Below are 288,358 nucleotides of genomic sequence, written 5' to 3'. Positions count from 1 at the left end.
TAAAATGATAACATAAAAATAGCTCAAGCTCTAAAATTATATTGTATGAAATTATGGATGCACAAGAATCAGTTTCCTCTGAGCTTTGATAATCACATTTTAAATAGAGTACTGACATGCTGTAATTATAATATTAAAATACTAAGATAATCAAAAGCTCAAAAGGGGTTTTCTGGGTTTCTAAAAGATTTTGTAAATGTCATTAAATTTTTTACTGTATTTCAATTACATTTTGGGAAGACTATTATTATTTGTACGTTTCTGTTCACATCTAACTGGTAATCTTTTTGACACAGATACAATTATTGCCATTGTATCTATCTAATAACATTGATTTTAAAAATTCTTATTTTATGCAATGCCCGCAATTTTTCCTTCCGGCAGAAATAAAATCCTTTTATTTTCACTATTTCTTCTTTCCTCCCATTTCAGAGAGTTATCCTTCCTTGTTTCCAAAGCCAGTCAAATCTGCACCCAGCCCCGACTTTTGTTCATATTCCTCCCCTCTCCTACATACTCTGAGATGTTGCTCCGTCAAGTGTCTTTTTCTCTTGGAGTTTTGGTGTCTTCTTTTACACTGGATATCTTCTTTTAAAAGCACACAATGTCTCAATTCTCCTCTGTATTAAAATTAATTAAAATAACATCTTTAAGGATCTTGCAACTCTTTGAATTATCATTACATCTCTTTTCATCCTGCCCTTAAACTTTTTCGAAAGACTGGACTACATCCTCTGCTCATTATTGCATTTCTCCCACTCTTTATTCAACCTTGATTCTATCCCTTTTATTCCACCAAATAGTCCTCTTATAGGTCACCAGTGCACTGAGTCACTAAGAACGCACAGGTCTTGTCCCTGACAATGTACTACTTGAACTTCTTGCATGTTTTGACCTGTATAGCACCTTGTTGTTGAAATCTCCCTTCCTAAGAAGTAGCAAGTAACTTTCTTGCTTCATTTCCTACCCCTCTGCTCCATCTCAATCTTTTTTTACTGTTCTTTCTTCATCAATCATAAATTCCATTTCTTCATCCATTTTAATATAGCTTATTCCAATATTCCATTATCAGCTTCTCTTCAATCTCTTGTTTATTGCTTCCATTTACTGCTTTCATTTATTCAGCTATAAAAGTGCTCATTATTATTATTAAAGTTTTATTACTATTATTCAATGATAAATATGTTCCTTGCCCTCAAAATTAGCTAAATATGTGTGAACATGGGGATTAGAGCAGACAAGAATATAAACTTATTGTTTGTAACGCCATGCCGTAAGTATATTACTGTGTTCAAGGAATAATATAATGATGGTACCAAGGAGAAATGGCGAAATATCCTCTGTCAATTAGACTTCCCAAGTGAGGACACCAGTGATCTGGACCATGAAGAACAAATCCAATGTTTGTCAAGATATATGAAGAAAAGGTGATCACTCCAGGCAGAAGGAATAATACATGTGAAAATGTAAACTATGAATTCCATGATAATAATATTTCAATCTACTTTTCTGTCATATTTCTCCTGTAGGCTTCAAAGTTGCCTTTCTACCTATCTAATGGACTTCTCCATGAGGGCAGCAGGGCAGGCTCTCAAAATAAACACCTTCTCTGCCCTTTCTTCCACCTTCACCTCTACAGCTGCTTTCTGTCTCAGTTAACGACAACCTCATTCTTCCAATCATCTAGTGACTTTTGGAGATAGCTTGAACTTCATCTCTCCCTCTCTATACATTAAATTATCCAGTATTATGAAAATTATGAAAATGTCCATCTTAATATTTCTTGCATCTATTCCCTCCTTTCCTTTCAAACTACATTTATTAATTTATTTATTCATTTTTTTTTAAAAAGTACTTATAGAATGGCTCCTCTGGCACTCGCAAGGTAGCTTCCCAGAGCTACAGTTATGAACCAACCAAAGAAATTGCCTACTCTCATGACTTTACCTTTCATAATAATGAAGTGAACAAGTAGAAATATTGTATAATTTCAGGTATGGATACGTTCGGTGCAGAAATATGACTTATTCAGCATGGCTTTCTTAGATAGGTTGGCCAGGGAAAGCAGAAGGGCAAGATCAGAAGGAGGACCATCAGTTAAGAGACTGCGGCAGTTGACTTACGGCCATGCAGGCTAGGGAGCATCTTAAGTACCTAAATGTGCGTAGTAGCACTGTACTACGCCCTGGGCATGTCATGATGAGAAGGATAGATGCAGCCTTCATGGAGCTATCACAAATAAGTGTAAGTATATTGCTTCTCCCCATTCTTCCTCTTCTCCAGTATTTCCTTACTAATGTCAGCTTCAAGAACTCTAAAGAAGGGTTGACATTTAGCAGATGCTGAAGATATAGAAGGAATTTACACACTCACTTAAAAGCATTTCATAAATATACAATTCCTTTGATTTTCTATGGATAAAATGCAAAATGAAAATATGTCATTATTTGATGGAACATTAATGTTATGGATATTCATTTTTTTTCTTAACCAGAGATTTAAGATCCTAGAAGACCAGTCTAGCTTGCAAAATGCTGAGAAAATATTTCATTAAATGAATTCTGACAAGTGACCGCACAAAAATAGCATTGACCATAAACTTTACAAAACAGCTGTTTAGAACTTGCTACAAAGGAACATCTGTCTTGGACAATGGAGAAAAGCCTGAATGTATTATCCATGGCAAAGGAAACTACTATTTTAAGATTAGTCATAAATTAATGGTTCAACTGTCTTCCACACTATCCTTAATGTACAAATTGTGGGGGCATACCACAATATAATTATCAGGTTTAATAGAATAATAACTCTGGTACTGAACGTTTTATTCAGAGGTAAACAAATAGATTTTATGGGTAAGAAAGGCTATTGCTTATTTTTGTGCTTGTTTGTTTTCCTTCCTACTTTTATCTTTAGCCTATAAAAAGCACCAAATTAATGTTTCTACCAGTAGGATTACATCAGTGTCATAAAGACATAGTATTGTCTTTACTGTAACTGTTTAGCTCTGATACACAGTTACTCTGGAATAAGTCACAAAATGCAATCTCCTCAGAAGCAATGATTTACCTTCAAGATACTATGTTTTCATAATTTTTTTTTCATTTACAGGTAACAATCTGATTTAAACTAGTTTTAGTGAAAAATCGATGGGGATAATTTTGGGCTCCATTAACTCTGAATAACAGCAGTGATGTTTGTTTTAAGGAACACCAGAATCTAGAGATTTAAAAGTGTTTTAGCTTTTATCCAACTGCTCTCCATTCCTGTCCCTACTACATTGGGTATTGGCTCTTTTCTCTTCTACACACAGCTTTATATCCTGGGGTTGGAAAATGGCTGTAGGCAGCCCTAGGGCTGCATCATCCCAGCTAAACAACAATGCACATTCAACTCTGCCTGAGGGTATCAGGCGGTGGGTTGCGGAAACTTTCCATTCCAATGTTAGTATACAAAACCTAGAGTAAGATCCTGAATGGGCCTGGATTAAATCATATACTACCCATGGGTCAATCATTGTGGCCAGGAGAATAGGATATTCTTGAGTCACATGGATATTCCTGAATTAGTAGTGGTGGTAGAGTGCTATGATTGGCATCCAGAACCACATGGAGTGGGTCGTTAGGTGTGGATCTGTGTGACGGTCAGAAACAAAAAACAGAAAAATTATATATCTGTTACAATTACAATTTTAAAATATTATAATACATATTTTTCTAAAGTTATTAAATAAATCCACATTCTCAGCATTTCATGTAAGTGCATTGTTTATGAAATTAAAAATCTTCAACACACGTCCAGGAGAGAGAATCTCTAAGGTTTTAAATCCTATCCTAGTCCCACTCTTTTGTTCTAATTATCATTAAGAGCTACCACATGCGCAGGGTTCTTTTCCGCCTCTAGCCCCAAATATAAACCTATTGTCCCTCACAAAGTTTAAAGCATAAAAGACAGAGAAGGAAAGACGTGACTTTTGGCATGTCTACCCCTATTTCTAGTCTTGTTATTTCTCTGATCTCATTGAAGGTGGGCCTTTTCTTGTCCACTGATATTTCCTTGATTTTTTTTTTTTTTTTCCTGCTTAGGTACTTTCCTGTACTCTTATCTCTTGCAGATATTGTTCTCTGGCACCTATATAATCTGAAGAGTCATTTTGTTCCACTGGGATTCAAATTTATGCTTGGTAAAGCTATGTTCTCTATCAGATCTTTCTACTGACTCAAACTCCAGAAACTGTTTTCTCCTAATGAGAATTATTCTCCTAGTATCCAGTCCTTTCATCACAGAATCTTGGAACATTATACTAAGTACCCCTCCTGGCCCTTTAAATGGAGTAAGCCGCCAAAGAGAGCAAATGAATATAGCTTTGGGAAAGAGCCCAAATCTAGCATTCAACCTTAACAACCTCCAACTTGCCTATTCCCACTACTGGATCTGCTTTTCATTTATCTGTTCTTTTTATTTCTGGATTCATGTTCCATTTACTAATATCTATTCTAGATCCTCACTCTTGTGTTGGCAACCCATGTTGCCTCTTCTCTGTGTCTTTTTTGTGTCCCCAATTTTGCTTGATCCTGCTGCTCCCCAGACTCACCTTGAGGATTTGTTCACTCTCTCTGTTTTACCTCAACTACGGCTCCCTTGAGATCTAAGAGATGTTTCTCACTCAAGAGACATTTCTCTAGGCAGCCAGACTAGCCGTGACCTTTCTGTCACAGTCTGGGTCAAGATCAATAGGAATTTTTGCTGGTGTTAGCACATCACTTTAGGGGTTATAATTTTCTAGGGGTTCCTGGGATAGCTTAGTGAGAGGACTAATCAGTTATGACTACCAGAATCTTAGAAAAATTACTGATGTCATGATGCCTACCACCATCACGGAGACAGGTGCCATGATGTCTCAAGTCCATTTCAAATAGGTACGTTTTATAAAAATTTATATAGAGAAAATACACCCGTTCTCCAAGTGTGAAGTCTTGGCTAATTCTCCCCATTTCAGTTTCCTCCTCTTTCCATGATACTCTGTTGTATAACACACAGTAGAACCTTTCATAGTAAAGGTGGAGAGAGTGAGCCCTCATATTTGGCCTTCACCTCAATTTTGGACTTTTTAGTCTTCAAAGATTTATCCAGTTTTCTTTTTTTTTCTTATTTTAGCGTCTTGGCATTTGGGACATAGACAACGAATCTGAGTAAGTTCCAGATAGACAAAGGAATTCCCGACATCTTGACTGCAAAGATGGAGGTTTGAGGCACTTGTTTTTCTGAATATTAGTTGTCCACATTAAAGACAAATGACAAACTTACATATATTTAATCAAAGCCTCTGGGAAAGGAGCTGAACTCTATCTACCCACACTCTAATCATAAAGAAAAACTTTAAAACATTCGTAAACACAAGGAAATGCAAGTTATCTTTGGAAAGTATTGTCTGTGGGTAAAATAGACAGAATGTTAGAGAGCTTTCAGAGGATTTAAGGAGTAAAATGGAAGAGGAGCTTGGACTCAGGTGGGGAATATCCAACCACTTTAGAGCTGCTGCCTTAAGTGAAGAACAAATACAGTTCATTCCAATTCCATCTGAGCACGCTCCTTTTAATGTTTTCCCAGCAAGGAGTGTCATTTCTTCATCTGGCCAGTGGCCTTTCCAGGAGGATAGGCATCAAGGCCTGAGAGGAGGCATCATCTCAGGGCCTCCTGTAGTCACTTTGTGCTCCAGACCACTACCTTCATGACCAGGCCGGAAGAAGGAAGGGTGCATGTGACACTTCGCAAGTCCTATAAGTATTTCTGGCTGATTCCCTTATATATGAAGTTAGGAAGCCCAGTCCAAGTGTGTTTCATAACTACCCTTACCTGAGGATCCCAGATCCCAAATCCATCTGTTTGCAACTGGTCATAAATATTCTTACTTGGGCATCTGGGAGGGCAGATACCACAGTGGCCAAATATACAACCATAAATTACTAATCCGGAAATGGTCATTAGAGGTGACTTAGGTCAAGTCCTAATTTTATAGATGAGACAACTGAGGCCTAAACCCGTAAAATAACTTATTCTATGTCAAATAGTAAGTTAATCATGTTTTGGAATTTAACTTTTCAGAGCTTGTTGCACTGTATCACACTGCCTACCACCTTTTTCCTGTAAACAATCAGCAGATTCATTTCTGAAATAAAACCTTTCCATTGGTTGACGTTTTAAGGAACATGAAAACATTTAAATAATAAAACACTACTAAAACCCTCAGTAATGTGGCCTCATTAACACAAGAGCAATGGCCAGTAAAGGATAACCCCTTCCTCTGCACTTTATTCATATCTCTATCAGGACATTTATCATGCTGTGTATAATAATCTTTCTCTGTATCTATTTTCCTACATTTGACTGCTAGTTCATTGAGGGCATGTCTTATTAATTTCTAAATTCCTAATGCCTAACACAACAATAGGTGCATATGAGGGGTTCAATACATGTGTGGTGCATAAATGGATGAATGCTGTAAAAGTCAGGCTTAAGTGTTGGAATTTGATGTATCAAGACAGAGGGTCAGTGAGGTTTTGAAATAATGAAGAGACTTGATGAAAGTAATGCTTAAGAACAAATCTGGCAGTAGTATGGGGAGTAGATTGGGAGGACATAGTATCAGGAAGGTTAAAGAGCTCAAATTGTACTAGGATATGTCGAGTCCAAAGGGGAGGATTACAAAGACACAAAAACAATCAAGTCTGAAAATGCTGTTGTTGCATAATAGGTGAAAGATGGCCTATGTACTAGAAACCACTTTTGACTCACATCTTGAAAAGCACAACTCAGATATCACTTCCTCACAGGAGCAATCCGTGGTCTCAGGCAAAGCTCTGGTATACCAGAAGTCAGTTCCCGGGGTGTGCCTAGCATCAGTCCTTGGGGCAGCCTGAAGAGCCATGGGTGGACAGAGACCTGCAGCCAGTCACCTCTGGCTGCAAGAAGTCTTGATTATTTGTCCCTAAATGCTATACAAATATTCTATTCCATTTCTATGAGGACATGACAGGAAAATTTTTGGAAGCACAATCAAGCACCATTAATTTTCACTATGTTGTCCTTATGACTCAAACAGTGCCACTTGAGGCAAAGGATGAAATAGATTTTAAAAGATTACCTCTACTTGTAAGGTATCCACTTCCGATGAACTTCAGCAGTGCAAGGTCACAGATAGACTTGGATACAGCCTGATGGTCAAAAACAGCAGAACCAACCTACCTGACTGTTGGTGTACTTCATCATATTTTTGGATTCTGAGAATATGTTTTTTTTTCCTTTTCCCTTATGGAATGTACATATAAAAATAAGTGCTTTGGAACACAGGAGGGTATATTATAAAGTGTATTTATTACTTCATTAGTTTTGTGCTTTTTTATTGTACAGTATTGTTATTATTTAGAGCAGTACTACATATATAAACTTCATAAATTACCATATGTATCCAAAGATAGGGAGGTCCTGAAAAATTTTTACTACTGAAGTATAAAATCAAAATTATGAGTACTATTTACTTAAATTGATTCTCCTTTAGATATTGTACGTCTCCCAAAGGATTTCCCAGGATACCAAAAATAAAACTGATCAGAAATGGCTCAGATTGAATCAAGGATAAATTTTATTTTGCTTCTTTAGTCTGCAAATGACTGCTTTCATTTACCAAAGATAATACTTTTACTAAATTATATACCTTTACCATCTATACTAATAAGAGGTACCCTCGTTTATTGAACACATTCTATTTATCAGGTGCAAACACGACATCATTAATCTAGGAGTGCTTATCCCATTTAGGCCCTTGGTGCTTCCAGCTTGCTTGTAAATTTCCAATCTTTCTCTTTGGTGCTAGACATATTATGACTGCAATTTCCTCTTTTTGAACTGCCTTAATATTTGCTCTATAATTTTCTAACTTTTTTCAGCACTAACTATATGGCAGAAACTGCTGAGTGCTTTACATTCAATATCTCACTTGGTTCTCTCCATCATATCCGGTGTACTAATGTGCTGTTTGTATCCACATTTGACAGAAAAGCAGAACTGAGGCTCAGAGAGGTTTAGTAATTGCCCGGATTTACACAATTAGTAAGTGGCAGAGTGGAAAAATAAACAAAAATTATTTGACTACAAAGTTCTTGTTTTAACCACATAAATATTACTGTGAACCACCTCAATTTTTCTGAAAACATTGAGAATTGAACGTAGTGGGCAATAGAGGAAGTCCCAAAGAGGAAAATGTTTGGAGCATTTTGCCAAAGTAGGGGACACCAAATGATTTGTATTTGGTTAAAGCCATAGAGGGACTGCTTAGTGAAGACCTATGGAGCAATGTGGACAGATAATGAGAAGGCCAAAGGAGAACCAACATCAATAGCAATTGATAGTTATGGGGCACATAGACAAATTATGAAAAATATTCATGATGATATTTCATGAATTGTTTTGCTTCTGAGCAACCATCAATGCTGGCTCTTCTTCTGGAATATTTTGGGATTAGTGAGCATTCATTAATCTATTAATAGAGATAATATGCCCTGAGTTTATACCATGTGTCAGTCGCTATGCTAAAGATGCAGTTTTGGTGTAAACAATGTAAGCATATCACAGAACACAGTGATGACAATGTTGTGAGGATTAGACTTATGTCTAATCCTCTTATGAGCAAAGAATAGAACTGTGGAGCTATATATGGTCTTGCATGACCATGCAGAAATTGTGTAACCTATGTATTCAACAATCTGTTCTCTCAGCCTGGACAGGGTATACAATCAATAAAATTAAATTTGACTTGATTCCCTTTTCAATACTGCAGAAAAATGCCAGTTCTTATTTTCCATATCTTTTCAATAATCATTGAAATATTATCTAGGAAGTATATGTTTATGTACTTTTATTTTTAAAAATGTGAATGGGGAAAGAGGTCATGAGTAAACCAAAGACGGATGAATTTCAGGAAGATAGAAGACTATTGTGGTATGATTTATGGATTACAACAGTGGAGAAAGTCACAGCCATGGCGTGCAGAGAAGTCTTGAATGGAGATTGGAGCCATTTTTCATAGTCTTACCCTTAGATTCAACAGGTATGAAGAAGGAATGTTGGCAGAAAGGCAGAAATGGGAGTGATCGAATGAACTACTATCAGTCACATCTGTTAAACCATTCCCCAAACCAATAAACATACCATATATATATATATATATATATATACATATACATATATATATAAATTTTTGCTTTCAGTCTGAAGTAAAGAAAATCCTCTACAAAAACAGAGTGACCTTTTGGAAGTGGATAAAGCTATCAGAGTGGGATTTGGTGCTCCAGTATAGGATCCTTCCCCTCGTAGCTCTGGTGGTGGTATGGGGGCACTGTCTGCTGGATGTTCTCCCGTGCCCTCATGCTTAGAGCTTATGAATGTCCTCATTCATAGCAGAAGCCAGGAATACTGAGTGGGGGAAGGAGGGGTGAGGGTGAACCTCTCCATAGAATTAATGTTTCAATGTTACCAAAGATGTGAGAAAAATCCTCAGCATGAAAGAGTATGACCGAGAATTAGTCAACCAAGACATGCGGCCCTCTGGCAAACAATGATAATTTTGGAAGAAAATAAAGCTTTAAAAAATCTAACTTAGTATTTTGTGACAGATTCAAGATCTTGCACTAACATAAGAACAACTTACATTGGAAGAGGAGCAACGCGGGACTTCACGGAATTGAAATTAGTCTCACAATTAAACACCACGTGAAAGTAAGGAAGGAAGCTTAGAAGAACTTTCCCAGAGCATGTCACAAAAGACACAAAACAATTTGAGGAAAAATAAAAGTCAAAGTTAATCAGTTCAAGAGGGTCAGCTTCTCTCTATTAGCAGTTTCTGAAAAAGAGGAAAAAGAAATTATGGGAAGATACATTGTAGGGAAAAAATTCCCCAAAGCTAATAAAAATATGGCTCTTTGTATTGAAAGGAACCATTGAATACCAATGAAAAGTAATGAAAAACAGCCCATACGTGAAATTTCATTATACTTCGTGGCAGACGCTGTCGTCTGCTTACTCAGTAGTCTGCTTTCTCTTACTCAGAGGAATCTGAATTGGTTCAGATATCTAGCGGGAGACAATATCATAAGAGAAGGTTAATACTCTCCCAACCACAGGAGATAAGCCATATACCGTCTACTTGATCAGTGATTGCGTGAAGATGTTTGCCAGTTACGGTCAATGAAATGAAAGAGGGAAGTTGGCTAAAGCGGGTTTTGAGGGAAAGAATTTCTTTCTGATTAAGAGAAAGAGAGAGAGAGAAGGAAGAAGAGAAAGAGGAAGAGGATGAAGAAAAAGAAGAAGATAGAGGAGAGGAGGAAGAGGAGAAGGAGAAGGAAACAGAAGAGGAAGAGGAGGAGGAAGAAGAGAAGTCCTTCATGCTTTGCTGCGTGTCCAGGAGGTCGTGATGCTTCAAGTTGCTGCAGTTAACCTGCAGCTATAAGGATACAGCCTAGAGGATCTCAGAAAAGCTAGCTGAGAGCCCTCAAATCAACCCCAGAAGCACCTATCTTCATATTTTGTTTTATAAAAGAAAAATAAACACCTTTTTATGTTAATTTAATCCTGTATTTCTTAGCCGCAGCGAAAAATAACCTAACAAGTACAACTAAGACTTAAGAGAAGCTGCAAAAATTTTGAAGGGGGGGAGTATCCCCAAAGGAATTAGAATGAGATGGACATGAAACTTCTTTTCAGGATCACTAAATACTTGATGACAATAGAATAATACCCCAAAAGTTTTGAGATAAACGGTTTTGAAACTGAGATTCTATAGCTTGCTAAACCATCAAGTATGAAGGTATTCAAACTTTTTTATCTCTCCTCCATCTTTCTTGAGATAATTACGTGAAGATATATATCAGCAAAATGAAAAAAGAATCTAAGATATGAAGATGTCAAATCTAAGAAAGATTGGGGAGGGGCATGAGAGAAAGAGAGAGAGAAAAAAATCTCTGAATGACAGCTATGCAGCAGTCATAAAAAGCAGTCCGTCCAAAACTGACATTTTATCAAGAGGCTGCATAATCCTAGTGCTATAATAAAGAAGAATATATTTCTTTTTTCAGTGAGATTAAAATAAGCAATTAGAAATTCCAGGAATAACAAAAATGTACAGAAAAAAATTATGATCCAAGTAGGAAGAAATGTGGCATGATTTCTATTGAATGATGAAGTTTAAGAAAATGGATGTCATTCAACCTCGGTGCTTTCAAGATTCTCCTTTGAACAACACAAAACCTATGACCTGGCTCTTCATGGGTCCTATTGCATGATATTTTAAAAATTGTCACTTTTGGTTTTCATTTTTCAGAACAAATCTAGAGAGGCAATGGTTTCTTAAACATAGCACTATTGACATTTGGGCCAGGTAACTCTTTGCTGTAGGAGGCGGTCCTGGTCATTGTAGGATGTTTAGCAGCATCCCTGGCCTACTAGACGCCTTTAGCACTTCAGTAACGACAATCTCAAATGTCTCCAGTCATTGCCAGATGTCCCTTCACAGCGAGGTGGCAAAATTGCTCCCAGTTGAGAACGACTACTGTAGACAAAGCATGGAAGTATTTTTTTAAATCTAAAAAAGAACAAACCATGTAAATGTTATAAATTTTGAATACATTAAAGGAGGGGTACAGCTGACAGAAGTTGCGTGATGGTACGGGGAAAGAAGAAGTAGATGGAAGTAGAAAGATACTGTTTCTTCTTGTACAGGAGGAAATTGAGATACCATCTAAAGTTCCTGAACCAGTAAATAAATATTAAGATTATTTTTAAATTTATAGACAATAATCAACAGACTAAAACAACTGTGTATATTTAAAAAGCCATTGGGAGGAGGGACGATGGCAGGGGATAGTGCAACTAAAGAATATTTCATAATAGATAATAAATACAGCTACAGAGTTATTAGTCAAGAATTAATGGTTTAAATACATTACTTAGAGTTATTGAGTTTACAATTAGGAGTCTTAAAATAGAAACAGTCAAGGAAGTTTTCTCTAAGGAAGAAAAGTTTTGACTTTTATAGCTCTCTATATCTGTGTTTGTATTACATATACATACATTACTTTCATTATAATTTGAAATATCTTTTAAACAATGGATTTTATTTACTTTTAAATATATCTCAGTAAGGTAAATACTTACCTTACTCAAACGATGTTTGGGGTCACAGTTTACATGGTGAAGCAGTTCTAATAGCAGTGAAAAGGGGAATTTTTAGTCAATCTCTGGTAATTTTTCCTTTCCAAAACTACCTGGCCAAATTTTTCTAATATTGGGTACTCAATAAATATTTATTGAACACTGAAATTCAATTTCTCAACTGTTTGACGAACATAGTTCGTCATAGTTAATGCGCATAGTTTCGCATAGTTAATGCGAAACCCTTTTTTTACCCTCTTAGCCTGGCTCGACTTCCTGCCACCCATTCTCCAGGTGTCAACGAGATAACCAAAGCTCTCAGCACTTAAGATCTCTTAGGAAACCACTAATACTCATTTAGCCCTCAAATTAGGGTCAGCAACTCAGCTCAGAGTGGGCAACATCTGAGAGCTCATTGAATGGGTGTAGCAATAATCCTTTGGTGGTTATTCTCTAATATTTGCTGGCAGAGGCTTTAAAGACAACTCGGAGAGTTCATTATGCAAATGGAATTCTCTGGATCTATTGATGGTGACTGCACTGCACAGACCCTAGGCATAAATATCCGCCTGTTATACTCTTCCACGTACAAGGAGACACCAAGACAGACCTCCTCTGGCCTGGATATATTTAACCTGCAATTAACGAAGGGCAAGAAAGTTCATTTTGAAGATGAGTCACAGATAAGTTGGAAAACCAAACAGAATCAAAAAGCAGTGAATCTGCTTATCATATCTAGTCTTTAGTGAATGCGGGAATATTTCTGAAACTCTGAAATACTATTCTTTATAAAATGTATATACACACAAACTTAAAACACAAACACACACATACCCATTTGAACTCAATAAACACTTAATTCAAATATATACATATATTTGTGTACATTTTTGAATTAATATATATGTGTTGTATATGAATGTATGATGTGTGTGTATATATAAATATATGCTTATATATGTATATGCATGTGTATATTTATATAGTATATATATATGTGAGAGAGAGAATACATTAGCCAGTACCCAGTAGCTGTGTGATGTGGGGCAAGTTGCTTACTTGTAGGTGATAAGTTTCCATATCATCTTATCATACGTTATCATAAGACTCAGTTTCCTCATTATACAATGAAACTAATAAAAATGCCATCCTCAAAGGGTTGGTCATAATGTTTTTGTAAGGCTCACATTAGATGACTTATGTATAACATTAAGATTATTTCTTGGATTTCTTGAAATATATTTAAATGATTTATTTCTAAGTTCATTTACTTTGGGCACTACTTTGAGATACTTGAAATGTGACTCAATTAAGAAACATGCAGGGCCGGCCCGGTGGCTTAGCGGTTAAGTGCGTGCGCTCTGCTGCTGGCGGCCGGGGTTCGGATCCCAGGCGCCCACCGACGCACCGCTTATCCCGCCATGCTGAGGCCACGTTCCACATACAGCAACCAGAAGGATGAGCAGCTATGACATACAACTATCTACTGGGGCTTTGGGGGAAAAAAATAAATAAATAAAATTAAAAGAAACATGCAATCACTCTACAAGTTCTCAGAATGTAATGCTTGTGTGAACGGAAGCACATTCACTTGGGCTCTATTACCCTCAAAGCCACGTAGCTCACCACTGTACGTCAAAATCACCTCTGGTTTACGTCAAAACCACCTCTGGTTCAGCAGCCTTATGTCATGGTCAATAGTTGTTACTAAAGATCTTACGTCCACTAAGAAAGACTCCATGGGATTCTCTGCAAGGCTGGGACTTTCTGCAAGGCTGTGTGTGCTTGTTCCATTCTTCATGTTACCTAAGTCTCAGAGATAACCATTAGATTATAAATCAAGTGTCAATTAAAACAAAATGATATTGGTTTTCTGTTAATTCACATTTGCAAATATATATTTGCCGTAAATATAAATACATAGATATTTAATAATAATAGTTGGCTGACATGGTGAACCTTGTGGCATAACTTGATGGTGCTAGTATAAATTGTTCAACATACCTGGAAAGTGGTGTCAAGTTACTGACAGACTTATAAATGCTCATTCACTCTGATAGTGCACTGAACTTCTAGGAGTTTATCTTAGAGAAATAACTTATGTACAAGACAGCTGTGCATTGATATTCATCCTAATACTGTTTAAAAATTTCAATTTAAATGCCCATCATGCTCATAATTGCAAAAAGGTAAATAAATAAATCATAGCAAGTCCATAAATATAATACATAGTGTAATATATATATATATGATGTGGGGAAGTTTATGGTATAGTTTAAGTAAAATAAAAGGGTATGGAAATATCAACTCTCATATCCCCCAACACCCACACACACACACACACACACACGCACACATACCAATGGAGGGAAAAAAGAATCTGCTTTAAATATTAGCAGTAGACTAATGGTTGTTTTTATTTCCTTATGATTACTTTTCTTTTTTCCATGTATTACACAGTGAGCGTATATCACTTTTGTAATCAGAAAGTCACTATTTTTAAAATAAGAGTTTAAAAACTAGTATCTTTTTGTAGTATTTTGTTTGTTTTCCTGTTCGTTTGCTTGTTTCCAACATGAAATATCCTTTTCAACAGAATGAAACGGGAAATGTTTGCTATGAGCGAAGCATGCAATATTAAAGTCACTGAAAGCATGCAGTTTTGAATAGCTATTGGTATTATTTTAGCAATTTATCCATCTTATTCTTTTAGCCATATATTTTTTGAGATGACTCAAATTAAATGACCTTTTTTCTAACCAAGCACAAGCAGATGTAGTCACAGGTAATGATGGTATTATGTAAGCCCAGTACCTACATGAACCTTAAAACATGTGTTCTACCAACTAGCAATTTTCCCAATCAGCTTCTTATTTTCCTGTGCCACCATCCTTTAAAGCCCTAATCATGGAGGTGGGTCTGGAAAAAGCTGTGTTCCGTTTGAACTCAGTGGGTAATGAACGTTCAAGGACTGAATGTGCTTTTCGCTCTCTGTAGCACAGTGTGATTTCTCTGTTTTGCAGTCATTTTCTCAAATTCAATGCAAATTCTTGTAATTTCCTCCATAAATAAATGCTATTAAATGCCCTATTTCTCTCTCACATGTCAGAAAATTTATACCTCACCATCAGCTGTATTTTTGTCAAAGTTAAAAAACATTGTCAGCTGTAGACAGACCCCCAAATAGCCAAAGTTGTCAGCTAGGTATAAGTGAAACTTCCAGTGTGCAGCAGATAAATTAGTCATGACAAGCAGACATTTCTGTGGGATAGGCATTGTCTCCCTTCATCTCTCCTGCCATAGTTGGCTGTTTTAATTTTAGGTCTAAATAAATGGCTTACAAGTTATCACAAACAAGCAAACAAAAAACCAACAAAAACCTAATGAAAACTAGTACTGTAATCACTTCCTAAATTTTAATCCTGTCTGATTTATAATGGCTTTATTCAAACTCCATATACAGAAGTAGGAAACACAGCTTTGCTGGTAAAAGACTCTTGCTTGACTCTCCTCTATTTCAGACTGAGTGAAAATTGCACAATAATTGCTGGAGGCCGTTGAAAATGTCTTGGGATTTCTTTGAGGGAGTATGAATTCATATTAGTCTAGGTGTTAATTGAATTAATATGTAGAGAAACTCAAAGAAGAGCAGATTGAGAAACTACTCCTAAGTTAGAAATAATTATTTTTATAGTTATTTTAAAATTCTCGTTAATCTTCAAAAATGAATGTGATATGACACGGCCCACCTGGGAAAAGATCACACGTATACACATAGAACATGCAAGTCCAGGTCTGGAATCACTGTGTGAGTGGTCCTCGAGGATAACATTAACTAGTGTATAGTAGATTTAGGAGGAGTAATCTGGTTAGGAAGTACAATATCCTAGTCAATAAAATCTTGCCCCATAACACTAGGTTGTTCATACTTCTCATTTCCAAGAATATTAACATGAATGAAGGAAGGAAGACTTTTTCTTTAAACAAACACTGGTGTATGACTACTCTAAATGCTTTACAAATGTTAACTCGTTTAATTCTCATAACTCTATATTACAGATGAGGAAAGCAAGACGCAGAGAAATCAAGTGACTCAAGTGGCCTCATACCGTTCGACAACGGCAGAGCTCGGATTCAACACCAGGGACTCGAGCTCCGGAGGCCATTCTTCTAACCACTGCCTCGCACCACCTCCTCTGTGCTACCTGATAGTTTTTACATAGTGTCAGGGAGCCCAGCAGCTCCTCCGAGGTGTTCAAAAACTGACATCTGTGATTCTACCATGGAATATCTGCTTTTGTCTTTTTTATACAATCGAGTTCTGTTGGAAATTGTATTTCAAAAGAGAGGTGCCTACAATGTATTTTACAAAAATTACCACTTTATGCTAAGTCCAAAAACCCTTCAGGATCTTACAGTATTTCAGGCGACATGGCAGGCATTAATTTGCACCACGGATAGCTGCTGAGATGTACTATTAAATAAGGACTTTTGGCTGACGCTAGGAAAGCAGTGGGGATGGAGAGTAGTGGAGGGATTCAAGATGCCTTTTTATGATGTGTTCTTTGTCTTTACAATTGTTTTCGTAACTTTTTATAGTGAGATGATTGAGATATTTAAAGTCAGGCGAACTGAGGGAAGTTGGAAGACAGTTGTGTTTATTGGCTCTGAAGCCAAATGTCAAGCACAAGGTATTGGGCCTGCACTATGTCTCCCAGTTGAAGGTGACATGAGTTTCTACAAAGATAAAACAAGGCAAGACACTGGACACGACATCCTTTTAGGTCTGCTCTTTGATTTTCATTTTCGCTCCTTGATTTCTTTTACGTTTTGGCACACTTCCCAGGTTTACTTTTTGACTGTATATAGAGCTTTCTTAATCTATAGCTTATGTGGATTCAAAGAAAATGTATTTAATATGTGCTGTACATTGAAATATTTGGATAAAATCTAGCTCAAGACACTAGTCAGGCTTCTCAGTAAGATTTTACCTTAATATATGACATTCTTTATCTAACAACCAGGTCTGAAGGTAGGTCACTTATTTTGTCATAGTAAATGCTGAGTTGGGTACACTACAAGTTTGTCCAACTGATTGTACAAAGAATGACTGTTAATTTTGCGCAGAAAAGAAAAAAGCTGATTTCAATAAAAATAGCCTATTTTGTAATTGCACATAAACAGAACTGTAGACTTATATTTTCACAGATGTAATATTTTTTTCCTGTCACCAGTTCTTAAATAAACCACTGCTTTAATATACAGCATGAGACTAAAATATTTCTTTCATTTCATTAATGTTTCTCTTAAAGTGCCTAATTTATTTCTAAAGGAAGGATTGCTAGTTAATTTTTATTTCCATCAAGTCTACAACACACAAGGGTGTTTATAATTTCGAATCAGTGCTATTTTGTCCTGGTTTGTATTTCTGAAGGCATACCAAAAAAGGGGATCAGGCCACTTCTTGAGAATATTCCACCATGCCAGATGATACAAACATATGATCCTATAGTTACAGGAAATGACTGCTTGATAAACCACACACATGTGAAGAATCAAAATAGTATATGGTCAAAACGTGGTTTATAGACAAGAATACAAGGTTATCACAGGAAAGTATGAATTCAATATTGTGTTTGCAAAATTTGTATTGACAATAAGTTGGGAAATAACATGAGCAAAGATAATACAGGGAGTTGCTCTTGGGGCATGCTTTTGAAATGTTGAAAAGGAAAGTTGTGCATCTTATTTAATTCAAAGTACTTCCATCAGGTGCAGAGGAGAAGGATACCATGAAGCAGCCGCATAACTGCATAAGCTTTAAACAAAGCAAAGCAAAATTAAAGCACAAAAATGCGTAGCTCCTCCTTTCCTGTACTTACTGTCCTCCAGCGAATACAACTTGCTGCTGCCAAAGAAAGATCATGCCAGCCACATGTTTGTTGAGCTGCAGAACAGCTTTAAAAAAATCTTAAATATAGTGGTTACAATAATCGTCTGATTAGCACTTTTGTTGACAGTATTCTTAGCCTATGTAGCTTATTGTGGCAAATGGTACAATTAGAATTGCATTAAAATAATAGCTATCTCTTTGTAGGAACTGTGTAATGATGTTCCCACTACTGGAAGATGATAACAGCCCTGCTGGCTCTTGACCGACATAGACTACAATACATGCTGATAACTCAGTACAACAGTCTTGGTTTTTTCTGCCTTACGCGTTCAAACGCTCAGATAGAGCCAGGAGTCAGCTCTCTGGCACCACTGACAAATGAAGTCTTAATCCCAAGCCAATTTTCCAGATAACCAATGGGCAATTCTTTAAGCCCTGATATTTGACTGTTTTAAAATTATTCATTTTTATTAAAATCTTTCTAAAATATATTCCATATTTCTATGATTTTTGTTCATTGTTATACTGTGTCCTAGTCCAGTAAAACCTTTGGAAGCTACTTTTTTGGAATAAAACACTTTCAGCCATATTCTGAAGGATTTCGTGTATTGTAATATGATAATTAAAATAGTTGATAATGATAACTTTCAATCATCAAGAAGATATTAAATTACGTTATACGCAGCCTTATCAGGAGTCATAAAATATGTAATACATATTAGAGAGGCAAATGTGTTCTTATTAGCCTTTCAGATTCTCTTTTTCTTTCTTCTGTCTTTCTCTGCTGGTAGATATTCAGTGATCACTGCTCACTGCTAACAGAGTACTTACTAGTACCTAAAAGATCTTCCTAACATTTCTAATCTTTAGCTTCTACCTTTCTATGGGATAGAAAATAAAGTGATATAATCATCAGTTGGTCTAAATCTTTTCTATGGGGTAAGTGATACAAACCACAGAACATTAACTTTGCTTCCACCTTCAATGGTCTTTTTGGTACTTTTAGGATTTTAGGAATGTTCTAGAAGGCTGAGATGAGAGGAAGCCTGCAAGAGTCACAATTATTAATTCAGGTCATGGCAATGTTTCCACTTCAGACAAGATGCTATTTATATATAGTCATGCACCACATAAAGATGTTTCAGTCAACAACAGACTGCATATATGACGGTGGCCCCATAAGATTAGTACCATATAGACTAGGTATGTAGTAGGCGATAACCATCCAGGTTTGTGTAAGTACAATCTATGATGTGCGCACAATGACGAAATTGCCTAAAGATGCATTTCTCAGAATGTATCCCCAACGTCAGGCAACACGTGACTATAATTGAAGAAGCACGGTACAAGGCAATAAGGATGTATGCTTGAAAATACATCTAAAAATACGGATTCTTAGAAGTGGAAATATATAGATTGGCATGATTATTAGCGAGTTTAAGTGTCAGAATAGGAATCAACACATTCTTAAGGGGCTAACTACTTGAGTAGCCAGACCAACTGTTCTAGGTCCTTTGCATAAGAAAGAGCTAAGAATCCTTTTGAGAAATTAAATGGAAGCCCCAACTTGCAAAACAAACGAGACTATGATTCTCAAAACAGATAACCTGTACCAAAGCAAAACACAAAACTATCTAAGCTCAGAAGTTTTAACAGTGGCTCTTGAGATTCATGTTTTCCAAGACAAGACCAGAGATAAACTCTGAATGGACTCCTGTGTTTCAAAAATAAGACCACTGTCTTTCTCCCACACACTCTGCACGTCACCCCACACACACACACAACTCACCCAGTTTACAAATTCAGGCCTTACATACTACACTGCACTTACCAACTTCCACTCTGCAAAGACCCTATGACTAACCCCAACCCCTAAACTCTAGGAGTATCCCTCCCCTTTTGAGATGTACTAAGACTTCATCTGGGTGGTGTTTTCTTGGTTATAAAGTTTCATAAACTCAGTTTCTGTGATAGTTTCCTCTGGTAGCCTCTAGGGCTTTCAGCTCTTCATTGATTTATCCACTTATTTAACTCTGTTGCATGAGATAGACTGGGAAATAATCTGGGTTTGGCCACATCGAGCTCATAAATGACGTAAAGCAGTTTCATAGGAGTCATGGGAAAATAGGCTAATTTTAATGGTCTCAGGAGAGAATGGGAGGTAAGGAAGTGGGACAGTGACTATAAACTATATCAAGAAATTTTCCTATAAAATGAAGCAGAAAAATAGGACAAGCTGAAGGGGACGTGATTTATAGCATGTTAGTATGACAACAGGAACACTTTGAAAAAGAGAAAACAATAGTGCAGGGGAGAAAAGGAAGAATTTCAGGAGCAAAGCACTTGAGGAGCTAAGAGAAAACAGAGTAAAATGCCCAAATTGGGGGCCGACCTCACATAGGAGTGTGAATTGTTACTAGCAAGTATGGCTGCAAATATAAATAGGTTAGTTACTTTGGTGGCAAGATGAAAAAGACTCTCTTGCAATTTTTTTTTTCTGGCTTGTCAGATAGAAAAATTTGTGAGTGAGAAAAGGAGAAATAGAGGGAAAACAACTAGAAACCGCATGATGTAGTGGAAACACTGGGATTTATAGTTAGAAATTTAGGTTCAAGTGTCTCCTGTAACACTCAGTAGCTGCATAACCACTTCAATCTTTCTATATTTTGATTTCTTTCTCCACAAAGTGGAAATAATAATGTCTATTCTAACCACTCCATCACTGTAGAACACTACACTGCCTCCTTGCAATATTTTGTACATCTTCTTCTGTTGTACTTACCACCTGGTCTTCTAGTTGTGTATCAGCATATTTAGCTTCTTAAAAACCTCGAAATGCTTTGAGAATAGATATCATATAGGAGTTAAAACCTTTTTTCTTTGAATCCTGAGCACTAGTATATTAGCTCATAGTTGATATCTAATAGATATTAACTAATATTAGCAAAACTTATATAATGCTCACTATGTACCAGGTACTGTTCAAAATACATTCCATATATTAATGCATTCAAGCCTCAAAACGAATCTATTAGGCAGGAATTATGAGCATCTTCATTTTAGAAATGAGAAAGCTGAAGTACAGAGAGTGGCAGAGCTGGGATTGGAACTGAGGAATCTGGCTCCAAAAGCTGAGCTCTTAAACTCTACACCACACTGCCTTCTTGTAAACTCAATAATTTATGCATTGTGGATGAAGAAATTCATGCTGTGTGACTTCAGATCTTTGTGGTAAGGTATGAGTGGCTCTAGCGTAGGCTTAGGTATGAGTAACATTTGAAATACTGCTTTGGCAAATAGCTTAAATAATACACAGAAAATGAGCTTGAAGTTGGTTGTAATTACATAGTAGTAGTTTATAATAGGGGCAATCAGCATAGTTTCCTAAATATTCTCTGAATCTAGTTTCATATCCTAAATATTCTTAGCGGCTGAGAAGCAAGAATTTATAATAATTGATATAATTTATCGAGAATTTGCTATGTGGCAGGTACTGAAGTAAGAGCTTAACATATATTATCTCATTTAATTCTTACAAAGGCCCTATTGTATTGATTTTTTTTCTCCATTTTAGAATAAGGATAGCTGGTACCTGGTAGACTATGAATTACAATGCAGGTGTGCTAAGTCCAAATCCTAGGCCCACCATTTCATCGTTCTATTGTGTGGGGGCAGATCACCTGGAGCCGACATAGTGGGTGTGGGGGAAAGTCGAAAAGACAGAGCAAATGTAAGGTGTATTGTTCAGAACACTCTTTGTGACCTGGTTTCTTATCATTAAAACAAAAATAATAATTGTTCCTACCTCATCAGGTTGTCATGGGACATAAATGAGTTGATAAAACTAAAGTTCAAAACAAATATGATGTTACTGTTGTTGACATTGCATATTAGGAGGTGTATGTGTACTGTTGTTATTATGATTATTATTACTAAGTATATGGATATTAGAGTTCCTGGGAATTTAGTTTAGAAAAAAGAGAAAAAGTAGAAAAAAATGACCGATGCAATTCTTCCATGAATGAGTCAAAAATAGGAAGCCAAAAACCTAAACCTAATAATTTTTCCCAATGCTATCCGAAACATACAATTAAATCAAGTATTAAGAACTAGGTTATTCATGTTGAAGACCAAGTCCTTAAATTATTGTTTATTGCTATAGATATTTTTAAATAGGTTATTTATTTGTAATTATATTTATACTCATTTTGGCCCTCAGCTTTTCAGAATACCCTAAGGATGAAGAATAAGAAGAATATTAAATCATATAGCTTGTCTTATTTTACAAGAATATCTTATGTTGTTATATTACAAGTATTTTTATTCTCATAATGTTTTACATGTAAAGTATTTTTTATGTTTATAGAATATTCCCTAGAAACTTCACTAATACCCTGCAGTTTAAGGTTTGTGACAGCAATTGTAAGAAAATGTAAGACAAGTGAAACTGGACATAAAATGGATCTAATTGCAGAAAGTCAGTGTTTCTTTTTTGGTTTTTTTGGTGAGGAAGACGAGCCCTGAGCTAACATCCATGCCAATCCTCCTCCTTCTTTTCCCCTTCTCTCCCCAAAGCCCCAGTAGATAGTTGTATGTCATAGTTGCACATCCTTCTTAGTTGCATGTATGTGAAATGCAGCCTCAGCATGGCCGGACAAGTGATGCGTCGGTGCGCGCCCGGGATCCAAACCCAGGCCGCCAGTAGCGGAGCGCGCACACTTAACCGCTAAGCCATGGGGCCGGCCCCGCAGTGTTTCTTTTTAACAGTCTAACCAACCACCCAAATTGCCAAATAAGCACTCTGGCTGTTAGAGCAATATTATAGGCTGACCTAGTCTTATATGTTCACGCGCCCCTTGTTGGCTCTTCTGTACTGTTTTAACTGATTTCTCATTCATTTTTAATTAAAAAAAAAAAGTAGAGAAAATGTTTTCGATTGCAGAATCAAAAGGAAGCAATAACTTTTGAAAGTATGTAAGTTTACAGGGGTGGGAAGGCTCTCCTCTTCCTAGTCACTCAGGAACCTTGGCTGATGGAGATTAAACTTGATGGTCATACTTTCAGAATGACCACAGCAGGAAAAGTGAAGACTTGTGCACAGGCTCTCAGAAATGTAGCACGACACTTCTGTTCACATTTCATTGGTGAAAACAATTACATCTTAAAAGGAAGTGAGAAAGTGCGAGCCTCTCATGTTCTCAGCTGGAGAAGCAGCAGAATATTTATGTGTAGCTCTAATGACTACAACACCGGTTTGTAACCTGGACCCCAAACCAAGAAGCTGACACTCTGCTCCATGTGGACTCCAACTTGCCTTTCCCTGATACTGCTGACTCTAGAAAACCAAGAGAAAGATGACAGTCTGTGGCTTTACCACCCAAACATTGCTTTTTTTATTGGAAAAATCTTAGAATTTTATTCATTTATTTATTAGAGCTAATATGCTTTAGGCAGTGTTTTTAAAACTGTGGATTCAGCAATGAATAAGAGTCTTGCAAGCTTGGAACCTGGCAGGTAGGACACAGATTTAACAAATAATTAGAATGAGGGGTCAAATCTTAAATGAGATGAAAGTTTGGCCTGTTGGCTATCCCTGTTGCTCTCAATATCTCTGCCCCAATAGCTCTCTCTAGTCCTCTGCTTCTAATTTCTAATTACTTCTAAGCAGCTATAAGAGGGAACACTGCTTTAAATTTTTTATATTAAATATATAGTTCATTTGACTGGGAATAAAAAACGGAGGGCTTCTTCATGCATAAATTAAAATATTCATTTTTTTCCTTACTTTCCACTACTTGGCCAATTTTAGAATAGGCAATGTTTTTAATAAACCCCTTCTAGATAAGAGAGTGTTATTGCTCTGGCTGAAACTATTTCTATTCATTTATGCTTTGTCTATGGAGAACAAAATCAGATTTGAGGATTATCTAGTTGGTTTGACGTGGATATCCAGTAGAGGTCATTTGAGTCCTAGGACAAAAATGCATTTTTATCTGCATTTTCCAACTTGATTTTCTGCACTAAACAAATAAAATAACCAAGAAATCTCTTTAGATTGTGCTAGATGTCCATGCAGTCAGGACATCATTTAATTCACCAGTTACTGCAGTCAAAAAACATATTTCCAAAAGAGATAAAGCAAGCATTCTTGCCTGGCTGATTTGCCTTCTCAGTTAATGTGCTATTTATAGTGAGATGAAATTATTCAGTGTTGGTGGTCTGCGTTTCCAAATCAGCTTTCTTTTCTGGGTTAGAAACGATTTAGTCCATTTTGATTCCGTTTGCTTTCTCCTCATGCCATCCACACGTGGTATGCGTTGTAATGTTCTAAGCCTGCTAATGTCTTATTTCAAAATGCAAATTAGCCTTGGCCCAAAAGAAAGAAAAAGCAAAAGGACTAGAGGCATTGCAGAGGCTCTCGCATTCTGATTAGGCAGCAGTTAGCAGGTCCCAAACTTGGCTGTGTTTGTCATCACTAGGCTCCTCCTCCTTGCTCCAGTGGCTTGTCAGGCTGCTGCACTCTCAGTGTCTGATCTGCCTCTCTACACTTGTCTTCACATTCTTAGGCTCTGACCCTCTGACCAGAGGACAAAAAAAGAGCTGTGAAATAAGAATCTCTGAAAAACAGATTGTCACAGGCACACAGGCACTGGATAAAAATCTACAAAATAGTGCTTCCACCGTTCTCATTTCACATGACAGGTTTATAAAACAGACCATGACAACCTTTTCAGCAGTGCCACTACTGAATAACTCTGAGCGACCTTAACACAATGTCTTGCTCATGACATTTTAAGTGAGCTTTAAATGAGGGTGGTGGTGAGGGATTAGGAGGCTGATAAGGAAGATAAACTGAGAATGCAACACGATTACTGCTAACCTGACTTACTCTCTTTCTTATTTGGACAATCAATAATTCACTTAACAAACAATTGATGAAGATACTAAGTGCTGGGTGTTCAGTATATATACCTTGATCTTCTCTTTTAACCTGTCATCAACAAACTTTATAATAACCAACTCTATTCACAAAAGTAACTTGCTATTTGCAGTATATTAATGAATTGCAGAAAGTAGAAAGAGATCTTTCTCTGGTAAGATCTTAGAAAAAGAAAATTAGTTTGCTTGTCTACTTAAATCTTCCTTGTAAACAGAGCAATGGATTGAATAATTGTCCTGCATAAGTACTTAGGTTGTTATTCTATGATTTTTTAAAAAAATAAACCTTCTAGCTTGAGATAATTATAGATTCACATACAGTTGTAAGAAATAATACCTTGATGATCGATTTACAGTAAAACAGTGATGGAAGTGTGAGGAACTCTACTGACTTGCTCCCCAGTGAAACTGATGAAAATTATTTAAAAAACAACCATTTAAATGCTCTGGAAATTCCCCTAAGAGCGAACAGGAAATGAAGAAAACTCTATTAAAGATAACCTATGAATAGTGTGTAAGAAAGGCAAAACTCTGTGATATTTCAACCCAGACCCTCCCTTCTCACTCCCAGCTCAATGAAGTGGAAACTCCACTGGAGACTGTTGCAGCCAAGAGCACAGGGCTCCCTCTCCTCCCCTTCTCCCCAGCTCACAGAGAGAAGACTGTCTTCCAGAAAGGAAAAGGAGATCAGCAATTCCCATCTTGCCCCAAGTTACCTGTTGCCCCGGCTAGTGCATTTGAGAGTTGGGGGCTCACTTCTTCTACTCAGCCCACCTTTGTGAAGTGGAGGCTGTGCCTTGGTTGCAACATACTGAGAATCCTGGGACCTGGATTACCATTGCCCTAGTTTGTAAGGTGGTGGTTCTACATCAGAAGAGGCAACTCAGAGGACCTCTAGGCTGCTGCCTGCCCCGACACGGAGCACTTAGCTTCTACAGCAGAGATGTCACTCGGAGAGAAGTTTGGCATCCTCCCTATCCCCAGCTGCAGAGCCCTGCTTATAGATTTTGCCTTGGGGGAGAAGCAGGCCATAAGACAGATAGCTCTTAACCTGTTTCAAAGGAAATGACTTCATTTGTAACAGAGTATGGAAAAGTTTAAACCTAAGAGTGCTCTTAAAAGCAATGGAGGTTATGGTGGACGACAAAAGAAAGGAGATTGATGGATTTAAAGAAGATACAATTTAGACTATAGACTGACTAGTTTGCAAGAGAGAACTAGGGAACATGCCAGCTGGGAAGATCCCTTCTAGGGTCACAACAAACATCAAATGCTAACTTTAAAAGTTATTCTTTGGGGCTGGCCCTGTGGCCTAGTGGTTAAGTTTGGAGCACTCCACCTCGGCAGCCTGGGTTCTCGGGTTTGGATCCCAGGCGCAGATCTACACCACTACACCATGGTCAGCCGTGCTGCGCAGCAAGCCCCATATAAAGTGGAGAAAGATTGGCAGAGCTGTTAGCTCAAGGCTAATCTTCCTCAGCAAAAAAAAAAAAAAAAAAATCTTTCCTTCAAAGGAGCCACAATTTGGTTGGATTACTTTGTAGAGCAATTCATGCCCCATAGCACTGTTCTAAACAGTAGATCAATCAGCCAGCAATTAGTGGAGTTTAGCAGCTAGGTGTGTTCAGGAAAAGAGAGAAAGAAAACTCTACCAATACTACTGTCATCCCAGGGCATACCCAAAAACTGTTTCTACCTAAGCAACAACATGGTGTCTGAACACCGTATGTGTGCTGTGGGGAGGGAAAAGGGATAGACTTCACTAAAATAATCCAGTTGCCACTAAAAAATAAACAAGTAAATAACAATAACAATCTCTGGAGGTGGAGAAGCAGAACCTAGAGTTAAAACAATATATCACTTAAAAGGTCTAGTTTACAACAAAAAATTTATGAGGCATGCAAAGAAACAGGAAATAGAAGAGATCAACAGTAGATTTGAACTGACAGAAGAGAGAATTAGGGAACTTGAAGATAGACTGATAGAGATTATGTAAGCCAAAGAAAAGAGAGAAAAAAGAATGAAGATCAAGGAACAGAGCTTTGGATAAATGTGAGACACCATTAAGCACACCAACATACACATAATGAGAATACCAGAAAGAGAAGAGAGAGAAAGGAGCAGAAAAAAATATTTGAATAAGTAATGACTGAAAATGCCTCAAATTTATTGAAGAAAAAAATAACCTAAACATCCAGGAAGCTCAACAAACTCCAAGTACAATAAATGCAATGATATCCACGAACAGAGAAATCATAGCAAAAATGTTGGAAATAAAAGACAACGAGAAAATATCAGATGCAGCAAGAGAAAAACAACTTATAACTTAGTTGGGAACTCCAATAAAATTAAAAACTGACTTCTCAGCAGAAATAATTTAGGCAAGATGGCAGTAAGATAACATATACAAAGTACTCAAAGAAAGAAACTGTCAACCAAGAATCCTATATTCAGCAAAGTTATCTTTCAATAATGAAGGCAAAATAAAGACTTTCCCAAATAATCAAAAACTGAATTTATTGCTAGCAGACCCACTTTACAAGAAATACTGAAGGAAGTTCTAGAGGCTGAAAGCAGGTGACCCGAGATGGTAATTCAAATTCACATAAAAAATAAAGAGTACTGGTTACTGTAGTTATAAAAGACAGTAGAAATGCATATTTTTCCCTTTACCTCTTAATTGATTTTTTAAAGATATTGTATAAAATAATATGTATGCAATGTATTATTAAGTCTATGACATACAGAAATGTCACATATGTGTAATATTTGCCAATAATTGCACAAAGTAGGTGGGTAAGTATATTAGACCAAGAAGATGACCATAGGTGGCAAACTAATAATTATAACAATGTGTCGTTGGATTTGTAACATTAACAGATATGGTATGTGTAACAATACCACAAAAGGGGAGGAAGGGAACAGAGCTATATAGCAGTGATGTTTCTATATATCAATGTAATTAAATCAGTATAAATCTGAAGCTTTATTCTGATAAGTTAACATATATATAGTAAACCTTAGAGCAGCTCAAAAAATATAGCTAAAAATAATTAAGAAATTAAAATGATACATTAGAAAATATAGAGTTAATGCATTACAAAATGTAAAAGGAAAAATACAGGAACAAAAAAGATATGAAACATATAGAAAACAAAAAAGTAAAATGGCAGATTTAAATTCAACTATATCAATAATAGCATTAAATATAAATGATTAAGAATTTCAACCAAAAGGCAGAGATTGCTGATTAAGAAGAAAAAACACATGATTCAACTATATGCAATCTACAGAGAACATACTTTTGATTCAAAGATACAAATAGATTGAAAGTAAAAAGATAAAAAATATATATCTTTTTACCATAAGAAAGCTGGAGTGTCTACACCAATATCAAACAAAATAGACTCTGAAACAAAAAATGCTATGAGAGAAAATGAGAGACACTTTATAATTATAAAAGTTTCAATCTAGCAGAGAGATATAACAATTATAAACATACACCTAACAACAAGCATAAATACACACCTAACAACAGAGTTTAAAAGTACATGAAGAAAAACTAATAGAAGTGAATGAAGAAATTGGCAATTGAACAATAATAGTTGGAGACTTCAACACCACTCTGTCGATAACAGATAGAACAACTAGACGTTCAACCTACCTATATCGTTTATTTGAAGTGTGTTTCTTGTAGACAACATAGAGCTGGGTAGTGTTTTTTTGTTTTAATATATTCTGCCAATATCTGTCTTTTAATAGGTGCATATATCATGTAAATGATATAATTATTGATATATCGCTGTGTTTTTCATTTTATTTTTTTGTTTTCTGTTTGTTTCTTTGTTTTTCATTTCATGTTTTTTTCTCTACCTTCCTATAGGTTTCTTGCATATTTTTTTAGAATCCATTTTGATTTATCTATAGTGTCTTTAAGTGTGTTTTTAGTATAGCTTTTTTTGTGATTGCTCTACATAATTTATCAGTCTACTGCTGTTAACATTGTACAAATTCAAGTATTTCCCTTTACATCCTTTTAATTCCTCCATTTATGATAAAATTGTCATAAATATTTCTTTTATATACGTTTAGAACCAAATCAGTCTGTATTATAATTTTGCCTCAACCGTCAAGCGTTATTTAGAAAACTCAAGAAGAGAAAGAAAATGTTCTGTATTTACCCATGTTTTTACTCTTGGTTATTCTTCCTTCCTTTCTGATGTTCCAAGGTTCCTTACTTTATGGTTTCCTTTTCGTTTACATGACTTCCTTTAACTAATATTTTAGGGTAGTTCTGTTGGTGACAACTTTTCTTAGTTTTCTCTCATCTGAGTGTGTCTTGACTTTCCCTTCATTCCTCAAGGTTGTAGGGAAAAGGAGAGCACTCTCTCATAACTGCCTAGTAGGCGTAGAGATTCAGTTCCCCATCAGTTTCCGTTGGTACCCAATGAGGGGTTTCTTATTACTGCTTGGGGGAGATTCCCTCACTACCTTTGGTGATGGTGAAAGCCTCAACGCTTCTGACCCCACCACACCTGGGAGTGGGAGGTGACATCTTTTACTGCAGGGTAGGGGGTGGGAGGCGGCATCTTTGACCGCAGGGTGGGGAGTGGGAGGTGGCATCTTTCACTGCAGGGTGGGGAGTGGGAGGTGGCATCTTTCACTGCAGGGTAAAAGTGGAAGTCCAGGATCCTCACGAGGTCTTAACTGACGAGAGGGAGTGGGCCAAGTTACCGCCCTGCGGGAGCGAAAGCCCCTTTTCCTTACTCAGCAGCCGGGGTGTTCGAGTGCCTTGTTACAGTTTGGTTAGGACAGAAATCTTGGCTCTTCACCGAGCTTTCACTGGCGGGGGTAGTGGTGGGGCTAGTTTTTTCCTGAGGTATTTGACTTGAATACAGTGATTATTTCCTAAGAGTTTTCTGTTTTGTTAGGCTATTCCTCTCCTCGCCCTTTTGCTAGAGAGAGCAGGCCTTTGTTAGGGCTATTTTTATCTATGCTTGTTCGCCTTTTCAGGTTGCTAGATTCTTCAGCTCCGAGTCTGGAATATATAAGGCAAAAGGTAAACCCAGGGAACTTACAACTTGTTTCTTGGTTCCTGAAGTTCCTAGCTGGTCTTCTGTCTTCTTTCAGAATCTTCTTAAGTTTGTTTTATATAATGTCCAGTCTTTTTAGCTGTGCGTAGTGGAAGCAGAAGTCTTTTGTGATTTTTTAAAAAATTCACATTACTCCCTTACTTAGACTCCCTCAATATCATCCGACTTTTCTCAGAATAAAGTCCAAACCTTAGCATGAAGTAAAATGCTTTCAAGATCTGGCTATTACTTAATTATCTAGCCTCATTTCTGGGGTTTTTTTTTGTAAGGGAGATCAGCCCTGAGCTAACATCCATGCTAATCCTCCTTTTTTTGCTGAGGAAGACCAGCTCTGAGCTAACATTTATTGCCAATCCTTCTCCTTTTTTTCCCCAAAGCCCCAGTAGATAGTTGTATGTCGTAGTTGCACAGCCTTCTAGTTGCTGTATGTGGAATGCGGCCTCCGCATGGCCGGAGAAGTGGTGCGTCGGTGCCCGCCTGGATCCGAACCTGGGCCACCAGTAGCGGAGTGTGAGCGCTTAACCGCTAAGCCACGGGGCGGACCTCCCAGCCTCATTTCTTGACCATATCCTTTAATATGCTCCAGTCACACTACTTGTCTCTTTTTCCTTAGACTGATTTCTTTATCTGAAATGTCTCTCTCACCCTCTCCTGATCAGAAGATTATCCTTCTGGTTTCTGCCTACTCAGAGCTTCCGTGACACCTCATCCCAACCCTTCCAACACACTTTCATACATCCTATTCTTACTTTTCTCAAAGGCCTTTGCACTTGCTGTGTCTTCTGTTCAAAATGTTCTTTCCATGGCAATCTGTTTTTTTTAATCATATAAGGATCAGTTTAAAGATCACCTCCTCAGTGAGTCCTTCTCTGAATTTTAAAACTAACACAGCCATCAAAATGGCCAGTTATTAGTGCGTCATCTCATTTTTTTTCAACTCAGTTAAAAAATCTGAAATTTCTTTTGTTGTTGAGGACTATCTAGAGCAGTGTTGACCTCAGTCCCTAGAATGTTGACTGCACAAGGAAAGATTTTGTCTATTATTTTCATTGCTGTATTTCTAGTCCTTATAACAATGCTTGGCCCTCAGTAGTACATGTTCATTCATTTATTCATCTCATATTAATTCAAGTTCTTTTATATGCTAGATGCTTAGGATGTATCAGTCAAAAAAACAGACAAATGTTTACAGTCTAAAATAATATTTGAAGATATATTCATAATATTCTTATATTTTATCATGGTAAATAAGTAAATTATATTGTGTATTAAAAGATGATAAGTGCTAGTGAAAAAATAGAGCAGATACAGGAGTCAGGAGTATGACACTTGGTGATACTGCGATAATCAAATATGGAGAGCAAGTTTCAATAAAATATTTTCATTTAACTTTGTCACTTAAACTGTTCCATTCCGACAAAATAATTTAACCATCCAGAGTTGAAGAAAGGTAGACTAATAAATGATGTAAAGCATCATTTATTTTTATTTGGATGCAGATTTATTTCTCAAGTTTTTAAAACAAATGCTATTATAATTGTTTTTAAATTTCTTTTCCACTTATAAACAATTTCATATATCAATTCAAAACAAATTAATTTGATTTAATTATCTATATAAAACACTAAGACACCAATCTTGAACTTGAGGAATAGTCATGATATCCAGAGCAGAAAAGCCCATAGAAAAACTATTTTCCAGGGCCGGCCCCATGGCTTAGCGGTTAAGTGCTCGTGCTCCGCTTCTGGTGGCCTGGGTTGGGATCCCAGGCGCGCACTGACGCACCACTTCTCCGGCTATGCTGAGGCCGAGTCCCACATACGGCAACTAGAAGGATGTGCAGCTATGACATATAACTACCTACTGGGGCTCTGGGGGAATAAATAAATAAATAAATAAAATTATAAAGAAAAAAAAAAAGAAAAACTATTTTCCAGTACAATTAATAGGACCTTATATGTCCTATTCAATTAATTTTTTAGGTTGGGTTTTTTTATTCGATTCTCATCTGAGTGAGATAATCTGACAACACGGATCAGGAACAAATGCTCAAGAAACCTGATTTCTTTTTTTCTAATTGTCAAGAATGAAAAATAAAAACACAAAAGAAATCATTTGAGCACAGACATCACATCCCAATACTTTTTTTTCTTATATGATCAAAGAGGTAGAGATAAAAAATACATGACACATTTTTCACCTAAAATAGGAAATTTTGCTAGTGTTTTCATAGTTGCTACGTAGATTTAAGGAAGTGCTTCTTATGAAATTGTAAGATTACTGGTATTGAATTGTAAAAAGCAGTGGTAAAGTCATTTTTACAGAAGCTGAGAGAAACCACTGAAGCAACTTCCAGAAGGAATGATTTTGGCCCAGAAGCATCTGGAAAAGCTCTTACAATTATCAATTTTTCCATAAAAACAGAGGAATACATGAATACTCATGGTAAGGCAAAAAAACAAAAAATATGGATAAAATTTTGGAGAATCTGGGAATAATCTTCAAGGCAGAATATAAAGTTTAAGCTAGAAAACTTAATAATGATAGGAGCAAGAATCGTGAGGAGCATATACTAACGTCAAAAGAAGCCGTCTACGGGGCCAGCCCAGTGGTGTAGTGGTTAAGTTCACGTACTCCGCTTCAGTGGCCCAGGGTTTGCTGGTTCGGATCCTGGGCGCAGACTTTCATACCGCTCATCAAGCCATACTGTGGTGGCATCCCACATACAAAATAGAGGAATATGTGCACAGATGTTAGCTCAGTGACAATCTTCCTCAAGTAAAAAAGGAAGATTAGCAACAGATGTTAGCTCAGGGCCAATCCTCCTCACCAAAAAAAGAAGAAGAAAGAAAAGAGGTCCTCTAGGGAAGATATTGTGAAGCTGCAAATTTAGGATTAGTGTAAGTGGAAAATCAGCAATTAACACCTTTCTTTAAGGCTGTGTTTTGGGATGAGGAGGGGTCTATGATTACAAAGACAAACTTGTATGAATTAACAGTAACCATATATTTAAACATATAAACAGCTGCTATAATTATGAATATATAGAATAAACTTTAAAAAATAAAAAGCAAACAAATGAATGACAGAAATAACATTTTTTTCCAGTTGGAATCTAAAAGGAAAAGATTGATCTTGAGACTGTCTTTGTTTCTAAATTTTATGTAGGAAAAAAAATAACTCACAAATTCAATCTACGTATGCCCCCTGTTTAATAAAATTCATTGCACTTTTTTCTAATTCCTAAGGTAATACAACTTCATTGTAGAACTTTTGGAAGATATAAAAAAGCATGAAGAAGTTATTGCATTGGCCAGAAATAACCACTGCTCACATTTTAACAGTCATATGTGTATATTTACAATATTGGATTATACTGACTGTATTAATTTTCTACTGCTACTGTAAAAATTATCACCAATTTAGTGACTTAAAAAAACACAAATTTATAAAAAACCTCTTATAGTTCCTGAGGTCAGAAGTCAGAAATCAGTCTCACTGGGCCAAAATCAAGGTGTCAGCAGGGCTGGATCTTTCTGGAGGCTCTGAGAAGAGAATCCATTTCCTCCCTTTTTTCAGCTTCTTTCCAATGCCTGTATTCCTTGCTTGTGGCCCCTTCTTCCATCTTCAACATGTATCACTCCAATCTCTGATTCTGTCATCACATTCCCTTCTTCTCTGATTCTGCATCCCTCTTATAAGGATCCTTGTGATTACGTTGGGTTTATCTGGATAAGCCAGAATAATCTCCCCATCTCAAAATTGTCCTTTTAATCACAACTTTAAAGTCTCTTTTGCAAGATAAGGTAATATTCACAGGTTCCAGGGATTAGGACAGGGTTGTATTTGGGGGCCATTATTCAGTCCACCACACTGACCATAATATTCTGTAATATTTTCCCAGATAGTGATGTATCAGGAATGATGAATTCCAGATAGCATTTTCTTTCTTTTTTTTTTTTTTTTTTTGGTGAGGAAGATCAGCCCTGAGCTAACATCCATGCTAATCCTCCTCTTTTTGCTGAGGAAGACTGGCTCTGAGCTAACATCCATTGCCTAATCCTCCTCCTTTTTTTCCCCCAAAGCCCCCCAGTTGATAGTTGTATGTCACAGTTGCACATCCTTTTAGATGCTGTATGTGGGACAGGGCCTCAGCGTGGCTGGAGAAGCGGTGTGTCAGTGCGTGCCTGGGATCCGAACCTGGGCGGCCAGTAGCGGAGCAAGCCCACTTAACTGCCAAGCCACGGGGCCGGCCCCCAGATAGCATTTTCTAAACCAACAAAATAACACTAAGAATTTTTAATATCCAAGAAGTGAATACATGCTTATATGGTTAATACAGATCTTATATATCTCAAATTGGTGGGCAGATAATAGGTAACAGCCAAGGGGGTTTGTAACGGTTTTTCAGTCTGGGAAATTTGCTCCATCTCTGTACCTTTTCAATCTCATCTCAGACTATTTTTCCCCCTTTTTTGGTGGAAATTCTTCCAAGATTCTTTTAATGAATTCACTGTCGTTGGTGCTGGAGTGAGTACCTCTTTTTTTCTTCATGAGTATTTTAGAGATAAAGTGAGAATGTTTACATCAGGGATTATTTGCCAAATGGTAATTTATCCCAAATCTCTCAATTCCCCCAAAGTCGGGTTTGTTCTTATATTTACAGTTTGTGAATAATTTCTTTTAAGAACAATGTTGAAAAGAACGAGATCTGTGCATTTCCATCTTCTTTGCTTGTTCTTATAAGATTATACTAGTTCACTTGAGCAGTGGATATATAACAAGTCAGCTTGCTTGTTTGTGTGTTTGTTTTGCTTTTCTCCAAACACAACTGAAAACAACTTTTACTGATTGATTTTACAAATCCTCATAAGCCTAAATGCCAAGTACTTTGCCTAAAACATAAGACACAATCTACATGTATCTGTTATCTGATCAACCAAATAAATGAGTCCTTGGTTTTAGGCTTCTTTATGGTCTTTTGTGATATATTTTAATTTACTCTTCCTTTTGATATAATTAATATTGACTACTTAGTAACTGCTTTGAGCATTATTATGTTTTCCAGAGTCTATAAAATTATCTCTATGTCCTACAAATCCTTTTGAAATTTGTGCTTCTCAGAGCTCTCCTTATGTTTCCGTATTGGATTGATTGATTGATTGATTGATCTGTCTAACACGATATGCTTCCCTTGAGCTTTATGATTTGGAATTTTCATGTTCTTTTTTCGTTCTTGTTGAGTGATATTATTTAGAGCCCAGCCATTAGCTTGCATCTTATAGTACCAAATTTCTAAAGCTGTATTTTTTTAAATGAGCTTTAGCCCATACATATAACATTTTCCTCCCTTTCTATCTCTAATAGCAAGATGGCACAGTCACTCCACTCACTTGGCTATCATGAACCTAAAAAATATTTTCTGTATTTATTTCTCCTCACTTGTATGAAAAAAATTATCACCAAGGCAAGTTCACAATTAATCAAATGTTCTCCTTTTAGTGGAATGACCTTTTGAACTGATGTGCAAATTTTTGAAAGACCCAAAGAACCCTGATATGCTTTTTCTCTGAGTCAATGATAGTCTGGACCAGGGTGCTTCATTCAAAGTTTCCATTTGGATTAACAGTCTGTGGTATACTTCCATTATGATATTGTTCCCAAATCTCTTTCCCAGCTAGTCCTTCCTCTTTGAGTTCTTCTAGATGTTGAAATTCTGATGTGGAATCCGAGAGTTCATGAATAGTTATTTTTTCCTTATACACAAGATTTCTGAAAGCTCAATGCTTTCTAGACGTTCTTTGTGCTTATCATGCATTATCTTGTTGCTTTGTCCTACCAAGTTGTTGAGAACTTTTCTTATTTGCAAAATATGGAGTCTTACTTGATTCTAAATATATCAAGGCTGTAACTATTCCTTGCCTCAATCTGGCTACCACCAGATCCGGGTTTCAAATGATTATAGAATATGAGAGTTAACAGGAACCAGGAATCACACAGGATGCAACTGCAGTAGCCCATGCAGTAGTCCATGGGGACTGTTTCCAATGTTTAGAAAGAAACATTCCTGTTCCACACAAAATCTTAGTGATCTCTTATGGTAAAGCACAAAATCTTATGCTTCCATAATCAGAGAAATTTCCCTGCTTCTAAGTCCAAAGAGATATTGTAGAAATGTCTCAGAAAAGATAAATAAAAGTAGATTATCCCACTGAAATTTCTCTCTTGTTCATCCTAACTACTTGCTTCTGACACCTGCTTTTGATGCCAACCACTGCTGTAGAAGGCAGCTGTCAACTCCAGAAATTTCCTGTAATCTGAAGCTCAGCCAAGAACTGACCTCACCATCTCCTTTTTTAGTTAGCAGTGGCATAAAGTATTATTTCACATTTTTATGCTGAACTCTAAGTAATAGCAAATGACTAGCCAGAGTGGCAGAACTGCTCCCTGCGTGTGTCTTTGACTTCATCTCTTACTTCTCTCTCATGCCTTCTACTCTAGGCACACTGACCTTCTTTCTTTTCCTTAAATGTTCCAAGATTTTTCCTGGCTCAGGACATTTGTTTTCATTCTTCCTCATCCTGGAATGCAGTACCTGTTCTCTACTCATTATACAGACTCTAATTCACCTCCTCCAGGAGGCCTTCTCAGACTACCCTATCTAAAGTAATCTTCTACCCACCTCAGTAACCCCCAATTTCTTGGTCCCTTGTGATTTTCTTCATAGGACTTATAATTTTTTAAAATAATTTTAATTCTGTGTTTACTTGCATATTTTGGTCCATTCCTATGAGAAAGCAAGTTCAAAAGAGTCAAGGACCTTATCTGCCTTGTTCAACATTCTGATGCTAGAATAGTGCCTGGTACAAAGTTACCCAATAAATATTTGTATAAGGAACTTATAGCCACCCCCCCTCCACAGGGCCGTGAATAGGTATGAGGGTCTTTCATAGAACTTTTCAAAATGCTACTAATTTTCTTTCTTGCTAAAGTATAAATCGTACAAATATTCTTTATAAATTCTCCCACAATAAAGTAATAGATTTCCATGTGTGTTGCCTGTGTATTTCTTTCATTTTGGTTTACTTAATCACTGTTTCTTCCCAGAAATGAGCAAATTTCTTTCTACAATGCTGTCCATGTTTAATCTGACTCCAATATTTCAAGGTCTCACTGTTTAACTTATTTTTTTTTCCTAAAGCAATAGACTATTTGCTTTATCCAACAATGTCAGCTGTGACTTCCTTTTTGTTTGAGCGCACTGGGTGGACACCTGTGTACGGCAGTAACTTAAATGTTACAGCTGGAGCTCAAAGTGTTGATTTAATTGGATTTCAGGGCTGTGTGCTGTGAGGCCTGTGCTTGCGGATGTAACTGATAGTGTCTCCTGCACTGGGAGGTAGGATTCCATCCAAGGTCATGTGAAATAGACACCCTGTGATGAATTGCTAATTGATGATTTGGTTTCAGCTACATTATTAATTTGTTTTTTAGGAGTCTTGGAAAGAGCAGAGTGTAGACACCTGAAGGTTTCCTAGGCTTAGCAACAAAGACCAGATCTTGTGGTTTGGAATAGAATGGAATTGTTGAGAAAAAGGGAGCAAACTAGGCATTATTGCATCTCTTAAGAGTTTTATTCTCCAAGCTTCGTAAATTAAAGTCAGTGCTAATTTATTTACTTGTCCTGATCTATTTAACCCACATTTAAACTAATCCATGTAAAGGTATATATTTTGATTCAGGCGTCTTTTTCTCCCAGAACTTCTTCCACATTGATCGATTTCTACTCAGATACCCGTATATTACCCCAATACCCTGATTTTTCCTACAACAAAGCTTGTTTTCATGATGCTTCCATAGGATGTTTGTACATTACAGACGATAATCAAGAAGATAAAAGTAGCACTCTAATATTAATAACAGCTAGTGAATTATTATGTTACCATTTTCATAAAAAAAGGGCGTTTTGGCAAAGATATTTAGTGTCTTAATGCCTTGATTCCTGTGACTATATAGGCTAGTCAGGGAGATGCTTTGGAGCAAAAAGATGTTGTTCTCTTACTACTCAAGTCACACAATGGTGAGATTATCAGCATCTTACTAAATTCCTCAGAGAGAACAGGAAACTATCATTATTTAATTTAAAATCTTCCAAATACCGACATAGCATCTAGCACACTATCTCTCTAGTCTTTTCTCCCACTACCCACTTTAGAAGTCGCAGTTTAGTAATAACAAAAATACACTCACAAGGTATTGTTTCAAGCCTTTTTGTCTTCGTTGATGCCTTTCCTTCTGCCAGTAAATCCCTCTTATACCCCCTTCACAAGGCCCTTTCTTATGGGTGCACTCATACTTTGAGACTCAGCTTAGAAGTCATCTCATCCAAGTTTTCCCCTCTGGTGTCCCATGGCAAACTACACAGACATTGACCATAACCATCACAGTTCAACTATTAAATTGACTAACTATTAATGTTCACATGTCCATATATCTAACAAGACTGGAAACTATCACTGTAAGGCAGTGACCTTACTTTATCCATCTTTATAGCCTCTACACCTTAAAGAGGATTTGGCATATATACTGCATAGATATTTATGGAATTTCTTTGGGTTTATTCTGTTTGGGATTTGCTCAGATTCATGAATCTGTAGTTTATTTCTTTGCCAGATTTGGGAAATTTTTAGCCACTGTTTTTTCAATTGAGCTTCAATCCCCACACTCTTTCTTTTCTCCTTCTGGGATTCAGATGACACAAAAGTTAGATCTTTTAGGTATAGTCTCACAGGTCCCTGAGACTCTGTTTATTATTTTTTAAATTTTTTGGTGAGGAAGATTAGCCCTGAGCTAACATCTGCTGCCAATCCTCCTCTTTTTTGCTGAGGAAGGTTGGCCCTGGGCTAACATCTGTGCCCATCTTGCTCTACTTTATATATGGGACGCCACCACAGCATGGCTTGATAAGTCGTGCATTGGTCCACGCCTGGGATCTGAACCTGTGAACTCTGGGCCGCCAAAGCAGAGTGCTCGAACTCAATCACTACACCACTGGGCTGGCCCCTGAGACTCTGTTTATTTTTACTCTATCTTTTCTGTTGTTCAGATGGGGTAATTTCTATTTTTCTACCTGCAAATTTACTGATCTTTCCTCTACCCCTTCCATTCTGCTGTTGAGGTCATTCCCTGATGTTTCAAATTTCAGCTACAGTGTTTTTCAGTTCTAAAGTTTCTATTTGGTTCTTCTTTATATCTTCTATTTCTTTGCTGAGTCTTTCTATTTTCTCATTTATTTCAAACATGCTGATAATTATTCATTGAAACATTTTTATGAAGGCTTGTTTATAATCTTTGTTAGATAATTCTAACATCTCTGTCATTTCAGTGTTGATGTCTGTTGATTGTCTTTTTCATTCAAGTTGGGATTTTCCTGGTTCTTAGTATAAGAAATGATTTTCGATTTAAATCTAGACACTTTGAGTATTCTATTAGGAGACTCAAGATCTTATTTAAACCTGTTTTAGTTGGATTTTTTTGACACTGCTCTGTCAAGGGAAGTTGGTGGGGGGCAGGAGTGGGGGAGCTTCTCTGTTACTGCTAAGTGGGGGTACAAGTGTGAGTTCTCCATTCCAACTCCCTGAACTCCATGGCAGGGAGGGCTTCTCACCACTGGTGAGCAGAAGTTTCTGGTTCCCCAGTAGGCCTCCTCTGATAGTTTTCTGGCTGGGAGGTATAGAAGTACCTCATTATTTTTCCTACTGTGTCCTCCACTGACACTGTGGTGTTGGGCAGGCCTCATTAACACTGGGCATTGGTGCAAGTCCTAACCAGCCACTAGGCCTCTTCTGATGCCATCCCAGTGGAGCCTCAGTACTGACGGGAGGGGGTGAAATTCAGGCTCCCGGCATGGTGTACTGTCACTGCACAGCAGTTGGTGGGGGCACTCGTTACTGCCTGGTAGAGAAGAAAGTCTAGGCTCCACACACAGACTCCTTTGATACCACCCTGCTGGGAGGAGGGGGGACTTGGGGTGCCTCCTTACAGCCTCAACAAGGCGGAGGAAGTCTATGTCCCCACTCAGCCTGTGCTGACATTGTGGAGGAGAGGCTACAGTTTTCCTGTGGTAAATATTTTAAATAGAGGGGTTATTGTTGAAAAGTTTTGTGTGCTGCTAGGCTGCCCCTTTCCCGGTCCTTTGTCTAGAGATAGCACGCTTTTGTTGGGGCTTTTGGGGTCTGCATCCATTGGTCTTTCTGGGTTTCTGGTTTCTTCAGCTCTGAATCTGGATATAGGAGGCAAAGAAAATGCAAGGAACCTACCACCACGTTGTTCCTCAGGCCCTGAGGTCATTGGCCAACCTTCTCTCCAATTTTTAGAGACTTCTTATGTTTGTTTAAATATAATATCCTTGGTTTTTAGTTGTCCTTAGTGGGAGGAATAGAGAAAAGTATACCTCCTCCATATTCCCAGAAGCAGGTCTCCTAATAAGGTTTACAAATAAATAAAACACTTTAATTCTCAATATTACTAAAACATTGAATTATAATATACTAAAAAATATTAGCTTTATTATTTTTTCATTTCCTTATAACTTTATGACTGATAGTAAGAGGTTTTTTTGGTTTTTTTTTGTGTGTGTGAGGAAGATCAGCCCTGAGCTAACATCCATGCTAATCCTCCTCTTTTTGCTGAGCAGGACCGGCTCTGAGTTAACATCTATTGCCAATCCTCCTCCTTTTTTTTTTTTCCCCAAAGCCCCAGTAGATAGTTGCACATCCTTCTAGTTGCTGTATGTGGGACGCGGCCTCAGCATGGCCGAAGAAGTGGTGCGTAGGTGCATGCCCGGGATCCGAACCCGGGCCGCCAGTAGCGGAGCGCGCGCACTTAACCACTAAGCCACCCGGGCCGGCCCAGATAGTAAGAGGGTTTTTAATGTGTTGACAAAAAAATTTAAAGGTTATCCGACATCTGTAAAATTTTCCTTTGATTATTAAGACTGCTCTGCAGGGTGTCAGCATCCAAAGTCATCACATGGTCCCACATAACCATGCAAAGTGAGGACTGCCTGTGTGTGTTGCTTGGACATAATTTTCCTGAAATCAATCAATCAAATTATTTGCATCAGTTACCTTCTTTCATACTTCTCATTTGCACAATAATAAAAAATTAAAAATACTTTCAGAGAAAATTATTCACACTTGGATTAAGCAACTCAAAAGTCAAATTATACGATTCTGGTATGATTTTTTAACATAATTCCTTGCAATGGTGAAACATTATTTCTCAAGTTTCCTATATTTTCTCTCAAATAGTTTTGCAAGCATTCCTTCACACAGAAACAATTACTTAGATGACAAAAATTAGTGATTGTTTGATAGAAATCAATTCACATGCCTTACATTTCTTGAGATGCTTCAGACAGAGCAGGAATCCTAAATATGAGTTGTTGAAGCTACTCTTTAAGATGACAATTTCTGATTGAGACGTTTTATCAATACATAACTAACCTAAAATATTGATGAAAATAATTTGGGGCCATAATTTCCTGGATGGAAGGAACAAAGGAGGGAAGGAGAGAAGTAATTCAACCTCTTCATTTTACAGTTAAAGGGAATGAACCCAGTGAAGATAAATGAGTCTCTGGGGCGATGGTTTTTAGACTTGAGAGTGCATCAGGATCCCCTAGGAGGCTTGTTAAACTAGAGTGCTGAACTTCACTTTCAGAACTTCTAATTCAGGTCTGTTGTGGGCTCCAGAATTTGCATTTCTAACAGGCTCCCAGGTGATGCTAATACTGCTAATCCTGGGACTACTTTTAGTACTCTTGGCCTAGAATTATAGAGTAAATAAGTGGCAGAACTACGCTAGAAATCCAGCATGCTGGCTACTCAGTCCATTCCAATAAATTGCTTATTCTTTTATGTCAGTTATTTCTAAACATCCTAGTTCACACCAATCTGTAAAATCTTCTTGAAGCCTGGCCCCCATTGGTATGCTCTATGTTCAAGCTGCATTTTAAATATTATTGAAACTTCATTTTTTTATTATTGAAACTTTATTTTCTTATTCAATAGAATTCCTATTCTAATGTTTTTTTCCTGTATCTCAATGGATCATCTCACATACCTCCCTGCCATACATAAACCACATTTTGGAACAGAACTCTGTATTATAAGCACACTCTTTTTATTTCATTCATCTTGATCACTACTAAACAGTAATCTACACTGATTTTTAAGATAGAAAAGTGACTAGATGACCAATTGTATCAGGTTAAGAGATGAAATATATTTGGAATAATTATTAATATTTATTTGTTATTCATGTACCAGAGATTATTTTGAGCATTCATTCGTTCATTTATTAATACATTTAATTCTCTCAAGAATACAATGAGGTAACTACTGCAGATATATTCTGCAAATGAGAAAACAAAGTCACACAAAGGTTAAGTAAATTGCCAAAAAACACTTATGGAGTGAGCAGAGCAACCCGGATTCAAACACGAGCACATCTCAACTAGAACCCTTCTGCTTGACTGCCTCTTAAATTTTCTACGTTACATGACATCTCTCTAATATCTCATCTATGTTATTATGTCTCATATTTGCCAGGTAACAGTAAGATTATTTGAGATAAAAATCATTTCTTTATAATAAAAGACTTATTTAATACTCACAACAACCCTATGAAAAAGACTCGATTATAATCCCCACTTCACTCATGAGGAAACAGAAGAGGATCAATAATTTACTCCAGGTCACACACTTGGTAGGTGACAGAGCAGAGATTTAAGCCCAGGCTATTTGACTCCAGGGTCCATGCTCCCAAACTGCTACGTTAAACTTATTTGTCACTGAAGTATATGCTGTTCTGCAGCCGATTAGATGTTATACAATTTTTTAACAAATAAATATGAGGAACAATTTGAGCATGGTAATTTCAAAAGATGTCCAATATTCTGAATTTTCAAAATTGTGCACTATGTAGCTCATAGAACATTATATTTCTCCACTTTTGGTAGTCAGAATATGTCCACATTTTGTAGATTTCATTTCAATTTTGTACAAAATTGATGAAGTCCTCCAGTTAATTAGAGAAAAAATGTGTAACAATTCCATGGCTATCTTAATTATGTCCTAACATTAGTTTTTACATTTGATGTTAATTTCATTTAGAAGGTGAATTTTTAAAGGAATAAGTGTGTTTCCTAGACTTAATAATGAACTAGCCTTATTGTGTGGCAGCCACCTAATTTAATGAACCACTCATTTGCATGTAAACAACATGGTCTGCCTCCTTAAAATTGATTGAGGAGAGATGGCTCTTGAGGCTCCAAGTGGCCTACAGCTACTCTCTCAAGGATACTGCCATCCACCCTGCTCGTTTTAGTTTGCATGTCAGATTGTAACTAAGTGCCTTGAACCTCCCATAACACCCTCTTCCTTCCCTGGCTGCCTGGAGAATTGCATTGTGAGCCCAATCTTCAGAGTTTGATCGCCCTGGGTTGCTTCCTAGTGGGAGTCATTTCATTATTTCTGTACAAAGTCTAGTCGAAAAACGTGATGCTTAGCATTTAGTGCATTTGTGTGATGTCTGATCATAAAATTGCCATGACTAAAGTAGTATACCCAATATCTTCCAACTGATGACAGGAAAGTTATAAAGACATATCCACAGGTTCTTGCTGAAATCCCCTGAAAAGTTTTTTTAAAAATCATTTTTCTAAAGCAAGACCTTAAAAGTTGATCTTCAGATGATTTCATTGCTCTGTTAAATTCCTCATTTTGCTTCATCTCATGATGAGGAGTGAGTGTGAACTTGATTCACTGCACTAAGACTGATTACAAGCCCACATGTCTGCAAAATTTACTATGAGTGCTTTATCTGTTGTCTACTCATTACAGAAAATTATTGCCACCATCTACAATATTCATTATGGTAGATGCATATAAAAGAGTATAAGATTGATTGGCAGTCAATTTTGGTCATTTGTTAGGTGATATGTATATTGAGGATTTTGTTCTATTAAGATAAAATAGATGCTCAGGATTTGGTTAAACTTATTTCTTAACTTAAGAATGGGTGATCCCCTCATGGATTCAAAGACTAAAAAGTATACAAAGAGAAAAAAATGAAAGACTTCCTCCCAGCCTTGACCCCATGGACCCAGTTCCCACATTGCCCCCAACTCATATGCATGTGACAACTGCTCTTGGTTCTTATGTGTTCTTGGAGAGTTTATCATGTAGTCTTTCAGAGTTTATGCATATTTCAAAAAATACTTAAGTAGCTTCTCGTTTTCCCTTTTTAATATCTTACAATTTTCTTCTCATAGGTTTCGCTAATTTCTTTCTAATTGTATTCCTAGATATTTTATTCTTTTTGTTAATATTTCAAATGGGGTCTTATCTTTCATTATATGTTCTATATAGATGTTATTTTATATATGAATACCATTAATTACTATATATTAATTGTGTACCTTACTAATTCACTGAATTCTCTTTTTAAATAGTTCTTAATTTAATTTTCTTGATTGTTTCTTGTACAACAATTATATCTTGTGCAAACTAAAATATTTTGCCTACTCATTTTGACTTTCTATACCTTTAATTTTTTCTCTGATATAATGGTACCAACCAAGAGGCATATTGAGAGAGGTGAATAAATCTACATATGCAGTCTCACCTGGCATATAGTAAGTGCTATATCACAGTTTGCTGTTATTTTTTTCTTTGTCACTTGCTTCTATATCATCTGTTAGTTTTCTTCTGTATCATCCATGCCAGGAGTTGCCTTTCCTTCTTATCAGGACTTTTACTTCATTTGCAGAAAATTCTCAGTATCTCCTTAGAATTAGTTATTTAGTGCCAGTCACTGTGGTACCAGATACCAGTCACTATGATAGATTCTTGGGATACATGTTGTGGTGAACAAGAATGGCCTTAATGGAATGTGCAATCTGGCAAAGGATACAGATGCACGTAGATAATTATTTTAATAATGTCTTCATCAACCATGTATACAGCTTTAGCTATCCATGTTCTTAATTAAATATTGGACAAATCAATGTATTTTTAGAAACTTAGGAGTTTCAGTCTCTTTCATCTGCAAATTTCCTGCTGCCATGACTTATTACTCAGGAATACCCTCCTTATTTCTGTGCAATGAGGGTGAGATTAAATAGACTGCCCTTTGTTTTGGAGAAGGAATATAACTTCTAGGTTAAGTTGTATCGAAGAAAGTCTTTCTACCTCTGCAGAAATTGTCACTTTGCTTGCTACCCCTTGAGGTGTAGCAGAATGGGGTTTTATTATTTAACTATTTAATGCCCATGTGGTGTCAGACTTTATTGGTATATGGAGTATGCAGTCGTGCAACTAACATTTTTATCTTAGTGGGCTCCTTTATGTGACTTGATAACAGCACACTAGGCTATCTATAAACCCGTAAGATTGAATAATCTTATAAAACTCTCTTCCCCTGCCACAGTGGGTGGTTGCATTATTCTGCTTTCCATTATATTTTTTATCCTCACTAGGATATGGCTAAACTAGATTTCTTTCTTTTCATTAAGTCTCTCAAAATAACAAAGAACAACTGCTTTAAAACAACATTTAGATCCATTGAAATAAGATAGCCTTTATTTTTTAAGGGAAACAAAATCTGACAGCTTTTTACACAGTAAATAGAAGCGGGGCAAAGAAAGTATGTTGATCATCATTTCCGCAGTCCAAATGCAAATTCCCAAACCTAAACAATGTCTTACTTCTCTTTCAGTGCTTCATGGGAACTTAAATTATGGAATTGCAGCAGAGAAATGCATTTTTGTTTTTGTTGCAATTTTTGTTGCTAGGAGATAGCAATTTTTCCAGCAGAGAAACAGAAGACAACTACAACTACCATCATCAGTGATGACAAGGCTGCATTACAGAGAAGTAACTGTAATGTCCCCTGTGCATGCTCTAGGAGCACGCTTCTAAGGTGTATATGTAGGAAAGAAAACATGGCTCAGGTGGCTAAAAAATTGAGGCTGTGAGCTTAAGAAGTCCATGTGAGGTTGAAGCAGATGCTGAATGAGCTGGTTTGTTAATTCTACAAAAGGGAATTGAGCATCACATAAAATATTGGACTAAATCACCAAAGACTGTGTGTTTATCTCTAACTTTATGATGATTCATTTGTAAGTTCATTGTTTGACATTAGCGAGGGACAGCCCAGTGAGAGTTTCATTTGGGAATATGAAATTATGGATCAAAGGAGAGACTGCGGCAAGAAAGAGGAGTTGAAACACAGATTTGGGAGCCATTTGCTTGGTGGTGACAGATGAAAGATTTATTCTCCCAGGAGTAAGGAGATTTAACGACTAGACGTTCAGAAACTGCAGGGGGCATCAAGATGGGAAAGAAAAGAAAGGACAAATAAAAGCAGAAGTCAGAAGTATACCAGAATTATATATATATATTTTATTATTTCTCAGTTTTTGCTTTTAATTTAGAATGTGGATAACTTATATTTCTCTCCCCCCCCTTTTTTTTTTGCTTAGGAAGATTCGCCCTGACCTAACATCTGTGCCAATCTTCCTCTGTTTTTTAGCATGTGGACTGGCAGCACAGCATTGCCACTAACATAGCAGTGTAGGTCTGTGCCCGGGAACTGAATCTGGGCCACCAAAGCAGAGCGGGCTGAACTTAACCACTAGGCCACTGGGGCTGACCCTATATTTCTCTTTTTAAATAAGTATTTTTGGTGTTTATCATATGCTCTTTATCTAATATATACCTATCAGTTACTGTCTTGTGTAATCTAGTACTGTATAATTGTATATAATTGTATAAAATAATTTCCTAAAAAAAGGTTAGTATAATTTTACTGTTTAATAAACCTAGGTAGAAACTCTTCTGGAATGTGCTGAGCAAAATACAATTTACTTAGCATTACTTTGTAGAGTTATGTTTTCAATCAAGAATTAATCAACTTTTAGGATTCGAAAGAGACTTGAATTAAATGTATCTTTCAGAGCTTTTTATAGAGCTATCTACTCTGGAAAGCTTCTATGATCTATTATTCTGTGTGGCATATACGAAAGACTCATTTGCTTCTGTTTTAATTTAGCAGTATAAACTATAAGCTGGAAGATTAAAAAAGGCTCAGATGAATGCATACCCCAGGGCTTCTTTTAAAGTGTACATTAGTGCACAGTAAATCCTCACCATTTAAATGTTCTGATATTTTTATTCAAAATAAATAGTTTGCTGTATATCTTAGGTTATGAAGCTGACTGATGTTGATTTAGATGATCTCAAGACAATTATATCCATCGTATTACTACTGTGCATGTTCCTTTTGGATTGCCATTTAGAGACATGGAGATCAGATATGGCCCTTTGCTTTGGGTGACAAGAATTAGTCCATTATCCCTCAAAAATTTTTCTCCTTATATCCTATGTACTTTCCAAAGATTGTTATTTATACAAAACAACCCCTACTTTTTTTAGTGTAAATGTAATTATGTTGCTATTAAAATATATAAAGTATCTCAACTAAAAATCCAGATCTATAAACTGGAGGGAAAGATAATTTTGAGAATTCCCAGAGTAAATGACATTTTCTATTTATTTATTTATTTTTGGTGAGGAAGATTGGCCCTGAGCTAACATCTGTTGCCAATATTCCTCTTTTTGCTTAAGGAAGATTGTTGCTGAGCTAACATCTGTGCCAGTCTTCCTCTATTTTGTATGTGGGATGCCACAACAGCGTGGCTTGATGAGCAGTGTGTAGGTCCACGCCGGGGATCAGAACCCATGAACCCCGGGCCACTGAAGCGGAGCATGTGACCTTAACTGCAATGCCACAGGGCCAGCCCCCCGACATTTTCTATTTAATATAGCAAAGTTAGGCAAGGCATTTAGATAGCACCTGTCCAGAGAGCGCTTTTACAATGGAAAGATTTTTTAAGTTCTTGGTTTCTATTTTCAGAAAATAATGGCTATTCTTTTTGTCTACCTCATAGAATTTTAGCAATTATTTTAAGTGAGAAAATGAGTGATATTCTGTAAACTAGAGACAGAGAAACAACCTGACATGCATTCATCTTGCAGATACAATGAGTTTCCTTTGTGCAACATGCCGTAATAGGCAGAGTTAAATAAAGCAGTCCTTGCTGTTAGACTTACAATACCTGGGACTCAGTGTGGGGTCATACAGAAGGTGAAAACACTGATCCGTTAGCCCAGGACAGACCTGGTTTATATTTGGTGTCCCTGTTTTTTATTAACTCCACTCTCATTGCACTCTCTGATGTGCCCCGATTTGGATGATAAATCATACGGCCACCCTACGACTTCTATGGCAATGAGGAATTGTTCTTATTGCTCTTTCTCTCTCGTGAACAAATGCTTCTCCTGGTTTTCTTCTGGAGCAGAGACCTGGGGGCACACTGCTGTAGCCTGTTGAGCTTTTGTGCCCAGGCTCCTCCAACAGAGATTCCAATTTAATCAGTTGTAGGTGGGGTCTTGTAAGAAGTGTCTTTTTTTTTTTTTTTTCCTTATTTGAAGCTTCCCAAGTGATTCTAAGGGGGGGTAGGTTGAGATCCACTCTTCGGTACGAAGGTAGCTCAGAGGGTCAGACCAGCAGAAGCTTTGGAATCAGAAAGTCTGCATCGGGCACTGAGTGGTTCTGCTGTGCTTCTCTGTGGCCTCAAACTGTTTCTTAAATTCTCTGTTATCTGATGAGTCAGTGAGGTGGGAATGGGAGTATTTATTCAGCAGGGCTATTCTTAGTTTAAGTAGATAACCTGTATATTATACGTGGAAAATAGTAAACGTTGATGAATCCCACGGAGCTTCTCCAGAGCAGAGCACGGCCTTATATGGGGAAGGGGTGTCGGGGTTGAGTTGAGAAAGTACTTCCGGAAGTGTGACTCACACGTCCCTAATCTAAAATAAATATCTTTTTCCTGAAAATTACTTTCCTTAATATTTTAAACTGGAAGTGAGTTTGCGTATGTCTGACTGCCTGGATTACTCAGCAAGTCACAGGAGAGGGAGGTTTTTTCTTTTTTTTCCCCAGTGATATAGACCACTGAGATTAGCACTGAGTATCAACAATTACCGGTCATGAGCACATGATTAGGTGTTAAGAGCCCCAGTTCTTATTACTAACAAGCAATGTGACTTTGAGACATTTATCTCTTCTCTCTGTCTTAGCTTCCTCATCAAAGTTACTATGAGCTGTATTTTTTTCTCCTGAAGCTATATTTAAGTTTTTCTAGGTGTTCAGTGCTTGGTACTAAGGGAGGAAAATAGGACATAATACCCTCTGTAGGCAAGAAATTTATGACTAAGATTGTTACCAGACACACACACAGGTTCTCTACCCGCCACGCAAGAGGGGCCAAATAAAAACTGGAACGATAGGCTTGTGGCAAGAAAAGCATTTTTATTTCAGTGACGTCAGCCAGGAGACGAGAGTGAGCCCTCAAATTCGTCCTGTCTCCCCGAAAGATGGGAGGCAAGGCGTTTTAAAGGTTGCGAGGGAGAGCATGTGCCGGGGTTTTAGGTAAGGGAGGGGGAGCCTGTGGCCGTGCTGGCTGGCACCTTCCCACCAGCCTGTGTTTGGCCTTGAAGACTGAATTTCTTTCCCTTGACTGTCTGGACTTTTTTGGTTAGTTTTCATCTTCAGCCTGCGTTCGGCCTTGTGAGGCTGAATCTTGATGTCTGGACCTTGATTTCCCAGGAAAGACAGCTCACTCATACACTAAGGGGGGACAGCAAGACCTGGTTAGTTGTAAACAGCAGTTGCTGCTGCTGAATATACACAGCTGCAGTTAGCAGAGCTTATCTCAAAGTTTTTGCTCTCTTCTTCTAGCCCAGGGAAGAGTTTTTAACCTCTTTGTGCTTGGTTTCAAGATGATGTAAGTAGTTATGCATTAGGGAAAATAATACTAACAGAAATAGATATACACTATAGAAGAATTAACAATATAGAGATGGTATTTAAAGCATATGGCAAGCAAGTCCATAACTACTTGCTATTGATGGATTTCCAGTTTCAGCTATTGAATATAAACTACAATCACTTATTTCATCATTTTATTATGACTTTTGGGGTACGCTTTTTTTTTCGCCTATGGAAACTTTGCCTCAGCCAGTATTCTATTCAACAAGTAACACACTTTAGAGTATAGAAAATTCATTTGCTGTTACCCAGTGTAGACATTTTCTGATTCACAAAAATTCTGCCTATCTAGCTTTTAGAGGTTTCCTACTTTTCTAATTAAGTTCTCCTTATGTAAGTGTTTCACAAGCAAGTAACATTTGAGGAAGTGATGTGATGTGATACAATTCAGTCAAGAACTCATCCAGAATGATTCATTTTAGAAATGTAATCTTAGGATCATCTTAGCATGCTTCCTTATTAATCATGTTTTGTTTTCCAATGTATTTATTGATCTTGTACCTCAAGACTTATAGAGGGTGCTGAAAGGGAAAGGCGAAAAAGAGGAAAACAATTAAATCTGATGGAGGGTACACCTGTTAGCAATCTTGTCCCTTCTCTTCTCCTACTGTCCTTTGCCCTCCCGCACAATCAGACTTAAAAAGCAAAACAGGGGTGGGCCCCGTGGCGTAGCGGTTAAGTTCGCACACTCCGCTTCGGCCACCTGGGGTTCACAGGTTCGGATCCCGGGTGCGCACTGATGCACCGCTTGTCAAGCCATGCTGTGGCAGCATCCCATATAAAGTGGAGGAAGATGGGCATGGATGTTAGCCCAGGGCCAATCTTCCTCAGCAAAAAGAGGAGGATTGGCAACAGATGTTAGCTCAGGGTTAATCTTCCTCACGAAAAAAAACCCAAAAACCACAAAACAATCACCTCTTTACAAAAGTGTGAGAGTAGATAAACAGGAAGGGTTGCCAAGCTGAGGCACAGCCTACTCAGAGGAAACAATGTGATCACTCAGCATCCTGCTTTACTGCAGTCATTAAACCACTAACAATGAAATAATATGATAGGTAAAATGCCATTCTTACATGTCACAGGTGTCACTTTCTCTAGGTTCATAAAATAGACTAATATTTGATTTATTGCATACACCCAGAAACACATGGCAAACACCCACCCACTTTATTCACTTTAGGTATTGAGCCTAATAGAAACCATTAGTAACAGCAACCAAAAAAAAAAAAAAAGACATTGAAATAAAACAGAAGCAAGTTTTTGTCTTCTATATTTAATGTCACCAAATGATGTGGATCAGAATACAAAAGAAAATGAAAGGAAAAGCCAAGATTTCTTAAGAGTCATAAAAGTGGGTCTCAAGTGCTCAAGTTCTTAAAGAAGATGCAAAGCCTGCAATAAACAATAAAGTTATTGAGGAGATGATGTCGTAGGTTTGTTGATTTAAAAGGCTAGGCAGGATTAAGGGAAAAACAAATGTGTGAGGATTATCTCAGAGGAAGCAGGGCTCCACTTCTGCAAGAGAACTGTGGAGATAGTTACTCTGGAGGAGGGCTTCCTACTACAAAGAGCAACCGTTGCTGAAAAGACCAGTGACATCATACCGTGAAGCATCTTCACTGAGGTTGCCAGTAGTATCTTAACAATCAATCCACTCTTTCTTTATCCTCCACTGCACCTCCATTTCTAGCGCAGTTTTCTAACATAATTGATCTGGGCCGACTTTCCAGTTCAGTTCAGAACGATTAGATATTCCCTCCTTCATTCAAATCACATTTGATTTTCCAGGCAATTCTATGAGACAAAATTTAGCATCCTCATTTTACTAATAAATGACTGACATTAAGACAGAATAAGTCACTCTTCCAACATCTCATAGTCAAAAAGTGGTGGAACTCAGGGGGCCGGCCCGGTGGCGCAAGCGGTTGAGTGCGCGCGCTCCGCTGCGGCGGCCCGGGGTTCGCTGGTTCGGATCCCGGGCGCGCACCGACGCACTGCTTGGCAAAGCCATGCTGTGGCGGCGTCCCATATAAAGTGGAGGAAGATGGGCACAGATGTTAGCCCAGGGCCGTCTTCCTCATCAAAAAAAAAAAAAAAAAAAAAAAAAGAGGAGGATTGGCGGATGTTAGCACAGGGCTGATCTCCTCACAAAAAAAAAAAAAAAAAGTGGTGGAACTCATATTCTAATGGGCTTTGAAGTCCTCACACTCTTTCTATTGCCATACCTTTGTCTTTTGGTCAATTAGGACTTTATTTTTTTACATGACAGGACCCTCAGCTCAAACTGGTTTATTAGAAGACAAAATTCAAATAAACCAACCAACGAAAGGGGAATGCATTGAGTCACATGAAGAGGACGGGCAGATGTAGAGCTGTTCTCAGGTTCAACTAGTTCCAGAAACTCAGTTGCTATCTCCAGATCTCTCTTTCTCTATCTGATCTTTATCTCAGTCATGATACATCTCCATCTCTCTCCCTCTCTTCTCTGTATGCTGTCTTCAATCTCTTCTACTGAGATTATGGAAACCATTTATTCTACTGAAGAGTCATTGCTTTCTCCACAAAGTAGGAGATATATGATATCAGCAGCTCTAAGCTTAAATTTTCTTATCCCAGAAGCTTCAGAGGACAGGGAGAGCTTCATTTTTTATCACATGTAAATTCTAGGGAAGAACTTGCCCAACCTGGGTCAGAGCCCATCATTCAGTCCAGTCATTAACACCAGGGGATACGTGTCCTCTCTGTGTTGATAATGGTGGGTTTTTGGTGAGTTTCTAGAGCTTGAGAGAGGGGAGACTGGCTTTCACTGTAAGAAAACAGTAAGTTAGAAAGCAGAAAATGACAGTCTACTTGAGCCCTTAGTTTAAATTCAATCACCAGAGCTGAAGACAGAACTTATGTTTTTAAAAAATGATTGTTATCGCTTCCTAAGCCCAACAATGTTCTTGTTTTTCACTGGCACAGCCAATTATTTTCTAGATGATTGTATTTCTAGGTAATTATAGCAATTATCTAGAAAACACAGTGAAAGAAATGTATTGTATAGCATCCTACTCTAGGAAAAAACTATTTTGCTGGAACTCTTAGTGACAAAATTTTTCACCACTGGGTTCTAGCTTACCCCGGGTAGAAAAGCCTGTAACGAGGGAACATTTGGTTAATTGTAGTATGTGCAAGAGTGGGAATGGATGAATGGAGAAAAGTATACCTTTCCATTCAAGGAGGTTTTGGTAATGATTGTATTAGACATTTTTCTTTCTCATCACCCGATTCACGCCATCATTACCACTGTACCCTCCATCTTTTTTTCTGCTCACCAAGTGTTCTTCTCTGCTTTTCTTCCTCCTGTCACAAATGAAGTACTTTACGATCTCATGTGATTCATCCTGGATAAGAAGTAATTAAGAAATAGTCTGTACCATTATGGATGACATGCTAGACAGTTGTTAGAAAGTAAATTTAGATTCCAAGAGAAATCTTTATAATTACCTGACTTCTTAGAGGGAACAAAAATGTATGTTGAAGAACCTAGAAACAATACTGATTTGTTATATTTTATTATTTGATGACTTTCATGCTGAAAAGGGCTCATTTAAAAGAGGGAAAAAACATGGGGGAAATGATTTTGGAAAACAGGAAGAGTGCAAACTATATGAGGAAAGCGAGTCTAGTGTTTTCTAAATGTGGATAGAACAGAAGTTGAGAGATACCTCTCCTGTAGGATAATCTTGTGCACTTTTTACGAATCACCATGCAAATACAAAAATTAGATCGTATTTTGCATAAATAGGAAGCAGAAAATTATGTAATGAGACAATATAATTTTGCAAATAAGCAAATTAGTATCATTGAATTGTTTGCTAGATGCATGTGTATGATTGTATAAAGCCAATATTTCTCTCTTAAAACATTTGTGAGTCATTTGATGGTGGTGGGGGAAGCAGGAATGAAGGGAACAACTTACAATTGTCCCAATGAGCATCCTATAGTCCTTTCATTCTTCTTGTTCTTATTAAAATAAATTCTTGTTGATATGGTCAGGGGAATCCAGCTGGGCTGTGGAATTGTTCTCTGTATCTCAGCAATTTCCATGTTTCTCTTTTATTGGTTATAGTTTGTGATCTAGTATTTCACACCAGTAACTAACCAACTTAATCTGTTTGTTGCTACTTTTGCTCACATAAGCCTTTCCACTCATAATTTGCCAGCTGCTTTTTCTCCATTTTAGAGCATTGGCATCGGGACTAACTAGTTTTATTATGTGATCTTGGGAGACATTTCCTCTCAGTTCCTCTCCTGTAAAACCTAGAGATGGAGTTGAATATCTTAGGGCTTTTTCTAGCTGATATATGTATATTTTTAATTCAATAAGTTCTATCTCTTTTTTTGTGTCAGTATGGAATTGTGGTATCTGGACATAAAGGAGTAAAGCTTATAAATTTTCTCCACAGCACCATCTATAGGCCTATTGAGTCAATTCTCATGTCATCCCGTTTCACTGCTTTCTTTCAATGTTAGTTAATGATAAGAAATATTTTTTGTTTGCTGTTAACATTTTTTCAATTTCAATCTTGAAAACTAAAAAGTAATTGGCCTCAATAATAATGACATGAACCGAACTTTTCAAATTTATAAAACTGAGACCTATTACTCAAGAACTATCTTGCAAGAGAGCCAGGTATACAAAAATGTGTGTACTCCACATAGTGTCCCTTTATAAACAATGTCAAAGAATTTTTACATAAAATTATTTATTTGTTGATTCAAAATAACTTTAATTCTTAGAGCTGAGTTCACTTTCTCCTGACAAATTTTTTGCCTTTTGTGGTATAATTTGTGCTAAATGATTAAACACTGACCTCTCGTTTCCTGGTATTATTTCAATTTACAGCACTGTTCTTTACCAGTTTCCATTTGCAAGAATATTTTAACATTTAGCAGGACAATAAAAAGATTTTAATATCTATATTCCATAATCTGACTCAGTAAATTTCCATTAGAAATTATTTTGCTTGACTAATGTCATATAAATACATATATTTCCAAAGAACTCCTCAAAAATTGCAATTCTAGTGGGGGAAAAGACAATTGAAAGCATTATGTATGACACTTTAACAAATCCTAAATATCAAATGCATTTTCATAGTGTTTATTTCTATATTTTAATTTTATTTGCAAATGGGTAGCTCAGAGCTGAGAAAGAAAGAAGTTTTAGGTCACACCGGGGAAGAGACACCAAAAGTCAATGAAACAGAAGAGAGGGATTCTGGAATTTGGTACAGAGCACGAGTTACATGCCCTGTGCAAAGTCTTTAATAACCGAGTGATCGCACCGCACAGCTGGTATGCTTGATACTAATGTCACATTTACATATGATTGTTCTACTTGAAGCAGCTGAGGTGTATTGCTTTTAGTTTTCCAGGTTAGCAATTTAGGTTAATCTTTTTTTATTGGGGTCTGTGACCTAAGGAAGCACATATGCTTTCCACATGAGACACAGGAAGGCTCCATGAAATAGGTGCATACTATCTTCATTTCACAGCTTTCCTGCCTTGATCTCTACATAAATTATTAGTATTTTAATCACCCACTCTCTTCCGTCACTTAATTCATCAAATAGATGTTTCTAAATCTTTAACTATTGTAAATTTTTGAATACAAATCTTATGCTTCCTCTTTCTTTCATGAATAAGAATTAAATAGTAACACTATAAAATGTACTCTATCTAAAAAGCAAGCTTTTTCCTATACATAAACATTTTATTATAAAAGCCTTTGAAACTAGTTCTACTACATATGGTTAATAACCTTGAAATAAAATTTCGTACAGTAAAAAATTCAGGTACCTAAATAAGATGTAAAATTATTTCAATGCAAGGTAGATAGATAGATATGATATAGTTCTGTATATTTTGTAAGAATGTTTCACTTAGGTAATCAAAATTTTGTGAGATTATCATGCAAGACACTATTAATTCCAAGTTGCAGAAAAGAAACCTGAGGTTTATCAAATTTAGCAAACATGGCCGAGACCACACAGGTCTACCCTATGTAGCAGAAACCAAACTTTGTCCACTTCACTTGACTTTATAGAAATAAGCCCTTGTTATCTTTACAAATATATTTTGTAGTTCTCTAACAAGTATTTACATTCTCTAGAAAATCAACTATTTTTCTGAAATTTAAAACATTTCAACAATAAAAATAATCATAACTTGCTAATGCATAATCAGTGGATAGCATTAAATCCATCTTGGGAAGGACCCAGCTTTTCTTTTTGAAGAACAACTTTTGGTTCCACCAAACAGAACCAGCAAAATTCTGTTTTTTAATACATGCAACCAAGTTTATATTTTCTCATAAAAAGAAAAAATACTCCAAAAGAAATAAGCAAAAACATCAACATAGTATTTCTCTTTCTAGAGAAGCTCAAGTGCTTTATTACATTTCACCATATGAAAAATTTACATCTTGATGACAAGCACTTCACTGCTGGTACCAGACTGTGACAAGATATGGCAGAGGCCATGTTTACAACAGCCAACTTGAATTTAACTCAGGGGACCCTTGGCAGAAAGTGACACCATTGATCTAAAACCACCATTACATGGTCAAAGAATAAGAAAACACATCAATTCAGTGAAAAATGAGAATATATTTTTATCTATTACATTCTTAAAGAGCTTCAGGGAGCCTGACATACTGGAGAGGGGTAAACTATTTCTAGAATGCCTAGAGACCAGTCTTTCCTTCTCTCTTCCCTTCCCCTCTTCCTTCCTTCTTTCTCTCTTTCCTTCCTTCCTTCCTCCCTCTCTCCTTCCTCCTCCCTTCTCTTTGCTCTCTTTCTCTCTCTGTCTTTCTTTCTTTTGTCCTTAGTGGCAACTAACTACTGTATTTTCTCCCAAATGAAATATGAAGACAGGTGTAATAAGAATAACTGAAACTATCACCAGAAAATAGCTACCTTGGCATTTAATGTAGTTTTTAGCACAATTACATGTACGATGTAATCCAATTGAATCTTTGTTTTGTTTCCATTTGTATCTTTCAATTTATAACACGGAAAAAAAATAATAACTCCTCTAAGAGTCCTTAAGTAGCTTTTCATATTATGCTGTGATGGGATTGGGAGTTTTCTTGATGACCTCATTTTAACTAATGAAATCAAAAATAATATCTAGGAAATGCAAATTAATCTTAAGTAACCTCAGTCAATGAAGGTCATGGATGCTATAGAGCTCACCAGTTAAAGAGTCATCAGTAAAAGACAAAAATACAATACAGATATAGTCTTTATTTCTAGGAATATGTTTTCACAAATTTGTGTTCAATAACATTGTAAATTAGCTTTATATTATTAAAAAGCATTATGTGTTTTTCTGTGTGTATGAGGAAGATTAGCCCTGAACTATCACCTGTTGCCAATCCTCCTCTTTTGTTTTTTTCTGTGGAAGATTGGCCCCGGGCTAACATTTGTGCCCATCTTCCTCTACTTTATATGGGCTGCCGCCACAGCATGGCTTGACAGGCAGTGCATCTGTCCGCGCCCAGGATCTGAACCTTCGGACCCCAGGCTGCTGCAGCAGAGCGCGAGCACTTAACCACTACTCCACCGGATCAGCCCTCTCATTACATGTTTTTATTTGTGTGTTTTGTGGAGATAAGCAGTATACATATAAGAGATGAAGAAAAAAAACTTTTTTAACGTTACGTGAATGGATTCTTGAGGCATAAGATAAACCTTCCAGTGACAACATCACACATAGAATGCACGATGCATTCAAAAAGGACAGTATATCTCCAAGTGTTAAATGGAAATGAAAACAAGGTTTTCTATAAAACTCTGTTAGAAATCTCAATAATGGTTTTAATGATGACTAGGAAACTTATTTTGAAATTGCAGGTAAAGAATTTGGATTAACTTGTTTCATCAAATATGAGAACAGAAAAAAGAAATATTTCTAAATATTTTTATTTTGTACAATATGATTTTAAATGTATTGACAGATAAATTCATAAATTAAGTAAAAGTAGACTTTTTCCAACATTATCTACATGTTTTATATTCTAATCGACCAAATCAATGTTTTCAAGCTTATTATAGAGAAAAATAGAGTTTCACATTGCACTTAGGATTGCCATATATTTGGTTCTATATAGCATTTTGGTCATAAAATATTTTTAAAAACTTCTTTTTTTCTCAATTGAGTTTGTAGACTGAGAATCATATCTGCTACAGTGGATGTTTTGCTTTCATAAATAAAAAAATTTGTGGGCCAGCCTTGTGGTTTAGTGGTTAAATTCATCATGCTCTGCTTGGGTGGCCTGGGTTTGGTTATCACATACAAACTAGAGGAAGATTGGCACACATGTTAGCTCAGGGCGAATCTTCCTCAGCAAAAAAAAAAAAAAAATTACATTAAAAGAACAATTAATTAAAATTCTCAAGCTGATAAAATTGGCAGTATTTGAATTGAGGTCTACTGGCTTCAGTGCACGTGTAAAATTCATGTATATCATATTGCTTCCTTGAGAAATTAAAGTCTACTGAGGTGCTAAGATGCTTTACACATTACAAAATATGAACTCTGTAAGTACCAAATGAATGTAAAATGCTAAGTATATTACACAATAATTTAGAAGCAAAGAAGTTATTTTAGATTGGAGTTATCAACAAAGAAGTAAGGTGCCCAAGTGTCCTGATTTGCCCAGGACTGAGGCGTTTCCAGAGGCACAGGCCTTTCAGTGCTAAAACCAAGAATATTTTGGGAAAACTGGGATGAGCTGATTACTCTACAAAGGGGTAAAATCATACAGGGTCATGAGTAACTCAACAAAAGAAATTTGAGCTTCTTCAAGACGAAAGAACAGAGAAGTCTGTTCCATGATTGGGATGTGAAGAAAAGGATGTACTTCTTTGATGACATATATACTTGTCAACAAGAAATTCCATCACTTTGGGATGAGAAAGAATAAAACACATGGGGAGACCCAGATTCCATTAGGGAAAGCAGGGTTGATACACTCACATATTACCAGGCCAGATACCGGGGTTGGCTTCAATGACAAATCTTGGGCAATTGCTTTTGAGCACTGTGAACAATTGAACTCCCTATCTTTAGCGTATGTTACAGAGAAATATTTGTGTCCCTTTCATAAGTAGAGCTGATTACACTTTAACTGGTTTTCTTCACTTAAAGATAATTTATGCCCACCTGAAAACTATAGTTTTAGGGCTTATATATCGTGCTCTGTGTATTGTTCTTTTCAGTAGCTCTTAAAGCAAGTTTCCTGCATTGAAATGAAGAAATAAAGTTTAGCACATTTATTGAACTGTTACTTTGTGCTTTATAAATACCACCACATTTAATACTCATAACAACCAAAAAAAGCAAGTACTACTATTATGTCCATTTGCCAAATGAAGAACTGGAGTCACAGAATGTTTAGGTTATTCTCGCCCAAGATCACTTTGTTAGAAAGTGGTAAAGGCAAGATTTGAACCCAGGTATTCTGACTCTAGAGCCCATGCACTTAGACACCACACAATATCGAGTTCTTGGAAAGAAAATGAAATAATTTAAAACTTTACATCACAAAGAACTCATAAAAGATAGGACACCCAAGTTTCCTACTTCTGAGGACCAATGTATATCTGTGTGTTGAAACCTCAAAGTTACTTCTTTAAGAGTCAAGAACTCAATGCTTATTCTATGACATGGTTTTCCTGGTTTGGTACTGTTTCCCATACAGTGGGAGCTGGCTTTTCCAGTATAGTTGGGAGGATAGACAGTCCAGACAATCCAGGACTGGATTGCTCTTGTAGCTCTGAGTTCCTTGAATTTGCTCTTTTCTCCGCTTACATTCACTGATAAATTGCAAATCTCTACTCTACTTTGTTCCTCACTGATACATTGTAAGAATTCCATCAAAACAAGCCTTCACTTTCTTGAATAGACCAAATTTTTATTAACATTTTAGGAAACAGCTTCACCCTCTGTGAAAAATCAGAATATAAACAGATTACTATATAAAGTAAAAAATAAAGCAACATGGAACACTTATAATGGTAGGTACTGTAAGCAATTTACATTTATTAATTTATGCTTATTTACACAGATTTCCATACCAATGCTATGGAGGAGGTACTATTCTAGTTCCCATTTTAGAGATAAATAAACTGAGGTAGAGAGGTTGGATGGTATGCCCAAAGTCAGACAATCAGTAAGTGGCAGAGCTTAAATTCAAACCTAGGCAGTCTGGTTGTAGAATATGCATCCTTGCCCACTGTACTATATTGCCCATTTCACCTCCTTTTAAAAGTCATTTGGTCAGTTGATGTATTCTTAATAATTAACTAGAAACTAAAGTCTGACCACTCAGCAGTAATTGGGTTCCTGCTATGGGTTAAGCATAACCCCTAGCCTAAATATTATCTCCTGACATATTATTTTATTTGATACTGTAAGGTAGATAAGAGCCATTGTTTCACATTCACTTATTTCTCAGAAACTTATAATCCCTATAAAAAACAGTGAAGATCCAGATAAATCAGGACATACCCATCGTTAAGGAGAGGAACTATCTCCAACCAGTAACATTATGCTTTTTTTCTTTTTCAAGAATGGTCTGATTTTAAAGATTAGGTACAATGTTCCAGCTTGAAATAGCATCTGGCTAGCAGCATTTTTACAACTCCTCTTAACTGTGCCCAAATTCCTGTCTCAGAAAAGAGATTTCATGACAACGTTGATCTTATGTAGCACTGTTGTGCTATCACCAGAATGTGGAAGGATTGCCACTAAATTAAAAAATAATAGAACATGGATTGTACGAGGAAATTGATGTTGCACCAGGGCTTTGTTTTAGGAATTGTGCAAACCTGCCTTCCTGAACTCAGGAGGAAGTCATCTCTCATTATCTCCTTCCTTTTTCAAAATTAGCATGCATTATGTACATCCGTATACATTTAGTATCCATTAGGAAAGTGTCTTCTGCACCTCTACTACTTGTGTTTCTTGAGGCAGCCAAAATGTCTCTCTCAGGTCCCCCAGTGGTACTTAATTCCGTTCTGGATCTAGGAAGAGACTGAAACTTCCAGAACATAACTAAGCAGAAATTTGTGGACACGAGAGTAATTTTAAAAAGGTAAACTATAGGCTGTAAAATGTCTCCAGGCTGGAGGGGAGGTATTTCATAGAAATGTATGGTGAGTCATTAAAATTAATGTTTTTGAAGAAAACTTGGTAACTTAGAAAATATGAAATTTTTTAAAAAGGCAGGTAAAAATCTTCATTGATAACATGGACCATTCATATTGTATCAAAGCCTAGTTAGAACTGACGGCAGAACAGGGGTGGAGGCCACTGTCTACAGGGCAAGCTGAGCAGGCCCCAGCCCTTCAGTGAGGGGCCCCGGGGGAGCCCTTGTGGGAATGAGGGACAGTCCTGGTCACATAGGCAGAAGACAGGTCACATGGCCTTCAAAGACAATGCTAACCTATTTCCTAAATTTGCCTAACATAAGAAGGGGCCATCATCGTGTATCTGATGATGGCATCATTATATACAGAGAGTATTATCTTCACATCACATGCTGATGGCCGTACATGTGCGGAACTAAATTGTACAAATACCTGTCTCTGTGACTGCCTCTAAGTCTGAGAAACAGCAGCTTTGGAAGAAAGTGTTTCATACACGTTACATATCAGCTCCTAGGTGAAACAAGAACTTTTAAAAATAAGTTGAAAGTTGAGATCTTAAAACAATTGTAATTCCAGTTCCATGATATATTTTAGCTGACTAGGCATTGCAGAGAATTGTTTTACTGCTATCATTTCTTAGGTCACTTGTCTCTTGCTAATTTCAAAGCAAGAGTGCTTTCTTATTTTTCTGACTAAGGTGCTAAAAAGAACTTTCCAGTAAGCATACAACATTTTATTATAAATTTCTTTGACTTCAGTGAATTGCATTTTAAGTGGAGTGCAGGTTTGTGGAATGATGCCAAATTTGTATTTTAAAATTGTAAACAAAAACAAAACCAAAACAAATCCCTTCCTCCTTCTATTGCTAACAGCTGTGGTATAGGCAGTTCACTGTGTTGTTTAAATAGATTTCAAATAATTTTTCTGTAATTGCTAATCATTTTAGTAGGTGGTATGAGGTTAGCAACCAATAATCACATGAAACTGTTGAAAATGAGGTTCAAGGATCAATAGAACATTCTTCTTCTAATGAGAACACGGCCTACTCAGATGGCTGTCCTCACTGTTCCTTTCTGTTTGTATTTATTGTAGATTCACAGGCACATTTCTTATGGGAAAAACAACAAATTGGGGAAATAGACAAAATGCCTCTCACCAACATCATGACAGAGATGGCATTTGTTATAAAAAACATATCCTAAGAGAATCAGGAAATGGTACAGATGCTAAGCTTGCAAAATGAAGTTGTTAGTCTCTAATCAATGAGTATGTGTTGTCCGGATCCACTTTCTTTTGAATGTATTTTTAAATATATTATGTATTTTAAATGTATACATTTAAATGTATAAAGTATAATAAACCCCTAATAGAATTCCACATACTCATCTCTGATGTGTGGAATTCTATTAGGGGTTTATTTGTAGATACACACTCAAACAGCTTATGTAGAATGTTATTTATCAGGCTGAAACAAAACATCACATCAATGTCTTAGCTTTACTCTTGTTTCTTAGGCATTAAAACATTTTAATTACTGATGATTAATGGGAATATAAATTATTTCATGAAAAAATACAAAAATACTTACTGTTGCATTGCATAAAATAGATTTTCATATATATCGTCCCCCTTCTTCTGTTAGATAGCAAGTTGACTTGTATTTATTATAAAGTTCATTACCATATCTACAGATAAATGTGTTCTTGCACATTTTGTAAAAGCTGTGGTTTAACATTAAAACAAATTTTTAAACCGTTTAAAGATGTTAATGTACTTTTGTGATAAAAAGTAAAAACTGATTTAGGGAAAGAAAGGAATCCTTATGTTGTTGTTTTCGCATTTGTTTTCTGGAGAGATGTTGTAGCAACCAGGTTTGCCTCAGTGTACGTCAGCATTTTGGAGGCAGTGATCTAGAGGTAGTGCTCCTAGAAATTCAGAACAGAGGTCAAGGCTGGGTTTGGGTCAAACCCATGAGAAGAGCAGTAAGCTAGAGAGAGAGAAATTTAGAAATAAGAAAAGTGATTTAAATGGGAAAAAAAGGCAGCATGCACGTCACCGCAGTGGGTGATTTCTGGCGATATTCTCTTTACTCATGTAAATACTCCAAAAAAAGCCTCAACTCATGTGAACTAAGGAGGGAAAAAAAAAAAAATAACCGAGAAGGAAATTCTTTAATTCTGCGTTTTGAGGGCTGCGTGTGGCTGCAGGCTTGCCGCCTACCCTCGACTCCCTTGGGGAATATTCTTTGGGAAGAAGCTGGTCCTCCTCGCGTCGACACAGCACTGATTCCCAGAAGGTGGAAACCGCGCGGCTGGGACAGAGAGAAAGGGTTGCCACTCATCTGTTGCACAAGTGCGAAGCTGGAGCAGGCACCCGCTGAGATGCAATCGGCAGCCAGCGGCTCACCCCAGGGCTTTCAGAAAATAAAAAAAATCAAGTAGAAGTCTCAAGTACCCAATACCAGTCTCAAGCTGGGTAATCGCTAGCTAAGATGCCGCATGGATGTCACTCTCTATTTTACAAATGGACTCTCAAGTCGTGGGGTCGCGACCAACCAAGCCTGCGTGAATGACAAGCTGGAATCACCGCGTCGCAGTTACAGCAAGTAAGTTACTGCCAACTTTGCCAATATGTATCTTTTCCTCTCCGCACTTTAATCTTATTTTCTTGTGTGAAGACCAAAGAGAGTGCCCAAGAGATAACTTTTATCTTGAAATCTGAGTACACTGATGCGAGCATCACACCCACACACCCACACACACTCACACACACCCCACCTGAAACCACCTAATCTCGCGCTTCTAGGCTGGTGCGCCTTTTGGGTTTTATTTAATATTTGGAAACTTACTGATTTCCTATGCCTGTTGGAAAGACCGAGTTAGTGGGGGTGAGTGGAACGCTGTGCCTCATCATTAATTCATTGCGACTGTCTCGATTGTTGACACTAGTGGCAAGAGCCATACTCCTGCTCTTGCAGGGGAAGTCTGACACCTTGAGGACGGGAGAGGGGGTGCCCGGAGCCCAGGGGAGCCGGAGTGGGAGAAGCTTAGAGAGTTAGGGGGTGGGGGTGGGGGTTACTTTTTTCAAGTCGGGCGACCTGCCGCCTGGGTGCTGGTTTACTGGGGTGGGAGCAGGGCGTTCAGAAGCCAGGTCCTGACACGAAGTGAAGTCGGGCATCCTGCAGAGCCCGGCCGAAAGAAGCCTGGAGGTGTGTCTGGCTTACATCCAGGACCACAGGGTGGGTTCTGGCCACCGACTTGGCTGGAGGAGGGCTGGCTTGTGGTGAGCTCGCCTGCCCAACTGGCTGACCTCAAGCAGTTGGCCCAGGGAAGCGGAGGCTGTTCCCAGGCAGCCGAGTCGGAGACCTGCGGGTCCCCTCCACCGCCACGCAGAGCGGTGCGTGGGACGCGCGTCTTCACAGGCTGTCCCTTCTGAGCAGGGACTGAGCGGACCCCGAGTCTGGCAGCCGCCCGGGACGGAAGGCGGGATCCCTTCCTTTGGGCTTATCCGCTGTCAGCCGTGAGAACGTTAACTTTACCCCGAGGGATCAGTGGGGGCGGGGGTGGGCGAGGTTCTCCTCCCCTGGCGCTCGCCTCCCCCTCCAGGGCCTCCCCTCCCCCGCCTCCATGGCATCGCTCTCAGAGCATCCTCACTCCGCCCAGTTCGGTGCCAGTTGCGTGGGCTCCAGCTTCGTGCGTTTTCTTTGGAATGCTCCAAAACTCGGCAGCGACTGAGGAAATCCCATTGGCATTTGCCGGGCGTGCTCTCACCGGGCGTAGCACCCGCGCGCCCATCCTTGGATCAATACCTCTTCAGCCAGAAGATTGCAACTTTGCAGGTAAAGAGGGTGTCGCCTCAGAGCTCCGTTTGACCGGAGCTGCACTTCGCCTCCTTTCTGGGATCTCGGTTAAGTTTCTCAAGCTGCCTGGGAAGCCCGCTCCCTCTTGGGAGGTGGACGTCCCTGGGGGATTACGAGTTCAAAATGCTCCAGCTGCATGGTTTCTCTTTAAGGCTCGAGACCGGATTTGTGAAGCTTTCTGTGGTTGACCCGGCTGAGCGAGAGTTTGAGGATGCTTCTCAGCCTCTCACCGCGCCCGGCTTTAAAGCAGGGGAGAGGGCGAGGAGTGAACCCCCGGTGTGACTTATATGGTAAACAAAGCAGCTGCAGCCACGCCATGGTGCTGGGGAGGAAGGCTGTTGTTAGCCTTTTATGCGTTTGGGGAAAATGGAGATCTTGGTGGCCCCTGGGAGTATATAAATGAGCCCTAGACTCTCTGGTACCTAAACCGGGAAAATGAAGAAAGGATAATCAATATCTTGTCGATCAATTACACTCTGCGTCATTTTCATTCTCTATCAAGAAACAGAAACAGTTTTATCCGTGTTGCTGGACTCAGGCTAGGGATTCATTCCTAGTTAGCTTGGCAACTGAAATTCCAATTAAGCCAATGACCCTGTTTGCTACTTGGGTAAATCACTGACATTCACAGCACAACTTGTTATTCCAGCTGTGAACTCAGCTGCCTTTTGTGAATAGCTGCTAGAGAATACTGGAAGGGGATGGAGCGTTTGGAGAGACTGAGAAAAGGGAGCTCTCACCTTGTCTGTGTTCACTATGTTGTATCACTATGGTGTGACCTTGTTCACATGGGGGGCCCTTCCCAGTTGAATTCCGCAGCTATAAAATGCAGCAGGTTGCTTACTGAGTAAGCCCCAAGCCAGAAGAGTGGAAAGAGGGGTGGAAGCAAGGTTTACTTGTTTTATTAAAAAGAAATTTAGAGCAGATTTGTAAAACTGTAAAAAAAAAAAATCTTTCAGTTCCTGTATAATTTCTGGCTTTCCTGTCATGGTAATCACAACACAAAACGTATTACAAATTCTTTAAGAAAAAAGGTTAAGTAGAATTTGTTTGTTCTTTTAAATAAAACTCTGAATTAAACAGTTAGAGTAAGAGTGGGTGGATATGTTAAAACCTTGAAATCGTCATCTCTGTGTTACGGTTTGCTATTTAAACTTATATTTGTGTTACCTACTTCTATTCACCTGGACATTAGACCAGGAAACATCTCCCCTTTAAGTGTTTAAGGCAAAAAATCAATAAGATATAGGGATATCTAGTACTTTGGATATTAGAATCAAAATTCAGTAAGACTGTTAAAGAAGCACTTTAAAAACTATATTCATAGATTAATGCAGTTAATGCAAATCAGCATCAGTAGAAGGTAAATGGGCTTTATCAAAGTATTTTATGCAAATGTCTTGGATTAATAAAGCTTAGTACAGATAGAAGGAAAGAAAGCACTTACATTGTTTATGAATAAGAGACCACAGAGCTGGAGAGCCTTTCAATAGAGCTCTGATCAGAGCTCAGCTACTGGGCTAAGCTTGCTGTGTGGAGTGAAAAAGTGATGGATTTACACCAAGAAAGTTATGCACAAAGGGGAATACCTAATAACAGGTTGATGAGATGGATACCAAAGAGGTGCCTAATATTCATTAAGTGAATAGATAGGCAGATAGACAGACAGTTAAAATAAGGCATAGTGAGAAGACTTGTAATTGCAAATTTAGAAAAGTTCTTCTTCCTCTTAAGTAAGAACTTAAAGGAACCTGGGCAGTCATCAAAGCATAAAGTATCAAGCTCAACAGATACAAGAAACATGTCTCTTGAGGAAAACCTGTCAAATATTAACAATGTTTCTGAAAATCTCTGATCTTGAAAAATTAGATAAGTTTTGATTTACTTGCTTAATAGTCATTCTCAAAGATATGAGGTGGACTAGATTTCCATTACTACTTATAAGCTTTAAAATTTTTTAACTTTCATGTTGTTTATTTTTCTGTTGCCGGTATTCCTGGAAGGTCAAGGTCAAAATGCATAGAGAAAACCATGAGAAAATTAAAGTTCTATATGAATTTTATGGCCACTTTGGTTATTAAAATAGCATAGTAAGAGACCAAATAACCTTTCCATATAAGATAACCTCAATTAATTCATACTTTACATAAATAGGAAACACCAGAAACATTGCTTTTGTTCATTCTGATTAGGGGAAATTTGAATATCTCATTCAGTACACACATTTTAAAGTTTTAAACTTAAATCCTGTTATAAACATGATTAAATTTCTATCAAAGTATTATAACAGCCTTTAGGATGCGCTAATTAACCCTACTGAATTGAAACTTACTTTCACAAATATATTGTTGAAAATACTTTCATATGTTTGTACCTGCTTGTTTAATTGCCAGGATAATTTATGGCAATTCAGATTATCAATATCACATTTAGCAGCTGAAAACTGAGAAATCTACCTTTTCTAATTAATTCATATATTGGAATAAAAATAAAGATATGCACACATTTGTTCAATAGTGAATATTGTGAATATCAGTGCTCAAAGAGATAAAGGATTTTGTAAATAAAGATAGATATACTAGAAGTACTAAACAGTAGCTAGGACAGTAAAACTATGGACTGAATCTTTTCTTATTTAATTGTGATTGTTTTATTTTTGAACACAAAGTAGGTGAAGAGAAATATAATAAACTATTAAATTTTCTTTTTCCAAAATCATCATCGCTAAACATTTTATGAGATCACATTCTAACGTGCATCTTGCCTTTCCACATTGTGTTGCCTGGGCTAAATTGAAACCAGTGTTACTCATCTGTGTAATGTCTATGGAAAACCCACCATAAGCATTTTGGTTCTCATGAAAAATGAGCTTGAGGAGACAGCTCAAAATAAAAATCTTGGATTTTCATCTAATTTACGCCCCATCACCCTCCTCCTCCACCAAATAAACATTAAAACTGGTTAATTCAACCCAACTTCAATTGGACATTTGCTTCTATTGTTGTTGTGATGAAAAATTGCTTTAGAACTATCTTTCCTCTCCTGTTTTCTAGTTCTAATCCTCTCAGATGCACTGGGACCTCAATATTTTAAGAGATTTGAGAATATTTTGATTAGGGATATAATATCATGCTACATCTTTTTAATCAGCACAAAAATAGAACTAATCTCTGAGAACATTATACTACCAAAATAACTCTATGATAAGAAATACATTTAGGAAAAGAAGCCATTGATTTGTGAAACTGAAAATTAAAGAGACACGCATTGAAAATACATCAATTTAAAACTATGTTGTTCCATGAACTATTCAGTAAATGAAGTGATCTATTTAAATTTTCAAAAAATCTCAATGATCCTTCTGAAACTTCTGTTTCACTTAAATAGGATATGAAAGAGAGAATAGTTTCGGTACTTGATCTGCTCTTGTAACTAAACTGTAGATGATATCCCATTAATATTAGTGTATGTTTTGTCTCCCTTTTAAAAATGTTTCCTTTGAAATACAGCAGTGTCATAGAGTACTGGCTTCTTGAGAGGCAACAGATGACACATGGGCACAGTTTTACACATAAAATTAGAAATGTTAATTAAAACATTAATTTAAAAATATGCCTTGATAGCTTTATCTAGCACACTGTATTCTTTTTGAGAAATGGCAAGTGCAATGAAAAGAATCAGATATGTATTCATTATAGTCTGCTTGTAGCTTGCTGTTTTATATATGTATACGTATATATTATATATATATATATATATATATATATTTTTTTTTTTGGTGAGGAAGATTGACCCGGAGCTAACATCCATTGCGAATCTTCCTCTTTTTGTTTGAGGAAGATTGTCCCTGAGCTGACATCTGTGCGAATCTTCCTCTATTTTTTGTATGTGGGACGCTGCCATAGCATGGCTTGATGAGTGGTGTGTAGGTCCACTCCTGGGATGGGAACCTGTGAACCTCGGGCTGCTGAAGCGGAGTGCACAAACTTAATCACTACGCCACCAGGCTGACCCTACTGTTATATTTTTGAAATCTGTTGAAAAAGTCACCATAAATAATTTCCTTGAGCAAATACCGTCAAGAGTTAAAATTTACTTAAGGCAGAAAACCAAACTATTATGAAAAAAAGGAAAGAGGAAAAAGGGAAGGGGCCAATATTTATGGGTACTTAATGTATGCCAGAACTATGCTAGGGACTTATACAAAAATAAAAAAATTTAAAAAAAGCTGCTTGTGTTTATCTTCACATCTACTATAAAACTGAAGTATCATTACCACCTTTTAAAGAATCTGAAACGATTAAATTTCTAAAAAAATCACAAAGCTGCTTTGTGGTGAGTCAAGATTAGAACCCATGTCTACTTGATTCTAAAGCCTACACTGTTTTTACTTAATTCTTATGGTTTCTAAAATAAAATTAGTAATCTTTTAACAGGATTCATAAATTCATTGGATTCTTACAGCTGTTTATTTCTTTAATTTTTCAAATGATGTAACATTGGGGCATAACCCAGTTACGAGGCTAAAATTTGAAACAGTGCTCTGTTGACTAAAGCTCCATCAGTTGTGAAGCAGAGCAGGAGATAAGCTCCTCACCTCAAGCAGGTTGTTCTCAAAATTATTTCCTTTCTTACTCTTGAATATAAATGTAATATATGTGGAAAGGGAAACAAAGGTTTATTTTCACAGATCAAATTCAAAGTCATAAATTTTTCTTTAAGTAGTCATGAGACTATAATTTCTAAATAAAAAATTCTTGTTCAAAACTTTAGAACATCTGTAGACTGTTAATAATATGTCTTTGATTATAGAAAAAGCAGTTATGTTAAGACATATTAGGTTTATATTGCATCTTATCAATGTTACATAAAATTTCTAAACAAGTGTTTTTGTCTTAATTTTATCTAAAATTTTAATTGCCTGATTATTTTTAATGTCCCTTGATGTTTAACAAGGGGAGCTCTCATTCATACATCCCAGAAGACATGTATCAGCTGGTAGCACATTTTAAGACATTTGCCATGGTTTTTTTTAAAACAGATCTGCAGTTAAAACCAATGTGATTATGTCCAAAGACCTATTGACATTGAAGCTAAAGAAATAGTTTCTTTGAATATATGTAATACCATTACAAAAATTAGTACTGAAGTGGTATCCATTCAGTGGATATTGGTTGAATATTAGTAAATGAATAATTGGATAAATAGATAAATGACAAATGAGTAAACTCTTCGTCTTTGCATTTCCTGGCAAAACTCCCTCTGTATAGAATAACTTTTACCTTATTGCTTCCTGTCAAAATGTTCTCCAAGCACTAAAGCCTAGCTCAATATTACTGTCTCCTTGAAAGTTTCCTTCCTGTCTCCAGGTGTCGCAAGTATAAATGCAAGCAAAACCCTTGTTATATTCTGCCTTGCAGGTGGGTAGAGGTCTGTCTCCTGAGTAGACAGTAGCTCCTTTAAGAAACCCAGGGGATGCTCAAAAAATGTGTGAGTTTTTAACTGAATTACATTGTCAGAAATATTATGCTTTTGTAATTGTGCATAATTAATTTTGCAGTTTTATAATACCATAGTTGGCTGAATTTTGAGCATATTTATTCATATAATGAAACCAGCTATAATAATAACATTGCACTTATGTGATATATTGAGTACTATATTATTTCCTACGTTATAAAAATAATTAACCCACAGTTACTCAATAGTTGTAACTTCCACTCAACTAGTTACTCCATAATGCTCATTTTCACAGGGTTTATATAACCGGTTATTAATGTGTTTTAGTTTAAATGGTATTGTGCTTAAATTCTTAAGGGAGACTTTTTGTTCCATTACACTATGAGAAGTGTGGTTAGAGTTGAAAGAGGACAGATACAAGTATTTCTCAGGGATCCCTACTGAACTAAAGAAAGCCAGAGACTTCTTTGGAGTGATTATATTTGGCAAATTAAGTTGAAAATTCATGGTAAAAACTTGATAGTACATGATGTCCAGTTGTAGGTGACATGAGCTTTATTTTTTCTTTTTTTAGTCTTTTCATTCTACTTCACTGAGAGTACAATTGTTACAAATCAAGGTTTAGGAAAAGCGTTCAGATACTCTGCTATATTTTTATGTATTTTACCTCTAAATGATAGTGGAAAAACAACACAACTGTGTAAGCTGGTACACTGTGCCTACCAGGATCATAGTTCATAGCACATTGCACTGTAATTTTCATTTTCACAGAATTAGTATAGTGTTCAATATATGCTTTTTGAATGGATGAATGAAATAAATGAATGCATGGATGATTGGTCTGTTGTCAGCTGCTATGCTCAACCTCTTTATTTTAATATGCTGTTCTTTCAAGTAACTGGGCACACACTGATATGAATCCCCCAAAACACAGTGGAGGGATGAGAGGACAGGCATGATGCATAGTGTACACTGAGTGAAGAATGGAGAATCTGTCACGCTTTACATATAATCATCCCCACTTTTTGTGACTGCATGAATATCATTTTATGTAATCTTTTTCATGCTAAGTGGAGTGAAGCTGCATATCCTGAACATCACATTGAAGGCTACACTTTAAATAAATTGTCTTCTGTTGTAGTTGTAGTTTGAAAAGCCCAGTTTCCTTGTTTAATTTCATCTAGACTCCTATATGTATATACACAGATTGCTGTGTAAGCAGTAGAGAATGAAAGAATGGGAGACTGCGCTTGGGTGATAAGCTGTTAAGGTAATGGCTACAGAGTAATTATCAGAGAAAGTGAGATACAAATTGTTAGCCAAGAGTGCAGAGTAGCCCATAAAAGATAACATAAGTTATTTGCATCCCTGTAGAATGGTTAGGTATGTAATGAATGACTTGGAAGGTCATCTAATTCAAAAGTCTTTTTAAGCAAGACTCAAATATTACTAAATGATTTTTTATAGTATACACATATACAATATTATATATATATATACACACATATAGGATCCTTTGTTAAGGGCTTATTTAATGCATCACAATCACTCTTCCAGATGCTAAGAATACAGAAAGGCACATATTTTCCTTTTTCTTGAAGATTTCCAACAAAGGATTCTCATAAACCTCTTCTTATCATGTTCCAGTATCCCATATTATCTTACAGACGTTTTACTGTTTATTGTCTCCTGACCTTTTCTCGTGGAAATAGAGAACTCATTAAGGAAATAACACAAATTGTATTAAAATAAATATAATCTATACCTGGAATTAAAAAAAAAATAACATTGGGTCATGCTGGAAGAAATCCTAATGCATCCTCCTTGCCTCATTTTACTGTTTCCTATAAGTAGGATTTAGGTTTTCCAACTATGAATCTATGTTAAATTTAAAAAACATTATTGACACTATTAAAGACGGTGCTTTCCTTTTATATATAGATATTACTAAATTATCATTCGAAGGCAATATACACTAGGAGATAAGTTTTTTCCAAAGTCTTGATGGATTTGTGGTGATACATTAGGTTCTCCAAACCTAAGAGAAGAAGCCAGGTTTAGAACTAGGGATGTAGTGATTTGGATCCTTACTCCCACCCCTTCGCCTTGGGACATAAAAGACCTCGGCTCAAGATATTCTTGGGAGGGTGGATTCATTCTAGAGTCATCTAGGAGTTCTCAGTATCCACGGTTAGTGTTTTCTAGGGAGCTTGTCTATCTACAGCTGAGAATGTATTGAAGACCTAGAAATAGGCCATCTTTTTCATTGTCTTAAATATTGGGAACAAAAAAGGAACCCAATTAGCTACATTAATCTTTTTAAAATCATTTTTGGACCCTGCATTCCTAAGACTACCCACTTTTTGGCACAATTTTTGGTTTCTGAGAATTATCATGTGAAATGATCAGAGTGCCTATCTCTAAGCCTCTGAGAGCCTCTACAATTAAGGAGAAAGAAATATTTTTAAAGAACACTCAAATTTTAGGGTTATTATTGCTCTGTAGGATATTAAATAGCTTTGTATCTAAAAAAGAAAAGATATGTCCCTCTGTATGTGCTGTATAAAAAAATGTTGGCAGAGGGAAAAGACTTATTTGCTTATCTAGCTCATTTTAACCTCACAGCTTAACATTTTGATTCGTAATGTGCAAGCTACTTAGAGAGCTGAACTGCATATTTTCATTTAGCACTCCAGCACGTTCTTGGAACAAAGTGAACCAGCAAATGATTTTGCCCTTTCATGAATAAAAGAAGCTTTAATGAGAAAACATTTCATTATAATAGTACTTATGAGAAAGAACTTTTTCCAACATATAAAATATCAACAACTTTATCTTGAAGAACAAAGACTGCTTTCTATTGTCTTATACTTAGCAGTGACCCACTAAAACCAGAACTTTGTAATATACTGTAATACTTTCTTACTAGTCATTACGTTGCTGTAATTGAAATATTGGGTACAATTAAATATTGAAAATTGCCCCTTTTTAGATTAATAATTAATGTTAATAATTTTTGGCAACACAAAATGCAGAAGATCTGTTTTATATTGTAATATTTAGCCTGATTTTTTAAAAATGTAGATATCTACAAAGTAAAAATGGAGGCAAGAGACAACCTGATAAGAAGAAGTAAACAAATTGGGTATGTAAAATGATCCATTGTTGAATAACCTAGATATATTCGAAACATATAACTTTGATTCATTTCAGTTTATTTAAAGAAAGTTATTTGAAAGCTGAGCTACATTCTTATAATGCTATTAGTCTTAAGAGTCAGAATAAGATTTTTATTTATTTTGATTATTTTACAAGTAGACCAATTATTTTACAAGTACACCAATTATATACAAGTACACCCAAGACAGTGACAGCGCAAAGGGTTTCATATAAACTTTGGTTCATTTCCAGTGCAACATTCAATAATATCTACTGCTTGCACTCCATCAGTCTTCTACCTACAGATGGGCATCTTTAATTGTCTGGTTGGTCCTGGGTTTAAGGCTCCTGCCTCATGGACTGGAGGCTCATGACAGGGGAATTGCCATATATAAATCCACATTCCCTGCTGCGTCAACCAGACCAGAGTACTTTCATATGTAGATGGCAAGTATGATGAATATTTATTTTTCTGAACATTTATAAAATTGTGGTAAAATCCTTTGTTCATGGTGAAATTTAATTGCAACTTTTATTGAATTATGACTTCTGATGAAATACCATTGCTAGTTTCTTTTCTTTAGGTTAGAGATAGAAGTTTCTTCCTAATATATTTAAGAAAATTTCGTATCAAGAACGGCTTATGCAAAGGATTTTAAGGAAGGAAATTTCATATTGTTACATTCTCCAATGGTGTACAAGGTGCTGGGATTTCTGGCCATTTTTGTGTTTTACACTAAAATGAATGCTCACTATGATCATAAGGATAAATACTAAAAATATCCACTAAATGAATGTTTTCAAATGTCTTATCTGAAATAGCAAAGTACTTAAGATATATTACTGATTTATTAATCATAGCTAATTGTTTACTTTAAAAGGACTTTAACATTTTAATTTTAATTCATGCAATAAACACTTTCAATTTATTTTCCTAAAAGTCTTAGCAGTACTTTGAAATTGCAAATTATTTGAAATATAAACCTAAGACCAGCCAATACAAAATATTTATTTAACTTTTGATGAGCTATTGTTGTCTTTATTTCTTACTCTAGAGTAGGTTGAAATAAATTTGAGGGGTAATATATTTATCTTTAAGAAAAATAAAATTTTGTACACAGTGACACACGAATTTGACGGGGAGTGGGCTGTGTTAGACAGATTTAATTTCTTATTTTTCTCAAGAACAATTATAAACCTGTTTTATTTTCTATTTCAGTTTTCTTTTTTATTTTTATAATTGCAGACACCACACCTGCTGCTTTTAGATGCCTTCTATCCCTTCTAGTACCATGCCTCTGTGGGCAATCAAGAGTTCTCTTTAGTATGTTTAGTGTTAGTAGTATGGCAATGAATTTTCTCAGTTTTTGTTTGATTGAAAATGTTTTCATTTTCACATCACTTTTAAAGCTATTTTAATTGGTTAGTGTATTCTAGATTGAAAATTATTTTCTTTTGGTACAATCATGTACCACATGGCAACATATTGGTCAACTAGGGACTGCATATACAACAGTGGTCCCATAAGATTAGTAGCATAAAGCCTAGGTGTGTAGTAGGCTATACCATCTAGGTTTGTGTAAGTACTATAGAGGAGAATAAATTTCCCTCTACCCTTCTAGGTTCTTCTGGCTGGTCTAAGAATTAAATTGATATGAGACAGATTAACAGGAGAAAAACAAACAAAAATGTAATAACATGTACACATGAGAGAAACCCAGGAAAACCAAGTAACTCACCAAAATGGCCAAAGCCCTCACCTTAAATAACATCCTCAGCTAAAGACAAAAGAAGATGTTAGGGAGGGGGAGAGTCAGGGACTTCAAAGGGAGAGAAGGCAATTCACAGGTAGGTGAAAAGGAGCAAACATTTGGAAAACAAGTGTTTAACCACACAGAAACAGAAGAATACAGAGGGGAGCCCAACCAACAGGCTTTTCTAGATTCCTCCCTGTCTACCACCTAGTTCATGTTATGCTAAGGTGATAGTTCTCTTCCTGAGACAAGTATTTTTATCCAAATTCTTTTAAGCAAAGGGGAGTAACAAGAAAAACTTTTTGAATCTTTTGTTTCTTAAAAATAATCAGCCTAAAATAATCCTCATGTTAAAGAGACATTCTGAGGTGGCAAATTTTGTTCCCTTTCAGTACATTCAATGATGTTCACACAGCAACAAAATTACCTAACGACGAATTTCTCAGAACATATCCCCATCATTAAGCAATACGTGACTGTACTTTAAATATGCCACTAAATTGACTTTTGTCTTCCATCATTTCTTTCGAGAAGTCAGCCATTAGTCTGATTGTTGCTCCTTTGAGGGCAATGTGTTCTTTATTTTTGGTTGTTTTCATGTTTTCTCTTAGTCTTTGTTTTTAGGAGTTTTACAGTAATGTACCTAGGTGATCTCTTTGGATTTTCACTGCTTAACATTTGGAGCATTTCTTAAATATGGATTGATATCTTTCATCACTTTTGGGAATTCTCGGTCGTTATCTCTTCAGATATGGTTTTGCACCTTCCTTTCTTTCCCCGTTAAGGCCTCCAATTATACAATTTTACCTTTTTATTCTGTGCTATATTTCTAGTATTCTTTTAATTCTTCTTTTAACGTATTTACCATCCACTTTTGCTCTCTGTGCTGTAATCTGGATATTTTCTATAACCTTATATTGCCATTCATGAATCCTCTTTTTTTTTTTTACCATGTCCTATTTGCTGTTAAACTCATTTATTAAGTTGTTAATTTCAATTATTACATTTTTCACCTTCAGTATTTTAATTCTTTTTTATAGATTTTAGATCCCTCATAAAATTTTGCATTTTTCTATCTAATTTCTGCATATCGTTGATTAACTCATTTAGTTTAAAGCCTGAGGCTGATAACCCCAATAGCAAGGTTATGTGTTGGTCTGTTTTTCTGAATTTTTTTCTTGGAATGTATCACAATTTTTTATTTAAAGATGACATATGTGTACTAAAAATTGTAAAAGCTTTGCCACCCTCTCTCAGAGAGGATACCCCTATCTTCTGGCAGGCAGATAGGATGGAAGTAGACATCTTAATCCAATCACAAACTGAGCTAATGAGAGGCTAATTTTCAGGCTTAGCAAGGCTCTATGAACCCCTGTAACCCTGTTAACATGTTATAGGACCCCAGGCTCTGTGAACCTTGGCTATTTAATACGACCACTTCTCCTTGAAGGTTCCTGAATAATGAATTTTGTTTTTGCATTTTTGTGAGATGGATGAATATTCTTCTTTAATTTTCAGCAGCTTTCTGATAAGAGTCTTACTTATTTTCCTGCAAACCTTCAGATTTTAACAAATGCCATGAGAGAAGACCTGCTGAGTGTAAGACTCACTTCCATCTGCCTCCCTTCTTAGCAGGACATGAGAGTCTTGCATTTGGTTACCTTGGTAAACGCCCTGAGAGGAAACATGGTTTGTAGAAGGTCAGTTCATCTCTCTATGATTCTGTCTCTCTGAGATCTTGGCTCCTCAAGTCCTAGTTAGCTCTGCAGCTCTTCTTGAGACAGAGGTTTGTTTGTTTGCTTATTGTTTATATTTACTGAGCTTTTCTAAATGTTATCAGAAGCAATGTTAGTCCGCTACATGCCATTCTACTCAGAAGCATAAGTACTTCTTCTTTTATATTTTGAATTTAATGCTGAAAAATTTAGTCCAAGTGTTTAAAAGAAAGAAATTAGACTCATATAGTACAGTATGGATACACAATTATACCCACAGAGAGATGAATATAGCAATCGCAAAGGCATTTTGGAATCTTTAACCTGATTTCTTTTCTTTCTTTCTTTTTTTTGAGGAAGATTGGCCCTGTGCTAACATCTGTTGCCAATCTTCCTCTTTTTCTTTTTTTTTTTCTCTCCCCAAAGCCCCAGTACATAGTTGTACATCATAGTTGTAGAGTTGTAGCTCTTCTACGTGGAACGCTTCCTCAGCATGGCTTGATGAGCGGTGAGTAGGTCCGCGCCCAGGATCTGAACCAGCGAACCCCTGGCTGCTGAAGCGGAATGCATGAACTTAACCTCTACACCACTGGGCCAGCCCCCAACCTGATTTCTTTTTATTAGTGCAGAAGGAACATTATTCTTGCAAAATTACCAATTCTTTGACATTAGAAACTAAACAACCATTGTAAAGCTATTTTGTATAAAATAATAAATTCTAAATAAAACCATATTAATGTGGCACAAATCAATTGTAATTAAGTTCCAACTAATAGCTCTTTCATATTGAATAGCAAACACACTATTAACTGAACAAAGAGTAGAGGCAATATAATGCAGTAGCAATTTGACCTCTTCGTCACTGAGGTGAGATTTTTTTCAGGCCTGTGGTTTTCTGGGCAATCTTCTTCTCCCATTCCAAGTTCATTATAAAAAAGGATGGGAAAGTACTATCGCTCACTGCTGTTGGTGTTACAGTTGTAATTGTTATTGCTAAAATTGCCTAAGGCCTGATATATTTCCTTAAAAATACTCTGCAGATGTGCCCAACACTGTATTACACCATATCATATCTAAGACATTATCCAAACTTGCCTATGAGACATCATCTGTGATTTTACCATCAGTATCATGCCAGCATGTGATTAATATATCTGCTAGCTGTTTTTACCTGATCCAAATCAGACCTTGTTTACCCTAAGATGTGCATTATTTGTCTTTTTTAATGCATTGTAGTTTTAATCTGTGCAAAAGAGATGCAGGAGTGGATGAAGGGAATACTGTCTTCCCAATACAGACTTGACCATGATTGGATTCAAACACAGCATGCGCTCTGCTCCAGGCTGACATATTGCTGAACCTTCAGGGGCTGGAGAATCTAAGTTTTACCCCTTCCAGTTTAATATTGGCTTGAAGTACAATGAGGCACCAGTGGATTGCCTGAGTGAAGGATCATTTAAGTTTCCTCAGAAGATAGTAAGGAGTTAGATTCAGTTCTAGACTCACTGCTGGTTGGTTGTGTCTCAGAAGGGACATCCACATTTGTTGCTTGGGCTGACATTCCTAACCTGTCCCTCAGCCCAAAATCTAATGCCGTGGTTGTGGCCACAGTCCTCAACACTACGTCTACCACCATGGAAAGGAGTTCATCTCATGGTCAATAGCAGGTACACCATCTCTGAGCTTTGGGAGAACCCAACCTAAAGCCAGACTTCTCTTCCAGTGCAACATCTTGGCCAGTCTTGAGATTCACCTCAACCTTGACATTCATCCAAGTTGTTTGTGTATCAGTAGCTTGTTCCTTGTTATTTCTTAGTAGTATTCCATTGCGTGGATGAAACACAGTTTTCATATCAGTTGAGACAACAACATAAACAAGCTGGAAGGCATAGTGATCCAGGATCTCACTTCCTTCTTGAGCTACCTTCCTATCAAGGACCTGGGCCTCCATAGCTACACACCCAGTTTCCTACCCAGGAAACCCATAGATTTCATCTAACTGTGGGAATCTAAGGCCTTGCAATGGGTTGTGATGGGACTTCAGCCAATCTCTTGATAGCTCTGGAGTGAAGTAATCAGTCTTTCCCAAAAATTTTGGGGTGCCATCTGGAGTACTTCGGGGCTATAACCTATACTCAGGACAGTCCTTTAGGAAAGAGCAGATGTTAGGGGTCTCTCAAACCTAACCTAGAGAATCATCTAATTTCTATTCCATTGACCTGTAAAAAGCAAGTGCTTTAGTCCATAATTTTTCCTGACCTGAATACTTTCTTTCTTCTCCACACACTGTATAGATTTGCCAGAAATCCATCATGCCACTTTTCTCTTGTTAGTACTAATGACCAAGAGCACCTTCTCGCAGACCTCCCTCATCTGCTTAAAGACTTTCTTGGATAATGATTTCAATAACCTTTAAATCCTCTCCTAACTGGATCTGTATTTCCCCAGATGATGGGATGGGGCATGTAATATTGGAGGGGCCTACTGTGCTCTGCTTCTGGTCTTCTCAGTGGCGACTCAGGGGCCATCCACCTCTGTCTGCCTTGATGTGCCCTGTGCTAAGACCATGTGCTCTTACAGGCAACAAGAACGGTGAGGACAAAGGATACCCTTCATGTATTCCTGTCTCTGTCCACCCTCCCTGTCTGCCATCTCTATCTGCCATGATGTTCCATGGATGCTGCTGTGATTGCAGTTTGTATATTAAAGCTTTTTCTATTAAAGTTTTTTGATGGTCAGGAAGAATTATGCTGTACATATTTTTTTTACAAACATCAATTTCAAGACATAATTCTGTAACTACATAATTGCAAATCCTCAGGACTGAAATCCTCCTTGAGCCATTAAGTAGCTGAGACTTCAACCCTACTGACTTCAGTTTTCTTGAGTGTTTTGTGAAGAGCCACACAACTAATATAATGTTCTTCAAATATTCTTCTAGTCTCTTGCTTTGTGCTACTGCATTGGAGCTTACAGTCACATTGCAATCCTTCAGGTACACAATTATCATACTAAGTAGCTAGCTGGCTTTTAATGATGCTGAGACTTCAATCAGCTAAGATTATAGGAAGTTTAAGGTGCTCTGATAGTGGTTTTCGGTTCTTATTCTTGTTTATCAATGTCAATTTCAGGAAGAATCACCAAGTCTTTATCTTTCTTTCCCTTTTCAAGTATATTTTAAACATGATTGGTCCAAGGTCTGCTTCTTCTTCTTTTTTTTTTTTTTGCTGAGGAAGACCGGCCCTGAGCTAACATCTATGGCCAATCCTCCTCCTTCCCCCCCAACCCGCTTTTTCTCCCCAAAGCCCCAGCAGATAGTTGTATGTCATAGTTGCACATCCTTCCAGTTGCTGTATGTGGGATGTCACCTCAGCATGGCCGGGCAAGTGGTGCGTCGGTGCGCACCAGGATCTGAACCCGGGCCGCCAGTAGCGGAGCGCACGCACTTAACCGCTAAGCCATGGGGCCGGCCCCCAAGGTCTGCCTCTTTTTTATTTATTTATTTATTTATTTTATTTTTTGTTTATTGCAGTAACATTGGTTTATAACATTGTGTAAATTTCAGATGTACATCATTATACTTCTATTTCTGCATAGATTACATCATGTTCACCACCCAAATACTAATTACAACCTATCACCACATACATGTGCCGAATTATCCCTTTTGCCCTCCTCCCTCCCCCCTTCCCCTTTGGTAACCACCAATCCAATCTCTGTCTCTATGTGTTTGTTTGTTGTTGTTATTATCTACTACTTAATGAGGGAGATCACACGGTATTTGACCTTCTCCCTCTGACTTATTTCACTTTGCATAATACCCTCAATGTCCATCCATGTTGTCACAAATGGCTGGATTTCATCGTTTCTTATGGCTGAGTAGTATTCCATTGTGTATATATACCACATCTTCTTTATCCATTCGTCCCTTAATGGGCACTTAGGTTGCTTCCAAGTCTTGGCTATTGTGAATAACGCGGCAATGAACACAGGGGTTCATGTATCTTTCCGCATTGGTGTTTTCAAGTTCTTTGGATAAATACCCAGCAGTGGAATAGCTGGATCATATGGTAGTTCTATCCTTGATTTTTTGAGGAATCTCCATACTGTTTTCCATAGGGGCTGCACCAGTTTGCACACCCACCAGCAGTGTATGAGAGTTCCCTTCTCTCCACATCCTCTCCAACACATGTTGTTTCCTGTCTTGTTAATTATCGCCATTCTGACGGGCGTGAGGTGATATCTCATTGTACTTTTGATTTGCATTTCCCTGATACTTAATGATTTTGAACATCTTTTCATGTGTCTGTTGGCCATCTGTATATCTCCTTTGGAGAAATGTCTGTTCAGATCTTTTGCCCATTTTTTAATTGGGTTGTTAGTTTTTTTTGTTGTTGAGATGCATAAGTTCTTTATATATTTTGGAGATTAAGCCCTTATCAGAAGTATGGTTTGCAAATATCTTCTCCCAATTGTTAGGTTGTCTTTTCGTTTTGTTGATGGTTTCCTTTGCTGTGCAGAAGCTTTTTAGTTTGATGTAGTCCCATTTGTTTATTTTTCTGTTGTTTCTCTTGCCCGGTCAGACACGGTGCTTGAAAATATGTTGCTAAGACCAGTGTCGAAGAGCGTACTGCCTATGTTTTCTTCTAGAAGTTTCATAGTTTCAGGTCTTACATTCAAGTCTTTAATCCATTTGGAGTTAATTTTTGTGTATGGTGTAAGGTAAGGGTCTACTTTAATTTTTTTGCATGTGGCTATCCAGTTTTCCCAACACCATTTGTTGAAGAGACTTTCTTTTCCCCATTGTATGTTCTTGACTCCTTTGTCAAAGATTAGCTGTCCATAGATGTGTGGGTTTATTTCTGGGCTTTCGATTCTATTCCATTGATCTGTGTGTCTGTTTTTGTGCCAGTACCATGCTGTTGTGGTTACTATAGCTTTGTAGTATATTTTGAAATCATGGAGTGTGATACCTCCAGCTTTGTTCTTTTTTCTCAGGGTTCCTTTAGCTATTCGGGGTCTTTTGTTGTTCCATATAAATTTTAGGATTCTTTGCTCTATTTCTGTGAAAAATGTTGTTGGAACTTTGATAGGGATTGCATTGAATCTATAGATGGCTTTAGGAAGTATGGACATCTTAACTATGTTAATTCTTCCAATCCAAGAGCACGGAATATCTTTCCATTTCTTTGTGTCTTCTTCAATTTCTTTCAACAATGTTTTATAGTTGTCGGTGTACAGATCCTTCACCTCTTTGGTTAAGTTTATTCCTAGGTATTTTATTCTTTTTGTTGCAATTGTAAATGGGATGGTATTCTTAATTTCTCTTTCTGCTACTTCATTGTTAGTGTACAGAAATGCAACTGATTTTTGTATGTTGATTTTGTATCCTGCAACTTTACCATTTTCGTTTATTACTTCTAAAAGTTTTCTGGTGGATTCTTTAGGGTTTTCTATATATAAAATCATGTCATCTGCAAATAGTGAGAGTTTCACTTCTTCCTTTCCAATTTGGATCCCTTTTATTTCTTTTTATTGCCTGATTGCTCTGGCTAGGACTTCCAGTACTATGTTAAATAGGAGTGGTGACAGTGGGCATCCTTGTCTGGTTCCTGTTCTTAGAGGGATAGCTTTCAGTTTTTCACCGTTGAGCATGTTATTAGCTGTGGGTTTGTCATATATCGCCTTTATTATGTTGAGGTACTTTCCTTCTATACCCATTGTATTCAGAGTTTTTATCATAAATGGATGCTGTATCTTGTCAAATGCTTTGTCTGCATCTATTGAGATGATCATGTGATATTTATTCTTCATTTTATTAATGTGGTGTATCACGTTGATTGATTTGCGAATGTTAAACCATCCCTGCATCCCTGGAATAAATCCCACTTGATCATGGTGTATAATCTTTTTAACGTATTGTTGTATGCGATTTGCTAGTATTTTGTTGAGGGTTTTTGCATCGATGTTCATCAGTGATATTGGCCTGTAATTTTCTTTTTTTGTGTTGTCCTTGTCTGGTTTTGGTATCAGGGTAATGTTGGCTTCGTAGAATGAGTTAGGGAGCTTCCCCCACTCCTCAATTTTTTGGAAGAGTTTGAGAAGGATAGGTATTAAGTCTTCTTTGAATGTTTGGTAGAATTCACCAGGGAAGCCGTCTGGTCCTGGACTTTTATTTTTGGGGAGGTTTGTGATTACTGTTTCGATCTCCTTACTGGTGATTGGTCTATTCAAATTCTCTACTTCTTCTTGATCCAGTTTTGGAAGGTTGTTTGATTCTAAGAATTTATCCATTTCTTCCAGATTGTCGAATTGGTTGGCATATAGCCTTTCATAGTATTCTCTTATAGTCTTTTGTATTTCTGAGGTGTCTGTTGTAACCTCTCCTCTTTCATTTCTGATTTTACTTATTTGTGCCTTCTCTCTTTTTTTCTTGATGAGTCTAGCTAAAGATTTGTCAATTTTGTTGATCTTTTCAAACAACCAGCTCTTGGTTTTATTAATTTTTTCTATTTTTTTTGGTCTCTATTTCATTTATTTCTGCTCTGATTTTTATTATTTCCTTTTTCTACTGATTTTGGGCTTTGTTTGTTCTTCTTTTTCCAGTTCCTTTAGGTGCATTGTTAGATTGTTTATTTGAGATTTTTCTTGTTTGTTGAGATAGGCCTGTATTGCTATAAACTTCTCTCTTAGAACCGCTTTTGCTGTATCCCGTAAATTCTGGCATGTTGTATTTTCATTTGTCTCCAGGTATTTTTTGATTTCTTCTTTGATTTCTTCGTTGACCCAGTCATTGTTCAGTAGCATTTTGTTTAATCTCCACGTATTTGTGGCTTTTCTGATTTTCTTCCTATAGTTGATTTCTAGTTTCATACTGTTGTGGTCAGAAAAGATGCTTGGTATTATTTCAATCTTCTTAAATTTTTGGAGACTTGTTTTGTGGCCTAATATGTGATCAATCCTGGAGAATGTTCCATGTGCATTTGAAAAGAACGTGTATTCTTCAGTTTTTGGATGGAATGCTCTGTATGCATCTACTAGGTCCATCTGTTCTAGTGTGTCATTTAAGGCCAATTATTGATCTTCTGTTTGGATGATCTATCCGTTGGTGTAAGTGGAGTGTTCAAGTCCCCTACTATTATAGTGTTACTGTCTATTTCTCTTTTTATGTCTGTTAATAATTGCTTTATATATTTAGGTGCACCTACATTGGGTGCGTAGATATTTACAAGTGTTATATCCTCTTGTTCGATTGTTCCTTTGATCATTATGTAATGCCCTTCTTTGTCTCTTTTTACAGTTTTTGTTTTAAAGTCTATTTTGTCTGATATGAGTACTGCTACCCCAGCTTTCTTTTCATTGCCATTTGCGTGGAGTATCTTTTTCCATCCCTTCACTTTCAGTTTGTGAGTGTCTTTACGTCTGAAGTGTGTCTCTTGTATGCAGCATATATATGGGTCTTGTTTTTTTATCCAATCAGCCACCCTATGCCTTTTAATTGGAGCATTTAGTCCATTGACGTTTAAAGTAGCTATTGATAAGTATGTACTTACTGCCATTTTTTAGCTTTTTTTCCCTCAGTGTTTTAGTAGTCCTTCTCTGTTGCTTTCTTCTTCTATACAGAATTGATGATCTCTTTAGTTTGACCTCTGTCTGAAAGCTCTACTCTTTAACTCCACTCCTCCCTCCTTTTATGTTTTTGATATCATATCTAACCTCTTTTTTGTGCATTTGTATCCATTATGTTCTTATCATGGAAATAGATAATTTTTCCTATTTGTGGTCTTCTCTTTTCCCCTTAAATCAGTCCCTTTAACATTTCTTGTAGCACTGGTTTCTTGGTGACAAACTCCTTTAATTTTTGCTTGTCTGGGAAATTTTTGATCTCTCCTTCCATTTTGAATGATAACCTTGCTGGGTAGAGTATTCTTGGCTGTAAGTTTTTTCCGTTTAGCACTTTAAATATATCGTGCCACTCTCTTCTAGCCTGTAAGGTTTCTGCTGAGAAGTCAGCTGATAGCCTTATGGGGTTTCCTTTGTATGTAACTTGACATTCTCTTGCAGCTTTTAGGATTCTCTCTTTATCTTTAATTCTGTACATTTTGATTATGATGTATCTTGGTGTGGGCCTCTTTGGGTTTATCTTGTTTGGGGCTCTCTGTGCTTCCTGTACCTGGATGTCTGTTTCCTTCCTTAGGTTAGGGAAGTTTTCATCTATTATTTCTTGAAATAGATTCCTGCCCCTTTGTCTTGCTCTTCTCCTTCTGGGAGACCTATAACACAGATGTTAGTGTGCTTGATGTTGTCCCAGAGGTCCCTTAGACTGTCCCCACTCTTTTTAATTCTTTTCTCTTTTACCTGTTCAGCTTGGGTAATTTCTTCTAGTCTTTCGTCCAGCTCACAGATCCGTTCTTCTGTATCCTCTACTCTGCTTTTGAGTCCCTCTATTGAATTTTTCATTTCCAGCATTGTATTCTTCATTTCTGATTGGTTGTTTTTCATATCTTCCATTTCTTTGTTGACATTCTCACTGAGTTCATCTATTCTTCTCCCCAGATCAGTGAGCATCATTAACACTCTTAGTTTGAACTCTCTGTCAGGTAGGTTGCTCATTTCTGTTTCACTTAGTTCCTTTTCTGGGGTTTTGTCCTGTTCCCTTACTTGTAATGTATTCCTTTGCCTCCTCATTTTGCCTCTTTCCCTGTGCTTGTGTCTACGTATTAGCTAGGTCAGCTACGTCTCCTGCTCTTGGATAGGTGACCTTATGTAAGTGATGGCTTAGGAGGCCTGCAGTGTGCTTCCTTCAGTTCTCAATGTTCCAGAGGTGACCCCTATGTGGGCTACGTGTGTCCTTTTGTTGTGGCCTCTTTGCTCTCCCTGTAGCTGCCCAGGGAGGCCGAGTTATGCTCCTGACCAGCTGTTGTAATGCTCAGCTGCTTGTAGTTGTTGTGGGCCCTTCAGTCTCTTTATCAGGTGTGGGGAGCCCGAGCACAGTTGGCTGCAAGTTCTAATACCACATATGTGTTGCAGTATTTCTTTTAAGTGAGTAGGCCCCCAGCGTGGCAGGTTGTTAGACTCAGGGCCTTACAATTGCTATAAGCCTCCAGGCTTTAGGTCTCTTGTCAGCTCTCTGAGGATTGCAGCTGGGTGGGGCTGGCCTCAGGCACAGGAGCACTCAATTGTTTCAGGCTTTGGAAGGTGGTGCAAACGCCCTATGTGGGTCTTTGAGAAGCACAAGTCTTCTGCAGCTGACAAGCCCTGCCACCCACAGGTCCACACACACAGTCAACACAGTCCTGCCCCATGTGCGTGCCCCGACCACCCGATTCGGACCCAGTCTCTCCACGGCGGGAGCCCCACACACTCCGCCACCGCCCCACACTCTCCACCCGCTCCTTGTGCTCACCCTGCCCCGCTAAAGTCAGCTCAGTTGCCAGGCTGCAGAGAATCCAGTCACCAATCTATGCAGGCCCACAAGTTGCCTGAGGGCTTGTTGTTGGGTGGGGCCAGTCTCTAGGGTGGGCTGCCTGCCCTGGCTGAGCTGGATTAAATCGGTGCTCTAGCGGGTGGGGCAGACCTGGGCTAGCAGGCCTCTGGGAGAACTCCAATGGCATCTGTGTCAGCACGCCCACACCAGGCCACAACAATGGCCGCCGCCACTGTCCCAGTCCCTGGAGAGGTCTCGCCTCCCACCGAGATGCACCCAGGGCCCAGTAGGTGAGTCTCTTTTCACCATAGCACAGTGCACCTTTCTTTCTGGTGATTTTAGGATGCTTTCTGAAACGGGTGAGTTTGCGCACGGGCCCCTCAAGAGCGGGTTTTAGTTTCTTTGTGAACCGGGCTTTCTGGGGGTATTCCCCAATGTTTTAGTAGCAGGCAAAGTCAGATATTCTGCCACTCATCTCGATTGTGCTAGGTCCACAAAATGCCCACAGTGGGGGTGCTTCCCGGTTCAGGGCCCCACTCCTCCAAGGAGGCTGCGCACCTGTGGGTGGCTCCTGGGAGGCCGTGAAGCTGGCGGCTTGTGCAGGCGGTGTTTTTTCTCTCCAGAAGAGAGTCTCTGCCTCTTCCACCTCAATCAGGATTGTCCATTGGCGCAGGAGTTCCTCTTATCCAGTTTTCAGTTCTGTCTCAGGGGCAATTTTTCCACAAGTAGTTGTAAATTGGCTGTGTCCACGGGAGGAAGTGAGTTCAGAGTCTGCCTATGCCGCCATCTTGACTTCCCCCCTACACCACCTTTATTTTTTAAAAGGGAAAAATAAGGCACTCAGGAAGCAAGTGATTTGCCCAAATTCTCACAGCAAAGTAAACCAGTTTATTGCCTTCGTCACTTGTTTCTAGTTATAGTGATGGGTATCACAATCATCCTTTCCCTATCTATTGACTCACTCCTAGGCTATTCCTATTTCTGTTGACATATATGTTTAGCACAAGGTAAAAATTTTTCTTGCATATTCTTGATTAAATGCACACTTATTATGATCCACTGTAAATTACCTGTTATTATATATAATTAAGCACACTTTCAGCTATTTTTTATTTTATTCTGTATTATTTCAAAAGTATTTACAATGCATCACTTCTAACCACTGATAGAAAATTTTTGCTTTTTTAGTGTATAGTATTAGGTGGGTCTGTCTTGAATTCCACATTCAAGCTAAATTAATTACTTGAGTAGCAAAATTTCCATTAGGAGTGACTCTGAATTTGTAGAGAAGGAAATAGTTTTCCAGCCCAATACTTGACTCTGTAGTGATCAATATTCATATGGTTATTATAATGCAAAGGAATCTTATCGGTTTCCAACTCTAGAATCAAACTTTAGATAAAGACAGAAGGCCCACTTTGGTGACAGAACCTACTGGAAATGTTATAAAGTTGAAAATATATAAGTAAATTTATAGCGCATTGAAGTCAGGAGGTGGAAGTTAAAATAAGAACAGAACACTAAATATAAATTTATGAATATTATTTAATAATATCCTAAAATATACAATAGTTTGGATCATATGAAACTGTATATGATCTTTTTTTTTACAAAAATGACAACTTCATATGATTTAACCTAATACTAAAATAATCATGAGCATTAGAGGGAAGAAGAAGGATGAGAAGAGATGGTATAAGTAAACTAGGTCCTTATCATTCATAGGAGGACATCAGTAGAAAAGTGTCTAAAGAATCACATAAAATATTTTTCCTACAAAGTTTATGCTTGCAATTATTAACTTTCATATACCAATAAAATTCATACTTGCAACTGTTTAAATATTTTTTCAGCTTTATTGAAGTATAAAGTAGAAATTTAAGGCAAATAGAATTATAAGATATTTAAAATGTACATTGTGGTGATTTGATATATGTATACCTTGTGAAAGGATTCCTCCCATCTAGTTAATTAACACATCTAACACCATACATATTTATTTATTTGGTGAAAACATTTAAGTTCTACTCTCTTAGCAAATTTCAATTATACAATACAGTTTTATCAACTATATTCACTGTGTTATACATTAGATCCTCAGATCTTATTCCTCTTACAGCTGAAAGTTTGTACCCTTTTACCAACCTCTCCCTATTTTTCCCCACCCCCATCCCCAGCCCCTGGCAACCGGTTTTCTATGAGTTTGACTCATTTTTAGATTCCACATGTAAGTGAGACCATACAGTATTTGTCACTCTCTGTCTGGCTTATTTCACTTAGCATAATGCCCTCAAGGTTCATCCATGTTGTCTCAAATGGCGGGATTTCCTTCTTTCTCATGGCTGAATAATATTCCATTATATGTATACAGTCATGCACGGCATGATGGTGTCTTGGTCAATGACAGACCACATATGCAATGGGGATCCCATAGATTAGTACCATATAGCTTAGGTCTATAGTAGGCTATACCATCTAGGTTTGTGTAAGTACATGTAAGTTGCCTAATGACACATTTCTTGGAACATACCCCTGTGTTAAGTGACACATGACTATACATATATATATAACATAAGGCATACATATTTATATATATATATATTTATATATATATGTATATATACACCACATCTTCTTTATCCATTCATCCATTGACAGACACTTAGGTTGTTTCTATATCTTGGCTACTGTGAGTAATGCTGCACTAAACATGGGAGTACAGATCTCTGTTCAATATCTCCTTTTCATTTCTTTTGGGTATATACCCAGAAGTGGGATTGCTGGATCATAGGTAGTTCTATTTTTAATTTTTTGAGGAAACACCTATTTTAAAATAAAACTTCTGATGTCTTCTTTGAATAATACTTGCATTAAAGATTTCTCATTTTTAATAATCTTCATTTGCACTATTGCCTTTTTAAGGCCTATTGTCTGAAATAGCTAGAAATATTTTTTACTGTAGTACAAGGTACTTAACAGCAGTGACAATGAAAAAGCAGAATTAAATAATTGATGTGATTTCTTCAGGAATCAACCTCTATTTTATTTTATTTATCTTCCCGGCATTTTCACTGACATAACCTGTCAAGAAAATTGTAGAGTAAAACAAAAACATCAAAACACAAAAAAATGCATATTATTTTCTGCTTGCAAAAATTCTGCTTAAGGAAAAATTTATGTCTGAAAATTAATTATTGATGATCTGACTAATAAAAAGATCACATTTCAGACTCAAATCTGATTGTTCTTACAGTAAATTACCCTAGGCGGATGGAATACTCTGGTTGATGGAATATTATGGTTAACAGCATTTGAGAAAAATAATAGCATGATGACACACTTTCACAATATCTGTCGTTTGAATTGTGCTAAACGACCCCAGTTGTTTGGGAGGCAGTGATTAAAAGCCTCAGATGTGATGTTACATAGACCCCAGTTTGAATCTTGACCCTCACTTTCACTAGCTAGGTAACCTTGTATAAATTACTTAATATTCTAATTCTCAGGTTTCTCATCTATAAACTGAGGATAAAAATCTCTAACTAACAGTATAATCAGGCGCCACATGATGAAGTTTCAGTCAGTGGTGAACCGCATATACGACAGTGGACCCATACAATTAGTAGCATCTAGCCTAGGTGTGTAGTAAACTATACCATCTAGGTTTGTGTAAGTACACTATAGGATGTTCACACAATGATGAAATTACCTAACGATGCATTTGTCAGAACGTGTCCCCATCCTTAAGCGATGCATGACTGTACAGTTGGTAAGATATGTAAAACAATATATCGCAGTGCCAGGAATATGATAATTCCTCACTAAGTGGCAGGATCATAACTAATAATTTATTACTGTAACTGAATTATGAAAATTGAGTTATAGCTCATGGGTTGTTTCTAAGTCAAGTGATTAATAACCTTTTCACTGAAATCACGCTCCTTCTCACTAGTGGTTAGATGTCCAAGTTAATCCTGTATATGCCTGCATCATAAAACAAATAATGCCCTTGACCCTAACCACATTATTTGGGCTTTAAAGAGAGAGAGATGTGATCAGAGTACAATTTTGGAGGCCAGGAACTCATGGCCTCTGCTTTAATCCTTCCCATCTGTTTTGTAATGGAGCAAGGACTTCTCTGAAGGGAGAGAGTGGAGGAAAAGAAAGCACATGACAGCTCCAGGAGAGAGTGTGCAGAGCTGTAGGGAACCAACACATCCAGTTGGTGGAAATCCCTGGAAATTCTCTTGGTACTGGCCTAGCAGTTGTAATAACAATACTAATACTACTAGTTGTTAAAGATTCAAAACATTTCTGCATATTACCTTATTTAATTCTTGAGCCAGCTTTGAGATAAGTTCTGGTAAGATCTTAACAGATAGTGACTAAGAGCATGATATCACTTACCAGGATATCCATCTCAGCTCTGTCACTATTTGTGTCACCTTGGATAGGTTCCTCATTGAATTTAAGCCTCTATTTCTTCTTCTGTAAATAGAGTATTTTTGATAATTATAATCATGGATAAGGGCACCAGGACCTTAAGTCTCAAGGCCTTGCAGCAAGTATGTGCAATATGAATCTTGAATATGAATTCAATATGAAGAGAATATGAATCTTGGTTTGTATATTCTTAACTTCCCTTCAATGCTTCTCTGTCTGTAAGAATAAAGATATACTTAAAATGTGGCACATAAAGAAGTGGATATTGTCTACATATTGATTTGTGTCGGGGCAAAGAAACGGTAAATTGAATACAACTGAGTCATTTTACTACTTTCTCTTTTCAGAGATAAAAATTCTAAATTTTTAGTTTACAAGAAAAAAATGAGGTACCAAATCATCTGAGTTATTTCATTCAACTGACAAATATTTGAGTAATTACTAAGTACAAGACAGTATTTATCTAGGCTATGTAACCCAAGATCACTTAAGAAAAAAATATCCGAGACTCAACTTTAACTCTGTCATTGTGACTTTGCAATTTTGTATTTTCTTTAAAAAATTGGTCTAGCATGTATCAGTGGTTGTCAAACTTTAGGGTATATCAGATTGTTTGGTTATGCCCCAGAGTTTCTGGTTCAGTGTGTCTGGGGCAGAGCATGAAAATTTGCATCTCTAACAAGTTCCCAGGTGATGTTGATGCTGCTGATGACACACTGAGAACCCCTGGTCTGGATCGATGGTTCTCCATCTCCATGTTATAGTGTTCCTCTGTGATCAATGTAAAGTTTGGTGCAAATGATTCATTATTAAATATAAAGTAGCAGTGTTTGGAAAAGATATAATTAAACAATAGAGCATATTTACCCTAATAATATCACTCCTAATATATAAATCAATGTCCTGGGAATTGTGCATAGGAATATGCTGCACATATGAATGCCATTCATCTTGTGCGTTGATTTAAAAAATAAGCTTGAGAGTAGCTCGGCTACAAGCATTTAAGTTATCTTCCAGTTTTTTTTTGGCTTTACTTGTCACTGTCATGTCAAGTTGTTCGGTGAATTCTAGTAGCTATAAGAGGTAGAGCAAAGAGGTGGGACAGAGTGTGCAAGAATAAGAAACCCATGGTGTTTGCACACCATCGCAAAGATGCAAGAGCAAGAAAGGGTAAGTGTTGTAACAAATTTTGGACAAGAGCACAGGTGAAGCATTTTGCATTTAATGGAGAGAAACACCTTGAAGCCTCTAATACTAGGGAGAGGGATGGCTGTCGACGAAGGATATGGGACAGCCATAGGCCGTATTTTACAGTGAAACGTAAAGCATGGTTGCTTCCTGAGAAGGAAGGAGTGGAAATTTTTAGGAGTCATAAGTGAAAATTAAAAGCTTATGAGAGTCACCCAAAAGAATGGAAATCAGCTGACTGAAACAAATAAAAGTATTGACTAACAACTTTGAGAAGATAACTGTCGTTAGAAAATGGATTTCATAGTGCCAAACATTCCCATGTAGTTTTTGTTTTGTTTTGTTTTTCCAGAAATACCAAATATATAGGATATACAATTAAAAAATCAGAGAATAGGATTTATCCAGGACTGATCCAGATGTGGTAGAGAAACAAATGTGTATCTTCAGTCATTTTGTACTTATCTAAATATCCTATAATGGAACTATGTCAAAGACAGGGCTCAGAGGCAAAAACACTTAACACAAGAAATATGATAAGACATTCTTGCACATCTTAGAATTTAACTAAGAACTGATGAGGAAAACAATCTATTTCAATGTAACAGTGTTTGTGGTTTAGAGGTAGTAAAAAATAATTTCCTTGAATTGATCATTTTTGACCCACTATCAGTAACATAATTCATATTTAAATGCAAACTCAATGGGCAAAGTTTTGATTTTTTAATATATTAAGTAGCAACCTTTCTTAAATAAAAACGTAAAATAGTCAAAACCATTTTGGAGTACATCTGACAAACTATTCAAAAACAACATATAATTTAAGATAGGAAACAGTAAGAATTTGGAAGGATGGGTCAGAGTAACAAAATTGAATGTTTTGTCAATATTGTACTCAGAATCTTTGAAAATCAGATAACTATGTAGAAAATATATGAATCATGTTTATCTTTTAGGTGAAACTTTTGCTAATATTTATGCAATGTGGACTCATATTGCAGTATCAGTGATGATACTGTCCAAGTCTCTAAATCTTCTAGGTGTAACTGAATTTTTGAAGAATAACGCCTTGGGTAGAAACGTGAAATATATTGACTTTATCATTAAATATCCCTCAGCTCTGCTGTGCTGAACTCCTTTTTCCTACTGGGAAATGGCAATATAATTTTTTAAGTCACATTCGATTATTCAAGCAGTGTAGTTCTGATTTCCAAGATTCAGTCATGCTCACTTTCTAATGTCAATTTTATATCCTATTCACTTAAAACCCTTTCTTTCTTCAAAAGAGCATTTCTGTGAGTTATGGCTATTAGGCAAATGTGTCTTTTTTTTTTTTTAAGTTTGTTCAATAATTGATTTTATGCTAAATATGTGTTCATGCAAATATTTAAGTCCAAATACAAAGTTGAATAATGAAGCTTCCTCTTTACTTGAGTATTTTGAATTTTAAAAGATTCAAGCTTATACCATGATTGCTAGTTGAAATTAATAGTATCCATTTCATCTAAATGTACTAAATTTATGAGAGAAATGCAAGCATAACGTGAAGATAAATAGTATTCCAGTAAACAAAAAATATCAATATATTATGATTTATAAGCTCAGTTATAGAAAATGATATTCAAGTGTAACCTACATATTTAGCGCTTTGTGGGGATTTCTTATTTAAAGATAGAGGCATATAGTCAGCCTACTCTTTTTAGACAAAATACAAAGAAAATAAGAAAAAAATTTAAACCACAACCTCAGTTTTTGTTGAAATTAGAAAATAGTTGAAAAGAAAGCCACAAGGGTGGAGGAAGCAGTGGGGACTCAGCAGGATGCCACTGAGAGAAGACGACAGCAACTGATCTTGTAATCCAAGGTCATGAGGATTCACACCTATGTTTTCTTCTAAGAGTTTTATAGTTTTAGCTCTTAGCATTTAGATCTTTGATCCATTTGAATAAAATTTCTATATGGCGTGAAGTGAGGGCCCAACTTCATACTTTTGCATAGGGATATCTAGTTATCCCAGTTGAAAAGACTATTTTTTTCCATTGAATTGTCTCCACACCTTTGTCAAAAATCGATTGACTGTAAATGTATGGGTTTATTTCTAGACTCTCTTTTCTATTCCAATGACCTACATTCTATCAGTATTCCAGTACCACACAGTCCTGATGACTGTAGTTTCGTAGTAAATACAGAAATCAAATAGTGTGAGTCCTCCAACTTTGTTCTTTTTTATCAAGATTGTTTTGGCTGTTCTGGATCCCTTGCATTTCCATATGAATTTGACAATCAGCTTGTCAATTTCGTCAAAAAAGTCAGTGGGGATTCTGATAGGGATGACGTTAAATATACACATCCATTTGGAGATTATGCCATTTTTAACAACATTAAGTCTTCCAATTTAGGAATACAGAATGTCATTCCATTTATTTCAATCTCCTTTAATTTTTTTCAGTGATGTTTCATGGTTTTTAGCATACAAACCTTGCATTACTTTGTTAAACTTGTACCTAAGTATTTTATTCTTTTTTTTTCTTTTTGGTGAGGAAGATTGGCCCAGAGCTAACACCTGTTGCCAATCTTTCCCTTTTTGCTTGAGGAAGAGTGGCTCTGAGCTAACATCTGTGCCCATCTTCCTCTATTTTGTATGTATGATGCCACCACAGCATGGCTTGATGAGTCGTGTAGGTCCCAGCCTGGGATCTGAACTTGTGAACCCTGGACCGCCAAAGCGGAGTGTGCCAAACTCAACTACTGCACCATTGGGCCAGCCCCTGTATTTTATTCTTTTTGATGCTATTATAAATGGAATTGTTTTCCTCATTTCGTTTTGAATTATTTGTTGCTGTTGTATAGAAAAAGAATTGATTTTTATGTATCAATGTTGTATCCAGGAACCTTACTGACCTCTTTTGTTAGCTGTAATAAATTTTTTTGTGGACTCTTTAAGATTTTCTATATACAAGATTATGTCATCTGCAGATAGAGTTTTACATCTTCCTTTCCTAAGGGATGTGTTTTATTTATTTTTTTTACCTAATTGCTCTGACTAAAACCTCCAGTATACTGTTGACTAGAATGGCAAGAGTGGACATCTTTGTCTTGTTCCTGATCTTAAGGGAAAGTGCTCAATATTTTTCTAGTAAGTTAAGTACAATGTTAGCTATGGGTTTTCATAGGTGCCCTTTATGAGGTTGAGGAAGTCTCCTTTTGTTCCTAGTTTGCTGAGTGTTTTTATCATGAAATGGTATTGAATTTTGTCAAATGCTTTTTCTATGTCTATTGAGATGATCAGGTGTTTTTTGTCCTTTATTCTATTAATTCGTTATGTTACATTGCTTGATTGTTCATATGTCGAACCAACCTTGAATTTCTAGAATAATCCCACTAGGCCAGGGTGTATAATCATTTTTTTTTAAGTTGCTAGATTCAGTTTCCTAGTATTTTTGTTGATGATTTTTGCATCTATATTCATAGGAGATATTACTCTATAGTTTTTTCTTGTAATGTCTTTGTCTAGTTTTGATATCAAGGTAATGGCTTCATAGAATGAGTTGGCAAGTGTTCCTTCTATTTTTATAGAAAAGTCTGTGAAGGATTGATGTCAGTTCTTCTTGAAATCTTTTGTAGAATTTACCAGCGAACCCATCTGGGCCTGAGCTTTTCTTGGTGAAAGGTTTTCTTTTCTTTTTTTTTACTAATTTAACTCAATCTCTTTACTTGTATAAGTCTATGAAGACTTGATACTTCTTCTTGAGTCAGTTTTGGTAGTTTGTTTCCACCTAAGAATTTTTTCACTTCATCTAGGTTATCTAATCCATTCGTATACACCTGTTCCCTTTTAATGCTTTTTAATTTTGTAATGTCAGTAGTAGTGTCTCTGTTTCATTCCTTGATTTTCGTAATTTGAATCTTCTCTCTTTTTCCCTTGGTCAGTCAAGTTAAATCAATGTAATTTGTCAATCATGCTGATTGTTTCAAAGAAACAACTTTGGTTTTGTTGATTCTCCCTATTGTTTCTCTGTTCTCAATTTAACTTATATCCACTGTATTCTTTATTATTTACTTCCTTCTGTTTGCTTTTGGTTTAGTTGTCTTATTTTTCTAGTTTCTTAAGGTGTAAGGTTAGGGTCTTATTTAAGATCTTTTTTAGATAGGCATTTACAAATATAAATTTCCCTCCAAGCATGGCTTTTGCTGCATCCCTTGAGTTTTGGTATATAGTGCTTTCATTTTTGTTCCTTTCAAAGCATTATCTAATTTCTCTTGTGATTTCTTCTCTGAACTATTGATTATTTAAGAGTGTTTAATTTAATTTCTATATATTCGTGAATTTCCCAGATTTTCTCCTGTTATTGATTTGTAATTTCATTCCTTTGTGATTCGTTAACCTTTGTTTGGAAAGATATTTTAGGTAGGTATAAAATTCTAGTTTTACATTTTTTTCTTCCTGTTTTTTGGACATGTTGCTCCACTGTCTTCTCACTAGTATTGTTTCCAATGAGAAATCTGCTATCATCTCATATCTTTGTTTCTCTGTACATAATGTGTCTTTTTTAGGGGAGATTGGCTGTTTTAAGACTTGTTACTTTGTCTGTGGTTTTAAGCAATTTTATTATCATGTGCCTCGGTGGAGTTTTCTTCATGTTTCCTTGCTTAAGGTTTATTGAACTTCTTGGCTTTGTTGATCTAGAGTTTATATCAAATTCCAAAAAAATATTTTCTATTATTTTTCCAAATATTTTTAACTCCTTCTCTTTCAGATGCTCTAATTAAATGTACATTAGAATGATTGGATGTGTCCCATAGCTCACTAATGCTCTCTTTCAATTTTTTAAAATTTCTTTATTCTCTATGTGTTTCATTTATATAGTTTCTATTACTATGTCTTTAGGCTCAGTAACCTTTTAGCGACATCTAATCTGCCATTACTCTCATTCAGTGTATTTTACTTTTCACATATTGTAATTTTCATCCCTAATTTTAATTTAGTTCTTTAAAAAGTCTTCCATGTCTTCTTAACTTTTTAAACATCTGAATATAGTTATAATAATTGTTGTAATGTGTTTTTTTTTTTTTTGCTAGTTATAATGTCTTTGTGAATTTTGGGTCAGTTCTGATTCATTGAATTTTCTCCTCATCATGGGTCATATCTTCCTTCATATTTATGTGCTTGATAATCTTTGATGACTTCATAGACATTGTAGGTTTTACTTGGTTCGTGGCTGGAAATGTTTCTGTTCCTGTACATACCCTGGAGCTTTGTTCTGTGACATGGGTAACTTATTTGGAAACAACTGGATCTCTCTGGGTCTTGATGTTAATATTTGTTTGGTAGGACTAAAACAGCATTTAGTCAAGGGCTAATTATTTCCTGCTGCCAAAGCAGGACCCTTCTGTATAGTCTTCCTAAAGCCCTGTGAATTATTAGGTTTTCCACGGTAGATGGAAAACCTGACCCAGTACTGTGCCGGGGACTGTTCCCCTTAATGCTCTGTGATGGTTCTTTCCCTAGCCTCAGGTAATTCCTCGTATGCATGTGCTGATGAGTACTCTGCTGAATACTAGAAGCAGAACCTCTTCAGATAATTAGATTACTCTCTTTGTGCACCTCTCTCGTTTCTTATACTCTATCCTGTGAATCCTAGCTGTCTTGCTCTCTCCACACTCTCACCTCTGTCTCCCCAGCAGAGGGAGTCTGCCTTGCTCCACCTGGGTTCCCCTTCCTTGCATCCCAGCCTGGAAAGTTTTTCAAGTCAGCAGCTGGGGTACATGTGGGTCCATATGTTCCCCCCATGAGTCAGGGATCACTGTCTTTTGTTGATGATGTCCAGTGTCTTTAAAACTGTTTCATAGATTTGTTTGTCTTTTTTTCTTGTTGTTGTTATTTCAGATGGGAATGTATTCTCTTGGTTGTAATCATAATTCTATGAACGTATATTTATTTCTACTTTAGCATATTTTAATATTGTTATTGAAATGTTTGTTTTTGTCAAATAGCTTTTCGTTTTCATCTTTACCATCTAAAGTATCTTATTAAAACAAGGAGTTAAATATCTATTGATAATTCAGGACAACTATCAAACTTTCTTATAGTAATGTAGGTAAAGTAGATAAAGAAATTTTAGATGACATAAGTAACATATTTGAAAGAGGATTTGTGGATATTTAATCCAGAGTGCTTAAGAAAGCATGTAAATGTAATAGGAAGTGGTGACACTAGAAGAAAGAGGAAAGAGATAATATGTATGATATTTTAAATAAAAATGTATTATAATAAAAGCATATAGACTATAAGGCTATAATTTGGCATACAAGGGATTAAGTATATTTCATGTAGAGCTTTAATATTGGGAAAAATTTTTGAGATCAGCTTGTTGGAAAAGCAAATTGAAGTAATATGTTTATGCTTTTTATAAAGACAACCAAGGTATACATTGATGGGCAAATAAGATTGATATGAGAAACAGAAACTAATTCAGTAAGTGCGAGTGTAACAAATTCTAAAAACCATGGAAATAGTATGTTAGATCATCACAAATCAAAATTTTAAAAGTTAATTTTATACTAGGATTTTAATTTTTAATTATTTTCACATTATTTAAGATTATGGTTCAACTAACTGCAGTGTAGAATTTATAGAAGAAAGGGGTCCTATGGTGACAAACTGTATTTTTATTATTAACGAGAGTGAACCCTTATGTCCTGCCACCTATCAAAATTTTAATTAATGTCCTGGAACAATGAGAATTTAGTTGGTTTGATCTATAGTGATTGCTAGTGTTGAAATACAATGTGGTAATAAGACAATAAGTATTATCATTGCATGGCAGTGGGAGACAGATCTTTTGTGTCCTAATCATATCTGCCTATCAGCAATATTGAAAATCTATCAGTTCCAAAATATCCTCAAGAAGATTATAGAAAAGTATTATTAAAATGTACAATTTTAATATAACTTTGGTTATGTAATGGGAAATATCATAATAAAATTATATTGCATCTTTTTTTTTTGAGGAAGATTAGCCCTGAGCTAACATCTGTTGCCTATCCTCCTCTTTTTGCTGAGGAAGATTGGCCCTGGGCTAACATCCGTGCCCGTCTTCCTCTAGTTTATATGGGACGCCATCACAGCATGGCTTTGATAAGTGGTGCGTAGGTCTGCGCCTGGGATCTGAATTGGCAAACCCCAGGCTGCCCAAGCGAAGCATGCGAATTTAACCACTACACTAGCGGGTTGGCCCCATATTGTATCTTAATTTACAAAACATTTTTAAAGCATTTGGTTTCTCCAAAATGGACTCAGGTATAATAAGGTGGGACTCTTGATTTTCAACTAATTAAAGCAGCAATACTTCTAACATGATTTAAATTTCACAAATCATTATTTTAACCAGAATGAGAAACACCATTAACCTCAATTAATTAGATTTGTCCATCTTCTGCCGTGTTTTCTCTGCAAGGCATGTTGAGAGATTTGCTTGCATTGCAGAAATGTCTTTGATAGGAAAATTGTTAATTAATTCATGTCCGATCATAGTCCTTTTCTGTTGCAAGTCCAGAAGACCTTGCCCAGTAATTGATCCATCTTTGGCCATAGTAGCTGTAATATTGACGTTTTGGAAGCAAAGGCCTGAATCTGATCTCCTATGGTGAACTTTTGGGTCTAAGTTCTTTCAGGCTATATAACTAGATTTTATTTATAAAATAAATAAATTTTAACTAATTTCTCATTTTTACTCCAAATTCCGTATGGATCCACTATGTTGAACCTTCTGGAGCCATGGGATTCTGCCTGCTTTTTTTAAGAGCCTGTAAGAGCTAGTTTTTACCTTTTGTTGCCTTAGTTTTTCAACGGGGTCCTTTTCAAACTATGAATTGGGTCAGCATATAACCCCTTTCTTGAGCATTCTGTGTCTATGCCCCCTTAAGACTGTTTAGATCTTGTGTTTGCAGTTTGGGGTAGGAGGAATTATTATAGAGGTATTTTTTTTTTAATAGCACATAAATAAATTATTCTGTTTTAAAAAAAAAACTGAAGGACTTTGCTACTATGAAGTAAGCCTTTTGGTAATTCTTTTCATCAAAATAAGATATTTTCTAGAAAATAACATAAATGCTACAGTTCCTCTGAAAGAATCATTGGAAAAAAGTAAAAAATCTACAGAATGAGGATATAAAAGTTACAAATGTAACATCTTAGGGGAAGAGCTTTTCTATTGGTTATATTAAAGAATCTGAGCTCTTTATCACACATTTTAGTTATTCTTTTTTTTAATTGAGACGTAATTGACATAACATTGTTTAAGGTTAAGGGACATAACGTGTTGATTTCATACATTTGTATATTGCAATATGATTACCACAATAGCATTAGCTAACATCTCTATCATGTCATATAGTTATCATTTCTTTTTTGTAGTGAGGACATTTAAGATCTAGTCTCTTAGCAGCTTTGATGTATATAATACCATATTGTTGAGTGTAATCACTATGCTGTGCATTAGATCTCTAGGACTTATTCATCTTCTAGTTGCAAGTTTGTACCCTTTAACAACATCTCCCCAATTCCTTTACCCAGTAGCCCGTGGTAAGCACCATTTTACTCTCTGTTTCTATGAGTTCAGCTTTTTTAAATTCTACATATTTGTGAGATCATACAGTATTTGTTTTTCTCTCTCTGGCTTATCTCACTTAGCACAATACCTTCAAGGCCCATCCATGTTGTCACAAATGACAGGATTTCCTTCTTTCTAATGGCTGAGTAATATTCATTGTATAAATATACCACATCTTCTTTACCCATTCATCCATTGTTGGACACTGAGGTTCCTTCTATATCTTGGTTATTGAGAATAATGCTGCAATAAACATGGGAGGGCAGATACCTTTTTAACATCCTGTTTTCATTCCTTTGGATATATACCCACAAGTGGAATTGCTGGATCATATGGTAGTTCTATTTTTAATTTTTAGACAAATCTCCATACTGTTTTCCATAGTGGCTGAATCAATTTACATTCCCACCTACAATACACAAGGGTTCCCTTTTCTCCACATCCTCATCAACACATGTTATCTCTTGTCTTCTTGATGATATTCATTCTAACAGGTGTTAGGTGACATCTCATTGTGGTTTTGATTTGCATTTCCCTGATGCTTAGTGGTGATGAGCATCTTTTCATGTACCTGTCAGCCAACCCATGTTCATGGATCAGAAGAATCAATATTGTTAAGATGTCCATACTACCCAAAGCCATCTACAGGTTCAATGTAATTTTTATCAAAATTCCAATGACATTTTTCATGGGAATAGAAAAAACAATCCTAAAATTAGTATAGAACCACAAAAGACCCCAAATAGTCAAAGCAATCCTGAGAAAGAAGAACAAAGCTGGAAGCATCACACTTCCTGATTTCAAACTATACTAGAAAGCTTTAGTAATTAAAACAGTGTGGTACTGGCGTAAAATAGACACACAGAATAATAGAATAGAATAGAGAGCTCAGAAATAAGCCCCGTAAGGTCAACTAATATTTGATAAAAGACCCAAGAATACTCAATGGGAAAAGAATTCTCTCTTCAACAAATGGTATTGGGAAAACTGGATAACCACATGCAGAAAAATTAAGTTGGACCACTGTCTTACACCACTCATAAAAATTAACTGCAAATTGATTAAAGACTGAAGCATCAGAGCTGATATTATAAAACTTTTGGAAGAAAACATAGGGAAGAAGCTCCGTGACATTGGTCTTGGCAATGATTTTTTGGCTATGACATAACAAGCACAAGCAACAAAGTGAAAATCAACAAATGGTACCCATCAAACCAAAAAGCGTCTGTACAGCAAAAGAAACAATCAACAAAATGAAAACGCAGCGCATAGAATGGGAGAAAATATTTGCAAACCACATATCAGATAGGGGGTTAATATCCCAAATATCTATCCAATGATTTAAAAATGGGTGGGGGGAGGAGGAGGACAAAAGGGATAATTAGGCACGTGTGTGGTGATGGATTGTAAGTAGTATTTGGGTGGTGAACATGAGAACATGATGTAATCCATGCAGAAATAGAAGTATAATGACGTAAACCTGAAATTTACACAATATTATAAACCAATGTTACCGCAATAAACCAAAAAAATAAAAAATAAAACAAATAAAAATGGGCAGAGGAACTGAATAGACATTTTTCCAAATAAGACATCCAAATGGCCGACATATTATATTCTGATATTTACCTTGGTCCGTAAGAACTTACTCTGAATCTTCCAAAGACTGAAAATGTCTTGTTCTCTACTCTGTACACTGCTAGTGTGATTCTATCAATTCACCGTTTAGAGTTTGAGGAAAATCAGGGCTAACATATAAAAACCTTTACCAAAGACTCCTTGTTATATGACTTTAGTTAAAGTTGGATGAACCTGTTATCTGATAAGAGAAACAAGTTATATAAATTGTGAAACATAAGTCAATCCTCTTCACCATAATAAGAAATGTATAGCTTTAAAAACTTAAAAAAAAACAAAAAACAAAGAACACTCTAAAAGGTATGATCTTTTTGAGAATCTTGCCACTACAATGTATGAGCTCCACCCAACTGGATGGCTGTTGCAGGTTGGGCTCTCTGTTACACATACTCTGGAATGGAGGCTATGGCATGCTAACATTTTTTAAGCAGTCCCTTTGGAATCTATACCCGTGGAAGGCAGAGAAAGGAAGCAGGATTGGCAAGAGCAGGTTCTTGAGCTGTGGTGCAGGTTCAAGGGTAACCTTGACTGATCTCATAGGGTGCTCAGGGAGTAGCCAGACTTCAGATTTAGCCAGACCCAGGACACAATGACTGGACTTTCTACTCCTGCACCAATTAATCATTTGATGTGTCCCTACCTCAACAAGTGTGACCTTGGACAAGATGGTCATCTGCAGCTGAGGCAGTCCCTGAAGGGGTTGGTATCTGAAAGCTGTCTCCTGTCCACATTGTCAACAGTTAGGCATTAAAGCCTTCACTGAGGAGAGATCTGAGTGGTATATCACAGTTCTGCCAAAATGTTTTGCCCACACTCTTAGCCACAATTATAATGAGCTCTCTAGAGTTATTTAATCATTAATGTGGAGCACTCCTTTTTTTCTATGTTAGACATTGTACTAGGTACCATTTCCCCCACTCCCAAAGATTCAAAAAGCAAATAATAATGTAATTTTCTGAGACAAGCCTGCCAGTGTTTTCATTTTCATTTCAATTTCATTAAAGACCTTTTAAAGAGCCATGGACTTTTGCTGTTTCAGTGAAATTTTTAAAAGTAACATTGAGATGATAATTTGGAAGCATAGTTTTGAATTCACGGAACATTATTTCTTTCATAGTTATGTTCGTTTCTTCCTTTGAATCTTGAAGAAAGAGAGCAGAATCTTAGAAATGTTCTCTATATAAGTAGTAGAAGAAGAAAAGAGGTGGATGTGAGAAGAACAGGGCCTTTTAGTACCTGTCAGACTGAAAGGAGTCTGTAATCAGAGAATTTATGACACCTCCTGTGACCAAAAGGGTGTCAGAGTCTTCTTTTGAAAATAAGTAAAGATCACATGTACAAATCAACAATTTGCAAACCTAAATTTACATCATTTAATTGAAGATCTCAAAATATAAATTTAAAGGGCTTTATAAGCCTTCCATTAATCACCTTAGGCTAGGTGCTTTTTTCTACTTTAAAACAGCCTGTGATTTATTTTAGAAACAGAATTGACACAAGTGAGAGCAATAGTGGTCATGATTCATCTTGGAAGGATGGAGAGGTTTTAAATCTCTGTTTGGTTCTCTTTTGGTATGTCAGTGCAGTAGACAGCTGTTGGGCTAGCGTAAGTTGATTTATTCCCTTTATACTTTATAGTGGGTTCAGAGCAGAGCCTTTTATATAATGAGATAGGTGTGACAGAGGACGAGGAACCAAAGTGTCTTGTCCTCAAGTAGTTTGTAGTGTTTCACATTGTTTTATATTGCTGATTTTTTTTCTTAGAAAAGATCCTAGGGCCAGCCCCATGGCTTAGCGGTTAAGTGCACACGCTCCGCTACTGGCGGCCCAGGTTCGGATCCCGGGCGTGCACGATGCACAGCTTCTCCAGCCATGCTGAGGCCGTGTCCCACATACAGCAACTAGAAGGATGTGCAACTATGACATACAACTATCTACTGGGGCTTTGGGGAGAAAAAAAAGGAGGAGGATTGGCAATGGATGTTAGCTCAGAGCCGGTCTTCCTCAGCCAAAAGAGGAGGATTAGCATGAATGTTAGCTCAGGGCTGATCTTCCTAACACACACACACAAAAAAAGATCCTAACATTTATGATTATGACTCACGTGTAATTGGATGAGGTTCTTGATTTTCAACTAATTAAAGCAATAATACTACTATTATTAGTATTATTATTTTGCTGACAGAGACTGAGAAGTGAGTGTGACACTTTTAAACATCCATATTTTAGGAGACGGTTTGCTTTTGATCAGTTTCCAATCTAAATGCGCAAATGGAATGTTTGCATAAGATTCAGCAGCCCTTCTGCGCAGATGTAGATGTAGTTATGAGCGTTGATGGCGATCAGGAAAGGTTTCAAAGCCTGAAAGAATTGTTGTAGCATATTACATAGAGATAGAGAGAGAGGTAGAGATAGACAGAGATAGAGACAGAGACAGAGACAGAGATGAGAGGGAGAAATGTGTTTGGCTTAGTTTGATATCTTAATCAAATATGGAGAAAGGGCAGGGAAAGAAGTTGGCATGTGTAATAACTATAATTTTTTCATAGAGCATCTGAATTTATAAGGTGCCTCAGAAATCATTTTTCTATAAATTGATTTGAGCAATTTTCTGCAGTTTTCTTCATGGACATTATTAAGGTTGGAATTTTCATTAGACAGTTCCCTGGGAACAGGGACTTAAAATCCCAGCCGTCTTGGAGAACAAGAGTGGAGCATCGGTACGTCCTGATGCTCCAGAGAGGGAAGAGGCTAACAGGGTGCAGGGCAAGGGTCCAGGAGCCATGGGGCCAGAGCCTGCGGGAGCGGCATGTGACAGGATGACACAAGGGCTTATGTTTAGATTCGGCGCTAGTAGGAGAACGTATTCTATCCTCCCCCTCTCCCCGATTAATCAGGTAAAACTGAGAAAAGCAATGACTGTAATTATCCTGCTAACCTCTCACTTTGGCTCTGAAGACAACTCAGCCTAAATTAATTCTCTTTTTACTCCCAAACACGAAGCTTTCATAGGTTAAGTACACTGACTTGAGAGGTTAATGGAGACAAAAGGAAGCAGTTTTCAGATACACTGTCACTGAAGTTGCCAAAGGAATTATTCATTGATTGTGTTCTAAATGCCCAGGATATATGGGTGCAACTGTATATCTGAGCTTCTGTGGTATCGATAAAGGTTTGGTGAGGTACCAGTAGATCTGTGGGGAATAATAACAATAAGCTCCCCAGATGTTAGCCTATTGTTTTCTTTTGTCTTTAACTAAACTGGGTAATTACCTTGTTCTGTACAGCAATATCAAGAGGCTACCTTTTGATTTGTGCTAAAATTGAAGTTAGCATATGGAGATCACACTGTGGAAGATATTCCCATTGGCAACAGTGCAATGTTTCAAAGATGAAGGTGGAGGGAAAAGTACACTTGTTAACTCTGAGCTGTGATATCTTAATTGTTTTGTATTTTTATATACTAGCAACATTGTATGGTTGACTCCTCTGGCACTTTCTTCAGAATCTTTCCATATTTTCTATATAGAAGGTCTTTTGTCCAGATAAATGTCTGTTGGGCTTATAACTGAACTCATCAAACTCAATCAAGTCATCATTCTTTCTGTCAAACTTCCTTTCCATATTCCCAATATTATACTATAAATTTACTTTCTCTGGCTTTATCGTATTCTTACTCTACCCTAGTTTCAGTGACATTTCTGATTTCTCCCAGTTTTATTTAGGAATACATTTACCTTGATCTCAAGAAAAATGTGTTGTTGTTGTTTTCTCAATAAGACAGTATTTAAACAGTGGAATTTCTCACAATTAAGTACATCAAGAAGAGCTCTACACATAGGAACTAACAAAGATTTCATTCTTAGGGCATTGAGTTGACATTAGGTTGGCTTTTTTGACTTGTTATCATGATGTTCACTGTAAAATACAAAGTGCAAGGCCCTTGACAGGAAATTTTAAGTCATAGGTTTTAGAAATTTGGATCTATTTAGTAATATCTAGACTACCTTACTGTTATTCAGACTCCCAGCTAAAAAAAGAATAATCTTCCAAAATAGTGCCAAGCATACCCTACAAAAGAACAAAACCTCAGGGTCAGATACTATTGAGAGAAAAGTCCCTCTCCAACCAAGCCCTAGAGCCTTGTGCCTGCTGGAGGCATTATATAAGTAGGCATCCTTACTGTGAATGGAAAAGAAAATCATGAACATATATTTAAAGGAATACAGGTCACTAACTCAAGAATCCTCCAATCAAGCCTTTACTAAAAGGAGACAAAGTGTATATATAACATGGTACCAATAGTAGTAGTAAAAATATGTTTACTTTATTGTATAAGCAGATATGTAATTTTCCATTGATGGAAATAGGTTGCCTTTAGCACGTTGCATTGTCAGAATTTGTAATATTAAATGCACAACCCAAAGACAACACTTCCTGACTGTAGAACAAGAAGTACTAATCAGTAGTATTCATTATCTCATATAATAAAAATATTATAAAACATTTTCAGTAGGAGCTATATTAGGAATCCAAATTCTTTCACACAGAGTTTTCTAAGGGGGTTGGATAGGAAGATCAGTATGTTACCTTTCAGATATGAAGTTCTGTGCTCTATTTATGATATATTTATCATAATCTATGCCATATAAAAATAAAATCAACAGCTTGAGACTATCCAAGTCTTTTTTTGACAATTAAGAATCATATATAATTAATTTCTCATTTACAGTTTGTTATACAGTTCTTAGTTGTTAAGACACGGCCTTGTGGAAATATTTTAATTATCTTTTATGTATCTTTATGTGTGAAATCATTTGGACACATTACTCCAAAATATGTTCCTCTTCTCGAAAATAGATATACTTCTTCCTGGGGTTGTTAAAAGAATTCATATATGTGAAAACACTTTGAAACAGTAAGGCATTATGTATATATTAGCATTATATCTGCATTTGTTATTCACTCTGCCTATTATAGCACTTTTCAAATTACCAAATATAATCTTACGTACTTTTTAAAATCCTCAATCATTTTATTGTTATTATACAAAGTGAAATTTGAAGAAATGTAAAAACACTTTGTAACCTATAAAATGTGATGTAAACCTTTTCGGTTAAAGTTATTTTTCAATAAAAGTAATGACCCTTTGTAAATCAGTCATAATCTCTTTTTTTTCTTTTCATAAGAACCTATATCTGCTCTTTGTAGTTCTTTTCAATTTGTATTGAAAAGCAAACACAGTGTAGGAGTAAGGCGTATGGGGTTTGGAGCCAGACTGCATGGGTTCATACCTCAGTTCTACCACTTACTAGTTGTATGATCTTAGGGAAATATCTTAATCTCTCAGTTTCCTCATCTGTTAAGTACTTATAACAAAGTTACTTTCTCTTGGAGTTGTTGTGAGAATTAAATGAGATGGTGTATATAAAGCACATGGCAGAGGGCCTAGAACATACTAAGTACCCAGTGAATGTCAGCTTTCTTTACTGTGGTCCTTCTCTGGAAGTTTTCTAATCAGTTCCCTCCTCCAGTATAGTCCCTACTTCCTAATACGTAAAGGGTTTCTTAAACATCTGGACCATCGAGAATCTTGCTACCTGGATTTAACCTTCCAGACAATTTTGCATTCGCTCATGACTTTGTGGCCTTTAGACTGCAGTCCTCAGGAGCCACACTCCATCAGCTAGAAGAGCTTGAAGTCCAACTTAGCAAGATATGTATCTTGATGGCCTTTTTGATGCCTCCCTGCACACATCTCAGATATTTCTCCAAGATCTCCAGTTACATTGAACCCAAAAGGAACAAGCCCAGCTCCTTCTAGTCTTGGATCCTTGGCCTTCCTTCCTTCCTCTGTTGGTGCCTCTGTTCCCTTTGATCTTCCTAAGCTCACTTCTCTTGTCATTCAGATTCTGGTAAACTTCCTCCAACAAGGTAATGGGACTAACATAACCACACAGGTCCTAGGTATCACGTCACCAATTTTATTTGTCTGCACTTCCTGATGATCTTCATGATTATTTTGTTGTATTTGTTCTGTTCCTATCTCCCCATTATGAGATATAAGTTCCATAAAAGCAGTGGCCATATCTGAATTATTCACTTATCATAGTATTCTCAGCATATTATTCAGTGTCACCTACTAACTATGCAATACATATTTATTGAATGCATAAATGAAAAGAATGTATTGCTTACTTCAAATAAAATGGCAGAGCATTTTTAATATATCCAGAATATCTTTCCCACATTTCTCTAATTGTCCAAATTGTACTCATTCCTTTTTTGTGAAAATCTTTAAGTCTCACACAAGAAAAAAATTAGTCCGTCTCTCCTGTGTGCCCCTGTAATGTAGAGCTCCCTTAGTTGCAAAGACCTTTGTCAGATCTGATTTTGTAAGAGGGACTGCTTAGGTGCTTGGCCCATATTGGGCTCTAGAATTGATAACAATTTTTTGATAGGGTCCACCATATACAGCTTGAGGGAGATTCTTTTGTTTAGATTTTTTTTTTAAATGAGTTGAGAATTATTATCTTCACATTATGGGAAAAAAACCTGCATGTGTTTATTATATAGCTAACAAGCATATTTATATATTTAAAAAACATAAAAACATAAAATATGTACTGGTTTTAAACATTCAATTACTTTTAACTAAAAACTTGGAGGAAGTCTTTGATAAATGTGACAAAATGCAATATTTCTAGTGAAGTCTAGATTCTGCTTTTGACAATCTATTTATCATAACTTGTTTATCCGCTTTAGTGTTTCATGCAATTCTGCTTTGGAACAGTCTCTTCTTTGTCTAGAGGTTTCTAACACAAATTGTAAGAATACTTAATCACCACCTGCTCTTGTAAATAGCTCAAGTGCACAGTCGTCATTCATTCATTTTTTTGACAAAACAAAACCGATTATTATAGGATAGGTAGTGGGAATACAGGGAGTGGCACAGCAGTCCTTGCTGTTACAGAGAATGTATTAAGGTATGGTGGGAGAAAAAGATAGAAAAACAGTGAATACAATGGACATTTTAAATGATCAGAGAATCTATTTGCTCAGAGAAGTATGAGACTCTAGCGGCAGGGAATGGAAATGAAAAACCTTCCTAAACCTGCCATTACTGGGGGTAAGGAGGGACAGGAAATTCTTCCAAGAGTAGGTGATGCTTGAGTTGAGTCTTGAATTTCAAGTGGAGATAACCAAGTTGACCAAGTTGAGTTCGAGATAACCTTGAGCAATTGTATTCTTATAGCCCTAGCTATTGACCAGGAGTGCCCAATGCTGGAGCTGCCAATACATTTTCTACAAAATACTGGCTTTCTATTTTTCCCAAACTGTCTTTCCCTTCACTGTATCTATTTTATGTGCAAACATCGTGAGCACTCTCTTCATCCAAACTTTGTTTCAATGTTGAGATGATTTTAATGTTTCTGATCTTTGGCAGGAAGAGAACAATTTCCAAATAGATTCTACCCTGAAAACAGAACCCCATTACACAAAAGTTGTTGACACTGAGAGTCTTTCTTTCTTACACACTTGAAAGTCTCTTTAGAATTTGTTGATTAAGTACTCCATGACTACTCCATGAATCCTCATGGCCACTTCCTTTTGTATATGTCCCTAGAAAGCACTGACATATAGATATTTCTTTTCAGGAAGGACCATGCCCTATCCATCTTAAACTTTACTAGCACATTGTCAAATACATATTAAAGTCTCAATAATGTTCTTCAAGTGAATAAATATCTCATTTTACCAAATGCCAAATTAATATATTTTACAACAAATATTAATTGGTTTTCGTGCACCAAGATACTCAATAATATTGTCATGTTATGATTTGGGTTCGAGGGTGTTTCTTCATCATTATTAACACAGCAAGATCACTTCACTTCATTTTAGGGATCTAGCATAAGCTTTACATCTTTTGTGCCATAGAATAATTTATTAATGGTAAATCTCCCTTGGATTATGAAAATTAAAAAATAATGAGAGTGGTAGAGAAGAAAGGAGATGATCTGAATCAAGTTGGAAAATAACATTTTGTATATATGTTACAAGGCTGAGACACAAAGAACTGTACACAAACGCTGTACTCTGGCTGGTAAATTTGTTTCTCACAGGAGTATGGTCTAGCAATTCTGAAACTATTTTACGTGTATACTGGGGTTCAACAGATAGGTTAATATGTTGTAGATAAATGAGAGGTAGGTTTCTGATTGTCAGAAAAAGAAGTTACAAATAAGCAAAGGGAAATACTAGAATGAACATCAATGATACCTCAGTAGCAACAAGTACACCCAGCCCCCAGATATTAATTTCTAAATATCATGCTCCAGTAAAAGGGACTGGGGCTCCTCTGAAAAACAGTCGCTTTTAGGACTGGGACAGGCAAAATACAAGATTAGCCTGTAGCATCTTGTACTGTCAGAAAGTAAGGAAGTACTCAATAAATAAATAAAAGGATGAGAACATGTCAAAAGAACACAGCAGTCCACCTTAAAGAGCTCCCAATGACCAAAGCTGAAACAGTTTGAACAACAAAAGAAATAATGATGTATTCTAACTCAAAAATAAAATAAATATTCACAAATTCATAATGATATAAATAAATGATTGGATAAATAAATAAATAGGGGTAGAAAGGACAAATTTTCCTTATAGTAGAATTCCAAGTAATAAATGTAGAAGGAATGAGAGAAATAGAAAATCACCACAGTAATAATTGCTGCAGGCAGGATCCACAGATGGATGCTGAAATAAATCAGTGGGCAAAACTTCAAGGAGAAAAAGGATATTTGCATTACCTCCCCTCAAAGTATCTCCCCAAGATATTTATTAATTATTGTGGTGGTTTTAACATATGTCCAAAAACTCTTTAATAATCCTCCCTGCAGGCAAAGCTTAATTCCTCTCACCTTGAACATGAGTTGGACTTGTTGATTTGCTTCTATCAAAGAGAAGAGAGTGGAGGAAGCTGGCAGGCATGACCTCATCAAGTGGTCAAGGTTAACATCATCAGTAATAAGTCATGTTGAAATTATACAGTGATACAATGTATGGCCACATCACCTCTGTGGTATTCTTTCCCCAAATCCATAACCTCAGGCTAATCATGAGAAAATGCAGACAAACCTAAATTGAGGTATTCTACAAAATACCTGACCAATAATCTTCAAAAGTGGCAAGGTCTTGAAAGACAGAGAAAGATTGAGAAACTGTCACAGATTGGATTAAGGAGACATGATGACTAAATGCAATATGGTATTCTGGATACCATGGGTGCTGGAAGAGAATGAGAATATTGGGGGAAAAAAATGGCGAAATCCTAATCAAGTCTGTACTTCAGTTAGTAGTATTTTACCAATGTTAATTTTTTGTTTTTGATAAAAGATCACGCTCTTGTAAGATATTAACATTAGGGGAAGCTAAGGGAACTCTCTGCACTGTCTTTGCAACTCTTCCGTAAATCTAAAATTATTTCAAAATAACAAGTTAAAGAAAACAATGGAAGTGTTTTAAATCTAGTTCCTAGCGTAGATTGGGCATTCAACAACACTTCTAAAATGAATTAATTAATGTATTTGATAATAAAAAATTTACGTAGCTATAGAATTATCTTCATTGATTTATATGATTCCAGAACTCCCCTCTAGTCAAATCATTTCCTCTAAGTATACATGGGGTTTTTATGATTCCATCCTTTCGCTGTTTCCACCTTCCAAAAATGACTTTCTATTTTTTCCCTACCTGATACATTTTTTCATCCTTCAAAATGCAGGTCAAATATTACCTTTCTGTGAAGCTTTAACGTATCTATAAATCTTTCTAACTATATTTTTGCACTCATGATATTACACCTGATATTTTATGTGGTTTTCTCACCATCTAAAAATATGAGCTTCCTAAAAGGAAGAGCCTTATCTTTATATTTTTTAATAATCAGTTTAATGCCCAAAGGCAGTAGAGGTTCAATAAAGTTTCCATGGATGAATAAATGAAAGAATAAATAGCTGATTGTTCTAAGTATCTGGCTTAGTTATTATACTAAATTATGGGATATTGGAATAAAAGATTCATGTCTGTATTTATTATTTTTTTTATTCCTTAACTTACTAGAACACATAATTAAGTTTCATTTCATATATGTAAGTGAACACCTTACAACCCAATTTAGAGAGGTCATTTAGTGCTACGCAATTATGGTTCCCAGTGGTAGTTTAAATAGAGCAGAGTGAAGGATATGTAGTAGAACATTTACTGTGATCTTTTTATTTATTCTGACTATTTTGTGAGGATTTTTACATGATCTGTCAAGGTAGCTTACATAGATCCTCTGCTAGAGCAGAAGAGTGCCCACTTTTTGAAATATTTGCTATTATAGAGTTATCTTCCTTAACTAGGGAAAACAATTTTAGGAAAAATTTTATGTTACACTCCACAGTAACAATAAAATATCTTCACATTTAGGTCACATTGCCTTATTTATAGCACAAATAAGATGTGGACTGACTTTGTGCTTAGACAAATGTTCTTCCAAATGTTTTCTATCAGAAGAAAGATGATTAAATGCTTGATCAGTTGAAGTACAGTGAAATCAAATGCTTACATTGTATATATGATTTGTTAATATTTATTACTCTATTCATACATTTAAAATATTGAAAGTTTTTATTGTCTTTAAAAGACTGGATTGACTTTTGGCTTAGAAAAACCAAGCCATTAAATAGAAGAGAAATACTCTTCTTGTGAGACTCTTTCCTTGAAATATAGACTTATGAAATTTATATTCATTTACATCACAAAGTCTAAATATCAATGTTGTATCATAATTTTATGGTTTACATTCATTCACATTATAGTAATTATTCTTATTTAATGTCCTGTTAGTTCTGTTTTATTCATATGTTAAGTGACTGAAAAAATACATTTCTCTACAAATATATATATTTTATCTTAATAGCTCTTAAACATATCTATCTACCTATCTATATATGTTGCATCGGGGAGAATACCTCTGGTATAAGTAGTTCATTCATATTTTCATTAATTCTCTCAGACACAGTTATACTTTCCCACTCTTATAAAACTGAAGCTGACAGATAAATATTAAATGCATGGCATGGCAGTAGATTATTAGAAATTGGTCCTCTCATAAACTATGAAACTAGCTGATCAATATCTCTCTAATAGTCTGGAAATTAATTTTATAAAATTAATTTAAATATTTCTTACATTAAAAATAAAACTATATAGAGATCACAACATTTTTATTAGATATATCATGGAATATGTGTACCAATTAACATTTGTCTTAATTTAAAGAATTTAAGCTCAATTTAAACAAATAAAATATTGACAAATTATTTTCATGAGTTTACATCTAGCAATTCAGTGAAACTAAATATAATCACCATCAAGGGAATACCTCTGTATCAACCACTTTTTGTACATTATATCACATTTGCATTTTAACAACTCTGCATGTGGGTATCATTATCTACCTTGACAGATAGAGAGATGAAGTCTCTGAGGAGAGGAAATGACCAACCTGAGGCTAAGTGGCAGAAGGAGACTGCAAAAACCCAATATTTTTGGCTCCAAAACCAGCACATCTTTCATTGTCAATTTAGAAGCTGGGAGTACTAAAGCTCTAGTGTTTTATCCTTATGAAAAATGTAAGGTCGCCTGAGGTCTCTCAGACCAAAACTTCCTGGGTTGGGAATTTTAGTTACTGGATTACAATGTACTTGCATTAAATTTAGGGTTAATTCAACTCCTGAACTTCCAAAATTACAGGAAAAAAAAAGGCCAGGGCTGAAACTGAGTAAGCATTTATCGTGTGTCTTCGAGGAGTCAAGCACCGTGATCCACTTTACATGTTTTATCTCAACTGTTTAATATGAGGTTCTGAGATAGTCAGTATCATCCCTGTTTTGCATGTGAGGAAACATAACTCTGAGTTAAGTAATTCTGTCCAGACCACAATGGTTGAGGCATCAATGTTGGGGTGCAAACTAGCTCTTGCTGACTGCAAATTGTATGTTCTTTAAAAATGCAAAATGCAGACACTCAAGAGAATTTCTAAAATTCGACAAAATAAGAGGTAGCAGAAGGCGCAGTGTATTAGGGTTCTCCAGAGAAACAGAATCAATAGGAAATACATATGCATGTATAGGAGAGAGAGATATATATATATATAATATAAATATATGATATTTATCATAAGGAATTGGCTCACAATTATGGAATCTGAGAAGTCCCACTGTCTGTCATCTGCAAGCTGGAGTCCCAAGAGATCCTGTGGCCTAAATTCTAGCCTGAGCCTGAAGGCCTGAGCTTCAGGAGCACTTTTCCAGGCCAAGAGCAGGAGCAGACCAATGTCTCAGCTCAACAATCAGGCAGAAAGGGAGAATTCAATCTTCCTTTGCCTTTTTCTTCTATTCAGGCTCTCAACAGATGGGATGCTGCCCACGCATGCTGGGAAGGGCAATCTGCTTCACTCAGTCTATCAATTCCAATGCTAATGTCTTCTGAAAACAGCCTCGCAGACATACCCAGAAACGTTTAACCAGGTATCTGGACATCCCTTGGCCTAATCAAGTCAACACGTAAAATTAACCATCATATACAAGAAACGAAAAAGAATTATCAACTAGAAAAATCAGGTTGTTTTTGCAGAAATTTAGCAAAGGGCAAGTTAAGCTCTACAAGCATTGCTAAATCCCAAGGGTACAGCATTGATTAGGTATGGATGCTAAAGGTTCCCTCCAGTTAAGATAGTCTTTCACTGTGTTCACTCATCATATAACTTTTAAAGAAGAGATCTAAAATAATTCTTGACTAAAATATATTTCTAATATAACATATCTTATCTTCAGTGATATTGTATATAGAAAATGTTGTAGAATTTGCATAATAATGATTAATTAACTTCCCAACACTAACAATGTTGGTTTCAATGGCAGAAGGCTGTAATTATAATGTGTCAAACATCTGGTTTAAAGTAAGAAAAACAAATATTTATAGACATTCCAGTTTCTGATACTATGTAGACAAAATATTTGATAGATGGAAATATTTTTTCACTTTTCGCTAAATGTTCCATCAGTGCATGCAGAGAGACTGTGAGGTTTTTAATATCAAGGCACTTAGGGATTCTAATTTTGAATGGAAAATGGAAAACTCACAACGAAGATATCAACTCCCAGCTTCACTTTCATGATAATTTTAATAAATCAGTGATTGTTTACAAAACTAATAAAATGTTTTACCTGAGGTGGTGTGGGGGTCATATCTATTAGAATTAGAGGAGATTTTAGTAGTTTAATTCCTTAATTTTCCTTAAGGCAACTGGGTCCCCAAGGAGCAAAGAAAATTAGCGGAGGTCGAAGAGCTGTTTGTAATGGAGCCAGAGTCGGAATGGAGGATTCTATGAAATAGTCCATAGCTTTTTCTCATTTCTTAAATCAATACTTTAAATTAGTTTATGCCAGCTCCTAAAATAACAGAACTTTGACTTAAAGAAGATTAGTTTCATTTAGTTAAAGCTTAAATGAAGACTTGATGGAAAAGAAACTATGCCACTTATGTAAATAATCCTCTCATATCTGTTAAACATCCAAAGGCATAGAGCTAATTGAATTTAAAAGAAAAAGCTAACATGCCTGCTGATAAAAGCTGTTTTAAGGGTAGTCTTAAATATTTCAATGCCAATAAACTAAAGAGATAAACTTCTGGGATGAGTATTTAAAAATCATAATACAGCTTTATATCATTAAAAAATGATCACAATGTCACAGGGCTAATGACTGTACAGAATAACAAAATTCTCTGGACAGCAAATCTATCATAAATTTGGATGATAACCAAATAACCTCTAAAAAACTGTTTTGCCAAATCAATTTCATCTTTTACGTTTCTATGGTAATTACTATACTTGTTGGAGATATTTAGGAGATGCTGAATTCCTTGTGCATAATGAACTTTTATGAAGAGTATTCTAAGCATTCTAGTTTAAAAAAATGAATTTGCTTTTGATTTGCATGATTGATGTTTGAGTTCAGTGTAGAAATAAACTCACTTGGTAAATTCAAAGGACGTGAAAAGATTGGGTAAAAGATTAAAAAGTTCAAGACAAAAGGAAGAGATTGACTTTTATAACATTTATACCTTCTATGTTTCTGTTAACTGTATAGTGATTTTAGAATGTTAAATACTCAGTCTGAATCCTCTCCAGAAACAGCAGAGGGAGTGAGAATTGCCATGCAGCACAAGCCGACAGAGTTTTATCCTTCTGGGCTTAATTTAACATTGGGAGTGAAACAGCACTTAGTTATTTGCCATTGCTACATCTCATATATGAGCAAAGGACTAGATTGTGTTATCATTTCTTCGTTGCATCCATAGTAAATTGAGCCAGATTACTTGAGCGGCTGTGAATGGAGAGTGGGGAGGAGGAGATTAGGTGCCTATGACTTGCCATGGGTCTTTTCATAGACACAAGTGAGCAGGCATCTATGAGCTTGGAAATATTCCCCAAAGAAGAGAAGAGCCAATGAGGGGGTGACAAATAGGACTCCATCACCTTGAGTACAGGTCAGCACTGCAACCAAGAATCAATTTGCAAAGAAGCCTAAGATCTGAGGGGCTGACATTGAGGGGAGGTCCAGCAGCACTGGTGAAGACTCAGAAGAACTCTCTGAGAGCTGGTGATGAGGAAATAGAGGTTCAGAATCAGGATGCCCACTACACAGGTAATCCAATCACTGGAGAAATGAGGACCATGATAAAAACTGGGAAACTGAACTGCCATTCAGTACAGAGTAATAGGCAAAATGTGTAATATAGGATAAGGAAAATTGGGCGTAGGGTAGAGAACACATTTACCAAGCCTTTGTGCCCTTCTCAAGTTAGTTAATCTCAATATCCATCCCAAGGGACACTAATAATAATGCTTACCCCAGGGTAATCTTCTTTTCCTGAAGATTGAGTTCATACATGTAAAATTTAGGAGAATGCCTGGCACACACTAAGTGTTCAGTATTTTTTGTTGTTATGTTATTTTTGTTGTTATGTTATTTTTGTTGTCATCAGGGAATGAAGTTTAAAGTAGAATCTTAATCTCTGGAGATCTAAGCAATAAGGTAAGAACAAAATTCCAAGGGACATGAAGGGAGCAGCCTCATTAAGGAGTAGCTCTAATAGAACCCTCGCTCCTGCCTCCCTAAACCAAAAATTGGCTGGAAATGTGGAGTAGAATTTAGCCTTAAGATGTTTACCACGTCTGATTCTGATTTCTCACTGAAACTGTCAGCATTTTCATTGCTCATCCTTTTGCTGCAACTTCTGGATGCAATACTTAGTGGCTGTGTGACCTTGCAGAAGTTTTTAAACTTTTCTGAGCCACAGAAACTTGTTGCCTTTTCCTGTGACTTTGTATAGTTCTTCATATTCCCAAATTTATACAATCACTAAAAAGTTCAGTATTTAGTAGGAAATAGTGAGTCACTAAGTGATTTAGATCAAAATTGGGGTAACAAAATTCTAAAAGACATAACAGGAAAGCAGTTGTGTAAAAGTATGGCTACTTATGAAAAATAACCGTTATTCTAGGAGTGGAAACTAGAGTAGAATGGGGAGCTCTTTGTCATCTTCATTCCTTTAAAGACTCTGCTTCCTCTTTCTGGAATTCCTGGCTTCCATATAGTTGCTGGGGAAATACCTACTGATAGTTAAATTCTTAGGTGAAGCCTCACCTCCGCTAGCAAGCATTTCTCCCTCCCCCCCATCCCCCACCTGCCCGCAGTAGAACTAACTGCTTTCTCTTCTGAATCTCCAAGAAACATTGTATCAATCCGTACTGGAGAACTTGTCAAATAGTTTTTACCCGGTTATCAACAAAACTCCTCCTCCACTTAATAGCATCCTCCCTGAGGCCAGAGATTTCTTGCAGCTGTTGTTTTAACAGGTGTACTGAGGTATAATTTACATAACATAAAATTCACCCATTGGGATTGTGTTTTATTTGACTTTATATCCTATAGCCCTCAAAATAGTCCTGGTCCTATACAGAATAAACTTCAACAAATGTTTTTTTGAATAACTGAACGAACATACGCAGGGGTCAGGATTTCCAGTGGACGCCAAGCAGATGTGAAAGTGATGTATCCCCAGTTTACTAATGTGGCTTCAGGACGGAGTCAGTGGATCAGGTTGTCCTCTGCCACCCTCACTAGCTCCTTTAGAGGCTATGCCCTCAGATAGAGGAGAGAACATTGCTCACCAAAGGTGACCCCTTGCCTGAAACTGCAGTGGACTAAGATAAAAAAATTAGCTTCAGGATTTCCAACTTGGGATCTTGATAATAGCCTCACCATGGTATTTTCAGTAACTGAAAATGGGGGGAAAACCCCAGCCTAATAAATATTTTGAGTGAGGACTACAATGGAAAATTCTAAAAACTGTATGATCTTCAAAAACCTAATTTCTCTTGTAGTTATCATAAAATAAATAGATTTGAAGCTATTTCTTGTAGTTGTGTTTATCTGAACAACTAATATATTTTGGAAAGAGTTTCCTTGGAAACCTCGATTGTATGTAATGAGGAGACATCCAGTCTATGACCAAGAGCAGGAAAATCATGAATCAGAGCAGAATGCAAATAACCTAGTATTTATAAAAATTAAGTGAAAAATTATAGAGCTTCATGGAAGCATGAAGATTGGTTAGTAACTTGAATGGAAGAATAAAAAAAGTGACAAAGTAATATGTCCAAGGTCACATGGTTTATTGGCAGAGACAATGACAAAAGCAGAGACTAATAGAATCACAGAGTCTAATCACCATGGTCATTAAACATTATCCAGTTTAGCCACCATCTAGCTCTGGAATCCTCTCTACAACATTCCCTTTAAGTTGTCTCTTTAAAAAATTCAATGCTTGAATACCGTCAGCAACAGGGAGTTCACTGTTGCCTCTGAGATAAACATTCAACCTTTGAACAAATAAATGATCAACGTTTTGTTGAGAAGAAAGCTTTTTCTTCAGAATTTCTACCTATTAGTCTTAGCTCTAGGTTTTGGAGTCATAAAAAACAAGTGAAATACGTTTTAAACGTGAGAGTCTTGCTAATTATTAAGGACAGCTGAGTGTTCCTTTTCATAAAACGAACTCTTATTTTGTGGTTAAAGAATTTTTCTTTTTTTATTAAAATGTATTGTGCTCTCCTTATCAAAAACTTAGAAAATGTAGACAAGAACAAAAACCAACAATTACCAATAGGTAACCTTTCTTATTACGTTTAGTTACCTCCTTCTTATAGGTTTCATCATTATTGTAGATGCTAATATTATTATGTTTAAAATTTTATCTGTGATTAACACATCATAATATGAGTATGTTTGCATAACATTAACGTTAATACATATTGTCTTAACAGCTGCATACTTTTTTGTTAAATAAATATTCAGCTCTTATTTGAACTAGCTGACATTTACTGGTTTTTGAGTCTCTCCAGTTTTTCCCAATAATAGATAAAAGGTTGTTTTTCTTTTTGTGCATACATCATTGCCTTCCTTGTAAAATAAAACTCTAGGGTAGATTCCTGGAAGAGGTACTCCTAGGATAAAGGGCCTGAACCTTTCAAAAGACCAATACACATACTTCCAATTTCTTTTCAGTTTAAACTATCACCAGCAATTTACAAAAGAAGTATTTTCACTGCATCCTTTCTGGTATTGGTTGTTCTTTTGTATGTAATCTGATCACATTTGGCATGTAATATCTTTTTATCTTATTGGTAAACTTCTCAGTTTTAGAGGTCAGTAAAGTAGAATGAATTTTTAAATGATATTTTCCATTTATATTTCCCTTTCTCTGAGGGGTCTGTTCTTTTTAGACTTTGAATCTTAGTGTTTTTTCTTTTCTATTTAATAACTTCTTAGTCATATTTATTTTAAATAACTTCCCTAGTTGTTTTGCATTTTAATTTTCTGTATTATATTTTAATACTAAGAAGTTTTGAATTCTATGTATACATATTATGAGTCTTTCTCATAGTCATTTCTCCATTGTTTTTTGCTTAGAAAACTCTTTCCCGTAGAAAGGATGGACTAATATTTACTGATATTTTCTTATCATTTTATTTGTTTCAATATTTACCTTTTAAATCCATTTAGAATTTACTCTTACAGTGTTCCAAAATACTTATTTCCAAAACTTCTAACCAATTGTCTCAATATCATTTATTGTTTTTCCTTTCCCCATTTTGATTTTTCATGCGTCCTTGCCCACCTGCCCCTTTGGTGACCCTGCAAAGCTCTATCAAGGTGTTCTCCCTTACTGCTGTGAGTGGTAATGAACTTAGCTGTGATATACTACTATGCAATATGTGTTCAATTATTTCTCACTCTCTCTCTCTCTCTCACACACCTACACACACACACACACACACACAAGCACACAATTTCAGAAACTAAAGGTCAGCTATGGACTGCAGGATCTGATTGTGGTGAGGCACTTTGAATACATTTTGCTGTTGAATAAGTCATTTTTGAAACTAGGTTATTTTATCTTTCTTTGTCTAATCTTGTAAACTACTTATTTGCAACATGCATTGTCTTCCTCCCACATGTCTTCTTAATATTGCTTTCTTTATGACAAGTTATGCTTTCATTGTCAACAAGGCAAGTAGTGACGTCTTTGACACGACAAATGCAGTACAAGATGTATACGTGCATTCTTGTTATAAAATCATATATGTATTCCTGAAAAACTTCAAATTCTACAAAATTATGAAAAAATAGGAATATAGGAAAGAAGGATTAGAGTAAGATTACTCAAAATATATTCAGAGCTAATAAAAATATTAGTAAACTCAATAAAATAGGAGCAGACATTCAAATCTGTCTGAACATTATACCACCGTCAGAGTCTGTGAGTTTTGCATTTTTTTCTTTTTTTTTGATGAGGAAGATTGGCCCTGAGCTAACATCTGTGCCAATCTTCCTCTATTTTTTGTATATTGGACGTCACCACAGCATGGCTTGATGAGCGGTGTGTAGGTCCGTGCCTGGGATCCAAACCAGTGAACCCCAGGCCGCTGAAGTGGAGCATGCGAACTTAACCACTATGCTACCAGAATGGCCCCGAGTTTTGCGTTTTTAATCCTAGAGGTTCATATTTCCTCTTTCCTGATATAGACTCTTCCAAATTTGCTGTTAAGAGGTCTGATGTTAATCTGATTCTTTATTCTTTTTATGTATTGGACACCCCAAAATATTACCATACAATATTGTAATAAAGCAAAGCTAAGTTCATTACCACTCACAGCAGTAAGGGAGACCACCTTGACAGAGATTTGCAGGGTCACCAAAGGGGCAGTTGGACAGGATATTTACAGGGATTTCTGCCTTGGGCACAAGTGGTTTAAGGTGGATCTTTCAGGGTGGAAAAATGATTGGGATGTGGCAATATCTGTAGATTAGACTTGGTGGATGTAGCAAAGTGAGAGTTCTGAAGAGAGTCTGGATAAGTTAAAAGGGAGCTGTTGGCCCGGGTGAGCAGAATGTTATCTTAGACAAACTGATATGCAGGAGTTTCTTGATGTGAGCAGTGGAATAGTGAGTTCTTTATTGGTTTACAATCTTATCTTCCCTGGGCAAAGTTTTTCTAGAACAAAAACTAATCAGTGTTGACATAGCTATTCTAATAGTGGTTGCAGTTCTCATAGGGGATTTTTTTTCCCTCTTTGAGAGTTTTTCTATCTGTGAAGGAGTTGTTCTTACATATCCTATGTGGCACTATGGATCATTTCAACCTGAGATCTTCTATCTTTTTTAATTATGAAAATTCTTGGTCGTTACCACTAAAAATATTTCCTACACTGCATTATTTTATTTTATTTTTATGCAATTGCTATTTTATAGATGTTGGCCCTTAAATATCTATTTTCTTTTTCTCTTGTTTTATATTTTCTAAACTGGGAGAATTACATGAGCTGAACTTGTAGTTCACTTTCATTCTGTTGTCATTCTACCAGTATCTCCAATTGCTTCTTCTTGATGATTTCTTAATCCTCAGTTTTTCTCCTATCCCCTTTTATAATTTTGTAGATATTAGTATGCATACTTTAGTCTCCCATTCTCTGGTGCATTAACTCTACTTCTTCTATTATAAGATATTCAAATTGCTTTCCTAGGCTATCTTGTATTTTTCCTCTGTGCTCATATTCCCCTGGAAGTAGCAGCCAAGTGACTCAAGTCTTATGCCCTTCTGATGGCTTTGGGTAGTAGAGGTAAGAAGCACATTCCAGAGCTGTGAGCTATATATGTGTTGACTTATACGTTATAGTCGTAATTCTTCACACAGCTGACAGAAACTTGGTGGTAGAGATATGCAGAGAAGAAAAATGGGTAAAAAATAAGAGCATTTTGCACAATCCAGTTGATAGTTTAATGACTGTTGACTGAATGTTCAGTTATTCATTGTTATATTCAATGGGCCTATAAGTGCTAAACCTATTTTAGGTAAGTGATTAAAGTCGAGTATTACAAGGTCTTGCAAGTGCCAAAGTGTATCTGGCAACTAAGCAGGACATGACTGACCTTAAAAAAAAATTTATTCCATAAATGACATAAACACCATGTGAGAGAGTAAATCAGTAAATAAGAGGTGAGCTTTGAGTTTATAAAATAAAGAAAATCAGACTTAGGAGACAGAGAATTGCCAAAGATAATTAGAATTTTAAAATAACTGTGAGATTTAACTACACTGTGAATGCAAAACTGTATAAGTCACAGTCTCCTACTCTACTACCTAGAGTAAGAAATGTTCTGAATCTAAGAGATCCACAGGGTTTATGAAGATGCATAAAAAAGGCTGTATATTCCTACCTTAAGAGGAAGGGAAGAAAAGTCTTCGGAGGCTATGATACTTCACAGAAGGTTTTAAAACTTGGCAGGAGTTGCCAGAGGCTCAAGAGGAGGGAAAGTATTCCTGTTGTAAAGAACAGTGTGAGAAAATGCTTAGAGCTATAGGTACCAAGTAGTTTGGTGTTCTTGTCAGTGTAAAATAAGGTTTACTGGGGCAGCCTTGGGAAAAATGTCTAGGAAGGCATTTAGAAGCCAGATCTTGGAGGGTCCAGTATTCCATAAGTTAGTATTTTTCCTGTGAATGGTTATCAACCATTTAAGGATTATAAGTGAGTCATTTGATCAGATTTACGCTTTAGAAAGATTAGGTATCTGGAACTGTGGAAGCTAAATAGGGAGTATGTAAGAATAACATTAGTGAGATGATTTAGAAGGAAATTGCTGTAGCCATGTAAAAGATGATGAGGAGGTAAAGTCAGTCAGCATTACAGAGGGAATGCTACTGAGCAGTTGAAATATGGCCAGTAAGTCTTAAGAAATGATTCTTAGTATTATTTAATATCTGAAATACATTTGAATAGCCACATGTGACTAGTGACTACCCTATTGGACAGCACAGGTCTAGAACTTAAGAGAGAGAGAGATAGTCTGGCCACATGGATTTTAGAGCACACTTAAAACTATAGCGTATTTAAAACATATATGTGGGTTTTATGGAACATTTTGAATAATGAGTAATGGATGAGAATAACTAATGAGAGTGACAGATGGAGAAAAGAGCCATGAGCAAAACCCTGCTAATAACGACATTTTAGCTTTGGCTGGAAGAAAAGGAGTCTGGGTGAACTACTGAGAGAGAGGTAATGTTGAGACAGAGCATTCAGAGAAGGGAGTCATAGAACTCGAGGCAAGACAAGTTTCATTTCAAAGAGCTTGGTCACTAGAGGCTGCTGAAAAGTCGAGTATTACAAGGTCTTGCAAGTGCCAAAGTGTATCTGGCAACTAAGCAGGACATGACTGACTTTAAAAAAAAATTTATTCCATAAATGACATAAACACCATGTGAGAGAGTAAATCAGTAAATAAGAGGTGAGCTTTGAGTTTATAAAATAAAGAAAATCAGACTTAGGAGACAGAGAATTGCCAAAGATAATTAGAATTTTAAAATGACTATGTGAGATTTAACTACATTTGAAATTTCAAGGGAAGGGGTCAGGTTAAAGTATGAACCAGAGAAGTGGAAATGGGTGGAAATTCAGACGGCAGGATTAGTAGCTGGGGTGGAGAGAGAGCATCTTTTCCTTTGAAATTGGAGGGAAAAAATAAATAGATCAATGCACATATTCTAACTCTCAGAGTGGAAATTCAAACTTTGCCTGCTACATATGTTTTCTAAAGCATGTTTTCTAAATCCCATGATATTAATTAAGATAAATAAAAATTTTTGCCCTGAATATACCATTCTCCTCGCTATGTATATTTTTTAAAAATGGGGATATTTAGTGTTTAAAGTTTAGTGCTTGTTAAATCATTAGGGGCTTCAATTTTAAAAATCGGTATAATCCCGACTTTCTTCTTTAAAATTCTAAGATGTCATAATATTTTAGTTAGTAAAGTGCTTTTTCTTTCACTGAGTAATATAACACCATCTTCTTGGAATTCTCAGTTGGAATTCTAAAACCTTTTAAAGAAGTTTAATACTTCATTGTGCTTTTACAACTTCAAAACAAAAGAAAAAAATTTGGCAGTTAATTTTTGGTCAGGCTAAGTCACAAAACATTTCAGTGAATTTGTGGCATTTTGGGTATAACACTTGCAGCTACTGAAATGTGCATATAGTATCCTGTGTAAAGAAAGTAGAAGGGGTCTGGAATTTAGAATGGTAGCAAAAATCAGAGCATTATACTTTTAGGTGAAATATGTATTATGCCAGAGATTATTGAGATAATATATTATACCAATAGCAAGAAAAAATCCAAATTGGATTGAGTGTGAATAAGGTATCTGGGAAAATTTTATTTCATAGCAGATTCCAGAAAAAGTACAAATGCAATTTAAGTATGTGTAGTAGTATCCTGACAAAAAAGAGGTCTGTATTTCTCACTGTGTCATGAGATCACACCTGCAAACTTGTAACTTTTAACAATGAGCTAGAGAATAAAAAGAAAAAAAAAGGAGCAAGAGGTCTTTGGGGAAAATTCATTATAACTTTAATAATGTATACTTGAGTGGAGATTTCTGAATATTTTCTTTCCTTTGTGTTGCTTGGAATTCAACTTTACTATTCTTTCCACTGCACAGCAAAGTTTATCCTTTAGGGAATATGCCTTCAGATCCACATAGATATTTAGAACTTTTGTTTTCCTGTATATCTTTATGTTGCTTAGATAATTGTGGTTCTCATATCCAGTGACAATTTTTTAAGTTTCTTTGAGGATTGATGTCAAGGTGTAGCTCTTCCCACCTTTTTGTTTTTTTAAAATCCTTATCCATTTAGGGAAAATAAATTTTAGCTTAATTAAAAATTCACTTCACAGGATTTGAGTTTTTTCCCATCACTTCCCATTTCTCTTCTGAGTCTTTGAAATATAACTTGATGAAGCAGTCATTTCACTTCTGGATTATATGGTATAAAGGGGTCATTGAAATAAAAAGCTCTGTTAAATTCTGTAATTTCATGGGGAAGAGAATCTTTTCCCCTCCAGAAAGTTCATTCTGAAAGTGCAGGACCAGGAACAAGCTTTTATTTTCACACTTCAGGTCAAGATTTTCGCTACACTGACTCCTCTGTTCATTTATAGACTTTCTATCCAGAAGCAGTTCCATAGTGGCTGATAAGTGTGTCAGCTCAGGAACTCCATCCACCCTTATCAGCACCTGCCACTCTCTATTGCATTCGTATATCACAGCTTTAAAATGTTAAATTTGGTTTCGTCCTTCTATTAGTATCCCTGCATCTCAAGTAATCCAGGAGACAAGTCTACGTACTCAATTATATACTCTTTCTTACTCTTTTAAGGTTTTAGCCATCAGAATTGCTCTCTTTCTCTCTTTCTTTTTAATATTCCATTGTAAATAATTAAATTTTATTGATTTAGTGTTTTTAAATTTTAAATATATTTCAAATCCATCTATCCTTCCCAATGTGAGTTCTTATATCTTTTTAAATCCAAGAAATTGAAAGAAGACATTATAGTTAATAAAGGATCTTTCTCAGCACTAACTCTGATCCATCTCACCCATTCCTTCGTAAGCACTGTTTTTTATGGATGGAGAAACATGTTCTAATGTCATGTCTCATGCCCATTTCTTGTCTTAAATATGATGCTGACTCAATATGTCTTTCAGTGTAGCATCACTCTTTTAAAAATGTATTTAAGTAGCTTACATTTATGGCAGTTATCTGGATTAAATGAAATAGAATAAGTCTAACTTCTCATTATCTGTCCCCTCCCCCAAGTTCTCCAGTGCTTTCTATGTTGTGCACCAATCTCTTCATTGTCACCAATATTCTTAGCTTTGAAAATGAGAAGTCAAATGTTGTTTGCTATCTAATTCTTCATTTGGTACCATAATTAATAAAATAAAGTAAATGAAATAAAATAAAATACAATTTTTCCATCATCTAGGCTGATTCCTGATCTTGATTGGGTCACAATTCACGTAAAGTTCTGATACAGTGTGTGTGTGTGTGTGTGTGTGTGTGTGTGTGTTCATTCTTTCATTTTAACTTGTATTTTGGGTAAGCTATATTCAAACATCAGTCTTAAGCAAAAATCATTATTGGTAGGAAACCTCAAATTTAACTCTGAAAAAGGAATATTCATATATTTTTCCAAGAAGCATGGGTAAGGACAAAGTGAGATAATAGAGAAGAATGTATACTGCTGAAATAGAATATAAATGCCAGTTATTATCATTATGAAGCATTTAGATTGATAAAATTACAACGTGGAGGCCATGACATTGGTCCTAACACACTTTTATGGATGCTGACACGGATTTGGAAAGAAGTGCTGGGGAAGTGAGTGACAGCTGACTTTGTAAGGCAAATATTTTAACGTTACCAGTATACATAGATGGAGCATTGAGGATCAGAAAATTTAAATGAGATGTGTAGTATCATAATGATCTTGATTTATTGATGTTTTAAGTATACGGGAGGAATATTAAATTGTCCTTGTTATCAGATAATATAAATCTATTCCCATTATTCTGGTGAGTTAAAGCATCCCCAAAATATAGAAACTATAATCATGCTTCAAGCAAGTAATTCTCACACCTAAAATTAATACATTTGAAAATCAGTATTACTCTTTATTTTCCGCTTAAAGTTAACATTGCCATTTAAAAAACTCTCAACACCCCTTGTCAGCAATTGTGAAAAAATATAAATTTGTATCATGCTGTGTAATTGGTCATTATACATTTAAAACAGCAAGACCAATAAAATGTGGAATATTTGAGAAAATTATTCTGGATTATGGGATTCCCACTTTTTGTTAGTCTATGAAGGGGCCTTAATAAAACACTAAATCTAATATGCCAGAAAGGAACAAGTTATGAAATAACAGTTTTATCTATTAGATCCTGAATGTAGATATTTGAGAAATTGTGATGAATAATCTGAACATCAAAGGGTAAAATTTAACTACTTGATAACTAAAATTACCATTAAATTGAGGGAGCATGCAAGCAATGCATAGTTTCCCAAATTGAAAACATCACATTAAATATAATTGCATTTGTTAATGCAAAGCATATTTAAGCTACAGTTAAAGCATTATTTAAATCAGGTTAATTTACTCATAAAATGAATGATTAGGTCTAAAAAGATCAATTAAGATGAATATACATGTTCAGGTACCTAGAATGCCCCATTCATTTTAATTTAATATAGTAAATGTGTGTAAATAAACATGTGAGTTGAATATAAATTGCACAGACTAGTAAAATAGTTCAAGTATGAAATCAGAAACTAACAGCAATAAAGAAATTATATTCAAAATATAATGCATTTTTCGGTAAATTTGTATCTCTAGGATGATACTAAATCAATATAGCTTCCAGCAACCTTGTTTTTATTAATCTATCTTAAGATGATCTTTTATTTATTTGAAATAATTTTCTCATCTTCAACCATATCTTTACTGTAACTTCCAAATAATAATACAATAATGAATATATCTCTGCCTTGTAGTTTATTGTTTCATGATACAAAGGTAATAAAATTAAGAAAACAGTATTTTCATAATCAACTCTTTATGTATTTAATTCTTTTCTAAATCCTTCTTTTGAAAATTGGATTGCTTAGATTCGTCTTGATCATCAATATCATTAGTATACATTCTTTCCCCTCAGTGAATTCACTTACAAAGGTAAAAAAATAAAATTATGCTCATCAGACTCAGTATGATTTTTTTTGACATTAGTGTCATTAATTCACGTTAACATTGTTGTCAATACTTGCTAACATTAAGAATAGAATACATGCCAAATGAAAAACAATTTACCAAGGTAGTGATATTCCATAATCTCAACAGCATCTCCATGATCAACAAACTGACAATGAATGATATATTTGAATATTCCTGGTCCTGTTTGGGGACTTTAAAGATATAGTCTTTGATTTTCAAGGTTCTCTGCTAAAAACTGTATATATTTATGATAAATTTTGCAAATAATTTCCAAAAATTATAGGTGCATCCTCTGACAAATGTCGCTTTTTAAAACAACTTGCCAAATGCTAACCTCTTTTTATTCCTCTTAGAGTAGGACTTTATAACTTGTGTTTCTAGGTAACTGAATAATTATTAAGTCTATTTCCGTTGTTTAAGGGGAAAAAATTCATAACTTGTTGTTATTGACATCATTGTGAGTTAAGTGTGATGCCTAATAATTAAAAAATATACTAACACTAATCCTTGTGTTTTTGGTTTTTGTTTGCACTTTCAGAGACAAAGAAATAGCATGGCATGAAACATGGCTCAGTTCTATTACAAAAGAAATGTGAACGCCCCCTACAGAGATCGCATCCCTCTAAGGATAGTTCGAGCAGAATCGGAACTCTCACCATCAGAAAAAGCCTACTTAAATGCTGTGGAAAAGGGAGATTATGCAAGTGTCAAGAAATCCCTAGAGGAAGCTGAAATTTATTTTAAAATCAATATTAATTGCATCGATCCTCTTGGAAGAACTGCTCTCCTCATTGCAATTGAAAATGAGAACTTGGAGCTCATTGAACTGCTCTTAAGCTTTAATGTCTATGTTGGAGATGCTTTATTACATGCTATCAGGAAAGAAGTCGTCGGAGCTGTTGAGCTGTTACTGAACCACAAAAAGCCCAGTGGAGAAAAGCAGGTACTTGCAAAAATACTGTTTTTTAATTTATTTTACTTGCAGAAAGTTTCCGTGGGTATTCAAATTCTCCCAAATTTTAAATAACAGAAGCATTGAAATCGGAACTATTATAACAGAAAACTACTGTTAAGTACGCAGTTCACATCCTCTGACAGTCACCTCCACCTGTACCTCCTACCTTGGCAAATCAGACCTTTAGTGAGAACTAAAGCAAAACCAAGTAACATATGTTGGCTTCCCATACATTGGAAACATTTCTATGTAATGCTCAACATATAATGTTGTTTGGGGCTTACTGTGTATGTGTGGTGTTTTTCCTCTTGTTTTTCATTTTCTAACATTCTGCAGTAGCAGGCTGAATTCTTTTCCTATTTTCCTGTTTAACCTGCTTGGCTGTTATGAGATTCTGCATCTTACTGTGAAAATGAATTGCACCATCTAATTTTGATATTGTTCTTTAGCAAACTCTAGGGTTTCTTTTAAATTGAGATGTAAATAAAAAAAGAAAACTATTACTGGAAGATAACTGAACTCGGACTGCGGGCTTAAATATATCGAATTTACTAATGGCAAAGGTGTAGCTGTAGCTTAATGTCATCACTAGAAAATAAACAAAAATGGCACACAATTATAAATATAATGTGTTGGGTTTGTTTCCTGTTATCTCCCTGTTTCTTCACCACTAAGGAAGTGGCGAAATCATAGACAGGAACGAAAGAGGAAACTGTTTTCGTTTATCTAGATCCTTCTCTTTGTTACTGCCTGTATCAGAATTGTCTGTTTGATCCTTTCTTCTTTCACGTGGAACTCTTCAGTTCCCTGCATCATCTAACTGACTAATTGCAAAGACATCGCACATACTGCATTGGCTCAAAATCTGTCTTTTAAAGTAAAATCTTATAAAATGTGTGTTATTACAGCTCTAGCAATTTCTGTCCCATTTGATAATGCAAATCTCTATGTCTGCAAATGATAGACTGTTAGGAGATGTTACCTTCATTTAAAACAAAGTCGGCTCTGTAGCTACTATTATTTTTGCTTTGCTGGAGGACTTTTATCACAATTCTTGCTATTATCAGGAGAAGAACTTTTTGGCTGGGTGTCACCTGAAAAACTCTCCCTGTGTTCTCAGAAGTCTGTGCTCTCCAGTCTGTTCTTATATCTCACCACTATTCACCTCTTCTCCTTACCCAATCCCAAACTTTATAAAACAACACTCCACAGTAACAGTACTTCTCTGCTTGTTGCATTACTGGCTTTTTATTGTTTGTTTCAAGCCCAGTTATTTGTGGGATACCTTCCTATCATACTGGTAGAATTTTACTGATAGGAAAATTTGCTTGTTTCGTCTATCCTTTCAAACTTTTACAACCCTTGACACTGACGGACAGGTAATGGGCATATCTAAAGACATATGTTATGTTATATCCCCATTTTTCACCACTAAGGAAGTGCAGAACACTTAGGCAGGAATTAATGAGTCTGTTTTTATCTGTGTAAGTTCAGGCTATTTACTCAGTCACCGTATGACTTTGAAATTCTTTCCACAATCACAACTTTAAAGTATTTGTATTTTTTAATAACAATCGTTTTATATCGTACACCCTCTTGTTTTGTGCCTGTATAGGCAAATATAAGACAGATATTGTGACTGAAGGTGTAGATCATTTTAGAGTGGAACAAGTCTATAGAACAAAATTGCCATTCAATATGTTTTTCATGTTTATTATTAAATAACTTTCTTAGTTCTATTTTCTAGAGAACATTGGCCATACATTTCAATGTCTCTTTAGTTGATGACATTTGTGCTGGCAAGAGTAATTTGGTATCTGGAGAAGATATCTGCTATTATGAGAGTGTTTGCTGGAAGATGTTCAACTTCTGAGCTAAACTCTAGTCTCACAAGTGGTCCTGGCTCCTTAGAGGCACTTGATCTGAACCATGATTATTAATAAAAGGCGGTAAAGGATCATAATCTGCCAGGAGTCTGAAATATCCTAGGCCATGTGTTCCTGGAAGATTTCTCTTGTATCAGTTTGCTGGCCAAGAATTTTCCTTTTCTATTTGTACATTTTAGAATTCTTCTTGAGTTAAGGCACTGGGAATAGACAAAAATTGTATCTTTTTGTTTTAATTTAATAATTTTGAAAGAACAAATCCAATCTACCTCAGAATTCCTGGTATCTGGTAAAATGAAAGTGAGGGTATTAGAACATGAAATGTATACAGTAGAGCACACAAAAGATGTTCTCAGGGCTTGGGGTGCAGTCAAACCCCATTGGAGCTTGGCCTCTATCTGTGGTTTACTTAGCTAATACATCTAAATATGGCCAACATCTTTTGGAATAACAGTTTCCATCAATCAATGTATTGTAGGTAGCAAATATGTTCTCGACAGGAATTTTTTCTCTCATAAATTGTAACTCCTTAGATGATTCTTGTGATCTTTGAAAGCCATTTTGGGTATTATTATAATTTGCCTAATTTCCATTCTCATGGGTATCCCCCAAAGACTCTGGAACACAGTTTATTAATTTTGTTGAAGTTATTGAAGCCAAGTGTTACAACCTGGAAACAATATCCAAGTTGACAAAATAAACGTAACATCCTAAAATGAGTTGAGAAAGAGGATCTAATATAAAAATTGCACAAATCTGATGATTAGAACACTTATGTAGAACTTAAAATGTGACAAATGTGGATTAGGAAATATATTCATGTCTTACAAATTTGTCACATATTAATTTCTTTCTATGGACAAAGATGCAGTTTTGATGTCATCCTGAAATCATCAGAGCTGTGAGATTTCAGATTAATTTGTGTACTCTTCCAGGACGTTCATTAGGGAACAATTTACAATTTGCATATGCCTACTGTGCCAGGCCCTGTGCTGGGCGCTGGGGAGAGGGCACGGTTCCTGTTCTCTAGAGTTTTGAGGTCTAGTTGTGAAGAGAGATAGGAAAAATATTGCAAGAATATGAATAAAGGTGATCACAATGAAAAAGATGAAGGGGAAATAAATCCTCAGGTAATTATGAAGTTAAATTGACTGGATTTGGTAAATACAAGATATTACTGGGTAGAGAGCATCAAGGAGCAGGAGAAAGGCCTGAAGAGGAAGGAGGAAGAATGTTTAAGGGTTTATACCTAGGGAAAGTTAACTCCCCTAACTGAGATAGAGACTGTGAGAGAAGGTTTATGTGACCTGATTGGGTATACTTAGTTTTTGATTTATTGAAATCAACATCTAGGAGGTAATTAGAAATTTTGGACTTAAGAAAAGGTCTGGGATTGATATATAGATAGTGAGAACACTGAAACAAATAAAATCACCTGTCTTCCTGTCACTCTGACATTGATTTTCTCTTCTTGCCCTTACATATTGTTTAAATCTTTGTGAATGTTAGTATATTAAAAGATTTTTTCAACACAGCAATCTAATGAAGATAAATAGGTGGGCATAGATCATTAAATATTTCCTTCTGTATTTAATGTAGATCTTCATAAACCAGGGTATTGAGTTCCTAGTGTTTTATTTTTACTTTTACTATCAAAACATGGAAAGAGTAATACTCTATTTATTTCATGTAGCAGACAGCATAGAGAACGTGGTTCTCTACACTAAGCAGGAAGATGGAACATTATAGATTCTTACTGGGACTGTTCTCTTGCTAGAATCATTACTCTAATATTCTCTGATGATTTTATTGAACTTTTCTTTAACCTTCTTAGTACCTTGTTTATCTACAGGGAATAACTGAGAGTGACATCTTAGCCCCTTTTTCAGTCAATTGATTGGTTACTTGACTTTTAATTATTTCTAGCAGACCTTTCTCTTTGATGTCTTCTAAGGCTAGATTCAATTTCAGTTTCAGCTGCTTCAGTAAATGTTTATCAGAAACAGAACTTTCTTTTCCATTCTTCACTTACACAGTGGTTCTCAGTCTTCAGGATCATCAGAAACACTGGGTGGGCTTGTTAGAACACAGACTGTTGGATGCCACCCCAAGAGCCTCTGATGCCTCAGGTTGGGAATGGGGCCCTGGAACTTGTGTTTCTAACAAGTACTCAGGTGATACTAAGGCTGCTGGACTGGAGACAACATTTTGAGAACCACTGACTTCGAGGCTGTTGAAAGTTATAGAATACCTATAGTTGTAGATTTTGTTAGGTATGTTGAGCTATACTATGGTAACCTGGCTTTCAGGAGATTTCAATTAATTCCCTTAAATACAAATGATTCAGTGGTATTTAATATATGAGAGTTTCCCAATTTCACTAATATATTTATTATATTTTTTTTCCTTCTTTGGGAAAAAAACTTTGCTAAATAGTGCTTATTAGTTCAATAGTTAAGATCCTAGAGTATTTCAGTTGAAGAAATTTTGGTTTTAAAGCTCTAATAGAAAGAATACCAGATTTTATAGTTATAAGGGATTTTGGAGATCATCTAATCTAATCACTTCATTTTACAAAGGAGGGAAAGGAAAGAGGGACCCAGTGGGGTTTGGAGTTTGACCTGACTAAAAGGATCTATAAATTAATAGCAACCAAACGTGAGCTAGTCTGAATGATGATATTAATAATGATAGTAATGATGACAACAACAATAATAATACTAGGTAACATTCACAGAGCCTGTCACTATGCCAGTAACTGTGATAAGAACTTTGTGTGCATTATCTCATTTAATCTTCACATTATCCTATGAAGATATGTGCTTTTGTTATCCCCATTTATAGGTGAGAAAACGAAGGCCCAAAGAGGCATGAATGATATGTCCCAGATCACAAAACCACGAAGTATCAGTGTTGGAACTCAAGAGTCATGAAAGATAACCACTATGCTGCCTGGCTCTGGCCACTGCACCAATTTGAATGGGAGTCGTTTAATCGTTAGTTAATCATCATAATTTAGGATGTGAGTTAGATAAATTTAATAGGGCCTCTATATCTACATATTCAGCTGTCTCTCTGTCTTGAATATTATAATGCCATTTATAATTTAGTTGCTCAATAAATACAAAGGAATAACGAAGTCTTTAGAAGCTGTGAAGTGTTGGGGAAGAGCAGAGTTGAGTGATAGAAATGCTGAGTTCTAGCCCCATTCACCACTTGCTAACGGGACAAGTCTCTGAATCATTCTGAGCCTTGGTTTTTCTTGGCTGTTAATTAGAATCATGGTATTAATTTACTTGCTTTTTAAAGCCCAGTGGTGTTCAAATTCTGTAAAAGTGTTTTATAAGGTAACATGTAATAACAGCATAATAGTCTATTATTGTGTATTACGCCATCATCTCTGTCTTCCTATTGACAAACAAATATACTAATAATACAATCTATGCTGAGAAGATGAAGTTAAGCATTGGCAATTTACCCTCTAGAGTGCATGAGGTTTTTTTCATTCGAAAAGTACAGTCATTGGAAACAGAAACCCTGCTCAGAGAGAGTAAAGGAGAAGTTAATTCAGTTTACTCTTTTTCTTTCCATCTCAGTGCACATAGGGGATCTCTTTTTTTAATAGTTTCACTATATTTGCTAATACAATTTGTGGTTTTAGAAACAGTATTTATTATGTGATCAGAAAATCAAAGAAATAGGAGATTGGAATTAGCACGTTAATGCAAATATACATTCAACCCAAAATATACTCTGCTGACTAAAAATAAAGAACATTTTTCAGTTGATAAGGATGCTAATAAATATATCCCTGGCTACTGGGCAGACAACTATGTTCTATAAAATGTAAAATTTTCAGATTGCATCCATTTACTCTCTGTGTCAAGACTCGGACACCCTGAAAAAGTTTACTTTTAACTCTTGCATTCACCTGGTTTTCCTCATTGGGCTTCGGAACATGTAATTTGCCTTCTGCAGTCCCATGAACTCATATGATGCCTGTTAAATGATACCATATGCTGAGACAACCTATATGCCCTAGTCTTTAGATCTGCCCCTTACAGAATGCAAACATTTCAACTTCCTCAGTGGTTAACCAATTGAGGTTACCTTTTTCTATTTGTTTTTATTGCATCCTGGATATTAACAGTAAGTGAACCTAAATATATGTGTAACCATAATCTTAGGGACTATCAAAATTCAGAGAGAACGAGAGTGAGAGTAAGAGCGAGTGCGTGAGAGAGAATTATAATAAAATATTAAAGATGTTCTCCCCCTAAATACTTGTGAGACATGGCTAGATGAATCATCAGTTATACTTTCTTTATATTTTGATGTAACCTATCAATAGAAAAGTTGTTTACAATATTGTCTAAATCCTCTGTTAATATGAAAAAGCTGAAAATTGTCCCCAAATATGATCTTTGTAATGTAAAGTAGTAACCAATATAAAGTATTTTTGTTAACAAGTACTTTGAAAGTCTAAAAATTAAATTGAGTCTTATTATTCCACAGCAGGGAATTTAAAAACTGTTACAACATAGAGCATAGATTGTGTTTAGTCAGCTGGCAAATGGCAATCATGAGAGATCTGAATAATTCTGTCTTAAATGGAGGAATTTTTAAAAGATAGACTATGTTACACTATTAATATGATAAGTGGCTGAAGCTAACTGGTCATTCTGACTCATAATACACCATTTAACTTCCTTAGTTACATTGACATTTTATTCTTCTTGAAGACCAGCAAATTATAGATAAATAATCCCTCTGAAACATGTTTTCTTGCACTTTCCTCTCCACATACCACACTTATTATGAAAGGAAAAAAAGATAGTAATTGTTAAATGTGTTTGGAACCCACAAGAGTAAAAGGCTTTTAGCCCCTTGTGAAAATCAAGCGGAAAAAAACCAACCTCAAGCAATGAAACAAAGCTCCGAGCATGGAGGCATTTCCATTCCACCGTAAGAAAATACAAGACAGGCCCTTATTCTCTGTTTTTGAACAGGGAAGGAGTGAGATATAGTGATGAGAGTTGAGAGAGAAAGACTTGGGTGTGAATCCAGTTTTATAACCTCAGGCAAATCATTTAGAGCCTTGACTGTCTAATAAATAAGAGGAGGATTATAGTCCCTGCTCACCAGGTTGTAGTAAAGATTAAATGGTTAACACACTAAAGTGCCTAGCATTAAGAGAGCTCAGTATATGTGAGTCTCTCCCCCTTGCTGCTATCTGAGCATTTTACATTTATTAAATTAAATTTAATGAGAAATGCGTATGTCCATTAAAGAAGCTAAATATTTCTGAAAGCAAATGCATTGTGAAATGTTAGGGCTAGTATGAAGAGTGAGTTTCTGTTAAAATAAAAGAGAGTGAAACTAATCTTTCAAATATGAGCTTTGGTGAAAAGCTTTCTGTGGTCATTTTTATTAAATCCCCGAAATCCATTGTAAATATTGTGATTACATCTAAAAATAATAACATGGTGTCTCAGTAAGCAATACATTAATTGAACTTCATTAATTACAATAACTTGAAATATTAATCATTAAAGAATAACAGTGATGGGGCCGGCCCGGTGGCACAGGCGGTTAAGTGCGCATGCTCTGCTGCGGCGGCCCGGCATTCACTGGTTCGGATCCTGGGCGCGCACCAACGCACTGCTTGTCAAGCCGTGCTGTGGCAGCATTCCATGTAAAGTGAAGGAAGATGGGCATGGATGTCAGCCCAGGGCCAGTCTTCCTCAGCAAAAAAGAGGAGAATTGGCAGATGTTAGCTCAGGGCCGATCTTCCTCACACACACACAAAAAAGAATAACAGTGAGTCATTTAATAATTGTAATTAATCGAATAGATAAGGTGTTAATATAATTGGGAATTATAAAAACTATATATTATGATTAGAATGTTTCGTAACTGTTTTCAAAATGCCCTTTTCTTTCAACCTACTGTATTTACTTATTCTCTGATTAGATGCAAAATAAGTAAAGTTTTATTGCTTTAATATCTGAAACACAAGAAAATGAGAATTTAAGTAGAGTAGAATCTTAAATGTTCTTTTCAAGATCCAATTCTTTGGCATTTAGAAAGAAAGAATGCTCTCATTTTCATTATCACAATTTATTCTCTATGCAATAGCTTTCTGAATCAATTAACTTCTAGGTATATCAATATTTCAAGTTGCTATTGTTTGAATCATATATTAGAAACACTTGACAGTAATTCCAAACCATGAGTTTTGAGCATGTGAGGGCCAATTTATAGAATATACCTTTCTGAGAGAATGCTCAAACCTACCCAGAAGTGTGTGGTTTTTGGAGGGTAAGAGAAATTCATAATTGCAAATTTACCACCTGGGTGCATAACGTCTTTTCCTTTAAATGAGATCATGATGGGTGAGTGAAGGGGGTTTAACTTTATAAAGTCCTCACCCCCTCATGTGTCACCTATTGCAAAATTCCTTCTTAGTTTCTAGAATCTCCTAGGGAAAGTATATAGATTTATTTGATTTGGAAATATAGGCTTAATTGTTAAGCAATACTGGTATCGTCAGATATAAATGTGAATTTTTAATACAATAATACCATGATAAAGTAGAAGCTAGAAATAATTATGGATTTATTTAGACCCTATTATGTGTATTATCCACTGTCCAAAATATCAGAGTATCCTTAATTAGCCGTATATTGAATAATTTTCCCCCAAAACAATACATAATTGAAAAAGCAAATAAGTTGAGGTGCATTGTAAATTGCTATTACATTTTACCATAGTGATTGTAGATCAAGGATAATAATAAAAACTGTTAACAATAATTGAGTATTAGAATGTGACAGACATTCTCTTCAGACCATTCTACACTATCTCATTTAAACCTCATAACAACCATTGTGATAAGTTCTTTCATTATTGCCATTTTAAAAAGAGAAGTTACCTTACCCAAAGTCACCATCAATAACTAAGGATTTAACTGCTTTTCTCTCCTCCAGCAACCCCCATAGATACTACTAACGAATTGCAGAGTGCATTCTTGCTGACCTTAAAAGTAGCCTTAGAATCTTTGTTTAGGCACTACAAAATAATAGGAGTTACCTGAGAAATAAATGCATGAGTACATGAGTGGAGAACACAACAAACTTTTTTTTTTAAGAAACTTTTTTTTGATTGCCCAGAATGTATTTCCACATTTATTGAATTGATTTCTCCCAGTTACACTGCACCATTATAGATAAGGAAATTGAAGCTCAGAGAAATTGAATAACTTGCCCAAGGGAGATTTGAGTGTAGGTTTCTCTGTTTTCGTGACCTTACTCTTCCTTTGCCAAACTGCCTGGTTGCTTTGGCCATCAGATAGCCAGCAATCTCATTCCTTCAGCACGTGCCACAGCCCAGGAGGAAAACTTGGTCCTCGAGCAACACAGAAAGATCTCTCCACATCCTTGACTCCACAGGAATATCCTGAAATTGCTTCATCCAGAGGCTCCTGACTGAATCTTAAGCGCTCTAAAATTACTGTCTTAACAAAACCAATTATCCACTTTCCTCAATTTCTCCTAGATTGTTATAGAACAAGATGAGCAGTAATAAGGAAACACTGTTGGCTAATTGAGAAATTCCTGAGAGGAGGGAGGTTAACAAGAGTGTGGAAGATTACGAGTCAAGGAATGCACATTTCAGTATTATCCTGTGGTAGGAGAGGCTGAGGGACTCAGAGAGGAGCTTGTCTCTGAACTGAGACCTGATGGCTGAGACTCTGCAGGGATGGACCCTGCCCCCCAGACTGGAGGAGGTTATTTTGCAGACAACACAAATCCTTTTCCTCATTTTTGTGTGAGATGACTTGTGCAATCCTGATGGAATTAAATATCCCTTTTCTTTGCTACCATTATATCCTGATACACTTCTTCATTTTTGTTGTTAGTTGTTGTTAGTGCCATCGAGTTGATTCTGACTCCTAGTGACCCCGTGTACAGCAGAGCAGAGCCCTGCCCGGTCTTTTTGGGCCATCCTCTCATCTTCCAGCTCTATATTAGATAATACTTTATTGCTATTCAAAGGGTCTTCATGGGCAATTTTTTCGGAAGTGGGGGGCCAGGTTCTTCTTTCTAGTCTGTCTTAGCCTGGAAGCTCTGCTGAAACCTGTCCACCATGGGTGACCCTGCTGGTGTTTGAAATACTGGTGGCATGGCTTTCAGTATCACAGCAACACACAGCCACTGTGGTATGACAACCAATAGATGGGTGGTGTGGTTCCCTGACTGGGAAACGAACCCGGCCCAAGGCAGAGAGAGCATTGAATCTTAACCCCTAGATCAGCAGGGCTGGCCTACATCTCTTCATACGTCTTAGAATATTATGTTGAAAATATGTATCACTTGCTCCTACTTTGTGAACTTCACAATACAAAGAACACACACACACATATACACACACATACAAACGCACAAATACACACGTACATATAAGTGCGCACACACTTTTATGCATGCACGCACACCCCTTCATAGTAAAAATAATAGAAAATAGAACAGCTTTTCTTAAAATCATAGATAATTTCTTAGGTTTGGAAAATATTCTAAAGGTTATCTGGAAGAATCACACATACATTGTTTACTATTTGTGCTAAGTAAGCAAGAGCATTATAGAATCACTATATTGTTCTTGACAGGGTGTTACTGGCTTCTGCTCCTTCTTCAACTCCACTGTAGCAGAGCAACAAAGAGAACAACTTAAGATGAAGAGACAGACAGGAAAGTTAGGAAAATGGTTTGAATGAACAAAGTTTCAGTAAAAGAATCATGTAGTTCCTCATTTCTTCTCTTTATTTTTTTTTAATCAATTTTTTATTGAGGTAACTTTTTTTAACTTATGTAAATGTCAGGTGTACATCATTATATTCCAATTTCTGTGTAGAGTACATCACATTCACCACCCAAAGACTAATTACCATCCATCACAGTACACATATGCCTTATCACCCCTTTCACCTGCCCCCTCCCTCTTTCCCCTCTGGTAACCACTAATCTATCCTCTGTGTTTATGTGTTTGTTTGTTGTTGTTATCTTCCACATATGAGTGAAATCATGCAGTATTTGGCTCTCTCTGTCTGACTTATTTCACTTAGCATAATATCCTCAAGATCCATCCATGTTGTCGCAATGGCAAGATTTCATCTTTTTTTATGACTGAGTAGTATTCCATTGTGTATATATACCACAGCTTCTTTATCCGTTCATCCACTGATGGGCACTTAGGTTGTTTCCAAGTTTTGACTATTGTAAATAATGCTGCAGTGAACATAGGGGTGAGTATATCTTTTTGAATTAGTGTTTTCATGTTCTTTGGATAAATACCTAGAAGTGGAATACCTGGATCATGTGGTAGTTCTATTCCTAATTTTTTGAGGACTCTCCATACTGTTTTCCATAGTGGCTGCACCAGGTTACATACTCAACAGCAGCGCATGAGGGTTCGCTTTTCTCCACATCCTCTCCAACACTTGTTATTTCTTGTCTTTTTAATAATAGCCATTCTGACGGGTGTGGGGTGATATCTCATTGTAGTTTTAATTTGCATTTCCCTAGTAATTAGTGATGTTGAACATCTTTCCATGTGCCTGTTGGCCATCTGTTTATCTTCTTTGGAAAAATGTCTGTTCAGATCCTCTGTCCATTTTTTAATTGGGTTGTTTGTTTTTTTGTTGTTGAGATGCATGAGTTCTTTGTGTATTTTGGATATTAACCCCTTATCAGATTTTTGATTTGCAACACCTTCTCCCAGTTGTTGGCTTGTCTTTTTGTTTTGTTGATGTCTTGTCTTTTGTTTTTGTTTCCTTTGCTGTGCAGAAGCTTTTTAGTTTGATGTAGTCCCATTTGTTTATTTTTTCTTTTGTTTCCCTTGCCTAAGGGCACATGATATTCAAAGATACCGCTCAAACTGATGTTAAAGAGTGTACTGCCTATATTTTCTTCCATGAGTTTTATGGTTTCAGGTCTTACATTCAAGTCTTTAATCCATTTTGAGTTATTTTTTGTTTATGGTGAAAGATAATGGTCTAGTTTCATTCTTTTGCATGTGGCTTTCCAGTTTTCCCAACACCATTTATTGAAAAGACTTTCCTTCCTTCACTGTATGTTCTTGGCTCCTTTGTTGAAAATTAGCTGTCCATAGAGGTATGGGTTTATTTCTGGGCTCTGGATTCTGTTCCATTGATCTGTGTGTCTGTTTTTGTGCCAGTACCATGCTGTTTTGGTTACTATAGTTTTGTGGCATATTTTGAAATCAGGGAATGTGATACCTCCAGCTTTCTTCTTTTTTCTCAGAATTGCCTTGGCTCTTTGGGGTCTTTTGTTGTTCCATATAAATTTTAGGATGCTTTGTTCTATTTCTGTGAAAAATGTCATTGAGACTTTGATAGGGACTACACTGAATCTGTAGATTGCTTTAGGAAGTATGGACATTTTAACTATGTTAATTCTTCCAATTTATGAGCACAGAATATCTTTCCATTTCTTTTTGTCTTCTCCGATTTCTTTCAACAATGTTTTATAGTTTTTGGTGTATAGGTCTTTCACCTCTTTGGTTAAATTTATTCCAAGATATTTTATTTTTTTCGTTGCAATTGTAAATGGGATTATATTCTTGATTTCTCTTTCTGCTATTTCATTGGTAGCATATAGAAATGCAACTGATTTTTGTTTGGTGATTTTGTACCTTGCAACTTTACTGTATTCTTTTATTACTTCTAATAGTTTTTTGGTGGATTCTTTAGAGTTTTCTACATATAGAATCATGTTATCTGCAAATAGTGACACTTTTACTTCTTCCTTTCCAATTTGGATCCCTTTTATTTCTTTTTCTTGCCTAATTGCTCTGGCTAGGACTTCCAATACTATGTTAATTAAGAGAGGTGAAAGTGGGCATCCTCGTTTTGTTTCTGTTCTTCTAGGGATAACTTGCAGTTTTTTGCTGTTGATTATGATGTTAGCTGTAGTTTTGTCATATATGGCCTTTATTATGTTGAGGTACTTTTCTTCTATACCCATTTTATTTAGGATTTTTATCATAAATGGATGTTGTATTTTGTTGAATTCTTTCTCTGCATCTATCAAAATGATCATGTAATTTTTATTCTTCACTTTGTTAATGTAGTATACCATGTTGGTAGATTAGTATACCATGTTGGTAGATTTGTTGATGTTAAACCATCCTTATGTCCGTGGAATAAATCCCCCTTAATCATGGTGTATGATCCTTTTAATCTATTGTTGTATTTGATTTGATAGTATTTTGTTGAGGATTTTTGCATCTGTGTTCATCAGTAATATTGGTCTATAATTTTCTTTTTTTCTGTTGTCCTTGTCTGGTTTTGGTAACAGGGTAATTTTGGCCTTGTACAATGAGTTAGGAAGCTTCCCCTCCTCTTTGATTTTTTTGGAAGAGTTTGAGAAGGATAGGTATTGAATCTTCTTTGAATGTTTGGTAGAATTCACTGTGGAAGGTGTCTGGTCTGGACTTGTTTTATGGGAGGTATCTGATTATTGTTTTGATCACCTTACTGGTGATCAGACTATTCAGATTCTCTATTTCTTCTCAACTCAATTTTGGAAAGCTATATAATTCTAAGAATTTATCCATTTCTTTTAGATTATCTAATTTGTTGGCATATAGCTTTTCATAGTGTTCTCTTATAATCCTTTCTATTTCTGTGGTATCTGTTGTAATTTCTCCCTTTCATTTCTGATTTTATTTATTTGTGCCTTCTCTCTTTTTTTCTTGGTGAGTCTAGCTACAGGTTTGTCAGTTTTGTTTATTTTTGCAAAGAACCAGTTCTTAGTTCCATTCATCTTTTCTATTGTCTTTTTAGTCCTTATTTTATTTATTTCCACTCTGATTTTTTATTATTCCCTTCCTCCTACTGATTTGGGGCTTCACTTGTTCTTCTTTTCTAATTCCTTTAGGTGTTAGATTGTATATTTGGGATTTTTCTTGTTTCTTAAGGTAGGCCTGTATTGCTATAAACTTTCCTCTTAGTACCATTTTTACTGTATCACATACATTTTGGTATGTTGTATTTTCATTTTCATTTGTCTCCAGGTATTTTTTGATTTCCCCTTTGATTTCTTCATTGACACAATAGTTGTTCAGTAGCATTTTGTTTAATCCCCACATATTTGTGACTTTACCAGTTTTCTTCTTATAGTTGATTCTTCTGTTTATTCTTTTATCTTAAAAATTTCCTTGACTGCCTACTGTGACCAAAATATTGTTAAAATACGATTACAAAGAAACCCTTGACCACAAGAAATCTACTCTAGCAATTAATTGCAGCTTCAAGATAAATACAAGTAATACTATATAATATGCATCCTCATCCATCTTATTTTCTATACAATATTGATTTTCCAATTGCATTTACATCTATATTTTTGTGGGAGTGGGAGAACAATGCCTAATGTCTAATAAAATCCATGTTAGATTATGCACAACACAAAAATTGAAGAAATTTAATATCAATAAAAGAACAAAGAGTCCATGAAATGATAAAAGTTTATAAAAAATATTCAGTGGATTTGTGAAAGTGTAATATATTGACATATTAGATGAATTTTTTGTGCACAATAATATGATTTACTCTTCACTCTAAATGGAATCAATGTGAAATATTTTTCTTTGCACGTATATAACTATTAGCTATATTAATTAAAACTTAATATTTAAAAAATTTTATTTGATAAATATCACTAATTCATACTTCTCTTGCATACTTTATCCTAGAGTATCAGAGCCTATTAATCCTTTATCATCCTTGATTCTTCTGGCCTGACCTTAAATTACCAGCCTTAGGAAAGTACACTTCAAGTGTATTCCATTTAGTGCTTTTCAGGCTAAATTTAATGCCTAACTTGCAGGTAGTGTACATTAAATCATGTATCTAGAAGCACCTGTTTTGGATGCATTTTACTTTACTATATCATGTTCTAATTAACCCGGACCTGTGCTGCCTGATTCTCTCAAAAAGCAGTCTCACTGTCTAAATTTGAAGTCGGAGAGAATTAATGAGCATTTTGATGCCACCTTCACCCCCCATCACACACACACACACTGACTCCTTATACAGACATGAGGAAAGTGAAGCTTAGAGAAGTTCAGGAAACTTGCCAAAGGTTGCTGAGATTATTCGTTCTTGAGCCAGGCTTAAAATTCAGTTTTTGTCTAGAATCAATTGAAATATTTGTCATAAACATTTATCACTTTAATTCCAGTCAAGTATTTTGTGGAACAAGAAAAAATATATAAATATAAGTAAACATATTAAGGCTTAGTTTCACATAAGAGAAAATGTTTCATGGTGGAAAATCATCAGGTTTGGAATCAGACAGACAGGAATTCAATTCCTAGCTCCATCCCTTAACTACTTGGGTGACCCAATGGTAATTATTTAACTTGAAACAGAAAACGGTAATTGCTACCTCTCACAATTATTATAAGAATTGGAAATATGAAATACATCATGTAAAGTGCCTAGTGTATTTACATTTGATCTAGTATTGTTATCATCATCATCATCATCATCATTCATTTCAGAACCAAGTATGTTAATTTGATCTATGTCTAATGATTCACATTTGCGTCATGCTTCTAAGTTGTTATGATTATGTTTCAAATATGCTGATGCAGATCACAGGAGGCAAACTTGTTGAATTCTGGTGATAAAACCTCAAGGAAAGCCTTCCTAGATATCTGCATCATGGTTAGAGAGTTGTGAATCTGTAAATGGTTGGATGGAGCCAGGAAGTTTGACCATTACCTCAGAGATGTCTAGAAGTCAGGAGAGAGAAAATGAACCAGGCTTATAAAACTACAGTGAAGTCCAAATAAATATAATCTAAACAAGCTATTAATCATCAAATTTAGTTTCACTCTGAATAAGAGAAAGAAAAGGAAAAGTCGTGATGAAGGAAAATGATCGGAGACGATCTCATAGAAGAATAAACAGGTTATTTCAGGGGTTATGTTCAGAAGAGACAGAGCATTGAAATGTATCATTGTCAGAATAAACTGCTCACCCATGTCATACTGTCTCCTCCTAATAAATGAGGTAAAGCAAACGAAGTTTGTTTTGACCACACTTAAGGAAAAGACTGCCACCTGGTGAATATTTGAGGCCTTTAAAAATACATGTATTAGTTTTAAACATCTGGCATAAACTTAAACCTAATAGTGATATACTTTATAATAGTTTCTTTTTCAGTAGATTACAGTTTTGCACTCTGCAATATTAGCAGAGGTTTTGTTAAGACATCGTAAAATCACAAGTTTCGATGAAATTTGTCCATTTTTATCTGATTTTATTAACTGGTAAAAATGCATCTTTTATAAGTCACCTAATTCAGATTAAAAGTTACCAAAAAGAAGCAAACGGAAATTTATGAACCACCATGATGTATACTTCTTGGGATTTCTTTTTTTACTTAATTGCATAGCAAAATGACAAAAATGATATTTTAGCACTACTATAATGCTAATACATTCTATTCATTACAAATCTGATCCAAAAAGCAAAAGCAGGAGAAGGTTGTTTTTCATTCTTCAACTAATGCTGTAGTGGGAGTCTGTTTTAATTTTCCCTGGGAATTAACTCCTTCTGTATATTTTATCTGGGGCATGAGAGATGAGGAACTAATCCCCAAAGTTTTCTTCTTCCAGTAAAATGTTGCCCCTGCACTTATCCTGACAGATATTTTTTGACACATTAAAATAGAGGTTAAGAAGTCTCTTAGCTGGTTGCTACAGGACTCATCAATTGCCGAAGTTTGTCTTTCTTGTTTCTCAAGATTCAAGTTCACTGCTAAAGGAACATAATGGAGGAAAGAAAAAAAGAAGATTCTTTTCCTTTACATGTGCATTTCTCAGCATCCAGTCAAAAATCTAGGTGATATTTTCTTTAGTTGTGGACAGAATAAAGCCCTCATTCCATTAAGAGGAGTAAGGGTGCCCATCACTTCTCTCTTGCCTAGAAAGCCCTGCTGCAGGGACGACCTGACTTACCACATGTCTTCTCTCATTGGCTTCACACTGTCGATTCCTAGAATTCTTCCAAGTGTTACTTCAGTTATTTTTATGCAATCTCAGAGGAGAAGTTTTGAAAAACAAGTTATTTCAGTAGCGCTCCTTGGTTTTATAGCCATAGTTTTAATCCTGGGAGACGAAGTAGTTGCGGCCTCACCTTTCCTAGATACTTACGTACAACACGTACCAACATGCAATATACTTACATACAATACGTCATGTGATATTAATAGATCATATTGTTATCCTCATTTTCTTTAATTTGCTAATTCTTCGTAATGAAGCTTTTTTCCCTTTAATTTATTCCATCATGTGATTACTAATATATAAATATAAACGCTCATTAGCCGTGGATGTTGTATTTGGTCTTTTAAAATAAAATAATTTTCAATCATCCTTCATCAGAGTGGTACTGTGATGGTCTTTGTAGGTTCACTTTCTTCTCCAACTTATGAATACCAGTCCTTTCCTTAAGCATAAATTACTCTCCAAACTGAATCTAATCTTAGTCTTGTTCTCTTCCACTGGCTACATAATGTTATGTACGTCCTAGGTATTATTTAACAGTTTGTCAAATAGATGGTAGATGGATGAATACAGCAGATTAGAAATCCCCATCACTCATGAAAATAAATCAGGCAAAGAACAATCTGGCAAGATAAAATCTAACATCAAAGAACTTGTGGGCTTTAGTTAAGGTAACAATTCTGATTTAGATCATTTTCAGAATGAGAACAAGATTATTAATACCTTTGTTATGAAATTTTTTGGGAATTTTTTTTTTTGAAATTTGGCCTCTATTTCACCACGATGCTGTGTAGGATTGTAAGTGAAGTATAGCATTCTGAGGAGCCTCGCCACATCTTGAAAAGTCAAAGTTCCACAAAAATCATGCAGACTTCCTTGCAATGATTGCAATATTTCCATAAAAGCCTATAATTGTTAAAAAATGTATAAAGCACACTCCCAATTTTCTATATAAAATACATACATACATATATATGTCTTCATATATGTGCATATATATAAAAAGATGTATATCTCTGGGTAGTGGGATTTAGGGTGAATTTTGTTTGCTCCTTTTGTATTTTTGACATTTGAAAAATCTTTAGGCAATAAGAATGTATAGCTTTTGTGATAGGAAAAAGTCAATGCTTGTCTGAAAGATTATAACGCTTGTGCATACCACAATAGCTAAAGGCAATGGATGAGAAGGAAATTATTAACTATGTGGGCAGATTAGGCATAAATAGAAAGTTAGAATTGTTTTTTTGCAAGTCTTTAATTATACTATTATAGCAATCAATGAAAAGGATACAAAATTTAGGAATCTTACACCCACTCAATAGGCCAGTCCTTTAAGTATTCATAAATTAAACCTAAAATTTTATTTGGCATTCTTATTAACAGAAAAATAAAAACCTCTATTTTAATAATTATCTGTATCTTCATTTTTATTTTTCTATTTTTATTTATTTATTTATTTATTTTTGAGGAAGATCGGCCCTGAGCTAACATCTGCCAATCCTCCTCTTTTTGCTGAGGAAGACTGGCCCTGGGCTAACATCCATGCCCATCTTCCTCTACTTTATATGGGACGCCGCCACAGCATGGCTTGACAAGCAGTGTGTTGGTGCGTGCCCGAGATCCGAACCGGCAAACCCCAGGCAGCCACAGGGGAGCGTGCGCACTTAACCACTTGCGCCACCGGCCGGCCCCTGTATCTTCATGTTTAATATCATAAAAGTAAAGCTCACTTTCTCCTCCTTACATTTATAAATCACTCCAACTCTGTCAAAGAACTCTCATCACGTTATAGTCATTTGATCCCGGGAGGAGACAGGCAAGGCTGTTATCTCTAAAACTGAAGCTGGAGAATGATGCACTCAAGGCCACACTGATAGTTAGTGGATGAGCTGAGATCACCTGACTCTTCAGCTTTATCTCCTCTGCTCCTTTTAAGGTAACTGAGTCAACCATATGCCCAGCTGTGGCCAATGCATAATAGCCAGGCATTCAGTCTTTCTACTCTATACAGCCTTACTAACTTGCAGCCATTCATGTCATGTTAGCTTAAACTACTGGTTCCCTATTTTTACTTTGCCTCTGTTCATTCGTGGGAACCATTTTGGTTCCCATCCTGGCATTTTCGACCAGCATGTTTTTTCATTTGGACACACTATCAGTGTAATTCTGCTGCATCTCTTACTTCCCAAAAAGGATCCATGTGAAGTTTTTGAGTATCTTCTCTGTTTAATAGGTGCTGTGACTGACAAAAGCTCTTAGAGTGAATTTTTCACTTGTACCATAGATTTTTAGAGAAATTAAGTATTGATACAATAAGCAATGGTACATTGCCAGATTTGTGAGACCTTGTTCCTATACTTCTACGTTCAACATGTTTTGAATGTTCTTCAAAGTGGATTAAGATGTGAGGATTCATGTCCTCTGTCCCTACATTCCTGCCACCCATGCTCCATCCAACCTGGAGGACATATTCTCATGCTATACCTCCCATAGTCCTAAGAGTCTCAGGCCACTTGAAAATTACAGGCAAGCTTGATAATATTTGTTTAAATTTAACATAAACTAAGATATATTTTACTCCATGGAACCTTCATTGGAACCTCAAATCACAGGACTTGACATAATTATATCAACTTTTATTCATTCATGTAAACTACATTAATTCATATGCAGCATACATTAAACAAACCTAATGAAGAAAAATATAAAACAGAAAAAATGAATATTAACCTTGGTGTGTTTTTTAACTGCTGAAAGATGTTTTATTTCAAAATTATCTCTGTCATAATTTAATAATATGTATTCCTTTGTGTATTTAAAATAAAATCATAAAATCAAAAATACATAGAAAAGAGGAATTTATAAAACATATGACAAAATTCTATAAAAATAACTCTAACACTGAGTGATAAATCAACAAAGGATAATAAGGCAATTATACAATCTTCTATATTTTATAGTCCATCATTATAGCAATGTTTAGCAAAAGCAAGACCAAAGAAAAAAGGTATTCATATTTAATCACTCATTCTTTCATGTATTCAAAATGGAGATGATAAAGTAAATTGCAGTAGATTTTTAATTAAAATATTGTACAATTATCATAATGATATTTAAAAGTCTTAAAATCTATCAAGGGATAAATAAATATCAAATAACTGAATTCCACATGGATTAAATAAATAATATTGTAGTTCATTTAAAATACGACGTGAAGACTAAATCTCTAGTGAGAGCTAAAAATCTGTATGTGGACAAGACTTTCTGAGCTTAAAAGTAAGGCTGATATTTAGCTGATACGAAACCCTAAATGCATGGCGTTACATTCTCGTAGATTGGTGACCTTCTTTAATGAGTTAGTGCCTGTACTACAGTTAGCAATGTTGGGGGACAGCAAGACTGATAGATTCGATTATCAAGATGAAACTAACGTTAACAGTCTTTCAAATAAAAATTCACACAGCAATTAAACCTGGAAAAAATATTTGAAATGAATATGATAAGCAAAAGTAGGTTAATATATTGAAGATACAACAGTGAAAAAAAAAAGTGAGCCCTACCATTCAAGGAACATATTATTCCAATCTTTCACAAACATTTCTAATTTTATGAGACTAGTATAACCTTGACGTCAAGACCAGAAGAAGACAGTATGAGTAAGGAAAATTATGGCCCATTAAAAATATAAATGCAAAAACTTAAGCAATATATTAGGAAAATCTATTAATGTAATTCACTACCTTAACAGATAAAATAGAAGGATGTATATAATTATCTCACTAGATGCAAAGTAAAAAAGCACTTGATAAAATTTATATCCATCCATGACAAGAAAAAAAAAAACCTTAGCAAATCAGGAATGGAACAGACAGAGGCTTTCCTTAACTTAAGAGAATCTACCAAAAACCTACATCTTATATCATTCTGAATGGTAAACTATTACAAACATTCATGGTAATATCAGTAACAAAATAAGGATTCTCATTTTGTTCTTTCCATGGAACACTCTACTAGAGGCTCTGTTTTCAACAACAAAAAAGTAAAAATAAAAGATATAAAGACTAGAAGAGATAAAAAGTATATTCAGATAATTTGCCTAGGTAAAAACAAAATTTAATCTATAAATTATTATAATTAATTAGAAAGTTTATCAAAGTCATGGTATGCAACATTAATACATAAAACTCAAATGCATTTTATAATTTTATTTATTTTTTTCCCCCAAAGCCCCAGTAGATAGTTGTATGTCATAGCTGCACATCCTTCTAGTTGCTGTATGTGGGACACGACCTCAGCATGGCCGGAGAAGCGGTGCCTCGGTGCACGCCCGGGATCCGAACCTGGGCCGCCAGCAGCGGAGCGCACGCACTTAACCGCTAAGCCACGGGGCCGGCCCCTCAAATGCATTTTAGACACTAATCAAAGTTGGTCTATACATTATTAACACTAGCTTCGACAAGTTAGAATTTAAAATTGTACATGAATGTATATATACACAAATATATATAGTATATACTTATAAAAAGAGAACATTTTCAACAGTAACAAAACCATAAATTGTCTAGGATATATGTACCATAATATGTGCAGGTGTTTCAAGGAGAAAATTATAAAGCGTTATTGAAAGCCCCTTCATTTCTAACGAAATCTGAGTCTCTTTTGCAGCTTCCATCACACACTGGGCCTTGTTCCTTATTGGCTCTTTCATACGATTGTTCACTCTTTCTTTCTAACCCCCCACCCCAGTTGTAGTATTCTATATGGTATTTCCATTGCTTAAGGATTTTGGCCTCAGCTTTATGGTCACACTCCTTAACAATGGTCTTGTCCAAATTCTCTGCTTAAACACATGGATAATCCTAGAATTACCTAGGCTTCCTGTAACCTACTTTCCTTCTTTCCAAACAATTACCTTTAACTCCACCTTACCTCAGCCACCTACTTCCATGGCCATACCAACAATTGTTATTGTCGTTAACGATACTACCTCCAAGGTCACAATTTCTTTCCTGCTCCCTCTACCTAGTACCCATTCGCTAACCTTTTCTTGAGTCCTCGCCTTGCATAATGTCACTTCCTTGATTAAAATTCAGTAGTCCATCATTGCTGCCTCTTATCTACAGACAAGTTTTTCTTCACTCCCTTTGTAACATTATCTGGTAAAATTCCATTTGTGGCTTAGCCTGTACCCAGATAGCCAGAGAGGACTTAAGAAAAACATAACCATTTCAACTACTTTCACTCTAAATATTTGATCACTGTTTTCAAGTGGGTACTTAGTGGTGTCCAGCAATCCTACTACATTTCCTGGGTACATATACTCTCCCATTTTCTTAGATGATGAGTTCATTTTTTTCTCTTTTTCCTCAAATACCCAACAAGTCTACAACTCCTCTCCTCTCCTCTTTCTCAGGTGATATCCTTGTTATTTTACTGAGAAAATAGAATTAATAATGAGAGAACTTCCACAGGCTTCCACCACCATCCTACCAACCCGCCGACATATGTAACTTAGTATTCCAGGATTTCACACTCTCCTTGTGCTTCTCATTATCCTTTATTGGTCCTTCTTCATCTTCACAACCTTTAAAATTTAAAATGTCAAAAAGGTTCACATTTCTAACTTCTGTTTTCTGCCTACACTCACTTCTCAGTTTCTAAGTGACATCCAGGCTTATGGTGTTAAATAGCATTTGTATGCTGAGGACTCTCAAATGTGTGTCTCCAGATTTCTAATATCTCAACTTAATATGCAAAACACAAACCGTAATCTTCATTATATCCCAAAACCTCTTCTTCCAAAGTGTTCAGTAAGTTGTAGTTCCATCTGTCTAAGCCAGGATTTTAGTCATCATTGATCTCTCTTTGTGATATTATATCTCCATCCAGTATTTAATCTATTAGCAAATTCTGTTGCTTTGACCTTCATAATATATCCAGTATTAGGTCACTTCACAAACTCTTCATTATAATTTGTTTCAGCCATCTACAACTCTTGCCTTGATTATTGCAATACTTCCTGCTAGTTTTTCCTGCTTCCACCTCTGTTACTCTTATCCATTATCAACACAACATCCAGAGAGATCCTGTTAAAGATGGTCAGATAGTGTCACTCCTCTGCTCAAAATGCTCTAATGGCTTTTCATCTCACTAGAAGTAAAAGCCAGAGTCCTTAAAATGGACTGACATATATCTGCTACCCTTCACCTGTTACTTTTTTCACCTTGTCTTCTGTTACTCTCCTACTCACAATCTGTACTCCCATCAAATTGGCTAAATACCCTAATCATGCTCATGCTTCAAGATATTTGCACGTGTTGTTCCCTCTTCCAGAAATGCTCTGCCCTTAGGTATAAGCTTAGCTTGCTCTCTAACTTTCTTCAACCTTCTACTCAAATGCCATTATCTCTGACAGACTTCCCTGTCAGGCCTATGTAGGGCAGCCATCTCTCCTTGCCTCTAGTGCTCTTCATTTCCTCTTATTCCAATGTATTTTTGTCTATGACCTTTACCATTTGACATTCATCCATTCATCGATTTATTCATTCCCTTGTTCATTCATGTTGTGTATCTTTCTCTCTCCTCTTTCTCTAGAATATAAGTTGAATGAAGGCGAGGATTTTATCTGTTCTGTTCATTGCTATACTCCTAAAACTCTGAAGAGTGCTGGCATAACATGGGTGCTCCCAAGTATCATTGAATGGCTGGAAGAATGGAGATTACCACATATAGACTATAATCAACATGAGGAGAACAGCTAATGTGCAAAGAGCACATAGATGTAGAAGGAGAAGAATACTGGGCTTAAGTTTGATCCCTGGGAAGGAACAGCATTCCAGGGATGAATAGGAGAAGGGACTCTGGCGAATGAGATTGAGAAAGAGCAACTAGAGAAAATGATGATGATAGTGAGGATGATAATTATAATAATCATAATAGGTTATGTTTTATCAAATATTATGTCCAATATACTTTATATTCATCATTATGTTTAATCCTTAAAAGAACCCTATGAGGTAAAGACAATGACTGTCTCCATTTTACAGATAAGAAGTTTAGGGGGGTTAAATAACATTTCCAAAGCTAAGAACAATTAGTGGGACAGCCAATATTTGAGCCCATATACTACCATCTAGAGAAAATAGAGTCATGGAAGTCACAAGACTGGTGACCTTCAAAAAGTAGGCAGTGATAAACACTTTCAAGTGAAATTAAAACTAGAATCACTGATCAGAATTAGTGTGTAATTCTCATAAAATTAAGTTTAAACTTGGCTCATTAGCTACATTTTCAACAAATAAAGGATTTCACTTAGATGTAATTTAATAGATTCTCCTTCAACGTAACAGATACAAAAAGAGATCATTTTTAAAACAAAAGTGATATCTGTGAACTAAATAATCTGGCAGTGAGTGATGATAATTCTCTAATTCCTTCAGTGATTATAACTAGCCCCAGCTGGCAGTGATTTAAAGTTGCTATTTGATGTCTCCTTAGTTGAAATAGGTTTCTCCAGTTCCTTATCCAAGACACAAATAATATTTAATAGTTATTATTTATGAGATATCTTTAGCAGCATACAATAAAGAGCACGTGCCATTTCAGGAGAGACGCAGCTTAAATTTTCAGTAATGAAAAGCACTTATTCCACACTTTGACATCGACACTTACAACACTGCCCCTCCAGGAAATTATTGTTCTACCTTTCAGATGAATCAAGCACTACGATTGGACTGTGTTGATATGAGGAGAACAAATGAATCTGGCAAAACTGAGCAAGACAGTTTTCTGCTCTTGCTCGTAACAATCTCAGGCTTGTCACTTAATACTAGTTCCTTCCCGTTAGTTAGTGATTTATACATTACAACGTGCTTTCACATTTAATCTTCACCACAACCCTGTGAAAATTAACTGAGAAGACTTTGATATATATTTCTCCAGTTCTTATTCCACAATGAGAAATATCTTGAATATATGTCCACATTTCAAAATGGAAAAATGGAAATACAGAGAAGTTAACTGGCTTTGTCATTTTCACACAATGAAAAATGGTTGAGGCAAGATTTAATGCATATCATCTTACTCTTTGCCTGAGCTATTTCCAGGATCTCACAGCTGCCTTACATACAAGATATACAGTCTATTGATTCAGAATTTATACCCTGGAGTCAAGCTGCGTGGATTTCTCTGTGACCATGGGAAAGCTTTTAACTACTCACTTCTCTAAGGCCTATTCTCATTTGTAAAAAGAGGATAATAATAACACTTACTTCCAAAGATGATTTTGAGGACTGACTAAGATGAGGCATGAAAAGCTCCTAGCACGGGGCATGGCGCAGGGTAAGGGCTTCATACATGTTAGTTATCACCTGTGTCGCTATCATCAGACTCCAAGCATATTTGAATTAACAGGGTCAATGTGTTGAAATGATTTTTGCCAGATCCTTGTTCATTTGGTTCAAGTGTGTATCCTAGTTCTAAAATAAATCTGTCATCCAAGTTGTTGTAAAATTATATTTGCTGTATACCTCAAACATATTCAAATCCATACAAACTGTATCTGTTTGCTGGCATTTTAAATTCAAAGTAGACTCTAAATAGGCTTACAATAAAAATATATAGCCAATGAAATTTAAAAGGAATATTAACTTTAAAAAAGTGAAAATAGTTCTTGATATTACATTATTTATATTTATACTGGATGTTGCTGACCAAAGCTTGGGTAAAAGTTGTCAGTAGTTTGTATGAGAGCCCTTAAAGCAGATAAGAGAATCAGAAATTGTATAATATGCACTCTTCTTCCTCACAAACTTCTTTTTTGAAAATGGATATTTCTCTCTTCTTGTAAAGAACTAATAATAATACGTTCCCTTTCCCCTGCCTCCATTTAAAGAAAAATGGCAGGTTAATGACAGTTCAGTTTTACTAAAGGGCATACAGAAATGATAAGGTTTGAATTGGGTTCTGAACGTTTGGTAGAATTTGATAAGTGGGAGGCAATAGGGCGGAGCCAACAAGAAAATTACAAGTGGAAAGTTTCATGCTGGGATGATTAAGCCACAGGATGCATGCTGAGGTGAAGTACAAAGTAGATTTTAATATACAGAGTTGGACCTGATCATAGAGGCCTTTGTTCATCAAATAAAGTAGCTAAGATATAATTAGGTGATACCAAAGACAGAGTCTGATATAAATATTTAAAGAACTAATGTTCAAATGTTTAAAGGACAACTAATGTTTAAAGAACCTAAAATAAGGAGACTTTAGGTAAATAATTATGCTACAACTCTCTAGATGAAACCTTAGGGACATCTCTCCAGATTGATACATACAGCGTTCGTTCTAGTTCAAATATTCAACAGTATCATAATATTTCACATAGGGATATGCCACAGTTTGTTCAACTTTTTTTCTGTTGAAAAACATTTAAGTGATACCCAAATTTCTATCATGAGAAACGATGAAATAAATGTAAAGAAATATTCTCACAGTGCCTGTTTTTTTGTAGACAAGTTTTCCTGAAGTGGGACCATGGTTCTCAGAATTTATATTAAGTGCCAGATACTTTCCAGCAAGGCTGTTATAATTCACATTCCTCTAGCTTTTGATGCTTGAGGGAGCCTGTATGCATAGCTCCTTCAATTTGGCAATATGATGGGCAAAATAATTGTAGTTTATTATTGTTTTAATTTGCCGTTCCCTGACTATTAATGAGAAAGATCATCCAATGTTTCTGACCTTTTGCTTTTCCTCTGTGAAACACTTGTTTATAATTATCCATTTGTCCATTGGTTTGTTTATGACTTTATTTTCAATTTATACGTTCTCTTTGTGTGATGTGAATATTAAATATGTTTCATATATAGCAAATGTGTTTTACTGTAGTTTGTTAGTTTATTTTATGATTTTATTTACGGTATCTTTGGCCATTCTACTACAATTGTATAATAAAATCTGTAGTTTTCCATTCTGTGTTTCCATTCTTGCTTTAAGAGTTCTTCCCAGCCCTGGGGCTATACAACTATTTATTAAAATTCTTTTCTAAAATTGTATTGCTTTTTCTTTTTACATGTAAATATTTACTCCATCTCAAATTTATTGTTATGAAATGAGATAGGGGCTAACTTTGTTTGGGTAGAAAATTGTTTCAGTGCCATGTTATAAATGAGCCACTTTTTCCAATTAAATAGAAATTCCACTTTTTCACATATAAAGTTCCCATCTATAATAAGAAATAATTCTGGTCAAAATTCTATTCAACTGATTTGTGTATCTTGCTGTATTCTTAGATCATAGTCTCCGTTTCATAATTTTTGCAATTCTTGGATATATATTCCTCCATATTAACTAATAAAATTATTTTATGAAGTTATAAATGAAACAACATAAAAACGATTCTAAATGAAATAGTATTAAATGCATATATTTATTTTGAGACAATTGGTATAATTAATATATTAGGTCTTACTATCAGGAACATATCCTTATATTTTGTATCTTATTTTTTGCCCTGTGTTTTGTTGTTTCTTCTTATTGATTTTGCTTATTTTTTCTTTAATTTTTTCATAAGTATTGTGTATTTTGTCACTATTAATAATGACCACTTTTTTATTCTATATATAATCAATTCTGTTTATAACTTGTATTGCTAATATAGAGAAAAATATGGATTTTTGTATATGTATCTTGTATTAAGCTTTATTAATGCTTACTAGAGTCCCTTAGCTTTTCAAAATATACGACCATGTAATCTGCCAGAGATAAATTTGTGCTGTTTCTTAATATCTTTACTGATATTTTATTTTCTAATCTTATTGCACTAGGTAGAAAATCCAAAATAGTGGTGAATAATAATGGGGAGAATAAACATTTTAGTCTTATTTCTAATTTTAACAGGAAAAGCCTTCACTCTTTATTATGAGGTTTGCTCTTGGTTTTTGGTATTCATAGTTAAAAATAGTGATGGATTTTATCAAACACTTTTTCTAAAACTTTACTGGAAAGTTTTAGAAACATTTCACTATACCACTCATAGGTTCATTCATTCAATAACTATCTATTGTTTCATGTGCCATTATTTATTATTCATGCACCAGCATGGGAGCTAGGGACAAGTTGGTGAACAAAGCTAGCACAGTCCCTGCCCTCATGGAGCTTACATTCCAATGCAGAGACAGACAGTAACAATCCAGGTAGATGTATATTAAGCTCCCACTAAGGGCCATGAGCTCTTTTAAGTGTTTTACTGTGTAAACCCATTTAACTCTCATAACAGTGCTATGAGTAAGTACTTTTATTGGCTCATTTTTACAGATAAAGAAAGTGAAGTGCAGGGAGGTGCGGTAACTTGGCCAAGGCCACATAGCTAGTGCAAGGTAAAACCTCTCTGTAAACCTAGCCAGTCTGACTCCAGAGTTCCTGCAAAAAAAAAAAAAAAAAAAAAGCATTGTGTTGAATTATAGTGAAAAATATAATAATAATCAAAGGAATTCACATTTCTGAAATAATCCCTATTTTTACACTGTGTTGTATTTTTTTAATACACTATTGGATTCAATTTACTAACAATTATTCTAGTGGTTTCCTTTCTAGAGAATTTTTAACTTCATTTTCATTTTCCTTTTGATCTTTGTTTTTTAGAAGAAGATTTCTTACTTCGTTAACACCTAAGATATTGGTTATTTATTGCTTATGTAAAATACAAAAGTAGGGCCGGCCCCGTGGCTTAGCGGTTAAGTGCACGCGCTCTGCTACTTGCGGCCCAGGTTCAGATCCCGGGCACGCACCAATGCACTGCTTCTCCAGCCATGCTGAGGCCGCGTCCCACATATAGCAACTAGCAGGCTGTGCAGCTATGACATACAACTATCTACTGGGGCTTTGGGGAAAGAAAAAAAAAAAAGGAGGAAGATTGGCAATAGATGTTAGCTCAGAGCCAGTCTTCCTCAGCAAAAAAAAAAAAAAGGGAGAATTAGCACGGATGTTAGCTCAGGGCTGATCTTCCTCACACACACACAAAAAATACAAAAGTAAAGGAGAGAATTGAAACCTAGAAAATAAACAGTAGGTGTAAAATAATATGGAAGCCAAAACTAATACTATTTATTATTACAGTAATGTGAATCAGCCAATTGCCCCTAATTAAAAGATAGAGGCCCACATGTGTATAGGCTGAATTAAGGAAGATCCATGTTGTTTATAAGGGACTCCATAAAATAAAGTGCTATTTCGTTTCTTTATTCTCCAACCTCAAACTCCACACATCAATTCCTAGGTTACAGTGAGATAGTTTAAAACTGAATTCCAAACTATTTTGGGGTATTCTTTTTCCGTTTGTCTCTTCTGCTTCAGTTATTCTTACTTATCAACTATATTACTGAACCCTAGGCACAATACAAATAAACATTTGAGTTAACTCTAGATATTGCAAGATTCATTATTCAACCTATTTTTTCCTACTTATCTAGAGGTGAACCACTTAATATTTGGTTGCAATACCTTCTGGAAAATTTGCTCCTATAAGACACATGGGTGATGTAACTTCTGGATTCTAGTATAACCACAGACCTTTTTCTTTTATCCTAACAAGACATTGATAACTTGGCTGGATGTAGAATTCTTGAGTCACATTCTTTTACTAAAATTTGTCTATAGGTGCAATTATGTTGTCTTGCAAATTTTAATGAGGGAAGATAAGAAGTTTGATATTAGTTGCATTTCCATTGTTACTCACTTCTTCTGTATATCTGGTGACTTTACATCCTTCTTTTTTTAAAAAAGCCTTGGAAGTTTAGGATATCATCAGGATGTGCCTAATTGTGTCATTGTTTTCATTATTTCAACCAAAAACGTGATGAGCCCTCTCAGTCTACAGACCCAGCATTTCCTTAAAATAGGAAAATTTCCATTTCTGTTTATGCCTCATTTTTTTGTGTACCTTTTTTCCATCTGTTCTCTATTTTCTTCTTAAATGTTTTTTTTACATGTTAAGTCTTCTATATCTTTCCCCAAGTCTCCAGAATTTTCCTTGATGAAGTAAAAAATACCCTCGTGTGTGTGTGTTGTGATCTGTTTGTTCCACTTGATATTCTAGGACGTTTATAGTCATAGAATATCTTTGAATAAAGATAAATGCATTTTTTAATTTCAAAAATAATGCTTTCTTTCTTTTCTTTCCAGAAAGTCTTTGTAATTCTCTAATGGCCTTTCCTAGAAAACAACTCTCTGGTTAGTGCTTTCTAGTTAAAATTCTCATTTGAGTCTTCCAATTCCAGTCTATCAGACTTAAAATCTTCTTAACTTAGGGATGCAATAGATAAAAATCAAGAACATCTGTGAACTAGGATGGTAAAAATTACAGCTCTATTTCTACTAACTTCTAAACAGAGCATGTAATTTCCTTCAGTTATGGACATAGGCCAAAAAATTAGTTTTTCTAGCAGTTCCTGTGTCTTTGTTAATAGTAGAAATAGTAGATATTTTTCTATCATATCACTATTTTACTATATATCTGATATATTTATATGTTGGTCATTACTTCAAAATTACCCTAATTACTTGCCAGTAGATCTTTTTATTTAATGCGTTAATAGAGAAGCATATACGTTACTACATCACATATTGTTTTTAAATAGATTTTAAATATATTTAAATACTTTTTTTCCTGTATAATACTATGCATTCATGTTTAGAAAAAATATTTTACCTGAATAAAGATCCACAGGCTGCTCCATATTTCCAAAAGGCTTTGTGGCACATGAAAATTTAAGAACCCCTGATTTAGAGCCATGTGTACCATGTGTACGTAATGGTGGCTGATTCCTTTTAGCTGCTTTTTATAATTATTTTCTGAATTAAGTTTTCATTAGATGTCAGATCAAACTACTAGTGTCTTTAAAATTTTAGCCACTCAGAAGCAGTGGAAAACACAAAAGTCTTTGCTTTTATATATCAGCTGTGAACATACTGGTAAATCATTAGCCCTATGCTGAGACCAAGAGGGAGTTCCTTTTTCTTCACAAGTAGAATTTTGACTTCTGTTTAGTCTTTCCAGGCAACGATTTGGACCTAAAATAATAAAATTGACTTTGTTTAGATAAGATTGTAACCTAATCTTTCATTTGTCCATCCATCTCTTCATTCATTTATTCATATAACAACCACTTGGGTTTTGTGCAAGCTTATGTATGAATGTATATGTATATATACATTCATACAATATATATGTATGAATATATGTTTGTGTATCTAGTATGCGTGTGTATATATATGAAAACTTCAAATTCTAAGTAACTGATGTTAAATGAATTTTTAAGTATAACTCTAAGTTGAAACTCTCTTATGTTGATTTGAATTAGAAAGTCAAACATTCTGAGTATATGAAAGAGATAAATTTGATATTTATAATCCTGAATTTTAAAAATTGTAGGTTAGATACATTAGGTAAAAACTATTGAAGCTAAAAGCAAGATGAAAGTAAAGACTTCAACAAATTTTTATTGACCCATTTGAAAAAAAAATCTCATAAATTTTCTATTATTGTGCTATAAACTGGAGTATAAAAAAAGATTTTTGAATCATAGAAATTTCGTGTTACAGGGGATATTGTTTTTCATATAATAGCGATATTAAGAGACTTTCACATGATAATATAACTAATTGAGAGTAGAGCCAGAGTAGAATATGGATCTATTTAGTCTTAATAATTTAGGATACATCAAATAATATAAGTAAATTTCTTTTAATCAATTTATACAATCCACTTTAATAAATGCTGGATTTAAGAGAATGAATACTCAAATTATATGAATGTCACTCCAGGATGAATTTCTCTCCTAGAAATTTATACTTCAGTATTAATAGTTCAAAAATGTATACTACAGTGACAGAGAGACATTTCTATATTTGGGCAGAAAATATCACATTCTAGATTTTAAAATATATGCCTCAGATTGTTGTGTCACTTCAAGGTAAAGCACTAGGAAAAATTTGAGAAAAGCCATCAGTTTATGAGTTAATGGGTTCCTTGTGTATGTCAGTCATTTTTAATGCTATGTGATGTGAAAATGATTGAGTTAATAATGTAAGTAATGTTATGGTAAGGTTGAGAAAAAGGCATTGAATAACTATTCATTCATAAAGATTAGACAGCAGAAAAGGCAGAGCAACCTTCCAGTTAGACAGTATAAAAAACAGGGACTTTTTTTTGGTTTCAGGATCCTCTTTTAATTGCCTCTTCTACTTAGTTGTAGATTACTGGGTGAAATATGTAATTCAAACACTTGATATTTATTTATTTTTTTAAAATGGCTGAGTGTGTGTTGTTTGTTTCTTAGTAATGTTAGCACATATTTTCATGCATGTATGTTTACCCGGATATAATACCTTTTTTTTTTTTTTTTTGTGAAGATGATCAGCCCTGAGCTAACATCCATGCTAATCCTCCTCTTTTTGCTGAGGAAGACCAGCTCTGAGCTAACATCTATTGCCAATCCTCCTCCTTTTTTTCCCCAGAGCCCCAGTAGATAGTTGTATGTCATAGTTGCACATCCTTCTAGTTGCTGTATGTGGGACGTGGCCTCAGCATGGCCGGACGAGCAGTGCGTCAGTGTGCGCCCGGGATCTGAACCCGGGCCGCTAGTAGCGGAGCGCGTGCACTTAACCGCTAAGCCACGGGGCCGGCCCTGGATATAATACTTTTATGTCTACAGATTTTACTTCAGCTAAAATAAGTCAAGTATAGTGTGATTTTCACCTACAGGATTATGCTCATGTGGTTCACATCTGTCCTTAAATATGCCAAGCAGAAATTTGAAAAATCTGAAAAAAAAATATGTTTCTATCAAAACCATTTTTATGTAATAGCTACTGAGCACCTACAGTGACTTATTATTTATTTTGGTGTTAGAAAAATATGCTCTTCATTTGTCACATTGGAACCACAAAAGGAAGAAGGAGAGTTGCATATTGAAGACACTGAATAAAGCAAAGGAGAGGGATTGAGACAGAAAATAGACTGGTTTGAAAATGAAGTATGAAAAAGGAGGAGCAAGCCTATTTTCTAGGTTTTCTAAATGTTTCTGAGATCAAATGCCTTATATTTTAGACTTCTTTAAATTTCTGAGTATTTAATAGATAGTAAAGTTGATAATCATCTGATAAATGTCTCAGCTGCAGGAGCTGAGCAATCAGAAGTCTGAGCCACAGCTCTTTGCTTCCCTCTCCATGGCTTCAATATTGCCCATCTTCCAATCACAGGAGGTAGTTTGAGATGGCACCCTCAGCTTCCCTACAAAGTCGAAGTTGGTGAGAAGTACACTTTGTCAATCCTTATTCAGAGCCAGGACAGAGAGAGGGGAAAGAGTCATTAGCCCTAATTGGATTTAGAACTTCTCTGCAAGTCCACTTTCAGTGCTAGAATTTGCAAATGTGCCATTAGAACTTACAGAATGTGTCTTTCTGCAATGGAACTGTAGATTTTCTAGTTCTGTTTATGTCTAGCTTTCTCTCTCAGACGTTAAAGAAACTGAAATGTGAACTGGAGGATATCTCAGGGCATCTGTGCTAGACCTCTCTTTTCTTACATCCTTGAATTGTTCTACTTCATGCTTATGTGCTCTCTCCCTCTCTCTATCTCTCTCCACTCTTAGACTTTGATGGGTTGTAATCACAGCTTTTCCTTTTCCAATGCTACAACTGTAGCTCAGACTGCAATAGTTACCAGCCTTCTTTATCTGCCTCCAATCATTCTAATTTTTAATTCAGTAATCAAAATATGGTAGAGTAATGTTAATACTTAGGAATTATCCCATTACTCTCCTGGTTAAATTCTATGACTCTACCAATGTCTACAAAATAATGCTATTCAAAACCTTCCCTAATCTTGCCCTAATGTACATTGAGGCATTTTACAATTATTTAACTCTATATGACTTATACCATACTCTAAAGAAAGTATGTTCTATGAATCCATCTCTCATATTTTCTTCTTGTTGCTGTCATTTCCTTGTAACTTTTCTACATCACTAATTCTAACCAACCTTAAGTATAAATTCCTCCTCAAATCCTTTTCTAATTCTACCAAGTAAAAATAATCTCTCTTCTCTAAATTAATTTCCCTGATGCTTTATTCTTACTATCCTTAGGGAATTTACTGAGTAAATATGCTAAAATGATTTGTATAGTATTATACTGTGTGTGTGTGTGTGTGTGTGAGAGAGAAAGTTTTCTTTTATGTTCCTTGTGAGCAGAATCCATATTTTTACCACCTAGCACATTGCCTTGCACATTGCTCATATCTAGTAATTATTTGTTGATTAAATGAAAAGCATTCAATGTGACTCAATTTAATATAAGATTTAGTGAAATTATTTTCTATTTTGTTTTAGTAGCTGCAGATCTGTAAGGCTGGGACGTCTACTTGGAATGAGCTAAATGTACCAGCCATCAAAGGAAAAGGGCTGGGGAATTTATGTCTGTACACACCCCAAAGAACATTTGCTTATAAATGAAAGGTTGTAACACTGGGACTACCTAAAAGGAGAGCCAGAGAAAGTTAGCAAAGAAAAAATGGGGTGGAGGGTGAGGATGTGGGGTGGTATTTTAGTCTTTCTTGAGGAAGATTAGTTCTTGAGAGCAAAAATCTGAGGGGTCTATTTTATTCTCCATTGTTTCACCTTCTGTGACTGGCTGTTCCTTGGCCATCTGAGCTTGATTCAATTGCTCATTGGCAAGCTCAGAAATCTGATTCCATTACCTCACCCCATAGAAACGGCATCACCTGCACACAGTAAAAATCAATGTGAACATTGATACACAAAATCTAAATAAAAATATCAGCCACACTAAAAACATTACATATTTGACAAAGTGGGATTTATTTCAGGAAAGCCAGAATGTTTCAATATTAAGAAACTCATTAGCATAATTTGCCATACTTTTAGGACTAAATAGAACAATTATATGATTTTCTCTGTAGAAGCAGAAAAGGCATTAGACAAAATTCAACATCCATTCCTGATAATAAATAAATAAAGCAATTCAAAATGATTGCCTGACATAATGAATGGCATAAATAAATATATAGATAGATAGATTGATGGATAATTGGCAATACCAAGTATAAATTCTGGTGGAAATAAAAATTAGTATAACTGCTTAAGAAAACTATTTGACCCAGAAATTCCATTCCTAGATACAAGACCAACAGACATGAACAAAAATGTGCATAGGAAAAATATTCTTAACAGTCCCAGACTGGAAACCACACAAATGTCATCAACAATAGAATGATAAATAAATTGTGCTACATTCATAAATAAAACTATTCTGCAGAATTGAAATAAAAAGCATTGCTACTAACAATATGAATATATTTCAAAGAGCTAATGTTGAACAAAGAAAGATAGACATAAAAAGTACACATTCTATGATTCATTTATATAAAGTTAAAAACTACATGAAAGTAATCTGTGGTGATAGCAATCAGATTTGTGATTACAAAATATGACTGGGAGGAGACAAGAGAGAGGCTCTTGAGGTGCAGGCCTTCTTCTAGATTTTTATCTGGGTCGTGTCACACAGGTGTGTTGATGTTTTAAAAAGGTATCAGGCTATACATTAATATTCATGTATTTAACTGTATGTATGTTGTATCTCAATAACATGCTCAAAATGAATAATTATGGCAATGAATCACAGTATTTGAATAACATAAAGGAAGAATCCGTGGGACTATTAGTAATATGCAGTAATAAAAAGGAGAAGATAGCAAAATTTTACATAGAGAAGAGTGCAAGTTGTAGAAGTGATGATAGAATAAGAAAACCCCCAGTTTTCAAACACTGTAATAATTCGTGAGGGCATGTAATTAGTACTAAATAACGGGCAATTTTTTTGTGTTTTTGTTTTGTTGTCATTTTTTTAATGGGATTGGAGAAGATCCAATGCTTGTCCTTCGGGACCTGGATAAACACTGATGTGTACCTGCTGGGCTGCTCAGCGTCCCAGCAGACTCCTGTGTGGAGGATCCCTAAGGCCAAACAGCTCCAATGTCTAGAGGTCTATGACCAGCTGGGCATCAGGCAATTAATGGTAGAGACAACATATGATTTGTTGTTGAATTTAGGACGCATTTTAGAGGAAGAAGAAATTCTAAAATCACGTAATTTTAAATATAGTTATTTATTGACCAATAAATTCTTATTATATTGGCGGTCCTATAAAAAAGTTCGATTAAAAAATTATTTTCAAAAATTAAGTTCCTTTCTTATAAAAGACAAAATTAGAGATGTTCATATATTAATTAAAAAATTGCAATGATTTATAGAGTATTAAAACTTATAAACAGAATATTTATTCCTCATATAGCTTCATATTTTAATTCATTATTTAACCATATCTGTCTCTGATACTATGAAACTGGTATTTTTCTGAAAAATGTATGCTTTTCAATATGGTCATATTATACTTATTTTTTTCATAAAATTTCCTGAAATATTCTTCAAAGATGCATTTTATGGTTAATAAATTTTAAATTATCAACAGTTTTAAAAAGTATAGAAGTCTAGGATGAAATTATACGGAATCTGGAAAACCCCTTCAAATTGTATCTGTCTGTCACTTACATATACATTTACTATAAGAACTTATTTTCTTATATTGTTTTGTTTCCCCTAAATGTCTGCCATAGAAAAAACTTAAAGTATAGTTAGTTAAAGATTACTTCTTGTTCAGTTTTGACTAATGGAATTTTTCTTTTTGTAATAAATATAAAATTAAATTTTCAGTTAATACTATCTTTAAAATGAAAGACATTTACTTAAAAAGCAATGAAGTATGTATTGACCCTGCTCGAATGTAAAATGCAGTCTCAACAGTGTGGCTCCTCTCATATTTATAAGCACATTTTAAAAATAGTATTTGTTACAGTCTTCATTATCAACTGATTGCATACATTTTACATAGATAACTTCATCCATTTAATCTTTATGTAGTGTCTCTTATAAAACAAAGGAATCTTTTAAAGGGCCAGATGGATTTAAAACATATAGGTCTAATTATTCACATATAAAGAGTATACCTCTACTTAAAAGTAGTGTAATTGAAGTCTCATGTGAGTATCGTTTTTCTCTACATGGTTGTTTTCCCTTAGATCCTTTTGTGGTTTCCTTCATATTTTACCAGCAGCGTATTTTCTCATGACGTGTGTCATCATTTTTTCTGCCATGCCTGCTTAACTTCTCCTTCTGTATCATTTATTTTCATAGATGCCACTATGACCTCATGGCAGCAGGAAGAAATATTAAACCAAAAATTGTAAAGCAATGGGATGTAGTGCAATATATACAGGCTTGGGTGTGAGATGGGTGGATCTGGATTTAAATAGCAGGTCTTCCACTTACTCGCTGAGGGACCAGATCTATAAAATGTGCAAAATAAACGGTGAGGGTTAATGTACCTAGCAGATGCTTACTAAATAGTGCCTATTAAATTATTTTCCTCATTACCATTCCTAGAGTATAACCCAAAGGAAATTGTGCATAAATACACCACAGACCTGATTCATTGGGAACTGATTGTTTATTTCTAATAAAACAGTGATGTTAGCAACGGAGCACCTTTGTCATCTGCAAAATATACCATAAAGGGATAGATGAAAACAGCATGAGGCTAGCCCACTTACGTTCTGCTGCCACCTTTAATCATAGGCTGGATGTTGGGAATGCAGAAGATAAAACATAAACAAACAAAGCTGATTGAGAAATTAAAAGACTTCTATCACAGAGGGAAAGCTTGGTTTTAGAACAAATCATTAACTATTTTTCAGTATATTTCTTGATTATTTAGGGAGTCATCATCTCTGGGAAGGAAAAGCAAAGATTGTCAGTCAGAAAATAAGCTGGGAGCAAGAAAGGCTTTTATCAAGTAAAGAGTTTCCATAGCCACTTATTTTAAGACTTCATAAAATGTTAATTCAGATTAAGAAAGAATCCTGTGTCATTATATTGGAAAGTGATCTTTTCTCTAATTTTTTTCTTGTCTTTTATAGGGAAAAAAGCCTTATCTCTCCTGCAAAAAATCTGGCAAAAGATCTCGGAACATTGTTCAACATTGCTGCAGCATGCTGTTTGAAAGTCACAGGCTTGAGCAAATGATTCAATATTCTTCACCTCTGCTTTCTTCTTTTCCTAGGTGCCTCCCATACTCCTTGACAAGCAGTTCTCTGAATTCACTCCAGACATTACACCAATCATTTTGGCAGCCCACACAAATAATTATGAGATAATAAAACTTTTAGTTCAAAAAGGAGTCTCAGTACCGAGACCCCACGAAGTCCGCTGTAACTGTGTTGAATGCGTCTCCAGCTCAGATGTGGATAGCCTCCGCCACTCACGCTCCCGACTCAACATCTACAAGGCGTTGGCCAGCCCCTCTCTCATCGCACTGTCGAGCGAAGATCCTTTTCTCACAGCCTTTCAGTTAAGTTGGGAGCTTCAGGAACTGAGTAAGGTGGAAAATGAATTCAAGTCAGAGTACGAGGAGCTGTCACGACAGTGCAAACAATTTGCTAAGGACCTACTGGATCAGACAAGAAGTTCCAGAGAACTGGAAATCATTCTTAATTACCGAGATGACAATAGTCTCATAGAAGAACAAAGTGGAAATGATCTCGCAAGACTAAAATTGGCCATTAAGTACCGTCAAAAAGAGGTGAGTGTTGCCAGCTTCATCTATCAAAATGCCATAGAATTGAAACACAGTGAAGTAAACTGGTACTCCAAAATTAGGTTTCGGTTTTAGAGCATCTTCTATTTCACCGTAAGTGGATGATATTTATTGTTGGCCAGATTAATAATTATCAATCATATTGAAGAGTGGGATAAGAGGTTTAATAATTGGTGATGGTTTTGGCATCTGTTAAAATGTACACATTTACTGTAGTATAACAGAAAAATTAATGAATTTTGAGAATCTCCAGACTGAGAGTTCTGGTTCTGCCATTTAAGTCTTATTACTTTAAAGGGTCACGCAGATCTTTTTGAGCTTCAGTTTTCTCATCTGCTTAATAGACTTAATATTTATAATATTTGATTATATATATATTTATACATATAAAATATTTTCCTCACAGTTTTGTAGGAAGTGTAAAGTGTGTGGATGTGTGTGAAGGCTCTTAGTAAATTATAAGGTATTAGCTAAATCAAATACATTATATATTAGAAATCATTAATTTAAAAAAGCCTTTATTCCAGCAGTGGATGAAAGTACTAACACTTCTCTCATGGCTGGCATAGTTTCTTGATTTGTCAAGAATAAGAAGTTAAAGAAATTAATTGCAGGATAATAATAAATTTCTCATGAAATTTCCATGGATTTGGAGCATTAAACAAAGAAAACTCAGATCTGTTACACTTATTACCCAGCATATTTGTTTTGTGTTTCCATCACCGTTTGAGTTTGAATTCTCCAAAAACTGTTTACTTCAATCTCCAAAAAATATTGGTTCGCTATTTGCTCTTGAATGATAGTAATTATTCCAGAATGACAGTTGGAAAAAACTATGTAATGCAAGATGAAAAGAAAGAGAAAAATAAAAAGAGACTTCTGAATGAAAAAATGTATTAATTTCTTTTGGACTTGGCCCTGATTATTTCACATTAGCTCTGGCGGCCTTGTCTGTTGCTATTTACTAAATACTTAAGGTTCAAGATGCTTGAATTTGCTTCCTCCAGTTTTTCCTGTAGTTCTTTGACCAATTGTCACGGGATCCTGAAACCAGTTGAGATGAGCTTTTTCCTCTAACAAGGAAGTGACACCTTCTTTCCTTTTGTGTGTATTCCCTCTGACTCTAAATCACACACGCTGATTTGAGCCATGTCGACAGTATCAACTCATTTTCTTAGGTTCTTGTGTTTAGGACTCCGAGACCTGATATTTTAAAGGGACTAGAATAATTTTAATATACAACTATAAGAAACTGACGAAAAATTTCGCTTGATTAAAGATTTTTAAGTAGTAACTATGAAAATTAAATGTAATTGCATGTATTAGAACTGGTAAAATGAGGTAAGATATTGATGTGACCTCAGAATTTGGGCCAGGCCTTCTTAAGTATCCATTATTAACACAATATTATGCTTTTCTTTGTTTAGTTTTTTTGTGGGAAGAAGGACTGAGGGGATTGACACGATGAGTATGAATGATACCGACCCTAGCTTCTTAGGCTCTCTGTGTAATAGGAACAGACAAGAGGCCCAACCAAAGTCTCAGAGACAAGGGAGACAGCACAGGAGAAGTGGCTCTCTGGCTAGCTCCCTGAAGGGAGTCGTCCTGACCCTTCTATGGGGTGAAGGGAGCGGACTGGCTTCATGATTCTCCTCCTTCGGAGGCGATCAGCATCCCTCTTCCCGGTGGGGTCGTCTTTGCACGCCCCGTCAGAGCTGTGGTCCCTGCGCCTGCCCAGTAGGTCCAACATGGCGGTGTTGTTCACTACCTCCGCCCCAGGAAGGTGTGAAGTGATCCTCTCCAGGCTTTGTGCGCGTGGGGGCGTTGGGTCGAGTGCTTGGGGGCAGTTTTGCGGTTGGAAGGTTTTTTGGCTTGACTTCAAAAATAGCTGGGCTGGGAGGTGCTGGACCTGGTGGTTAGGAGTGAGGGGCAGAGTCTCTTCCAGATTGTGTCTCACAAAGATCTTCTCTTATGATGTATCTGTTCAATGTTGACATTATCCTATAAATGGTGAGTGAAATATAATTTCCAGGACATTCAATCCATGAAATGAAACAAAGAACACAGTAGCAACCGGCTGTGCTCACCTGTTACAGTTTTGTTCTCTCTGTGGTCAGTGAACCAACTCAGCTCTATTTTATGCCTACACTGATTTTGGTCCTGATATCATAACCGATTTAACTTTGGCCACAATGACTTTTGTGAAGGCACTGGAACAAAATACTCATAGACTCTTTTACCATACCCCCATAATGGATTGCTACAAATGATGTTTAATCAACTGAAGCTGCCAAATTCTTATAAAAATCTTGTCTGAGACAAAAATTTTAATATGGATTTCTTGCATATTAACATGTTTTTATTTTTACCTACAAATCGTTCTTGTACATTTTATTTGTTTATTCGTTTCTTCATTCATTAACTCTTTAAACGAATATTTTACAGAACACATTCCAGGCAACGCACAGGGGACTTAGGACTCCATGGGTCATGGCTTTGCCCTTGTAGGGCTTATAGTCTGTTATGGAGAGACAATAAAAGATTAAATATGTATTGTCCTCTGTTTTGTTCCTGAACCACTAGAAATGTTCATTCCTACTGAACATTTTTTTCTTTGCTTAGGTTCTTTTGTATATTTCAGGAATACACAAAGCAAGCTCAACTTCAAAGCCTATTGAACAAAAAGCCACAAACTGAGTCTCTAGTTAGATATGTCAGAAGCAAAGCAATGGAAAACATTTGGTAATTTCTAACACTTCTTTCAAGATGCTTGTACTGTTTGCTAATATGAAATTATGAAATTGGAGGGTGATAGAATCTAATAATACAACAGGATGAAGGATGGCTAAAAACATATAACATGGAACAAGAAAATAAGAATTAGTAATATCTTTTAAAAGATACATTCTTTTAAAGACACTGCATTTGTATTTTGTCTTTTCATCTCTCAAGATTACAGCGGAAAAAAAATCAGAACAAAATTCTTACAGAGTTGCTCTGGAGTATCTCTCATTCAATATCAGAGAGTATATTTCCCTTAGGTTGACAATTTTTCCAAAGCAAAGTAACATCGGATGGCATTATAAAATCAGGATTAAAATTTTACTTTCATATATATTCTTTGAAATCATAGGTCTTATTTTATGAAATATATCCCTAAATTATTCAGAAATTATTGACTGCAAAATATTTGATTTAAAATTCTGGTAAGATCATGTGTCTTAAATGAAACTCTGCTTTAGCTTAAATGTCTGTCTTTGTATCTTTTTACCACAAGTTTTTCCTTGTTTTAGTCTAAGCCAAATTGAAGTTTATCTTTGGTCCATCTCCTATGTTTTTCGAAAGCTTTCTATTAATCTTCATCTGGCTAAGTTCTACTCACTCTTTAAAGCCATCTTAGGTCTCCCCTCCCACAGGGAGATTCCATGCAGCAATTTCTCTCCATATAATCTTTGGGATAAATGCCCTCATACACATTCTATACTGCGTGGCATTATTACATTTCACTTTCCTCCTCTAGGCCATGAGTGTCGGGAACACATCTATCTTGTTCACCAGTCATACTTCAGTACCTGACAGATAGAAGGGCTCAGTATGAATGCACTTGAATGAAGTTGCAGAATCTCTTAGTTCTGGAAAGTTCCCTGCATGTTTCTTTGCCTGATTAAATTGCAGTGTTTAGGTTAATCACTTAATAACAGTGTTCCTATGAATTCAAATATAAAAACAACTCATGTTGCCAGGACTTGATTGCAGATTTGTTCTGGTACTTCTCTAATATCATCCAGAAAGAAAGGCCTGCATTAATTGCATATCATATATATTTTTACAGTCATAGAAAGGTTTTTTCTATTAATTAATATATCCAATTAATATTTCTATTAACACTGGACTAATGATGTTATATCATTGTATTAATGATGTTGTGTTGATCATATACTGGTAGAACAAATATTATCTAGTAGCTAGTGTTGGGGGAAGAGGAAGAATCTCCCTCTGCCCTTTTCCTTAAGGTTCTTATGGCTGGCCAAATAATTAACAAGACAGGTTAGCAGGAGAAAATAATACCAAGTTTAATAACATGTATACATGGGAGAAAGCAGGGACACTGCGTTTCTCAACACAATAGCAGAAATTCTCGTCTTAAATACCATGTTCAGCCAACGACAAAGGAGAATGTTGGGGGTGGGGGGAGTCAATTACAGGAGATTACCACTAAAGCGCAGTAAACAAGAGTAAGGTTATTATGCAGATTTAAGGCCTCACCTTTCACACTGATAAGCCCCTAGAAATGAGGCCATCCCCCCCTCTTCCCAAAACAGAGAGGGAGATACCTTTACAAATGGAGATTTCCCTTATAAATGTAAATGATTGTCTGGCAACTCCTCGCAGGGCCATCCGCAGAATGTGGCCAGAGAGACAGAACTTCCGATAAGATGGGCTTGTTGGTGCCTTTCCTATTGTAACATTTATCCTACATTATCTTTACAGCCATCATGATAGATCTGTTCCAGGAAGGAGCCACCATGTCAAATTCTTTAGGCAGTTAGTGGGGGAGGTCAAATGTCCCTAGAGAAAACAACCAAGGTAAAGAGAGAGATTTCAGGGTGGCCAAATCTTGATCTCCCACACTAGCAATTCGAATCAATGTCAGGGACTGCGTTAATTTGGTAACATGCTATATTATACTTAAACCTCCAAACAAACATACAAATTGTGAACTTTTTTTTTGTGAGGAATCTGAGTTAAATAATGTACAGCGTTACACTGTTAAATGTTGGGCTGTGGGTGCAAATTCCGATTTTCACTACAGAACCTTTGCTCTAACCATCATACCACATTGCCTCCACCCAGATGTCATCCTGGTGAACGTGTGGTAAACCCGATCAAACTGGAGCTTCTAGCCTACTTCAGTTGAGTGCATGATAGTACTTCATGACTCGGCTTCTTTGTAATGAAGCCATGCATTAAGCTTTTCTGTTTTCACATTTTGATGAATCACTTGATTTCTCTGAAGAGTGCAGAGTCTCCTTACCTCACTTTTACTTTTTTTTTTTTTTTTCAGCTTTAAGCAATAACCTTTTTAGTCTCATTCTGAGAAGAGAGCAGGGAAGGTCCTTTGACCAGGGCTGGAAGCCAGGGCCCCCATCCCAATGTTACTCATCAAAATGAATAGTATCAAACTGTAGGGGGAAGAGGGAGAATCACCCTCCGCCCTTTTCCTTAAGGTTCTTCTGGCTGGCCAAATAATCAACAAGACAGGTTAGCAGGAGAAAATAATACCAAGTTTAATAACATGTATACATGGGAGAAACTCAGAAATGAGCAACTCGTCCCTCTGTCTAAGCTGCTTGCTTAAGTATTGCAGCTAAAGGCGAAGGAACGTGTTGGGGGTGGGTAGTGGCCTGGGACTTCAGAGGGCAGAAGGACAATTCTTTTCAGGGTCATCTATTGATAATTTGGTCAGGGAGAGATAGAGTTTTTTGATAAAAGGGGCTTGGTGCCCCTCCCATTGCAACATCTATTTTACATTATCTTTATAGCCATCATGATAGAAGATCTGTTCCAGGAATGAGCCACCATGCCAGATTCTCTAGGCAGTTAGTGGGGGAGGTCAAATATCCTTATTGTCTTCAGCTCGAAATAATCCGCATACCAGAGTGGTGCTTCCTGGGGCAGCTTGCCCTGAGCACCATCAAAAGAAAGCTGGAGAAAAACAGAACCACGCACCCACACCTTAGAACTGACTTTCCTCCTGTGTATTAGGTAAAGGAGAGGCATAACTGAAGACATGTCTTAGACAAGGAATTTGTCCCTTGGTCCCTGGCATAATTTTTGCAGATACAGAATTTATGGCAGTTAAGATTACCTTCATGCTGTCATTCCTCTTGCCTAATATTTGTATAATCACTGAATGTGTGTGGAGAGCTCTTGATGCATTCCTTAAATATTTTTACAGCAAAGACCTTACCTAGTTTCAGTGACACATGGTTGACACTATTGTGAGGTTACTACGTAGTCCACAAGCAAAGAAGCCTAAATGTTGAATAATAATGGAAAGCAGTGAAATATGTGTTTTTGTGTGAAAGCACTACAATACAATCTCTTTATAGCTCTCCAAATTAAAAGGAAAAAAATAATCTCTACATAGTCAACAGCATATATCCTTTTTAAATTTACTTTTCCCTTTCATGAAGGTATGTCAATATCTTTGCAACATGAACTTTAAACTGTGGTACTAATCTCCGTTCTGTCTTGTAAATTAATGGAGTTGTTAAAGACGAGGGAGAAAAATCAATATCCAAATAGCCCTCTACTCATGCCCTCTTACCTTCTTGTGAAGAGATTCATGTCAGATGCGGTCCACAGCATGGGGAACTGAATTGATTCCAAATATTCCAGAGTCACACCTCTTTAAAGCTCCCTCACTGCTCTCAAGATCTATAGTTTTGTTTCTTGATTTATACAAAACTCCTTGATGTGGAATGAAGAAACAAATCTACTGTCAGAAAGGAGATGTAGCAGGGAGGGTTCAGGAACAGGGGAACAACAGAGGATATAGCCCCACCACGGTCAAGGGGTCCCCTGGGTGGGAAGGGAGGAGAGGTGAAGGGGAGGGCATCAGAATCCTGTTGGGTGATGGGAGGAGCAGTTCAACAATGAAAGGAGCAGGAGCAAAGGACATTTTGTTTTCTTAAAACTGCCTAGGACTGGACTTATCTGCATTTCATAAACTTGTTTTGTTGTTTTATAAGGCCTTTATTGATAAGATTATCAAGACAAAGTTGTTTTTTAATTCAAGTGTCATTTGAAAAGAGGTAATAAATGATAGTTTAAATTCAGACGTGCTACTATATGAATTTCATATTAAAAACAAATTAAAAAATACCCCTCACATTCTATATCTACCTGAAATCTACCTGGAAAGCTCCTTCTGGAGATCTATAGTCAGATGCCATTTTGTGCTTCTAGTAGTAGTTGAGGCAAAATAGTATATATTTTTTTTATTCTGAAACTACCAACCCTCAAGGATGCACCACTACCCGTCTCCACAGGAAAAAAAAAAAAAATCACAGAGAAATCAAAGATACTGTTGCTTGCTGGCTATTGTATCAGAACGTTGGGATGGTGTTGGCAAACAATGGCTCTCTCCTCTCAGATCTGGCGGATTCTGGCGGCTGGTCAGCAGCCATGCAGGAGCTGTGCATTTGCTGCAGTTGGGCAAAGGAGCTGACCCTTGTTAGCCATTTGGTTGTCTTCGAACCTTTTGTTTTCCTCCTTTTTCACTCTTGCTCAAGTCCAGGATGTCTAAAATATACCTTTCATGTTTTCTTGTGCCTGGTAAATTCCACATCAGAGTGTGGAGAATTTGGGGAGAAAAATATCTCATACTATTGAGACTTCGTCTCATGGACGTCAAATAACTATTACAGAAGAATAGCAAAGAGAGTACTTCTAGGGAGAAAAATGAGAAACGGTATTGCCTACGGTGTTCCCCTCCATCAGTCCGATTGTACTGAGATAACTTCGAGAGTCCTTCATATAAGTAAAGTTGGTAATGTCTCTTCCTTAGTTTGGTTTACTTACTTAACACATACTTGGTTATTTGAATCAGACTTGAATTATTTATCATGTTCCTCTCCTTTTCTCTCTGTTTTGAACTGTTTTGAAAACATTCACGTCTTTCAGATCTCTTCTCAAATACTGCTTTCTCTGGAAGCCGTCCCTTAACCTACCCGCAATCCACCATCAGTTATTGCTCCCTCTTGTTGCGGCAGCAACACTGCTTTATCGCAAATGCTGATTTTGCTTCTCATTATTTGTTTTCGCGTTTTGTTTCCCCAGTTAAACACCTTGCCTTCAGTCTTACCTCCTCCAATCCATCGCCCACAGCACCACTTGAGGGTTTTTTGTTTTGTTTTGTGTTTTAGGAAAGGTAAAACCGGGAAGAACTTTCCCACTTACAGCACTGAAAGTCCCATGTCCCGGGGAACCTCTCAGTTTGGTTATCATAAATCTGAGCATGTGAGCTCTGTGTAAAGCATTGCAATGCCCATCTCTCACTCATGTAAAGTCCAAATGTCGTAGCGCGCTACATATAGATTCCGCCTAAATTGTTAGTTTCGTCTTTCATAACACCCACCATCACTACTTATAATATGGCAGCTAAATGGGAACACTCCTAATACAATTGCGCTGTTGTACCTCTTTGGGACTTTACACCCAGGAGTCTCTTGACATAGAACGACCTCTGCCCTTTTACTTTTCTCGCCTATTGTAATAGGTTTCGCCTGGATCATAGTAGAATCACCTGGGAGGTTTTTAAACACGACAGTGCTGCTTCCATCTCATCCCCAGGCCAAGTATACCAGAACACAAAAGTATGGTGACATTTTTTTTTTTTAACTATCTAGATGGTTCTAATGTGCAGTCAAGGTTGAGTACTACTTGAAATTATCTATCAAGGCTTAACTCACGGGTTAAAACTTTTGTAGATTTCCTTGATTTTCTCAGGTAGAGAAGACAGTGGCTGCCAAATGTGACTGATCATATAAATCATCTAGACAGCTTTTAAAAATAACAACTGTCTCAGCTTCACATGCAGAAATTCTGCTTCATAAGTCATTGCATTCGTGGAATACCACAGAACTTCTTTCAAGTTATCCTTCCTTCAATCTCTTTCTCCTCACCTCATTGCCCACTCTGCCATTTCCTTATTCTGTTACGTCTGCCCAGACCCAAATGCCCTCCTCTCTGCTTAATCTATACCATGCTGGCACTCAGGATTCTCAGAGCTTTCAATTCTTTATTTGCTCCATCTGCAAAATAAGACCCAAGAGTCTGGTAGGAAAAAAAAGAAAATCCTATATGAGAAGAAATAGGAAGAAAGAGAAATAGAAAAAAGACCCAGTGGGAATGACTGATGGCTCGGTATAGACAGCTGGATGGGAAGAACTCATACATTAGTGTGTCCCCTGTCACAAGATAGAGAAATAAAAACTTTCCGTCTCGAGTATGCATACCGTAGCCATATCTTCTTTCAGGTAAATTTCTGGTCACCTAAGAACTACTGGAAAAGTATCTTTTTGTTGGTATCAAGGAACTCATCTCTCTCCGGTTGAAATAAAATATTGTATTAAACACGTGAGGCCTATGAAATGGATATAATTCTGTTTACTGCTCCTAACCAGGTATGTGATATTAGGCAAATTATCCTTTGAGTTTCTGTTTTCTCACCTTTAAAATGGAAAAATACTGCCTACCTCACAGGTAGGTAGTAAAGGTTAAGCATGAGAATGCCGGCCCAGAGCTTAGCACACTTCCTGGCATATTTGCTCATGAAAGAGTAGCAATTATTATTAGTTATTACTACTATTATCATTGTTTTTGTTTATCCTCTCATGGACCCCCAATATGAAAGGCTAAGAACATGCAGGGAAATGCTGTACACCAGTCTATTGTATACTATGCAGCAAAGAGGGTTGGCTTCGTCATTAAACATTTTAATATTTGTAAGGAATATTTTTCTAGGCATCTGGCTGGCATTACACTTTTGAATATCAAAAATAAGTTTTTTTTCTTATAGTCTATTGGTATAATCACTACTCTGAACCATTTATATTAAAACATACATTCTCATCAAAAATGTATAACGTAGGGCCCGGCCCCGTGGCCAAGTGGTTAAATTTCCATGTGCTCCACTTTGGTGGCCTGGGTTTGTGGGTTTGGATCCTGGGTGCAGACCTACTCCACTCACCAGCCATGCTGTGGCGGTGTCCCACATACCAAAAATAGAGGAAGATTGGGACAGATGTTAGCTCAGAGCTAATCTTCTTCACACACAAAAAGAGAAGGATTGGCAACAGATGTGAGCTCAGGGTGAATCTTCCTCAGCAAAAAAAAAAAAAAAATATATATATATATATATAAAATGTATAAATTTTATCCCAGTCAATACTTTAATTCTTCCATTATAGGCTTTCAAAAGCAACTTCTGTCATGTATTACACACTTGATTTTAATTTGTCCTTCTGACTTGCATTTTTAAATATATTTAGGCATTGATTATGGATGCCCTTTGAACCTAACTGCCACATTGCTGCATCTCAGAATCAGCAGCTGATATCACAGCAGCATGCATAAAAAATCCTAGGCATATGATAGGATTTTAATACATGAGACCACCCTGAGTGATGTTAAATAATTATGAGACTTGTAAAAAGGATTAAAAAAGCAGCATTCCTCTAGCTTAGTTTTCTCTGTTCGGAGCATGCTCGCTGACCGATTTCTGGGGCCCTGCCTCTCAGTCCTCCATGCATGTGCGCACACCTGTTGTTGCTAGGCAAAGGCAAGACGGATCACAGGTTCCCTAACACCTCACCTCAGCCCCCTCCTAGGGACCAGCGTTTCAGTGCCTGCCGCTCTCTAATGGATGAAGCAAATCCTGTTCAGGACTTGTCAAACCGGCTGACAGAACTATGACAGCTCATTAGGCATTTAATTTAACACTAGGTTTTAGACCTTGGAATTCAATCCCCATGAGTTTCTGTACAGCTAATTAAATGATATGTAACCACTTTCTCTTAATTCGTATCTGAAAGTGATTGTTTTTTTCCTTCCACAATTAAGTATGAAATTGAGTATGTCCAAAAAATTGTATAAGTTTATCCTTTTAAACTGCACTGATTAGATAGTGATAAATTTATATCTTATAAAACATAAAATAGCAAATCTTAACCTTAAATTAGATATAAAACATAGCTTTCATTTGATACTGCTTTAAATAAATACAAAAAGGAAAGGATTAAATAATTTATCTTCAAAGAAGCATACTCTTCTATTTAACCAACGAAAATGTGCATATCCACAGGATAAGCAACTCTTTCCAATGTAGCTCTCATCTGTCATAGACATAAACTAAAAACATTAGGTTAATGGTAATATCTTTAAAAAATCTCACTGTGTATTGAACACGTTTTCTTGGTCCTCAGATGAATTACTTTTGTGTATAAAACTGCTACTTCTGACTCCACGATGATTGGCAAACGCAGGTAGCAATAAGATCAGGTGTTTTCTATTTTTCAGATGCAATCGTTTAGTTTGTCAATGATGAAGAACCATTCCTTTTGTTTCTTTTGCAAACAATTCACATTCACATTTGAGGATTATTGGGGGAGGGGTCATTATTTAATGTCCCATATTTTGTCTGTTACATATCACTAAACAAAATTAATTACCAGTCTCTGAAATTATGGATTTAACAGCTTATCCCAACCCACATATTTCCTGGAAAAATACAAAAACCAAATAGGTTGTCTTTTGGAAATTTATGAAACAGAAACACTATCATTCTCAAGAGGTATAATATAAACTCCTGCTCCAGATTTGTTATAAATTATGCATATGAGAGGAAACTTTTTCATTTATCCTCATCTTCATTTTCCTTTGACCATATGAGGCATAGTCACACTTTTTCTAAACGGAGGTTGATTATTTCTTGTTTGAATTCTTGGAAACAGAAACATACAGTAAAACTCGCTAGGATTTATAACGCCTGTGCTCTAATTTGGTGATTCGTGATTCTGAAGCTGTGCGTTTAGATTGCTTCTAGGTAGTATAGAACTGGGGAAAAAAAGCCCAGAGGATTATGTTTTTATTCTTTGTTTCACGCTCTGTTCCCTTATTCCCTTCGGCTTTAGGGAGCTCGATGGCATGCCCTCTGCAGCCACAGGGAAAAACTAAGACCTTCTTCCTCCATGGTTTTCTGCTTACTTTCATCTCAACTCAAGCTGTCCCATTGCCAGTTCCCTGCACGTTTGTCACAAGGCCTGCTTTTCCTTATCCCCTAGCACTGCCGCAGTTTTAAATGATTGGCGCTGTTGTCCTTTTTCACCACGGCCTCTCTAAGTTTGGTGATTTTCTCTAGGCAGCTCTGGGACAGGCAGCCTGGAGCCTGCTACCCTTTGCCACATTCTCCTTTTTAAGTACTGGGGAGAAGCTGGAAATCTTTTTGGCAGCTGCTAATACAGTAAGCACACAAGGAAGCTAGTGGAGGTCATTACCGGGCTCTGGCCAAGAGATGCTCTCTCTGTCTCCAAGTGCAGTTCCACAAATGCTTACAGGGTGTCCATTCTGTGCCAAAGACAAGACAGCAAAATGAGAAGATGGCAAGCTCTAGGCCAAGTTTGGATTTCTTCCAGAAGTTTCCTAGAAGCTGGAATTTTACTCTTGCTTAGATAATAAAATGAAGTTTGTGCGTGTACTGCAGCACTGACTCATGCAGAACCTGCTGGCTATAAACCAATAATATCGCTGTAGCCAGATTTCACTAGCACTTTATATGCTACCGCCTTCATTTATGATGTTTCCCTCATTTTCTTCCCTCCTTACCTCCTTTTCTTCTTTCCCTTTCTTCCCTCCTTCCCTCCCCTTCTTCCTTTCTTACTTATTGAAGAGAGCTGTTACTGTTTGCTACTTGCTGGTGGTGCCAAAATCAAAGACACAAGTCTTGCTCTCAAATAACTACCAGATTATTAGGGACGGAAGAGAAGTAAACACAGCTGTCACAGTGCAGGTCACAGAGGCTATGGCAGAGCAGCATTCCTGAAGCCCAGGAAAATGGTTCCTAACTTTGCCTGAAGGTTTTATGGGAGGCTTCTTTGAGAAGAGAGTACCTTAGTTGAATTTCAGTAGAAAACTAGAAGTCATCCAGGTAGAGAAGTTAGAAAAAGGCATTATAGGAAGAAACACTAGGTGCAGATCATGGAGGCAAAAAAGAGGGTGGTGCATGGAGACTACCTTCAGTGTCCTTCTTTCTGTCCTCATTCCCACCCCACGGCCTCTGCTCTAGCTTTTCCCTCTGCCTGGCGTGTATGCATGGCTTCTTTATCAGGTCTCAGCTCGTATTGTCACCTTCTCAGTGAAGACTTCCAGAACACCCAATCTAATTACTATCTTTTTCCCTCACCCTTTATTCTCAGTTGTTGCCTTTATATCACAATTTTATTATCTTCATGGACCTTATCAAAATCCAAAATAACTTTATTTGTGGGTTTCTTTGTGTCTTCCCCCACCTGTGTCTAAGTGTCATCTTGTCTGACTTGATTATCAGTACAAGTCCAATGCTGGGAACAGTGCTTAGAACATAGGAGAGCTAAATAAATGACCATAAATTAGATGAGTGGCAGAAGCCAAGATTATAGAAAAAGACAAAGAATAGGTCATAAAGGGCTGGGATCATTCCTAAGGAATGTAGATTTTGTAAAATCCTGTGAAATTTAATCATAATGTAAATATATAAATCAATATTATCTTTATTATTTTCTCAAACGCCTATTGTCCTAAGATGAACTCATTATCTTTCTCTTTAAGCCTGGTCCTTCTTCAGTCATCTCTGTTAAAGTAGGAGGTACTGCCAGTTACTCCTGTTAAAAATTGAGAGTATCTTGATTATTTTTTATCCATCACCTCCCAAAATTTGATGTGGTAGATGAAAGATGGTTGCAAATTGAGAGGTACCATCTGATTACCCTTCTCTTACATCAGAGCCTGGCTTGGCTACTCGCCTGACCAACAGAATGTAATAGAGTGACTTTCTGTAACTCCAAAGGCTTGGTCATAAGAAGCCTTGCAGCTTCCACCCAGACTCTCTGGGAACCCTCAGCTGCCAAGTAAGTCTGACTGTCCAAGGCTACCACACAGGAGAGGCAGTGGGTAGGCACTCTTGCTGATAGTCGTAGCTGAGCCCAGCCTTCCAACCCTTCACTCCAGTGACAAGACTTATAAGAGAATTCAGCTTGGGCCTTCCCCCCACACCCCACACCAGGCCATGGTCTAGCTGAAACCTGCTGAGAAACTTCTGTTGATGCTGTGTGGAACAGAAGAACCAACCAAGTGAGCCCTGCCCAAATTCCTGGTCCATTGTTATGAGCTGAATGTTTGTGTCCCCCTACAACTCATATGTTGAAACCTAACCCCCAATGTGATGGTATTTGGAGGTGAGGACTTTGGCAGGTGATTAGGTCATGAGGGTGGAGCCGTATGTGATTGTATAAAAGAGACCCCAGAGAGCTCTCTAGTGCTCTTTCTGCCATGTGAGGACACAGCAAGAAGATGGACTCTCACACCGAGAGCACCGAGTGGCACCTTGATCTTGGATTTTTCAGCCTCCAGAACTATTAGAAATAAATTTCTCTTGCTTAAGCTACCCAGTCTATAGTACTTTGTTATAGCAGCCTGAACTGACTGAGACATCCACAAAATTGTGAGATATCATAAATAAGCCACTAAGTTTTGTAGCATAGATAATTGGGGATCTTGTCATTCACCAAAGCCTGCTGATCTTATTGCCAATTTATGTTCCCTAATATTTCCCTCCCTTCCAGCCTTCCTCCTCCTTCTTTGTTTGAGGGGTCTTAGACAAGTGTGTCTCACCCAATTTCCCTGCCTCCATGGCTCCAATCTCGTCCCATCCAAATTCACACTTCAGAATATTTAATATGTAAATGTTCCCCACATTAAAATCCTTTAATAAAACATAATAAATATTACTGCATTATTTTTTATTGTGGTAAAATATATATAACACAAAATTTACCATCTTAACCGTTTTTGAGTATACAGTTCAGTGGTATTAAGTACATTCACATTGTTGTGCTATAATCATCGCCATCCATCACCAAAACTTTTTCATCTTTCCAAACTGAAACTCTGTAGCCACTAAACAATAACTCCACGTTCCTCTCTCTCCCCCAGTGGCTGGCAACTACCGTTGTACTTTCTGTCTTTGTGAGTTTGACTACTCTAGGTACCTTATACAAGTGGAATCCTACAGTATCTGTCCTTTTGTATCTGGCTTATTTCACTTAGCATAATGTCTTCAGGGTTCACCTATGTTATAGCATGGATCAAAATTTCATTCCTTTTTAACAACAAATAATATTCCATTGTATGTATATACCGCATTTTGTTTATCTATTCATCTGTCAATAGACATTTGGGTTGTTTCCACTTTTTGGCTATTGTGAATAATGCTGCTATGTTATGTTACTTTAAAACCCTAACTTGGTTCCCTATCTCTTATTTTGTAGATCCTATAAAATAAAACCCAAGCTCCTTAACAAGATATACCATATCTGGACCCTGACTTTCTTCCTAACCTCATCTGTTACCCCTTCCTGCCTTGTATACTCAGCAATTCCAGATTGCTAGTATTTCCTCACCTATGCTGTTCTCTGTTTATGTTACCTCTGTAAGTTTTCTTGTTATTTTATTACCTTGAAATACAACCATTGCCTCTGGCTAGATCCTACTCACTCTTTATGATATTAAGACTCAGGCCTCAGAATATTTCCTCTCCCAGGCTGAGTGGGCACTCCCTCTTCTGAAGAAGCGTGTACATTTACCACATTGTATTAGAACTAATTGTTTACATGTCTCTCTCCTTCATAAGACTGTGAGCTCCTTAAAGCCAAGAACTGTGATTTTTATTTTGCTAAATTCAGCATCTGTGATGGCACTGGCACATGATATGAGCTCAACAGATGTTTTTTAAACTAATACTATTTTTCTCTGGGTCAAACAATGTATTTTTATAAAAGCTTGTTGGTAATCCTTCTAAAGGATTTTATATTGCAGTATAACTTGATCATTGGTGAGGGGAAAATAACAAAGCTTTGTATATAATTTTTGTTGACTGCTGCTTTTGTTTATGACACTGATAAATGCTATAGGGAGAGACAAAAGAAATGGTAGATAGCTCTCTTGGGGGTGTGGGAAGGGAGATACTCCTTACGTCATATTTAGGCAAATATGTCAAAAATACAATTGTTTTGTATGAATTCGCTTTTAATTATTTTACTTACATAATAATTTAACCTAAAATAGAATAAAATAAAGTGCTTTTAATAACATTGATTAATTTCCATCTTTATCTCTTGTAAAGTTTGACTTTTATCTGTTCAAATGAATGTTGCTGTAAATATTGTTCACATAGCATTGAGTGTGTGATTATAGTTTAGGTGCCAGGAAGCTGTAATAGCTATTAAAATATAACTGGGATACTGTTATATTGAACCATTTTATTTTTTGTCCTTCCTATGTATTTTCTCATCTTTTTCCATTCTGGTTTTATCATTTCTTCATGGACTACTGGTTGCTGATACAACTCTGTCTGGAACTTTGGCTCTAGAGGCAGAGATTTGAGTTTTGCAGCTTTTTCCGTTAAGGAAAAATAATCTATATCCCAGGACACATAAGGAGCATTGGCCATTGCGATAAGGCCAGTAATCCAGCTTCTATGTGGTGACTGTGTGGATTGAGTGTCTTAGAATCTTAGCAAACCATTTCAGGAAGGGCAGTGAGTCAATGTGCAAGAAAATCGGTTATCCAAGGATATTGGAGAATGAAGAGACCTAAAAATAATGCAAACAATATTCCAAATAGTTGAATTTTAAGTGACAACACTTTTTTGCTTATAATGTAATCAGTTTGTATGAAAATCATTGGCTGAAAACCTGACATGTTATCTGTTACCTCCTTTTTAAACAAAATACACCGAACATAATCAACCTTTTCTTTGTAATTCAGAGCTTTGGAATGAACCTCAGTTATTAAACTCTGCGGTCTAGGTGTAAGTTTAGGATTTTTTCAATACTGATATTTATAGCTCTTTTGACCTTTATGAAATTATAGGAGATATCTATCTTTTTCTTTTTTGTGTGTGAGGAAGATTAGCCCTAAGCTAACATCCGTTGCCAATCCTCCTCTTTTTGCTGAGGAAGATTGGCCCTGGGCTAACATCCGTGCCTATCTTCCTCTACTTTATATGTGGGACACCTGCCACAGCATGGCTTGATAAGTGGTGCGTAGGTCCACGCCCGGCATCCAAACCTGCAAATCCGAGGCCACTGAAGTGGAGCGCGCAAACTTAACCACTATACCACTGCGCCAGCCCCGAGATATCTATCTTTTTCATAGTCTTGAAGTCTTTCTCCTTACTATTAGACTTTCAACTATCAGACTATCAGTTCTTGCTAGTATCAATGCAGCTGCAGCTATATAATTTATAAATGTAAATTATATATAAATATAAAAATATTTACTTATTTAAATTACTTTTGGATAAAGCAATCCAATAACTACCCCGGGTAGAAGTGTAGGAAAATAAAGGTAAAATTGTCTGAGTGAAGGTCTGAGGACTACATTATAAATATAATGCATAAGATTTAATGTCTGAATACCATGACATTTATTCAACTTCTCTGAGATATTTCTTTACTTTTCTGGGTTTCAGAAAGATCAAGGTTGCCTAATAAATTACTTGTATTTGTAATACATTTCTGTGTGTGTGTATAAATAGATATGATACCATGTTATGGAAATGTTTAAGCCTTTTGAGAGTTAAAGTATAATTAATCTAAACAATGTGGAGCTACTTCTATGGACTTCATAGGAAGTATAGAGATTTTAATTAATTTAACCAAGCGTTTAATATATTAGAAATTATCAACAAGGGAACAAATGAGGGAAATGCTGCTAACATTTAGAGAATAATTTAATTGTAAGCAAAATACAGCAAGAGATTTTTTTAACTAAAGTATTAAATAAACTTAATTACATGCTGTAAACCAAATCACCTAGTTAAGCAGTGAAAGAACATTGATGATGCTTATTTTTGCTCTAATACTTCATAAAATGCCCCACCAAATTTTCATGCAAAATATGTTGAAATTGCTGTGGTTTGGACTGCTTTTACAATAGGCAATCAAGATCATTAGAAAGGTCTCTATAAGCAAATAACTTAGAGATATTTGGAGAGAGGTAGTACAGGGGGTTGTTGGCAGCCATATTTAGCATATAATATAACATTTTTTGTGGTAATGACATTTTCAGACTCTGCTAAAGAATTTGAACTTTTTCTTCCTTTGAGCAGTGGGAAATTTTTAATCATGGAATAAACAATAATAAATCAGTAAGCACATTAGCTCTGCTGGTATTAATAAGTTGTTTTGCTTTTAACATATTACTTGCACCATGCCATGTAGGTCTTACTTTCATTATCTCTACAGTGAAGTTGTGGGAGATCCTATCCATCTCTAAAATCCCATTGTTTTGTGTCTACAGTGATTGGGTAGAATGCTTTTATGGGATGGATTGTGTCCCCCCCAAATTCATATGTTGAAGCCCTAACTTCTAGTACTTCTGAATGTGACCAAATTTGGACATAGGGCCTTTAAGACGTAATCAAGTTAAAATCAGACCATTAAAGTGGACTCTAACCTGATCTGACTTAGGTCCATATAAGAAGAAATTTGGACATACAGAGAGATACCAGGATGCACACACACAGAGGAAAGACCAGGATAGGACAGAGCAGGAAGGCAGCCATTTGTAAGCCAAAGAGAATGGCCATAGAAGAAAATAAGTTTGTTCACACCTTTATCCTGGACTTCTAGCCTCCGGAACTGTGAGAAAAGAGTTTTCTGCTGTTTAAGTCACCCAGTCTGTAGTATTTTTTTATGGCAGCACCAGCAAACTAATATGAATGTATTAATAGTTATTCTATAAATTCCATAGTGTATATGTATATACATTCTAGTTTAAGCATTTCTTACAGCTCTTTCTTATATAATTCTGGTTGATACCTTATGAGATTAATGTTATTATTTATTTTAAATATGATAAAACTGAAAGGAAACATATGATAAACCTCAGGGAAAAGATTTGAGGGAATGAAGTTCTTGAAAAAAATCAACTAACCTCTAAGAAGAATAGTCTTGTACTAAGGATGGGAGATCCCCAAAGCCAACTAAACAGACTCTGATATTAGTCTTTAGGGCAAAAGTCATATAAGTAAGTCAAAGAAACAAGGAAAACTCTTAAGACGTGATGAAAATTGAATTATAATTGTATTTTTGAAGCAATCTTTTTTCTCAGCAAAATATTAGCAAATTGAATTCAACAGTGTATAAAAAGAATTATACACTGCAACTGAGTAGGATTTATCACAGGTCTGCAAGGCTGGTTGAACATTCAAAATCAATTAATGTAATCCATCACTTCAACGGACTGAAAGGAAAAATCACATGATCATTTCAATAATTGCAGAAAAATCGTTTGACAAAATCCAACACCAATTCATGATAAAAATTCTCAATAAACTAGGAATAGAGATGAGCTTCCTTGACTTCACAGAGAAGATCTACAAAAAACCTATGGCTAACATTATATGTAATGGTGAGAAACTTGAAACTTTCCCACTAAGTTCAGGAATAAGGCAAGGACACTCCTTTTCAACACTGTGCTAGAAGTTATAGCTTATGCAGTAAGACAGGAAAAGGAAATAAAAGGTATATGGATTAAGAAGGAAGAGATAAAAACTGTCTTTGTTTGCAGATGACATGATCATCTATGTAGAAAATCTGAAAATACTGACAAAAAATACTCCTAAAACTAATAAGTGATTATAGCAAGGATGCAGGATACAAGGTTAATATGATCATGCACTGCATAACAATATTTCATTCAATGACAGACAGTGTATACAACAGTAGTTCCGTAAGATCAGCACCATATAGCCTACATCTGTAGTAGGCTATATCATCTAGGTTTGTATAAGTACACTGTACGATGTTCACAGAATGGTGAAATTGCCAACAATGCATTTCTCAGAACATATCCCCATCATTAAGTGATGCATAACTGTATACAGAAGTCAATTACTTTCCTATATACCAGCAATGAACAACTGGAATTTGAAGTTAAAAACATAACACCATTTACATTAGCATCCCCCAAAATGATACACTTAGGTATAAATCTAACAAAATATGTACAAAATCTATATGAGGACAACTACAAAGCTCTGATAAAGGAAATCAGAGAAAACTAAATAAATGGAGAGATAGTCCATGTTCATGGATAGGAAGATGCAAGATTGTCAGGATAGCAGTTCTCGCAACTTAATCTATAGATTTAATGCAATCCCAATCAAAATCCCAGCAAGTTATTTTGTAGATATTGAAAAACTCATTCTAAAGTTTACCTGGAGAGGCAAAAGACCCAGAAGAGCCAACACAATATGAAAAGAGGAACGAAATTGGAGACTGATGCTACCCAATCTCAAGATATACTATTCACCTACAATAATCAACACAGTGAGATACTGGTGAAAGAATAGACAAATAGATCCATGAAATAGAATAGAAAACCCAGAAATAGACCCCCATAAAAATAATCAACTGATCTTTGACAAAGAAGCAAAGGCAATACAATGGAGCAAAGATAGTCTCTTCAACAAATGGTGCTGGAACAACTGGATCCACATGGAAAAAAATGAATCTAGACACAGACCTTATACCTTTCACAAAAATTAACTCAAAATGGATCATAGACTAAATATAAAGTGCACAACTATAAAAAGTCTAAAAGATTGGGGCTGGCCCAGTGGCGCAAGTGGTTAAGTGCGCGCGCTCCACTGCGGCGGCCCGGGGTTCGCCGGTTCAGATCCCGGGCATGCACCGACGCATTGCTTGGCAAGCCATGCTGTGGCGGCGTCCCATATAAAGTGAAAGAAGATGGGCATGGATGTTAGCCCAGGGCCAGTCTTCCTCAGCAGAAAAAGAGGAGGATTGGCAGATGTTAGCACAGGGCTGATTTCCTCACACACACACACACAAAAAAAAATAGTGTAAAAGATAACATAGAAGAAAACCTACATGACCTTGGGTATGGCAATGACTTTTTAGATACAACACCAAAGGCACGATCCATGAAAGAAATAATTGATAAGCTGAAGCTCATTAAAATTAATCTGTTCTGTGAAAGATAATGTTAAGGGAATGAGAAGACAAGCCACTGACTGGGAGAAAATATTTGCAAAAGGCACGTCTGATAAAAGACTGTTATCCAAACTATACAAAGAACTCTTAAAAGTCAGCAGTAAGAAAACAAACAACCTGATTAAAAAATGGGCCCAAGACCTTAACAAGCACCTTGCCAAAGAAGATATACAGATGGCAAATAAGCATAGGAAAAGATCCTGCACATCGTATGTCATCAGGGAAATGCAAATTAAAACAACAATGAGATGCCACTATGCACCTATTAGAATGGCCAGAATCTAGAATACTGACAACACTGAATAGTGGTGAGGATGTGGAGCAGCAGAAACTCTCATTCATCGATGGGAATGCAAAATGGTACAGCCACTTTGGAAGACAGTTTGGCTGTTTCTTACAAAACTAAACATACCTTACCATACAATCCAGCAATTGTGCCCCTTGGTATTTACCCAAAGGATTTGAAAACTTACATCCACATAAAAACCTGCACACAAGTGTTTATAGCAGCTTTATTTATAATTGCCCAAACTTGGAAGCAACCAAGATGTCCTTCAGTAGGTGAATGGATAAATAAACTTTGGTACATCTGGACAATGGAATATTAGTCAGTGATAAAAAGAAATGAGCTATCAAGCCATGAAAAGACATGGAGGTAGCTTAAATGCATATTAAGTGAAAAAAGCCAATCTAAAAAGGCTACATACTGTATGATTCCGACTACCTGACATTCTGGAAAAGGCAAGACTATGGAGACAGTAAAAAGATCAGTGTTTGCCAAAGCTTAGGGTGGGGGATGGAAGTAAAAGCAGAGCACAGAGGATTTTTAGGGCAGTGAAAATACTCTGTATGATACTATAATGGTGGATACATGTCTTTATACATTTGTCCAAACCCACAGAATGTACACCACCAAAAGTAAACTCTAAGATAAACTATGGACTTTGGCTATTATGATTTGTCCGTATAGGTTCATCAACTGTAGCCTTTGGTGGGGGATGTCAATAATAGGAGAGACTCTGCATGTGGGGGCAGGGAGTCTATGGGAGATTTCTGTACCTTCCTCTCAACTTTGCTGTGAACCTAAAACTGCTCTGAAAAATTAAAGTATTTTAACAAAAAATCAACCTTATAAAGAAAATTCCTTACTAAATAATGCTCAGACTATGCCTTGCGTGCCAATAAAGAATAGACTACCCACCTCATTCTCCACTAACATCTCCTTCACCAAATCTTGTATCCCTAGTGGGACTGGTGAATGGTGTCCTTAAAGGAAATGCATTTCGCATGTATCTTATAACTCATAATAAGCTTAGCATACAACAAGAGGTAGCCTTGGTTTTGTTTTATTCCACTCCCACATCCACTCACCTTTTCCCTAACCAAGGATATCTTCAGGTGACAACCCGAGATTCCCTTCTACAGACAGATGTATGTTGTTCTGCTATTATTTCTAATTAAATGAGAATGTTTTTTCATTGCTGCAATTTTTTTAAATGTTAAGATGTAAGGAATGAGAAAGGCTCAAATTTATGTTATTGAATTTGACTTTTGTGCTTATTGTGAGTAGCAGTATAAAAAAGAAAAAAACAGAATTGCCACTCCCTATATAGCATCTGTTTTATTATAGTTTCCTTAAAAAGTCCCAATAGGTTTCCAAAACTTACATATATACTTTAATATTTTCTGAAACAGAAAGTTAGTTATTCTTCACTATTTATTCTTTATCATAGGTAATGGAAATGGATTTTACATTTTGAATGATATATAAAAACAGTCTCTAGCCTATCTTATGTATCGTTGTGCTTCTCTTGTATGTGACTAGGTGCATAAAGTCTATTGGGTGTTTCAAATTTACTTCAAAAATCCTTGATTTATACATTTTAATTTACATAATTATTTTAGGATGTAATGGATGTAATAGGAGAGGACTCTCAAGAGACAAAGCAGAATTGGAATCAAAAGAAAAGGAGAGACTCTTTGTTCATGTAGTTCTATGGTCACAATGAGCTGTAATTATATTGCAAGGAAAAAAATGTATCTTTACAGGTTTTTCTTTTTTCTTTTTTTCTTTTGGTGAGGAAGATTATCCCTAAGCTAACATCTGTTGCCAATCCTCCTCTTTTTGCTGAGGCAGATTGGCCCTGGGCTAACAGCTGTGCCCATCTTCCTCTACTTTATATGTGGGATGCCGCCACAGCATGGCTTGATAAGCAGTGTGTAGGTCCATGCCTGGGATCCAAACCTGAGAACCCCGGGCCGCCAAAGCGGAGAGTGCAAACTTCACAGCTACACCATTGGGCTGGTCCCCTCTTTACAGCTTTTAACCTCACCATTTTCACTCTCTCTTCCTTCAGTGACTTCTGGTTAGAAGATCAGTCCCTAAAGATAGCCTGTTCTTCCTGTAAAAATCTCATCTTGATGTCATTCATTCGTTCAGATATTCACCAATCCTATCTTCCAAGGATTCATTCGACAAGAAGTTACTGAATGCCCACTATGTGCCAGACATTCTCATATTAATTTTATTTGAAAAAATAAAGCTTCAGATGGAATTTTGGACCTTGCCAGAAAGTTAGAAAAGGATCTCTTGGAACATCTGGACCATCATTCTATCTTCACAATGATGTTACCCACAACTTGACCAGTTCTACCTGAGACAGTTCTGATTACAGATTTGGAAGATTAAAACAAACAAACAAACAAACTTATTTAGTACTTAGTGTGTGCTGAGCAGTGTTACAAGCCTTTTATAAATTCTAATGTTTTTAATCCTCACAACAGCCATGCATTCTATTATTATCGTACTGTTTGAGAGATGTGAAGCTGAGTCTCAAAAAGACGAAGTATAACCAAAGTCAGAGAGCCAACAAGCTTCAGAGCCAGGATTCCACACAGCCTGGCTCCACAGTCCATGCTCCAACCACTGCACACACTGCCCTGCACTACTGTAGAGCAACTGTCATCATCTCGGGATATTTCTTGGCGCTCCCAGAAATGTGTAGCTTAGTAACTTTCTGTTTCTTTGTCGTTTTGGTATCAGTATTAAATGTATTATTGTTGAGTTGTTAAGGTACAAAATGATTAGAAGCCCAGAAAAAGAGGTTAAATAAGGAAACATGTTATTTCACAAAATAAGGCCTATGATTATTTTCCTGATGTTAGATTAACATTCACTAATACAGCCTGAAAGAATTAAATAGACGTTAGTTACCTTTGTATGTTCAAAGTGAAATGGAGAAAGTTTACTTGCCCTTAGCTGGATTACTTGTTGCAGTGCTGCTGTTTTATATAATTTTTTTTCACAATCGGTATGAAAAAACTCAGTAAAAACCCTTGAAGCCACATAAGCATAGCCAACATTCTTTCTATGCTATTCTTGTTTGGTTATAGAAGTGCAGTTTTTGTTTAATAAATATAATGTATTTCAAGGTTTTAAATAAATTTATAACTGTTTTAAGTTATGGTGATCCATATCTAGATTTAACAAAGGTATACTTTATGCTCATATTATTATAAAATGGAAGTCTTATTCCATTTTAGTGCTTTTCATAACAACTAATCTATGACACTAAAATGCAATTTCTATTGGCGTGCCATTTGGCAGAATAAATTGTTTAGGTAATAAAGCCAATGATTAATTTTAATGGAATAGATGGTTGTCTTACAAGATATCACCTTACGTGTGGTATATAAAATTCTCTTAAATTCACTTAACATACGGCCATAAAATTGCCTCTTTTCCTAGGACATTTTGATACTTAATTGCAAGTCTCCATGTGAATCTCCTCTGTTTGGAATACGTTTCTCCATTCCTCTACTAATTTATTCATGATTATTAAAATGAGACCTATTGTCTGTTTAAAAGAAAAAAGAAATAAATAAAAATGTAAAATACCTTTTAATTATACTTTATTTTTAAAATTTTGCTTTCTCTCTTTCTCCTTCTATCTCCTTTTCTTTCCAAAATTGAAATCTTTGCTTTTGTAACCAGAAAGTATCCTGCCCTCCCATTTTTTTCATTACTTAATCTCACTTCTTTTTAAAAGTCAATTTAGGTTTTCCCAATTTTAGGAAATATTTGCTGCTCCTTTTTCTCTAGAGCTGAATATAATAATAGAAAATCACCATAATATATATATAAATAATTTAGAATGACAAAAGAAATACCTAAGTACACACACTCAATGTACAAAATTCAAATGATTTAAATGCACAGAGTGGTAAAAGTTAGCCTCCTTTTACCATTCCCAATTTCTTCCTCAAATTAGGAATTCTTTCTGAATATATTAGGGGAAATACTCCCAGATGTTTGTCTATGCACACTCTTACACCCCACACCCCTATCCATATGCACAGAAAACACACACACCTAAACACATACAAGTACACATATTCCGTTTTAAATGGTTGGATTTTCATTTTTATATACATAGAAATGTGATTATTCTGTATGTATTTCTCTGTGATTTATTTTCCCTTTGATTAATATGTCTTGAAGATTTAAAAAATGTTATAATTACAGATATCCTTCATTATTTTCAAGTTTTGTATGAAACTCATAAATAATGAATAAATCCTTATTTATTTAACTAATTCTTGATTGGTGGACATTTGAGTTTTCCCAATTTTTCTTTGCTACAAATAAGGCTTCAGTGAACTTTCTTGTAAAGATATCTTTGCACTTATGAGTCACTGTGTTGGTAGGATAGATTTTTAGAAGAGGCATAGTTCCATCAAAATAGATTGTTTTATAAAATTTGATAGATCTAATTTTTTTCCTATTAAAAAGACGATAATTTACACCCTCACCAATAGTGGGTAAGAGTATCAATTTCGCTTCACACCTGTCAACCCTGGATAGTCTTATTCTTTTTGAATTTTACTAAACTCATAAAAGGAAATATTATTTCATTGTTTCAATTTGCCTTAATCAAAATATTAGTATAATTGATAATAGTCTCATATATTCATTAGCCATTTGTTGTTTGGAGTGTTTTGTATGATTGTATTCTTTGTCCATTTTAATATTGGATTGGATGTTTCTTCTTATTGATTTGTAGATGCACTTTATGTACTATGAATATCCATCATTGTTTATATATTGCCAATATTCTTGTGTTTGCTGTTTTGGTGTACGACACTTTGCATTTCTGTACTCAATTCTATCAATCATATGCTTTATGTATTTTTAAATATCTATCTTGTTTAGCAAGGACTTCCCCAAATATAAGATTATAAAGATGTTCTCCTATATTTCTTTGTGTATGTGCATGAGGGAGAGAGAGATCTTGCCACTGTTATTTTATGGGACTTATATGGTACTAACTAAAGTATCACAGCTCACATTAAGTATTTTTTTTATGTTAGGATTATTTTTCCAGCTTTATTGAGATATAATTGAGAAATAAAAATTGTAAATATTTGAGGTGTACAATGTGATGATTTGATATACCTATACATTGTGAAATGATTACCACAATCAAGCTAATTAACACATCTGTCACCTCACATAGTTACCCTTTTTGTGTGTGTGTGGTGAAAATACTTAAGATCTACTCTCTTCGTAAATTTCAAATATACAATACAGTATTATTGTTATTGGATTACAGTATTATTGTGTATAATACAGTATTATTATTGTACCCTTTCACCTAAATCTCCTCATTTCCCCCACTCCCACAGCCCCTGGCAATCACCATTCTATTTCTGCTTCTGAGAGTTCAATTCTTTTAGATTCCACATATAAGTGAGATAATACAATATTTGTCTTTCTGTGTCTGGCTCTACAGTCATTATGGAAAACAGTATGAAAGTCCTTCAGAAAATTAAAAAGAGAATTACCATATGATCCGGTAATCCCACTTCTGGGTATGTAACTATATCATCTTGCCCAAATCTTTATGATTTCACATCCAAATGTTTGCTTATTTGTGTTTCTATTCCCCCAGTGTGCAATTCTTAAATGCAAAGATTCTCTCTTATTCTTGTTTGCTCCTTGTGTCTTGTGTAATAATTGTCACATAGCAAATGCTCTTCACTACCATTAGAATGAAAAAAAATAAAATCAAAAGAAGTAATTGTTACTTTGTCTTAAATTCATGCATTTATTGCTATGTGTAGATAAAGACTAAATATTTTGAAACCTGAATACTACTCCTATATTTTCTTGTGTACTTATTGGAAAGAATGGGAGCATCTTGTCTATGAGAATATTATCGAAAACAAGGTATTTGGTAGCTCTAAAAAATTAGAACTTAAAAATATCTAAGCATTTTATATATAAAAATTTATTTTTCTTGGAAGGTGTTAAAGAGATTGATACATCCAAGAACTTTTGGAATTAGTGGACCTACCAAATATCTCATGAGAAATGTTTACCCAATACTTCAGTCAGTGGGCACAGCAAATTTGAATCTTCTGATTACCACTTTGACCTAACCAAACCTTTTTTGCTCCTCCCAAATTATAGAGTCAATTGAGTCATTGATAGAGGAAGGCTGTTATGAAAACTTTTATGTGTCACTGATCCGACTCCAGTATGTCAAACCATTAATCCCCAGCATCTCATGCAGCTGATGTGGCTACCTAGTCAGGCAAAAGTGTAACATAACAAGAAGAAGCCTAACAGAGCAAGACAAACCCGAGTCTAAACCACTTCTCTGCCAGTTACTGCTGAGTCACTTTGGACAAACTACTTAAGTTTCCTCAGCCTCAAGTTCTTCATCTGTAAAAAGGAATGTTATAATACCGATCCTTGTATTGGTTGTTGGAAAGATAAACAACATCTAAACTCTGTGGAGCATAGCAGGGCTCAGTAAATGGTACATTTTATTATTACCTTTTACGTATCTCCATATGCACTTCTGAAATTGTTACATCAAAGAGGATAATCCATAATCTTCTACCATAATATTCAAACAAGTGTTCATATAATAGTCATTTGTGAATAAGACTTTCTGCCTAAAGAGTCATGAATTAAAATAGCCCACAGATTGCATTGCTATGCCTTACAATAGGAGATTGAAATATGAAATGAGGAAGTTAAAATTTATTCAAATAAAATTAATTGGAAAATATTTCTTCTAAGTTATTTAGAAATGAATCAGTTCAAAGTTAAAGTTGAACAATCTTTGAACATTAGTTCCACTTTCAAAGGTAAAATTACAAGTTTTCAATATTCAACCAAATCTACCTATCTGATTGGCTAGTCATTCTGGGATGCTTTATAATGCTCATGGATACACAGTAGGCTCAAGCAAAATGGGCAGAAAATCCTTTGTGATACTCTAATAAAAATAGCGTAATATAAACCCCAAGATCCCCTCTTTGAAAGCCCTAGATTTTAGCAATCATATTGAAATATATGTTTTGAATGTCAACTTACAAAATCCTTGGGGGCATTTTGATTAACACTCTTTTGCATTTCAGGAAATGACTTACAGTATAAGTTTTGAAAATTCAAAATGATAGATAGATGATATAGATAGATAGATAGATGATAGATAGATATATAATAGATAAAAACAGCAACCTGAGTTTACTACTGCATTTGCTAAACTTTTCTTTTTAAGACATTATCGGAGGAAAAACCATATAGAAACTAGACGTTTTCTCCAGTCTTCTGTAGCAGTGAACTATTTTCTATGTAAGCAGTTATGAAAAATGGAAAGATGCAGGCTATAAATGAAGTCCTTCCTCCTTCTTTAACAGAATAGAGCTATTCATAGTCTGGCTCTTGGCAACCTTGATGTTTAGTCTGTGAGGTTAGGAAGAAGCAGTTCTTTTATGGGGATGTGTCTCCTAATGGTCTTTTCTTCAAATTCTTCCAAGTAGTCACAATAAATATTTTGCCAGGCAGTAGCAAACATTTTTACACTAGCCCATGCGTTTGCTCTGTAAATCATTGACAAATCCATGTGTTTAAAGATTAGACTCCACCAATTGTTGAGTTGCATAAATTTCCTGAGTTGCATCTCTGTATGTTATGAAATATGTGTCTCCCTAAAGAATTGAAAATGAAGTGTATTCAGAATGTACCCAAGTAGAACTCTCATTAGCAATATGGGAAATACATGCTCAAGTCAAAAATGGAAAAATAAATCCATTCCTGAGTAAAAATTTCATAACATTACAAGTGTGAAGAATTTGTTTTATTGACTTGTGTGTCTGTCATTATCTGAGGTATTGAAGACTAAATATTTATTTGTAAAACTCTTAAATACTAGTTATTGCTATTTTTAATTTATAAACCTTATACCACTAGCTAAGATTTCTGTATAAAACATCTGATACTAAAATAAAATAAAATATCATTTTAAATCAGGTTTTGTTATATACTCATAACACTACTTTCAATGGAAAAAAATAATAATTTGGGGGGAAGCAAAAAGAAAATAATAGCCTTATTGCTCAGCTTCTCAAGCCCAAAACAAAGGACAGACTCAGGCTTCTCTCGACCAGGAATGCCAATCATCTGGCATCTTATTCCCTTCTTGGAACCTGGTAGATATCTGTCATTTTGCGCTGTGTTTTAGCGATCACTTTAAGAATTGCACTATATACTGGCGGCCCGGGTTCAGATCCCGGGCGCGCACCGATGCACTGCTTCTCCGGCCATGCTGAGGCGGCGTCCCACATACAGCAACTAGAAGGATGTGCAACTATGACATACAACTATCTACTGGGGCTTTAGGGGAACAAAAAAAAAGGAGGAGGATTGGCAATAGATGTTAGCTCAGAGCCGGTCTTCCTCAGCAAAAAGAGGAGGATTAGCACGGATGTTAGCTCAGGACTGATCTTCCTCACACACACACAAAATAAATAATAAGAATTGCAGCATATACCTTTATTAGTTTTCTCTTGCTGCTGTAACAAATTGTCACATAGTGGCTCCAAACAACACAAATGGATTATCTTACAGCTCTTTTTGTCAGAAATCTGACACAGGTCTCACTGGGCTAAAACTGAGATATCGATAGGGCTACATTCCTTCTGGAAGCTCCAGGGGAGAATCAGTTTCCTTACTTTTTTTAGCTTCTAGAGGGTTCCCACACTCCTTGGCTCATGGCCCTCTTTTCCCTCTTTAAAGCTAGCAATAGCAGAAGGTTTAGTCCTTCCCATGAGCATCACTCTGGCCCCCTCTTCTGCTTCCCTTTTCCATCTTTTAAGGACCCTTCCGACTACATTGGACCCTCTTGGATAATTTCCCCATTTTAAGGTTAGCTGGTTAGCAACCTAATTTTTTCTGAAACCTTAATTCCCCCTTGCCATTTAATATAACATACTCACAAGTTCTGGAAATTAGGATTTGGGCATCTTTGGAGGGTCCATTATTCTGTCTACCACAGTATCCTTAATTTTTCACAATCTACTTAGAGTGCATATTGTATGACTTCACGTAAAATATAGAAGCTTTGCCAGAAAACAGGCTCATTTACTCCACACCACTGATCTTTATGCTCTAGTTGACATATATAGTCCATACATACAATATTTTAATTTCTGTTTTAAATATTGGTATGTACATTTTTTAAATAGTAGGAAAAATCATTTTTTATTTATCTGGGTATTTGCCTTTTCTGATGTTCTTCATTCCTTCCTGATGATCTGAGTTTTCCTCTGGTATCATTTCCTTTCAACCAGAAGAATTCTCTTTAGCATGTGTGTTGTAAACAAATATTCTTTGTTTTCTTTAATCTGAAAATGTCTTTGTTACATCTTTATTCTTGAAGAATGTTTTTGCTTGGTGTAGAATTCCGGGTTGACAGTTTTTGCCTTTCCGTTTCAGCCTTTTAAAGATATTGTCCCACTCTCTTTTGGCTGCCATAATTTGTGATGAAAAGTCAGCAATTGTTGTTTCCTTGTATGTAATAGGCCATTTTTCTCAAGATACTTTTAAGATTTTGTCTTTATTCTTTGGTTTTCAGAAATTTGACTACTATGTGCCCTAGCATAATTTTCTTCATTTTTATCTTGTTTGGGGTTTTCTGACCCTCTTGAATCTATAAATTTGTTTCCTTCACCAATTTGAGGAAAATTTAGTCTGTTATTTCTTTAATTTCTCCTTTTTCTGACTCATTCTCTTTCTCTTCTTCTTCTGAGACTTCAATTCTACTTTTTGATATTGTGCCAGATACTTGAGGTTCTATTAATTTATTTTAATTTTTTTCTCTTTTTTCTTCAAATGGGATAATTTCTACTGATCTATCTTCAAGTTGACTTACTCTTTCCTCTGTCATCTCCATTATACTGTGAAGTCCATTCAGTAATATTTTTAAATTTTAGCTATTTTATTTTTCAGTTCTAGACTTTCCATCTGGCTCCTTTAAATAGTTTATATTTCTTTGCTGAGATTTCTTATCTTTATATAATATTATGACCATATTTTTCTTTACCTTCTTGAGCATAGTTATAATAGCTGCTCTAAACTCCTTGTCTGCTAAATCTGTCATCTAAAGCATCTAGCGATCAGCCTTCATTGATTGTCTTTTGTCTTGGGAATGGGTCACATTTTCCTGGTTCTGTCTATATGGAGAAATTTTGCATTGTATCTTGGATATTGTAAAAGTTATGTTGTGGAGACTCTAGATTCTGTTATGATGATCTAAACTATTTTTTTTTTAATTTAAAAGCCAATTTACTTAAAATCTTATTTAAATTCTTCCTCTAACCTTCTTTAGCTAGGCAGTCTGCAGTTTGTCATACACATGCATGGTTCAGGATTCTACACAGAATTTGGGAATCCTGATCCTGAAAGCTCTCTCCTTTCTGGAATTCTCTCTTTACTTTCCATCAGCTCTGGTTGCCCTACATATTGTCATCTATTTCTGCAGAACAGAATTATTCAGATTTTTCAGAGTCTTTGCCACACCATATTACACCTCAGGGATGATATAGATAGATAAATAGACAGATAGATTTAAAAAAAAACAACAACAACTCACTTTCCTGGTCCTTTCTTTTGAGTTTTGACTCTTTTCCAGAATCTACTTGTATTTTTATTTTCATTTCCAGAATTGTAGGGTAATTTTTCTTTCTATTTTATATAAATATATAGTTATATTCAAGAGGGTTGGTCAATGTATTTGTCTGCTAGGGCTGCCATAACAGAGTACCACAGACTAGGTAAAAACAGAAATTTATTTTCTCTCAACCCTGGAAGCTATGAGTCTGAAATCAAAGTGTCAACAGGATTGATTTTTTCAGAAACCTCTCTCCTTGGCTTGGAGATGACTGCCTTCTCCCTCTGTCTTCCTTCACATGGTCTTCCTTTATACCTCATTTTAACTTCATTACCTCTTCAAAGATCCTATCTCCATACACAGTCACATTTTGAGGTACTGAGGATTAGGACTTTAACATATGAATCTTGAAAGAACACAGTTCAGCCATACCAGTCTATAAAGAAATTTTTCAGCCATCCCAGAACTGAAACTCAGCCATGGAAATTAGAGACATTGGACAGAATGAGTTTTCCTCTAAATTCTAATTTAGTCTCAGACTTCTAGTCGGTATATATTCCAGGCTCCCATTACTAATAAACTCATGTTGGCATGCAGGAGAAAACATATTTTCCATCTCAGTTCCTACATACCGACAATATCTGCAATGTCAACTGCAATGTTAATTTCTAAAATTAAGTCCTTATTGCTGCCTAAATGCCATCTACCCTAACTCAGTAAATGTCAGTATTGCAAACATGAGAATTTTCTCTCCATTATGCCTCATGTCCAATAACTGACTTTTGTTGAATTTATCTTCATAATATCTCTTGGGTCTGTCCCTGTCTCTGAACTGAAGTGTAAGACATATAACGTCATTGCTCACTGTTCTCTCTCTAACTTTCCAGTGACTCTCAATTTTACTCTGTTTATAGCCAAAATCCTTACCGTGTTCTCCAAGTTTGTAAATATAGTTCTTGCTCTTTCATTAACTACATCACATACTTGTGTATTATGTGTTGCTTTTGTTTTGTTTTGCTGCTTATCTCCCCCAGATAGAAGGTAGATTACACCAAGACAGTTTTTTGTTGTTGTCGCTCATTGCAAAATCTGAGAGTCTAGGATACAACCTAGATCCTGAGAGATGGCTCACACATTTGTTGAATTAATCTAAATGAGCACGTTATTTAGCTTTCCGATTGTTGTCCTCTTACCGAAATGATGTTATTGGAAAACAGTAACTCAAAAAAACAGCACCAACAAAATGCAGGATGTTAACTATTTCTTTTAAGAGCACTAATCTTATGTTTAGAAGTCTCTTCTTGAAGCATTTGTGAATCTTTATATTAGTGGCACTGGTTTATATTTCATTATTGTGGGCAACATCTTAAATCTGAACTATCTTAACATCTCTTAATATAATATTAATGAACCAAAAGTATTTAAAAATGTAGATTTAAATACTTTAAGTTTGTAAGACAAAAGCAGCACTTTGTTCTAAAACCATTTTCTGATATCTTCATCTATTAGCTTTTCACTTTTTGTGAAAGACTCCAGTATAAATCATCTTAAACCTCTAAATCACAGTAATTCACTGATGACAAGTAAATTCTGTTATCAATTTTGAAAATTATTCTTGAACCTGTTTCTCTTTCAGAGAGCTCCCTGTAAAACCTTGAGAATATGAAATATTGTCATGGAAATAAGCTATTATCTCCTGGGCAGCCTCAGTTCTGATGTTTTTGTTTTCCACCCGCATGTATCATAAGCCTCCACGTCTAAGAGTTAAACAAGCACGCACATGTGTATGAATATATATTAGTCTATGATATTTTACCATTCTTTGTACCAAACTTCTCTTCTACTGTAGTATTCTATAGGAGTCTAAAAAAAACACAAAACTTAGATGTACCCAAGAGAAATAGCTGTGAGGAAAGTAAACTCACAGAGGACAATTTAAAAATAAATTTTTTTTCCGGCTTCCTAGTTTAAAAATATCATGCTTGTTGAGACTTGCAATGATTAAAAATAGCCCTTAAGTAGAGAGATTGTGTTTTTTTAAGATCTGTTTATCTGAGATTTTATGTCAAAAAAATTTAAGAATCAGCATTCATATTTCACCAGTAATGTCTTATAAGTCCTCAGAGTAAACCTCCCCAACCCTCACCACCCACCGCATATACACACTATTAACCGCTTCCTGAATATGCTACATAGACAGAGTTAGTATTAACTACTTTCTTAATATGCTGTGTAGTTATTCATGAAAAAGAATAACTCAGTTTAGAAGTTTTCCTATACAAACATGGCTCAAAACTCAAAGCCAGTATTCTTTTCATGAACTATCCCTTATCGGCAAATGTATGCTAAAGAAATCCTTGCTTATGAAATGGTATGAAATAGAAGTGTAAATTTAAATGAATAGTTTTATGGTTAATTGACGTGTAACTTTATGATTCCAAGTTTAATTTAAATTTAGTAATTAGAGGCTTTACTAGGAATTTTTAATAGTAAGATAGAGATGTATCTCTGCACCCCTACTTAGGAGGGCCACTGTTTAATCAAATACATTCACCAATTTAAATTTTTTCTAGTTCTTTTTCTTCTATGCCAGGAAGTACTCACTCTTTAATGAACTTGTTCATCTTCCTACTTGTAATTTTTATATTTTTTAACATGTAAAATCTCCTTAGACCCTGAGGGTAAAGTGATAGCCCAAGCATTGCCACATCTAAGAGACTATGCAGGAAGTCACCGAAACCACAGAAGGTCTTTCTCCTGGGAAAAAAAAATTTAAGATGTTTTTAACAATATTTATTCTCTGCCTTTAATTTGCAGCTAAAAGAGAAAAAAGTTTTCATGTTCCTCTTAGTCTTAAAATACAAACGAGCACACAAAAATGATATATTTAATTGTAGCAAAGGTTTATCAAGTTGAGAGGCTCTTAACAACATGTCAAAAGCCTATATGTAAAAAATTAATAGGATGCCTAAGGCATGCCCGTGGTTCCTGAGAAGGAGTGGGGCAGGGAGGCACATGCCCACGGCTTCTCTGAATTACTTCGTTGTATCTCTCATGGGTTGACAGGGACAGTTCCTAGCCCGCAACTCAATTCTGGCCACAGTCAAAGCTCCATATACTGTTACAGGAAAAGCGAGATAGTTTTTCATATTTGCCAGTTTTGGATGATTACCACGATCACATTTCAATCGGCAGATTTCTCAAGTGTCTTGTGTGACAAAACTGTGTGTGATGTTATGATCTAATGAATAATAATTTCTTATATGGTCAGAAGCAAGGCATGGAGTAAGTGACACACGGCTGAACTTAGTGAACCCACTTCTCTCGTTACAGAGTTGCAAATGATGTAGAAATATTTGCAAATCGCTATGAGCTATGTAATGTCTCAATGAGGATACATGCATTGGGAAGGGAGAGCAGGGGGAAGGAAAGAACCAATAATATTTTTGCACCTGGTACTGTGATAAGCACTTCATATACTTTGTCTCGTTTTATTCTTCAAAAAAAAAGATAGCTATTTTTATAGTCTTCATTTGAAAGACTATTCATTTCTGGCTCTGGAGACTATACCCTTCATACAATACACATTATTTTCTCTATGAAGCAAAAGATTCCTGTATTCATTTGCTACTATTCAACCCAAGCTAAAAGGTGGTAGCTTGGTTTCCTTATAGATCTAGACATTGGCACAGGTGATACACATGTCTAGCCTGCAAATGGCATGTCTCTCTCAGGTTTGGCAACACCAGGTGGCTCATGCTATACTGTCCAGGCATTTTCAGGTGAAGATCCCAGGAAAAAAGTGGACAAGTCTGGAAGTTATGCATAGACATGTGCTTCCAGTTTTAGACCATGAGATCCTTGCAAATTTGTCAGGACACTGACAACTCTTTTAGGGGACGAGAGATAAGAATCACATTGCTTTCCTTCATTTATTTATGCATGCATATGTGTATTTATTTATCACTCATAAACAAATATTATTTGTACACCTACATGTGCCAGGCGTTGTTAGGCATTGGAAGGCAGAAGTGAATATGACAAGTATAGTTCCTGCCCTTATGTAACTAGTAGTCTAGTGGGAGAAAATAATATAAAAAAATAACTATACCCATGGGGCCGGCCCCATGGCATAGTGGTTAAGTGCGAGTGCTCAGCTGCTGGTGGCAGGGGTTCAGATCCGGGGCACACACTGAGGCACCGCTTGTCAGGCCATGCTGCGGCGGCGTCCCATATAAAGTGGAGGAAGATGGGCATGGATGTTAGCTCAGGGCCAGTCTTCCTCAGCAAAAAAAGAGGAGGATTGTCATGGATATTAGCTCAAGGCTGATCTTCCTCACAAAAAAAAAAAAAAACACAAAAAAAACTACCCAAATAAATGTATTAGTGCAATCTTTGAAAAGTACAATGAAGGGGAATATTGGGAGCTTTATAACAATGCCAGCAGGCGATCTGAACTAGTCTAGGTGTTCCAGGCGGGCTGACTGAGGAATGGCAGATGAAGAGATAAAGGAGAGGTGGGGGATATGGGTTGCACTGCAGACAAAGCGAGCATCCTGTGGGCGATTCCGTGCTGGGGAGACCTGTGAGACTGGAGCACGGAGCACAATAGAGTGAGCGGTATGAGAAACTCTGGAGAGCGGTAGGCAGGAGCCAGATCAGGCATGTCCTCATTAAGAATTTTAGTTCTCATCCCCAAAGCTGCAAGAAGCTTTCAAAAGGCTTTAAGCAGGGAAGTGCCATGATTAAATTTGTGTTTTGAAAAGATCGCTTTAGATGCCGTGTTTAGAACAGAGTGCGGAAAATAACTAAAGTGTTTCAGACAAGAAATGATGGTAGCTTGGGCGAGAGTGATGCGAGGAGAGAAAGAAATATAAGATGTAGGAAAAATCATCTTTCTCAGTGATTGCTTGAAGATGTGGAGTGAGGGAAAAGGACGCGTAGGGATGAATCTGGACATTTCCTATTTAAGGGTTGCAGTTGAAGTGGGGAATACCCAGATTCTTATTAAATATAGTGACTGCTTGGTCATCTTCTCGCCTTCCTGAGCACATCTCCTTTAGCAGAGAAAATTGCTCCATTAATCCTTGGCATCAATAAGTGATTCTTCTACTTGACCTTCTAGAGTTTCTGCCCTGTCTGGAAAGTTTGAGAAAAGCTAAACTAAACTAAACTACAAAACAAAGCACCCAAGCTTTTTTTTCTGTCTGGCTTCTCTTTTTCTTCCCCTGATGTAGGTCTGAGCTACTACATCTTATCCCACGTAAAATTACTATTCTCCCTGAAATCTTTTGATCTTGAGACATTCTTTTAATTTTCTTTAGAAAACACCCAGTAAGACTTGGAGGATAGGCAGTAGAAATACTCATTTCTCTTTGGAAGGGCCATTTTTTTCCTTCAAGGTTTTTTGCCATATAGACCACAAGAAACAGAGTCTGCAGCAATCTCAGGGACTCAAAAGATCAGGAGAAAGAAAAGAAAAGCCCTCTTGACTACAAAGCCAGTACTTTGGAATAGAATGCTTAGATTTTATTTCATCCAATTTTTAGAGCTTGAAAAAACCAGCAGTATTGATTTTATGTCTTTCATTGTCTACATAAAAGAATGCAAAATGGTACACGGGGATATTAGAGATACTGCCAGTATCCCAAATCTGTAATTACTGAGTGGGGATTATAGCTATGCAACTGTGACTTCATTTTGGGGTTGACTTCAGTCCTGAGCTCCTGTCCCTAACCCAGCAGTCCCAATCAGCCCCACATCTGATAGGGAGCCAGCTCTGCCTCTGCCGCTAAGTAGTTTCGTGGCCCTGGAAAATTCATCTGACCTCACTGGACCTCAATTTTCTGGTTTTAAAATGAAGAAGTGCAACTAGAAGGATGTGCAGCTATGACATACAACTATCTACTGGGGCTTTGGGGGAAAAAAAATAAATAAAAAATTTAAAATGAAGAAGTGAGGCCTGATGATTTTTGAAGGACCTTCCACCTCTAACTTTTTAAGAAAGACAAATCTTGGTAAATCGGACACAGCATGTGCATGTGGGAGCCTGTGTGTATTTTCTTGTTTCAACTTTTTCAGTCATATGCATCATAAATGTTAGAAACAAACTTCTTGTATTTCCTTCTCTTTTAAGGAATAAAAGCAAATAATTAATAAGCCAGGTATTTGCAGTTTTATGATCCCAGCCATTTGAGATGTTTGCTAATATTCAGGCTGTGTCTTTTGGCCCCTCCCATCCACTTCAGTCTCTCACCCATCTCCAGAGACACCTCTTTCAGAGCCATTGGGTTCTCCAAATCTCCTTTTGGTAGAACCTCTCCCAGGCCAACCCTGGGATGAAGTGCTCCAAAACTGAATAGCCTTCCCATGCTCTTAAAGGTAATCTTTGCAAGGTAATCTTTGAAAGTAAACTGATTTCCTGTTAAAATTATTGCCTGCAAAGATCTCACGGACTGATAGACTGAACTACTCCAGTGTTATTTACATTTTAAAATAGGAACCATTAACGCCAGTGGGTTGCTTATTGATTGGGCAGCAATGAGAAATGTGTGGGAGCAGGTCTTGTTGCCTAGGCAGGGCTATCTGCCTCCAAAGTACTTCCTAGTAACAGAGGTTGGTGACTGCACATTCCATTTCTGAAATCTTACGGATCTTCATTATTTAGTTTCTTCTTAGCAGTAAAAGGAAGGGACACTATAAAGGGGAGAGAGGACTGCAAATGCCCTGCAGTATGTAGCAGTGGGGAGGTGGGGGAAAGGAGTGCAGGAATCATTAAATGTAATTGACTGCCTGCTTGTCACCCTTGGGAGAGAACGGCAGCCAGGGAAATAGGAACAGTCACTCCTTTCTGAAGTAAACTTTTTACTAACAGCCACTGAAACAACAAAATTACTCTTCTCCACACTCAGTACTCAGTGACCCTCTTTGAGATTTCTTTTGAAATTTCAAAAGATATCTATTTTAGTCTATAGTTTGAAAAACGCTAGATCTGTGTTATCAATACAGTAGCCACTAGCTACCTGAGGCAATTAAGCCCCATGAAATGCAGTTTGTCAAAACTGAAGTATGATCTAATTGTCCAATGCACACCAGATTTCCAAGATGTGATACAAAAGAAAAGAAAAATATCTCCTTAATAAGTTTTACATTTCTTATACCTCACAATACAATTTTAGATATGTTGGATTAAATGAAATCTATTATTAAAATTAATTTCACCTGTTTCTTTTTTCCTTTTTAAAAATATGTTTATTAGAAAATTTTAAGTTACACGTATGGCTCGCATTGTATTTCTTGGAACAGCACTGCATTAGACTGAGGAAAGTAAATATCTATATTTCACTGGACAAGGTAAATAAGCCACGCATTTATGGTGACACATATGTAAAGAAATACAGGAAGTTACTCAGTTTAAATCTCTTCACAAACTACCAATTTCTTTCTTAAATATGTTGGTTACATCTTAGAGTGAGACTCATATCCTGAATGGTAGGGAAAATAATCAAAGTGGACTTTAAATTTATCGACATTTGGGTGATTCACGTATTCTGGGAACTTAATCCTCAGAAAAAAAAACTTATACGTTACAGAATTTAGTAATCTTTAAGCTAGAATCAGGGATTTCTTATTTCCATAACTAATTAATGAACTACTTCAAATTGAATGAAGTTACAATGTGATCGTCTCTGCACCATTTGTATCATGCCTAACATTTTCAAGGTATTATTGCTTAAACTATAAACTCTTAGAATATTCTTCTGTTTGAAATAACTATTACTATGATCATCCATTTAATATAATATTAAAATAATTCATGAATACATTATCTTTATTTGTGAATTTACGCAATGCTAACAAAAGAAGGTTTACAAAATGAGATGCAGTAATAGACCTCTGGTAAAAAGCACATGTCTTTTAACAAAAGAGGTGTAGTGCTATTTTGTCTAAACTGATTCAATGTGACCGTTTAGAACATTGACTTGAGAATTCATATATTCAATAGACTCTGTTTTACGGTTATTTTGTGAAGAGGATTTTAAATAAAATCTCATTTTGGAGTATAAAATCAATCTTTCCCTAATATAAGACAGAATGCTGATTACATATTTTACAGCGTTGCATAGACCCTAGAAATTTACTTCTCGATACGTTACTTTGATATAAAAGTCATAGTCTATCTTCTCTTCAAAAAGTCTTTGTCTTCGTTTATTTTGTTCCTGCTACAGACTGCATATTTGTGTCCACCCTATAATTCATGTGTTGAAACCTAATCCCCAATGTGATGGTGTTTGGAGGTGGGGGTCTTTGGGTGGTGATTAGGAGATGAGGATGAAGCCCTCATGAACAGGATTAGTGCCCTTATAAAAGAGGCCCCAGAGAGATCCCTCTCCATTTCTACCATGTGAGGTTACAGGGAAAATATGTCTGTCTATTAACCAGAAACTGGGCCCTCATCAGACACTGAATCTGCTAGCATCTTGATCTCGGACTTCTCAGTCTCCACAACTGTGAAAAATAAATGTTTGTTGTTTCTAAGCTACGCAGTCTATGGTATTCTGTTATAGCAGCCCAAAAGGACTTAGGCAGTACCCTTGTTAGTTGAAAATCTATAATAAAATCCATGGCCAGATATCTTCAGTCATACAGATCCTGTACCTTAGAAATAAGAGAGATACAAGAACCATAAAGAAGCTTAGTCATCAGCTGAGGTTTTTCTAACAGGAGAAGGGATAAACAATGTAACTGGTAAGTAGAATGTATACATTTAGCAGTGTATTTAGCTAGGAAACAATCATCTGATATTTGTAGTTCTAAGCTGTGCCCTTCTCTTTGTTGTGAAAACAAATAATTCCCATACCAAAGCTATAAAATTAATTCTATCATAGTTGAAAAATAGGAATGAGAAAATTTTATGAACTACTTTTTCTTGGGAGTGGGAATAGTAACTTACTCTCTCAAAATCTGAAAAACGTAAATAAGTAACTCCTTCTAGAACTAAAACCAGAAGGAAAAAAAAAAAGTTTTATGCATTTTTTTGGTTTATTTTATTCTTCAATCATTGCCTATTAAAACCCAGTCACAATCAATATTTATTATTAAGCATAAGCCGGGATCAGTGTTTTATCTTGATGTTTACATAAACCAGGAGAGTAGCAGTCTAATAATCCAGCAAGAGTCAGAAATCAGTAATTAATTTGCAACAGGATTAAAGTAAATGTTCCTTTTCCATATCTCATGGTCATGGTTATTTATTGAGAAAATAATTTTCTTCCTAATTCTTAGGACAGAGTAGTAAAGCCAGTTATATAAAGTGCCATATATCTTTGACTTCTTTTAGAAACAATATCTTATTGTTTACATCTCTTTCTTTAGCCTTCAGCCATATGTGTAGACTTGGCCTCTTCTTCCATGCTACATAGCAGTATTAAAGCCATAAAATAACCTGGGCGCAATTTTGAAAGCAATAGATACAGTTTGTCTTTCTACTGTTGCCTTTCCTATATTTATTCATTACTCTAAAAATATTTCTCCAGAATCTTCTTGGTACCAGAAACTCTGCAGAGATAGATAATATCAAATTGGTATGGGGGTATACAGAGATAAATAAGGCAGTAAAGTTAATTATAATGTTATGCATTATAAATTGATCTTGATATATATAGAGAGAGAGGGAAAACCCACCACTGTGAAGGGTGTTTCTGGAAGGCTTTCTCAGAAGGAAAACCAGCCAGAGAAGAACAAGGTGGCATGGTTGGAGAGGTTGGATGTGGAGGAGGCATTGTTTGGGAGCGGGGACTACTGGTGCTTAGAACATGTGTATGAAGGGAGGAAAGGTGAATGAGGAAAGAGGATATGGTTTCTCAGTCTCCAGTTACTTCGCATACAAAGTTTTGCCTTCCCCACTTAATTAGTAATTCTACAACGATTATTGATTATCAATAGCATTATTATTAAATATTACTTCTATACTCTTCACAAATACAAGACTATCTACATTTCATCCTTATTTGACATCTCTTCAATATGACTGACAGATCTTGATGATGTTATGAATTTCCTTCAAATCTGGGTATTGGGCAGCATCTGGATGCTGACATTCAGTACCAGAAGATATCATCACCTCTTAGATTATGAGTGAATGTTCCAAAGCCTCAACTCAAAAAATATATTCAATCTTTAAACATTTGGCTACCTTTTGAGGTCAATACTGCAGTGGCACTGTGAGAAACTACCTCTAAGGAGACTCGTCGTATTTCCCTGCCCAGCGTTTTTCTGTCTCCACAATATCCTGGGATGGAAAATTGGGTCTTGGATTTGGCTCCAGTTGAAGGAGGACATTCCTTTTGTGCATAGACTTGTAACTTGTTCAGACATGACAAGATTGTGATAAAAGTGAAATAGTGAGAATATGTCAATTCCAAGAAACTATGTCATAAAGGCCCCTCTAGCCCTTTGCCAAATGAGAAATCTATCTTCAGCCTGCTGAGAAGGTAGAGATTATTTGGATCCCATTTATTTATATGGAGTAAGAAAAAGGAAATTTCTTTGCCACTCTTTGGGGCTTTAGCTTTTTCACTTTCAACTAATTGAATAAATGATGACTGGAAATTAGGAATTTCAATTTAAATATTATATGGTTTATGGAACCTTACTCACTGTTATTGAATTCTGGGAGTAGGTGTGAAAATATTCCCTATTGTAACTTTTAAATTCCTTTGAGATTAGGGAATGAGGTGCCTACAAAAGTGTCCAGAATATGTATCATGGTCTTACCAAATTTAGTAAAAGAAAATAAGTTCAAACTGTCTTTAGCTTTCAAAAATGTTTTGGATAAAGTAAAATTATCCTGACAGAAACATAAGTAAATATTTTGACTACATTTCACATATGTAGGATGCACCAAAAATTGCATTATGAATGTTTGGAGGTGGTTAAATAGTTACTCAGAGTTGGCAATAATATGTCTAGATGATATGAAGCAGATAGGTTCTGCTTGCTCTCAAATGGACTTTCCAACACTAGAGAAGAATTCAGCAAGAAACTCTTGAGCTTTTGTGAACCTCCTCATAGCTTTCATTTATTTCTACTTTAAGTCTAGGTACCAAAGAAAAAGAGGCATTCTGTGTAATTATGGTTATCTTTGTTATTGCTAAGATTGTAACTCTATTTAAATTTACTATGAAGTATGGGAGCCTCTTGTATGTTTGAACCAAGAAATCTAATCCCTGTTTTAGAACAGAGAAGGTGCTGGCATTGAAGGTTGAGGACATGATGACTGCTGCCCTTCCTCCTCCCCGACTCAGTATAGATGAGGAGACTCAGACCCAAGATAAGAGTAGTGGGGAGAATCCAGAGTGGAAAGGCACAGTTCCTTCAGTACTGGGACCTAAATCTCTGACATTCACTGCCTTTTATCATTTTTTAAAATGCAAGTGAAAGATTAAGGTGAATCCAATTAGCTGTAATTTTGTATGTATTCTTTTCATCTCATAATCAGACTGTTCCTAGTTAAATATAAGCAATTCTAGAGGGATAGTCTTAGTTCTGCTGCTAGGAAAGTAGATATGCAATTTTGGGTGTCCCAGAGAAGCAGAAGGGTTAAGAGTTGTTGGCTTACTGTCCATAGCATTGCCTGAATTATCCTGTGGTAGTCATGGTGGGGGTGGTGGGGAGGAGGTTGGAATGGATACGGGTGCTAGCATAGGAAACAATAGAAATTAAACTATTTCTATACACTACGCTTATTATAGAATTTGCCTTGGACTTTGTAATCAGATTATATATGCATAACTAACTCCTAAACACTCTGCTCACATCGTGTGATATTTAAACATAACTACTGAAAATCTTTTAGACACGGTCCCTAATTTACAAACAGATTGTATTACAGAAGCCTATAACTTGACGAAATGGAGTTAGGGGATATATTTATCTTTTGGAACAGAGTAATACTGAGTATTGAGAATTCCAAGTCAAAACATACAAAGTGTTTTAACCTATCAGTGTATGTTGTCTGATATACTTTCATAATAACAGAAGAGAATAAAACTTTGAATCTACTTTTAAAGTGTTTCAATTTTATACAAGTAGTGAACAACACCTATCCTCTGTATAGAGACTAAAAGTGATAAAAAAAGATTTGTAGTTTATATATATGCATTTTTAACATCAGGTTTTCCTGCATAAGAGTCCAGCCTTGGTATTTTCTTTCCAATGTTTGGACATCACCAACAGTTTTATATTTAAGGAAACAAGTTACTTGAGATTGCTTTATCTTTTTCTTTTTTTTACATTTTTCATCAAACATGAGTATCTCTGATTGCACAAAAGAGCAAGGTAGAGGAAAGAATATTATTATTATTATCTTCTTTTAAAGCAACATCAATAGGATTAAAGAGGCCATGTTAGCCACTTCCTGGTCTTGGCCCTCTTTCATTGATTCTTGTGGAATTGAACTACATTTCTCTGAAGTGTATTTCATTGGCAACTACTTGAAATACACTGCCTCTGTGCTCCTTGTAAAGATGTATTTTCCAAGAAAAATTTGGTTTTCAGTAGCTTCTAAGGACTGACATCTAACCTGGACTGAGGCAGCCTTCTCATCCCACACTCAGGCAACACAGTGGATCTCCTAGGAAGCTGCCTGGACTATTTCACATTACATTATGGAGGAGGAAAAGCAGCTAATTTTTGTAATTTCTGAAAATTAGCCCAAGAATATAAGATGCCCTTCTTCTTAGTGCTGAGGTTAATGACTTCAACTAGACTTTTCTGTGGCACTTACATGAGCAGTGAATGCCTGATTAAATGGACCCATAAGTCTTGAGCTATGTTCAGTAGTTAATTCAGCGGAGTAAACATTTGTTGACATCTCAGTGCCAGGCACTGATGCCAGGGATCAAGTGATGAAAAATGCCGTACCTTTTTCAAATAGCTCACTATAACTCATAATTAAAATGCAGTAGAGAAGGGGAAGAAGTGCAATCGTGAATGTATGTTTAAGGTACAATATCAGCACAGAGAAAAAGAACAATTGACTATAGGAGTGACCAGGAGAATTAGAAGCTGATTTGGAGGGCCAATAGGAATTCACCGTGAGAAAATGGGAGATGGGTAATTCCAGACAGAAGTATCAGCATATGAAAACCTACAACAGTAAGAAAGACTCAGATATGGTCAGAGCACTCTAAATGATTTGTACACCTGAAATATAAATACACAAGGCCGGGGAAAGCTGGATCAGGGTAAAGGAGCTAAGGGCCTTGTACGCTTTCATAAACCTGAGGCTTTTTCCTGGAAACTATGAAATGACGGTACAGACTTTTAAATGAGAAAGAGACACAATTTATTTTGCATTTTGCAAGGACCACCATCTCAGCAGTATGATGCATAGATTAGAAGGAGAAGAATTCAGGGGCCAGCCCGGTGGCGTAGCGTTAATTTCCTGTGCTCCGCGTTGGCAGCCCAGGGTTTGCCGGTTCAGATCCTGGGTGTGGACCTACACACCGCTCATCAAGCCACGCTGAGGTGGTGTCCCACATAGAGCAACTAGAAGGATGTACAACTATGACATACAATTATCTACTGGGGCTTTGGGGAGAAAAAAGGAGGAAGATTGGCAACAGATGTTAGCTCAGGGTCAATCTTCCTCAAAAAAAAAAAGAAAAAGAAAAGACAGAGAAGAATTCAGAGGCTAGTAGACGGGCATAAAATAGACCTATTTTCCTAGTTTAGGCCTGAAATAATGACATTTAATGTTATGATACTATCTCATGACAACTGAACTAGGGAGTGGTATTGAAATGAAATAAGAGATGAATACAAGAGAAAGTTATGAGGCCGACTTGCTAAGATTGATAACAGATTGAAGGTAGGCCATTCTGAATATTCTTGTGACACCAACAAAATAGGGACAGACATTTTTAAACAACTTTGTTGAGGTAAAATTGACATAAACTGCACATATGTAAAGTGAATACTTCGATAAGTTTTTATATGTGCACACCTGTGAAAACATCACAACATTAAAATAGTGAACGTATCTATCACCCCCACAGGTTTCCTTATAATCTTTCTCTGCACATCTGTGCCCCTTCTCAGGCAATTGATGATCTGTTTTCTGTCACTGTAGATTAGTTCACATTTTCTAGAGTTTATGTAAATGGAATTATACAGCATGTGCTCTTTTTTCCTCCAGCTTCTTTCATTCAGCATAATTATTTTGAGATTCAACCATGTGTGTCCATTGATACTTCTTCCATTTTTATTGTTGAGTAATCTTCTATTTTATGGATATACCACATTTTGTTTATCCATTCACTGGTTGGTGGAAATTTGAATTTTTCTTGTTTTTGGCTGTTAAAAACAAAGCCACTATGACATTTGTATGCAAGTTATTGTATGGGCATATGGCTTTCTTTTCTTTGGGTAAATTCCTGAGGTTGGAATGAGTTCACCATATGGTAAGTATATGTATAATTTTTTTCAAAAACTGTGAATTGTTTTCTAAAGTAGTTGGCCATTTACATTTTGATAGGCAATGTATGAGAGTTCCAGTTTCTCCAATTCCTACCAAAACAACTTAGATAGTCTTTTTTATCTTAGCCATTCTAAGAGGTTTGTGGTGATATCTCCTTGTGGTTTTAATTTGCATTTCCCTAATGACTAATGATGTTGAGCATCTTTCACATGCTTTTTTGCCAGCAATATATCTTTTGATGGTATCTGTTCAAATCTTGGGCTCATTTTTTTTTATTTGAGTCATTTGTTTTTTGTTACTGTGTTTGAATAGTTGAATTACATATGGTCAGAGGGAATTAGAGTTAAACAACATAGATTTTTGATGCCAGAGACTCTTTAGATCTTAACTACATAGGCCGTGAGTGGATAGGAGAGGAGTTCATGTCTCGTGCAGGTAGCTGTTGTGTCACTAAACAGTATAATATGTGCAGTTGGATAAGCATTGTTATAGTCCAAAATAATTAACTATGAACTATTTGAGTTTTACGTATCTATGTGAGTATCAAGTGGTAATTTTCCAATAGAAAAAAATTTGCTGATAATTTGACCTTAATATGATCAAACCGTGCAAAACTCCAGGTGGTCAAAGTTTTTCTTATGTTGGAAATTCCTATTATATACCCCCATCTCAGATGTCTTCTCTCAGATCATCAATATCCATATATTTCCCCCTGCATCCTTGGGGTTCTTCACTAAGGGTATAGCACTGCTCCAGATCAAGATTTCATGCCTCTAATTTTTCCAACCACCAAAGCTGTCTTCTTTTATCCCATTTCGTGAAAGCCGTATCTCAACTATGTGACAATTGTGTATGTGCTTAATGCCTTGCTTGCCTAAACAATGTAATATTTTATACCAGTTAAAATATGCACATCTCCAGAAAGCCCTTAGGAAGAAGATTTAATTGCAGCAGCAGAATGATATGGGAGATGATTTTACTTATGTGAGTTTTTTTCAGACAGTCTTAAACTTGCATCATATGGATAGCTGACTATCTATTTGTAGAGGTCCCTCATTTTGTAATGTAATTGATAATTCACTCTTCTTTATTTCTTCTTACGGATTGCCATTTATCATCCCTCCTTGTGAGAAAATAAGGAAATAGAAAAATAGACAGAACAGAGTCAGGAGAGGGAGGAAAATTGAACACGAAGTGAAAGAAAGACAGAGATCCAAGACCACAAGCCACCGCTGCAATATCTCTTCAATTCATCCAGAACATTGGTTGCTAACATATATGGGCTACCAATCCTATCTAAAAAGACAACATTTATAAAATAGAGTTATCTGAGTTTTAAAACAAATTATTTATGAACTTGAAATATATTTGAGCATTCAAAATAGAAATTTTTATGTAAATTAGAGAACCAAAAGCTATATACTAGGAAACTACTAAAAAATGAGTAATTATGAATGTTATGGTTTGAATTATGTCCCCCCAAAAGATATATTAAAGTCCTAAACCCAGTAGCTCAAAATTTGACCTTATTTGGGAAAGGGGCCATTGCAGATGAAATTTGTTAAGTTGAGGTCATATTGGAGTAGAATAGGCCCTTAATCCAATATGACGAGTGTCCTTATAAGAAGAGAGAAGATGATGTAAGTGAGGCACATGCAAGAACTCCATGTGACAGGAGACAGAGTTGGAATATGCAGCTACAAACCAAGGCATGCCAAGGATTGACAGCTACTATCAGAAGGCAGGACAAAGCAAGGAAGGATGCTACCCGGTGTCTGATAGGAGTATGGCCTGTCAATACCTTGATTTTAGACTTCAAGCCTCCAGAACCGTGAGCTAATACATTTTTGTTATTTTAAGCCACCCTGTGTGTGCTACTTTGTCATGGCAGCCCTAGGAAACTAAGACAATGAGCAAATATATTTTAAGAAAACCTCAGAGATCATATGGAAATATAGTTTAAATACAAAAACTTTCAATATTCACAAGGACAGCAGTATCTTGGTTTAGAAAAATAATCAGTCAAGTTCTTATTTGCACTGTGAGTTGCAGGTTGAGTTCCTTTGAAGAATTGCTATTGATGGGTGCAGGTCTATGTTTTCAGTAACTAATATCCTCATGTACAATAGCTTATTCCTTATTTCAGTTCATCTTTCACACGTGCCCTATGATGTCTTTACACATTGGGCTGTGCATTAACTCAGGGCGCTATCACGAGGCAACACAGACCAGGATGTGAACAAGCAACACTTGTACTCATGGCAAGTGGCAATCCTGAAAATGACGATGAGGGAGAGGAAATGATACATCTCTTGTTTTTAAGAACACAACTTAGGTTGTTTTTAAAAAAAAAAGAAAGAAAGAAGATGGCTCATTTTTAAATAATCCTTATGAGAAATTGAGAACCTAGGTTACAGCTAGGGCAGAGGGGCTGGAGAGAAGGGCCAGCAGGGGAGGAACTGCAGACAAACCGGCATTGGTGATAATTAGATGAATAAGGGAGAGAGAAAGAGTGAAAAATGACGTCAAAGAATAATTCCCTTTTAATAGATCCTTTATTCTTTATTCTTCTCTGATGTCACAGACTGGCAGAGTTATGTGGAACTGCTTTCTCCTTTTGGCTCTTTTATGTGTTGTTTTTGTTCTGCTTTCCCCTCTGTTGCCGTGCAAGTTAGAGCAGACAGCACAGGCTGCAGGGTCAGTTACCGTGTGGGCTCTGCTGGTCCCAAAACACATAACTTTTCTCTCTCCATCGTAAACTAGTTAATTTCATTCCAACCTCAATAAACAGATGATTAACAACTGAGTGTTAATTTTTAGCCCAGAAAATGTGTTAGCCAAGATAGTCTGAAGAACTGTTGTCAGGGAGGCAGAAAAGAGTTCAGCAGAAAGAAAAGATTAGAGAGCAGAAAAGGAAATGATCTTGTTCTTGACCCTGAGACTAGAGTTAAAAACTTATCTCTTGGGGCTGGCCTTGTGGTGTAGGGGTTGAGTTTGGCGTGCTCCGCTTCAGCAGTCTGAGTTCGCAGGTTCAGATCCTGGGCACAGACTTACACTACTCGTCTGCCATGCTGGGGCCACAACTCACATACAAACTAGAGGAAGATTGGCACAGATGTTAGCTCAAGGCTAATCTTCCTCACCAAAAAAAAAAAAATCTGTTTATAGGCTCTAACACAATTGAAACAAGTGTAACTTTTCACTTAAATTATTTATGTGTATAAATTGGCAGGGTAGAGGGGAGACTCTTTTCTGTGATATCAACTCTTGATTCTGAAAAGAAGGTATAAAGAAGACTCTATTTTACAGAGTCTTGTACAATTAAATTTTCTTGGAAGTAGCTGGTCATAATATTATGTGAAAAGGGTAGGGAAGGGAAAAGAAGAGTGTCTGTATTCTTTCAACTCATAAGAACAACTAGTATTCATTCCCTTTGTGTCTATTTTTCCCTTTTGGATTCTTGTCCTAATGGAAGATAAAGCAGAGTTTAGTCCTCGGAAGGAGTCTCTCCAGGAGACTCTGAGTAAGAGTTGATGCCCTTTCTGAACATGCCACTTCTCTGTGCAGAAATTGTTCGTGGCTTATAAGAAACTGGGGAATCAGCCCATTCAGAACTGGCCAGGATCAGGACCAAACTTTCGTCCATTTTCCATCTACCATTCTCTTATTCAACTACATGATTCAAGAGACAAATGGTGGCTCCTTCAAAACTGTATAATTTTCTGTCTCCACTTCTCCATTTTTAAGAAAGTGTCTAGGTAGCCACCTAGAAATGACTGACATTTTTTCATCTATTTTCCATGATAGTTTAAAACAATTATTCATATCTACCCTGAAGAGGGGTATTGGTGAATAGATGTAGAATTTATACTAACTGCTACCCTTTGTGATTTTCAAGGAACTAACAATATTTGCTGACTCTACTTACCCACTACCTAAATTGGGTTTTGTTTGTTTTCCAAGTTCAATAATTTAATGCATTCAATGTTGGGTTTATCACCTCCCACCTTATTTCCTTTTCCTCTGCATTTTCAACTTCCCATTACTGCCCACTCATCATCCCAACTCAGTTGCCAAACCAATTTTGAATTTAGGCCCAGAAATTATTTAAGAAGTTTAATTCTGCCCCCGCCTCACCAACACTATTAGATGGAGTTTAGTTATCATCGTCCCTTCTGGATATGTAGACATCAGAAGTGGAGCCCTAGTAATATGCTTTGATCTATTCCTTGAATCCCAATCTGTAATTGAATTTGACATGAATATTCAAGGAGAATAATCAGATGATTTGGTGACTGGATAGGAGATTCTTTGTAATTGACAGAGCCAAGGCGTTTGTTGGCCAAGATAGTGTGCAGAGGACAGAATCTAAAGTTTATCAATTAGTCTCCTTGACTAATCTGAAGCTTTTTAGCCGATGTCTTCTCAGAAATGATTAAATCTTCATTAATTTTTTACTTTTTAATGAGGCTGACAAAAACTCAATTAGTCAACTAGTTATTTTTATTTGTATTTTCTTATGCTTGATTTCTTATTATTATCTTTTGAATGTAAGTTCCTTGTAGAAATCCTTTAAAACTAATCCCCCATTTTGTGACATTATGTTAAGTAAAATTAGGTTGTACAATATGTAAATATATATAAATAGGTATAACTGCAATACTCTGTAATATGCTGAAAGTGAATAATATATTCTGTGTGTAAGCGTAAGTGATTGTATATGTATATAGACGTGTGTGTATACACATATCCTGTGTGTGTAAATATATATGTGTATATATGCAATGATAATAATATCTAGCATTTATTGAACATATACTCTGGTCTAGGAACTGCTGTACTTTTTGTGTATTAAGTCATTTAATTTTACAAAGACCTTATGAAATAAATGTTTCTATTATCCCCATTTCATAGATCAGCAAAAATGCACACTGAGAATTTAATAATTTTTAAAATTCTGCACACAGGAAGCAGCAGATCCAGGATTCAAATCCTAATAGGCTGTTTCCAAGGCTTGTATCCTCTTAATCCTGATAATATCTAAATATACAAGGACAATATGATCTACCATTTTAATTTAGGGTCATCATGAAGGCAGGTGGTGATGCATAGGGTAAATAACTGTCAGAAACTAGGTATGGGAATTTCTTCTTTTTTGGTCCAGGTTCTTTATCATCTACTCATGTCTGTCGTGTCCACTGTCTCCCAGTCTGTTTCATGCTGATCTAGGCCCCTTCCTGGCGTTCATGCTTGTATGGTGAATTAGTCAGTTCTCATCCCCTGGCTACCATTGCACTGTGTTCAGATTTACCATCTGCAGTCGAGTCTGGTGACTTGGTGGGGATTACTCTTGATATTTTCATGTTTGTTCCCGTAATTAGATATTATATAGATCTGTACCATAGAACATCTGCTAGATGTGTGTTTTCTTTGTAACTCCCTTCAAAGACATCTTTACTCATTGAAATATGCCTTTCCATGACCTCAGTAAGAAGTCTGACCTTAAATGAGGAAAGCAAAACATAGGAAAAATTTAGAAAAACTGGAAGACTATCCTACATTACTCAAAATTCTTTTCATAAGGCAGTGGTTCTTAAAAGTTGGTCCCTGGACCAGCGACATCAGCGTCACCGAGGAACTTGGTAGAAATGCAAAGTTTAGGGCCTCACCTTGGACCTACTGAATCAGAAATGCTGGGGTGGGGCTCAGGAACATGTGTTTTAACCAGCTTCCACATGATCCTGCTGTTACTCAACTTTGAGACCCACCACTCTGTGGCTAGTCCCTATCATCCAAGGTCTCATATAACCCACAGCTGGGCTTAGCTTAAAACAAACTCCTGCATACTTGCTCTCACATGTGCACGTGCACGCGTGCACACACACACGCACTCCCAGGATTTATAGACATTACAGTGTATATTTACATGGAATTAAAACTACTCTTTGGGTGTTTGTCAGATAAAATAGAGCTAAAGATAACTTCATTAGACATCAAATCTTTTAAAGCAGTGTTTATCAAATGTTCACATTCATAGGAATCACACTGTAAAATGCAGATTTTTTTTGTGATGAAGATCAGCCCTGAGCTAACATCCATGCCAATCCTCCTCTTTTTTGCTGAGGAAGACCGGCCCTGAGCTAACATCTATTGCCAATCCTCCTCCTTTTTTTTCCCCCTTTTCTCCCCAAAGCCCCAGTAGATAGTTGTATGTCATGGTTGCACATCCCTCTAGTTGCTGTATGTGGGACGCCGCCTCAGCATGGCCGGACAAGCGGTGCCTCAGTGCAGGGCCGCCAGTAGTGGAGTGCCCGCACTTAACAGCTAAGCCACGGGGCGGCCCCTAAATGCAGATTTTTATTGAGCAGGTCTGAAGTGGGACCTGAGAATCTGCATCACTAACAAGCTTCCAGTTGATGCCAATGTTACTGGCTTTAGCCCACATTCTGAGCAGCAAGGACATAGACACAACCGTTGCCTCAATAAGCATTTTCATCTATATCTCAAAATATGGCTGCAGTTACTCTTTATGCTCTAGTATATCCACCATTGATTGTACCCTTCTAGCACAAGGGGTAGCCCATATGAACATACTTAACTCCATTCTCAAGTTTTTAATGTGATATTCTATAAATCTAAATTAAAACACATTTGGGACCGACCAGTGGTGTAATGGTTAAGTTCATGCACTCCGCTTCGGTGGCCCAGGGTTCGGGGGTTCAGATGGCAGGCGCGGACAAACACACCACAGCCATGCTGTGGCAGCATCCCATATAAAGAAGAGGAAGATGAGCATGTATGTAGCCCAGGGCCAATCATCCTCAGCAAAAAGAGGAGGATTGGCAACAGATGTTTGCTCAGGGCTAATCTTCCTCTCACACACACACACACACACACACAAAACACATTCACCTACCAAGTTGTGCTTGTCTGTCTTCTACCTGTTATTTCAGGCTTAACTAACAAATTCTGCTTCCTATCTTCAATTTCCTTTGATTATTTCATGTTGAGGATAATCTCTCCTGTACTCTTTACCTCTTTTATAACAAGTCTTATTGCTCTGTATTGTTACCCAGTCACATGATCAGTCCCCAACATATTTTGAGTTCCCAGAAGACAGATTTATCTGATTTATACAGATCTTGGTCCTCTCCGCACTTGTCTAGCCAATGTCTAACTCATGGATGATGCAGAATGCTATCGGCTTAATTAAATTAGGGAGCATCAGGTGAAAATGATGCTTTGATTAATGAAGTAGAAGGCCCTGATTAGTGATGTAGTATGACTGTGCTCTGAGAGACTAGAAGAATTATTTTAATTGGGAACACAAGCAGAGCTTTCTCTAGGAAACAGGAGGAGGTCCAGACAGTTAAAGCCCATTGGCAGCTATAGAGGAAGTTAGGGCTGACGTGAAAGAAAGGTGTTTTCAGCTATGGACAAAATAATTCCCTGAAGCTCTTCTGCCTACAGATAATCGTTAAGCCCTACTATCAACATTACAAAATGAGTTGCTGCCCTCCTAGCAGAGGAAATAAAACCCCAAAGGTTTTAGATTATTTTTGAGTTGCTAAGGAATAAACAGGAAGACTTAGAGGAAACTGGCATGTATATGGATCTATGGTCCTTGTTAAGCAAAGGAATCAGATTGCCCTTATGTAAATCACTATAAGACATTCAATCCAAAAGTTTCAACTCTGTTTATAAGCAGCCAGCAGTCAATTGAGACTCACGTGTAACTATCTGACTTAGTCAAGATGCATAAAGTAGCCAGATTGGTTGTTCCCAGAGTCAGATTTTGCTCTTATAGAAATATGGCTGCACTCTGAACTTTGGATACACATTTTTAAACTAGAAAAGTATATTGAAAAACTGAAAAGAGGAAGAAAGGACAAATGCCAAATAAATCTGATCCATAGTTAGTTTAATTATTAGGGCTCCATTAATTTTTGAATTCTCTTCTGCTTACTTTGTCCATATCCAATTAAGATTTTAATTCTTCCCTATGTAGTGGTGAGGTTTCTTGTTTAGTTTTGGGTTTTCTGGTGTTTTGTTTGTTTGTTGTTTCTACTTTTCAGCTTTATTCCCATTCTGCTCATCATGTTTTTCTTTGTCTCCTTTATGGTTTAGGCTGTTTTAGTATTTTGAATAATTGTTTTTAAATCATTGATACTGGATCTCATTTTATTTGTAAAAATGAGATTAGATTCAATAATCTTCACAGTTTCTTCAGTATTTGAAATTCATGACTCAAAGATTTTATAAATAATCATGAGATCAGGCTTTTGAAACGTTTTTAAAGGTTATTGAAAGAGAAGGATCGGAAGTTTTTCTTTTTTTTTTCAGTGTATTTCATAAATACATAGAACAAATGTGAATTTGAATGTTTATAATGTTTTAATATGAATTTTAAGGAGATGGCAGGAGTTGTGCTGGAATTGGCCAACAACTGTAGGAAGAGAAGGGCCTGTCACACAGTGTGCCTGAAAAGAATCCCCACTTCCTCCAGCGCTGGAATGGTGCAGAAAGTGGTAGTTCCTGTGACTCAATGTGCAGTAGAAAGATGGATCAGCAGAGGCAGGAGCCTTAGGCTCCCAACATGCTGCAGGCAATGTGATGGCCTTTGCTGGAGTGGACCAGTGGCAGGTGTTGAAAAGATAGGGTGGCCCCTCTCTGAGGGTGAACTTCAGGGGAGGTTGGGGTAAAGTTGAGTATTCCTCTAAATAATCCAAGTAAACCAAGAAACAGAGAGTGGGGCCTGGGGGGAGGAGAGGGTGAGAAAGAGAAAAGGAAAGACAGGAAAGAAGGGACAAAGAAGGAAGAAAGTACAGAGAAGGAAGCATGTAGGAAAGAAAAAAACAACTAAAGAAAGGAAGGAAGGGACACATGAGATAATTGAAATGTTTTAGTATACTTTAACAGTTAAAGACTCTGGAAAGTCCTGTAATATAAAAGTTTAATTCTTTTAATCCTTAATTTGGTAACTAATTTAACTATAAAACCATTTTTTTCATGGAAAATCTATTAATTAATGGGATACGATTTGGGGAATGCTGGTATAGATATGTTTCTTTCTAGCAAAACAGGAGTAGTAGAAAGAGGATGTAAAACTGTTGTGAGAATATGTAGATTTATAGTGATTCTTAGGAATACTTTTTGGGTTATTTCGATCCTATGATTAGAATAAATTTGTAGCCGTATACTATCCACATTTTGGAAAAATCGTGTATTACACACACTCACTCCTGCTCTTCTCATATAGTCCTGTCTCTGTTCTTTGTCTCTACATAAACCTCATTGTGTCTGTGTTTAATAAAAAATTGTGTACAGTGTTCATTTACTAAGCACAGATGTGTACTTTCCAACAATTAAAGAAAACAATCTTTTAAGAAAAAGGATTAGTAAAAATTAAGGCTAACCTAGTGCATTGCAATGGCAATGATTAAGTGATTTTCTTCTTCTAGGTAATTTAACGCAGTCTATGTGTGTGTATTAGGTCACAGGGATATTTATCCAAGTAAACTTTAAGTGCTCCCAATAAAGTTATTTGCTCAATTGCCCTGGGGTATCTCATGCTCTAATGAGATTTGGGCCCGGAAGAGCAAAGTTTGTTAGTCCTAGAATTTACCCAGACCATGTTGGACAAAGTACGTACCTTTGTTTCACTTTTTCTGCATGTATAAACTGTGTTGTTCATACTTAGTCCTTATAGTGTTTCTTCAATTTGTGAGGATTAATGAGATTACAGCAAATGCTTGTTATACCTTGCATTTTCATAGGTTTCTTTAACTCCCTTCTATTAAGATCTTTCAACTGTGCTAAATTCTAATACTATGAAGAATATTTTGTATGAAAAAATAGAAAGAAGATGGTAGACTGTGATTTGTTTAGAAAATGCTGATGGGAAGGTCTGTATGTGTGTGTGTGTGGAGGGGAACCAACTCTTAAAGAGAACAGGGCTTCTTAATGACCTATATCACTCTTTGCCAGTGCTCTGCAGGTTTATCAGCAAGAACTCTATTTTGACTTTCAAATACCTGCCTTTGACCAGAAAAATAGGCAAGGAGTGTGCTAAGAAAGGCGATCCTTTGAATTGTAAAATTTAGCTTTACTGATTATGGAGCTTGAAGTTTACTTAAATAAATTACTTACAAAGTAATGAAGAGAGTCCTCATCATCCCAGTCTTGAAGAAATGCAATTTTATTTTGTTTTATCTGTATTTACTTCACTCATTATTATAAGCTTAATTCAATTTATTATATATTTCTTTGCCCACCATGTCCTTTGACGAGTAGGGTATCCAAGACAAGGTGAAGAGAAACAGTTGCATGAGAAATCATTCTATGTCCAGTCCACGTGCTTGCACACCTCAGCTAACCTCAACTACAGAATTGTTCTTATAGTAAATCACCTATCTCTCCTTTCACTCTCAAACAGCTTTTAGTTTGTGATAATCGAGGCCCTTTCTGTGTACTCAGGGGTTGTTTGCTTGCTTACCATCAAAAAAGAGTAAGAGAAAGTCTTGCTAAAGGAGATCCACGCAGGCTAAGATTGAAGAAGAAAAATGGGAAATATTGGGGAGGAGAGAGTCCTATGAATGGGCCAAGTATCCAGTTTGCTTCTAGGGTAGGCCTAGTTTTGATGCCAACAGAACTTTCCCTAGTCGCTTACAAGGGACTAAAGCTTCTACTGCAGTCAAAGCTCCCCGTGGGGCATCCTTTAAACACATCCTATACTTTTTCACTAGTGTATATTCTCTCTCTCCCACCACACCCTGAATTGCCTTCCCTTCTCTTCTCTGCTTTTACAAATCTGCCTATTCAGAGCCCAGACCCACTGGGAAGCATTCTTGGACCATTCCATCTGGAAGAGAAAACTTCTGAATTTATATAATGCTCAGCTGTCAGTCCCAATGAGAAACACAGTGTGCAGGAAAAAAAAAAAAAAAGTCCTGGACCAGGTAGTCAAACATTTTATCATTCACTAGATATGTAACCTTGAATAAATTTACTGACCTCTTATAACTCCCTCAATCCTCATCCCTAAAGTAGAGCAAGGTCTACGCTACATCTCAAACATGTTAGCAGAATAAAATGATGGCATGTTTGTGAAATGTTTTGTATATGGTAATTGATTATACCTTACCTTAGATAAGGTACTTTTTTATATCCACCAAATTCGGCTATGATAATTACATTCTGATAATCCTAATATGCTTTCATGTACGTTTTTCTTATTGCCTCAACCCAATTGAAAGTATATTTACTTTTTCTGATGATGAAAATAGTAAGTGTTTATTATAGAAAATGTTAAAAGTACACTCAAATATAAAAATGCAAAACAAGTATTATGTCATAACCAGAAAATAATCACTAACCCAAGAAATAACTATTTAACATTTTTTATTTTATGCCATGTATATATCACAATTCTTAAATATGTATATATATGCATGTATCATTGTACAGAGCTTTGTTCACTTATCAATATTTCCTATGAATATTCTTTTTCCTCAGCTCTATTTTTGCTTCCTCAAGTGCAACCATAGTATTTTTACTTCTGTCTTGTCTGGCTAAGCACAAAGCGCTATGCCTTGGGTATAAAATGTTCAGTAAATGAGCTTTGTTCATGGAATGACTTAAAGCACTTTATGATTGTCTAAATATAAAATTATTTGAAACAGAACCGACTTTAAAGATAACTCTGCATTTTTATTGACAAACTGAAGCCATTACATGCGACACTGACTCTTCCTTTTCCTTCCCTTTCCTCTCCGTTCAGTTTGTTGCCCAGCCCAACTGTCAACAGCTGCTTGCATCTCGCTGGTACGATGAGTTCCCAGGCTGGAGGAGAAGACACTGGGCGGTGAAGATGGTGACATGTTTCATAATAGGACTTCTTTTTCCTGTCTTCTCTGTGTGCTACCTTATAGCTCCTAAAAGCCCACTTGGACTGTTCATCAGAAAGCCATTTATCAAGTTCATCTGCCATACAGCATCCTATTTGACTTTTTTGTTCCTGCTGCTGCTTGCCTCTCAGCACATCGACAGGTCAGACTTGAACAGGCAAGGTCCACCACCAACCATCGTCGAGTGGATGATATTACCGTGGGTCCTGGGTAAATGTGTTACTATAGAAAATATAATAAAAACGTGTTACTGCCATGGAATTTTGTTGCTCAGAAAAGAATATTCATTAAAGTTGGAGACATAGGAATGTTTAAAACAGGTTCTGGCCATTGAAGCTCCAAGGCCTAATCCCTAAAGCTAAATAAATACTTGACAAGCTGTGGTGGACCTGCTCCCACATGCAGCCTATGAAATGTAACCTTAGGTTTTAGAATTCCAGATTTTAATGACTTCATATCCCATGAATGATTCCCTGGGTTTTTTGTTTGTATGTTTGCCTTTTAAAGCCTTTCAATATGTTTCATTGGCCACATATGAGCAGTTATTCTAATTTTATTAATGGATACACCTTCTAAAAGACAAGTACAAATTACTCTGCAGAATTAGTGATTTTGTACATAAAGTAACTGCATCTATTTTTTTAAATCAATCCATTTAAGTTTACCTTTGAAATTATATAGTAAATCAAAATAATAGGAAATTAAACAATAGGACATTCTCCAATCTCTCTCTGTTCTTTTCATAGAAAGAAAAATGTTTTAGATCTGCAGCAAATCATGGTAAAGTAGAAAACCTTAAAGTAGCTGGTAAAAACCTTGTTTTCCTTTCCTCTTGTTTTAACCATAGTTAACATTTACATTTTAATTATTCTTTCCTCTATCCTACTGTGGTTTGCTGAAAAAATCACATTTTCTCAATTTAGCTCATCATTTTAAACCTCTCTGGTATCATATCCATCTCATCGTTTAGAAATTAGAAAATATGTGACAAATTTCATGATTCACAATTTCAGAAGATCAGTTTGGGTTAACTGTCAAAACTGTTGGAGAGACTGTAAAATGAGGAAAAGGCAGAAAAAAAGGACAGTATCTGAATATGAGATAGATACACTTTTTAATTTTAAGGATTATAAATAGTATAAGTACTGACAATTAGAAAAGTTCACAGGAACAAGATTTGATATGTTTTACAAATGTTACTGAAAAAAATACCTTCTCAAGTGAACTTTACAATAGAGTACATTCTCAGTAATCTGAACTGCATAAAATGTGATCTTGCTTAAATTAGAAGGAAGGTTTAGATAATCTGTGTCTTTTCAAATAAAATAATTATGACATTGCAGTTGATATTAAATATAAAATTACCCTGCTTGTCTCCGTTTAAATTGAATATCTCACATTAAGAATATGTTCTTTAGGGGCTGGCCTGGTGGCACAGTGGTTAAGTGTGCCTGCTCCGCTGCTGTGGTCCAGGGTTCAAATGTTCGGATCCTGGGCGCGCACCGACGCACCGCTTGTCAAGCCATGCTGTGGCGGCATCCCATATAAAGTAGAGGGAGATGGGCATGGATGTTAGCTCAGGGCCGATCTTCCCCAGCAAGAAGAGGAAGATTGGCATTGGATGTTAGCTGAGGGCTGATCTTCCTCACCAAAAAAAAAAAAAAAAAAAAGAATATGTTCTTTATGGAGTTTTCTTCATAGAAAATTTCTTGGGAACAATTTTTTTTTTAATTTTTTATGGATGTCATAATAGTTTATAATATTGTGAGATTCCAATTGTACATTATTATTTGTCAGTCACCATATAAATGTGCCCCTTCACCCCTTATGCCCACCCCCCCAATTCCTTTCCCCCTAGTAACCACCAAACTGTTCTTGGGAACAATTCTTAAAGAGCATTTAGGAGTTTAGGTTTCCTTTTGGGTAACTTATATTGAACGCCTAAAAATCTTGATGTCCCAAATGGAAAACAGAAGATTTCGTTTTGAAAAATGCTATAGACATAATGCAACATAAGCAGATATAGTACTTCTAGTCTTTCTTTTATGCAATCAATGAAAATATGTGGAGTACTTTCTATGAAGCTTAAATTTAACTGGAGGAAATGGATAATAAACAAAAAGTGAGAGATGTGATATAATGTCAGTTAATGGTAAATAATATCAAAATGTAGAGGCTCTAAACTTTGAATAACTTGTATATGTAAAACAGTCATGGGCTGCCTCCTACATGGAAAACCTGTAACAGAATTTTCCATGAAAGTTGACTAGAAGAAACCATATCCAAACCACAGCTGAAAGGTTAAATAAGCTATAAATTTAACTGTGAGAATTACAATGCCAGCCAAGAGAAATATTTGCTAAAGGCAACATTTTCTTAAGATACTCTGACTACAGAGTTAATTTATCTGGGAGTTTTTAGGATGAAAAGAGAATTTCTAGAATCAAAAAGAAAATACATATGAATGATCATCTTGCTTAAATAATAGGGCATGAGAAAAAGAATGTTTCTATATCAAATAGATCTGTCAAAATAGTTATATTATACATCAGGCCTGGTGAAGTCTGAGTGCCTCATATCTAAGACTGAGTTCCAAGTGCTTTGCTAGATCTGTGGTTATGACTTATTCTCTATGATATTAGGCTTTTGTAGAAAAGCATCGTATTTGAATATATGCCCAGGTTCTACCACTAAGAGATTATTAAATTATGAGTGGTCACAACCTCTCAGGATTTTCAGTGTCTTCATCAACCAAATGAAAGGTTTAGAGTGATGGCTTCTTAAGTTTCACTGAATCCTATTATCCTGTGCTGGGGAGCTATCACTATTAGGGCAGAGAAAATTGGTCTTTTTTGGGGGTAGGGGAAGGAGTGGGTGGGGGAGGAGGGCTAAAGACAACAGGGTAGACATGCTTTAACTTTTTACCAAAAGTGTGATACAGACAAAAAGGCATAGTCTGATTTGATGACTATATTAATAAGTCTTCTGTATTGTCTTACTCAGTCCTGCTGTCTGGCAAAGTAAGTGGCCATACATTTTATGGTCCCTCCATTGTAAGGTTCTAGATTTATAATAACAAAAATGAACGACTTATGGAGAAAGATGTGGTTTATAAGTGTGTCCCTCATCATGTTAATTTTCCCAATGACAGATTGAAGCTCTATGCATGAGTTTTTCTCAAGTCTTCTTGAACTGACTGATTTTCAACCCATGTCACCTCTGTGAGCTATTTGTTGGCTAAAGAAATACTTTTTCAATTGTACTAAATTTACTTTCCTTCCATTTTCAGGGGCTATTTCCCAGACTTATGATACCATAACTTATGAGAAATGATTACTTTTATGCCTCCCATTTTGTTTATCCTGACAAAAAAACTTTTGCTTTATTTGTTTTATACACTTATATCATAAGTTTTCACTTTTTCTGAAAAGAAAAATTTTCTAACTTTAAAGCCTATCCTCTTAAATCAATACCTTTATCTCAAGAAATGTGGTTTTCCTCGGGAATTTCTGTTATTTTATATACTTTGCTGTGTTTCAACAATAAGAACTTATTCAGCATTATAGACCCAGATGTCCTGTGATTTAGTAGGGGCAGAATAATGTTTGTATGTTATTTTCAGTATATTTCCTGTTGAAGTTCAACATCTTGTTGACTATTTAAATGGAAGACTATTGAGTTTATATCTTTAGGAAACAGTCTACAATGGCTCTTATATGCTCTTATATCCTTCCACTCTGGTGTCACTCATAGAATGTAACTCATCATCCCACGAGGCTTTTTGAATTATTTTTCCTTCAGATTTTCTTGTGTTGAAGGTTATCAACCCTTCTTTTCTCCCATCAAACAGCCTCAAGAGATCTTCTTGCAGATGTTTGCTGTCAGGATGAACTTTAGCATATAAGCAAAGAAATCTAAAAGCCTCATGCAGGGATCAAACATGATTTTAGTCATCTTGAGATACATTTCGAACCAACAGAGAAAACTAATCACAGATAGTTCAGTTAGAACTCCCTCAATAGACAGGCAGATTCTAGACAGATAGACACCAATATACTTCTCAGACTGTCAAATTACCCATTTAAACTAGACTAAAAAGTAAAACAGTCGTTCTCTCAAGCATGCATATGGTCCTGATAACAGAGGTAGTCTTTTCAAGTGTCTAGAGAGAAAGTATCATTGGAAAAACTGATGGATTAAAAGGAGCTTGGGGCAGATTAGAGAACTTCTCTGTCCTGCTGTGCCATAACTCTGAGGCTCACAACTTATTCAAGGGTTGATTTTTAACATATAATGCTAGGGATATGAAATAAGGAGAATATTCATATAAGAAATACCTTTTTACATAAAATTTACATGCAAACTAAATATAGCATGTTATCTGTATAGTGTGTATTAGAAGAATTCATTTAAATTATAGCAGTGGTTTTATCTCAAATAGCTGTCATTTGTTTCTGGAGATAATATGGAGTAAAATATGAAAAACGAAAAATTTTGGATGCTAATTTTTAAGGCTTTCCCCAAAACCAGTTTGGATTTTTCCACAGAATCCATTATAACTCAATTGTAACAATCAAATTTGTGCCATAGCTTATCCGTCTGCAAAAACGTGTACCTATATCTGAAATATCCTGATGTAGATTTATCAGCTTAGCAAAAAGAAATCATGAAATTAATAACATTTTTCATAAAAGAAGTAGAATATTAATGAAGGTTATCATATTAATAAAGCAGGAAATACTTTGTTCCCAATAAGAAAACAAAATGTCTGAAGTGACTTGATATTATGTGTTTGCCTAAGAATATGCTATAATTATATAGTATATAAATCTCTGCACACTGAGCATGATTAGGAGAAAGGTGAACTGAGGAAAAGATGTATCATAGGAAGAGATCTGAGCTCTGTTAAAAATAGCTTCTGGTGAATTCCTAGGCATAAACTAAGAATGGCTCATAGTATCCGGATTATACATCTTGCCTATAACACATACTTATCTAACAATTTTTCTCTAACAAACTTGGCTTCTCATTTCCATTGTTTATTTTACATTTTTGTCTTTTAAAGAGATGATATTAACAAATCTGAAAATTTCAACGAGGCCTGCCAAATTGAAAATGTAAAATGAAAAACAGTGATCACATTCTCATCTAGATAGACTCATAGAGACAAGCAATCCTATATTTATTCTTCCTTTCTTGGGACCATTTCTTAGTCTTTTGTCTGGTAGGCATTAAGATCATATGGCTTCAGATACTCATACTTTCAGCCTCATCCCTGAATTACCTATCTTCTCAAACAGCCTCAAAAGATATCCTCGCAATTATAAGAAATAAGTCTATAGTTTTTCCCCACTATCTCCCTTGGCAAGGTGCCCTACCCACCTCAGAAAACTAGCTTCAGACATGCAGACACTCAAACAGAGCTTCAGAATCTCCATTTATTAATTTAAAGGGAAATTTTAGTTTTCAAGATAACTGGATAATCATTTCAGTATGACATATAATCCTCATTTTCCTGTTTATCTGTGGGGAAAAGGAAATTTTAAGGATTTATTAAGACGAACACAGTAAAATCTCAAGCAACAAAATATTTATGTGTATTTAATTTGCTGATTATGCACATACATTGCTGATCAAATGACTTCTTTACTGGAGAGAAAATTAAGTCTTTTAGTTCATTACAATGCAATGCAAATTTGATACAACACAAGTGAAATCTACAGGCCTTGAGAGAAAGTTTGGTGACATGTTTTAGATGGTTCAAGGCAATGGGGGGAAAGATAGGAAAAGAAGAGTAAATACCAAATGAGAGAGGTCAGAGTAAAAGACTGGAGAGATGCTTGAAGTGGTTTTCATTAGTTGAAAATAACAAAAGTAGGAGGAGGAGTGAAAGTGGTAATAATAGCAGAATCTAGGAAGTTAGGCACTGTGCTAAGTGATTGAGATGCGTGTTCTCATTTGAATGTCATAGTAACTCCACTTCATTTAACCATAATAAATGATGTTAGTATCTCATTCCACAGAGAGGAAATAGGCTTACAGAAGTCAGATGGGTCGCCAGGGATCAAGGAGCTAACAAGTGGTAGACACTAGATTCAAACTCCAGTAAGTGTAACTCAGGAGCTAGAACCTTTATCCTCTAAATACTGCCCCAGAAGTGTGAGAAGTAAAACTCAAGGAGGCAAAAACAGCCCAAGAGCTCAAGTCTCCGTACGTAGACTTCTTTCCTATTTTCTCTGCCTCCGTTTGCCAACTTAGATCTTTACACAGGTCAAATTTGAATGGACCATGTTTATGATTCATTAAAGATGTAACACTCTTTAAGATGAACTCTTGATATGATTTACTACTAAATATTGTGTTTACTAATATACCAAACTTGTCACCATTATCACCAGCCCATCACCACTACCTCCATCACCATCTCCACCACCACTCCTGTCTCCAGTCTAAAACACAGACAGTATACGTGGCTCCCTAATGCTGAAAACAGCAATCTATCCCAAGAAAGAAAGAATAAAATCCTTTGATATGACCTTGAGATGTTTCCTTATTGGTTTCCATAATCATTTACTAAGATTCAAAAGTTAAATTTCCTTGCTTCCAAGGATGTCATTAATTTTTTAATCTTTCATTAGTGTATATGTATGTGTGTGTAGCAGCATCAACAGGAAAAAGTAAAGAGTTAAATATATTTCTTTTGTACATAATTGTTTTTAAAATAGTAGAAGTTAACATGAAGTGGAAAGTGGTAATTTTCACAGTGAGAAAATTAATATTCACTCATTAAAAAGTACATATTGAGCAACTATTACCATTCATTGAAAAGACGACTCGAGCAAAGACTTGGAGGAATATTTATTCATTGGTTTCCTATTTACATAGTGTTCTATGCCTTAGTTTTCCTGGAAAATTTTAAATTAAACAGAAATCTTATCAAAGGAATGCTACTCTACTGATAGAAACTTACTTGATATTTAACTTACTATATTTAGGTTATAAGCTATCAGATGACCCAGAATTCTGAAGTTCTACATTCTAAATCTTAATCTCCAAATAACATGGTATCCTTTCTTGGCACACTTTGAAAATATATATTTCTTTAGTTGTATATTCCTACTTTTTTTCTCTAAATGTTAATATGATGATGTCAAAACCATAGTAATTTAAGGGGTTTTAGATGTCTTCAAACTAAGCGTATTTAACTATTCACTGTCCATTTAAGTCAGTATTTCTTGAAGAGCAATTGGTTGAATAAAATCATCATCACTGTGGATTTTTATGAAAAATTGAGCTTTCGAATTCTCTCCTTGGTTGACTGATTCAGAAATTCCAGAGGTCTTTAAACACTAAATTGTAAAACAATTCTGGAAGCCAAATTTCATATTCATGTAACAACTTTATTATGGCGTCTCAACTAGAATCTAAACATGAAATGGTTTTACTTCTTCCATTCACTCTCCCCAACTGCCCTATACCAAATATCCTTTTCCTGTCCCTTAGTGATATATCTAGTAGATATCATCAAGTTCCTGAAACTTTGAGTTATTAAAAAGTAGTCCCAGGAGCCGGCCCGGTGGCCTAGTGGTTAAGTTTGAGCACTGCACTTCGGTGGCCCTGGTTCCGTGGGTTCAGATCTTGGGCATGGACATATGCACTGCTCATCAAGTCATGCTGTGGCTGCGTCCCGCATACAAAATAGAAGAAGGTGGGCACAGATCTTAGCTCAGGGACAATCTTCCTCAAGCAAAAAGAGAAAGATTGGCAATGGGTGTTAGCTCAGGGCCAATCTTCCTCACCAAAAAAAAAAAAAAAAGTAGCCCCAGTTCAGTTTAAAACTTGAATCTTATAATTAGTTTAAAGCTCTCCTCTTCCCAAAAAAGGCCTGATGCACGGCTTGGAAGGATGTGGAATTGTCCATCTTTCCCTCATCCTTCATCCCCAACACTGGAATGGAGGGAGAGATGCAGATTTTTTATGTTCTCCCAATTCCCTGCTTGTTGCAGGGAAGAGAGATGACAGGAAAAGTTAAACATCTACATTACTTCCCTGAGACCCTGGTCACAGCTCTTTCCTTGTTGCTTGTCTGCGTCTCTGGCTAATACTGAGTAGCCTGTATGATTAGACCTTGACGTGCTGACTCTCCTGACAGGTGCAGGGATATTCTTTAGAGGGCCCTGTGTGCCTCCACGCTGCAGTCTCTGAATCAGAGATTCAGCTCTGCCTGACGTTTTCCAGTCCCTCAACTCTCGTAACCAGCAGTGGGTCCCTTTGGGGGTCCTGTAACACTAGCAAGGGCAGGAGGGCAACATGGCTCAAGCCCAGCGTCTTCCTGGGCTTCCTCACTCCCCAAGATCAACACAAATCCTTGCCCCATCAAACAGCAGGAGATCAGGCTGCTGCCAGCTGCCCTGCTGCCAAGCCCCACTGTTTTTCTATTTTCCCTGATGAACTAGACCCAGGGAGAGATGAGCAAGCCAACTGCCTGAGCAGATGCCCCTGCCGGGATTGAGATGCCAGTTTCTCCCTGTTGTAGAAATCTCCAGTCTTTATGAGGGATTTTCTTGGTGTCTCCCTCCCTTGACTTAGGGAGGCGGTAGTGCTGGTGAGCAATCACCCTCGTCTCTCCCTCTGGTATTCCCTCTTAGCACAAAAACTGTACTGCCCTGACCTCAAGGGTCTCTTGCCACCTCTTCCCGGTCCTCTCTCTGTATAGACCATAGGGTTGGAGGGGCAGGTGGTTGGTGACAGATAAGGTCCTGATGCCCCTTAGCAAGCCCTAGGGAAGGGTGTGGCTCCAATTTTCTGTAAGTTCTTCAGAAAGTGGACACTTGGGACTCTTGTCTTTATCTTTGTTTGGGTTTTAAGTGTGAAACTAGACAATAGGAGCTGCCCCTTAACTTAACGCCTCTTATTGGTCCAGCATAATGTGAGTCTCTTCTGAGTAAAATAACTTTATTTAGATTTCTCTCTGAACAGAAGCAGAATTTTGATTGGAGATTACTTTTTTGTTCCCCAATTTGGGGTGGGGTGGGGGGGCAAGGAAACTCCAGCAGGAACGAATTCTTTTTGTTCTTTTTATATTCATTGATATGATGCTGCAGCATGGAACTCGGTGTTCTATTAAGAGACTTCCAAGGTCAGAGAGCCTCGACTAGCTTTTGGGCTGCCATGACAGGCCCTTGGAGGTTGCCACCTTAGAGGTGAAAAGGTCACTTGCTCTTTGTTTGGGGTTGTTTACTCTTTGCGTAAGTACTGACAGCAAGAAAGGACAAGAGGTCTGTTGGCAAAATTACACATTTCTCACATGAAATTGGGGCCAATATATGTGCACCTGAGGTCTGCCTATTTTGTCTCCTCCTTACAGCTAATTTTCACGTGATAGGATATCATAGAACACTCAACTAGCCCTTATGAAAACTGTTATGGGAAAGGTAGAGAAAAATAATAAAAACTTCCAGGCATCCACAAATATTTTTAAAAGGAAGTTCTCTGACTCATTTGCACTATGATCTTTCCTTTGTCGGTCTCCGCAGTCTTGACATCAACGCTTGTAATAAGACTTCCACCATGACTCTGAGAAATCATGTATCTGTTTATAAACAGCAGAGAGCAATTTTGAAATGTTCCCATTGTGGGCAAAGGACAAACATTTTATGACAGAAGCTCCCTCAAGCTTTGTTCTCCTTAGACTTTTTAGTTACCACAAATAATTTACTGTCTGGATGCATTTTTCAGCAAGTTAATAGCACCCACTAGGTTTTCTAAATGCTTGTTTCTTCAAAATTTCAGCGAATGTTGCCAGAATAGAGGAAACTTGGTGTTTCACTAACGTGCTCATAACAAACAGAAATCAATAGTCATCAAGCAGGTATGTGGTGACTAGAGCTATATGAAGTGATACTCAATCTGGTGCTTTAAAAACAAAAGTCCCCGGGGCCGGCCCGGTGGCGCAAGCGGTTAAGTGCGCGCGCTCCGCTGCGGCGGCCCGGGGTTCGCTGGTTCGGATCCCGGGCGCGCACCGACGCACTGCTTGGTAAGCCATGCTGTGGCGGCGTCCCATATAAAGTGGAGGAAGATAGGCACCGATGTTAGCCCAGGGCCGTCTTCTTCAGCAAAGAAAGAGGAGGATTGGCGGATGTTAGCTCAGGGCTGATCTCCTCACAAAAAAAAAAAAAAAAAAAAAACAAACAAACAAACAAAAAAAAAAAAACAAAAGTCCCCAAACCACATTAGCTAACGAGCACTGATTGTGCTCGTTATAGTTCAGGTTATTTATAGTTCAGGTTAAAAAAATGATGGCATTAGTCCTTAATTTCATGAGGATTTCTGTTTTTTCCATATAGTTGTGCCTTTCAAAGGTCAGAAGTGAAATAATTTTTTGTGTGATCCAGCAAGTCAGGTTTAATGTCTACTCTTTGAACTCCAAAGGAGCTGTAATATATCTGAATTGTGAGTTTTTGTTGTTACTCTTTTAAGGAAACCTTAGAGGTCATCTGGTCCAAACTCAAATTGAAGTGTCATCTTCTTGAACCCATCTAATAAGAACAGAGTCTGCTCAGATATCAAGGAGATCCAGGTTAAAATGTTGCCTTATACTGAGCTCATCAATGCCTCTTTATAACTCCTCCCCAATGGTCCTCACTTTGCCCTCTGAAGCAATTAGCCCTAGTGTCTTTATTCTTCTACATAATTATCCACAAAATATTTGAAGTTACCGGGCTGGCCCGGTGGCATAGCGGTTAAGTTCGCGTGCTCAGCTTCGGTGGCCTGGGGTTTGCTGGTTCAGATCCTGGGCACAGGCCTACGCACTTCTCATCAAGCCATGCTGTGGCAGCGTCCCACATACAGCAACTAGAAAGATGTACAAATATGACATACAACTATCTACTGGGGCTTTGGGGAGAAAAAAGGAAGAAGATTGGCAACAGATGTTAGCTAAGAGCCAATCTTCCCCAGAAAAAAAAATATTTGGAGTTACCTGTTTTGGTAACTGTTAATCACATTTGGCTTTCTAGTTTGGTAGAAGCAGGCAGAGAGATAACACAATTTATCTGTAAAGGGAAACAAAATGTAAACACTCTGGTGGGTTAGCAGGTATTTAAAATATATTTTATTTTATAATACATACAAATTTGGAAAAACAGAATCACAAATTCATAGACCTGTAGAGACTAGTGGAACATGTTTACACTCACTGCAAGAACTTCTCCGGAGTATGACTGATGGAAGACATTCCAGGATCTGGATTGAAATCTCTACCCCACAGGGGAATCCATTGCAGTTTTGGGACAACTCTGATTGCCAGAGAAATCTCCCTTACATTGGACAAGGTTTCTTTCTATAACTTTCATATCAAAGATTCAATTTCTGCTTTCGGGGGCAGACTGAAGCAAGTCTGTGTCCTCTGGTACAGTACAGTTTTTAATCTTTCATGAAGCTATTGTGATGACTGATTTTAGTAAAATTTTGATAATCCAAGCAGGAAGAAGCAATATCTAGCTATTTATACCATTGAGGTAGAATTATACTTCTTGTGTTATTCTATATAGAGAATTCTGTGTATCATCCAAACCTATTTTTGAAGTGAGATAACTGAAATCTGGAAAAATGATACTTAACTTTTAAGATTACAAAGCTGATTACTAGTTGAGCTGAGCCTGGCACCTCGCTCACCCGACATAGTCCAATTCTTATGACTGTGCCTTCTGATGAAAGTTAATTTGAAATGCGTTTGCTCAATCAATCAACAATTGGAATGCACACATTGCTAATCTCTGAGAATTGGCAAAGTTTCAAGCAAAACAAAACAAATAAGCCACATTGTGAAACCTCAAGAATAAGAAAATGTTGTCTAAGAGCACTGCATAAGAAGACTGAGATCCAGTTCTGGTTTCTCCGTTAACTAATAGCATAGCACTAGTCACACTGTCTTTTTGGGCCTTAGTTTTCTGTGTGGGTTGTGATTGCAGGCTGGATTCTGAGACCGTACGCAGGCTCAGTAGGAAAACACATCACGGATGTGGGAGCAGGGAGTGTTTCCATGCCTACCTAACATTTTCCCTCATTGGATAAAATAAATTGTACGTTTCCCACAAACTCTAAAATCAGTGCATGCATCAGACCTTATTCAAGTCTGATATATTCCTTTCCTCAAGGTGGAGACAGTGAACATTATCACCTTCCCAATTATGCCCCAATCTTATCTGAGCTCCCAGGAGAGACTGATTTATGAAAGAAACCTCAAAGGGAAAGCTAGGCTATAAACACTAAATTTAGAGTAAAGCAGTAGTCTACAGCAGACTTTAAAATGCACACTACAATTAATTCAACTGAAATCAGTTCTCATCTAGGTTATTAATTTAAATATAACAAAATTAAAAAATAAAACTCTATTAATGGTATTAAATAACCATTGCTAGTTTTCACTAAATAATGGTAGACCATCATGTCTAATACACTTTTATTTCTTACAAAGTTTTATTTTGAAAATTTTCAAACATACCTATCAACAATATATCACAATTAATATTTTATTATATTTCTTTATGTTTAGTCTATTCCTGTTTCCGTTTGTGAACATCAATCTCTCATAATTTTTACTGCCTTCAAATTAAGTTGTAGCACTACTTCTTTTTTTTTTAGGGCACCAAAATATAAAATGTTGACAAACGCATATAATCATTTACTCCCACCACAGTCAAGATATAGGACAGGAGTTGGAAATCCATGGCCCAGCAAGCCAAATCTGGCCCTTTGACAGTTTTTATAAATAGTTTCATTGCAACACAGCCACATCCATTCATTAATTGCAAAGCCTAAATTATTTATTCTCTTGCCCTTTACAAAATAAATATGACGATGGTTGTAGGTTTGTATAGATGTCCTTTATTAAATCAGGAAATTTTCCTTTTATTCATACTTTGCTGAAAGTTTTAATCATAAATGGATATTGGATTTTGTCAAATGCATTTACTGCATCTATTGAGATCCTTTTTTCCCCCCAATAATCTGTTGATGAGATAAATTGCATGGATTGATTCTTAAATGTTGACACAACCTTGTGTTCCTGGGAAAAACAGCACTTGGTCATGATTTATCGATTTTATATATTACGATACTTAATTTACTAATATTTGTTGAGGATTTTTGTGCATATTCATAAGGGTTATTAGTGTGTAGTTTTCTTTGATTACATTATTTTTGTCTGTTTTTTAATCAGAATAATACTTGCCTCTTAAATGTTTCTTCCTCTTGTATGTTTTGTGTTCCATGAACACTGGGATTATTTCTTCCTTAAATGTTGGGTAGGATTCACCATGAAGCTACTGGACCTGAATTTTTCTTTGTTGGAAGATTTTTAGCTAGGAATTCATTTTCTTTAATAAGTATAAGATAATTCAGGTGACTCTATGTCCTCTTGAGTGAGTTTAGAAGTCTGTGTCTTTCAGGGAAAATGTCCAGTGCATTTAAGTTGTGAAATTTATGGGTATCAAGTGATTTGTTTTATTCACTTTTATCCTTATAATGTCTGTAAGCTCTGTATTCAGGTCCCTTCTTTCATTTGTGATATTGATCATTTATATCTTCTCTATTTTTTTCTTGACCATTGTAGTTAGAGTTTTATCAATTTTATTGACTATTTCAAAGAACTAGGTTCTGTTTTCATTGATTTTTCTCGTTTTATTTTTTAAAATTCATTGATTTCTGCTTTTATCTTTTTTATTCTTTTTCTACTTGTCTTGGGTTTAATTTGCTCTTCCTTTCATAGTGTCATAGTTGAAGCTGATATCACTGATTTGAGACCTTTATTCTTTGCTAATAAAACATTTAGACCTATAAATTCCACCCTAAGTACTACATTAGCTGCATCACAGTTTTGGGCTGTATTTTCATTTTCAATCATTTCAAAATATTTTCTAATTTTTCTGTAAATTCCTCTTTGACCAAGAGTTTTTAGAAGTATACTATTTAACTGCAAAATATTGGGATTTTCCAGATACATTTCGTTATTGATTTGTTGTTTATTATGTTGTCATATAACACATTTTGTATGATTTCAACTTGTATAAATATGTTGAAGTTTGTTTTATAGCCTATATAATATATAGGCTATAATATATATATATATTATATATAATATATTTATAATATAGTCTATCTTGGTGAATGTTCCATGTGCACTTGAAAAAAATGTGTGTTCTGCTGTTATCAGATTGTTGATAGTGTTGTTCAGAACTTTCAGTCTTACAGAATTTCTGCCTACTGATTGTATTGGTTACAGAGAGGAACACTAAAGTCTCTAGCTATAATTATACCTTTCTCTATTTTTTATTTCAATTCTCACAATTATAGCATCTTGCATTATAAAGTTATTTTGTTAGCTACACTCATATTTAGGATTGTTCTATCTTCTCAGTGAGTTGACCTTTCTATCCTTATGTTCTATTCCTCTACATACCTAGTAACATTTCCTCTTCTGAAATATATCTATTCTATATTATTATAGCCACTTGAGCTTCCTTTTGATTAGTATTTCATGGTATCTTTATTATTCCTTTACTTTTAACCTATTGAGGAATGGTGATACAGTTGTGTTTTGCATTTTCATCCTATCCGGCCATATGTCTTTTAATTCATGTGTTCAGAGCATGCATTTCATTCAATGTAATTATTGATATTGGTGGATTTAAAATCTACCCCATTGCTATTGTTTTTCCTATTTGCTCCATCTGTTCTTCGTTGCATTTTTTCACTTTTTTCTGCCTGTTCATGGATTAATTGAGTATTTTTTATTACTTTATGTTTATTTACATTTCTGGATCTTTATTTATACATTTAAAAATATTTTAAGAGGATGCCCTAGGATTTACAATATCAAACTTTAATTTATCACAGTCTAACTTGAAATAATATTATTTTGTTGTATGTGTAGTATAAGAACCTTATGATAGTGTTTCTAATTCCTCTCATCTTCTGTGCTAATGTTATCACACATTTTACTTTTACATGTGTTACGTATGTTATAAACCACAATATATTGCTACTATTTTTGCTTTAGGCATTCAATTATCTGTTAGATCAATTCAAAATAAGAAAAAATATTTTGTACATATACTTTTAACTATTTCTGGATATAGATTTTTATTTCTTTTTATAAACTTAAATTTCTGTTCAGCATCGTATACCTTCTGCCTACAAAATATCCCTTTAGCATTTCTTGTAGCATGGGTCTCATGGCAATAAACTGAATTTTTCATTGTCTGAAAAAAGTCTTTCATTCATCTTCATTTATTAGAGCTCTTTGTGCTGTGTGTAGAATTCTGGGTTGAGGTTGTTTTCCTTTCAGCACTTTAATGATGTCCCTCTGTCTTGCATAGTTTCAGGCAAGTTGGATGTCAGTCTTATATTTCTTTGTATGCAGTGTATCTTTTATTTCCACCCCACCCTTCACTCCTGATGCCTTCAATATTTTTTCTTTATCTTTTTTTTAAAACAGTTTGAATATGATGTATCATGGTGTGCATATGTGTGAGTGTGTGTGTGTATTTTGTAAGGGTATTTATTCTGCCTGTGCAGAAGGCTAGACAGAAGTATACAGCATTTATGCCTGAAAATAGACATGCCTCTTGTGCTAGAACATTAGTGCAGGAATTTGAAGCAATGTAGTTAGGAGCTGAGCAGAGTTTGGGTTTCGTTATTGCTGCAATCAATTTCAGGGCACCTCCACTTCTGCTTAGGGTGGTAGTATGGACTACATGTCTGTGTCCAAAGTCCCCCCCAAATTCATGTGTTGAAACCCTAACCCCCAGTGTGATGGTATGGAAGTGGGGCCTTTGGGAGGTGATTAGGTCATGAGGGTGGAGCCCTCATGAATGGGATTAGTGCCCTTACAAGAAGCAGCCAGAGAGCTAGCTCGCTACCTTTCTGCCACATGAAGATACAAAGGGATGTCAGCAGTCTGCAACACAGAAGAGGGCTTTCACCAGTGCCCAACCATGCTGATACCTTGATCTTAGACTTGCAGCCTCCAGATTATGAGAAATAAATTTCTGTTGTTTATGAGACACCCAATCTATGATACTTTGTTATAACAGCCTGAACTGACTAAGACAGCTGGGAAAGAGAGTTATTCTCAGAATTCCTGCTCCACCTACAGCTTTTGGCCTTCTCTGTGCACCTCTGCCTCAGGAGGTGTCTCGATCCACGCTCTTGCCACTCCTCCAGTGGTTGCCAGCTTCTGCTTGTTACCTGGTGTTTGTTAGCCTGGTGATGTGAGGCAGGGATGTTCTCCATTGTTGTGGCCTAGAGTCAGACTTCAGTAGGCCTATGCATTAGGGATGGAGTTTCTCAATGATACATACCCTCCTTTTCATGGCAGTAAAACTTTGCAGCTCATGTGCAACACAGAGTTTCCTGACCTCCCCCTGTGGTAGGAAACCTGTAGTGATATTGGTATAAACTCTAGGCCCAGGACTGTTTCCTGCTTCTCCCATAGGGCTAAAGTGTTTTGTGCCTTAAGGGAGAGGAGGCTGGGTAGGCCTCTGTGCCTTTCCCAGAATCAGCCTCTTGAACAATGGATGGGATCTATGGAAAAGAGCAGGCAAGTGTGTGGAAACTCTCCTTGGTCTGTGTCCCAGGGTTCTATCCTCTCGCACTAGCTCACACTCAGCCTTTAGAAGTTTGTTTCAAAAGTTTTTCTGAAATCTTCTTCCTCTCTTGTATGTTGCCATGTCTCTTACCCCTGCACTCTGGTGCAGGCGAGCTAATGCTCACATTGTGTTTTTCTTTGGAGGAACCTGCTTTTCTTTGAAGTATAGGCACCTTGGTTTCTCATCTCTCTGAGGGGCTCATGAAAAGTTATGATTTTGTAGTTACTCTGACTTTTTCTTGCTTCAAGTGTAGGGCAGATGTGAAACCGTGCTACACATTTGACGTTCTAGACTATCATTATCTTAAAAAGACTATTATTGTTTGCTTGCATTAATGTAGTTATAAAGTCATATTTATTCGTTTAATATTTCCTGATTCTAGATACTTTGGTATCTCTCTCATTATCAGGACCTAAAAATAGATTTATAAAATGTTAATAAGATTATGGAAATAGAATAATGATATACAGTGATAGTCTAAAAGTACTTCATAGGATTTGAAAATAAAATATTTTCTATTAAAAATATGACCATAATAAAGGAAAGAGATTTTTATTTTCTCTGGATGTAGCTCTAAAGCTATTGCTAGAGATAGAGATAAGATATTTTAATGAAGTAACATGAATGTTATAATTGTCTTTTGTCCAGAACTGAAGTCAGATCTTTGAAGGTGCTAATAGCTCACAAAAGCACGACAAAGTATCCTGCTTAATGGTATTAAGCCAGTTATACTCACTAGATACACTGTTTTCTCATGAATCTTTGAGTCATTTTGACTTGGGAGGAAAAATGTCTTAAAGTATTTGTTTATAAGTAAATGTTATGATATTTTCCATCAGAAAATTATATAGTTTTAGAGGAATTGCAGTTTGAGTCAAAAATTGCACATTCTTATGCATTTATCAAATGGATAAAAGAAAGTGAAGCTGCCCTAAGAGCATTCTCTACAATTAGCTGAGTGTCCTGAAAGTTTTAAAATCTGGCTGGTGCTCAATATTACTACCTATAAAAATAGATGTTGCATTTACTGTAACTATATACTCTCTTGCAGCTCCGAGATTCTATAATTCTTAAATTGTATATCTTTATCTCTGTTTTTAGTGATTTGATCGAAAAATCACACTTACAATGAATCTTTCTATAATTACAGGTTTTATATGGGGAGAAATTAAACAAATGTGGGATGGCGGACTTCAAGATTACATCCATGATTGGTGGAATCTAATGGATTTTGTGATGAACTCCTTATACTTAGCAACAATCTCCTTGAAAATTGTTGCATTTGTAAAGGTAACTATCGTTTATGTTGTTGGTAAAGCATAAGTTCTGATAAATATTGCTATACCTTCAATTGCTACTAATTTTATTAATAATGTTACCTGGAGCATTATCTGGTTGTGATCTTCATCAGCTCATGACTTTATTGTAGGCATAACAATACACAATTTATAGTCAAAAAATATTTTTTTTTTTGCTGAGGAAGATTCGCCTTGAGTTTACATCTGTTGCCAATCTTCCTCTTTCTGCTTAAGGAAGATTTGCCCTGAGCTAACATCTGTGCCAATCTTCCTCTATTTTGTATGTAGGTTGCCACCACAGCATGGCCACTGATAAGAGGTGTAGGTCTGTGCCTGGGAACCCAATCCTGGCTGCCAAGCAGAATGTGCCGAACTTAACCACTAGGCCATGGGGCCAGCCCCCAGAAAACAAATTTTAATAAACACTTAGAAGTTATCACCCAATTTTCTTGCATCTAAATTGAATGATGCCTCAAAATTATTAATAATAGCTGCTCTAGTTTTTAGTTCTTTTTATTTCTAATGAAATTCTACCTCAAACACTATTTAAATTTTGGCAACCAAAATCTATTTTTATCAGTTATAACTAACTGATAAAATTACATAGACAGATCAAAATATTACTCTTTCAAAGCATTGAAATGATCATTTCAGTTTAAACTAATATAGTTTGATATAATTAGAGCAGAATATAATTTCTTTCTCCTCATCCCATTCAGCATGACAATGCCTGAAATCTCGCACACCCATTACTCCCCCAGATTTTGTACAACATCAATCTTATCCCAAACCACATAATTTACATAAAACATTTTTGTTCTACAATAACAATTGGGATTATTTTGTACTTTGGGGGATGTTTTTCAAACCAATATATTATCGTCTCCTCCTTCCTCTTTCTTTTTCTTCCCTCTTTCCTTTTCTTTTTAAAAATTTTGTTTCAAAATGATTAGTGAATTAGTAAAAATAAAGAGTGTCTAATTGGACTTTACATGCATAATTCACGCAATTTAGTAATCTGAACTAGAAAATGCTATCATGTAGTTCAACTCTTATTCATTTTGTCTAGTTCTTAAAAAAAAGGCCTGCATCTCCTTGTGCAATGTTCAACTACGACAGGGTTAAAATTGCCCAAAGTTGGAAAGGCCGTAGTTTCCAAAATTTGTTCAATTAAAATGTTTCCAGTACTCACCAAAACATTAGGAAAAATCATTTTCTACCAATTTCATGGAAAGGAAGCTATGTTTTAAGAATGAAAACATAGTTTGGTAATTTTTCCTTTCTGCATTGAGGTTAATGCCCTTGAAGACTTTAGTAAGATAGCAGAAGGTTAAGAAGATCTCAACCAAGGAGGTTCTGCATCTACATAGGAGACAGTCTGTTTTTAAGTGCATATGTATCCACTTCCTCTTTCCTTTGTTATGATCCTTAAATATATCTATAAATTTGTTTTGCACAACTCTGCATTAAAAAGTAATAAATCTGTGTTTTGTGGCCCTATGCAGTTATAAAATTCTGGTATTATATGACCATAAGAGTTCTTCTCAAACTGTCAGGTGCATAAGAATCACCTGGAGAGATTCTAAATTAAAGGTATTAGGGATGGGCCTAAATTTGCATTTCTAACAAACTCCCAAGTCATGCTAATGTAGCTGGTCTAAAGGACGACACTTTGAAGAGTGGGCTATATAATTCTATTCAATAGTTTAGAGAAGTTCGGGATTAATTCCAAAAGGAGCCTCTCTCATATATTTCTTATATACAATATTTATACTAAGATACATAATATTTGTACATATTACATTATATGGTATTTACATATATTGCATATATATTTTCATATATAAGAACTCTGGTATATAGTGGGTGCAATTACATTAATGGATGCTTGTGGATTTTTTGCCTCTACGCTTTTAGATATGGGATTTGAATTTTCATAAATAATTGTAAATTCTTCATGTGAAACATCTATTTTAATATTAAAATGTAAATATTGTTCCTTATACTATACCAAGGGAAAATTTATATTTAAAATTAAGCTCACCCACCCCAAGTGACGAAGAAGAGGGAAAAGAGGGGGGAAAAGAGAGATGGAAAAATACACAGAAATTACCTTAGATGATGATGATGTAAATAACATGAAATCTTCAAGAAATATATAGTTTGCTTATGCATCTTGGTTAAGGAGAGTTCAGCTATTATTGTAAATATGAACTATGACATGTTCTTTTTGAATGATAAGTTTGTGTGACTAAAACTCGAGTTGCATGGGTAGTGTGTAATGGCATGCACCTCAGAGTCAGGTTTCCTGGGCTTGGTTCTTTCCTCCATCACTTATTAGTTGTGTGAACTTGACCCTGTTTCGTCACCTCTCTGCGTCTCATCTATAAAATAAGGAAAATTCATTTCCACTTTATGTTGTTGGTATGAGAAGTAAATGAGTTGATATATTTAAAGTGCCTGTTACAGAATAAACCCTCGGTAATGGTTTTTCTTCTTTCTCTTTTACTCCTGCCTCCTGCTCTGTCTTCAGATACTATGAACCTGCTGGACTTGCCTTTTGTAAGGTCTTTATTGTGACTCTTCATTTGCTTTATTCTAGTTGAAAAGGAGTTTGAGCTCTGGATCCACACTTGCCTTTACCACATGTAACCTGTGTGATTTGCGGCAAGTTATTTAATGCAGGCCTCAATTTTTTATCTGTTAAATGATGACGATAATCAGAAGAGCACTTACTTTGAGTGACTATGATGTCACGCTGACTTGTTGACTCTCTATCCATACCTATTTTTGTTCTATCATTCAATTTGTTTTTTCCCTGAGGAGGATTCACCCTGAGCTCACATCTGCTGCCAGTCTTCCTCTTTTTTTGCTTGAGGAAGATTAGCCCTGAGCCAACATCTGCGCCAGTCTTCCTCTATTTTGCGTGTGGGTCGCTGCCACAGCATGGCTGATGAGTGGTGTAGGTCTGCACCCAGGACCCAAACCCACGAACCCAGGCCACCAAAGCAGAGCATGCCAAACTTAAGCACTACGTCATGGGGCTGCCACTACCCTATCATTCAATTTTCATGCTAATTTTTAATACCTTATAACTTAGTATTTTAGGAAAAGCTGCCTTTTCTGTGTACAAAAATAGACTCTGCTATAAAAAAGGTAAACAGCCATTATGTGAGTCAGGTAACTAATTCAATCAATAAGAATTTAAGAGAGCACACTAAGAAATCAGCTTTTGATCTGGTTGCTGAGAATGCAAAGATGCCTGAGATATAGTCCCTGCTTTAAAGTAGTTCACAGTCAGGTGGAGGAAAGAGAAATGCATGTAAATAAGGATTTTACAGTGTGATAGGTCTACATCAGAGCATCAGGAAAGGAACTAAACTTTACTGGCAGCATCCTGGAAATATATAGAGGACAGAGTGAGTGTTCATGAACATGTACGAGCATGCCGGGAAGAAAAGACATGATGTGCAAAAGTCTGAGTATATAAAGGAGATCAGTATCTATGAGAGTTGATCCATGAAACAGGGGCAGAGAGAGGATGGAAAGGACTTTCCACTTTCTGCTATAGAATTTGGATTTTACTCTCTATGTAGAGAGGAGTCATTAATGAAATTTAGACAGAGAATGAGTCCAATCATGTTGAATGCCTAAAGTGGAACAGTGGACACAGGGGTGGCTAATAGAAGGTTGGATTTGAAAAAAAATTAGGAAGTAAGACCTACAAGATAGATGAGTTATTAATTACGAAGTATGGGGTGGATGTAATTATCCTGATGCCGCTTCCTGGTACATAGTAGGTTTTTAGCATAGTGCAGGCAAGATTATCAAAGAGTTATAACTGGGATCTCTCCTAGGATTGTACAGGTTCTACTGCCTTTCTGAGGGTCCATCAATGGGAGTGAAAATCCTGCCAGGGTCTTTCTGGACAAGCTATGGATCCAAACCAAAAGAAACCCTGTCAGCTCACAACAAGGGAAACCTTTCTGTGATCGGTCTGTCCGGAGGGAGAACCGTTTAGAATAGGTCTGACAGAGGGCCACCTTGCTTAATGGTTTCATCCTTTTGTAATTCATCCACCTGGAGGGAGTATCTTTTTAAAACACACACAAGTGGGGCCCTTCTAACCAAGGCCATGCTTTGGGCTCTGATCCACACTTTATATGAGTACTGCCTATACCACTCCCTACCTGTGTGATTTGGGGCACATTACTTAATCTATGCCTCAATTTTCTTACCTGTGAAAGGAAACTAATAATCAAATCCCGTAGAATGTTTGTGAAGATTAAATTAAAAAACACATTTAATGCCATAGAATAGAGCTTAGTACAAGCACTCAGTAGTTGTTTTTCATTTTTATGTACAATGAAATAGCATTATATTGTATAGACAAAGACAGAACAGAGAGATCTATGTGACTCAGTGGCCTCCTTACATGCAAGCCTTTGTGGTGCTTCCTGGAAAACCTTGATTCATTAGCATTTCGCAGCTCATGGATTGTGGCTTTTTTTTTTCTTTTTAATTTGCTCCTAATTCTCCAGAGGAAGGTATGTCAGTCATTCTCTCATCTCACTGTGTATGAAGTGTGAATACAGAGCTCGTTGATGCCTGGGCACACTTGTAAATGTTACTGTAACTTCATTAGGGCTGGTTTCCCCCTCAATATTACCCAGCCCTTTCTCCATATGTACAACTTATCTCTTATATTTATCTTCAGTCTTTTAGCAGAAATGATTAATTTCCTATGCCTCTTCCACTGTGTAATTTAAATAATATTTTCAAAAATCAAAATTATTATGAATAAGAACACTTATTTTAACAGTCATGATGGATGTTTTTCATAGCAACATTCTTCTAAATAGTTCTAAGTATATATCTCATTGATCCTTCCTAGTTTTATCAGCTAGAAAGGTGGCAAATATTGTTTCCATTTCACAAATGCTGTAACTGTAGAGTACTCTCCAAATTTTGGGATTTTCTAAATATTCTTTAGTTTTATGGCAGAGAACTTCAGAGATCTGAATCCTAATTGTTTAATCGAGTATTGTCTACCACAGGAGAAAACCAAGTGCCTTCCTATTGTCTTTCACTAATTATCTAACCAACTGGTAGAAAGGGAAAGGTTTTCACTTTATAAATCAGACAGTAAAACCAGTATATATAATTTTCTACTTAATCTAATATGACAAATATTTTCATTTTGCATCAATTTAATTTTTACTTATTTTGATTCATTACTTGACTTTATAAGTATGCATCAGAGTCTACAGAGGACATAAAGATGAACTAATGTTACTGCCCAAAGGGGGTCTTCTGCCCCCCGCAAGACAAGCCAATAGTCAAGAGGCAAGGAGGTAGGAGAGAAAGGACTATTTATTACAGCTTGCTAGCAAGGGGCAAGATGGCCGACTAATGTCCAAAAAAAAGCCATCTTACAGAACAAAGACTACAGGCCAGTTATATATGGGGCTGGTCTCTGGGTGGGGGAGGCAGCTGGTCTCCAGGTGGGGACATCCATCTGATCTCCAGGTGGAGGCAGACATCTGGTCTTAGTACCTGGCAGTTTTTTGTTTTACTGGATATGCATCAGAGACCAGAGCAACGCCCTACACCCTGATCTTTCAGTTGTCATTTATGATGGCTATCAGCATAGACTCTGCCCAGGGGTCATCACATTCCTAAGGAACTCAAAAGAACAAAGTTATTGACTTATTGCAGCTTGGAGGGGCCATAAAATCCACAGAGCATGTCTGGGCTGGTTAATCAGAGGTCATTCAAAGTTACAATACAGTTTCTTTTCTACAATGTGGCTTCCCTTATGTTAACTTTGTGTTGAGTGGGTATCACTAATATATATTTTCCTATATTGAAGGAACTTATGATCCAATATTATGATTGGATTCATCTTCCTTTCTTAACACTTCTGCTAAGAACTTCATGACATGGCACCAACTTCTTCTCAGACTCTTCACTATTCCCAAACCCTCCATATTCCAGCTATATTAAGATACTCACATTTCTACAAATTATCCCCCTTTTCTAACAACACACTTTTTGATTCGTCACCCTAGAATAATTTTTGAGCTCCTATCATATATAAAGCATTCTACTAGATGTCTAGTACCTAAAATCATTAGACAAACCTCCCAGCATGGAAAACTGACAAGTAATACAAAGGCGAATATTCTACTATACAGGTCTGCCAAAGGAGCAGTTCTCTTAAAAAGAATCTGAATAGAAATGAAGGCTTAGGGCAAAACCAAACTACGGTAGGTTTAGCCTAGAAAGAAAAAACTCGAGCGAAAAAGGAAAACAGGAATTGATGGTCCTAGAAAAGCTATAGGTGTGTAGGGTAGCTCTCTCTCTCTCTCTCTCTCTCTCTCAGGGATTATTCTACAACATGGAGCTACCAGCTCTGGTCAGCAGAATCTTTGTGTCCACTCATCTGCAGTCAAAGAGTACTTCTCAAAGGAAGGATTAGCATTGTTTAATGTCTGTCTTCTTCACTATATTGTAAACCCATATGGCACGAACTAGATCTTGTCTGATCAAGGTGATGCACCTGAAGATAATGCCTGACACAGAGTAAGCCCCTCGACATATATTTGATGAATGAGTAATAGCTGAAGAATCAAAATAATTAGAATTTAAATCCATTCTAGACAAAGGCCAGGTATTGGTAGAAAGGCATTTTGGTGAGAATGAGAGGGTAATTAGGGGAATTACCACTACTAAAAGTTTGAGCCAGAGCATTAAGTACCTAATTAGGGACAAGTGGCAGGTCAATCTCGGAAGGAAGTCAAGACTCAAATTCCATGACTTGTTGGGAAACAAGAATTTCATCTTGAGGACAATGCAGAGTCATTGAAGAACATTAAGCAAAATGTGAGATGGTCTGATGGGCCCTTTTACAAGATGATTATGGAGGAAACGGATGATTGTACAGATAAGGTTCAAGGCAGGAAGAGCAGTTAGGAGGCTATTATAGTAATTTCTCTGTGAAATAGCAAAACTCTTTTCAGACAGTGAGGATACTAATGAAGAGGAGTAAGTAATATAGATGAGATTTGAGTTTAGAGGCTGGGAATTTGGAAAGGAAGACTCTAGGATCAACCTCAAATTCTGCCTTGGGTGATTTGCTGCCATCCACTAAGATCAGAAAGTGTAAGTGGAGAGAGAGTTTGAGGATGAAAAGATGATGAGTTCTATTTTTGGCATGTGAGTTTGAGATGACTATAAGATATCCAAGTGGAAAAGTCAACAAGGCAGTAGAATGTAAAATATGACTGTAAAGTGAGGAGTCTGGGCTGGAGATGTAAAACTGAGAGTCATCAGCACATAACTGACAGTTGATAGCATAGAAGACATCCAGGGAGAGTAAGTAGAATGAGAAGCGAAGAGGCTTGAGGAGAAAACTCAACATTTAAGGGGCAGGAGAGAAAGAGGAAGCTGCAAAGGACACTGAGAGGAGGCAGCGCAAATGGTTGGAGGCAAACACGCAAAGATGAAGAGCGAATATAGATTTTGTGGATAATTTTTAGAAAATAGAGCCAAAGAAAAATTTTAAATTGAAATTAATCTTTTAATTCCTAATAATAGGTGTGAAAAATGCATTTAATAACTGAATAATTATAATTTTTCTCTACAAATTTAAAAACACCAGGGTTTGTAAGAATTTTGAAAATTGCTTTGTAAAACAATGCATCTACTTGAAAACCTAAGTAAATGTATATGTGAATGACAGGAAAAAAATTAAAAAGCAAAATTTAAAAGAATGAAATCAAGAGATAATTACTAAATGTTTATATCTCCATTCTTGACAGGAAACAAGGTTTCTGGATCAGAAAATAGACAAATTGTTTACTTATATAACAATCTTAACAACAATTCCCCATGCCCCAATCCCCCACAGGGTGACAGATGAGAGCCACATGTACCCTTTGCACACAGGAATTTGCACACGGGAGAGGAACTGGGAAATTATGAATCTCAGAGCTCGTATAGTACAGCTGTGCCAGATGCCCATCTTCCCCCTGGAGAAGGGGAGCAAGAGACCTTAACTTTCTAAAGTAAACAAATTTTCTCTGGGGATAGAAAGGTCCCCAGGTTTATTATCCTGAGAGTGTAAGCAGATGGCTCCACGGGAGATGTTTCTAAATCAGGAATTCTCTATCTTTAACTTCCAAGGCTTGTTTCCCATTCAACATCCTTTAGCCCAGACTCCAGTAATATTTTGCTCAGGAAGCTCTGACCATGCATAAATGTAAACGTATTCGTGGAGCATTGTTTCCCAACAATTACCAGAAGCGCTAGACTCTGAAGCAGACTTGGGTCAATATACTGGGGCAGAATCTAACATCTCATGATTTGTAAAATGGAAAACCTTCCTCTTATGATTCCTCTTACGAGTCCCAGCTGAGAAAATTTGCTAAGAAGGGTTCTGAAGTACAGTAGGCCAATGGTAGAGCTGGAGTCAATCACCATGTGATGATGGATTCTACATCCAACTGCCTCCAACTGGCTGTGAAAACTAGAACAAGGAACGGCATCTCCACTAGATTCCATACCATCAGAGGACCCTTAAAGCTTAAACAATGTGTCAGTCTATTCATCCTGGCCCCATCAGCTCCAGACAGAATTTACCACTTTCTCTTCTTTCTTCCCACAGCACTTTGTGTTAATATCTGAGAGCATTTTTATTATAATTAGTTGTCCCTGTCATCCTCACTGGACTATGAATACTTGATGGGAGAAAACGTTTCTTGAGCGTCTGTTACATGCAGGGCATTGTGTTAAACATTGTGAGAAATTTACTGTTTCATATTTTGTACATTTTGAGATATGGTCCTGAACCATATTAGGTTAAAAAAAGAGAGAAATATATAATTAGCCATCAACAGAGGGGGAGATGTTCTGTACTTAAATATGTGTGTCTTTTAAGAGAAGTGAGAAAAGGAAGATGAATGTGATCTTAGTCTTTGGAGGAAAAGGTGACATAATATATGGAGGGGACCAAATGGAGAGAATTAGGTTGTGTTTGCTACTGCAAACTCTCGCTCTGATACTTGTTATAATGAACAAAAAAAAATCTTAAATTTTTGTTTTTATTTCTGTATCTTCAATCATTAGCTATTTTATGCTGAAGCTATGTGTGAGAATGTTCAAGAACAGCTATCAGGATTTAAAAATAGAAAATAATTTCCTTCTAGTTCAAACTTGATTGTTTTAAATTGTCACTCAAGCAAGAGTCCGAGTGTTGAACAAAATCAGGAGCTTGTGATGTATTTTCTCCTCAGGGAGATTGAAAAATACCATGTATTAGTTTCAAGAGAAATAATTAACATTTGTAAAGGTCTTTGGTATAAAATGCAATATTAAAAGAATGGAAATATTCTGACGGGACTCATACAGAAGTAAAGTTTTTTTCCTGACATGATCATTAGGAAAAAGATGCAATTGTCTAGACATATTTTTTAGTGATGTGTATGAAGAAGAGAATTCAATTTATTGTTCAATTCTTATACGGGTTTAATTATAGGTTTTCACACTGCAATATTTCAAAGAGCAAATTTGACCGTTTTTTTTGTGTGTGTGTGAGGAGATCAGCCCTGTGCTAATATCTGCCAATCCTCCTCTTTTTTTTTTGCTAAGGAAGACTGGCCCTGGGCTAACATCCATGCCCATCTTCCTCTACTTTATATGGGACACCGCCACAGCATGGCTTGCCAAGTAGTGCATTGGTGCACGCCCGGGATCCGAACTGGCGAAGCCCAGGCCGCCACAGCGGAGCCTGTGCACTTAACGGCTTGCGCCACTGGGCCGGCCCCTAAATTTGACCCTTTTTTAAAAAAAGGATACAAATTTACCTCAATAGTACAAAGGATAAATTTCATTGTGCTCTTTATAGAGCTGAATAATATCAAGATAATTCAAAGCTGACATTTTAATTAACTAAGTCTTACTTTGTAAATAATTGCTGGTCAAAGTTTAATGGAGCAAATATTTTTTTCTCAAATCACGTATTTTATCTAATTAAGGAATGTTCAGATAAATATCACATTTTCTACCTATTAAATATAAAAAATTAGCAATTCATAGATTTCTAAGTTAGATTTTATTTAGGATATAACAAATACAAAACATTAATGGTTATGCCCATATTGGTCATTACTATTTCAGCGGCAATGGACTACTACTTCCACTCATTTATATGTAATTTGTATCCTACATGCATTCCTCTAGAATAGGCGTGTGTGTCAAATATGGTAAGTAAAGCTATTGGTTCTTTTGTTCAAAATTTAGTAGTTTTCCTTTATAATGTAGTTTTCTTTGTTATTATGATATTGCTATCTTTTCCCAATATAAAATCAGATGCTTTTTCCTATGTAACATTTTCCTTTTCTTTTTTTAAAGTTCCATTGGAAAGGTCAAGGAAAGATGTAATTCACATCTTAACAAATACCACAGCTGACAAGGACAGACCAGAAAGGCCACTTGGATTAAAGTTCCTAAGTTATAAACTACTTTAATAAATCCTTATCTTTGTATAGATTAGTATTGCTGCCACTATCTTGGAGGACATTAGCTTCCTGACAATAGGCTGGATCTACCTGAAAAAGCATCCTGGCCTGACCTTGACATCTTCATATATATGTGTTGGTTTTATTTTCCCTTTGTTTCTCTCTTTTCTCCAGTACAGTGCTCTTAATCCACGAGAATCTTGGGACATGTGGCACCCCACTCTGGTGGCTGAAGCTTTATTTGCTATTGCAAACATCTTCAGTTCCCTGCGGCTGATCTCACTGTTTACGGCAAATTCTCACCTGGGACCTCTGCAAATATCTCTGGGAAGAATGCTCCTGGACATTTTGAAGTTTCTATTCATATACTGCCTCGTGTTGCTAGCATTTGCAAATGGCCTGAATCAACTATACTTCTATTATGAAGAAACAAAAGGGTTAAGCTGCAAAGGCATAAGATGTGAAAAGCAGAATAACGCATTTTCAACGTAAGTGGAACAGACATTTCTACTGGTAATGTTGGACAGAATTTAGAGTGTATTACATTATGAATTTGAACTGTGACAAGTGGTTGCAAAGAAAATTGTGCTTAATGCAGGAAACAGAATTAACATGGCTTTGAATACAAATGGATCTTTCTGACATTAAAAAAATGTCCAGTACATTTAAGTTTTAGTAAAATGGTCTTTTCTTTTAAATGACCTCATATAAAGGAAAACTATATATACTGTTTTAAAACGTGGAATAAAAAGGAAACCTGTGTCCTATTGACAGCTTACAAACACATTACAAGATAGAATATATGAATAACCAATCATGTAAGAAAATCCAAGTGCTTTTCAATCTTTCCTCATGTGTTTTCCAGATACTAAAGTTCCTTCACATGTCTCTTTCATTCTCTAGGTCCCTACACAAAAATCTAAGAATGTAGAAATAATCCGAATAGAAACCCAAGACTAACGTAGGCCATTATTGTTATGCACACAAAACTCTCTGTGCCCTTACACCTGATGAGCAGTAGGCCTCGTCCAGCGTCAACCTCTGGTGATTCTCACAACCAGGTTTGCTGACAGCATAGGTTCATGACCACCGTGTGTGATGCTCACACAGTCCTCATAGAATACACCTGTACATATGTGTCCATTTCCTTCCCAATGTGATAAATAGTTAATTAGCAGAAGAATGAAGAAGTCAGGTGATTTTCCTCTGCACAGTAACCACATGTGAATACATGGTCATTTTGTAGGTGACTTGAAAAGTCAGACCCTATTCATGGGCCATTATAGACTTTTATGTAATATGAGAGAGTAAAATAATTTTTCACGTGGGAGAAAATCAATAACTTCACATAAACTAAATCACTTATGGTTAAAACATTCTTGCAGGTTCAAGTCTATATCTGTTTTATCTTTGATCTCCATGTTTAAAACTCCATTTTAATTCATCGACATCTGTTTATTTGCACATAAAATTTTAATCTCAGCCTTAACTGCCTCGAACCTTTTTGGGAGTAGGTTTAATACAAACCATGACTCATAAAGAAACAGAAAGTCCCAACTTGCCCTTGCCATGTCATCCCTTGCTCCCGTCCTCTTTATTCTTCTGTGCTGAAAGAGGAGTTCTCCAGCCCTACCAGGTTGCTCAGGCTTGTCGTCTTCGCCATGCGCTTTTCTAACCCTGGACAGGAGGGATTCAGTGAAACCCTTTGCAGTAATGTCCTCGTGACTAGCATGGCCTTGGATTGTGTCTCAGTTTCGATATCTGAACTTATCATCTTTCCCTACACATTTGTGATCCTTGACTTGGCAATTTGCACTTGGTAACTAAGACTAGAGACTTAAAATGGTCAGATCCCACCAACTTCCCCCCTCATAGACTGTAATTCTGCCTCAAACAAACTTCCTGGATATTGTTAGTCTGCTGACTGGCCTCTTGGATTTCTGATGGAGAGAACTTTTGCACACTCAGTCTTTCACAGCTCCCTTGTTACTCTGTATTGTGTGCCCTGATGCAAACTGCTTGCCAAGACCACCCCATCTATGTCTGTTGCCGTATCCTTCTGATTCCATGCTTCGTCTTGCAGAAAGACCTTCCACATAGTACCTACAACTGAGTTACTTCCAAGGTCTTCTTGAATTCAGGGAACAGCTCTGGTTCCAAGACCCAAGCCCTTCTCAGACATAGGATTCATCTGCAGTTAACCAGGTTATACCTAACCCCATGTTAATTCATGATCCCTAAGATTCCCAGGAATTCCCTTGCCCTGTTCCTGGTTTCATGGTAAATGATTACATATTACAAACTAATTTTAAGAGGATGGCAGAGAAGCCTGATGGAAAATGTCTAATATAAATTGTATTGTAAAAGCAAATGTATTGAATTGCTTGGATTATGTATTATTTTTGTGTATCCATACCAATGATTTCTTCTATTATCAGGAAAAGCAACAGATGATTGCATATCTTAACTATTATAGACCCAAATCATTCAACCCAAATAAATCAGGTGTTCTACTTGAATTTTTTCCAGATAATGAAATGTAAATCGGCAAGCAGCAATTCATTTTTGCTCACAGTTATTAAGAAACTAAAAACTACATTAATAACTCCTAGTATTATTAATGCCCTAGAATGTACAGGATGTACTAGGCAGGCGTAAGTCAGCTGTCCCTTGATGACCCTTTTTCAGCATAATGGTTACCAATCACTGTGATGGGTTGTCCAGTTTTGCCCCCAGGGCTTCTGCTCTATAGCTTACTTATTGCTGTGTTTTTGTGGGTCTTCAACTTTCTTTTTTTAATTCTGTAACTTCCATAAATTTCAAGCTCTTTTTTTTAATACCCACCATCTCAGAGATCTTATTCTATACGAGGATTAAAAAGCACAGTAGCTCATGTAAAGTACCTAACATCGTGCCTGTCATATAATGTGATAAAAAAAGTCAGCTACTCTCCTTCTTTTTATCATTAGTAGTAGAGTATTATCTCTTACCTGCATCTCACATGGTTCCTCTCTATTTCTGCTTCACTCAGGGTACAAATGTACACTGAACCCTGAGTTGCCCAGTAGTGGGAGTAGCTACCACTCCTGTCTCTCTCCTTCCTTTCATCCAAGCAACACTGAAAAGAAATCAAGACAAGAAACCTTGTTTTCTTGCTTTTTATTCATTCTTCATCCAGTTGCAATTTGGCTGCTGCTTCCATCACTCCACTAAAACTACTCTAGAAAATAGCTAGAGCCTCCACATCACCACTGTCAATGGACATTGATCTCTATCTTATTTATGTGTCTGCATCATTTGATCCTCTTTAACACTTTCATTTTTTGAAATCTTATCCTCTTTTAATTTCAATATTACTGTGTTTTTACACTTCACCTGTTTCTTCTCTAATTTTTCTTACTTTACTCTGATAATTATATTTTAGTTATTGCTTTTAAATAGTGGTCTGCCTTAGCAACTATCCTCAGACCCTGTTACAATATCCTTGTGAAAATTCATCTCTGCTTATGGATTTGGCCCCATATGTCTAAGAGATGACTCCTATATTCATATCACCAGCACAGATGTCTCCCCAAGATCTGTGGGTCCAACTGCCTTTTGGATACCTTTCCAAGCATATCTCCTAAAAATTTACACCCAATCAAAGAAAACTCATCCGAGTCTCTCTCAAAACTTATTCTTCCTCCTCCTCGACTCCTGTTCTTAGTCAATGCCACCACAACCCACCCAGAAACTTAATACTAGATCCTCCTTCCTCCCACCCCCTCCACACGCAGTCAATCAATAAATGTCTGTTCCTGCTCTTTGCCATCCCAGTGCTATCTTGCCTTGCTCACTTCCCATGCCTAAGGCCAAGTTCCCTTGCCCCTGGGCTTTGCCTTCCTTCATATGTTTCCCATCCTGTTGCCTGAGTGATCTTTCTGAACTGAAATCTTGACACTCCTCTGTTTTAAGTATCAAAATGATTTTTCATTCCTTACTGGATACAGCCAAATTCCTTAGCGTGACATACCGGGTCCTTCAATGACCTGCCCCTTGCTTCCTTTGCAAGCCTCATCTTTTTCCATTCCCCGATAACAATTTACTCTTCAACATTTTCTAATAGGTTATCAATCCCCAAATATGTCATATTCTTCTGTCTTCCCAGAATGCCCTGTTTTGCCCTCCCACTTGGCAAAATTTTATTCTGTTTTCCAAAACTTACCCCAGCTGTACCTTTTCCAGGATGCCTTTCCTGATCCCCTGCTGACCGTGAGCTCCCAGTGGGCACAGACTATGGTCTGTCTTCTAGTCTCTCCACACATGTTCCTACCACCACAGGGACCCTTCTTCCTGCTCTTTTCATATTTTCAGGTTCTTTCATCTTTAACATGGGAAGAACCACATGTCACTAAAAGAAACCAAATGTTTAGTCACCAAAATTATGCTACATATATTTTTAAGCTAACAGTCTCTGGGTAAGTGACTCTCCTATGAAGAGAGGGCCATGGGCTTTGTGACAGATATTGTCTCATTAAGAAAAGCCCTTTTATGTTTATTGGCACTGTATTTCATGTAATCAGCCCTGATTACATGAAATGTAATCAGCCAATTAAGGTCATACTTTGTTTTAGTATTACATTATTCCTTATAAACTAAGAATAAAATATGCAAACGTGTCATATTAATTTATGTTTCCCGATAGTTTTAGTCTCAAGGGATAAAGGAAAACCTCAGTTGTGGAATTCATTACCTTTTTACTTGTTCGCTTTCTCTAGTGGTAAGTATTTAACTAGGGAACAAGCTAATTTTTTTTTTTTTTTTTTTTTTGTGAGGAGATCAGCCGTGTGCTAACATCCGCCAATCCTCCTCTTTTTTTTTTTTTTGCTGAGGAAGACGGCCCTGGGCTAACATCTGTGCCCATCTTCCTCCACTTTATATGGGACGCTGCCACAGCATGGCTTGCCAAGCAGTGCATCAGTGCGCGCCCGGGATCCGAACCAGTGAACCCCGGGCCGCCGCAGCGGAGCGCGCGCACTTAACCGCTTGCGCCACCGGGCCGGCCCCGGGAACAAGCTAATTTTTAAAAGTGGCAATTGAGAAATTGAGCAAGAGACAAAATGTTATCTGTAGAAAGGCAAAACTATAGCCTCACCCCATAGAAATTGCCAGGTTTTAGTCTTCAACCGGGGTTTTATGCTAAGTGTCATTTAATTTACCGTGGCATTATTCTGGAAAGTTTTTAGTCCTTATTACACCATAGAGTTAGGAAAATAGATGTCACATAAAAGCAGTCTGAGATGTGGTGCAGCTAATGACTCTTCAATTTGGGGACAACGTGGTTATCAATAGATTTGAGAATCACTAATTATGAAAACATTTCTAAAAGCAATGGCTTTGAAATATTAACCTAGATTAATTTTTTAAAAATCCATATGATAAAAAAATAATTAACTTAGAAAGACCAAGGTCTCGATAGCAGGGTCTTAATTCATCTAAGAATTAAATACATTTTAGTTAAGTGGAACTATTCTGCAAATCTCACTTCAGATTCGTTCCACTGGAAAAAGGAACAGAAAACAAATAAGAATGAAATCCAGAGTTATCACAAAACATTGTCTTATTTTAATTTTTCTCCCTTTCAAATTCTAATTAAAATGTAATTTTGCCAAAGGGTTTGCTAATATTTCCTAATAATTAGTGGTTCTTATTTAGACAGAAGTAAATCAGTATTCTTTAACCATAACAATCCATTTATTGTATATTACTGTTTTTATTCGAACATTAAAAAAAATCTGTTATGGGATGTGTGTGGCAACATTTTATATAATTTATTATATCATTTACGTAACTTCTAGCTCTCTCTGAACTGTTGTTGATGTCAGGAGAAAACTGGCTGAATTCTATTTGTATATTCACAGTAAGAATATACACTATTTAGAAAGGAAAAACAAAAGCATTTCACATTAAATCCAGATGACACTATCATTAATTTTAGAAATTGCCCTTCAAGTCACCAAAAATAAAGAACTCATGGCTTTGGGTCAAATTTACTTTTCTCCTGAGAAAGTTTTCAAAGAATAAATTTTAGTGACCTTTGCCCGGGACTAATAAATTAGATTAAACTTTCCCTGATATTATTAGAATCTGACGTCTGGACTGTCCTTTAAGAAGACATGGTCAACTCCTCACATAATGCACATCCCTGCTTGTGAGTCACAGTCTGACTGAAGTTGATCAGCTCAGCTCCCTTACCTCTTTATGATATTTTGTTCCATTGTTGAGCAGCTCTAGCAAAATAAACAATTAAATTTCATATCCTATAATTAAAATTTAATTATACAATTAAAAATATAAAATTGTTTACTTTTTTAAAAAAGCAATAAACTTGAGAAAAGAAGTCCTAAATGCAAATTAAGGCATCTTTCGTTGGATTCTCCTGGTTGTAGAGACCAGAAATTCGTGGATTGTTTCAAGTAATGGGAGTTTGCTACAAGAATCATGAACAGGGTTACGGCCCTTTGATCCTCTGACCAAGGGTTGATCTTAGCAGGGACAGAGCCTAGAGCAAGCCCTGGCTTCAGGAAGAATAGAAGTTGACATAGTGCTAGACCACAGGATTTTTCACTCTGAGAACCACGTTAACGTGATTCAGCTAATCCCTGTATACTCCCTTCAGTTTACTTATTACCTGGCTTCTTTATCCTCAATTCTCTGCTTTTTTAGTTTGTCCTGTCTCAAACCCTTGGCTTCTTATAATTCCAATGATCCTGACTGTATGTCATAGCTCCTGTCTTTTTATCCTTTTTGGCAACTACCTCATTCTCAGGATATTTCTAAGAAAAACTTTCTTAGAGAGGAAATCTGATCATTTAGGCTCATCTTTTCACATTAAGCCATGCTGTTGTCTACGGGCCTCTTATGTATTGGTTTTCCTTGGTCACTTGACCATGACTGACCTAATCCATTGAGGCTCTGGGTGGGAGCTCCAGAGACTTATATAAGGACCACCTCTGATAAAAGGGTACATGTGGAACAATGTCGCTAGGGCTGGGAGCTGCCAGAAAACATGATTGACTTGTTCTTACAACATGGTTCCAAACTAATGCTAATCTCCCTAAGGACTAAAATCCCACCTCCTTAGTCACCATGCTAGGTATGAGATAGTTCTTGTTTTGTTTTTACAATATAATTTAACTACAGTCTTATTATAACCATTTATCAAAGAATATAAGAGTTCTGTTGTCTTTATTACATTATATTAAGGTGTTCTAATGGTCCTGCTGAGACAAACAATTCTTCATTTGGATTCAGACGCTCTTCATCTTATCCCATTTCTTGTAGTAAATTAAGGCAACTTTACTTTCAGTAAAATCACCAGAATTCGTTCATTGGCAGGAATGAATAAAATGTTCCCTGAAATATAAAAATTGCAAATTTTATTTTCTATGCATTCTGAGACACTTTACCATCTTACAGGATTCACTATGTGCAAATTTAATTGCAAATGTGGAAATACATAATGATAACGTTATTTTTAATCCTCCTACAACCAAAAGCAAAATCAGGTAAAAGTACTGACATTTTTCAAAGACTTAGCTTGAGAATCTTTCATTTATTAACTATCACTCAGTGCCGTAGGTCAGGGGTCAGCAAACTTTCTGTGATAAGGATAAATAGTACATATTTTAGGCTTTGTGGGCCATATGTTCTCTGTTGCAACTGCTCACCTCTGCCATTTTATAACGCAAAAGAAACCATAAACAATGCATGACTGAATGAGTGTGGCTGAGTTTCAATAAAACTTTATTTATGGACATTGAAATGTGAATTTATATAATTTTCACATGTCACAAAATATGACTCTTCTTTTGATTTTTTTCCAACCATTTGAAACAGCAAAACCACTCAACTCAGGGGCCATACAAAAATAGGCTTGGGTCAGATTTGTCATCCCTGCCCCAGGAAACTGACTGCAGTGTTTGAAGCTCTTGGGAAAATTAAGTACACCATTTGTGCTACTATGATGAAAACAACTTTATAATTGCCCTAAAATATTATTTTACTATTGATATGTATTTTTAAATTAACCAAATATACATAATAATAACCAAATTCTATTGTTACATCTTACTGTGTAACGGTTCTGTTAATATAGCTATTAGTGTCATTTTACCTTTATTCCAGGTTATTTGAGACACTCCAGTCCCTGTTTTGGTCAATATTTGGGCTCATCAATTTATATGTGACCAATGTCAAAGCGCAGCATGAATTCACTGAGTTTGTTGGTGCCACCATGTTTGGGACATACAACGTCATCTCTCTGGTTGTCCTACTCAACATGTTAATAGCTATGATGAATAATTCTTACCAACTTATTGCTGTAAGTTGAATAACTTTGTTTTAATTCAATGTTCCCCCTAGAATGTGTTATTCCTAGCTATACTACATCCTATTATCATTGGAAATAAGGTCTGTAATTGGCTATGAATGAGACAGATCAGAAGTTTAATATAAATGATTAATTTGAAGTTTCTAAGCATTATTACACCATATTTGGCTATGTACTAATTTAGTTTTGTCATATTACACATGATTATAAAACAAACTAAATCTACCTTGCCAGGCAATCACTGGCTATGGCAAGCAGTAGGTGAGGTATGAACTATAAACAGGCAACTCATCTCTATGCAGTGCCTTTTGGGCTTTGCATTGTCTCTGTCCATTTAAACTACAATCTTGATATAAGCAAACTCATGCCAACTTGGCAAGATACAAAAGATAGCTCAAAGGGGAATCTGAGGGAAAAAGCCACAGGATTTTCAGTTTCTTAAAGCCTGGAAAAAGCAATGCAGCAGTAACTCTGAATTCTGTAGCAGAATATACAATACCATATGGGTTTATTTGAAACTCTGGAATCCAGACAACTTAGCTTAATTTATTTATTCATTCATTCAGCAAATTTTTATTGAGTACTTTCTCTGTTGCCAGGTACTGGTCTAGGAACTATAAATACAGCAATGAACAAGAAAGACAAAGCCCTTTATCCCCTAGAACTTATATACTAGCAATATATGGCTATGGCCAATAGCAATAGTGACAAAGCAATGAAATATGTTTCGGAAGTCTTCCATATTTATACCTTAGAGGAGTAGCATTTTATAAGCATAATTATAGGCAGCCCATTTTCTCCATAAATAACTACAATTATATTGCCTCTTCGAATCTATTGCTAAGCCTCTGGAGTACTATTATTGTTATTTTGAGGAGCAGTATTCTGAATTTTACTTAAACTGTCTTTAAGACACCTGTCACAGATGAAAACTGCATAAAACATAAGAATGGATTATTTTTATTTACTGAATCACAGACTAAAGTGTTCCTACTGGATATACCTAGATTCGAAGATCTTCATGTGAGTATCTGAATTTGTGGAGCTTTATTTAAGCATCTTACAAATCTGAATTTTTAAAGATAGTCCCTATGTGTTTGCTTCAGAGGTTCTGTGTTCCTCTAGTCAACACGTTTCCAAAATGGATTCTATTTTCCAGACCACTTTCCAAAAAAATTAGAGAGCCTCTCATTATTAAGCTATATACAGAGAGGCTGTATATACAATTTGGATCCTAGAAAACATTAAATGTACTGATTTCATCAAGAAGAGAACATGATTCAAGAATAGTATGACATTTTCTTTTTGCTTCTTTGTGGGGTGTATCTTTCTAGGTTACTTCTTACAGAGATGAGAATGATCTTTAAATCTCTATTTTTGTTTACCCCAAACTCTAAAACTACTTGAGAGGAGAGCAGGCACTGAGAACCTGAGCAAGTGTACCTCCTAGCATCCTGTGCATGATGCCACCATGGAGCATGAACATGCCAAGTTATTTGATTTTCACCTGTCCCAGAACAGCAGAATTTACCCTAAGGACTTTCTGTCATGCTACCCCTAACACAGAGCTTTAGGGTAAAGCATGAAAAAAGAGGAAAATTTAGTTGAAAAGCAAAAGCAATCCTGCAGGCCATATCTAAAGCCTGCTTCCACTCATTCATTTGTTCATTGATCAAATATTTATTGTACATCTGGCGTACGCCAGACCTATGCTTGATTTTAGGGGTACACAGAAGAATGGAGTCCCTGCTCTCAAGAAAAAAGTAATGTAGTAGGGACAAAAATATCAATAAATAATTTCAATATTGAGAAAGTAAATTTGAGAATGTGGTGAAAGTACAGAAGAGAGGACCAGGATGTGGGCTGGGGTTGGAGGCAGCTGAGATTGATGGGTTTCAAGGCAGGCTTCCTAGGAGAGGAAAGACCTAAACTAAGTTTTAAATATTCACTAAGAGTTAGAAGGTGAGTAGCAAAAGGTGGCTTTAGTCATCACCAACCTAGAACTTTTCACCTCCAGATTTTGCAACCACTCTAGACCTTATTACAGACCCTCTCAGAATCCCAAGACGTGAACAAAGGAAGAGTCTGCTTTGTGACAGTAGTAAGAGACCATAATAAGGTCAGGATAATCCTTAACTTGTGACTCACTGAGAATCAAAGAATTAGAAGGAGCAGAAGCTACTCACAGGCCAACACTTTCTCTAAGCGACTGCCTTTGTATTACCTTGAGCCAATTCTACTAAATCCCATTCTCCATGACGGCAGCAAACAATATATACTTTTCCTTATTAAAACAGAATCTACATGTTTGTTTAGAAAGAAAAGGAAGGTGGAGAAATAGAGGAGAGGAAGAGGAGAGAAAAGGGGAGGGAAACTGTAGCTTCTGTGCTTCTATCTATCTGTCAATCCATCCAATCAAACATTTGCTAAGCAACAATGAAGACCATGCATTTTCTAGATATGGTGATTCCTGTTGAAAGCACAATCTGTCCAGTGTCTAGATTAAAATCTATATTGTTCAGAGTAGAAAGGTATATACATCATATGCATTCATTAGCACATAGCAATTTAGGAATATTAGAATAAAGCATAGTCTACAGTTATTCTTCTCCAAAATCTGAGTTCTTTTTTTATAATATTATTGGGTTAAAATAAACTGTTTTGAATTCTTAAAATGCATGTATGCCTAGTTTCTACCACCTCCTACTTCCCAGATTTTCTACTTAGATCAGATTTGTGGCTAATTTAAGAGGAGACTGGCTGCCCTATATCTAATTGCCGTAAAAGTTCCTAAGTTTTTTTAGGAGGTTAATAAAGTGGAACGATTAATAAATGATGAGGGGGACAGCCCGAGGCTTTCAGACACCACTAGCCATATTCCCATCTGGTGCCATTTGACCAAGGTTGTGTCAAAGTTCAATGTTGTGTCAGAGGCCCTTTTCTACATTTGTTAGAGAAACTTCTCTCTGAGTTTATGCCTGTTGCCTTAAGGTGGGCAAGAATTATTCACACAGAAACATATCAAGTAAGACTTTTCCTAGAAACACCAGAAGGCTAAGCCATGAGCATCTATGAAGGTGTACCCACCTAGGTGGGGGTTCAAAGCCTTGGGTAAGACATAAAGCACTGTTTGTGGCCAGAATCTAATGAATCTGAGCTAATACAAGCCTACAGTGCAGGAAGTGAAGATTCATCTTCAATTCATAACTAATCACTGCAGTCTCTTTAACATGGAATTATTTTAGATGTCTGTTTCACGGAAGAGGGAAGGATGAAAAGTGACAGGAGAGCTGTGGCTCCTTACCAGGGTAAGCCATCATCTGAAATGTTTAGATGACTATCTCTGGGAGTCAGCAGTGTTTTTATAAGCATTTTAATTAATGTTCTAAAAGCCACTCAAAGTCAGATTACGGCTCTTCGTGAGGTTTGTCTCACCTTATTAATTAAGAAACCTGTCAGCAGTTGTCATATTCTCCTGTTCAGGACCATGCAGATATAGAATGGAAATTTGCTCGAACAAAGCTTTGGATGAGTTATTTTGAAGAAGGAGGTACCCTGCCTACTCCCTTCAATGTCATCCCGAGCCCCAAGTCTCTCTGGTACCTGATCAAATGGATATGGACCCAACTGTGCAAGAAAAAGATGAGAAGAAAGCCAGAAAGTTTTGGAACAATCGGGGTAAGAACACAGCATGTTAGTATTGCTCTTTTTTTAAAATTGTATATTTGAGTATATTTGTATTCCTTATTGAATTATTTTTGGAACTTTAACATTTTTGTTCTTACTGGTTGCATTTCATGAACATTTGTTGTGCATCTGCCATGTTTGAGACACTGTCTGAGTAACTACAACTTTTTCATAAACCCATTTGCTACATTGAGGGCAGCCACTGTTATTTTAATATTTTAATAATCACACTTTACCCAGACCTCTCCCAGACCCACCAGTCAAGGCTTGGGGAAGTAGCACGTTCTCTCTTAATACCTTAATTTCTAGTTCTTTTCACAATTGTAACTCAGGTTTTTGGTGGTGTTACTTGTTCCTTGTCTGTTTCTCTCTCTGGATTGTAAGGGAAGGGGTCTGTTTTGGTCACCTCATATTCTTAGTGCCTAGTATAGGCCCTTGCACAGATCATATTATGCTTGATAAAAATTTCTCAGTTAAATGATTGAATGACTATTATGACTTGAGAATGCTGTGCCATATTCAAGCACAGTGACTTCAGAATATGTTTAATTGCTTAACATGTTGCTTCTACTCCCAATCATATTAAATGCCAAGAAGTTGTGTTTTTAAAAAAATATTAGGATTTCTCAGAGCCATGCTCCCATTATATTGGAAGATTATACTTTTGGAAATTTCTTTCATATTGGAAAGCAAGAGTTCAAGCAATTCCAGCAGCAAATACATGGGCTTAGGGCTTTGTTCCAGCCAAACCACTGACCTGGGACAAATTATTCTTCATTTCTTTCTCACTTAATTTCCTAATTTTTGAAGTTCTCACAGTGATGTATTGAGAATTAATACCCTAACATTCATTAGTCCCTTTGACTTTCTCGGAGAAATTGCTTTGGAAATATTCGACTATACTTTTATATTAGAATCATCAAGTAACATCAGTTATTTAACAAAAAATTTTGATTTGTTTTTAATTTTATTTAACGTATTTTATGACTGCTAGTTATGCCCTAACTTCATTGCCCTAGGCATTGTTATCTACCTCAAATGGGGCTTGCTCCACAGGGAGTGGCATTGATTTTCCTGTCATCTCAGTGACAGTTCTAATTTTTTTGTTTGTTTGTTTGTTTATTGCAGTAACATTGGTTTATAACATTGTATAAATTTCAGGTGTACATCATTATACTTCTATTTCTGCATAGATTACATCATGTTCACCACCCAAATACTAATTACAACCCATCACCACACACATGTGCCGAATTATCCCTTTCGCCCTCCTCCCTCCCCCCTTCCCCTCTGGTAACCACCAATCCAATCTCTGCCTCTATGTGTTTGTTTATTGTTGTTGTTATCTACTACTTAATGAAGGAAATCATACGGTATTTGACCTTCTCCCTCTGACTTATTTCACTTTGCATAATGCCCTCAATGTCCATCCATGTTGTCACAAATGGCTGGATTTCATCGTTTCTTATGGCTGAGTAGATATCACCTCACACCCGTCAGAATGGCTATAATTAACAAGACAGGAAACAACATGTGTTGGAGAGGATGTGGAGAGAAGGGAACTCTCATACACTGCTGGTGGGAGTGCAAACTGGTGCAGCCACTATGGAAAACAGTATGGAGAGTCCTCAAAAAATCAAGGATAGAACTACCATATGATCCAGCTATTCCACTGCTGGGTATTTATCCAAAGAACTTGAAAACACCAGTGCATAAAGATACATGCACCCCTGTGTTCATTGCAGCGTTATTCACAATAGCCAAGACTTGGAAGCAACCTAAGTGCCCATCAAGGGATGAATGGATAAAGAAGATGTGGTATATATACACAATGGAACAGTTCTAATTCTAAAGAGAAATTAACAGGCAGGAGAGTATAGCAGACAGGGAGCTGGTTAGGAGAGGCAGTTATATTCTTTTCCATAAACTATAACTCCATGAGCTTGAAGGACTCAATTGTGGGCACATAGGCAGTTATATTCTTTTCCATAAACTATAACTCCATGAGCTTGAAGGACTCAATTGTGGGCTCATATCTGATCGTAGGAAGCAAAGGCAGAGTATGATGTCTTATCCTGCAATCCTCACACTAATTTATAAACTTTATCATTGACTTTAGAAAAAGTGAAATTATTTTACCCCAAATGTTTGATTTCGCTGTTAAAAAAATAAGTTCGTATTATGAAAAATGTATGATCATGAAATAAATGTAATGATTTAGATTTAATAAGCAATTATGATATATGTTCCACATGCTTTAACTGAGCTAGAAATCAGGGGGTGGGAGGAAGTACAAAAGGCATGGTCTCCATCCTTGAGGGCATCATTTCTAGTATGTGAAGTACAGCTGTGAGGACACATTACTAAAATATATGTTATATAATGTATTTAACATTGCAATATAGTCATGTACAAGATGCTATGAGAATAGTGCAAGAAATAATTAATGTTTTCCTTAAGTCAAACAAGAAAAGATTTCAGAGAAGCCAAACTCTGGCTTACTCCCTTCCACATCAAAATATACTTATCTTTTTTCCCATCTTATTCTTAAATTCATAAGAAATTTATTTAATCAGTTTCTGAAAAGATATTAACAATTAATACTATCTTATTATGCTATCTCTCATAGGAGTATTTTAACTTAAAAAGAGTTTCTGGGCCCAAAAATAAAGGCCACAGACAAAAGAAATTTGTCTTTAATATTTTAATTTTAGGCAAGAGCAGAGGGAACCTTGGATTTTAAGATGCCACGATATTTTAATATTCTGTAATATTTGAAGAGATCCATCTGTGCAGCCACCAAAATAATGGAGAACCACTCTAAGAATTTGACTTCCAACTCTTCCTCCCACCCCTCAGAATCCTCCCACTGTTGAAACATTGTTAGAAGTATGTTACCATCATTTCTTAGGTAAAAGAAGAGCTTAACATTCACTTGGGCTTTCCTATTCAAGCAGTGATTCACACCTTTCAGAGGGAGAGAGTAAATGGCATGAGTTAAAGAGCTTTCTTTTCTATACATTACGGGTCTCAAAAAACAAATTTATGTCTTTATCTCTAAATTTGAATATTTTGCTCCAAGCTGATGCACAGCAAGATAATTCATAATCAGTTGTGTCCTCAAACCATGCCTTTTCTCTTAGCCACGTATATTTTACTAACCTTTGGTAATGGACGTTTTCGTGCTTGGGGAATTTATGACAAACTAAATAAGTATTGCGAGTCATGTTCTCTTCTCCACGCTCCTCCCACTCTCAATCCTGCCTCTTTTCCACCAAGCTAAGGCTCTGGGTAAGCACCAGCCTAATCAAACTCAATGCTATAAATTTACTCTCTGTCTGGACTACATTTCCAGAAGGAGAAGGATATAATATTTTGGTTTGCATACTCCTAGTTGAGTTTTATACCTTTATATTTTAGAAGAAAATAAATAATATTTGAATTATTTGTAATAATACTAGTATTATTTGTAAAGAAAAATATAAGATAAATGAAAAGTAAAGTAAGATGGTTGTAATACTAACAAAGAAGTTAAATGAGAAAATAATGGCAAAAAGTAATTGATTTTGTCGTGAATTCATTTCACTTTGGTTGATCCTCCAGATAGTATGTTGTGTAGACATATGAAGACAAAGAGATACACATATCCCTTAATTAAAAGGTGACATTGAAATATCAATGACAGTCACTTTGTATAACCAAGGCATGGCTTAGAATATTGCATGACATTTCAAAGGGACCTTAGAAATCATCTGTCTCAGCCATTTCCTTTGAAAGAGAATTTGTTTACTTTGCCCAGTGTTTCAGGGTCTCTTGGTAACAGAGCTGGGAAAAAAACTGGGTCTTTCGTTTCCCAATCCAGTATGTTTCCCATCGCCCTCTCTTGTTTCCCTGAAAGTCTGATGAGCCTGCAACAATACCTTCCATGTTGTGTATTCTTCTTTTGATTTTTCTCAACAGCTCTTGCAGATCCCATCACTATTTTTAGCTGGCTCTTAGATTCCTGTATCTCAAAGCCCTTGTATAACAGGCTGGCTTACCTTCTGCTCTCATCCCAACTTGTTTATATTTATGCCACATTTTTTAAGCAGAAAACTGAAGCTAAATGGAAGGTAGAGTTTATACATTCTTGGAGGCATTTTCTCTAACCTTCCCGCTTGTGACTCACTTACTTACACTTGTCACCCAGCAGCTGCCTGAATGTCATGCTGTGCTCATTCCCTTCATGTGTGGGGCAGAGCCTGAAGCCAGTGCTCGTCAGGGCTGCCACACTGGCTGCTCCCTAGAGCCCATCACTGGCGATCTTATCTCGCTATTTATGGCTTCCGAATAATACTGATACAACTAGCCCTGAAAACTCATTAACTCCTTTTTTGTTTTTTATTAACTTTGCCTTTCCTTTTATGGGTGATTAGGAGTTCCAGGTAAATTAACCTTTCATTTGGAATGCTTTATGAGGGAGATTATAAATGAAGCAGAAATGCTTTATTGAGCAAAAGCTTCATCGTAGGTAGCAAACCCATTAATGAGAAATTGCTTGTCTCTGGGAAATCATGAAAATCCACCAAAGGGGCAGCCTATTGAGAGTGCAATAATAAAATAAGAAACATGCTGTAGCTTTTGGGTTTGATAGTACTTCTTGTCGAAGTTTTTGCTTAACCCCATTTTATCAGCAAATACTCTTCTTAGCATTAAAACATTGGTTCTCAAACTTGAGTGTGCACTAGAATCATCAGTAATCTTCATTTTAACAAGCATTTGCATCTTGTAACTTTGACTAGAAACTCCTATTAAAGAAAGCATGGGTATCCAGCTCAGCTTTTTAAGCTAAAACAAAACCAACCCTTGTGCTTTTTGCTCAAGAGGTCCAGATCATTTAAGGTAAAAAGATACTAATGAAATACTTCCCCAAAGTGTTTAATTAGTATGAAACATTTTTAATGCCATAGATCAGGTATATAAAAGGAATGCTAAGTTAGTAGGTCAATATGCTGAGCCAAAAAAGACTAAGTCTTTTGACGAAATCATAAAAAAGTGATTTTAACTTTCTTAGTTTTATGTTTTCCACTTTCTAGTTTCTCTTGAGCACGTAGTGAGGAGAACGTGCAAGACCGTCTCCGTTAGGGTCATTTAGCTTCCCTCAGCTCTGGGATTACAGATGGAACACTCACGCCTGACCAGTTGCCGCAGAGAGATGCTCAGTTAAGTCACTGCAGGGGAATTACAAACAGTGACTGGATTAGCACCACCTATCCCCACTAAAGGGAAAATGCTAATAGTACATGCCTTTCAGCCTTCATTTTTAGTGACAATTTATCAAAATGTATTGTTCCTTAGTATTCCTGACTTTCAGCAGGCCTACCTACAAATCTTACAGATGCGACAGTATTCATCCATGAGTCTCTCTCGATCCTTAATTTATTGCTGGGAGATTTGCTGACAGGGCCTTTTAATTAAATTTTCTTTCCCAAGTGGGGATGTAGAGGAATGAATTGCTTGATACTCTTGATATTTCAAGAGTGAGATCCTGAATACTCGGTTTGACGAGGCAACATTCAAGCATTTTATTTTTATATGCTTAGAAAGTGTGTTTATAGAGAACAATATGTAAATCTATCTGTAAATGAGCCAAACTGCAATTTTTAAAAAGGGATCGCATCCTGGAATGGCCCCTTGCCTTTTTACTTGTTTTTAAAAAGAGAAGAACACGGCAAGCTGCATCTCTTAAGGGATTCACTCAGCAAAGCAAAGAATAAAAGGCATTAATTCACAGGCTTAAAATCAGTGATAGACCAAAACTAGAGTGGAAATGAGAGAAATCTGCACTGACAATTGACTGCAGGGAAGGCTGCTGCGAGAAGTGAGCCTGACATTCCACATAGTGGACCTGGAGAGAACTAGAGATAAAGAGTGAGAAAATGTCACGGCCGATTCCCCAGAGCCCTTCCTTTCAGAGCTGCGAACCTTCCTGCTCTAAAGAACCTGACTGAAATGTGCAGTCACCTCCCAGCAGCAGAGGTTTCTCACTAGTTGGTCTTTTCCTTTGTCATTAGTTCTGTGATCCAAATACTGCCATTGTCTTGTCCTGACTAATCAGGAGGAACCTGCAAACTGAGAGTTATGCTAATGTGGCACGCAGGTGTGCCCTGGGCACCGCATTAAAAGCCACTCTGCCAAGAAACATTCTGCACACAGTGCTAGATTTCTGATATAATTGACAAAGAAAACTGCCACTTAAAGTGCACATCTTCCTCCAAAATGTTTTTCCTAGACACCAAATTAAGGAAAGAAAGTCCTTGGTTGGTCACGTGGTCCATTTTTCCTATCTTAAACACAGCTGACAACCAATCAAATTTTAAAAAAATAAGCTGCAAAATGCAACTCCACAAATTTCTCAGTAACATTGTAAACATGAACTCATTCACAGAGAAATCCTTTATTCCTAACCGAGGTCTGCCATGCTATAATTCTACCTAGTTTATTATTTTTCAGTAAAGATAGAGAACATCTGGTCACTGCAGATTACTTTATCAATCAAAGTTTAACATGTGAATGGCTTGAAAAAATTAAATACCCCTTACCCACATAAGTATTTTTTTAATGAAATGTCTTTTATTATATTACTTTTATAAACACAAATTGGTCAATTCTGTTCTTGGTCATTTCTAGTGATAATTATAAGATGTAATGCCTTCCTTTATTATAGTAAATCCCTTTCAATCTCAGCGAATCTTTACCCAACAAAAAGGTTGCAAACATGCTAGGTATTGCTGATGGTAGTTCTATTGTATAATATTTAATGTCACTAATTGTCAAAAATTATCATTATGTTTATTGCAAAGAGTACACATATTATGGGTTGAATGTGTCTCTCCAAAAAAGATATTTTGAAGTCTTAATCCCCAGTGCCTCACAATGTGACCTTATTTGGAAATAGGGTCATTGCAGATATAATTAAAGTTAAGATGAGGTCATATTGGAGTAGAGTCCTTATTAAAACATGAGCATGTGAAGACACAGAGACACAGGGAGAACACTATGTGAAAATGGAAGCAGAGGTTGGAATTATGCAGCTGTAAACCAAGGAACACCAAGGATGGACAGCCAACAGTCTGGCTGTCAATCTTCCTGGCTTCCAGAAGCCAGGAAGAGGAAATGATGGATTTTACCCTAAGTCTCAGAGGGAACATGTCCCTGCCAACATCTCAATTTGGGACTTCTTGCCTCCCGAAGTGTGAGACAATCAATTTATGTTGTTTTAAGCCACTCAGTTTGTGGTACTTTGTATAGCAGCCCTAGGAAACTACCATAACATATACCATGTGTTTGTGGTTAATTTTTATTCAAATAAATGTGGATCCAGTATGGTAAGAATGTTGATCCACAAATTCAGATGTGTTAAGAGAGAGAGAAGTCACGGAATACAGGGCAGATGTGTTCAGATGTCTCTTCGTGTCTACTTGATAGAAAGAGCAATGAGTAAAGAGTGAGTTCTAGCCTAGAATTCCAGAACTGGCACTGTCATGAGAACATTGTGGTGTTTTAGTTACTCATTCAACTCTGTGGGCCTTGATTTCCCTACTTATAAATGAGGCAATGAGACTGGACCATGTCTTTGGTTCTTAATACCTACATGTCAATTGTCATGTATTGAAATTTAAAACCCAGTTTGATTTTGCTTGACCTTTAATAGATCCTGGGGAGTTGGAGAATTAAAATTTAGTGTTAGCCTAAGAAAGCTAATTTTAAAAGAAAGAGGGTCATTTTATGCATTCCTAATAGACATATTCACAATTGATCAATGATTTTATTGTCTTTGATAGTTTCCCTTTGTCAATGCTGAGAAATGTGATTTGTGACCGTATCCACTATTGCCTCAATGCATATATAATCCTCAAGTCTTCTTCTTTTGTGCTAACCTTCTCCTAAGATTTAAAATAGACAGTGGTATTTCCACCTTAATGTCCTCTGTTAGCATCTTCAAAATTGAATTCTGTATTGTCTTCTTAATAGCACCAGCATCTTAGCTGCCAGGCTAGAAATCTTCATCATCATGCTTCCATCCCAACTGCCAAGCCCCCTGGCTTCTGTTCCCCCTCAACACTCCATGTCCCTTTGTGACTGTTACTGTCCCCTCCTTTCCATTCACACTGCTACCTTTTTAGCTCACTCCCACTTTACCCTTCAGTTACATTCTGGTAATAGCATCCCAACTGATATCTTCATCTACTGATTCTCTCACACATACCTTTCCTACCCAATGCTGCTGCCAGATACTATCACAGAAGTTAAATTTTCACTACATGTCACTCAACTAGTCAAAAACCTCAGGTGCCTACTAACCACTGAATTCACTGTGTCATCTAAGATTCTACATAAAGAACCCATGCTAACTTACATGATCTAATCCATATATTCCTATTATCAGAGCACACTGCAACATATTATGGAAGTCACCATAATATGTCTCTCACCCTCTAGCTCACTCTATTCCACTCTTCTAGAACACCTGTGCGTCTCTGCCTGTCAAATCCTATGATTCTTTCACGTCCAATCTCAAATCCCATTCCCTGTGTGAAGGCTGCTACTGATTCTTTCCTTAGCCCAATACTACTTCTTCCTTCCCTGTACTCAAATAACATTCTTATAGCAACCCCCACATGTTTTCTTTTGTATTTTGCCTTCATCTGTAGTCATATGTGTTCTTGGTATTTCACCAATTAGACTATAATCCATTTAAGGGCAAAGAGTGTATTTTATTCATCTCTGGTTTCTTGTATCCCAGTGCCATGAACATTCAGTCACTTAATAAATATATCTTAAATTGGCCCAAAGTTAAGAGCCATGATATAGAAACCCACAAAGAATAATTCACAGAGGTCATAACAAAAATCCAACATAATGCAGAGATGTTCATAAAACTTTTAGGACCCCCAAAAAGATGACTGACCAGCACTACACACCTATTAGATTGGCCAAAATACGAAACACTGACAACACCAAATGCTGACGAGGATGTAAAGCAACAGGAACTCTCACGTATAGCTGGTGGGAATACAAAATGGTACAAGTACTTTGGAATACAGTCTGATGGTTTCTTACAAAACTAAACAAACTCTTACCATACGATCCAGTAATCACACTCCTTGGTATTTATCCAAAAGATTTGAAAAACTATGTCCACACAAAACCCTGTACATGTATGTTTATAACAGCTTTATTCATAATTGCCAAAACTTGGAAGCAACCAAGATGTCTTTCAGTAGGTGAATGATAAACTGTGACACATCCGTACAATGGAATATTATTCAGCACTGAAAATAAATGAGCTATCAAGGCATGAAAAGACATGGAGGAAACTTAAATTCATATTACTAAGCGAAAGATGCCAATCTGAAAAGGCTAAATACTATATGACTTCAACTATATGACATTCTGGAAAAGGCAAAATTATGGAGACAGTAAAAAGATCAGTGGTTGTTGGATGTTGAGGTGGGGTTGGAGGAGGAAGGGAGAGATGAATAGGTGGAGAACAGAGGATTTTTAGGGCAGTGGAAATACTCTGTATGATACCATAATGATGGATACATGTCATTATACATTTGTCCAAACCCATAGAATGTACAACATCAAGAGTGAACCATAATGTAAACTATGAACTTTGGGTGATCATGATGTGCCGATGTAGGTTCATCAGTTGTAACAAATGTATCACTCTGGTTGGAAGCAATGATAATGAAGGAGGCTATGCATGTGTGGGGGTAGGCAGTAAATGGGAAATTTCTGTACTTTCCCCTCAATTTTGCTGTGAACCTTAAAGTGCTCTAAAAAAATAAAGTTTTAATAAAACAAAAGTGACTGCCTACAGAATTTGTGTTACATCTATCTATATTTACTAGAACCATCCCCTCACACTATTACTTAAATACAAATTTCTTACTTCTAAACCTCTACTGCCTAGGCTAAAAACATCCAATTCTTTAGCTAAAGAAAATGCTCTCCTCAAGCATGAAATGCCATGCAAATCACACAAAGAGAGACAATTACATCTAAGCACAATCCTTTTACTTCCCCAGAGGTAATCCTGATATGTGTCAAACTATCCACAAGTTTTGTGATTCAAGAATATTTTATTAAAAACTGTGTGTGTGTTAAATCATACTATTAATCAGAAAGGAAAAAAATGGAAAGAAGATGGGAACTAATATTAGTGATAGATGCCTTGAATCTCTTATCTCATTTAATCTTCAAAATCTCTCAGTGAGTTTATTTTTACCTTGCAAAATACAAAATGGGGGAAGAGAGAGTGTCTCAGAGATAAATTCCTTGTTTAGGTCCAGTCAACTTCAAACCCAGGTGTTAACCTTAAGTTCATCTTCTTAATATCACACTACACCACCTTGCAGAAAGTGAGAAAGTAGAAACAGGTTGATATAATAGTAATGGTCAATGAGACAAGAAGCAATTCCATGGTGCTAACCAGAGGAGAAGAGATTAAATGGACATGAGGGATATCTGAGCTGCATAATTTAGCAGTTATCATTTGGTGAATTTATTGCATTCATTTTTGTGTTCAGTATTCAGAATATAGTTAACTTCATCCATTCATATTTTCCTAGCTTGTTGAAATTTAGTTAGCTGATATAATCTCACAAGACTAAAAATAGTTTTGTAGTATTTCTATGTAGGTGTGGAAAAAAATTGGTTGACAAAAAGAACTAACTATATTAAAACAGCCTTAAACCTGGGCTATGGATATTGAATAACTCCTGAAAATTACCATAGTAAACTTCTTCTATGTTCTCTCCTTCTGCCAGACTATTTCGCTTTTTAAAAAGTTATTATTAAAATTTGTATATGAGTAAGGTTCTGCTGAAGGAAAAAGGTAGTTTGTGCTCTTTTTAATACTAAAATGCATCATGATAATTTTCACTTATTACTCATAATTTTCTAATTCTGTCATCCTTAGTTTTAGTTTTGCATTAAAGAAATTTACAGTGAAATCATGACTTCAGAATGCTCTCTGCTGACTATTTTTTATTGGCTTTTTAAAGACTAAAACAGAAAGCAAAATGCTATAGAACCCCAAAATAATAAAAATTGAGTCAACTAAATTCTATATTAAATTCAAAGTTTCTATCTACTTAAATCATAGAATAGGGATCTCCTGTGCAATATTTATAGTCAGAGTGTTAAAGTTGGTATACAGCTTCCTTTAGTATTTGTGTTTACTTGAAGTAAGTTTAAGGAGATCTGGAAGGTTTTTTTCCTTCTAGAAGTGCTATTTGTCTTGGATTTCAGCTGAGCTGTGTCTCAAGAGGAGTCACACCTCCATCTGGTGGCCCAGTTTAAATTCCCATGCTATATTTTTTTCAAGATGTTCTAATTTTGCATTAAGTTTCAAATTTACCAGTTTTCTAATTAATACCATAATCCTATTGAAAATTTGTTTCTTAAGATTCATATAGAAAATGAATGGTAATCAATAATTAGTGGCCTTTAGGAAGTTAAGCATTGTCTCCTCTGTTTGTAAAAGTCACTAATAATCATGAAACATGAATCCATTCTCATGATCAGTGAAAATGCCATTTTCATCTATTCCCCTGAAGAGAAGAAAGAGTTTCTTTTGAATTATTTGATTTTTTTTCTAATATCATTTCACAGAGATGTATGCATAACTCGTTTCAAAGATTCCATTGTATCAGCCTACGACTAAGTATTTAGTAAGGAACAAGATCAAAAGACTTATGTAAACCCAAGATATGTTATCTCTTTTGCTTTCTCACAATTTACCAAATTCATTCCTTTATTACAGAAAGTTTTTTATTTTAGATTCTTTTGGCCAGTTTTCTTCCTTAAGAATCAGTACTGATATTTAGTCAACATGCATAAAATTGGGATTATAATAGCTTTTTTTCTAGTATCTTTAGAATACTTGTGAAATCTGCACATACATAATTTTAGTGTCATTTATTATTTAACTTAATTTATAATGGACTTTTTTCCAGTCATTAAACTTCTTCTCTCACCGTTCTGCACTCCAAAATCACTGCTCTGTGCTGATCCCAGCTCTGTTCCCAAACCATTCTGAGCATTTCAAAATGATAGCTGGGGGGCCGGCCTGGTGGCACAGGCAGTTAAGTGCGCGTGCTCCGCTGCTGCGGCCCGGGGTTCGCCGGTTCCTATCCCAGGCACGCACCGACACACTGCTTGGCAAGCCATGCTGTGGCAGCGTCCCATATAAAGTGGAGGAACATGGGCATGGATGTTAGCCCAGGGCCAGTCTTCCTCAGCAAAAAGAGGAGGATTGGCAGATGTTAGCTCAGGGCTGATCTCCTCACACACAAAAAATAAATAAATAATGATAACTGGAACTCACATTTATTTTAAAAAATGATAAATTAATGAACCCTGTGTTTTAACAGAATCTTTTATTTTATTTTTTTGTTAAATTCAATCATCTAATTAAAACAGCCATCCTCTCTTAATGTGCATCTGATTGAAATTAGTGTTGGGGAGTTTATTGTCCAACAATGTTTCTGATGACATGTTGCATATCATGGCTAAATTCTTAATCTTGCTATGTTGATATTTATGAAGACTGTCATATTGTTAGAATGCTAGCTTTTTATTCTATTGAATTTTTATTTTTATTTGATATTTCTTTTATATTTTATTTTATATGTCCCATCTGTGTCTCTTAGCATCATTTCAAGTGATTTGGGGTACGTGTCAACTACAATTACCTAATTCTCCACCACCTTATATAGAAGAACAACGTTTCCATCATTGTTACCTAATTCTATATGTTAAATGCCATATAGATTATAACCTTGCACTTTGTTATTTTGGTTCACTCATTCTTTTCATTCATGTGAAGCACTCTAGTTATTGTCCATTGTCTAGTAAAATTCCCTCTTTGGAGAAATGAGGAAAAAATATTTTTGATTAAAAGAACAATGAATTATTTTCCAGAATGGTAATATATCAATATAAACAAAAAGTAAATGTGCCTTTCCTTTTCAGAGGCGAGCTGCTGATAATTTGAGAAGACATCACCAATATCAAGTAAGTTATTCTTGTAGTCTATCTTGAAATTTACACTAAAATAAAGTACAGTCTCCTCTTCAGAACTGACTCAAGAAAGAAAGCATATTTATGCATTGAAATAAATTCTGTTGTTTTAAAATGCCTCAGGAAGTTATGAGGAACCTGGTGAAGCGATACGTGGCCGCAATGATTAGAGATGCCAAAACTGAAGAAGGTCTGACTGAAGAGAACTTTAAGGTAACCATTTTCATCTCCATCAGCAAGAGGCAGATTCTGCAGAGCATGGAACCAGACACAGCACATTGAAAATCAGAGCTGGAAACAGCCATGTGTTCCAGCAAGACTGTATGTCTTCTGATTTTAAATTAAAGTCCTATTGAATTATCAAAAAAAAAAAATAAGTGGTGAAATTTCTCCTCAAAATACATTGTTTTCCAGCCTACTTAATCTGAAATGTCGAGGGGCTTATTTGGAGGCAGAGAAAATCCTAGTGCCTCGTGGCATTTGACTTGCTGATACCAGCAACACTCTAGCGAGTGAGCTTTAGTTTTTGAAATTTCAGTCTGATTTCTAAACTCGAAATATTTGGTCACCAACACTCTGAAAACAACAACAACAAAAGCTTCTTTGTGCTCTGCACAGCTTTGGTAGCAGGAAATTTAAGGTTTGAGCTTAATTATAACTTATAAACTTAGTCTTTTTCTTGTTTTTTTTTTAACTCTCTCCGAGGAGATGGCTGGAATACATGAAATATGGATATGCTCATATCAAGTGTGTGAAATCCCTTTGTTATTCTGCATCAGCTTTTAGAGATTTTGGAAGAATGATTAAAGTCAAAAAGATCTTATAGGCAAAAACAAACAAATAAAAAACCCATAGAGGACCTTTAACAGAGAAAAGCAGCAAGTTTGATAAAAAGACTAATGATAAGCAGCCAGTTAGGTAGAAGAGAAATAAACTGCAAAACTTAAAACGCAGATTGAAAGTTGGCAGTCACAACATCCAAATTTTGAAGTTAAATGGTTCATGGTGCTTTGGGCAATAGGTTGGAGACTGGAGGCCACCACAAAGGCTACCATCAGGTCAGGACTGACAATTCAGTTGTCCAAAAAGATAAGGGAATAGGATGAATCTAAGACATTTTGTCTGGTCTGAAGTAATGTGCAGGATTTAGTGGCTGAACCAGATGTTAGGTAAAATCAACTCCAAGGTAGTAAACAATTGAGAGTAACTGCCAACTCTAGAAGAGTAGACTCCACTTTCTTTTGTCTTAGCTATCCCTTTGGGCAACAAAATTGTGCCAATATTAAAAATCTTTATAAAATGCATCTCTGAGAGAGTGTGGGGTGACTCGAAAGCAGAGTATTTTAGAGAGGAAGTACTTGAAACTGTAGTCCCCTAGACCCAACATACTCAACTACACAGTGGTGGAAAAGAAAACTCCTCCCATTTCTTTTCACATCAATTTAGGAAGTCTCCTTGTTACTACAGAACTCCAACAGGGACATTAGCAGACCTCAAAATGACACAAGTGCCCGTTAGAAAACTGGCAATTCCAATTAGAACCACAGCAGAGCAGAAGCTTAGCTCTTAAAAACGAGTGAAAACAGGTCAGACCCATATATGAAGGGAGCAAATGGTGTTGCCTGATGTTGAAAGTCCAAACTAATTTTATCTTTTTAAACTTCATTTAGGAACTAAAGCAAGACATTTCTAGTTTCCGCTTTGAAGTCCTGGGGTTACTAAGAGGAAGCAAACTGTCTACAGTGCAGTCCGCTCAGGCCGCAAAGGACTCTTCCAATTCAGCAGACTCAGATGAAAAGAGTGATAACGAAGGGAGCAGCAAGGACAAGAAAAAGAACTTCAGCCTTTTTGATTTAACCACTCTGATTCATCCGAGGTCAGCAGCAATTGCCTCCGAAAGACACAACATAAGCAATGGTTCCGCCCTGGTGGTGCAGGAGCCCCCAAGGGAGAAGCAGAGAAAAGTGAATTTTGTGACTGATATCAAAAACTTTGGCTTATTTCATAGACGATCAAAACAAAACGCTGCTGAGCAAAATGCAAACCAAATCTTCTCTGTTTCAGAAGAGGTTGCTCGTCGACAGGCTGAAGGACCACTGGACAGACATATTCAACTGGAATCCCGAGGATTGGTTTCACGGGGTGCCTTGAACATCCCCGGCCTCAGTGAACAATGTATATTAGTAGACCATCGAGAAAGGAATACAGACACGCTGGCTTTACAGGTAGGCAAGAGAGTGTGTTCATTCAAGTCAGAGAAGGTGGTGGTGGAGGACACGGTGCCAATAATACCAAAGGAGAAGCATGGGAAGGACGAAGACTCTAGTATAGACTATGATGTAAACCTCACAGACACAGTCATGCACGAAGACTACGTGACCACAAGATTGTGATACTTGAAGGAGGAAGCGTTTGTCATACATACACATATTTTCCGTAGTGCTCTGGGTGGGGGGAGATGTCCAAAAGTAAATTAGCAAATGCTAACTTACACTTTATAGCATTTATTAACTGTGGCATATTAACGTGTAACATGTTTCAATAAGGCAAAGGTTATCAAAAACCCTTGTTTTGTAGCCTGCTTTTGCTTTCACAATTTGTTTTACAACTTTTTTGTTAAATAAATGCACCTGGTATTCTCGTACTGTTGCAATTACCCACAGGAAATTTTTAGCTATCTTTTTCAATTAAAACAAATGCAATTTATTTCATGTGATAGTTGACTCCTACAATAGATATTTTTATACGCAAAAAACAACGTAGCTGAAATATTAGAGCTTTTCATAATTTTTTAGGGTCTCTAGAGATGGATACTTACCAAACACTTTTCACCCAGCCCTACAGTTTGGCTTTAAAATATAAATAAAATCAAATTATTTCTCAAGAACATATGAATAATTATAGTACACAATTAAAGCAAGCACGCCTTCTTCTCCTGGAGTCATGGTCAAACTGTCTCCTAAAATGAAAGTCAGGTATACTTTGTAGAGTTTTGGGTTGCCCAGTTTTTCCTTACAATAAGTAAAAGAGATGTTTGTCTTAATTTAGGTGATTGATGATTTTTAATGATATTTTGTCAGAAAAATGTTATATCAAGTTAAAAAAAAATTACCTTTTCAGATTTAACTGTTAATCAGTGTAAATATTAGTCTTTATGAATAACTCAAATTTCAAAAATGTGGCAAAAGTTCTCAGTGATAGAAATGAATAACAATACATTAGAATAGTTTAAACACTTTAAACAAAGCAAGATGATTGCATACTCATAATATCCAGATGAAAATGAACTCAGTCTAACAATTTAAATCTAAGCAAAGTTCAATTCTATTTTCAATCAGTGCAATATTGTTATCAATTCAAAAGAAGTTCAAAAACCTGGAAATTTCCTCTTCTTTCCCTTAGTCACTGGTGCATATTTCATTAAAATTAAAATCACTGAAAAATCATTATTAATTTTAGCAGTATATATAAATATCTAGTTTTCTCCATAGGGACAACCTTCTAAATTGCTTGTTTCTTCTATTGTTTCCAAGGTAATTTGCTTATATTACACTCATTCACTGAACTACTAAAAGGAAAGTGTTTTCACCTGATATAAAAAAAGTACTGGAAACTTCTTAAAGTTTAAATTGTGTAACTTGTGTCTATTTAAGCCATCATGGAAATAGAAGTTTCTTCACCACATGCGATTAGCATTTATTTCAGATCAATAGAAAAATGCTAAATTCATTTTATTTCAAAAATTACCTCCATGAACTAGAGAAAATGTACGTGATTTAGCATTGACCAAAAATTGCATAGTTTTACAAAACTCAGTTTTGTGATTACCATACATCAAAAATAAGGAATAACAGCAATAACAACATTAGCCACAGTTCTATATGCCATACACGTACTGATATACGTGTACTGCTCATAACAGCTCTCCGAAGTAGCTGCTATTCTTATCCCCACTCTATAGATGAGGAAACCAAGGCAAGCACTGACTTGGCTAAGGTTCACAGCTAGTGGTGGATCTATGCTGTGTCCCTCAGGGCCAGGCCCTTAACCACTGTACTGTACTGCCTCTCAGAACATAAACAGACCAAGCAGCAAAATGTGCACGTATAAGGGTTACTGTTGTCACTTCTGAAACACTATACGTTGAGAGACAATGAGTGTGGTAAACTCCGTAAGTTTGTGTCTCTTCTTGCAAAGCAAGAGGAGCACGTAAAATTAAAGATGCGTTAGGTTCTTTAGACTCAATTACATTATAGAAGTTAGTAGATTTTAAAAAATATATTTGGTATGGGCTATCAGAATTCAACTGGAAATATTAGATTTTAGTTTTCAGAAAAGCCAGAGACATTGAGATACTGCTCACTCCTAAATCTGGTTTTGTCCTCGAGAGTTAGGAATGAATGGGCCAGACAGGTTTGGAGAAACACAATAAACCTAATGAATGTTCTTACTGCTTCAAGTGCACCTTTATCTCAAGTGTGTGAGGACTCAGAATAAGCCCTGGGGATACTGAAATACCCAATTGTTCTAAGTTAGACATACAGTAGTAGGGGAATGGTAGGTCTATTCTCAATACTTGAGGTATTTTCCAATGATTTTTTTTTTGCTCCCTCTGTTTTTCCCCCAAAGATCATATACATCACCATTATACATATCCTACTAGAATTTAATTTCAAATTCCATCTATTCCTTCAAATAACACCAACAACAATAAAAGCAACAACAACAAAAAAATTTTCCCAGTGGCTCATTTATATCAGGGGTTAGGGTGCTGATATTTTATTGGTGAACATGGTGATAACAGAGGAATTTATTTGGAGCCAGTAACACACTGCTTTTCAGTGTTCTGGAAATGATGGTCTCTAACAACCCTCAGATGTCACTGACAGATGCGCTTACGAGTTTAGACAAAGTATTGGATATTGTTGGTACCAGATGTCCTAGAATTGAATATTACTCTAAATACGTAGGGATATTAGGTAGCATTAATGAACATGAATAGTAGAAAAGAATAAGAAAACATAAAACAACAGCAGGATTGCAAATAAAGGGATAATGTTTTTGAGGTCTTTAAATGAGTAATTTGGGGTTTCTTGCCATTTCTATTTATATTTCTATCAACAGAAATTCCTAAACACCAAAGAGGTTTGATATCACACCTTCATTTGCATAAATAATGTTTTTGTGTGTTTCATGCCCTTTTGATATTGCTGCTGCTCACCTGTATTTATTTATTTATTTTTGGCCATGGTTGAGTGGAAGAATGTCTAGAATCCAGCTTAACTTTAATAGAATTAGGTTAAATTCACAGTAGTTCATTTATCATAGATATATCTTTGGAAAACCCATTTATAAGAAAGAATGCTATAAAGATGTATCTCACCATTTGTGATAGATGTATTCCTGAAAATATCTGTGTAAATAAATCTATATTAACTTCAGTAGGGAAACTGGCTATGTAAAAAAAGAAATGGTAGTGAATTATTTTGTAAAATGATGAATTATTTTTCAAAGTGATAATCATCCTCAAAATGTAACTGTTTCATAAGTTGGATATTTGTATATCAAATTTTCTTAAATTAGATATTTTATTTACTGGCTGGCAATTAAAATACTGCAAAAGCATACTCACTTTCTTGCCTTGATCTGGATAGCAATCTGAACTACTTTAGTAATCAAACACACAAACCTAAACAGTGAAATTTCTTGGGTTACTATTGGGGTGTAAAGAAAAATATTGATTAAGAGTTAAGGGTAGTAAACTTTTCGTATTATTCTCAAAGAAGCAGTCAATTTTCTAGCTAATGTGGAAGGAATACAGATAGCCGGTGGTATAAAAATAAGCTCTTTTTCTATTCAATAATCCTTAATAATTCTGGGATTTAGTTGAGCAAATGATTGTCCAGTCTCATGACGTTTTGTTGAAGAGCAGACATCAAGTACCGAAATCTATTCCTTCTTAGCTATTATGCATTGTGTTTGCAGCAGAACCTTCTACAGTTTAGACAGCTGCCAGTTTAAATATTTTACACAGTACCCCTAAAAGTCAGCCCAGCAAAACCATCCATGTGTCTCTCTAAAAATGTTTATAATGACTTATATTTTTTAAAAGCCAAATATGTGAATATATTTCACCATTTTGAAAATCATTTCTTCAGTTTAGCTTTATTACATTTTTTTTCCGTCTTATATTCTCCAAAATTCAGACTTCCCAGTAACCACAGAAATTAGAAATTTAATATCTCTGGCAATCTCCTTAAATTCAACTTCAAAAATATTATTTTAATTATTTCACAATATATTACAGTGCATTTTGTGTATATAGTGTTATCACACGACTTTTTTGTGTGTGTGTGTGTGAGGAAGATTAGCCCTGAGCTAACATCTATTGCCAATCCTCCCCTTTTTGCTGAGGAAGATTGGCCCTGGGCTAACGTCCATGCCCATCTTCCACCACTTTATATGGGATGCCGCCAAAGCATGGCTTGAAAAGCGGTGCATCGGTCTGCACCCGGGATCCGAACCTGCGAACCCCGGGCTGCCGAAGCGAAGTGCACGAACTGCTATGCCACCAAGCTGGCCCCTAACATGACTTTTTAGAAAATTTTATAACCGTACTAAATATGTTCTCCATAGATAACTGGAGAAACTAAGGCTCAGGGCGTTTATGGCAATTACCTAAATTTACCCAGCTACTCAGTGGTTGAGGAGAGCTTAAAGAAAATATTCTTCATCTAAATATTCAGAAGAGACATCAGGTCATAAAATCTTGGCTAATGAATTTTTACTTTTGTGAAATTTTGTCTTCTTTGCTCTCTCCTTCAGTAGAAAATATTTCTAGTTGTTCAAACTTTCCACATCTAAAATTCAGAATTAATATCATATTATCTTTTTTTCCCTACAAAATTGTGTTCACAGATTTTTTTTAAAAGTGGTTTCTTACTGTTGTCTAAAAATACACTGTTCATCATTTTCACTTCAACTATAGATTTTGTGATAATTCTATATGCACACTGGTAATAATAAAATGTATTAAGTAATATTAAAGCTTCTCAACTGAAAAATAATGGAGCAGGAAAATATGAAACTGAGCCAAGATTGAGACCATGGGACCAGGACCAGATATGGCATTCTGTCACTGAGCTGACAAACAGTGAAATTCACCAGTAGCCAAAACATCAGTTTCCTCTAGAGCTGCACTGTCCAATATGGTAGCTACTACCCACCAATGGCTACTAAGCACCTGAAATGTGTAAAACATACATCAGATTTCAGACTTAGTATGAAAATAGTGTAAAATATCTCATTAATATTTATACCGATTACATGTTGAAATGATAATATTTTGGATGCATTGGGTTAAAATATACTAATGAAATTAGTTTCACGTTTCTTTTTACTTTTTAATGTAGCTACTAGAAAATTTTAAAATACTATGTGGCTGGCATTCGTAAGTTGCAGTACGTTTCTATTGGACAGTGGTGCTCTGGAGCATCTCTATTTGTTTCATTCTATTCATATATTTCCGTCATTTGAATTTCATAGGTAAAACTTAAATATTCAACTACTCAAAAAATATTGGTGTGGCTCGACTTAAATTTGCCATCTCTCGTTGATTCCTAATCTCCTAATGGAATTATTGCTAATAATTTTCTGTTTTTCATGTTTTCCTCTGCCTTTGCAAGTATATTAACATAGAAATATGTATACATATGTATATGTTATGGTTTTTTATTGTTTTTATCAAGAATGGGATTATATGATACCTATAACTTAGTAATTGTTTGTTTTTCACCTAACAGAGTACCGTGGCAGCCTTTTATAGAGCCGTTTAATATAGTGCAGCCATTTGAATCCAAAGAAATTCCTTCATTAGTTGTTTTACCTATTGAAATATATTCGTATGCTATTTTTAAAACCACTATGGAAGACCTACTTATTGGATCAAACATGAGGTTTTGAGGAATACTTGAGAGATAACAAAGTGTTTCTGAAAGGCAAATATGCTCATTTCTCTCCTCTGTTGACAATTTTGCACAACTCTCTATTTTCCTC

The 288,358-nt window shown here is 36.2% G+C and overlaps 1 protein-coding gene across 4 annotated transcripts; it reads left to right on the top strand.

Annotated features, from left to right (window-relative positions):
- Positions 1–63,778: 63,778 nt before the first annotated feature.
- TRPC4 (transient receptor potential cation channel subfamily C member 4) lies at positions 63,779–285,930 on the top strand. 4 transcript variants are annotated; one of them, XM_058548051.1, is made up of 11 exons: positions 63,779–63,900; positions 129,382–129,786; positions 167,976–168,494; positions 226,575–226,911; positions 244,504–244,643; positions 255,346–255,659; positions 263,338–263,533; positions 267,026–267,235; positions 280,256–280,297; positions 280,427–280,516; positions 281,974–285,930. In XM_058548051.1, exons 2-11 carry the CDS (start codon positions 129,409–129,411, stop codon positions 282,694–282,696), a joined length of 2,949 nt encoding a protein of 982 aa, XP_058404034.1. In that variant the 5' UTR covers positions 63,779–63,900; positions 129,382–129,408; the 3' UTR covers positions 282,697–285,930. The 4 variants fall into 4 exon arrangements, with proteins under 4 accessions (XP_058404034.1, XP_058404033.1, XP_058404035.1 ...); XM_058548050.1 differs by lacking the exon at positions 63,779–63,900 and adding an exon at positions 64,697–65,133; XM_058548052.1 differs by lacking the exon at positions 63,779–63,900 and adding an exon at positions 86,755–86,959 and having other exon boundaries at positions 267,026–267,220.
- Positions 285,931–288,358: the final 2,428 nt, after the last annotated feature.

This window comes from Diceros bicornis, chromosome 9 (assembly GCF_020826845.1).
Source record: "Diceros bicornis minor isolate mBicDic1 chromosome 9, mDicBic1.mat.cur, whole genome shotgun sequence".
NCBI classification, from domain to species: domain Eukaryota; kingdom Metazoa; phylum Chordata; class Mammalia; order Perissodactyla; family Rhinocerotidae; genus Diceros; species Diceros bicornis.
Note: the sequence above shows the minus strand (reverse complement) of the source record. Positions and strands in the feature narration are given on the sequence as shown.

Bases quoted from the DNA above. Each gene is read 5' to 3' on its own strand.
- TRPC4 (XM_058548051.1), top strand. From the start codon at position 129,409: ATGGCTCAGTTCTATTACAAAAGAAATGTGAACGCCCCCTACAGAGAT. The intron at 168,495-226,574 runs GTGAGTGTTGCC...CTCTCCGTTCAG, and splicing joins TTAAGTACCGTCAAAAAGAG to TTTGTTGCCCAGCCCAACTG. The intron at 280,517-281,973 runs GTAACCATTTTC...AACTTCATTTAG, and splicing joins TGACTGAAGAGAACTTTAAG to GAACTAAAGCAAGACATTTC.